Source organism: Copadichromis virginalis, linkage group LG1, assembly GCF_057382275.1.
Source record: "Copadichromis virginalis isolate Kocher_CV1m ecotype Utaka linkage group LG1, C_Virginalis_male_GT1.1, whole genome shotgun sequence".
Lineage (NCBI taxonomy): Eukaryota > Metazoa > Chordata > Actinopteri > Cichliformes > Cichlidae > Copadichromis > Copadichromis virginalis.
The window spans coordinates 1,306,473-1,587,524 of record NC_140618.1 but is presented as its reverse complement, the minus strand read 5'-3'; the positions used below and the strand labels follow the sequence as shown (position 1 = coordinate 1,587,524).

At 46.9% G+C, this 281,052-nt stretch overlaps 15 protein-coding genes and 2 long non-coding RNA genes across 28 annotated transcripts in view; 9 read left to right on the top strand and 8 right to left on the bottom strand.

Moving 5' to 3' along the window:
- The window catches only part of dok4 (docking protein 4), a 57,984-nt gene extending 1,600 nt beyond the window's left edge, over positions 1–56,384 (top strand). Inside the window, exons 2-9 of the mRNA XM_085466812.1 lie at positions 29,002–29,334; positions 47,993–48,100; positions 51,156–51,270; positions 51,912–52,031; positions 52,827–53,016; positions 53,951–54,089; positions 54,706–54,823; positions 56,169–56,384. Of these exons, the coding sequence (XP_085322938.1) occupies positions 29,269–29,334; positions 47,993–48,100; positions 51,156–51,270; positions 51,912–52,031; positions 52,827–53,016; positions 53,951–54,089; positions 54,706–54,823; positions 56,169–56,314 (1,002 nt within the window). The 5' untranslated portion in view covers positions 29,002–29,268 and the 3' untranslated portion in view covers positions 56,315–56,384. The remainder of the gene's footprint in view (positions 1–29,001; positions 29,335–47,992; positions 48,101–51,155; positions 51,271–51,911; positions 52,032–52,826; positions 53,017–53,950; positions 54,090–54,705; positions 54,824–56,168) is intronic.
- Positions 56,385–60,698: 4,314 nt separating this feature from the next.
- Positions 60,699–70,361, top strand: nadsyn1 (NAD synthetase 1). 3 transcript variants are annotated; one of them, XM_085466704.1, is made up of 21 exons: positions 60,700–61,144; positions 63,436–63,496; positions 63,572–63,688; positions 63,800–63,853; positions 63,943–64,032; positions 64,125–64,176; positions 64,259–64,347; positions 64,418–64,535; positions 64,617–64,748; positions 65,560–65,631; positions 66,166–66,290; positions 66,364–66,412; positions 66,500–66,602; positions 66,838–67,006; positions 67,090–67,225; positions 67,349–67,455; positions 67,537–67,668; positions 67,794–67,863; positions 69,330–69,458; positions 69,537–69,713; positions 69,818–70,361. In XM_085466704.1, the coding sequence occupies exons 1-21, from the start codon at positions 61,060–61,062 to the stop codon at positions 69,851–69,853; spliced, it is 2,103 nt and encodes a 700-aa protein (XP_085322830.1). In that variant the 5' UTR covers positions 60,700–61,059; the 3' UTR covers positions 69,854–70,361. The 3 variants fall into 3 exon arrangements, with proteins under 3 accessions (XP_085322672.1, XP_085322830.1, XP_085322753.1); XM_085466546.1 differs by having other exon boundaries at positions 60,699–61,144; positions 66,364–66,602; XM_085466627.1 differs by lacking the exon at positions 65,560–65,631 and having other exon boundaries at positions 66,364–66,602.
- Positions 70,362–73,970: 3,609 nt separating this feature from the next.
- tpcn2 (two pore segment channel 2) lies at positions 73,971–91,189 on the top strand. Of its 2 annotated transcripts, XM_085466341.1 has the most exons (25): positions 73,971–74,261; positions 76,584–76,639; positions 76,810–76,886; positions 79,730–79,907; positions 79,993–80,109; positions 80,218–80,324; positions 81,326–81,398; positions 82,019–82,118; positions 82,203–82,268; positions 82,346–82,410; positions 84,026–84,117; positions 84,216–84,297; positions 84,687–84,776; positions 84,873–84,992; positions 85,109–85,168; positions 85,633–85,761; positions 85,934–85,983; positions 86,160–86,259; positions 87,911–87,982; positions 88,059–88,129; positions 88,227–88,332; positions 88,578–88,660; positions 88,749–88,830; positions 89,299–89,390; positions 89,477–91,189. In XM_085466341.1, the coding sequence occupies exons 1-25, from the start codon at positions 74,111–74,113 to the stop codon at positions 89,553–89,555; spliced, it is 2,298 nt and encodes a 765-aa protein (XP_085322467.1). In that variant the 5' UTR covers positions 73,971–74,110; the 3' UTR covers positions 89,556–91,189. The 2 variants fall into 2 exon arrangements, with proteins under 2 accessions (XP_085322467.1, XP_085322553.1); XM_085466427.1 differs by lacking the exons at positions 73,971–74,261; positions 76,584–76,639; positions 76,810–76,886 and adding an exon at positions 79,335–79,456.
- A 1,174-nt stretch (positions 91,190–92,363) lies between these two features.
- pop4 (POP4 homolog, ribonuclease P/MRP subunit) lies at positions 92,364–95,583 on the top strand. 2 transcript variants are annotated; one of them, XM_085466155.1, is made up of 7 exons: positions 92,364–92,424; positions 93,300–93,355; positions 93,590–93,813; positions 93,890–93,967; positions 94,047–94,108; positions 94,711–94,812; positions 95,033–95,583. In XM_085466155.1, exons 1-7 carry the CDS (start codon positions 92,418–92,420, stop codon positions 95,167–95,169), a joined length of 666 nt encoding a protein of 221 aa, XP_085322281.1. In that variant the 5' UTR covers positions 92,364–92,417; the 3' UTR covers positions 95,170–95,583. The 2 variants fall into 2 exon arrangements, with proteins under 2 accessions (XP_085322281.1, XP_085322354.1); XM_085466228.1 differs by lacking the exon at positions 92,364–92,424 and adding an exon at positions 92,437–92,876.
- Positions 95,584–101,669: 6,086 nt separating this feature from the next.
- Positions 101,670–103,230, top strand: LOC146718051 (pleckstrin homology domain-containing family F member 2-like). The gene is made up of 2 exons (XM_085466037.1): positions 101,670–102,160; positions 102,389–103,230. The coding sequence occupies exons 1-2, from the start codon at positions 101,920–101,922 to the stop codon at positions 102,958–102,960; spliced, it is 813 nt and encodes a 270-aa protein (XP_085322163.1). The 5' UTR covers positions 101,670–101,919; the 3' UTR covers positions 102,961–103,230.
- A 3,162-nt stretch (positions 103,231–106,392) lies between these two features.
- On the bottom strand, positions 106,393–107,869 carry LOC146718050 (pleckstrin homology domain-containing family F member 2-like). Its single transcript, XM_085465931.1, has 2 exons — positions 107,489–107,869; positions 106,393–107,257 (listed from the first exon to the last, which is right to left on the bottom strand). Exons 1-2 carry the CDS (start codon positions 107,727–107,729, stop codon positions 106,686–106,688), a joined length of 813 nt encoding a protein of 270 aa, XP_085322057.1. The 5' UTR covers positions 107,730–107,869; the 3' UTR covers positions 106,393–106,685.
- An 8,513-nt stretch (positions 107,870–116,382) lies between these two features.
- On the bottom strand, positions 116,383–118,470 carry LOC146718049 (uncharacterized). Its single transcript, XR_014921906.1, has 2 exons — positions 118,190–118,470; positions 116,383–117,817 (listed from the first exon to the last, which is right to left on the bottom strand). It is a non-coding gene; the product is annotated as an uncharacterized LOC146718049 (long non-coding RNA).
- Positions 118,471–118,633: 163 nt separating this feature from the next.
- On the bottom strand, positions 118,634–143,538 carry LOC146718048 (plakophilin-3-like). Of its 4 annotated transcripts, none has more exons than XM_085465723.1 (14): positions 143,235–143,538; positions 142,108–142,203; positions 134,936–135,018; positions 132,366–132,982; positions 131,302–131,425; positions 128,639–128,843; positions 128,397–128,556; positions 127,240–127,348; positions 126,056–126,220; positions 124,867–125,040; positions 124,632–124,785; positions 124,296–124,491; positions 123,959–124,046; positions 118,634–119,715 (listed from the first exon to the last, which is right to left on the bottom strand). In XM_085465723.1, exons 1-14 carry the CDS (start codon positions 143,425–143,427, stop codon positions 119,674–119,676), a joined length of 2,406 nt encoding a protein of 801 aa, XP_085321849.1. In that variant the 5' UTR covers positions 143,428–143,538; the 3' UTR covers positions 118,634–119,673. The 4 variants fall into 4 exon arrangements, with proteins under 4 accessions (XP_085321849.1, XP_085321769.1, XP_085321621.1 ...); XM_085465643.1 differs by lacking the exon at positions 142,108–142,203 and having other exon boundaries at positions 132,366–132,747; positions 132,904–132,982; XM_085465495.1 differs by lacking the exon at positions 142,108–142,203.
- A 4,924-nt stretch (positions 143,539–148,462) lies between these two features.
- Positions 148,463–177,200, bottom strand: LOC146718047 (CD81 antigen-like). The gene is made up of 8 exons (XM_085465392.1): positions 177,002–177,200; positions 166,872–166,986; positions 156,811–156,908; positions 154,872–154,946; positions 154,519–154,632; positions 153,093–153,188; positions 151,057–151,140; positions 148,463–150,386 (listed from the first exon to the last, which is right to left on the bottom strand). Exons 1-8 carry the CDS (start codon positions 177,065–177,067, stop codon positions 150,324–150,326), a joined length of 711 nt encoding a protein of 236 aa, XP_085321518.1. The 5' UTR covers positions 177,068–177,200; the 3' UTR covers positions 148,463–150,323.
- An 11,848-nt stretch (positions 177,201–189,048) lies between these two features.
- LOC146718045 (tryptophan 5-hydroxylase 1-like) lies at positions 189,049–198,028 on the bottom strand. The gene is made up of 10 exons (XM_085465275.1): positions 197,682–198,028; positions 197,349–197,532; positions 197,161–197,261; positions 197,017–197,084; positions 196,733–196,929; positions 192,621–192,756; positions 192,309–192,435; positions 190,154–190,249; positions 189,622–189,755; positions 189,049–189,480 (listed from the first exon to the last, which is right to left on the bottom strand). The coding sequence occupies exons 1-10, from the start codon at positions 197,835–197,837 to the stop codon at positions 189,303–189,305; spliced, it is 1,377 nt and encodes a 458-aa protein (XP_085321401.1). The 5' UTR covers positions 197,838–198,028; the 3' UTR covers positions 189,049–189,302.
- On the top strand, positions 190,248–192,217 carry LOC146718046 (uncharacterized). The gene is made up of 2 exons (XR_014921826.1): positions 190,248–190,367; positions 191,140–192,217. It is a non-coding gene; the product is annotated as an uncharacterized LOC146718046 (long non-coding RNA).
- Positions 198,029–201,204: 3,176 nt separating the features above from the next.
- LOC146718044 (AP-2 complex subunit alpha-2) lies at positions 201,205–216,225 on the top strand. 2 transcript variants are annotated; one of them, XM_085465161.1, is made up of 22 exons: positions 201,205–201,553; positions 203,436–203,504; positions 204,134–204,276; positions 205,263–205,456; positions 206,384–206,513; positions 206,637–206,738; positions 206,820–206,928; positions 207,024–207,174; positions 207,816–207,984; positions 208,150–208,287; positions 208,371–208,553; positions 209,114–209,211; positions 209,472–209,703; positions 209,798–209,962; positions 210,337–210,473; positions 211,221–211,303; positions 211,442–211,532; positions 212,388–212,510; positions 212,868–212,984; positions 213,222–213,291; positions 213,797–213,931; positions 214,071–216,225. In XM_085465161.1, exons 1-22 carry the CDS (start codon positions 201,487–201,489, stop codon positions 214,146–214,148), a joined length of 2,784 nt encoding a protein of 927 aa, XP_085321287.1. In that variant the 5' UTR covers positions 201,205–201,486; the 3' UTR covers positions 214,149–216,225. The 2 variants fall into 2 exon arrangements, with proteins under 2 accessions (XP_085321287.1, XP_085321332.1); XM_085465206.1 differs by lacking the exon at positions 203,436–203,504 and having other exon boundaries at positions 201,504–201,553.
- A 4,471-nt stretch (positions 216,226–220,696) lies between these two features.
- LOC146718043 (protein C19orf12-like) lies at positions 220,697–221,759 on the bottom strand. The gene is made up of 2 exons (XM_085464572.1): positions 221,672–221,759; positions 220,697–220,935 (listed from the first exon to the last, which is right to left on the bottom strand). The coding sequence occupies exons 1-2, from the start codon at positions 221,757–221,759 to the stop codon at positions 220,697–220,699; spliced, it is 327 nt and encodes a 108-aa protein (XP_085320698.1).
- A 6,788-nt stretch (positions 221,760–228,547) lies between these two features.
- On the bottom strand, positions 228,548–232,806 carry LOC146718042 (protein C19orf12 homolog). Of its 2 annotated transcripts, none has more exons than XM_085465092.1 (3): positions 232,640–232,806; positions 230,193–230,378; positions 228,548–229,244 (listed from the first exon to the last, which is right to left on the bottom strand). In XM_085465092.1, exons 2-3 carry the CDS (start codon positions 230,350–230,352, stop codon positions 228,979–228,981), a joined length of 426 nt encoding a protein of 141 aa, XP_085321218.1. In that variant the 5' UTR covers positions 230,353–230,378; positions 232,640–232,806; the 3' UTR covers positions 228,548–228,978. The 2 variants fall into 2 exon arrangements, with proteins under 2 accessions (XP_085321218.1, XP_085321153.1); XM_085465027.1 differs by lacking the exon at positions 232,640–232,806 and adding an exon at positions 231,479–232,595.
- Positions 232,807–233,535: 729 nt separating this feature from the next.
- On the top strand, positions 233,536–234,632 carry LOC146718041 (tumor protein p53-inducible nuclear protein 1). The gene is made up of 3 exons (XM_085464924.1): positions 233,536–233,659; positions 233,734–233,878; positions 233,997–234,632. The coding sequence occupies exons 1-3, from the start codon at positions 233,536–233,538 to the stop codon at positions 234,223–234,225; spliced, it is 498 nt and encodes a 165-aa protein (XP_085321050.1). The 3' UTR covers positions 234,226–234,632.
- Positions 234,633–234,667: 35 nt separating this feature from the next.
- LOC146718040 (uncharacterized protein F13E9.13, mitochondrial) lies at positions 234,668–240,032 on the bottom strand. Of its 2 annotated transcripts, XM_085464818.1 has the most exons (7): positions 239,318–240,032; positions 238,982–239,145; positions 237,892–237,974; positions 237,623–237,803; positions 237,385–237,535; positions 236,762–236,889; positions 234,668–234,858 (listed from the first exon to the last, which is right to left on the bottom strand). In XM_085464818.1, exons 1-7 carry the CDS (start codon positions 239,497–239,499, stop codon positions 234,668–234,670), a joined length of 1,080 nt encoding a protein of 359 aa, XP_085320944.1. In that variant the 5' UTR covers positions 239,500–240,032. The 2 variants fall into 2 exon arrangements, with proteins under 2 accessions (XP_085320944.1, XP_085320870.1); XM_085464744.1 differs by lacking the exon at positions 239,318–240,032 and having other exon boundaries at positions 238,982–239,311.
- A 939-nt stretch (positions 240,033–240,971) lies between these two features.
- ccne1 (cyclin E1) lies at positions 240,972–246,525 on the top strand. Of its 2 annotated transcripts, XM_085464629.1 has the most exons (12): positions 240,972–241,194; positions 241,663–241,713; positions 241,884–241,971; positions 242,387–242,449; positions 242,552–242,718; positions 242,829–242,964; positions 243,262–243,408; positions 243,498–243,593; positions 244,181–244,315; positions 244,433–244,544; positions 244,630–244,787; positions 245,956–246,525. In XM_085464629.1, exons 2-12 carry the CDS (start codon positions 241,700–241,702, stop codon positions 246,124–246,126), a joined length of 1,287 nt encoding a protein of 428 aa, XP_085320755.1. In that variant the 5' UTR covers positions 240,972–241,194; positions 241,663–241,699; the 3' UTR covers positions 246,127–246,525. The 2 variants fall into 2 exon arrangements, with proteins under 2 accessions (XP_085320755.1, XP_085320690.1); XM_085464564.1 differs by having other exon boundaries at positions 241,130–241,713.
- Positions 246,526–281,052: the final 34,527 nt, after the last annotated feature.

The following is a 281,052-nucleotide window of genomic DNA, read 5'->3' as shown; positions in this document are numbered from 1 at the left end:
AAGAAGGCGAGCTGGCAGAGGCAGTGTGACAGTTTGGGGGATCTTCTGCTGGGAAACCATCTACATGTGACTCTGACACGTCCCACCAACAACAGCACTGTTGCAGACCGTGTGCACCCTTTCATGGAAACGGCGCTCCCCGATGGCTGTGGTCTCTTTCAGCAGGACGATGCACTAATGCACAGAAACGGTTCAGGAGCAGTTTGAGGAGCACAACAACCACTTTGAGGTGTTGCCTTGGCCTCCAGATTCCCCGGATCTCGGTCCAGTGGAGCATCTGTGGGATGTGCTGGACACACAGTCTGATCCACGGAGGCCCACCTCACAGCTTACAGGACTGACAGGACCTGCTGCTGACACGTTGGTGCAGATACCACAGCGCGCCTTCAGGGGTCGAGCGGAGGCCACGCCTCGAAGGTTAATGTTATGTCTGGTTGGTGTAGGAATCAGTCCATTTCCCATTTGAGCAGACTTCTATCAGCCATCATCTGAAAATAATTTCACATTTTAGCATTGACGTAAATGTGTCTGGTAGATGGCACAGGAAGTCCAAACCTGACCTGATACAATCAGAGATAAGTTAAACTGACACTGAGGTTAATATTGCACACAGGTGAATTTCAGCAGGTCTTTGTGCCTCCAATTAATCGGCCTTCATAATTTCATGAGCTGTGTTATTGGGACCTGTTGTCAGCTCTTCATCTCCAACACGAAGCTGGGTCAAATCCATAGATTTATGTCCCTACAACATGAGTAATTGTCAGAGAGCAGACCTCCTGTGCTGATGGATCAGGTGTGCTGTGTGTAATTTACAGCTCTAATGGTGCAAACACGCAGCAAAGGTGAAGGCGTCTCGTTAGTTTGACAGATCTACGACTCACACAGCAGCCGGCAATCAATCCCAAACGCACGCTTTTATACGTTTCTGTGTGTGTGTGTGTGCACGCGTGTGCGCATGCAGGGCTGCATATGCTCATGCATATTCAAATCTCAATTTGGGTCTGTGTCAATCATGCCTGTGGGTGTGTGTGTGTGTGTGTGTGTGTGTGTGTGCACCGTGTTTACATCTTTGTGGGGACCAATAATTGAAAGTTTCCCATACTTGTGGGGACCAACAGCTCTTATGGGGACAAAATCCTGGTCCCCACGAGTTTGAAGAGATTTTTGAGGCTAAATGTGGTTTTAGTGTCAGGGCTACAGTTGGGCTATGGTTAGGGTCAGGGTAAACGGGAAAGCATTATGTCAATTAGATGTCCCCACTAAGATATGAAAACACGACTGTGTGTGTGAACATATATATTTATATATGTGTGTGTGCTTTCGTGTGCTTGTGTGTGTGCATACGTGTGTGTTTCTCAGTCTCTGGGTGAATGAGTAAGGGGATACACTGGGGAGCTGGAGGGAGGGAGTGAGGAGAAGCTGGAGGAAGATAAGGAGGAGGACTTCTCTCCGGTGTTTTTCCTGCTCTAATTTGCTCTGACAGCAGCTCCTCTGGCTCAGACTGAACGAGCCTTTACACTGAGGAGAGAGAGAGTGTGGAGTATTCCCACTGTCTCTCTAACAGGCTTTAATTGGTGATGCTACAGTAACTGTATAGAGCGGTGTACTTCTGTAGTTCCACTACAAACTTCCTGTTGTGTTTTCAGCTCTTGCTAATTATCCAATATCCCTGCTGCGGATTACAAATCAGCCGATACACGAGTTGAATAATTAGGGCAGCCGGAGCTCGTTGTTATTGTTACTGTGAATTAAAAGTGTTTTCACCACAAATATCCTGCTTCCTGTGCTGCTCTGTAAAACAAATACTAGAGTGAAGGAAAAATCACTGCCAGCCAAGTGTGAAGCACCAGGGCTGAAAACGACGACATACCAGCACACTGTTCGGTTTAAAGAGATCATTTCCCCCTCATAACCGCTATGTGGTGTGTGTGTGTGTGTGTGTGTGTGTGTGTGTGTGTGTGTGTGTGTGGGGGGGGGGGTATTGTATGATTAGGGGTTTTAGAGGCAGGTGGGTGGTGACCTCAGATGTGGCACCGACATGGCAGGTAGCTGGTAACGTTGTAGCGTTGACCATTTTTAAATCAAACTGCCTTTTAAGATGGACGTTGTGACGCCCCGCCTGTATTAACGCCTGTATTAAGCAGGTAAATACCTGCCCCCCTGCTTTGGAGGTAATGTTGCTCACTTTTGCCTTCTCGGCTAAGGAGGAAGTGGTGATCATCCAAGACATTCAGACTTGTTGGTGAGGTTGGTGCTGTTAATGACCTGCATGGTGTGTGAATTTTAAAGTGATGGGAGTGGAGCCAGGGAGCCAAAGGCAGTGACGTGAAATAATAACGTTTGTGAGGTGAACGGAGATGTTGTTGTTTTTGGTGTTTGCAGCAGTGTAACAGCATAAATGAAACCTGACAGCCACATCCTTAAAAACACTCTGCTGGTGGAAGCGGTTTGCCTCGCTGCACAGCCCCGTGTGTCACCTGTCTGATGATACATTACAGGTGTGTGTTTGTCCTGCACGCTATCATTTCAGCTTATTACAGCCTTTTTCAGGTGCCGGCAGACTGATTATTAGGCTTCAGACGGCCCTCTGCTTTATGACGTCTGCCAGACTTGTGTTAGTACGCATGCACATTTGTGCACGTGCACATCGGCGTGCACGTGCACATCGGCGTGCTGTGGCTTTAGTCTGAAGCTGTTATCGCTCCACTATCTTCCATCAGAAATCTTGACTTTAGCACTTTGCACAGTGAGATGAGCACAAATACGTGTGTCCAGCAAACATTCTGAGTAACACTGGAATAACTAATGTTGACCAGTGTTGGTCAAGTTACTTTAAAAAAGTAATCAGTAACTAATTACTGATTACTCCCCCCAAAAAGTAATCCCGTTACTTTACTGATTACTTATTTTCAAAAGTAATTAATTACTTAGTTACTTAGTTACTTAGTTACTTTTTAAAAACACGATTTACAACCTGAAGAGGTGATAAAGTGATAGATCTTTCAGCCCAATTCTACTTTTTCTACATAATCCATCATACAAAATGTAATCAAATGGAAAAGTCTCTTTTTTTTAACTTGTTTTATCAGTTTTAATCTTTTAACTTTATGCATCAAGTATATGCAACATTCTCTGACTTGAATAAATTAGTTTAACATTTAAACCTATTTTCTACACATTCCAGCACATAAAATAAAATATTTTTTGTGTTTTCACTCACTCTTTCAAACAGATGCAAGTAAAACACAGCAGAAAATAAATAAAGTCAAAGACTCAGCGGTCCTTTTGCTCTATTTTCACCTGTAAAGCAGGAGCAGGGTAGGCGGAGGGTTACCCTGGTGTAGGTGTGCTGCGGTCAGTTGAACAATCCGCGCGAGCGTCTCTGTGAGTTTCCCATCACGTCGTAGCTACTCGGTGCTTGCTCGGAAGTTTAGGGTTTTTTTTCGCTGTAAAAAGAAGTTTTCTTCCCACGCACGATGGACGCTAATGTTTTTGTCACTTTTTATGGAATCAAACTCAAAGTAAGGTCAGTACTTCCACGCTTTAAACGCTGCACGCTCATACGCTCTCCTGCACTCGATATATTATCCATTGTTGATCTGCACACAGCTGTTGTCACCAACGTCGCACTTGCTTACGTCACTGTCATGAGACATTCTCGCAAAAAAAATCACGGTTTTAGTAACGCAGTAACGCAGCGTTCCTACGGGAAAGTAACGGTAATCTAATTACCGATTTTGCAATAGTAATCCCTTACTTTACTCGTTACTTGAAAAAAGTAATCAGATTACAGTAACGCGTTACAAGTAACGCGTTACTGCCCATCTCTGATGTTGACTAGAAGGAAGTTCGTGCAGAAGATGCTCGCTGTCCATTTCAAATGAACACGGTGGTGAAGGCCAGCCGTCTCTTCCAAAGCCAGGTGGACTTCTCGCTCTCACTCTTCAGACCAAGAAGTCACAGCATCAGGATGTTTTTCCTGTGGTTTAGCTTCTCCCAGAGTTGTTTTATTTTATTGTAATTAATAAAAGATCACATAAACAATTGTTTTCGAGCAGACCGGGAGGTTACACATCTGACAACTTATATTTTGGAGCTGTTCTTCAACCAGAACTCCCCCCTGTTCAGCATGGGGGGGTCATCCTTCTGTTGATGAGTCCAAACTGAAACCAAACAATGTTCTTACTTGTGAGAAATATGCAAAAAAAGTCATGAAAACCTGCAGACACGAACATCCTGAACACCGAGCTCCCTGCAGGTTTATAACATCAGCTGTTCGAACATTAACTTCAGTTTCCATTTTGGCTTCCAGCAATTATTAAATCAACATATTTGAGGGAAAAATCCAAATTTAGCTCGTTTTGGAATAATTGTCTTATTTTGGCCCTCAGCATCTCTTTGCTTTGCTCGTGGACGTTGAGTCTGTCTGACTGCAAGCTTTTCACAGCCACAGATGTCGTGTTTAAACAAAGACTTATGATATTTGGTGTTTCTTCCCTCATTTTGCATGTGAAAGACATTTATGGTGCAGTGGAGTTTCAGCTGATGAGCAGCAGCACAGGTTTTGTTAGACATGGAGCAGCAGATGGATGATAGGAGGCGGAGGGTAACCGCTTAGGAGAGATGGAGGAGGTGAGGGAATAACAATGCTGTGACTGATAGCTGTGGGACGGGGGGTAGTATGTCATGGTGTAGCACCCTGTGGGTGCATATGTCAGCTGTCACAGCAGTGTGGTTACACCGTCCACCCGCTCTGCCTCGCTCCTCTGTCCACCCTGGAAAGTTTTCTCAGACTGATTTGTGCTCCGTGCTGTGGAGCCAAACGTCGCTGTGGCATCACGTTTGCTTTTAAAGGGATCTCACCTGAAACCCTGATGTTAGATGACTCACACAGGGTTCCACATACTGACGAGAAACCTCGTGATGGTGCTCTGGAGTCTGGAGCTGATCGTGAACTGATCTCCAGACGGCACCAAGGTGAAACACAGAGTTCAGCCTGTTCAAGGTTTGATTGTTGCCGTGATGGGGTTTCGAGTTCACACGAGGTTCATTTCAAACAGTTTTGATCATGCTGATGAGTTTCAGTCTCTTGGTTTAGTCCTTTGATTATGTTATTATATATTATTAGGTATCCTCCTTCCTTTTTTTTTTTTACCTCTCAGCCCTGAAAGGCTGATTGGGTATTGTCCTCACGCCACCGTGCAGGCGGGTGGTGGCGTGGACACTGTGAGCACGATCCATCCATCCTCCTCTGTTAACCTGAAGATGGTGGCAGCAGGCTAAGCAGCGAGTCCAGATGTGCTTTTCCAGGCAAGGTTTTCCGCCTCCTGCAGGATCCCGAGACGCTCACAGGAAGTTCTGGGTCACAATGAGACCAAAGTTGTAATAATCGAGAATAATCCTTCAGAGATTTCCGTGTGGGGAGGTGTTCACCAAACCTCGAACCTCACATCCTCGTCCTCTCACCGCCTGCTTGTTTTCTTTCTGTTTCCTCCTCAAATAAACGAGACGAGCGACTTAATTAAGTGAAAGCAGCGGTGCATTTGTAGAAGGGCTCACTATCAGCACAAGTGGAGCCGACAGAGCTCTCTGTGTTTTTACTGCAAAGGATTGTGGGTGCACTCAGCTTCTGGTTGACTGGCCTTGACGGAGAGAGGGAGAGAGGGTCTGTAATTAGTGCTCAAGGCCAAACTGACAGTGTCTCTCTCCCTCGCTCTCTCTGTCTGTCAGTGTCTCTCGCCCTCCAGTTGTGAGATGAGAGCTTCACTCCTCTCTCTCCTCCTCTTCCTCCCTTGCTTCTGCCGTGCAGCTAGTTTTTGTGCACGAAGCAGCTTCTTCTTCGTGTGTGTGTGTTGTGTTTTCTGTGCAGTGCAACTATACTCCATCTGTATGCTTACAAAATGTCGTGTTCCTGGTCTGCTGACCCAGCGTTTTAAGTTTCAGTTTGTTTGGATGTTGTTTATGTTTAAGTTCATTAGATTAGCGAAGTTCGTTTGGTTATTAGACTCCTTGTGTTTTCTTCCCCTGTATTTAAGTTTCCCTCACCCTTTGTGTTTCATGCTGCGTGTTTTATGTTATCAAGTTTGTATTGTCATGTCTGTCTCACGTTTCCTGTCTTATTTTGAAGGAGTCGTGTGTTCTTTGTTCATTGGATTTACTTTCACTTCCTGTCATTAGGCTCATGTCAGTCAGCTGTTCCTCCATGTGTTCCCACTTCCCCTAATCACCTCCTGTGTATTTAAGTCCTCTGTTTTCAGTGTGTCATTGTCAGCTCGTCTGTTGTCCTTTGTGTCCTGTTTCTGGGTTCGAGGTATTTTTGTGTCCATGTTAGGGTTTGTGTTGTGGGTTTCTATGTTGTCTTCGCTCTCCCAGTTTAGGTTTTTCTTTAGCTTCTCCTCTGTCTTTTGTTTTGTAATGTTTTCACCAGCCTTAATAAGCGGCTCGCTTTCTGTTAACAGTTAAGTTTTGTTTCATGGTGCCTGCGTTTTGGGTCCTTTTCATAATACACACAGTCGGCCTCTGCCAGACTGTGACACAACAGTGTGTCGTTTACAGAAATCATCACAGAAAGTGAGAGAAATTATTCCTCATCTTTCACCTGCATGCAGCTGCATTAGCTGCCTTGATTAGAGCATTAAATGGCTTTTTATCAGTAACAATCATGATTAATGTGCGTAAAAACGCACCTACCACTGGGCCAAAAGGTGAGCGTCACCCAGTCTGATAACACAACAGCTACAGCTGAGCTCCGGCTTATAAAAACAAGCTTTCTGAATGTGGTTAACGCCATAAAGATGATTTATTCAACCAGACAAACATCTTCACATCATGCGGTTTGTGCCTCAGTCGACCCGAACGCTGTGTCAAACTTTTACACAAGTTTAAAAACAGCTGATAAAGTAATGGGAGTGTTTGTAGCTCCAGGGGAGGACCGAGCTCAGAGCATTAAGGACACTTAACCCCAGATTTCCTCCATACGAGGAGTCCACGTCACAAAAAGGGACGAGAATAAAAATCTGGACCTGAGCTTTGAACTTTGAGTCTCCCACCACAGGATACCAACACATAACACAGTCATTCAGATCAACTGGACACAAGCAACAACAACACAAATGTCCTTGGTGCTCCGTAACCAGCATTCAGCCTCTTCTCTTCTTAATGCACTCTCCTCCACCTCTCTGTCTAAGGTGCAGGAGCAGGTAGGGAGTGCTGCGCCTTGGTCCCGGCGGCCAGTCCACCGCAGCTCCTGCACGTCTCCATCTCCAGTAAATGAGGTGACATCAGCCCGCTCAGCCTGCTAGTCGGAGGAGGAAGCTGCCTGCTAATCATTTGTGTGGCGTGATAACACCTGATAACAGCCACGTAATGGGCTGAGAACATTTAAACAGGTGGCTGTATCACAGGTGCGCCGCAGCGCCGGCCTTAGTGGTTAAAGGAGCCCAGCAGCTCCGACACACATTTCCATCTTTGTGAGATGCATTTTTAAAAAGTCACAAAGGTTTGGAAAGAGCCGTAAACATCAGACTGCAGCTGATCTCGGATCAGTGGAAACAGCTCATTGCTGCCTGAGTATCTGCAGACTTTCTGCCTGCCTTTACCGACATCCACGTAAATAAAGAAACAAGTTTGGCTTCATCTGCATGAACTCCAAGTCAACTGAAACCATCCTGTCAGCTGTCACTAAACGCAGGCGTTTGTATAAATTCAGCAGTGGATTTTATTCTTCTTTGAAGATGAAACCGGACTGATGCGCTCACATCTCGGGCTTCTCTTCTCCCTTTGGCTCATTAAGGCTGAGCGTATAAGGCGTGCGGTGTCGCTTATGTATTTCTGTCCTCGCCGTCAGAACTTTTAAACATGTCGTGTCCAAGGCGAGCCGAGCGGCGAGGCAAAGTTTCAAAGTTCAGCTGAATTCATATCTGCAGAAAAAGGTCACCTGGCGTGTCGTCAGCTCGTCTCCTGATTGTTCTGTCACATGAAGGCACTTTTTGTTCATCACACCTTTCATGTACTAGCTCGTCAACGCACCAGCTGTTCCTGCTTCCTCTCATTTGCTTCCCATTACAGAAGGTTGTTTGGTTCCAGCAGAAGATGTCCTCAGGTTGACTAACACAGCTGAACACATATGACAGGAAGCTTTCGCTTTAGTTTCTCCAGGACAGAAACTAAAGCTGCCCTTTGTCACAGATTCTGTTCATAAATTTTATGGAGAGGATTTCCAGAATTTCTAGGCGTAGTCAAGGTAGAAGGATCTCATCTTTGCAGATGATGTGGTTCTGTTGGTCAGGTGGTGTCCTTCAGCATGAGAAGCAGTGCCTCCATGTCTGAATCTATGGCCTTCAGCCAGTAATGGGTGGAGTGCCCAGTACCTCAGGGTCTTGTTCACAAGTGAGGAAATTGACAGATTCGGGCCATGGCTGCAATGATGCAGACGCTGCACCGGTCCATCGTGGTGAACAGAAGCCGAAGTGGAGCTACATCCTCTGCTGTGGATGGCTGGCCTCTCCTTAGGCACATGGTGAGGAGTTCAGTCATTTGGGAGGGCTCATAGCAGCCTCTCCAGCTGGGGTAGTTTGGGCATCTGACTAGGATGCCTCCTGGGTGAGCTATTCTGGGCATGCCCTCCTGGGAGGAGGCCCTGGGGCAGACCCAGGATTCAATGGAGTCTCTCAGCTGGTCTGGGAATGTTTCAGTCCTCCATCAGATAAGCAGGAGGAGGTGGCTGGTGAGAGGGAGGACTGGGTTCTCTGCTTGGGCTGGTGCCCCCGCGAGTGGGACCCGGATGGATGGATGGATGGATGGATGGATGGAGGTGGTTTTGTCTGTTTCATCAGTTTTACATCCTGACTGGTGTTTTTCTGCATCAGTCAGACTTTGATGTGTGCTAACATTTAAATGTATTTGATTGTAAAATCCAAAAGGATGCTTGAGTGAAAGAAGCAGGCATGAGCTGCTGGTTTGGGTCTTCTCATAGAACAGCTGACAGGAAGGAGAGAGCAGAATCACCCTCGTCCTTTGAGACGGACACAGAGGACAAAAAAGTCCTCGTGTGTTGTGAGTTTACTCATTTCATTCCTCAGAGAGCATCACTTTAAAGCAGGTCATCGTGTGTGTGCGTGTGCAGTGTTGGGACTAACGCGTTATTAAGTAACGCGTTACAGTAACTACGTTATTATTGTGGTAACGAGCACGGTAACTAGTTATTATGCCAAAATCAGGAACGCGTTAGTCGTTACTGGGATTTAGATAGGGTCGTTACTCGTTACTTCGTGTGGTGGCTATCGCGGAGTTTCCACAGATTCAGTAACATTAGCAAGTGGTGGAGGCAGCAGGTGGATGAAGGAAAAGGGGAGGCAGGAGGAGAAGAGACCCGAGGCGGCCGCCGGTCCGAGTGTGAACTGAACTTCAGGTAAGAAGTTATGACCTGCAGTCTCTCTGGGTCAGATATGAACCAAGTTTAGGTGGAGTTTATTTTCGTTATTCGGACTTTTTCCGTACTGCGTGCTAGCTAGCATGACGGAGTTTCTATACAGCTGGGTGGTGCTATGAAGTTAATGATGTTGAACTTTATTTTGTTCATAAGTTATTAGAGTTGCCAACCGTCCCGTCTGGTATTCAGAGAAAATATTACACGTTTCTTATTGAGGTGAAAAGGAACAGTTTGTCCCGTAATTCAGCTACAATGGAAAAGACACAAAGCTGGAGTTATTCTGTGTTTACGCTGCACAGCTGCTTCTTCTCTCATTCTCCCCCCTCCCTCTCCTGTTGCTACTTCAATCATGAAACTGATCAATGATCAGCTGATCGTCTCTCTTGTTTATTTATCGCCCACTTTGCGCCAGAAAGAGGAAACCAGCGGATGTCGCGCTAAACAACAGCAGCACGTTTAAGCTTGATCAGCTGTTGTTAGAATGTATTTAATATTAATTTCTAGTATCAGCTGATGTTTGCTGGAGCCACAGCTGTAAAGCTGCTGGTCATGATATGGTTTGGTTATCTGGTGAGAGGGAAACATGAAGATGAAACCAGGAGATGTCCTTACTGAATCATCAGAGCTGTGATGGAGAAACAGGTTTACCTTTTAGGTGACATAGATGAGTTGAAGTTATGAACTGTTTCTGAGAGACAAATAACACCAGGATCCTTTTTTATGTAGCTGACAGCTGGTAACTGTGCAGGGGCGGGTCTAGCAAAGTGTTGCCAGGGGGGCAGGTAGGGCATTAACAGGGAGAGGGGGGCACAAAGAAATACTTTTCTTTCTTATTCTCATTTCAAATGTCTAGCTTTTAAAAAATAATTATCTGAATCTTACAACAAACGATTGATAGATTGATGCATATATACCATCAGAACAGTGAACATCACTGTCACAACAGTGTTTGTTTTCATTCAAAGGCTTTATGATTTTTCCTATAATGGTGGGCCGGTCTCTAGTCAAAATGCCCGGGACGATTTATTTGTCCCAGTCCAGCCCTGTATGCAGCTCATCTGCAGTCTGCTGTTACCTACATCTTCCTATTCAGAAGGCAGAATTTCCGAGTTCTGAGTGCAATCAAAGCACCACGACTGCAGTTTTTGTGTTGGATGTAAAAGGCGCACATGACGCTGTGACGTAGGCTAGAATCATGGCAGCAGTCAATGACGGTCCAGGCGTGGGATTTCTCTCGTGGAAATATGCACATTATCGTTTCCTTTCTATTGGTCGGTGGCACAGTGCACTGTGGCAAGTAGGCAAGCTAGAAGACTGCAAAGTTATGGAAGAAACACATTAACAAGAGAATTCTGAGTAAAACCAAAGTTACTTTCCCTAGTAACTAGTTACTTTGAAAGTAACGAGTAACTTGAAGTAACTGAGTTACTTTTGAGAGAAGTAACTAGTAATGTAACTAAGTTACTATTTTAAAGTAACTTACCCAACACTGTGTGTGTGTCTGTGTGTGTGTGTCTGTGTGTGTGTGTGTGTCTGTGTGTGTGTGTGTGTGTGTGTGTGTCTGTGTGTGTGTGTCTGTGTGTGTGTGTGTCTGTGTGTGTGTGTGTGTGTGTGTGTGTGTGTGTGTGTGTGTGTGTGGCAGACACTCCCTCCTCCCAGTGATGGATGGAAGGTTGCTGGCTGGCTGTCTTCGGTGTCAAACTGATTTCTGATTGGCTGGCGTTGTATCAGCCTGCATGTGACAGAACTCAGCTGATAATAAATCATTCTCTTTTTTTTTGATAGCGAGTGAACAGAGCAGCAGTGTGATGTATATTTCATCTGCACCTGAAATGAATCAATGTGAGCCAATGAGAGGGTGTTTATGAAATGATGCTTCACGTCTGAGACTTTTGATTTGAAAATGTCCTGATGTGATCTCTGATTACCTGTCGTGGGTGACGCACCTTTCCCTAGTTACCAAAGGTTGCTGGGGGGTCGTCAGCTGCTCTTGTTGACATGCGGGTGGATGTGACACAGGCAGCTGTAGCTGCTAGCTTCACCTGAGCTGGACCTCAGCATCGTGTTTGTGCTGTTGGAGCCTTTTGGAGCATTTTTAACGACATCATGTGACCAATAATATGGCTGCTGTGAGGTCACTGCACGAACAGACCGTTAAAGAAGGCGGAGCTCTGGTTTTACTCAGAGAAAAGCATCAGGCCACACCTCTTAATTCTGACTTTACGAACGTCTGTGGAGGAGTGAGTTGTTCTGAAGAGCTCACTGTACAACGAAGCTGTTTCAGGACCGCAGCAGCTCAGTCATGACCATGACTTGGTGTGTAACGGTCAACGACCGCGGAGCTCCGAGCCATCATCATCAGCACAGACTGTGAGCACCAGGAGCTTCAGCAGGTCTCAGTGCTTTGCTGCATGTAGTAGGTTCTCTACCAATCAGAACGTGTCCAAGTATCATTGGATAACTGAGCTGCACACAATGCATCACAGTATGTGAATGTTAGATGAGCTGCTTAGACGACTGAGTGAATGAGACTCGTAGTCTAAAGCGCTTTGAGTAGGAAAGCACTACATAAGTGTAAGTAAGTCTATGATGTCTGATGTTGTGGTGGTTACACGCTGTCTCCATAGAACTGCAAAGATGAATGAAAGAGGGCAACGATGCTGCAGCTGTTCGCCCGTGCTCCTTTTTGTTGGCTCTGTCGTGTTTGTGTGGCTGAAGTGTGCGATCACCGTCGGTGCTGCTGAGTCACGGCCTGTCACACTCTGACAGCGGGGATGAGAGCGCCGGGTGTGGGCTGCGTGCTCGCGTTGGAGTCTCTGGGCGGTTATCCTGGCAGCGATCTGCTTCTGGTGGTTGTGTTTTGGAGCGAAGCAGTCGTTGATTATTACATTAATGCGGCGTGGACTCGCACAAACTGCGGTCGCAGCATAATCGAGTCGTTATTTTTCTGCACACGTGGTGCTGATGAGCCGATAAAGCAGCTGCTGCCCGAGTGTCTGAGTCTCTCCTGGAGCGTGACTGCAGATAAGGAAAGAATGGAAAGCAATGTTCAGACATTTGGGAAAATATGCATGTTTGTTTTTTTAAATCCTGCAGTCAGATCAGAAGATTCATAAGTGTCTCGTCTCTGTAACGGCACCTGTGCACATTGGTTTGGCACAAAGACTGAGGTGAAACTGTGAAGTTCCTGCGTATGATGACAGAAAGTGAGCGGCTGCGATCGCGTATTTGTAGGTTTCAGACTGTGAAACAGGCCAGACATGTGCGGTTTATTGAAATGCTTGAATTTATGCGTCCCTCACAGAGCCTCGGTTTGGGCCACGCGAGGCGTCACAGCGCGAGCATCAAACAGCCAGCTCGGAGCAGCCTGAACATCACGGTGGCAAAATGACGACCCTGTCGTTTTGTTGTTGTTTCTTTAAATCTCACATCGTGTTTCAACGGTTACTTTTCACAGAAGCAAATAAAAGCAAAGTGTTGTTGCAGATGTCGTTTGCCTGTGCTGTAGAGCTTCCTGCGGTGACACTGACGCACTTCAAAGTTGATGTAGCAGAAACACTCTGCAGTATCTCTTCCTGTCTGTGGCTCCGTATCTGTGCATTCAGAGTGATGACAGAACTTCTGATCTTCAGATTGGTGGCCGTCTCGCAGGTCTAGTTTGGCCACTATATCACCGTGACGACAGCAGCTAAAATCTGTCAAACACGAAACAAAACGAAGTGTGCCGAGCGCTCGGTTTGGGCTTCATGTTTAGAGATCAGTGGGATAATGTAGGTGAATTTCCATCGTCTTCAGTTCTTTAAGAACCACTGAAGATAAAATGTTCCTTTCAGTTTTTGCTCTAACAGATTTGTCTTGTGTTAAACTCTGCAGACATGCAGAATCATTTCAGTGCATTTGTCGCCATTATAACCCTTAAAAAAGCTTTATTGTTTGGATTCATCAGCATATCAGGGAGTCACAGGTGAGCATCAGCTGCAGCACGTAGGTTGGTGTTCATGTCTTTCAGTACTTCCAGAGTTGGACCACTCCTGCTCAGCTGAGACGTGATATGGTGAGCCCCGCTCCCACAGTGTCATCATTATCCCAGTTATGACAGCAAAACGATGTAATTAATAGACTATAAAATCATTGGAGCTCCTACCTGCATGGAGCTCCATTTTGCATTTGAAAGGGGAAATTCCACGTTGACGGTACCGAGCTGCAGAGAAGCCATCCATTCGTTTTCTGAGAGAGCTGAAGCAGGTTAGACGTTTGATTCCTTTCATGATGCTCTTGATAGAAAGCTTCATTATCCAGCAGACGCCTGGAGAACGTGGAGGTCAACGTTAAAGAAAAAGTACTTCAACTCCAGCCGTCCCTTCAGCGCCTGATGGTTTATAACCATTGATTTAGTCTCCTCGCCACTCTGCTAATTTATGAAGCCCTCATCTGGTGCCAATAAAGCAGCCAATGAGGTGAAGGGAAATAAAGAAAGCGGGAGAGTGTGACTGCTGGCCTCGTGTCAGAATCGATGTGGACGTCACTGATGATTCACGTGTTTTTGTTGTAGTGGAAACTCGTAAAAAGTGACGGAGAGACGGCAGCTTAACCACCGATTACAGCCTCTGATTGTCTTTGGTCCAGAACGGCGATGATGATCCGAACACGGACAGGTTAATCAGCCGTGTGTGTGCGTGTGTGTGTGTGTGTGTGTGCGTGTGTGTGCGTGTGTGTGCGTGCGTGCGTGTGTGCGTGTGTGTGTGTGTGTGTGTGTGTGTGTGTGTGTGCGCGGTGCCTTTGGTCTGTATGTTGTGTAAAACAAACCTCTCCTTCGATCCTCCTCTCCACCTGTTTGTGTTTGACAGCAGGTGTCTAATATCTGTGGACAGCTCAGTGGTCCATCACAGCGCAGGCAGATGGTGTTCGCTGGCCAACACCCTCTTCCTCCATCCTTTTTTACTTCCTAGATTCCTTCTTTCCTTCCTTCCTCCATGCAGTCCGAATAAAGGCACGTCCCTCAGTAGCCTTGAACTTTGAAAGCCCTCATCAGACAGCAGCAGTTGCCAAGGAGTCAGTGCTACCCACTGTGACGTGTGTGTGTGTGTGTGTGCATGTGTGTGTGTGTGTGCGTGTGTGTGTGTGTGCGTGTGTGTGTGTGTGTGTGTGTGCGTGTGTGTGTCCGTGTGTGTGTGTGTGTGTGTCCGTGTGTGTGTGTGCATGGATGTTTTGCAGCTCCTCTGATTGTGTTTTGATCTTCAGTTGTTTGTATTGTTTCATCATTCATGCTGTTTTTGAAGTCCTTTTCTATTTATGAAAAATAGTCGAATGTGATAAAGAGAATTATTTCAGTCAAGCACCTCTGAGGCTGAAAATGCAGCCACCACTGATGTAGGGACACCTGCAGTTCCTCAAATGCCCACTAGAGGCTCCAGCAGTGAGTCGGTCTCCATAGACTCCCATGTTAAAACTTTCCAGCAGAGTAAACATGTTTACAGCCTGATACACAAACTGATTGGTCTGTGGATCATGTCTCCCTTCACAACATCTGTACGGGGGAGGATGGTTTTAGACCTCTGGTAGGGCCGATGGGTGATCAAGGTGGGGTTGTCATAGATACCAAACCTTGTTAGCTCTGCTTAATACTAAGGAACGATATTTGAGGTTTTAGCCATCAAAGTAACAAATAGGGTCAGCTGTTTCAGACCTGCTTTGGCCTCTAAGCATGATCTTAAATCCATTATAGATATTTTACTTAGAAATGATTTGAACTGGGACAGAATTTCAGCAACCTCAACATGTTTTAAAGACTCGTGCGACTCCTTAAACTTGGTGTAATTTATAAATTGTCCTTCAAGGTCAAGTTAGTGCTCAATGTGCAGTCACATGCGGTAATAAGCTGTTGTAGTTTTACATGAAACTTGAATGTTTTAAAGAGCAGGTGTGATGCTGCAGTGATTCCAGATGTTGAAGTGACCTTGGATCATTCATCCATTTCTAATAAACTCGGTCTTCAGCTGATTGAAGAACATTTAGAATCTAAATAAATGAAAGAACTTTAATGGTTAGAAAATCAAAATCAGGGTTTTGTCCTAAGAAAACTGAAATAAGCCACCAACAGGAAACAGCATTGTGCTGCCTTATTCACCTTATGTGTGTTTAATCCAAAGGTTCCAAAACAATCGTGTAAACTGAAGTTTATCTGTGCAGAAGGACGCTAACTAACTAAAGGAGTCCTGCAGGGTTTCAGGACGCATTTTATTTGCTTTAATAAAAAACAAAGTCTTGTTAAGAAGCTTTGGGAATAACTCCTCCCTCCTGAGTCTTGACTCAGTGCATCATGTATCTCATGTTTCAGAACAAGTGCAAAGTCTGCGGCTCATCTTTGCAGACTTGATTTGGTGAGCTTCTCCTCCACTGACAGTCTGGGAAAACAACAGTTTCCTGCTGTGTTCACTGAGTTTGTGTGGCTGCTACGTTGCCCAGGTCTCAGGTCTCAATTCTAGGATTTTAATTGGATGTTACTGGGGACTAATTAGCAGGTGTGTGTGTCTGCTTGCTGCTCCCATGCAGTCTGTGCACGCACACTGATAAATAAAGTTGGCTGACAGCTCGGCACTCCATCGTCCTTCCTGCTCAACTACCAGCATCAGCTGAAATGCTAAAGCTCAGGCTTTAAACTAGCTGTCGGCGTGTATATGAGTGTTTTCCATATCCGTAAGCATGAGGACAATAAAGATGCACTTCGACCTGTTAGTCATTGAAAGTGTCCAGCGTGAAGGTTACGCCATCACAGCAGTGAACAAGACACAAAACCAATTTGCTGTTTAATTTTTACAGCGAATGAACGTGATGGAGGCGGATCACAGCCTGATGACCGAGGCCGCTGCTGCCAGAGAAACGGCACAAATGGAGCCGATGCCCGGGCGGTGCCGCTGCCGTGGGCCGGGCTGCAGCAAGTGAAGCTGAGTCTGCCCTCAGCTCCAGCTGTGCAGGTGCTCCGGCGGAGCCGTCGTCTCAGGGCTCGGCTCTCCGTTTGTTTGTAGCGACCAGCCAGCCTGCGTGTGTCATTTATAGAGACTGGTCGTTTAGCCTGGGAAGCCAAAATAACACTAACCAGGTTTTCTGTGCTGTGCAGTGCAGTTAGTGCACATGTGTCGAACTCCAGGCCTTGAGGGCCGGTGTCCTGCAGCTTTTAGATGTGTCCTTGATCCTACACAGCTGATTTAAATGGCTAAATGACCTCAACATGTCTTGAAGTTCTCCAGAGGCCTGGTAATTAGCTAATCATTTTATTCAGGTGTGTTGACCCAGGGTGAGATCTAAAACCTGCAGGACACCGGCCCTCGAGGCCTGGAGTCCGACACCCCTGAGTTAGTGTGAAACTGGCTTTGGATGTGTAATGCTCTCTGTGTGCACTGCAGGATGCTGTAAAATGACTGCTTAACTTCCAGGACTTCAGGGATGGAACCAGCCGAAACAGGTTACTCCGGATCTGGAGCTGTTGTGCTGGGCTCACACTGTGCGATTTTTGGCCCATTTTGAGCCGATTTTTGAGTCGTGCGACCGTTTTGGCGATCGGCCCGATTTTGGCCTTCATCGTGCGTCGTGCATCGTGTAGTATACGTGGGGTAACGAGACGCGATTGACACCTCACGACCAGCTCCCGATCATCAATCGCTTGGTAGCGAGGCTGTCTCCGCAGCTTCTCACGCGCAAACACAAGTGTCAGTGAAAAGACGGAGCAGCACGGCGGCGTGTGATCTGGACACAAGCGATGGAGGCACAACTTGTAGAACTATGGCTCATCCGAGCCTTTTTGATATGGCCTCACAAAATTATCACGACCACAACAACCATGAAAATAGTTCATATGAAATCAGCTGCCTGATCATGTTCTTCATTAGCGATGTAGCAAAGTTGATGGTGTGTGTGTCTGTGTGAGTGAAAGACAGAGACGGAGAGCGAGCGACAGAGTTTCTGTTATAAGCTTCATATTGTTGTTAATAATAAATAAATTAAAGCAACAAAACAACCTGAAGAGCCGGAAATCCCCTCTGTAGTTAGCAGCTCTGTGAGGTTACTCTGAACAGCGTAGATCAGCTGACTCACCTGCAGGAAGTTCTTCACTGAAATGGTTCAAATTATACTTGGAGGACCAAAGTTTCTGAGTGAGGCTCCCACACAGACACAATGCTTAATACCAACATTATATCAGGTCCTTTCAGAGTGTTGATGCAGCAGGTTGACCGTGCTGTGTGCGGCGTTATGTTAGTAATTAGAAATGTTCAGCAGATTTAAGAAGCTTTCCTCCAGCTTGTGTGCGCTCAAACTTTATTTATCATCAGTGTTGGTCAAGTTACTTGAAAAAAGTAATCAGTAACTAATTACTGATTACTCCCCCCAAAAAGTAATCCCGTTACTTTACTGATTACTTATTTTCAAAAGTAATTAATTACTTAGTTACTTAGTTACTTAGTTACTTTTTAAAAACACGATTTACAACCTGAAGAGGTGATAAAGTGATAGATCTTTCAGCCCAATTCTACTTTTTCTACATAATCCATCATACAAAATGTAATCAAATGGAAAAGTCTCTTTTTTTAACTTGTTTTATCAGTTTTAATCTTTTAACTTTATGCATCAAGCAAAACATTTAATTATATGCAACATTCTCTGACTTGAATAAATTAGTTTAACATTTAAACCTATTTTCTACACATTCCAGCACATAAAATAAAATATTTTTTGTGTTTTCACTCACTCTTTCAAACAGATGCAAGTAAAACACAGCAGAAAATAAATAAAGTCAAAGACTCAGCGGTCCTTTTGCTCTATTTTCACCTGTAAAGCAGGAGCAGGGTAGGCGGAGGGTTACCCTGGTGTAGGTGTGCTGAGGTCAGTTGAAGAATCCGCGCGAGTGTCTCTGTGAGTTTCCCATCACGTCGTAGCTACTCGGTGCTTGCTCGGAAGTTTAGTGGTTTTTTTCGCTGTAAAAAGAAGTTTTCTTCCCACGCACGATGGACGCTAATGTTTTTGTCACTTTTTATGGAATCAAACTCAAAGTAAGGTCAGTACTTCCACACTTTAAACGCTGCACGCTCATACTCTCTCCCGCACTCGATATATTATCCATTGTTGATCTGCACACAGCTGTTGTCACCAACGTCGCACTTGCTTACGTCACTGTCATGAGACATTCTCGCAAAAAAAATCACGGTTTTAGTAACGCAGTAACGCAGCGTTCCTACGGGAAAGTAACGGTAATCTAATTACCGATTTTGCAATAGTAATCCCTTACTTTACTCGTTACTTGAAAAAAGTAATCAGATTACAGTAACGCGTTACAAGTAACGCGTTACTGCCCATCTCTGTTTATCATCACTGGTGTAAATTATTTATCATGTGTTGTTCGGGACAGTTTGGCCACTTGTTTTCAGCATTTCAGAATTAGTTTTCATTTCAGGGCTCACTGCGAATATCTGCCAATAAAAGTGCCGGACAGGCTGAAGCTCTATTATGCGTGACTGTATGAACACAGGCTGGCAGCAGTTGAGTGGAAGCAGAGTGGAGGATTGATAATTCACTTAAAAACATGAAACCAAATCGTCGCTGTCAGACGCAGAGCTCTGCACATCGTCTGCTTCCAGCAGCTCCTGATGACATTTGTCTTCAAAAGTGAGAGCGGGAATGATTCACAGGTGAGAAAATGTCAGCTTGTTTACATCCAGCGGCGACGCTGTCGTGGAAAAGTCACCTCATGAATGAAACATTTCGTTTATCTCAGGTTCAGCGGCACGAAATCGAGCCGCTGGTCGGGGCTGTTCTCGGCACAGGGAGCAGCGGGAGAAACACCAACGTGGAGTGAAATGAACTCGAGACACTTTGTCACCTACAAAAACAGTTTGCACATCAAATATCAGGGACGCTACAGATTAAACCTCGGTGCTCCAAACCCCTGATCCCGGGGGAGGGCGTGCCCATCGCGACTTAGGTGAGAGTCACGTCGAAGGAATCGACCGTGACCCAGATAAGCAGGTTAACTGGGACGTGAACACGTGCACAGGTGCGCTTAAAAAGGCAGGCAGGAAGAGGCAATTAAGAAAAACCCTGACATTTAAAAAAAGGCGAGGATGTCTCAGATTAACCTAGATAGCAAAATGTGCGCAGCCCAGATCTGAGCCGACCCACAAATGCTTGTGCATCACAGGTTACTCCTGTCTGTGCTGCTGGTGGCCAGGTGCGTGTCAGAGGTTAGCATGACTCTTCCAGCCTGCAGCAAAGTGTTTCTACGGTGAAGGGGACACTAACAGAAAAGGCCTGGATGAGATCCCTGCAGCAGCTGCTCTGCATCGACACGTCTCTGCTTGTTGCAGAGCCGGCGACGTCACAACGAGCGACCGAACGAACATAATTGGCACTTTGCTGTCACCGTGACTGCGCTCTGTGCTGCACACTGATATTATACCGGCCTGGGAGGTTTAACGTCCTAACGTGTCATCAGTCCTGCTGACCAAATCACATCTCTTCAGGCGAATGCAGTTATTATTTCTTCCTCAGTGCTGCCTGTGTGTTTTCTCGGGCCAACAATGAATTCAGACATTTCAGCTTCTGCCGGGAGAGCTGCGAGCTGTTTGTCGCGTTTTCTCTGAAGTGAAGAAGTGTGACGCGTCGCCTCGTGAAAGATGGCTCAAAGCGCTCGTGGCGGAGTGTTGGTCATGTGTGCGCGTCACCATCTGATATGAGACTGGAGACGGAGCGTCTCTCTGTCTGTGGCCCCTCTCCGTGTGTGTGTTTATCCCATCGTTATCTGTGACAGATAGTTAAAAGCAGACAGACTGACGCTTTCCCAAGTGTTAGCCTTGGGGCGTCCTGGGGAGAGGGGTGAGGGTGAGGCAGAGAGAGGAAAGAGGAGTATCTGAATTTCTCTCTTTAATATCCGACCTCCCCACTCCGAGTTCGTCTTTTTTTCCATGTCATGCTCTTTTTCGCTCTCATCATCTCGTCTTGTTACGTCTTCAGTGAGCTCGTGTACCAGCCCTCCTCATTTTACTTTTTTAATATCAGACATACAAAAACACTCATGCTGAAGCACTGAAACCTGGACTTCCTCTGACGTCCAGCAGAGGCAGCAGTGAGTCGGTCCCCATAGACTCCCATGTTAAAACTTTGCAGCAGAAATAACCATGTTGATGTTTGCAGCCTGATACACTGTTTGGTCTCTGTGGATCATTTCCTCCTTCATACCAGCTGTACAGGGGAGGATGTTTCTATAACTCACATGTTTAAATTGTATTAAGGATTAAAGTTTGCATTATTAGGGGCGTGGCCTCTGTGACTGACAGGCGGATGGTGACACAGGTGGCTGTAGCTGCTAGCTGTCTGCTAGCTTCACCTGAACTGGACCTGTTACTGTACTAACAGACCGTCCAAGAAGGCGGAGCTCCAGGTTTGGTGCACAGTGAACTTCAATGATTTCATTGAATGTTATTGATTAATTAGCATCCACCTGTGCCTGAGTGATGTTCGTGTACAGTCTTTGGAGGCAGACTGGTAATCAGTCTGAGTAGCATTAGCTGATAGCTTAACAGTCCTTCTTCCTCCAGTTATGGCCAACCAATCACGGCTGTTTCTAGCTTTATGAAGTCTTTGCCTGTTTGTCCTTCGTTAAACAGTATTTCAGAATAATATTAATTTAAATTTCTAAAAAAAAATCCTATTTTAGCTTGAGACAGAGTCCTGCAGACAGAAATATTTTTCTATGCATTGGTCAGTATTGCGATTTTGGGGTATTTTGCTTTGATAACCTAACAGCCTAACGATTTAAACAAAGATATAAAAGCCGTAAAGTTCTCATTTCAGCCTCAGATTCATGTTTTCGAAGCATTTTACTGTTGATTACAGATCTAAATGGTACGTGGCCACACTCGAAAAATAATTTTTCACCCTGAATAAACACGAGGCAACGATTATGATCAAAGGATTATTTACTGTAATGTTTAATCTTCAGGGAGACTGACCGCTGTAAACCGAATGTATGAAAATCAAGTAAACTTCATTTGATCAGATCCATTCAAATTCCTATTTTACAAAATTACATGTAATTAAAATAGGCAAAGTCAGGATTTGGGGCATCAAGGCTAAAATCAGTGACTATGAAGAGCACTGAGTTGTATGTGGGTATTTTGATATGTTGCGTTTTGTGAGTATATCAGGATTTATCCTAACGCTGGGCTGCAGTTTGGAACCTGTTAGAAAAACTCGGTTCCTCATACGTTAAAACTGACAGTAAATCATACACAGACATAAATGCCACAGGCAAAATTAGCTTTATTGCTGGGACTACTAATTTTAAATCCAAGAATCAGGGGCAGGCTCACAAGCTCTGCTCTCATGTCTGTGTGCGTTTCAGTGCTCGTCATGGCAGCAGGACGGATGAATAAATGAACAACTCTTTGCATAAAACATAAGAGCAAATAGGAATTAAAGCGCTTGTCATTTCGCTCACAGTGGGATGAAGTGAAACAGGAAGCAGATAAACAGACTGTAAATGTTAGAAGGCGTTCACTGAGGCTGCCGGTGATGCAGCCTGAGGGAGACCGGAGAGCATCTTCCTCCTAACCAGAGCTGCTCAGTAAGGCTCAGCTTCGCTCTCAGGTCCTCGGCTCAGTGAGAGATCCTGCACACACTGAAATGCAGCGTCAATCTGTTCGTTCCTCGCTAAAATACTGCAGACGAGGCAATTGTGAGCTCGGGAAATGAACTGTGTCGTGTCCTTCTGTCACATTAGAGGTCACTTACAGTTCTAACTGTACAAACACAGAAGCATAGAAATGTCCATGCTTTATAATTCCACTCAGTTTTATTTACACAGCGCCACATCACAGCAACAGTCGCCTCAAGGCGCTTTGTATTGTAAGATAAAGACGCTACAATAATACAAAGAAAGCCCCGACGAGCAAGCACTTTTGCAACAGTTCTCATGAAGAGCTGTGCGCTGGTTTGGACAGACACAGCTGCGTAATGAATGTAATGTGATGCTATCGAGTGTTGCGTAATGTTACGGTGTTACGGACTCATAATACTCATTAAGAACACAGACTCCCTTTCCAGCAGGCCTGCATCCACGTGCACTCAGACAAACTTGATTTCTGCCACGGCTGCAGATTTAACTCGGGGTCAGGTCGGACCAGTAGAGACAAATATCTTCACAGCTCCGTGGCGCTGTCACCGTTTCCCAGCTGTCTGCACAAACAGCAGCTCCTTCATCTTTCTTCTTCTATCTTTCATCTCATTTCCACTCCACAGGGTGGGCTTTGCCGTTATCCAGACAAGGATCGATAAACGCAGCGAGAACAGTCCAGATGATATCGAGGCCTCGTGCGTGTCAGAACTCATGCAGGCTCTTAGATTAATCACCTGACGTCCTGTAGATATGCAGATTGTGTTCAGAAGAAAAGAAAAGATCAGAATAGAAAGGAAAACCAAGGAGGTGGAAGGTGTGCGTGCATGTGTGCATGTGTGTGCATGTGTGTGCGTGTGTGTGTGAAAGAAGAGGAGGCGAGGAGACAGGCGTGCAGGAAAGGAGGCTGATTGCCCGACTGATTTCATGAGTCACTTCTCTGCAGGCGAGAGGCTGGAGAGACAGGTGGCTGTGCGAGTGTGTCGCCCCGGCTCACTGTGAGTAATTTTATTAGGGGTGTGTGTGTGTGTGTGTGTGTGTGTGTGTGTGTGTGTGTGTGTGTGTGTGTGTGTGTGTGTGTGTGTGCAGCCCGACATGCTGGCCAAATGTGATCTTTGATGTACACTAGTGCCAGCCCGAGAAGGAAAATACTCAGGAGAGTATAAAGGTCAGCGCACACACACACACACACACACACATGAATGTCAGCCTGTTGGCGATTTAGTTGCTGCCAGATTTTTTGAAAGGAACAAAATATTGAAGCTTCTTTGTGTCGTGTTTGCTGTGAGATCGAGTGCAGAAAAACAGACAGTTAAAGAGACGGCGCGTTATTACTCGCTGTAAACAAGAGAGAGGGCGGCTGAGGCCAGGCCGCAGCGTAAACAATCCATAAGTGATCAATTTCAAAAGCTCCGAGAGAGACTGCAGGACAAGAAACAGGAGAGACGCCCTGAGGATGATAAGACACAGGTGAACATCAGTGAGAGAGGGAAGGACACAGAGGGAGGGGATAAGAGGGCGCAGGTCAGGACAATTATGTCGCGCTTTAACGTAGTACGCTACGGGCCAGATTTACTGACGTGCTACGCCAGCGCAAAGCGTAAGAGGCGGGAACTGAGGTGTACACCAGCTGTAGTTAACGTTTTGACTGGTGTGTCATTAGTTCATGTAGCTGTGATTTACAGCGTGAGCACAGTTATCAGAGCAGCATGTGTCTGTGGCTACACCAGGATTTAAACCTTCAAAACAAAACAGGAAGTGGGAAACTGAAAGGATAACAGGAAGGTCCAGAGAGAAGCCACACAAACCAGGAGAAATCTCAGAGTCAGCGATGGAGCAGATGAAGGACTGACACAAAGACCACGAAAGCGTCTGCCAGTGGAAGCTGTCCTCTCAGAGTGAGCAGAAATCTCAGTACTGATGTGCAGCGACAGCCTCTGATGTTCTCTGTGTGAAGATCCTCCGACATACTCTAAGAAGTCTGAACACGAGTCGTGACAGATGCTGCCGCGTCTGCATCAGTGCATCACACTCTGCTCGACAACAATACTCAGATCTTTAACGCTTCCCTCCCTGAGCACGCCGGTGTGTTGATGTGAGAGCTGCAGGCTTCTGCAGGATACCACACACATACATGCACACACACATGCACACACACATGCACACACACATGCACACACACGTGCACGCAGGAAGGGCCACCGTGCAATCAATAAGGCTACATCAGGGAATCGATGTCAGGCGCTCGTAATCTCCGGCGTGCTTCGACAGGCTCTTTGTGCGTCTGTGTGTTTTTAAAAGCGATCACAGCTCAGATGTGTTGATGCTGACGGTGCAGGCGAAGCACGTTTGGACGCTGTTAGTTCTTCTGATTACAGGAAGTCCTCCAGCAATATTAAGATGTAAATATTCAATAGAAATGAACTTCTAGTTATGCAGTGAATATAAACAAAGGTTAAAAATGTATAAAACGAGGTTAAAATCAGTTTTTAATATTCTTCACATTCAAAATTTCATTTTTGGTTTTCAGTTTTTGGGCCCAGATGTTGTTTTGTAGTCTGAGCTCAGGCGTCTGACTTCCTGTTCATCCTGTTGGACCTCCAGTAAATTTCATATTCAGGAAAGATTTTATGTTCTGCGCAGCACAAACAAACATAAAAATCATAGACGGTGTTTCATATAAGTTACAGTCTTATTGTCTCATAAATACATTTCATAGAAAAGAAAAAACATTTAAAAACACTCAAAGAAGCAAAGGTTGGACATTTATTTCTATACGGTTCCTTTACTCATACATATATTTGGCCTCTGACCTTCATCTGCTTATTTTCCTGCTTAAATGTCGTTCATCTAAAGTGAGGTTTTTGTGGAAGTGACTTGTTTCAGTCTGCAGGAAGCACAGCCAGTCGCCGATCTCAGCATTAAACTTGCACAAAGTGAAGACATTTGTAAACATTAAATTTTTCTTTTGTGTTTTTGCTGTTAAGAAGTAGAAAAATCAATAGTTGATGTTAATGATCCACGAGTTTCCTGGGATGTGGAATTAATCTTGGGTGGATTATCCCGGTGAAATAAAGACTTGTTTATATTACTGACAGACTTCCTTATCATTTTCATGTCGAGGTGATTAAACACAATAAAGGGTGGGGCTTACATTAGCATTACAGCTCTCCGATGTCCACAGAGACTCTGATTGGTTTCAGTGGGCTGAAGAGGAGGATGCTGAGCTGCGAGCTTCAGATGGGAAGGCCGGATGGAGCGCACGCGTCTCTGTGCGGGAAGAGGCCGGAGGCCGCGCACCGGGAACTTTCCACCGCCTGCAGATTTCATCAAATTACGATGAAAATCAGGAACAACTGCAGTCTCCAATAAAATATTGACTGTCGCAGGCTCAGGCTCGGAGAACATCTGAGCCTGTTTAACAGACTCAAGGAGCCGAAACTGAAGCTGAATTATTTTAAATCTGTGAGAAAATGATAAATTTCTTTTGTTGTTGACGTGCCACTGTTAGCATCCAACCCACCCAGCTCTGCATCATTACAGTTTGTGTAGATGGGACAGTTTTATTCTTTCCTTTAAAGCAATGAAGTGAACAAACCCGTCAAGACTGTCTCAGATCGTTCTGGTAGCAGCTCCATTTGTAGTTGTTAGCAAAAATACTTTAATGTACGTTGCATGTGCAGGGCGGCACAGTGGTGTGGTGGTTGGCACAGTCTACCTGACACGATCGTTGGGATAACCCGAGACTCTGAATCAGCCTCAGGGTCTCCAAGCAAGGAGAGCGGAAAGATTGGTCATGATGAGCAAGCGCCCGGCAACAGTACGGAGGAAAAACTCTTTTAACAGGAAGAAACTGAAGCAGGCTCAGGGAGGGGCGGGGCCGTCTGAGGGGAAAGAGGAGAGCGAGAGCGAGCTCAGAGCTGTGGTCCCTCAGCCAGCATCCACTTTCATGCTGATCGTCTTATTTGATAAGACGATCAACTTATTTAACACGCTCACAGGGTTCTTATTATGTGCTTTTTACCATCTGTCCTGATGCACCTGTAGTGTGTATGTGTGTGTGAGTGTGTGTGTGTGTGTGTGAGTGTGTGTGTGTGTGTGTGTGAGTGTGTGTTTCATGCACAAATATTCTGTTTGTTTAGTGTTTAATTGTCTTTTGTGCCTGAGCCACTTTATAAAACCAACACTGCTGTAATGATAAGCCTCTCCTCCTCTGTGTGTGTGTGTGTGTGTGTGTGTGTGTGTGTGTGTGTGTGTGTGTGTGTGTGTGTGTGTGTATTAATGAGCCCCTTGTTAAACTTTAATGTCTCTGTTCCACTGTTGTCAGGGAGATTTACCACTGAGCCCTCTGGGAAATGTCTGCCCCACTGCTCCCAGCCTGATGGCAAACACACACACACACACACACACACACACACACACACACACACACACACACACACACACACACACACACACACAGAGTCAGGCATGCGTGCACATCAGTTTGCTCATGTGCATGAATGAGTGCATACATTTGTGCTGCAGTGTATTATATTGTGTCTCAGCTTCAGCACTGAGTGAGCTGAGTGTGTCTGCTCTGTGGAGATGTGTCCGTGTGTGATTCTGCTGTGCTTCCCACTCGGTTTACCGCCTCAGCAGATGAAACACCCCATCGCCTCCCCGTCACCTCCCCGCCCCTGCGCCCGAACCATCCGCAGACCGAGCCGAGGTTTGGATGTGAGACCGGCTCTCCTGCATTCGTGTGAGGTCACAGGTTAATTTGAAAAACACACGGCCGTCACATCTGAAACTGGAGCACACCGTGAAGTCAGCTTGTCTTTGTCCTGAGTGTCACTGACACTACTGACTGACACATCCTGTGTGTGAAAAATAATACAAACACTCAGTGAGGAGCACAGTGCTCCACAGAGCAGCACTCACAGAGGGGACAGGAACATTCATATGATTGTTTTATAGCAGAGACAGCTGAGGAAACGAGATACAGGGAGAGACAATAAAGATGATCAGAGGGAGAAGTAGAACTGCAGGCAGACAGGCAGACCACAGCTGTCCAGGTAAGACAGGACGAAGGACCCCAGCCGAGAGAAGAGGAAGCTGGATGCTGCAAATACACAAATCTAAACACTAACACAGAAACCACCAAAGACTTCATTTAAAATAAACGCATGTCGCTGTCACTGTGGTGCTTTTTGAGGTTGTGATTTTCTTTTTAGTTCTTCCTGTTTGAAATGTTTTATTTCTATTAGTTAGCATGAGCTATTCTTTGCTCTGATTGGATGTTTAGTTATATTTGTTTCCATGTTGTCTCAGCTCGCCGTCTCCCCGTCATGTTCACCCATGTACGCCCATCGTGTCTCGTTCCCTCTTCCCTTGTCCCCTGTGTTGTATCCTCCCTTCCTCTCTCATGCTTCCTCCCTCCTTCTGTCTTTCGTACCAAGCTTGTGTGTCCCGGTTTATATCTCTCCGTGTTTCCTGTTTTATTTTGAAAGTCTTGTGTTTTCATGTTCAGTGTGTTTCCTTTTGCTTCCCCTGTGGTGTTCATCTGTGTCAGCTGTGTTTCCACTTGGCTGTGTATTGAAGTCCTCTGTCTGCCTCCGTTCAGCGTCAGGTGGTCATGTTTCCTGGACTTCATCTCATGTTTTCAAGTTTCGTTTTTTCCAGGTTCATGCTCACGTTCACGTTTTTTCATGTCTAGCTTTAGCTTCACCAGTTTAGGTCATAGTTAAGTTCTCACCATTGTTTCTCCTCCCTACATTTTTCTGACAGCCATGATAAAGGATCGCTTTTTGTTAAACTTCAGTTTGGGTCCACAAACACAGCGGCCAATGAAGTGATTAAACAGCAGCCATCCAAGAGAGCATCAGAGCTCTGCGTGCACGTTTCAGACAGCAGACAGGTCGATATGTTTGAAATGTAAATATATGAGTAGGAATAGACTGGGGTGATCGTTTTATTCTAAATTATAATATATAAAGGTTTATGTGGCTGATTGTCTTTATTGGGGCGTGTGGAGACACCCCTGTGGATCGTGGGCGTGGCTTATCTGGTATAATTAGCAGTCAGAGAGCCCTTTGGTTTGTTGTGCTTCACAGCTGCCGTGTAAGCTGGCGAGCTGAAGCTTCGATAAATAAAAATATGAACTCGTCTCTGCCTGCGTGAGTCTTGCTGCTCGATGGTCATTCCTTACATACACGTTCAGTATGAGACGGAGAAAGACATGATACGTGACATAACGAGCTCCACAAAGCCTCGTTTTATCTCAGATACATATCCAGATATGTATGTCAGTATGAATTGGCCGGCAGAAATCAAACACCACATGTTTTTGAATCAGTGAGCAAATCAGAGTCGTGGGCGGCTGCAGAGAGAGTACAACTGCACATTTACATAGAAGCAGTGACTGTTAACACTGAATCAGCTTCACGGGGACAAATGAAGACGACGAGGACGGCAGAGCTGTGTTTACACTGTCACCTCATAATGACTGCTGAACAGAGAGCACGAGGAGGTCGGGCCGTTTGAAATGCAAATGTAGCGCGATGGAAGCCGGCTGACGAACGGAGCTCTGATTAGAGAACGCTCAACGCTCCAACCTTTTTATTTCCTGGTTTCAGCGCCGTCTAATAGAAGCTGCCTCCTCTGATTTCCTTTATGTCACTGTGCAACACACACACACACACACACAGAAACGCAAACAATCAAACAGGGAAACTGAAATCCAAGCAGACACACGGGAAACTGTACATTCAGCACAATCCCACTGCATGCTTCCCCTCAGAGTTCAGTGTGTGCCAGCGGCATGAATAATGCACGTTAATGTTGTGCACCTCGCTCTTCAATGAATAATGAACATATATCCATTTCTTCTCCCTCTTTCTTTCCATCTTACTGTCGGTCCATTTCTCAGAGATGCCAGCTGGAGAGATGAGCTGTCTGAGGATGAAGGAATGAGAAGGAAGGAAGACGAAAAGGAGAGGAACCTCAGCCAGAGGAGACGAGAAGGAGAGAGGAGGATGTTGGGAGTTTTGTGAAAGAGGACAGGCGAAGAAAAGGTTCAGTTTTTTTACTTTCAAGTGGAAAAGTCCAAGAAAAGACAGACAGACTGTCAGTGACAGAAGCTGAACGAGTGAAGGAGGAAACATCTGGATGGTCTCCAGTGTTGCGGCCTTCAAAGATGGCCTCCAACTTCAATGACATCGTCAAGCAGGGCTACGTACGCATGCGCAGCCGCAAGCTGGGGGTGAGTGGGCGTTTCAGCTCTTCCATTTAAACATGATCTTCAGCGGGCCGGGTGAAACAGTGTCAGTGTAAAGATGTTTAGCTGCACATTTAATCCCTGAGCTGTCCGAATGTAGGAAAAAGAAGTGAAACTTCAGCAGCACGGCTCAGTTTTTCTACGTGATAAAGAAATGAAAGAAACCTGTCAGCACGAATACAGAAAACTACAGAAAAAGTTCTGTTGGCTCATTTTCCCTGAAAAATGTCCGCAGTAATCATTGCTGTGTTTTCTTATTTGTATTTTCTAAGATAATTACATGGGTGTAGTATGAACAGCGATGGGGTGGAGGTCTTTAGGAGCAGGAAGACATATAAAACCAAAAATAGTGCTTTGATGTGGACGCGATGGATGTGGCTGTGAAACTGAGACATGCTGATAAACACCTGTTTTCTCACTTCCTGTTCTGGCCGTCTGTGGAGAAGTGAAGGGATTTTGTTTTTTTATGCTCACAGCTGTGAAAAACCAAATGGTCCCAAAAGAAGCTGCAGACAGCAGCAGAAGCAGAGTGCCGTCACACAGGAGTAGTTTTTGGATTTACGCTGATGTCTTAATGATGTCAGGCCACTTATGAACCTCAGCGGCCTGGTGTGAGCAGGCCTGCCGGGCTCAGCCGGAGCTTACAGGTCGTAGATGAAGTTGTGTATGGGTGTAAATACAGACATTGCCTGAGGCTGTCCCGCTGCACTGACCATCACCTTGAATATTACTGTCCTGGAAAAGCAGCTCAGTCCAGCCTCACTTTGCTCCCACTGGGTTTGGAGACAGAGTGCGTCCCCTCACAGCCGCGGGATCCAGTTTCACGTCTCCACGTCAGCTGCACGGACAATGCTAATTCGAGTGAGTTGCATTCAGACGGCGTAGGCGGCACAGTTCAACTCTGCACGACTTATATTATGGAACGAACGCAAATCAATTAAAGTCAGGTTCTGTTCGCCAGCTCGCTTCAAATAATGGTCGCGCTGCTATCGCCGCTCCCAGAGCTGAGTGAACAGCTCTCAGAGGGGACGCAGGAAATTCCCACTCCTGTGTGAACTCTGATATTACCCGAATAAAGTTTCACGTCCTTAAGTTTTAGCTCAGGTAATGGATTGCATATAAAGAAAAATGTGGCCTGTGGGAAATAATGCTGTTGAGTTTTATTGCCTGACCTACACTGACCGCTCTGTTTGTTCCAGAGTTTTTCTAAAGCCTTGCTCATAAATGTGAGACACAGAGAGGAACTGTGGGTGGTTTCTGCTCCTGCTGGCTCGTTCAAACTTTTTCAGTGCACAGAACAAACGCTGGGAAAGGATCACTTTGTTTCTAGGTCCGATTGAATATCAGAAAACCAGCAGCACTGCTGGACGTCATCTTAAAATAAATTCAAAGTCAACTTTAGCACTCCCAGCATTTTATCCCGGTCTGGAATATCCGGCAACGACTAACTGGAATAACAAGTTTGGAAGATGTTTGGATTGGCTGATTTGATGCATGTAAGCAAGAGTCTTTATTTTTCTGGATCCCTGATTTCACACGATGATGTCAGAGGTTTGTGTGGTGGTGGAGTGCGGATCTAGACCCGAAATGCAGCCTGAACACTGGGAGGCACAACGTGAACACAAAATGTACTTTGAATGAGTGAGTGGAGACAGTCCCAGGAAAACAGCCCAAACGGTAAAACACGAAAGCAGAAAAACAAACTAACGAGAAACATCACAGTATTTATATCAAACGCACCAACAAAGAAGACGAGAAACTGAAGACACAGAGATACACAAGGAACAGCACAGGTGCAGACAGCTGGAGAAACTAAACTGAAAGGGTTAACAAAATAAAACATACATAAATTCCCTAGAGATTAATAAAGTATTCTGATTCTGATATATCACTTACACCTAACAGGGAGACAAGACTATGACTAAAAACCCTAAAGACTAAACTGAGTATAATCAAGGTCAGAACTCCAAACAAAGGAGAGGGGAACTCAGCTAAGGATGGTCCTGCTGGAGGTTTTTTTGCTGTTAGAAGGGAGTTTTTCCTTCCTGCTGTGGCCAGGTTCTTCCTACTCTGATTGTTGGGGTTTACCTGTATTACTGTACGGTCTCTTTCTACTGTTAGCCGCTGTTAGCCACTGTTAGTCATTGTTAGCCGCTGTAAGTCATTGTTAGCCGCTGTTAGTCGCTGTTAGCCAGTGTTAGTCGCTGTTAGCCACTGTTAGTCGCTGTTAGCCACTGTTAGTCGCTGTTAGCCAGTGTTAGTCGCTGTTAGCCACTGTTAGTCATTGTTAGCCGCTGTAAGTCGCTGTTAGCCAGTGTTAGTCGCTGTTAGTCACTGTTAGTCGCTGTTAGTCACTGTTAGTCATTGTTAGCCGCTGTAAGTCATTGTTAGCCGCTGTTAGTCGCTGTTAGCCAGTGTTAGTCGCTGTTAGTCACTGTTAGTCGCTGTTAGCCAGTGTTAGTCGCTGTTAGCCACTGTTAGTCAGAGTCTTGAAATAAGGTCAGTAATGGTCTTGTTTCACGTGTGAGGCTGGGCTGAAAAATCTCACACAGCTAAAACTTGCTGCAGCAGATTCAAATCCTCCACATCAAGAGCCAAATGTGATTGAAAATAAAAGCTGAGAAATATTTTATATGTTATTATTTATGTTATGTATGAAATATTTGAGTTATTTTTATTTGTTAAATACTACAGTAACTGTTTTACTGCAAAAACCCTGTATATTTTAATGATACGTAGCCTATTTAATCCACTTTAAAAGCTCTACACTTTGAACAAATGGGAATCTGTAGTTTTGAGGATGCGGTGAATTCCCATCACTTAAACATAGAAAACAAAAACCTAAGGCACTTTCCCAAATTCAGCAACAGTTCTACTCGTCGCCAGCAGCTCCACGTTTTCTCCCCGTGCGCCTGGATCGTTCCTGCCTTCAGCGCCACAGGACTCGGCGAGCGACATCTGTCTCCTCACCTGTTCCTCTCCTCCTCTTCATCAGGTCGCCTCATCACAAACTCATCATCATATCCTGTGCTATGATTTACTTTTGTTTGTGTTTGACGAGGTTTGAGCGCTCGCCACACGTGTCACAAACCTCGCCTCTGCTGACACAGCTCCAAACACGACTCTGCTTACGATGATCAACAGAGCGAACGAGCACGCACGAGCCTTGATGCATTGATACAGACGTATTTCACAGGTGGAAGAAGTAGTTCCTACTAATCCTTTAGACAGTCCCAATAAAATAGTTCCACTCTGTTCCTGTTAATGATTAACTGCAAGTTTAACCCAGATGACTAAAACCAATATTTCCGTATCAATCCGCACACCACTGAAGTTCAGACTGTGGAGTAAACTCAGCATGCACAGACACATTTTACCTGGAGATGTACGTGAACACCTGTGTGTGTGTGTGTGTGTGTGTTGTGTGTTTGTGTTTGCTATGATTTCAAACATCTGTAATCAGAACTCAAGCCTGAAATTACATGAAATCCAGAAGTTTCGTGAACGTTTTATTGTGATTCTGTTTACGCGCTGGTTTTGTTGCTAATCTGAACCTAGCTACAGCATTTACCTGTCCATCCATGCTGACTCTGCCTAGTTTGCTGTTGGATCTGCAGCTGCAGAACCCGTGAAGCTCTGCAGGGTTCGTTTCTGCTGTTTACGTTCAGCTTTGTGAACGAAACCCACAAATGGCGCACAGCAGGAATGAACCGGCATCAGTTATGCTAATGAGCAAACGTGACAAACATGCAGCTGCTCGTTAATGAACCTGTTTGTCTGGATGAAACAAGCCTTTACAACAAGTGTAATAACAGGTCATAAAACCCAGATCCTGATTTTATAGCCTCTAACGTTCAGTGGTAGCGAGGGAGCGATCTGATTGTGCACTGGATTCAAATTGCTTTTGGGTGCACGAGGGATTTACAGGAAATGAGGCGCGCATGTAATCCAGCATCATTTTATCTCGCCACTCTGAGTCCCAGTGACGGGAGAGGGATCACCAACAACCGGGGGCATCACCCTGTAGCCACGCCCTCTTTACGAACGTTGTGAATCGCAGTTTCTGTGACCTTCTGACTTTTTCTGTAGCGCCATCATCTGGTCATATTTAGTCTTTCCTGTGACGCTGTTTTTAAAAGCAGGAAGATGAATGTTCTCGGATTTTCTGACTCCTAACTGAAACAGAAGCAGGGCTCTGACAGTCGGTGTAGATTATTTCCCTGCTGAGGTCTGTGTGTCTTCTCAGCTTTGCTTTAGCTGCTCAGACTCTGAGGAGGACTGTTTTCTGTCCTTCATCATGAAGATGAGGGATGGAGCTCTAATCGTCGTGGGCTTTTGTTCTTTTCCCCTCTTTTATAAATGCGGTTAATTACTTGGAGGAGTTCTGGGACTTCTGAAATCTGAAAAATAAATGATTGGTCCATGAAGCGAGTGATGAATTGAGGGATCTAAAGTGGTTTTGATTGGCCCGGGCATGCTCGTTTTATCTGGAAATAATTCATGTAATGGCGTGTTCCAGCTGGAAGGCAGACCTACTTATCCACAGCAGAATTCCTTCTCCGTTTCGCTCTCTTTGGGAATCTTTCTGTTTGCTTTGAACACTATCTCATGTCGTATTTTTGCCCGGTCGTCTCTGACTGCCCTGCCGTTTAATTGCTCTCCGTCTTCGCTTTCTCCCTGTGCTGCTTTCTGCCCTCAGTGCTGATTCTGCACAGCTCTTCCTTTTCTGTCTCGTTATCTGCATCCTTCCTCGGCGTTCCCGTGCGCCATCCACCCCTCTCCCTCTGTGTTTTTGCCCTTTTAAATTTGCTTCCTTATTCCAGCTCAGTCTTGCCCGCGGTCTTGCCCTTCGTCGTCCCGTGGAGCGCTCTGGCAGATATGAAGAGGCTTTGCAGCAGCAGAGGGATCAGAGATGATGTTAAGGCCACATTTCTTTGTGGATTTGTGGGTTGTTATTGAACATGAACACCGAGGAGTTCCCAAACCAGCTGACTGGACTCGGTGCGCTTTGTGTCCGATTTTCTCCTCCTGGATAAATCGGATTTGTGACTTTGATTGATTGGTAATTTATTTCAAACATGTAAACAATATACAGGTACATTTATTAAAGAAAATAAGAGAGAGGGGAAAAATACTATACAAAAAATCAATGCATTTCAATATAGCTGCCGTTCTGATTCATTTACATGTTGAAAGGGAAGAAGTAAACACTTATTTAATCCCACCCCTTTGCCATAAATTATCAGTTAATATTTAGTTGCTTCCTTACTGATATAATTTGTAATAAAAATAGTGAACAGATTTCTGATATACTATATCCTATAATATCACATCATGATTTTTTATTTTTTAAATAGAGACATTCACTTAATTTCAATATTTTCCTTTTCTTTATAGTTGGAGAAGATCATATTTTTATAACTCTTTTTGAACAGTTTTGTGTTTGGACGTTGCTTTAATTCCATATTCAGGCTGTTCCACAGTTTCACTCCATGCACAGAAACACAAAAGCTTTTTCTTGTAGTACGGACCTTCCCTGTTTTGAAGTTACATACATTTCATATATTTCCTGGCAGTTCTTTATTTTTTGCTTTGAATAGAATTTGTGCTGTTTGGAATTTCACTCGATCGTCAATTTTCAATATTTCAGACTGCAAAAATAGTGAGTTTGTATGTTCCCTATAACCTGCACTGTGGATGATTCGAACTGCTTTTTTTTGAACAGTAAAATGTGAATGTAATGTGGTTTTATAGTTATTGCCCCAGACCTCTGCACAATAGCTTAAGTATGGTGAAACCAGTGAACAGTAGAGAATATGAAGTGATGTTCTGTCGAATACCTGTTTTGCCTTGTTTAGTACTGCAATGCTTCGTGATACTTTGGAATGAATATATCTTACGTGAGCTCTCCAGTTAAGTTTTTCATCTATTATTACCCCCAGAAATTTATTTTCACTGACTCTTTCAATATCAACACCATTTATTTGAATCTTTGCATTTGTATTTAAACTACTATTTCCAAATAACATAAGTTTAGATTTATTCAAATTTAATGATAATTTGTTTTTATCAAGCCAGAACTTCACTTTACTTATTTCATATCCTCCAATAAATTCTGCAGATCATCACCAGAGCAAAAAATGTTTGTATCGTCAGCAAAGAGAACCATTTTTAATACTTTGGACACTTTACAGATGTCGTTAATGTACAAGTTGAAGAATTTTGGACCCAAAACTGACCCTTGGGGTACACCACAAGCAATGTCCACACATAAGGAGCAACCACCATTTAATTTCACAAAGTGCTTCCTGTCACTTGAATAACTCCGGACCCAATCTAAAACTACCCCTCTGACACCATAACGTTCCAGTTTTCTTATTAATATATCATGATCTATAGAGTCAAATGCCTTTGTCAAGTCTCTGAATAACCCAGCCACATATTTGTGATGTATTCTATTGAATCTAATAGTGCCGGTGATGTTGATCTGCTTGATCTGAATCCGTACTGACTCTCAGTGAGTAGTTTATGTTTATCTATTAATTTTTCCAGTTGGTTTTTAAACAGTTTTTCAAGAACTTTTGAGAATTGGGGTAGTAAAGAGACAGGCCTGTAGTTTGTGAAATGATGTTTGTTCCCAGATTTGTATAGAGGTATAACTTTTGCTATTTTCATTCTGTCTGGAAATCGACCAGTTTGAAATGATAAATTACAGATGTATGTAAACGGTTTTATAACAGCCTCAATGACTCTTTTAACCACTATCATATCAATATCATTACAATCCAAAGATTTCTGATTTTTACATTTTTTGACCATTTCAAAATCTTCATTTTCATCAACGGCTGTGAGAAACATAGAATATGGATTTCTGTCTATCAGTGTGTCCGGTTTGTCCTGTGCTCTCCCAGGATGACTGTTCTTGCTAAATTTGGTCCATAGTTACAAAGAGTTCATTGAGGCTGTTTGTCACAGCATCCATATTCTTCATGGTCGTTACAAATGAAATACTTGTAGTACTTTTGTCAAGCCCCACGTTTTATAATCTTTTATTATTATTTCTATTTATATCTAATTGCTTATCTATTGCTTTACTAAATCTAAGTATATTAATTAACCTATTTTTATATCTTTATGTATCTGATTTCAGCATCTTTAGTTCTCGTTCTTAAGAACTCTCTGTATAGAGCATTTTTCTTTATAGATGCATTTTGCAGACCTTTTGTTATCCATGGACAGTCCATATATTTATGTTTCCTACTATACTGCTTTATTGGACAGTTGGTTTTGTACAGTAATGTAAATATTCTAAGGAATTCATTATACGACTATTAACGTCCTGCTCCTGATACACTTCACCCCAGTTCTCTTTCCTTATGTTGAGCTGCACAAACTCAGTGACGCAGCTTAAAGAGAAGCTCGGTCACCTCGTTTAAGCACCGCCTTCTTCTCGTACCCGAAACCTGCACGCTCATACAACAGCAACGTGTCAATCACACTGTAGCCACGCCCCAAACCCCTCCCCCTCTCCTATGTCCTTTCTGATTAAACGGGCCATGATTTTATAATTGAATATCGTGTTTTATTCAATAAGACTTGAAACCTGCAGCTGAGATGAAAAACTCAGAGCTCAGGTGAGCAGGACGTTTCTATCCAATCAGACGTCATTTTAAAAGCAGAGGGTATAATGTCGCCAGTCTCTGGTTCACCTGACATGAGACCGACTGGAGGTGATTGTCAGCTCAGTGTAGATACTGAAGGCCAGCATGGAGAAACCCCGAGTTTCCCCCTGTTAGCACGTCAGAAGCCTCACATTTGAAGCTTTTGGCGGGCGAGCGTCTCTGCGAGCTACCTCAGAGTTGCAGAGAGACGAATAGGAACAGAGGTGAACGGCGGTTTATCTGAGTTAGTCTTTGCATCTTCGGGGCACAGAGGAATGGCACAGCTGAGGTCCTCCTCAAGGCCGGATAGATGGACTGCCAAAGTCACGCTTCATTTATCTCAAGAGGAACAACAAAGCCAGAAGGAAAAGGGCCGCCACGCAGCGCCGCCACGCTGACCTCAGCTGTGTGCGAGTCTCTTCTTTGTTTCCTGCCTTAGCATTTCCACCGCCCTCACTGGATAATGAACTACAGTATTGATGAGATTGGTATTGATCAGCCTCCAGGCATAGAGCATCCCACACACGCCCTGTCAAACCGCCTCCCGCTGATTAATCATGACGTCGATGCATTTAGATTGCTAATAAGCTCCACGTCTCGAAACATATGTGAGATGTTCCCCATCCGTCTGTGTGCTGAGTTCTGCCTTTTGGGTGCAGCGAAACAAATGCTCGTCTCGTTTTTTCCACTTCCTCTGAGCTGTAAAATACATTTCCCATCCTTCAGCTGCGTCCGCTCGCTGGCGCCTTGGATGCTTTCCAAACTTTGAGATTGGAAGGCCGAACGTGCCTCAGAGGAGACGAGTGTGTGTTTGAGTCCTGCACAGGTTCATGGGCGTCTGTTCCAGTAATGGCTCCGTGTGTGCGGATGCTGCGTTGCAGCCAGCGAGCACAAAGTTACCAACGCATCTCTCCAACAGCGACGGTCCAGACCGAACGACCCCCGTGTGGTTCTGAGACGCAGCGTTTGAGGATGTGCTCGGGCTCCAGACTTCAGGAAACGATTTATTCTAAACAACGTTTACGTGAAAAGTTACTGCTGAAGCTGAAAATGAATATTTCTCTGAGTTCTCCGTCCCGTTGCTTTTGGACTCTGTGTGGATTTCTTTATTAATGGTTCATGTTTAAACCTTCCTCCTGCAAAACAACCCCGTCCTGGTCTTTGACTCGGTCGGTGGATTTCTGCGGTAACATCTTTCCTTTCTTTTGTGTTGCCTCCCTGTGCGCCTCCTGTCTGTGTGGACACAGGACCGCTTCAGAGCCTTAGTTTCAATAAATGTAAATACGTCATCACAAACGAAATTATGAACTGGTGAGAGAAAAAACTTTTTTATTAAATGTATTAAATTATTCAATTTTATTTGATAGAAAAAGCAAATTAATTAAGTTTCCTGAAATAATAAATCATGTTAATATTCTTTATGTTAATAAAATGAAGTTCTAGAGGGAACGTTGTACTCCGGTACTTTATTCCTGGAGTCTCCGGGGATGAGATGAAGGTGAAAGCGTCGTAGTTAATGAGGCCGATACCGACGGAGCACAAACTGCAGATCGGTCACTGGTTTGTCGAGCGGCTGTGTGTTCAGCTCAGGAACAAAGAGCTCACGTTTGGATCGGAGCTGATCGAGCAGGAGAAAAGAAAGATGTTGGGCACTCATCACCAGATTAAAAAAACAAACTGAATTATTCACGTGGGTTTATTGAAGGAGAGTGATGGATATGAACGCCCTGAAGGCCCTCAGACTCTCCCACAGATGGAATTAAATGTGAGGTTGCCCGAGGCCAGATTAAACTTATAGACACGACACATGAGAACGTGATAGGTGAGCTAATTTGCAGGATATATATCCCCCCAGACGCCGGCTGTGATCTCTGCTTATCCGGCACGCAGCGCTCAGACGCGTTTAAGGCCAAAGATGAGTTTCATCTCTGCGCCAAGCCGGAGAGCAGATGCAGCAGAATCACTTCAGCTGTCTGCACATGCTCAGAACGGACGGGTTTCCTCATCCTGCACATCGGCTGAAACTATGTCAGCATACACAACATGAGCAGTGGCTTTGAGGCCCAGCCCCACATGTTATCACACAGCTACAAGACTATTCAATTCAACTTTATTTACACATCGCCAAATCACAACAACAGTCGCCTCAAGGTGCTTTATACTGTAAGCTAGACTCTACAATAATGCAACAGAGAAAAACCCAACAATCATATGACCCCCTGTGAGCAGCACTTTGGCGACAGTGGGAAGGAAAAACTCCCTTTTAACAGGAAGAACCAGGCTCAGGGAGGGGCGGGGCCATCTGAGAAGGAAGACAGGATAAAAGACTATCATGCTTTCATTTCAACAGCTTCCTGCAGACACCTGCTCAGCACCAGTCCAGTGTTCAGTTCTGGTCTCAGGCTGATGAGGAGGAGGGGTTTCCATATGTCTGGCTTCTGCTGACCAATCATGTTTGAGCAGGCCTTGGTTGCAGGTAAACGGTCCACCTGGCTGTTTGCCCAAATTCTGTCTGAGTGACTTAGCCTCGTGATCTGCATCTAGCCTGGAAGTTTGAGGAAGCAGCAAAGCGCTGGCTGTTCCTCTCAGAGGCGAAAGCTGCACTCATGCTAACACGCTGCTGTCTGTCTGCTTGTGCAGAGAAGGATTAATGAAACTCAGCCAACACAGAGATGCATCTGCATGCAGTCCTCCGACAAGCTAACAGCTCGCCACCTGTGCTTTACGCTGCACGCAGGTCGAATGCTGATCAGCTGAAAGTTTAAAGAGAAAAAGGGAACAGCAGAGTTCAAGCAGAAGATCAAGAAAGGCAAAAATAAAACGTGGAGCTCAGCTTCAGCTCACACGTGTCTGAGATAAGCAGATAGTATCACCATCATGAGTCTCCTCCTGCTGTCCCGAGAATCTGGAAACGAGTTTGATTTACCTTGAAGGCATCGTTACATAAGCAGCCGCTGAGATTAATGAGCTATCGTGACGTGGCACCACCTCTCCTCCCCGCTCTGCCCCGGCTGCGCTCTGACCTCTGACCTCCACCCACGTATCCTCCCGCCGAGCTGCTTTCCTTTAATTTTAGAGGCGATGTCGGCATTCCCGAGAGGTCATTTCAGTTTGTACAGATGAGTCATTCATGTGTGTGAGTGGTGGGGGGGTTACAGCCAGGTGCTGAAAAACACAACTTTAATCCAGTTACGGTGTTTTCACTCCTGCCGTGTTTCACCCGTTAAATCAAACTCTGCTTCTTGAATTTCCTCCTCTGTGTGCAGTAATCACACCAAACCAACCTCACCACGAGCCTGTGGAGGCGGTGGTCTCCGCCCAGGTCTGTTGATGGCGTGACTGTAATCTGACCTCAGTCCGACGTAACGACCAGGTTTACTCTGTAAATGAAAGCTGAAAACCTTCCCGAAGCCACGCATGCTTCATGTTCTGGGATCCAGCCGTGATTTAGCCTGAATCCTCCGTGTTCTCCAGTAGCCCAGAACTCAGCAGCTTCTTCCTGTATTTACTTTTGCTGCTCCGCCCCAGACTCACCTGGCCAATGAGCTGACAGAACATTCTCACCTGGTTTGTAGCGGCACATTTTGGTTCATTTGGGTTTTTCACTGTGTGAAAACAAACCAAGCTCACATGAACAGAGACCTCAGCGTGATACAGACGGGGGGGCATGCACACTACACGCCTCAGGGGGAGGGAGCACGAGGCAGGGCGAGGACATAAAAACCGAGAAAACAACTCCTGTGAAGCAGGGCTTCATCTTATCCAGGTGACCGCAGGGTTTGAACCTCTGCTGCAAACCCAGCCAGAGCAGGTTGGAGATCAACAGCTATGAAATCACTGCCTGCTGACCAATCAGTGTCCTGGAAGATCCGTTTTTTCTCCTGTGAGATTAGCACCTGATCCTAGGACAGAGCAGCTGTTCTACATCCAGCTTTTCAGACTCCAGCTCACAGCTACAGGTGGGAAACCTGGCGTTAGCTTAGTGAGGTGATAGCCAGCTTCATCCCCGGGTATGATGAGGAGAAAACCCTGACCCGCCTCTCGTTGCCTCACTCAGAGAGGAGGTTTAGCTTTTCCACCTACATTTAACGTCCGTGTTGTGACTGGTGTAAGGTGTGAGGTGCTTTAAATGATTTTCCTCATTCCTCAGTGGTCATCGTGTCTTATTTGGGGATTACAGTTCTGCCTCAACACGCTAAACTCAGGACTGACATCAGCAGCAATTAGCACGCCGTCGCTGTCATTGTTAATCCTGCCTGAGGAGTTAATCTCCAAAAGAAGAAAGCTGAGAAGCTGAGGATTCATTGCAAGATCCTGGCAGGAATTAAACCAGTCGGAGCGGGATGTGAAGCTGCTGGTGGATTAGGAGAGAGAGCAGGTAAAAAGTTAAGATCAGAGACTTCATCTGTACACATGAGGTCATAACAGGAGCAGGCAGCAAAGACAAGGAGCAGGCGGAAAACCAGGCAAAAATACCAAAATACCGATGAAGCTGACTCCTCCTGACAGCAGCCAGGAAACAGGCGAAAGGTCATACATGAGGAAAACTGCTGGAACAGGAGCAGCCAGAGGCTGCACGGAGAATCGGCACAGAACATCCCGACAGCCTAAGCCGGGCTCTCACGTATGCGTCGGGTAAGGCACCGGCACATTTTATGTGGACACGAGTTACAGCAGGTGTTGTTTGACACAGACGTGGCTCGACTGTCACGACACTCCTGACACATCCACACCGGACCGTGGCTGAGCTCAGGCAGCCAGATTCACCCTGAGCCGAAACCGTCAGTCGGGTGAAACAGGAGCAAAGTCCTGACTGTTTGTAACGATCAGAAAGAGACAGAAGAAGCTCTGGTTAAAGAAGTAGAGCTTAGTAAAGTACAACTTTATTTGCTTTTGCTTTTTTTTATCAGGTTTAAGTGAAGCGATCTTTGAAATTAAAGTTCATCAAGACAATGCTTCAAAATAAGTGCCTGAGAAGGCCGCTGAGTGGTGAGGGTGGAGTTTCTGCTTTTATTGGATCAGCAGATCATTGCTGTGATTTTAGTGTTCGCTGCGAGTCGGAGTGAAACAGATTCTAATGATAGAGGAGAGTGGAGGCGCGGCCTGCTGCGTCTGCTGCCGTCGTTACGGTGACGGATCGCACAGATGTGGTTACTCTGCCCTCGCTGTTCACGGCTCTGTCTTCAGAAGTGAAAATGTTTGTAAAAGTTTTATAAATCAGCCGGGACCTTTCATCAGGCCTGACGGCAGCGCCAAGGTTATTCGTCATGTTGACGTGTACGCATCATAAAACTCTGTAAACTCGACAAATGAGCGTCTGCGCACAGAGATGAACGGACTCAGCACACATGCACACACACACACATGCGCACGCACACACACACACACATGCACACACGCGCACGCACGCGCGCACGCGCACATGCGCACACACACATGCGCGCACGCACATGCACGCACATGCACACACACACGCGCACATGCACGCACATGCACACACATGCGCACGCACACACATGCACGCACACACACATGCACACGCACGCACGCACACGCACGCGCTGGGAGTTTTTGGAAAGTTGAGGAAACAAACAGCTGCTGATTTAAACCAGGAGTACAACTATTGCCCAAAACAATCGTGACTGATTCGTCCTCGTATCGAGCAACACTGAGGTTCGTTTTATCGACGTCCTGACTGACAAACCGCCGCGGTATAAAAGATGGCCGTAGCTCTCAGGTGATTTAAACCTGCATCACAGTCAGAGAGGACGATTATCATCTTCTCTGGTTCTACGTTAACGACTCGTCAGGCTCGAGTCGTCGCTGTCTCCGGGTTCACAGTCAGATCGACACTTTGTTTGCCACGCCCACTTTCAAAACACGCAGATGACGTGAGAGGACGTCAGTAACAACGCCACCCTGCAAGATGTTCTTCAGCCAGAAAGTTTCACTGTGAGGAGACTGTTGTTGTGATATAAACTAAGTTGAATTGAAGTGCACGTTTCCTGGTTCCTCTGGGATTTAGCTCATCGGTTGGAGGCTCAGTACACGCATCTTCTCCGCTGTTGGAGATTTCTGCCGTAGACGAGTCTGTCCTCTGAGAACGCTCTAATCTTCTCCGTGACGCGCAGCACGTTTTTCAACCACCAGGAAACCAAACAGTAACCGACTAAATGTGTTTTCAGGCGATGCCCCACAGTCACTGCACCGGTCGATGCTCGCGCTGACCTTATTTTCTATCAGACCAAAGTCATCACCAGAAAGAGCTCGTGGTCCAGTACAGAACCAGTGCAGCTGTTAGCGTGGAGGTGTTGGGACGCAGAGGCCAGAAGCTTAATGAAGCAGGTGTGCTGAGATCTGATCAAACTGTAATGGTGCCTGTGGGGACGCTGGTTAGAGATGCAGGCGTTTCCTGAGACACAGCACATCGATCCTCTGTGTGTCCTGCTGGAGCTGAAAGGTTGCACTTGTTTGTGCCACCTTTAAACGCAGGGACAAAATGTCATTGGTTCGTATTGATTTCTAGAACGTCTGAGTTTGTTTTTAAAGCCTTATACCTCCAAGTCCCTCTGTCACAGGTAACATCAGAAGAAGGAAGAGCTCAGGGCTTCCTCGGAGTTGTGTCCATTAAACTGAGGCAGGTTTCCTTCATCAAGGGATTGATTTACAGAGTGTGTAACGAAACCTGAAGCGAGGGTCGTGTCTGCCTGAGAAACCGAGGGACGCCTCACACTCAGACCGGTCCTGAAGCATCATCCATTTGTGATCCTGTTAGTGCCATAATTTCCAGAATGGACGTTATCATGTGTGACTTCTAGAAGAAGAGTCGCCCCCTGGTGGACACGAGAGACGGTTCCTGCATGTCTGAGGCACACTGGACAAACATGCTGTGATCAGAAGTTTCCATCCACTCATCGTGGGCATGAATTTCAGGCTCATTTGGGGCTTTTAATGATTTGCTTAAACTCTTCTGTTTCCAGGAAGGACTGTCCAGCATGGGGTTGGATGATTTGCACAGGTTTGAAATCATTTTGGATTTTCTCTAATCCACCTGCAGTGCTTATACACCTGCACTAATATGTCCCTTAAATGTCTGTTAGCGCCTCAGTCAGACACTTTTAGAAGCCGTCAACAAGTGTTTGGCATAATTCTGGATATTTGAGCTTCTTGGCACAACTGGTCGACTTTATTTAAATTAGTTGGTTTTCTGGCATAGAAACAGCTTTAAGTGTCCACGAAGTTTCAGCGTAGGCTTGATGTCGGGGCTTTGGGGTCATTGTCCTGTGGGAGCGCCCGCCTGTGTCCGTGTTTCAAACATCGAACTATTGATTTGATAGGAAGCAGTCCTCCCTCTTTATTATTCTAACCACAGCCCCACACCGTCACGCTGCCTCCACCATGCGTGACGCAGTGTTCATAGGTTTAAACAGCTCACCTTCTTTGCAGACCATAATTCATCTTTCACATTACTTTATTTGTTTTTGTCTTAAATTCTTGCTGTTACTCAGCAGCTGTCGCCTCTCCAGGCCAACTAAATCCATCCAGAACCACACCAGTCCAGCTGATCGCTTTCACACCATCTTTGTAGTTTTCACAAAGCCGGCAGCATCGAGCTGATTCAGGTTGCACACGGACGTCCTCCTTAAACGCTGCGATCCCAGGGAAACGCCGCGCCCGGTGTGTCTCTGCGTGTCAGATGCTGTTTCGTCATTGTTCATGACTGAAACCTGCATCTGAAACTGTTTTTCAATGACGTTACTGACTTTGTTGTGCTAACGCTGGATTGCACAGGCTGCACTCACAGCTCTTTATGCAAACACCTCGTTCACACATTCATACAGGAGCTTCTTGCTATCGTCAGGAACAAGTGCACTGCAGACCAACCTGGGGTTAGTGTCTTGCCAAGGGTACCTGACACGCAGACAGGAGCAGCCAGGGATCGAACCACCGACTTAGTAGATGACCGGCTCCTGAGCTGCAGGACCACAAACCTGGTTCATCTGAGCTTCTAGCTGAATGCTGATGTTACTCGTGCACAGTCACAGTCGCGCTGCACTGAGGTTTGCACTGTGAACACAGCCAAACGTCCTCTGCAGTGTTCGAGCACAGCGTCTAACGTTTAATAATGTTATTATTTTTGCTCCATTATTTCCTCCTGATTCCTCTGCTCGATATTTCATTTATGAGGCTTTAATAACTGGAAGTCACCACAGTGAAGTTTTTACTGTGTGTGTGTCAAACAGCTGCAGTCCTGACGCTTCATCTTAAAATGCGCTTTAGATGCTTACAGTAGTTTTTGGTCTGAAAAGCGTGCACTTCATGTAATGCACACTGCAGACCTGGATGTGACTGAGCACTTATTAGCAGCTCTGTGTGTCTGTGCAGTCTGTGATAGCCGAGCTCTCTGAAGATGGTCACCAAAAACCCTGCAGTGGCTTAAACGCGTTTGTGGGTCACGTGACTCTGACTTGTGAGTCCGTCACAGGATCTGGTTCGGTCACTTTGCTCCTAGGAAGCGACTTCACAAACTATCTTGAGCGGATACGATCATTTCAACTCTGATCTGCTGCTAAAGCAGCCGGCTGTCATGCAGCACACCCATTTTCTGGCAGAGCTGTTGAAACCGGGCCTCTGCATCGTGTGGTTTCGGTCTGCAGCCGCTGCAGCTCAAGCGAAGGACAAATGTGTGATTTGAGAGAAAAACAGAGCAGCCGTGGATCCATTCAAAGTGTGCCAACGCAGCATTTCAAGGTTACGCTAACACCTCGGCTGCATAACATCATCATCTCCTCGTGCTTTCATCTGAGCGAGCCCCTCTGAGAATTACAGCAACTCCCAACAGCTCCGCACTCGTTTCATCTTTGAGGCTACAAGAAGGAAGCAATTAGCTCTCCTATCTTCCCCTTCCTCCCATCTCCCTCCTCCGTCTCCTCTCTTTAGCTTCACTTAGCACTCCTCACAGCTCCGTCTGCTGAGACCTGATTACTTCAGAGGACAGTGAAGGGAGAGATGAAGAGGAGGAGGCTGACGAATGATGGGGAGGGAGGATCCGTACAGATGGTGGCCATGAAAGCGCTGCAGATGTTCATTGAGTAAAAACAGAAACTAAAGTGGAGAAATGTTGAAAACTTATCAAAAACTACACGTTTAGTAGTTCAGCAGGTTTTCTGTTCGTTTGATTCTTTCAGTTCTTATTTTGTTGACAGTTTCAAAGCATTTAAATGATATAAGCTGACTTAATCCACCCGATATTTCCCCTTGTTTGTCTCATCAGGTCTCCAAGGATCTGTTTGGGCTGTAATTATTACCATCACTATTAGTTTTAGTTATTATTTTTTAGCCTGTTTGGCATACCCATGGTGGGAGAAGAACCACCAGTAACACTGTAAAATCTCCCAGTTTCTGTGCTGAGAAACAGCCCAGCCCGACCCTGAAGTGCTCACTGGAGGACAACATGAGCTTAACTGTCCTCCTCTGAGACGAGAGCCGCTCTGATCAGCCTATCGTGTCTGGTTTCTTCAGGCATCAGAAAACGTCTCCTCGCTGTGAAAGTGTCGCCAGAGTCAAAGACTAAAGGCCAGCGTGTACTCGGGGTCAAAGTCGGGCTTAATGCTCTCCACGCAGCTGGAGGTTAACCCTCTAAAGCCTGAACCTTGAAACTGGAGAGTTTATTGAAGCATCTGACAAATTTGTTTGAAAAACTAATTACATTTTAATTTCCATATATGCCTTTTATTTTGTATCAGTTTGTTACATCTGGCTTTAAGAAACCATCCACCTGTCGGTCAAATAGGCCACGCCCCTTTAATCCTTAATACAATTTAAACAGGTGAGTTTTAGAAACATCCTCCCTATGCAGGTGTTATGGAAGAGAAAGGATCCACAGATAGCAAACAGTTTGTGTATCAGGCTGCAAACATGGTTATTTCTGCCGTAAAGTTTTAACATGGGAGTCTATGGGGACTGACTCACTGCTGCCTCTGCTGGACGTTAGATGAACTGCAGCTCATCTTCATTCTTTCCCTGGATGTTGCTGCTTGGGTTGAAGTTCAGTCCATCAGCAATCGTCTCTCCTCAGAAAAGAATGAATTACTACCTGCTTTGGAAAACAGCATCTGCTGAACTTGATTACACAAGATGACCAAATCATTGTTATGGATCCATGTCTGGGTGATGCTGAGAGTTTATATCAGAGCTAATCTCACTCAGGTTTCCTTTTAGAGGTCACATATGTGAGGAGCTCCACACTTGTTCATTAAAGACCAGCTCCTGGCTTTAGCCCAAATAATTACAGTTACATTACAACATGTGAATTTTGATTTTATGTATTGTAGAGCCTGTAAAATAAATAGGCCCAAGTGTGAAAGCTACACAACATGAGGTGGATCAGTTAGTTAGACTTGTTACTGTTACTGTAGTTCCTGCACAAAGTTTTCACCAGAAATTTAAACCTAATTTTCACGATTTATTAACGACACTCACCATCATTCCAGAGTGTAGCAACCAACCAGCTGTGTTGAACATGGTGTCAGTTGCTACTGACAACAAGAACTAAAGCTGTTTCAACACAATGGGCTGAACCATTTTTTAATGCGGGTGCGGGGGGGGAGGTAGGTAATGCACTATGTCGAGTTTTAGAATGTAATTATTTTAATCAACTTCAATGGTAATTATAACTAGGCTCAAAGTGTTAATACTTATATGCATATTGTCATATGCAAAACTAGGGTGGCAAGAGAACATGCCACCCCAGTAGATCCGCCCCTGAGGACAGAGATTTGCAGAGAGAACACGAGACGAAGCTTCGCTCTGTATCCACGTCCTGCACTGACTTTATGCTCCACCAGGGGCAAGAATGTACATTATGTTGATATGAGGTTATGATGATATAAAATGAATGTCATTGTGTGTGTGTGTGTGTGTGTGTGTGTGTGTGTGTGTGTGTGTGTGTGTGTGTGTGTGTGTGTGTGTGTGTGCTTCAGATCTATCGGCGTTGCTGGCTGGTGTTCAAGAAATCTTCCAGCAAAGGACCTCGTCGTCTGGAGAAATACCCCGACGAGAAGGCTGCTTACATCAGAGCATGTCCTAAAGTAAGTGTGTGTGTGTGTGTGTGTGTGTGTGTGTGTGTGTGTGTGTGTGTGTGCTCTTTAGAGCTGACACACTTACTGACTAGGGCTGAACGATTATGGAAAATAATCTAATTGCGATTTTTTGCCCCAATATTGCGATTGCGATGCGATATGCGATTATTTTTTAAGGTCTTTGTCTTCTGTATTATTAAACAAAGACAAGCAATACATCATATAGTATGGCCAATACTATATTACATTAATTTTAAACTGTTCTTTCCTGGAAGACAGACCTCTGTTATGATGACATGAGGTGATGCATGAATTGATGACTGACATTTTTATTTAACTTCTTCAATCACAACAGTATATTTGAACATACACAATAGTTTATTTTTAGCTTACAAACATCTGAGCATAAAGTGCTGACAAGGAACCCTGGTGTAAACATTAAAATGAAAGTCAGTACAATGTGCAGATTGCAGAAATATACATAAACAAAATCAGTGGCTTTACCACACTCAGTTTTTCGACATCTGTGAACTACTAGACAGTCATTCAATTAAAAAATAATATTAAATAAATAAAACTAATAAATAAAAAATACACACATCTTACTGATCTCTGCAGTCAGTAACATTACACATAAAGTGCAAACATAATAGCAATTGTATAAACACACACACAAACACGCCTTTAAAGTTTAAAGGCGTGAAATTGGACGGTCTAGTTCTGATTAGCGTCACCGCTGTCTCGGTGGAGTTTAATAAACTCGGCCGTCTGCTTCTTGCTATCTAAAATATAACCAGACACTGGCGTAAATTCTCGACTGTCTCATACTTCTGTTTAATCAGTTTTCTGTTCGACGTTTAGTCAGCTGTGTGAAAACCAAGGAGGAACCCACCCGGGGGATTAATAAAGTTTTATTTTATCTAATCTAATAACTTTAATCTCAGCCAAACCGATTTACTCACGAACAAACAAAACACTGAAAAAAGCCCAACAATAACATTTTTAGGTTGTCTAAGTGACTTATATATTACGTTTAACCCGAGCAGCGAAACTCCGCGGTGATCTGAAAATGATGTGCCGGGAGTTGTGCCGTTCTCGGCCGCATCAGTAACCCTCGAGCTCCCGGCTAGCTGTCGAGCTGGTGGGTAGCAGACGCCTCTGAAAACGTCGAAGCACTTTTGCAAATATGGGATATCTTGATAAACCGAGCAGATATTTGATGTTTACACAACTACTTTCTCGCCTGAAAATATGTTAAAAGTTTATTTTGTGACCCAGAAAGATTAGTATGAGTAATTTTAAAACTTAGTAGCGGCCGCCATTGCTGGAAACTGGAGTTTGGCTGGGCCACGCTATGACTTCTGGGATATGGTAGTAATTTGGACAGCCTTATAATCGCAGTATAATCGCAGCCTTTGCGGTTAGAAAATTGCACTTGATCATGTCGCGATATTATCGCAAATGCGATATATCGTTCAGCCCTATTACTGACAGAGATGAAAGCCTGTACAGAGCTCAGCGTGAGGCGGCCGTTTCTTCTTCTTCTCTTTAAAACTCAGCAAGCTTTCGTTCTTCATCATGATCAGCAGCATTACTTCTCCTTCAGATGACCGTCCTGGCTGCCTTCACACTCCTTCACTGAGCATCCTTCAGCTTGTGAACTTGCTCTTTGTTCTTTCTCACAAAGCTCTAAAGAATCGACTGTAATCCAATCACAGCTGAGATGTTGAGGTGGACGGGACGACTCCAGCTGCAAAGAATCAGACACTTTGAGGAATATTTGGCTCAGCTTTGATGTACACTCCCACTCTAAGGTGTGGACACACCTTCTCGTTTAATGGTTTTTCTTTATTTTCATGACTGTTTACATTGTAGATTCTGACTGAAGGCATCAACACTATGAATGAACACACGTGGAATCATGTAGTAAACAAAACAGTGTGAAATAACTCAAAACACGTTTTCTATTTTAGATTCTTCGTAATATCCGCCCTCTGCTTTGATTCCTGCTTCGCTCACTCTTGGCCTTCTCTCCATGAGCTTCATGAGGTCGTCTCCTGAAATGGTTTCCAACAGTCTTGAAGGAGTTCAGAGATGCTGAGCACTTGTTGGTCCTTTGCCTTCACTCTGCACTCCATCTCATCCCAAACCAGCTCCACTGGGTTCAGGTCAGGTGACTGTGGAGGCCAGGCCTCCATCGCTCTCCTTCTTGGTCACAGAGCCCTCACACAGGCTGGAGGTGTGTTTGGGGTCATTGTGCTGTCCTGGCGTGTCGCTGCAGGATGCTGTGGTGGCCATGCTGGGTCAGTGTGCCTTCAGTTTTGAATAAATCCCCAACAATGTCACCAGCAAAGCCCCCCCACACCATCACACCTCCTCCTCCATGCTTCACAGTGGGAACCATGCATGTAGAGACCATCGTTCACCTTTTCTGCATCGCACAAAGACACAGCGAGTGGAACCAAAGATCTCAGATGTGGACCCATCAGACCAAAGCACAGATGGTCTAATGTCCATCCTTGTGTTTCTCAGATCAAACAAATCTCTTCTTGTTGCTTTTCCTCAGTCGTGGTTTCTCAGCAGCTGTTTGACCATAAAGGCCTGATTCACACAGTCTCCTCTGAACATGTAGAGATGTGTCTGCTGCTGGAGCTCTGTGTGGCATCCATCTGGGCTCTGATCTGAGCTGCTGTTAATGTGTGATTTCTGAGGCTGGCGACTCGGATGAATGCATCCTCAGCAGCAGAGGGACTCTGGCTCTTCCTATCCTGGGGCGTCCTCATGTCAGACAGTTTCATCGTAGCACTTGATGGTTTTTGTGACTGCACTTGGGGACACATTCAAAGTTTTAGCAGTTTCCCAGACTGACTGATTTATAAACACAAAGTAGAAAACCTGACCTGGATTAAATTAGACTGATCACCTAATTAGCCAGTGATATGTAGCCTGACAGGCCCTGCCAGCAGGTGGCGCCTCGGCTCCCGGTCGACGTTAGAGGTCACAGTGTCTCTGCGTGGTGTTTAATCAGCCCTGTTTTCCACTTTATCTCCAACTTGCTGTTTAGGTGACAGAGATCAGCAATGTGAAGAACATCACACGACTGCCACGTGACACCAAGCGACAGGCGGTGGCCATTGTGTTCACAGACGACACCTCACGCACCTTCACCTGTGAATCAGGTAACATGTCTGCCTCGACCTGTTTGGGGGGGGATAGAGAAGGCACAATGGAAGAGCTAATGGTGATATATAATGATGTGTAATGTATGAGGAAGAGCAGTGCCCAGTGCATCATGGGAAACCCCCGGCAGCCTACGTCTATTGCAGCATAACTAAGGGAGGATTCAGGGTCACCTGGTCCAGCCCTAACTATATGCTTTAGCAAAAAGGAAAGTTTGAATCTTGAAAGTAGAGATAGTGTCTGTCTCCTGAATCCAAACTGGAAGCTGGTTCCACAGAAGAGGGGCCTGAAAACTGAAGGCTCTGCCTCCCATTCTACTTTTAAATACTCTAGGAACAACAAGTAGGCCTGCAGAGCGAGAGCCAAGCGCTCTAATAGGGTGATATGGAGTACCACAAGGTCATTACGAGTTCCCAAAAATGTTCAGACTTGATGCGTGCCAATTCAAGAGGAGCTCATACGTTTAAACATTTAAAGTCTGCGTTCTACTGTGGATAAAATAAATAAATATAGATTTATGTGATTTTGAGAGTTCCAACTTTTTGAGTTGAGTTTGTTTGTGAGGAGCAGGATTTTAAATCCTCGGTGAGGTGAAGCCAGTACGTGTTTGTAGTCCCCGACAGCTCTCTCTCTCTCTCAGAGCTGGAGGCTGAGGATTGGTTCAAGACGCTGTCGATCGAGTGTTTGGGGATGCGACTTAATGACATCAGCATGGGCGAGCCAGACCTGCTGGCTGCTGGAGTGCAGTGTGAACACACAGGTACAGCACACACACACACACACACTGTAACTATGACCATTTTATCAGTCCGAGCTGAAGATGTGCAGATGTTCATGGCAGTGAGACAGGATCAGAAATGAGTCCATCAGAGGGACAGCTGAGAGTCAGAGGCTGAGAGGGTCTGAGCGTGTGCAGAGGAGGGAGGGTGGAGGATAAAGATGGAGCTGCCAGGCAGGAGCAGAAGAGGAAGAGCTCAGAGGAGGTTCATGGATGTAGTGAAGGAGGACGTGCAGAGGGTTGGTGTGACAGGAGGATGCTGGGACAGGAGGAGGTGGGGGCGTGTTGATCAGTTTTTGAATGTATGGTATTTTTACCCGTGATGTTTCTTTTGGGTTCTTTTCCTTTGATCGAGGCTGCTGATGTAAATCTGCTCTTAATGACTCGTTAAATCACGGTTGACTCGCTGCACCATCGTGTGGCACGACGTGGTATTACATGAAAGTCCAGCCCAGCACAAAGACGTTTTCAGTTCACTGTGAAACATTTCAAACTAAAACCAGGAAGTGACGCTGAAAGCTCCTCCAACTGTGAACCTATTATTGTTTATTGTTGCTTATTTTTATGTCAGATTTCATAAACCTTGCAGTGCTCTTTGCACACAGTTATGAAAACTTTAGAGGCTGCGTCTGTTATGAAACAATGATTAACTTTATTCATCCTCCAGCTGCAAAAAAAGCAGTTCACTGTTAATCGGTGTTTACTGTGAGGACCTGAGCATGAACACAGATTTTACTTAACATTTGGGCGGAGTCTGACCGTCCTCTGTCTCCTCAGAGCGCTTCAACGTCTTCCTCCTCCCCTGCCCCAACCTGGACATCTACGGCGAGTGCATGATGCAGATCACCCACGAGAACATCTACCTGTGGGACATCCACAACCCTCGCACCAAGCTGGTCACCTGGCCGCTCTGCTCGCTGCGGCGCTACGGACGCGACGCCACCCGCTTCACCTTCGAGGCTGGACGGTGAGACTTCGTGGTGGTCGGGGAGGGGGGGTGGTCTGTCCTCAGATAAACACAGGTGACATCCATCACAGGTTAGAGAGCGCCATCCTTTGTTAGCAAGGTGACTTTGAGATGAAGTGCTTATCTGAACTCACATACTGTCAGTCCAAGGATACCACACACACACACACACACACACACACACACACACACACACACACACACACTCACACACACACTCACACACACACACACACGCAGGGCGCTGCATTGGGCTGAGCCTCGTGAGGAGATTGAATAGATTAGTCGATGAATCGATGCTGGGACAGACCTCCTTATCTGCTCTTCTTTGATAGAACCTGACCAGCTATGATTGGGTCAGCATGCAGATAATGCTGTGTGTGTGTGTGTGTGTGTGTGTGTGTGTGTGTGTGTGTGTGTGTGTGTGTGTGTGTGTGTGTGTCTGCGCTTAAACTCAAATCTGATTGGAGAAGATGCACATCGATCGATTATCAGAAAAGCGCCATCAGTCAGTGAGTGCGAGTATAAAGGGGCTGAGCCTGGAGTGGACGTTGAGGAGCTGCTCAGGATGCTGCTTTGCCTCACACACTTTATTTTTCTAATTTGACCAAACGTGATTACAGGCTGAACAACAAGTGCGTCCGACACTCTGCTCCTCCAGCAGCAAAAAAAACCTTTAACTACACAAAGACGGCAGGAAGAACCAGGCCAGAGATGAAACTGCAGATCACTTTCACATTTGTCGTCTTGTTAACAACAAACGGGTAAATCCCTAATTTGGTGACGTAGTTCTGGAGGATGAGCAGTGCTTTACTTCCCTCATCTCAACCTTTATCTTCTCTGGAGTGACTCAGAGAAAACTGAGCAGTAGGTAGGATTCAGACGACCGCGAGATAACACCGCCGTTTTCACGCTGAGCTGCTGTCATGTGCAGGATGTGTGACAGCGGCGAGGGACTCTACACCTTCCAGACCAGAGAGGGGGAGCAGATCTACCAGAGGGTCCACTCGTCCACGCTAGCCATCGCTGAGCAGCACAAGAAGGTCCTGCTGGAGATGGAGAAGAACAGCAGGGTGAGGCGTGACCTTTCCTTTCTGATGATTTCAGCAGACTCGGGTTCAAATTCAACCTTTATTCAAACCCTGTGCGATTACAGCAGCGCACAGCCACAGACTGTATATAAATGATGGAAGTAGCAGGTCAGAAAACATCCAGAAGGGGGCGACTTCCCCGTTTCAAAGAGCATCTTAATTTAAACAAAGCACCATTAAGTGTTAATAAATGCATAAAAAATGTGTTCGTCTCAACAAAGTTTAGAAAAGGTCAAAATAAACTTCCTGTAACGCTGTAACAAACAATTATAATAAATCAAGGCTATGAAGTCCTATGAAATTTCACTTTTGTGCTTCACATTCACATTTTATTCAGTTTATTTGGTAAATAAACAGAAAAGCAGTAAATAAAAATCTCACAGAGATAAATGCAGACCTGCCTTGCTCAGAGGCTCAGAGCCAGCAGAAGAGAACATGGGATTACATCATGTGGTTAAAAACGGGCTGGTCGTACCCGTGGCGTCTTCCTGCTGGGACGCTTTCACAATAAAATGAACTTGATTCTTTGACTGCGTGTGAGCCGTGCTACTTCCTGCGCTTATTGTCTCAATTCCTGATGTTGTGTTTTTTATCCCAGCTGCTGTCGAAGGGCTCAGAGTCTGGCTCGTACCCCTGCACCCCCACCGCCATCCTGCCCCGATCCGCCTACTGGCACCACATCACTGGAAACCAGACCGGCATGGATCCCGGCAGCGGTACGCCGCACGCCAACCCTTACATAACATTTACACGAGATTTATACAGGATTGAACTCTTGATGATGTCAGAAGTTCAAAAGCTCCTCCCATAAACTCAAGAACCAAACCTGATTGTTGTCTTCATGGTCGCCTCCTTAAAGCTCTGCACTCGTAGGAAGTCCCGCTCTGATGACCTCCATGCTCCATCTCCGTGTTTACTTTACTTTTTTCATTCTCTTCACCTCCTTTCTCACCTCCTTTCTCACCTCCTTTCTCACCTCCTTTGTCCTTCACCCCTGCTGGAGTGAAGGACAAAGGAGGCAGAGGGTCGTTCAGTACAGATGGACTCAGTGTTGTTTTTAAAAAACAACTCAAAACTCACCTTTTTAAAACTGCTTTTGGTTCATTCTTGCTTGTTTTATATTGTCTGTGTGACCTTTTTATGACTCTCTATCTTATGTGCAGCCCTTTGTGACTCTGTCTAGAAAGGTGCCATATAAATAAAATTGTCTTTATTTATTTTATTGACAGATCGTCAAAAAAGACAAAGACAGAAACACATGAGTGACGAGTCGTGTCCAAATACAGAGACGTTACCAGTTTATGCTTCATAAGAACATCTGTAGAGTCACACATGCAACATAAAGTATCCAGGCAGATATTTCTGTCTTTGCAACTTCAAATAAACATTATTCATAAACTCTTAATATATTCAAACATCATGTTTTGGTGAAGCTGTTCCTCACCTGCTGCTTTTCTCTACGTTTCATTCGTCACTCCACGATGTCCCAAAACAAGAGAAACTCCTGAGTAATCGAGTATTTGCTTCTCGGTGCGCTGTGACCTGAAAACATTGTTTGGAGAGTAAACATCAGAAACGTGCAGATGTAAAGAGTCCGATGTTAGAGGAGCTGCGCAGAGACCCGACAGACAAATTCAGCTTTGGTTTCAGAGTTTTTGGTGGATTGTGTTTTTGTCGTGTCGCGACGCCGACGCTTTACACACACGTGTTGAGGAGATCGATGATAGGTTTATAGCATGAACTTATTCGCTGGAACGTTAAGGACAATTTGCTGCACAGCAAACAGACACGTTTATCCTACCACAGAACAATAAGAGAAGCTACGAGCTCTCCCGCGCTCCGGGTGTGGATGCCAGAACACTCTGCACGCTTTGCAGACTGCTGAACATCACACATCCTATCACTACACTATCGATTATACACCTCTGAGCACATATGGTTAAATATTTCCTGATACAAATGACAATAATAAAATCTAAACCCATCAATCGATATCAGAGTCAAGTAGCATCAAGGCTCCGCCTACCTCAGGTAACAGGTGTGTTTCTGCTCCGTCTGCAGGTGACGCCGCGGAAGACGAGCTGCTGTCCACCCGCCTGCCTCCCGACCGCCACGCGACGCTGCCCCTGGCAAACACACACACGCAGTCTCAGCCACACATACACACACACTCCCCGACACACTACCCCACCTTCCCCGGACAGTGACACACACACTCACACAGGTGCGTGTGGACTTTGAAGACACACACAGGACCCACATGCATGCAGACACACACACTGGACACTCCCTCCTTATATCTGACAGCCCAACATCACACCTCACAGGATGGAGGGACGCTAACAGCACGCCGTCCCGAGAGCGCACTTCCTGCGGCTGCATCCTGCTGTGTGGCGTGAGGACTGAAAGCTCTCAGCTTCAAACCAGAGACAGAGTGAAGATTGTACGGACGTTTTTATACTGAATTTCTACCGCAGCTTCCTTTTGAAATCACAACAATAAAGAGGAAATGAGCGGCAGCCTGACACGCACACGTGGACCGACGCAGGCCTGTTCGCGTCCTGCTGCTCGCTCAGCTGCTTCCTCCTCCTCACACCAAACATCAGTCTGCCGTCACCTGTGTGAAGATGTGTTTTGACCTTTATTTGACCCGCCCACAGTCACACGCCAGCGTGGCTACTAGAATAAGCAAGAATTCAGTTATTAACTGACAGAATTTATTTACACCTCAGAAAATTAATTTGTAATTGTTCGATTTGCTTGTTAGGTCTGACGCCTTTAACCGTTTCCAGGTCCGAATCCTCTTCAGTCCTAAAATCAGGGAAACTGAGGAACAGCTGAGGGTGGAAAACAGTCCAATAAAACATCTGTGCAGCTGTTCGCTCAGCTGTGACGATAAAGTTTAATCAAAAGGAGGATTTATGAGGTGAGCAGGAAGAAAGCTCGCTCTCTGGCTGAAGGATTTAAAAAAGACTACAAAAGCACAGTTCATGTCATAGACTGTATATAAAGGATGGATGTAGCTGCCCAGATGTGACCCTGATGGGATATGATGTCACCGCAGTGAAACGTGGACCAGCAGCTGAGAGCTAAACGTCAGCGCTGATGCCACTTTTTAGCTCTGTCCATCTTTCTTTACAGTCTGCACAGCGAGTTTACGCGTCGGGCTCTCGGCAGCGCCGACCGAGCTCGGTCACTCAGACGTCTCGGGCTGGTTTGGATCTCTCGATGATCCTGAGCTCACTCTGAAGTCAGACGCTGAGTTTTTAAACGTGTGCTGTGCGTAAATAGAGCTGATCAACAGCTGCACAGGACCTGGAAGAAGTTCTCTGAGGTCATCTCTTAACAAGCAGATCATCTTTAGGCTTAAAGTAAAAGAAGTCAACGCCACGAATGTCATCATATAGAAACCTTAGGCTGCTTTAAAGCATATTCAGGCCCACGTGGTTGCATTACTGTGGCTCCCTGCACAGCTTAGGTTGTTTTTTTATAGTGACAAAACTATGAAACGCCAACATTTGGTCAAATTTCCCATTTTTATGGATGTGGGAGGATTGAAGCGATGTATGATCCTGCTGCTCGGTGCCTTAACAGCACCACGAGGACTGTGAAGACACGCGTGTGAAGAACACATTTATCACATGTGGATAAATGCCTTTGATTTCACTGGTAGACGTGACTCCGCAGCTCCAGGATCTGCTCACCGAGCCCTGGCTGCGGCGTTTCTTATCGAGTGATTCCTGAGCTCTCCGGGATGTGTCTTATTGCACCTTGGTCTTTTTACACACCCCTGTTCTCATCATCCACGGGTTTTAGGGACATTTGCCTGTCAGTAACTGATGTTCACTGTCCTTACATTTCATTGTTCACTTGTCACTTTTCCCTCTGACAGATGGAAACTCTCAGCCTCTCTGCACGGGTAGAGTTCGTCAGTTTGAGCCTCACATTTGTGTTTCTTCTGGTCCGTAACCATGTGTGAAGAACTGGTACCTCCAAATCTGAGGCCACGGTTCTGAGCAGGAAACAGGTGGAGTCCCTCCGTACGGGTCAGGGAGGTGTAGCTCCGCCCAGTTCTTTAAGAGCGCTTGGGCTGTTGTTCACGGCAGATCACAATACGGATCTGAAGTGTGTGGATGCCGTCGGTCTTACCCTCACCTTTGACCCTGAGCCGTGTTGTAGATACTGTGAGGCTCCTCTGAAGGAGGAGCTCAGTCTTTCAGGAGGAGGTCAGAGTGTAGCGTCCTTCACACTGGAAGGAGGCAGTGTGAGGTGTTTGGGAGGAGGCCAGACTCAGGACACAGTTTGTGTCTCTGAGCTGGCCTCGTGCTTCCCCAGAAGAGCTGCACCAGTTTCAGCCTGATGGACTGCTGCCTCCAGATAAGCTGTGGAAAATGGATTTGTGGGTGTAAAATAGGAAAATGTGTTCAAACACTGACACGAGTAGAAGTGGAAATAACACAGGTTAGGTTTCACTTCTGCCCTGAGGTCACACCAGAGGCTTCACTGGGTCTCTGAGGTAGTCTGCGATATGACAATAGAGAAACCCTGAAGCTGCAGCAGTGCTGGCATCAGCAGACAGATAGCAGCACAGTTAATCACACACGGTGGTCAGGACGTTCTGTTGGATAGCACAGCCATCGTTTCTGTCATCAGTAATATGAGCAACGACCAGCCGGGAGCACGGCTCAGACGCACCACAGGGCGCTCCATTTGGAAACTAAAGTTCTTCAAACTTATGTGGAGGAGCTCAGAGCGATGCCTGAACGGGCGACGCTGGTTCTGGATTGGTTATTGATCGTTATCGATGGCGTCAGAGGAGAATGGCAGGTGCTGCCTTTGCCTTCTCTCACACTGAGCTGTACAGGTGAGGTGGAGGTGGGGAAATACCAGGACAGCAGATGCACGTCGAGGTTTTTCCACCGTGGGCTCCGATCAGCTTTCAGCCGCTGCCTTTTGACTCCGCCCTCGTCTTTTTTCAGACTCGTTTTCCGCGTCGTACCCGGACTGTGACGAAGCTGGATTCCTCCTCTGTCACCATCATTAGCTGTTCTTCCATCACTGAAACATGACAGGGCTACGAATTCCATCTGTCCCCCACATGATGGAAGCTGTGTACATATCTGCTATTTATTTCATGTGCATTTGAGTGTGTGTGTGTGTGTGTGTGCGTGTGTGTGTGTGTGCGTGTGTGTGTGTGTGCGTGCGTGCGTGCGTGCGTGTGTGCGCGTGTGTGCGTGTGTGTGTGTGTGTGCGTGCGTGCGTGCGTGCGTGCGTGCGTGTGCGTGTGTGTGTGTGTGTGTGCGTGTGTGTGTGTGTGTGATTACTGGAACATGTGTTCATATAAAATACACACACACTCTCTGTTGGACCTTGTGATGTAGAAGAAGCTGCTCCACCTTGTCAGCGTGGATCTTCATGAACCAGAAGAAAGCGTGCATCCGTCCGTTCGCTCATACACGTTCACGCCTGTGCCGCGCTGCAGTTCATCTTTGTAGCAGGAGGAATCGTGCAGAGGGGTGTTTCATAAAGAAGGAGCAGGACAGGCCAGACTTAAAGCTTCATGTTTGTCGAAGAATAAACGAAAACTTTGACCCTGAAAAGATCTCTGCTTTGAGGGCCGCGTCTCATGGTAGCACAGGAATGTCGTGTCACATTATCGTGCTAAATCCGGCGTATTGGGCTGATTCCAGCCTGTTTGTTTGGTTTCCTGCTGAGACTCGAGTCTTTATGAAACCCCCTTCTGGCCTCACACACCTAAGTGCTCGGTGGAAGCGCTGAGTGATGGACGAGGCTGGGAAGCGAGACGGGAAGCGACGGCTTCCCTGCAGCAGTCGTAGTGTGTCTGTGATTGTAGTGTCATCTCCGGCCGTGACCGCCCCTCAGCTTTGTAACCGATGACAATAAATGCCGTTTCCACCCGCTCACACTGTCCACACAAAGTGCATGTTTTAGAGAAAATAAAGTTCATTGTTACTGAAGGATGCGGCTCCCTGCTGTGATGTCAGTCCTTAAATGTTGTTTTACCTCTTATTTTATTATTTTATTACATTTTGAAGCTGCTTGTAAAATATTCAATATTAAGTTTTTTGTGTATCAGATGATTTAACGATGAAAGATCTGACAGTTGTAGGTAGAAACCCAGTGATGGTGGTGCGAGGGAAGAATGAAATGAAAGGTTGAGCTCACAGCACAGAGGATCTGCCTCCTCCCAGATATCTGTGGGTTTTGGTTTTTTGCATATGTCACGTTTATGTGTTTCAGGTCATCAAATGTTCAAATTAGACAAAATGATGCCAGTGATGACAAGATGCAGCTCTTCACAATGGTTTCTTTTATTAAAAGAAAGAAAGCTTTCCAAACCTGCAGTGTATAAAAAGTGAAGCTAACTAACAACCCTCCAGCCTTGGCAGCCTTCAGTGAGTCTTTCACATGGATGGAGGAATTTCACTCGGACACTCGTGACACATTCACACTGGACTTGCTTGCTGGTGTGTTTGGGATCATCCTGCTTAAGCAGAGTGCTTCCTCGTGGCTCCATCAGCTACACCAAGTCTATAAAGCTCAAACTAAGAAATCAGGACGGGCAAATGTTTCGTCACAGGTTCAACTCCAGCTGATTTCTGCTACTGATCCAGGAGCTCACATATGTGAATCTTTTCCAGTTTATCCTCTAAAAATGAAGCGTCGCAGGACAAATGGTATAAATGTGTCTTTGTTTTTGGATCATTTTGTGAACTCAGAGGCTTTTTCCCTGCCTGCGCCCACCCTCTGCCGTCGGTGTGAGTCTGTGAGGATCCAGCAGGGGGCAGCAGCGCTCACGGGCTCAGTGAAGGCAGCGGGGGAAGAAGAGGCGGCAGGAAGCGCTCACACAGCCGCTGACCTGCAGCTCCGCTCTCACCTGAACCTTTCTGTCCTCGATCACCTGCGCCGTGTGACCACGTGACCCGCCGACATGGGCCGGAAGGTGACCATGGCTACCTGCTGTCTGAACCAGTGGGCTCTGGACTTTGAAGGAAACTGTGAGCGGATCCTGAGGAGTGAGTGAGACCGCAGCGCGAGCTCAGGCTGTGGCCCAGCCAATCACGGCCACGAACAACTCTGCTTTTCATAAAACGTATGACGCGTTATCCCCGTGCGCCGTCACAGGGTGCGTGGGTCTGCTGCCACTCGGTAATAATAAAACGTTCAGCTCGCTTTATTTCGATTCAGTCTGTGGGAGGAGAGTCACCCACGCGAGTCACCCACGCTCACTGCACATTTCAGCAAACACGCATCAGCAACATGAATCAGTAATAACTAGAGATGGCACGATACCACTTTTTTATGTCCGATACCGATATCATACATTTGGATATCTGCCGATACCGATATGAATCCGATATAGTGTTTTTTAATCAACAAAACTGTTTTTTAAATATCTTGCTGCATTTTGTATAAGTTCATACTCAAGTTTAAAACAACAACTACACTAAAGCTGTTCTGTTATACCTGTATGCAAAAAAAAAATATTTCATAGTTCAGCAATACTGATCAATCTAATAAACTTAGACCTACACCATCCTCCCTATTCTGGTATTTTAAAGAGTACTTAGCATAAATATTAAGCAACCTAACTAATAGGGTTCCAACTCCCAGCAACAACAAAAATAAATAAATAAAAAATAGGGAACCACCCCTCACGCTCCACCTCATGATGCTTAATCGACGTAATCAACCTTAATTTGATGCAGTGTGAAAAAAAATGCACAGAAATCAATTATTTTTCAAGAAATATTAAATAGATTCAACATCTTTCTTCAACAAAATTGCAGACTGCACAGATGGTACCTTCTCAAAGGAAAAAGTACTATAGCTTACTAGGGTATATATATTAGACTTAATAGTCACTATATACAGTAATTTACTTCTATTCATTTTACATCAAATTAAAACTTTGTGTGTCAGATAATTATTTATTAAAAGCTCGACATTTTAAATGAGAATAAGAAAGAAAAGTATGTCTTTGTGCCCCTTTTCCCAGTTAATGCCCTATCGGCCCCCCTGGCTAAACTTTGCTAGATCCGCCCCTGCACAGTTACCAGCGTCAGCTACGTAGAAAAAGATCCTCGAGTAGAAAGTAATATTAAATACATTCTAACAACAGCTGATCAAGCTTAAACGTGCTGCTGTTGTTCAGCCGCTGGTTTCCTCTTTCTGGTGCAAAGTGGGCCAAAAACAAACTAGAGACACGGAGTCGCGACAGAAAAGCCGATCAGCTGATCGTTAAGCAGTTTCATGATTGAAGTAGCAGCCGGAGAGCGAGAGGCAGTCGCTCGTTAAGCTTAACGCAGGAATGCTTTACAAACATTCAGAGATGGACTTACACACTTGCTTTACTTCTCTCGGGATAACTTTGTCGGAGATGAAATGCCAGGTTGCTAGCGAAGCTCCAAATGCTATCCAGACCACCGACAGGTCCCGCATGCCACAGCCGCTCTATCACGTGATGCATACTGCTCCGACGTGCTAACGTTCTGAGGTGAGTTACGGCGTGTTGCAAGTTTTGTGAGGTGCTTTCGTGATATTTAATGGATCGGATTACATTTTTTATTTTTCTCCGATATCCGATCCAGTAATTTAGGTCAGTATCGGACCGATACCGATACGTAATATCGGATCGGTCCATCTCTAGTATTAACATAGAATCCACGCGGCATCATAGCAAAACTACGAGGGGTGTGTGTGTGTGTGTCTGTCTGTGTGCGTGTGTGTGTCCAAACCAGGACACTGATGAAAAATCAAACCATCGTAGTTTTGTCAGAAAGATCTTTAAAGGACTCGACCTGAAACCACGTCACCTGAAGTCAAAGGTCATGTCTTTCACAGTGGACCCTCTACTGTGAAAGAAACCCAGACATTTCTGTACGAGTTGATGGAAAAACAGGAAAACACAGCTAAAAGTTCCAAATCTCCTTTACAGTTTCTAAACTTGTTTATTGGGCCAGATTTGAGTTTCAGCCAGGCCGATCCCGGCCCCTGGGCCTTATGTTTGATACCTCTCTCCTAGCTGCGTGGAGGATCTGACCCGGGTGAAGGGTTGTCGGAGTGTCCTGAGTGTGTGTGGACACAGGCACACACTGACCAGCTGTGGCTGCTCTGACTAACAGTGGCTGAGTCGTCTGCACACTGTGGGTTACTGCAGGTGGACGAGTCACATGACACGAGCTCGCGATAAGAAAATAAATAAAGCTCATGTTAAATTATTAGTTCTGTCACAGGCTGATTATCAGAGTTATCTGTGATCTCAGGCAGGTGTGTGTGATGCTGCAGTTCTCCCGTCTGCCTGCAGGTATCGAGGAAGCCAAAGCTCACGGAGCCAAGTACAGGCTGGGTCCAGAGCTGGAGATCTGGTACGATTCTTTTACGTCCTTATTAAACTCACGCGTCATCTGTTGGTCCAACTCTTCTTCTCTGCTTTGTTTCAGCGGCTACGGCTGCGCAGACCACTTCTATGAGTCGGACACGCTGCTGCACAGCTTCCAGGTCCTCAGGAATCTTCTGGAGTCTCCCGTCACTCAGGACATCATCTGTGACGTGGGGATGTGAGTGTTCAGAGTGCAGCGCGAGGCTTTGGCTCCACCTGCTCGACGTGATGTGGCGTGCACCTGTAACGTCTCCTCTCCTGCAGCTCTGACTGTTTCTTGTCCTTTCAGGCCCATCATGCATCACAACGTGCGCTACAACTGCCGCATCCTGTTCCTCAACAGGTACGTCAGCAAGGCCACACCTCCTCCTCCTCCAGGTCGTAGTCTTCCTCCACATTGAGCTAAACGAACACTTTGCTTCTTCATCATAGAAAAATCCTGCTGATCAGGCCCAAGATGCTGATGGCCAACCACGGGAACTACAGAGAGGTGCGCTGGTTCTCCCCCTGGAACAAGTTACGGTCGGTCACTCTGGAGTTCAGCTTTAATCTGTCACGTGTCTGCATGTGACCACGTGTCCCTAAACGTGGGTGTGTCTGATTGGTTCTTTCAGGCAGGTGGAGGAGTATTTCCTGCCCCGAATGATCCAGGAGGTGACAGGCCAGGTAACCTCTGCCGTCGCAGTTACCAGCTCATGTCTGGTGAGAGGTTCTCGTCTGAATTTTGTCGCCTCGTTCCTGTTTGCAGGACACCGTCCCCTTCGGTGACTGCGTGCTCTCCACGAAGGACACCTGCATCGGCACTGAGATCTGCGCCGAGCTCTGGAACCCCGACAGGTGGGGAGAGGCTGCCAGCAGGTGCGATGGCGCTCGCTCGCTCTCCTGCTAACGTCTGTCCTCTCCTCAGCCCTCACATTCAGATGGGTCGGGACGGCGTTGAAATCTTCACCAACTCGTCCGCAAGCCACCACGAGCTCCGCAAAGCTGACCAGAGGGTCAACCTGATCAAGTCGGCCACCACCAAGGTACGCGCTCGAATACGAGGCCGAGCACTGAGCGCGACGGGGCAGTGTTGTACGTGACGCCGTCTGCTGGTGACGTTGCAGAGCGGAGGAATCTACCTGTACGCCAACCAGAGGGGCTGTGACGGAGACCGCGTCTACTACGATGGCTGCGCCATGGTGGCCATTAACGGTGACGTCGTGGCGCAGGGAGCGCAGTTCTCCCTCGATGATGTGGTACGTGAAAAGGTTTCCTGTCATGTATGTCCTGCTGGAGGTTAAACATGACGATGAGCTCGGTGTGTGCGCAGTGATCCCGAAGCTCAGGTGAGATCAGCAGGAGCAGCTCGTTTCAGACACGGGACCACCTGACAGGCCGAGGACGCGATGATGAGGGATTAGTTTGAATTTTGATTCATGCAAAGCTCCTCAGGTAGAGGAGGGGCTGTTTTAGGGAAGTGTTTCCTGTGCTGCACCGAGACTGCAGGTGAAGATGTCGGACCGATGTGTGTGTCGCAGCCACCAATCAGAGCCAAGCTTTTAACAGACTGATGGATGTGCGACCCTAAACCAACCAAACGCAGCTGCCTGTGTGTAGCTTTCATTAAGACCAAGAAAAGTTTAACCTGTTCTGTGAAGCTTCTTATCAAAACCTGCCATGAAGAGTGTGTGTGTGTGTGTCTGTGTGTGTGTGTGTGTGTGTGTGTGTGTGTGTGTGTCTGTGTGTGTGTGTGTCTGTGTGTGTGTGTGTGTGTGTGTGTGTGTGTGTGTGTCTGTGTGTGTGTGTGTCTGTGTGTGTGTGTGTGTCTGTGTGTGTGTGTGTGTGCGTCTGTGTGTGTGTGTGTGTGTGTGTGTCTCTGTGTGTGTGTGTGTCTGTGTGTGTGTGTGTCTGTGTGTGTGTGTCTCTGTGTGTGTGTGTGTGTGTGTGTGTGTCTGTGTGTGTGTGTGTGTGTGTCTGTGTGTGTGTGTGTCTGTGTGTGTGTCTGTGTGTGTGTGTGTGTGTGTGTGTGTGTGTGTCTGTGTGTGTGTGTGTGTGTGTGTGTGGTAGGAGGTGATTACGGCCACTCTGGATCTGGAGGACGTTCGCAGCTACAGAGGAGAGCTGTGTCAGCCTCAGCTGGTGAGAGAGCGCCCCCTGCTGTCCAACCTGTGAACAGCATGAAGCTGCGTTTGTGTTTTTCTCTGTTATCAGCTCAGTTTCTGTGATGACCTGTGACCAGCAGTGACCATAGTTGACCAGCCTGACCTCCACATCATCACAGGTTCTCAGCTCCTCCCGCAGCTGCTTTGACCTTTGACCCATCCTCAGTGAGCGCTGCAGAGCTCTGAGGATGGGAAGCAATAAGATTTGCTTGATTTAAAAATGTAAAACCTTGATAGTGTTCGAGTCCCTGTAGGTGTTTCAGAGTCACAGAGCCACGAACGCTCGTGGTCGACCTTCAATCCAAACCAATCAGCGCATTAACCTGCTAACAGGCTGATGCTTTATACTGTGAGGCCAAGACCAATAATACAGGCAGACGACCTATGACAGGTCGCCCCCCCCACAGCAGAGCTCGTGTTAAAGGTCATGCAGAGGTCACCTGTGAGTGGCGGTGCTGGATGAATGTCAGGTGCTGACGGTGTTTATCTCTCGTGTTTCTCCGTGTGGAAGGAAAGTGACTTCAAACCTTGTCACAGGGTCAAAGTGGACTTTTCTTTGTCCGGCTGTGACGACGTCTACCTGCCCACCCACCAGCCAATAGAATGGCACTTTCACACACCAGAGGAAGAGATCAGGTACGTTTAAATGAAGCTTCTGTAAAGCTCCCAGAGAGCCTCTCTTACAGCTGTTTGCTGCCGCGTGCTTCAGTTTAGGGCCGGCCTGCTGGCTGTGGGACTACCTGAGGAGGAGCGGCCAGGTGAGGAGGACAGGTGTGAGGTCATCTTTGGCTACATTGAGAAGTGTGTGGTTTGGGCCTCTGAGCTGTCTGCTCGTTTGTGTTCAGGCTGGTTTCCTGCTGCCTCTGAGCGGCGGCGTCGACAGCTCCTCCACCGCCTGCATCGTCCACTGCATGTGCGTGCAGCTGTGCCGGGCTGTCGAGGGCGGCAGTGAGTACCCTCCGCTGATTCTCCTCCAGAGATGCTGTTTATATGTTCTGTTACAGTATACTGGTGAATAGTAACCTGTGCAGATCTTCAGTCGGAGCATTTTGAGCCGAGTGTTCAGAGTAAAGACAAATCTGAGGGTTTCAGGAGATAAACAGGAAGCATTTGTGTGGAGGAGCAGCTCCCAGGATGAGCCGAATGATGTAACTTCCTGCCTGCTGGTCTGTCTTCCTCACAGACAGTCGGGTGCTGGAAGACGTCCGCAGGGTGGTCGGCGACGAGTCGTATCATCCGCAGGACCCGAAGCAGCTGTGCGCTCGCGTCTTCACCACCTGCTACATGGCGAGCGAAAACTCCTCCGAGGACACGCGCAACAGGGCCAGAGACCTGGCCAATCAGATCGGCAGGTAGGAAGCGGGTAGATCCATGGTGAAGACCACGACACTGAGAGGCTCACAGGAACAGTTCTGACTCGTTCTGTCTCCTGCAGCACGCACATGAACATCAACATAGACGTGGCGGTGAAAGGCATTCTGGGTATCTTCTCGGCGGTTACCGGACGGTGGCCTCAGTTTCGTGCGAGTGGGGGAAGTGCGAGAGAAAACCTGGCTCTGCAGAACGTGCAGGTCAGAAGCTGCAGATGTTTGTGGCGTGCAGCGCCTCTGACAGTTTAACCGCGGCGTTCACGTAACGCCATCGCGACCCGGCTGAACTTTGTCACAGTGTTCACTTCCTGTGTGTGTTCCCAGGCTCGGGTCAGGATGGTCCTGGCTTACCTGTTTGCCCAGCTCAGCCTGTGGGCTCGGGGCAGACCCGGGGGCTTGCTGGTGCTCGGCTCTGCTAACGTGGACGAGAGGTACCCGCCGCCGTGTTCGCCGTTTTCACTGTTAGTGTGGCTCACGCAGCATATAGAATAACAGGGCGTCGTCCTGCTCAGCCTCACAGGTTATTTCACCAAATACGACTGCTCGAGCGCCGACATCAACCCGATCGGAGGCATCAGCAAGACGGACCTGAAGCGCTTCCTGCTGCACTGCGCCGAGCAGCTGCAGCTCACTGCTCTGAGAAGGTAAGGCCACGGGGGTCTGCGCCTCTGCAGCCGCTGCGGTGTGCTTTCACACTGGAGTTATTTCTCAGAGACGCAGCATCTCGTGTGGTTTTTCAGTTTGTCGGTGGTTTTGGTTTCCTCTGCAGCATCCTCGCAGCTCCGCCCACCGCCGAGCTCGAGCCGCTGACAGACGGGCGAGTTTCTCAGACCGATGAGGTGAGACGCAGACGGGAACGGGCCTTCATCACTCTGAGACTTCAGAATGAAATGAGTTTGTATGACAGACATGATTGTTGCCGCGAAGCTCCTGCACACAAACCTCAACCCACCAACTCTGCTGCTCAGCACAATTCCAAAGCCCTGCAGCGTCTTCATCCTGCTGTATATATTAGGGCTGCCGCGATTAGTCGACTATCAAAATCGTCGACGACTGATTTAATAGTCGACGCGTCGTTTGAAGCTTTGTAAGATCCCAAAAGACGCAGGAATAAGTAGCAGGATTTAAGAGTGTAATAACTGACTGAAACAGAAGATGGCAGCACTGCATGTACAAGGATGCCAGCTGCTGTTAAACCCCGAAGAAGAAGAAGCTGTGTCCCAGAATTCATAGCGCAGCCCAGCTCAGTTTCCAACAATGGCGGTAGCTAGTTAGTTTTAACTTTACTCTTATTATTCTTTCTGGGTCACAAAATAAACGTTTAACATATTTTCATGGAGAATGTAGCTGTGTAAACCTCAAATACCTGCTCAGTTTATCAGGACACCGCATATTTTCAAAAGCGCTCCGACGTTTTCTGAGACGTCTGTTACCCACTAGCTCGATAGCTAGCCGGGGGCTAGGCTCACTAGAGCCGTGAGAACACCGGACTCCCGGCTTCAAACCCACCGCCGTCTTTCTCTCTCAGGTTAAACATGATATATGAGTCACTTAGATAACTTAAAATGTTATTGTTTGGCTTTTTTCAGTATTTTATTTGTTCCTGAGTAAATCGGTTTGGCTGAGATTAAAGTTTTTACACAGCTGAATAAACATCAAGCAGACAGCTGATTATCAGAAGTGTGAGATGCTCCAGAATATACTCCGGTGTCCTGTTATATTTTAGATAGCAAGGAGTTTATTAAACTTCACCGAAACAATCTGCAAATTTCATTAAAATTGAATAAACTATCATCTTGTCTTTATTTTTAGTTAGCACCTTAAAAGCTTAAAGCTGTAAGCTAATGATAGTTATATAAGAGCAGATGCTGCTGGTGCAATAAGCTGTACGCTGTACGTCCAGTGGATGACGATCTGATTAGTCGACTATCAGAATAATCGTTTGTAGCAGCCCTAATATATATTATATTGTATATCTCCCAGCATGCCCCTCTGCTCATAGTGAGAGTAAAATGACTGAGTGCAGCTAAAGTTCAGTCCACGATTTAACCACTTAAGAGTCCGCTCTACTGTAACACTGTGATTATGAGCGTGCAGTATGATGTAGAGGAGGGGCCCCTGCAACCATCAGGCCCCCCGGCGGGCTGAAGCCTCTTTGTACACAGGTGACAGGAAGCTAACTGCAGCTCGCTGCTGACTGCAGGCGTCTTTATAAAGTCCAAAGATGTCAGCGTGAAGCGCTCTGCTAGCATCACGTCATGACTGCTATTAAAGACTGTTAGCGCTATGTGTGCTCCCCCCGCAGGCCGACATGGGGATGACCTACTCTGAGTTGTCTGTGATCGGACGACTGAGGAAGATCTCCAAGTGCGGCCCCTTCAGTATGTTCTGTAAACTCATTCACACGTGGAAGGACGCCCTCTCGCCCTCAGAGGTCAGTCTGAGTGGTCACAGGTATGAAGGTCGTGTCCCCAGCAGCCTAACCTGAAGCAAGCTCGTGGTTTTCCTTTAGGTGGCCCAGAAGGTCAAGCGCTTCTTCAGGATGTACTCTGTGAACCGCCACAAGATGACCACGGTCACGCCGTCCTACCACGCCGAGAGCTACAGTCCTGACGACAACCGCTTCGACCTCAGGCCTTTCCTCTACAACGCAAGCTGGAGCTGGCAGTTCAGGTGCATCGACGACCAGGTGAGCATCATCGCGTTTCTCTCCCAGTCAGAACGAGAAAAGATGATCAGAGGAGCGGCGCGTCGATGAAGACGAGCTGTGAGCAGGTGTTTCTGTTCTTCCAGGTGACCCAGATGGCTGCAAACACGGCGAAGCGCTAAGAAGCAGAGGTCATCGGCCCTTCGTGACTCCGATGACCACGAAGACGTCCCGCTTGATCAAAGCCGAAGACCACGGACGATGCTTTTGTGCTTTCCTGACCTCAGTGACATTAATAACAACTGTGGTCCCTTCAAACAACCATTTACACAGACTGTGAAATCAAACGCCTTAATCCTGCATTCTTTCTGGCCCCCAGCAGGGGGCGCTTCCTCTTTAATGGTCTCAGGTGTGATTGAATCAAACATTCTGGAGATGATGGTCCCCTTAGAGTCAGAAAGGAGCAGGGGGCATCCTGGGTCCATCGTTTATCTACAGTCTATGATCCAGACACACAATTCTTCTGCTTGTTTTTCTCTCTTTGTGTGTTATTGTGCAGCTTTGCATCGCCCCTGATTATTTCTGATTCTGTCCTCCGTCCGGTTTGTTTTGATCTTGTTCTGTGTAAAATTTAAAGATACAGGATCATCTCAAGTGTCCACGTGTGAAATAAAAGATCTCTTGATTGTGTTTTTTTTTGTCCTGTATGTGCCGCAGTCAGAACGCTGCGTACAGGTTAGACCTGTCGTCAAAGAGGCCACGCGCCTATTCATGCAAACTTTAAGCCTTAATACAATTTAAACAGGTGAGTTATAGAAACATGCAGTTGTTATGAAGGAGGAAATGATCTCTGCAGACCGAACCAGCCTGGGTGTCGCAGACGTCGTGCCAGCAGGTTGCTGAAGAAGCGCACAAACCACGGCGAGCTTCTCGTCTCAGCTTATTCTTCAGCATAGCTGTTCATATCTGTGGCGTGACGTGGATCAGATACAGGTGGTTGTGGGACATTAGAGGACAGCGTGGCATGTCTGAGGGGACGAGGTATTTCATAGGTCAGAGTAAACCGTCGTGGTTTGTTTTGGTATTTAAAGCTACACAATATTAGTCATTTCAAGATTACACTTACTAAAAAACAGAAGCGGCTTTAACTCGAGTCAGTCTTTCACCGTTTAGCTAAAGTCACGTGACAATAAGGTCAAAGTGTTTATGAAGAGGTCAGGTGGGGATGGTCCTGTGTTAATCCTCACGTGTGTGAGAAATATCTGGCTGCCATGTTTGTTCTGTCAAACTGACCGTAGCCAGGGCGATCCAGGGTTTACGTCATACGTGACTGTGAGCGAGGCAGGGGGCGTTCAACACCACCAACATTAAGATCCCAGGAACTTTCCGTACCTGGGTGATCAAGCGTGCATGAAGGCTTCACGTGGCGAGCAGCTCAGACTCGGTTCCTTTTGCTCTCACAGGTTTGTCTGCATGCAGAGAGCTTCTTTAATACATGAGTGACCGTTTCACCGCCGTTAACGTGGTTTTAACGAAGGCGACATTATTAGCACTGCAGGTTCCTTCGTTTCACCCTGATGGAATAATTCCCAATAACTGCTTCAAATGTACTGATGACGTCTATTTGAAAAACAAAAAAATCCCTTTTTTACTAAAACCACACTGATGCTTGGAGGACTGCAGAGAGGCGGCTCGCATCCATTCCCACAGCTCAGAGCTCGAGCTTACATGATATTTGTTACCCATCATAAACTCAGGTGTTGTCATTTTCCTGACTCAGGCTTCTGAAACCCGGCACGTCCTCTTCTGAGCTCTGCCTCAAGAGCTCAGCGTTCAGTTTCTGAGGAGGAACCCGACATCCGGAGGTCGTTTCATCATGACGTGACCTTTCTGTTGTGGTGCTTAAACTCTCACACTCATTAGACTGTGGCGCTTTCATGACATGCTGTTAATCTGTTAATCTGTCTTTTGAACTCTGCTATGGTGCAGCAAAGAAGTCTCCATCATGGACTGTACATAAAAGATGGAAGCAAGGCAAAGTCCTCTTTTAACGTCTTAAAACGGGCGTGGCTGAACTGAATGACCACAGATCAGAGACGCACAGTGTTGGGGAGTAACAGAATACATGTACCGCCGTTACGTATTTAGAATACAAAATATGAGTAACTGTATTCCGTTACAGTTACCGTTTAAAAAGGTGGTATTCAGAATACAGTTACTTTGTTGAAATAAATGGATTACACTGCGGTACTTTCCTGTTTCATTTTGTCGCGGGTCAGGACTGTTTGGGTTTTGTTTGACAGCTACGTTCTGTTGTTCCAGGCGGCAGCGTTACGGTTGCCATGGTTACAGGGCGACGCTCTCTCTCTCTCTCTGCGACTGTGTGTTTCCTGGGTGAGAGAGCGCCTTTTCGTTGTTGTTGTTGTTGTGCTAAGCTAACAGGCAGAATGCTACAAGCATAGCTCTAAAGAATGTAGCATCATGGGCAGTGTAGTCCGTGTTGCAGGGAGAATGGACTGCCATACACGTTATGTGTCTGTGAGCGCGAGGAGGGAGAAAAAGGGGAGTGGAAAGGTACGAGTTGTCGTCGAGGAAAAACGGGAGCTGGAAGCATGTAAATATAATAATAACCACTGCAGCCAAGAAGAGAGCCTGACGAGCCCAGTTGTAAGTAAGCTATTAAGACTCGACTGTACACCGTGTTCGTGTTTTCCTCCGAAACAATAAGTTCTGTTGGAGCAGCCTTTCAACGCCTCTCTCTGTCTCTCGCAAGAAAAGCTGACCCACACAACAAAGTAAAGCTATTTTTCGGCTACGAGCCGACAGGGACCCCGCCGTATTAGTCAGAGGTCCCTTTACTACAGTTCAGAGTCGCGGACCTTCAGTAACAGTAATAAATCACACAGCAATAGTACATTCACGTAGTTGTAAAAAGCATGATAATATATTAAGTAATCCAAAGTATTCAGAATACGTTACTCTCATTGAGTAACGTAACGGAATACGTTACAGAATACATTTTGGGGCATGTATTCTGTATTCTGTAATGGAATACATTTTAAAAGTAACCTTCCCAACACTGGAGACACAACATGGCCGTGTCCTAAAAATGTATCTCAATGTGTCCATAATTTACTAAATGAATATCACACTGTGTTAAAGAAGCCTTGAAACTACTGAGGGGTGTACTGCAGATGAAGCTGAACAAGGCCAGGCTTCCTCGGTCTGCACTGGAACATCCAAGCCTAAGAGCCCAGCGTAAGAAGTTATCAACTTCCTGTTAAATCTGTTCTTGGCTTCTTTGTGTGGGTCACGTGACTCTTCTACCATCAGAGACGTTATCTGATGATGATGTAATGGTGATTAAAAATCTGTGCGTAAACTTTGCACGGAGATTAAATCTAAAGATTTCTACCCAGAGCAGTGAAAGAGAGCCGAGGCCCACTACAAGGAGCCGATGATGAAATCAGTTAATCACCTTTGGGGGAAAATAAATAATGTGACAGGTTTCTTTCATGCACTTAGGTTATCTAAAAATAATCTTGTTTTTCATCTCAGTAGGGCAAAATAAATATGATGAATACAAAGTAAAGATTACTGATATCAGGATTCTGTGTTAGGCCAAAGATGTCAAACTGATTTTACACGTTGGGCCACATACAGCACGCTCTGGTACCGACGTTTAAACACACGTTTAATCCCCGAGATGTCCGAACACGTCTCAGATACACGATGAAGAAATCTGACAGCACGACTCTTTGGGACGAAATAAGAAATCCAACAAACGTGTGGTCAGAGCTGCGATGGTAGAAAACAGAAAATGGAATTAACTGTTTATGTATTACTTCACTAGTAATGCTCATAGTGAGTCTGTGGCAGCAAGAAAAGCTTAATAACCTTTTAAAATACATTTAAAGGTCCAAACTTTTTGGCCCTCCTTCATATTTCCTGAAGCTGTCCGTGGGCCGGGCTGGACTCGAGCTGATTTTGGCCCCTGGGCCTTATTTTTGACACCCCTGGTGTGGCTGATGTAGCTGGATCAGATGAATAATCTCAGAGGTGCAGACTCCAACCAGTTCATCCGTTTGATTTGACCCACATTTAACAGAAACGCCAGTTTTCCCTGTTGTCGCCATCACTATTTACAGTGTTTTCGTGTCTCCGTGTGACGTAACTGTGACGCTCGCGCCCTTTTTCTCCAGGTGAGTTCATCTGTGTGGATTAATGACCTCCACGCGGTAAAGCGAACCTGACTTTCGTTGCTGGCTTCCTGCTCCGGCAGCTCTGAGCACGTGACTCTGTGCTGTGGGTGGAGCTTGACTGGCGCAGGAGGAGGAGGAGGAGGACTTCCTCCCGCACGCTGCGCTGCTTTCTGTTTGAGCGCCTTCTTGTTGTTGTTCTGGAGTTTGGACGGACTCCGACACTCTGATCTGAGCCGGATGGAGACGGACAGCCTGCTGTCCGGCAACCTGGACGGAGCCTCCGGGGAATATGGCTCCAGGACCGGCTCGGAGCGCGGAGGGGCCCCGGGCGGCAGGAGGATGTCGGACTCGGTGTACGGGGACTCGAGCAGTGTGGACAGGGAGCCAGGTGAGCGGCTTTTACGTTTTCAGGTGTGGCAGTGAGCTGGGAAAAGTTGTCATGTTGTGAGTACCGGGAGTCACCGGATCAGCTGATTTACTCAGGTGAGCGCAGGCAGGTAGTTTTTTAGGCTCAGGTTAAACACGCCCACAGCTGCAGAGTCAGAGCTTCCTCACACAGATGACGTTTCTTTATTATTTTAGTCCAATCTTATTCCCGGCGTTTTGATTCGCAGCGTTACTGACGAGAAAGGAAAGCTCAAAGATTGAAATGCTGTTGTTCCAGATGATGAGCAACACCTGGAACATGTGAAAGTACTTTTTAAAGTACACTGCTGTGCAAAAGTCCTGAGCCACGGCTCTTTTTAAAAGGTGCACAATTGATTGAAACGTGCAGACAAACATATAAGACAGAAACAGAGTTTGAATGTTTCTAAAAAGGGCATATTTGGTGAGAGCAGCTTCATCCTGCAGCTCGTCTCTGTGAGGATCTCCAGGCTGAAGGACGCTCGCAGCTCTCCTTTGGATGTTTCCAGCACCGAGTCAGTAACGCTGAGGTCTGAATGTGGATCAGACCTGGTCCTGTGAGCTTCACTCCAGTCCTTGTGTCATTTTCATTCCTCAGCCTTTCCTCCCGTTTGCCTTCATTAAGAATGGTTTCCTGATAGCCGCCCGTCCACCGAGACAGTCCTGGCGAGGCTTCAGTGAGCAGCAGACGATCAGCTCTCAGCTCCTGTGTTTCTTAAGCACATGCCTCTCGGACACTGTAGATAGATTTTATTAGGCCCCACACTTCTTCTTCTTCTGTCCTCCACGGTGCAGTTTTCTTAAAGTTTTCAGTGTTTAGTGACTTAACAAGTGAATAAAAACATCCCCTTGAAAATGGTCAAGTACAAGGACTGAGGATGAGTGAAGAAGCAGCCAGTGTCCAAAGAACGACTTTCAGAAATCTGCAGAGCTGCTTACAGGACCGTCCGGCTCCTTATAAGCAAGAAGTGAGAGGTGGCTCAAGACTTTTGCACAGCACTGCAGGGTTTTATTGGTTCTTGAGGTCAGATTGTGCTGTATGAGTCGGGCACCCCTGGTTGAAAGGCTCAAAGTCTGTCCTGTGTTCCCGTCTGTGGTTAAGTGAATACTGCTGATCGTGTCTGAACGACCAGCCTGTTTCTGAGGTGCAGCTGGACGTGTCTGTGTGCGAGGTCACATGTATCAGATGTACCAGAGAAACTAATGACGTATTTACACAGATCTTTAGTTATTGTAATAATTAGGCAGCATAAGTTTTCACCAGTTATTAACTACTTTGTCTTTTCTCACAATAAGCAATCCTTTGGTTGCTCTGCCTTGCTGGTTAGTCAGTGTTTGGTGACTGTGTGAGTGCTGGAGGGAAACAGGTCGTCAGTGAGTGACTCTGAACTGTGACGTGTTCAAGGAAAACGCAAAAACACCAAAGAAGAAGAGGCTCACCTCAAATGTTCAAAATATTCTTTTCTTTTCTTTTTCTAGACTCAAATTTATATTTTCATGTTCAAATTACTTCAAATCAAAAACTAAATTTCACAGAAACTTGAAACTGAAATGACTTCAGTGGAGTTTTGTTTTTTTTTACACCTTGCTGCTGCTGTGTGTGTGTGTGAGAGAGAGAGCGCAACCGTTTAAAGTGTTGTCCTGTCAGTGACACCCACCACAACCACCCCCAGTGACACATTCTGCTGTGATGCATCGATCAGCAGCACTCGGTGTGTGTGTGTGTGTGTGTCTGTGTGTGTGTGTGTGTGTGTCTGTGCGTGTGTGTGAGTCATCATGTCTGTGTAAGTGCTGGATGGAAAGGTCAGAGTGGTTAAACTTGATCACCTGACAGCTGCTAAACTGTCGTCTCCACATTGCTTCTGAGCTTCTGTCCAAACCTGCACGTTCAGCACACACGTGAGTGAAACGTGTCACAGGTTTGAGTCCAGAGTGACACATTCATCAGATCAGGCCAGAAGCTCCATGCAAACCTGAACCACGTCTGACTGAAGCTCTCACAGGGCTGGACCCTTTGTTTCTGACGATGTTGATTTTTGTCCACAGGAAGTAAAAGTTTCTCTGTGTTGTATTACACATAGACTGTATATAAAAGAAGGACACACAGGCCTTACTGACACCTGTTGGTTTGCGTTGGCACCATGTGTGTTGGTTAAAGGTGCACGTTTTCACTCTGGTATTAAATACGGAGCTCCTGTGCTTCCTGTTGTGGTTCAGCTGCCCCCCCTCAGCCCGGCCGGGCCCCAAACTTTCTCCTTTCTACTCTTCAGGTCGTTGTATTTCACTCTTTTCTCACCATCCACAGGTGACGAGGAACTCTACATCCAACAGGCTGTTGTGTTCATCGAGGACGCCATAAAGGTGAGAGAACAGAACTTTGTCAAATCCTCCACTCTGTCCTCCTCCATGATTCCTGCACTGTGGGAGCTTCTGGAAAGCAACCCTGCAGGAAAACATTGTCCCCACACTTGTAGACAAAATAAAACACCTGTAGATTATTATTTGTACTGAAGTATTCTTCCTGATTACAGTACCGCTCCATCAACCACCGAGTGGATGCAGGCTCCCTCCGCCTGTATCGATGGTACTACTCTGGGATAATCCAGTGGTAAGTAGCTCAAACTCTCCTGGAGTTCAGAGCAACCGCAAAATATTTACATATGGAAATTCTGACCCTTCACCTCTGACCTCTGTCCCTGCTGCATGCAGTCGTGGCCTTCACGGCCTTTAAGATGTGGCGGATAAATGCAACAAAATAAACGACCCGACCGAGACATAAATATATATAATAATAATAAACGCGAATTCACTGTGTAATTGTGTAACTTTATCAGCAGCGTCCTCCTGAAGTGCACCAACAACGTTGAGAGTAACATCCTCCTCTCTGCCCCTTAATGCTCTCTGGTCACTATGGTAACGCATAAATATTTCTTTCAAAATAAGACGCACGACTGCAAAGATCCCGGGAAACCGAGTTAACGATAAAAACCTTGAAAAACATAAATTTCACACCCGAGCCTCAACTCTCGCTGTCCGAGGCCCGGGGGTTGGGGACCGCTGGTTTAAGGCACTTTGAGACGGTGCAGAGTTCACCGAACACACGAGTCCTGCACTGCTTCTGCTGCATCGCCGTGACTGCACGAAACTGAACATGTACACGTGATCTTACGTGTTGGCTACAAGAAGCCCAAATTAAGAGAAGGAGAACAGTCGTAGTGCTCAATTATCCTCTGATATCTATTTATATAGATGATATTTCACAGCAGGTTCACCAGGCCTGGGTCGCTCATTCAAAAACAAGAATTTACACCAAGCAGACGTAACATTATGACCACCTGCCTAATACTGCGTCCGTCCCTCTGACCTGTGAGGCGTGGCCTCCGCTCGACCCCTGCAGGCGTGCTGTGGTATCTGCAGCAGGTCCTGTCAGTCCTGTAAGCTGTGAGGGGGGCCTCGGTGGATCGGACTGTGTGTCCAGCACATCCCGTTCCTTCCCTGGATCACTCTGACAGATCCCGCCCCCCGCAGGCCGGGAACACAGAGCTGCAGGTTTGCAGATGCTCTGACCCAAACTGTCAAACTGGCTCAAAGCGTAACAATCGCACGTTTTTCTTCCTCTAACATCAACTTTGAGGACAAGATGTCCACCTGCTGCCTGATAGACCCCGCCCACCAACAGGTGGGAGGTTGATCTCTTCACCTGTCGGTGCTCAGAATGTGTGAGCGGTGTGTTTTTGAACAAAGTCTCTACATGTGTGAAAACTAAAATATCTCTGACACGAAACAGTCGACTTAGATGCTGCATCAGCTTCTCTTCACTTCCTGTTTTTCTGCACTCAGTAACTTTGGCGCCGAGACAAAACAAAGAGAGGCTGAATGAAAAAACATGTTCTGCTCTGTCTGCATTAAAATGACTTTAACAATTATTAACAGAAATAACAGAGTTCCTTTTTGTGCCTTATAACCAGCTGCAGTTCTGCCTACAGTAAAACCTGCTCCTTATTTACAGTGTCCCACGGTGTCCCACAGTGTCACAGACATGTCCCACGCTGTCACAGACATGTCCCACAGTGTCCCACAGGGTCCCACGGTGTCCCATAGTGTCACAGACGTGTCCCACGCTGTCACAGACGTGTCCCACGTGTCCCACAGTGTCACAGACATGTCCCACTCTGTCACAGACATGTCCCACAGTGTCCCACAGGGTCCCACGGTGTCCCACAGTGTCACAGACGTGTCCCACAGTGTCACAGACGTGTCCCACAGTGTCACAGACATGTCCCACGCTGTCACAGACATGTCCCACGTGTCCCACGTGTCCCACAGTGTCACAGACATGTCCCACGTGTCCCACAGTGTCACAGACATGTCCCACGCTGTCACAGACGTGTCCCACGCTGTCACAGACATGTCCCACGCTGTCACAGACATGTCCCACGTGTCCCACAGTGTCACAGACATGTCCCACGCTGTCACAGACATGTCCCACGGTGTTCCACAGTGTCCCACGCTGTCACAGACGTGTCCCACGGTGTTCCACAGTGTCCCACGCTGTCACAGACGTGTCCCACGGTGTTCCATAGTGTCCCACGGTGTCCCACAGTGTCACAGACATGTCCCACGGTGTCACAGACATGTCACACAGTGTCCCACGGTGTCCCACAGTGTCACAGACGTGTCCCACGCTGTCACAGACGTGTCCCACGGTGTTCCACAGTGTCCCACGGTGTCACAGACATGTCCCACGCTGTCACAGACATGTCCCACGGTGTTCCACAATGTCCCACGCTGTCACAGACATGTCCCACGGTGTCACAGACATGTCACACAGTGTCCCACGGTGTCCCACAGTGTCACAGACATGTCCCGTTGGCTCTGAGTGCCGTGGCTCTTTCCGTGGACGCTGCTTTAAAAATAGCTGGGTCCTATTCTGAGCTGTGAGCGAGAGCGTCGAGACCTCAGATCAATTTTCTGTGAGACGCTTTAAAGAGTCACAGTGACCCCAGCGGGGGGAGGGGGGTTCATGTTTACAGGCGAAGCTGCTACACAACAGAAGTGTTCACCTGTGGTCTCCTTACCAAATGTTAAAATAGAAAGTTAATCCAAAAAAGGGAAAAATGAGTAAATCTCCAAGTGAATGAGGCCGTGTGGGAACCTGAGAACAGCTGCTGCTGATTGGTTAGCAGCCAACAAGCTTTTTATTAAAAGTCATGTTTCTGCTTCTCTCAGCCACAAATGAAGAACTTGTTGCCTGTAGTGCGACAGGCTGAGGATTTTAAAGCATGCTGATCATGCCTGAGGGTGCAGGGTAGGAAGAGCTGAGGATCCGTGTTTGTGCTTTAAAGCTACACTGATGAAAATCTGCAGATGATGTTTAAAGGTCGCCCTGAGAGCGCTCGCGGTGTTTCTGTGGTACGAGTTTAAAGAGCCCTCCTCTCTCTCCGCCTTCAGGGGTTTGGGTCTGACCATTGCGGCGGTGCTGCTGCTGGCCTTCGCGGAGCGCCCGTCCTCCTTCTCCATCTCCTCGGACCCCCGGCATCGCTCTCCAGCCTGGCAGCCTCCCTGCGGCCTCACCGAGAGCATCGAGATGATCTGCCTCATCATCCTCTCTGTAGACGTCGCTGTTAAGGTGAGCGGGGAAAACCCGGGAAAACCCATTAAATCAGAGTAAACGTTCCCATCGATCCGGTTCTGGATGTGTTTTTTTCCCGCAGAGCTATTTGATTGGCTGGGAGGAGTTCGGGAAGAGCAAATGGCTGATTGGCTACACTGTGGTCATTTTGATCTCTGTCATGGACTGGGTGCTGTCCGTCAGCATGGTGTGTGATGAGGTGAGGATCCGTCCAGGTTTGATTTTTCTGCTATACAGAAAGGTCAAAGGTCAGGGGACGTAAACCTGTCAAAATAAAATCCCGGGTTGATGTTCCTTCCTTCTTCAGAAACTGAGGGTGCGGCGGCTCCTGCGGCCGTTCTTCCTCCTGCAGAACTCCTCGCTCATGAAGAAGACGCTGAAGTGCATCAAGAGGACGCTGCCGGAGATCGCCAGGTATCCCAAACCCGTCAGCCTGTTGGGACGTGCTCTGCTGTTCAGGAAGCACAGCTCACCCACATCGTTTGTGTCGTCGCGTTAAATCCAAACGCCAGCGGTGAGATGGAGAGAGTGTGAGCAGATCTCAGTCTCCTCTGACCATCGCAGAATAAATGAAAGATTCAAAGAGGGTTTGTTGCTGGGTGTTAGCTGACTGTCAGGAGTGAACCTCACCTGCTTCACCTGTGCGAGCTCTCGGTCAGACCGCCACAGCTCCTCCTGTGTGGTGAGGTCAGCCGGCACAGAGCGGCACGCTGGTCGGTATTTTCTGTGATCTGTGCTGAAACTAGAATGAAACTCTCACTTGGTTTGTTATTTCTAATTTCACTTCTGACTCGTTGAATAAAAACGCCGCCACAGACATCAGCGCACTCTCACTTCTGTCGCTGCTTCCTCAGCCGGTGGCCGCAGGCTGCTCATCGAGCAAAGCAGCGACTCTAGAACTGATAAATGATTGCTCGCGTTTGGCTTTTTAAACTGTTACAGCTTTATTCTTGAAAACCATAAAACTGCTTCAGGATTTTTGCCTCCATCTTCCTCCTTTGAACAGATTTGGTGCCGTATGATTGGCCCACACAGCTGAGCTGCCCACTGATGATGCTGCTCAGTGGGCACGCAGGGAATCCTCAGTCTCAGACTACGTCTGTTATAATCCTGAAAATAGGATGAATAATCTTCACATGATTAATACTCAGTTTATTATGAGGAAATATTTAAAAGGACGACACTGTGACCACAGGTCAGTGACCGAGACGACGTTTGAATCGAGGCTGATTCACTCTTTAAGAGTCAGAGCATCTCCCAGTATGACGTTTAGTGTCAGCTGGACGATGATGATGATGAGCTTTAATCAGAGTTTAGGAGCAGCTGTGGGTTAAAGGTTAAACATCGTGTGTGTGTGTGTGTGTGTGTGTGTGTGTGTGTGTGTGTGTGTGTGTGTGTGTGTGATGTCTCTGCAGTGTCATCCTGCTGCTGGCTCTCCACCTCTGCCTCTTCACTATGATCGGCATGCTGCTGTTTGCTAAAAATGAGGTGAGTTCAGGTGTTCATGAACACGCCCTGTTAAACTGAACACACTGGCTTTGTACAGATGTGTGTGTGTGTGTGTGTGTGTGTGTGTGTGTGTGTGTGTGTGTGTGTGTGTGGACACACAAAGTAGTTTAAATAAAATATGACACTAACCTCACAGCAGCCATAATGCTAACCACATGTGCTCAGGATTTCATATCCGAAAACTGGAGCTCCGCCTTCTTTAATGGTCTGTTAGTACAGTGACCTCACAGCAGCCATGTTATTGGTCACATGATGTCATCAAAAGGCTCCAACAGCACAAACACGATGCAGAGGTCCAGCTCAGGTGAAGCTAGCAGCTTCAGCCGCCTGTGTCACCATCCACCTGCCAGTCAGAGAGGCCACGCCCCTAATAATGCAAAATCAGTTTAAAGAGTTGAGTTACAGAAACGTCCTCCCCCCGTGCAGACACATCCACAGAGACAAACAGTTTGTGTATCAGGCTGTAAATGTGTGTATTTCTGCTGTGAAGTTTTAACATGGGAGTCTATGGGGCCTGACTCCCTGCTGCCTCTGCTGGACGTTAGAGGAACTGCAGGTTTGGTGTCGGCTCATCGCTCCTTGTCTGTGTTTGTGCTCAGGACCCGAAGAAGAACGGCGAGTGGGAGCTACACTTCAGAAACCTGCCGAGCTCCCTGACGTCTCTGCTGGTGCTGCTCACCACAGCCAACAACCCCGATGGTACACGATCGGTCGCGCCACGGTCACGCCACGGCCACAGACAGTTTAATGTTAATGCCATCGTCTTTTTTTGTTGTGTCACAGTGATGATCCCCGCCTACTCCCTAAACAGATGCTACGCCATCTTCTTCGTGGCCTTCAGCGTCATCGGTAAGCAGCCGTTAGTTATGACCCCAGCGTTGAGGTGTTTGACAGTCAGGCTCACAGGAACGTTTGTCGTCCCGCAGGAACCTACTGTCTGATGAACCTACTGACAGCCATCATCTACAACCAGTTCAGGGGATATTTGCTGGTGAGTCACTCACACATGACTGAGCTCTTCCAGTCTTTGCTTCAGGGATTTATTTTGACTCAAGACGCGGCGGCTGCGCCCAGCTGGAAAAGTGGGCGTGTCCACGAGCTGTGATGTAGGTTTTGTGTTGGAAACGGGGAAAAACAAGCCCGGAGTGTGGGAAGTAGTCACGGGGAATGGGCTGAGGGCCACTTCATCCTGTGAGGTAATGCTCTCGTAACGAGAGGCGGCTGGCGTGAGACGCGGACGATCCCACGACCTCAGGCTGCTGACGCCTACGTTTCCCACAATGCACAGCACAGTCTCACTACGGTTTGTCAAGCACTTTTTAATCTGCTGATTCGTGCTCTTGGATTTTGCTTTTTATTCACAGAAAGGTCTCGTTTGTATTGGCGTGTGCCCCGACACCAGACCTCCGCTCGTTTCACACTTCACTCGTGTTTTCTTCCACTGCCTCCTTTCGTGTTCACTCGTTCTTTCCTTCTTTGGTTTGTGCAGCGAACGGGACTCGGTAGGTTTGGGTCGGTGGTTCAAACTCAGTTTCAGTGACAACCGCACAGGAAGCGAGAATCGCATCAAGGGCTGCGCAGATCCATCGTTTATTCATTCGTCATGTCGAGTGTGGCTTTAACGGCCTTCACAGGTCTGCATGTGGACCGCTGCACGCCCACAACCACGTCAGGACGTTTGATCTAAACTGTGAAACTTCCTCCAACACCTGGAGATTTGACTTACTCCTCAGCCTGACAGGTTTGCAGTTCTGTTGTCACCCCACCGGGCGGGTGGTGGGCAGGCTGAACACGGGGCCTTAACAATGACGTCTCCTAAAAGCTCTCGGACCAGTTTAGTAATTCTGTGTTGTAGAACTTGTTCTTCTGGATTTGTCCAAGCTGAAGGCTCTGCTGCAGCGGCAGCGCCGACCCACATCAAAACCAGGATTTGTTTTATTGTGAATACGCGCCTGTGCAGACCAAAGCTCAAACCTTGATCAGCAAGCCAGACTTAAAAACTCCTGACGCATAACTGTCCTCCTGCTGAAACACATGCATGTCAGCAGCTGACTCTAATGCAGAACAATGCATTGTAACCAGCAGGCCCTGCTGCACGCTGCAGAGCGCCATTCCCCACATCTGTAAGGTGACCTTACAGATGTTTGCAGTTTACATCCTGCAGAATCACGTGTGGGAAACGTGAATGTGCAGCGAGTGAAGAAGCACAGAGTTTTCAAAGTAATCCTGACTCGCTCGCTGCGAGTCACACGCCTGACTCCAGCGTCACACAGAAACCAGCAGGAGGACCATCCCCCTCGCAGCCCGACACGAGGCTCTTGAAACGCCGCTTTTTACAGGTGAGTCAGTACTGCCACCTGCTGGAGGATTAGAGGCGTCTCAGTGGACTTTAAAGCTGCAGCGTTCAGGCCTGTAAGTCACCTCATCGCCCTGCAGAAACAAAGAGTGGCAGAAAAATCCCACAGAAGCTCTCAGACATCCAGGGAAGTCTGCACGTTTGCTTTTTGATACCGAGCGTCCACGTTTGTCTAACACGCTCTGAGCTTTGTGCCGTTAAGCTGCAGCAGAGATCTTCACAAAATCTTTCCGCTGCTGCTTTTGTCCAGATGTCGGTCCAGACGTCATTCCTCAGGAGACGACTCGGGATCCGGGCAGCTTTCCAGGTCCTCACCTGCCAGGGAGCCCGACGGGCTGCTGGGTAAGACTCGCACAAGCCAGCGCAGCTTTTGTCATCGCTTCAGAGGAAACGCTTCAATACGAGGAGTAATCTCACACACACACATGTCTCTGTTTTAGGGAGCGCGCTCGTGTCGACGCTGTGCTGGAGGTGATGTCCAGGGTCAAGATGAAGAGATACTACAGAGCAGCCATCACTACGGTCAGAGCACACTCACAGGCAGACACACACACACAGGCAGACACACACTCACAGGCAGACACACACTCACAGGCAGACACACACTCACAGGCAGACACACACTCACAGGAAGTCCGTTCCTTATTTTATGCAGGAGAAGAAGAACCTCCACCTCCTCCTGTCCCAGCTTCCTCCTCTGTCTCACCGACCCTCTGCATGTCTCCTTCACTACATCCACGAACCTCCTCTGAGGTCTTCCTCTCCTCCTCCTGCCAGCAGCTTCATCTTCGTCATCGTTGGGCCGATATATCCCCTCTCCCTCCTCTGCACACGTGCAGACCCTCTCAGCCTGTCTTCAGTTGGACCTCCTGAAAGCCTTTAACATGTCTCCATGTATTCTTCCTCTTCAGGTGGCGCAGCAGTACGAAGACGTCGGCTTCATGGATCGAGAACAATTCACCAAGATTTTTGATGAACTTGATAAAGACTGCATCAAGGAGGTAGAAGCGGGGCCCAGACGTGCTCAGCATTACATCTCAGAGACTGTGTCTGACTGTGTGTGTGTGTGTGTGTGTGTGTGTGTGTGTGTGTTTCAGCACCCTCCTCTGCCTCAGTACAGCTCTCCCACCCTGCAGAAACTCCAGCTGATCTTCAGTCACTACTATCTCATTTTGTTTGGAAACGCTGTGGCTCTGGCCAATGTAGTGTGTATATGTGTAAGTAACACACACACACACACACACACACACACACACACACACACACACACACACACACACACTGAGCGGGTCAGCCTGTTGTAACATCAACTCTGTGTGCGTGTGTGTTTCAGACTGTCCTGGTGTTGAACTCTGAGAAGTCCACAGCAGAGAGAGACAACTTCGTCTTGGAGGTGAAACAGTCGCACTCACTGTGTGAATGACTTAATGTAAGCGTTGTTAATGACATCATGTGACCAATAATATGGCAGCTGTGAGGTCACTGTACTAACAGACCGCCCATGAAGGCGGAGCTCCAGAAATTCTAGGATTTTATTTTGAAGGTTATTGATTAGCAAGTATCTGCTCAGCTGCAGAGGTCAGACTGTCACAAGGACCTGAAATCTCGTCTCACTGCAGATTGTTTTGGATGCGTGACTGCAGTGAACTCACTGACAGACATTTGCTGCCATCGCTTAAGTCGACTTGTTATTAGCATTAATCTAAAACTGCATTTTTAAGGGACGCTAAGTTAGTATAGTTACAGATACACTGCAGGACTTTCATCACAGGGTCAGAGTTTGGACTTCCTCTCCAAAGCATAAGTTATTCAAACTTCAGCAATGAGCGGATGTGACTCTCCCTGATCTCCCCTCAGATCATCAACCTGTGCTTCATCCTCTACTACCTGTTTGAAATGTGTGTGAAGATCTTTGCGTTCGGCTGGCAGGGCTACCTGTCCTACAGGAACAACATCTTCGACGGCTTCCTCACCGTCCTGTTGTTGGTAAACTCATCTGATTAAAGTTTTCCAGCTTTTTTTAAACACAGTATTTGGCAGTTTGCCGTCTATTCTCCAAATCTATGACATCGCAGTCATTTGATTGGTCAATTTCATTAGTAACGACGCTGTAGGAACCACACTGGGAGGGTAATTTGTGTCCCCTGCTTCCTTTCAGGCCCTGCAGATCACCATTTTTATCACCTACAGGCTTCCGTATTCTCAGTGGTGAGTTCATGTCTGTTTAATTCAGCTTTGTGCCTTTTGTGTGTTTCTGTGGGGGAAGTCCCACTCGAGTCCAGCGAATGAGTGAAAATCATCTCCAGCGGCTCTCTTCATGTGTAACACTCTGATCAAACATATCAAGACACGCGTGTTTTAGAAATGCTGACCTCTGACCGCAGGGAGCCCTCCGCTCACGGCGTGCTGTCGCTGTGGGAGATGATCCGTCTGGTCAACCTGCTGATTGTTTTCCGCTTCCTGCGCATCATCCCGGACATCAAGGTACGATCCCAGATTCAAACACGTCGTCTGTCAGAGTTTGACGAATCATATCCAAACACTGTTTTCACAGTTTCACTTGGAAGGTCGGAGAAAAATATATAAATGCTTTTATGTGTGACAGTCAGGTCATGTTTATGTGTGAGTCAGCGTCAGCAAGAGTCTCGCTGCTTCTTACATCCTTACATCACCTGTTTCACCATCGAGCTTCATCAGCTTTTCAAAAAGTGAGAAAAATCTAGTCCCAGCTGCAAAACGTTGGGACGCTCCCATAAACTCAGGTTTTATTAACAGTGCAACACAGAAAACAGAGAAACTAAGAAAAATGATCAGAGCTCATTTTGAATTGGAGGCCGATTTGGAACAAAACCAGTCTGTGCAGCTCCTCAGTCCTCCAGCTCATCGCAGTCCAAGGAGCTCGGAAACAGAAGCGTCCGGACCTCTTTAACTTTCTTAAATACGTTTCTTCACTTCAAAGAGCAGCGATTGGTGGAGAGTCACAGATTTAAGCCCTGTGGGCGTCGCCAAGAGGGCCGTGGACCCCCTGTGGATCCTCTACCTCAGGGGTGGGCAACTCCAGGCCTCGAGTGCCGGTGACCTGCAGGTTTTAGATCTCACCCTGGGTCAACACACCTGGAGAACTTCAAGTTATGTTGAGGAGGTGTTGAGGTCATTTAGCCATCTGAATCAGCTGTGTTGGATCAAGGACGCATCTAAAACCTGCAGGTCACCGGCACTCGAGGCCTGGAGTTGCCCACCCCTGCTCTACCTAATCACACGAGCCAAGGTGTGAAAACGGGTGCAGGTCACAATCAGCCAGGTTTCAGGTGAAACCTAACCACACCCTATCATGTGACTTAGTGAGGTCACATGGCCCAGGATGCGAGTGGGCGTTGCCACATCTGGGAAGGATCTCAGGCTAGATTTCAGATGGCACACAGTTGGTGTCATTTTGACTCGTGTGAAGAAACGCCAACATATCACTGCCGTGCTTGCTTCCCTTCATTGGCTTCCAGTGCGTTTTACAGTTAAAGTCAAAATCTTTGACGTATAAAGTGCTGGTTGGCCGGACTATTCGTCTGACCTGCTGCAGCTTTACACGCCCTCTAGAGCCCTTCGATCAAGCGATCGCCTGCTCCTTACCTCACATAAGTCTAGGCTGGTTCATAGAGGAGATCGGGCATTTGCGGTTGTGGTTGTACCTCTCCACGTTAGAAAGGCCCGACTGTCACTCTGTTTAAATCGCATCTTAAAACATATTTTTTTACTCTGGCTTTCGAAACTTTTCTTTTAATTTTCTTACCTGTCGTCGTTGTCAATGTCATTGTTTAACTGTTACTCTGTGCAGCTCCCTGTTATTAAACGTGCTTTATAAATAAATGAAATGAAACCATCTGTCCTCTCTGTCTAACATGTGGACACTGGTGTGAGGACGCCACATGTTGGACAGCGAGGACGGTTCTAAAGAGTGAAAGAAGCGTCCATGTCCGCTGTGAACGCCAGCAGTCTGAGAATCAACAACAGTTTTTAGCAATTTCAAATAATCGTCCTGCGTTCCACACGCGGCAGCTTTAAAACGTGAACTTCCTGCACAAAGGAAACAGCAAACGCAGTGACTCCTCCCACTCAGTCTGCACGTTGCTCTGTTCTGCAGCTCATGGCTCTGGTTGCCAGCACGCTGTTGGACCTGGTGAAGAACCTGCGAGCGTTCGCGGGGATCCTGGTGGTGAGTGATGTCAGCGTGGGCGGGTCAGCTGATGTGCTGTGAATCTAAAAGCTGCTGACGTGCTGTTTGCGTGCAGGTGGTGTACTACGTGTTTGCTGTGTTTGGGATCTGGCTCTTCGAGGGCGCCATTAAACCTCCTGACTCCAGGTAAGAAGTCTTCTCTGTCTGAGCACGCTGACACGTAAACTGGGACGTGTTGATGAATAAATCGTAAAGTTCAGTTTCGTGTCGTTCTGCGTGTCAGTGTGCCGACCAACACCTCCATGGAGAACATCACCTCCAACTTCAGCGTGGCGTGCGGCACCTACGAGCAGCTCGAGTATTGGCCCAACAACTTCGACGACTTTGGCGTGAGTCACACCTGGATGAGTGCAGACGGCCTCTCACCTGAACCTGAGGTTCAGCGTCTCTGTCCTCGGTCAGAGGATTTGCTATCTGACGAGGATGTCTCTGAGGATTCTGGGACTGCATTTCTAGTTTTCTCTGAACTTGTTGTGTTTAAATAAAAACGGTTTTCTTTCAGTGAGCCTGCTCACGGCTCAGTTAGAGGCTCTGGGATTAAAACGTGCTGAAGCATCTGTCCTCCTTCTCTCAGGCTGCCATCATTTTACTCTACGACGTCATGATCGTCAACAACTGGCAGGCCTTCATCGACGCCTACAGCAGATACACCACAGAGTAAGAAACCGGTTTAAGCCCAGCGGCGTAATTATGGTGGTTACTGCCAGGATGATGATGATGATGATGATGATGATTTGTTTCCCAGGTGGTCCAAGATCTACTTCGTGTGTTGGTGGCTCATCTCGTCGGTCATGTGGGTCAACTTGTTCGTGGCGCTCATCTTAGAGGTGAGAGACTCGCTCGATGCAGGCGCCCCCTGAACCAGGTGTCAGATACGAAGGTCGGCGGCAGGAAGTGAGAGAGAGCCAGCTGAAAGTGTCAGGGCCACTCGGCGTTCTTCTTAATCAGAAAGAGTCTTTAGGACATCCTGATAATAACAACATTGACGTATATGAGAAGGAATCGGCGGCGTTCCCGACTGTGACACTTCTGTAAGAAAGCTCAGAAATGTTGGACATCCTCGTTTCTTCAGACAGCTCAGGTTACACGGCCGCAGCAGTTTAAATGTTCCTGTTTCGCCTGCAGGAGCTCGTTTTAAACGAGCTTCTCTTCCTGGTGACGATCAGATTGATTCTTTCTAAATGCCTGAGGCCACGTGTCCCGCTGTGATCTGCACAGGCCGCTTGTAAACGTTTGTTCGCGGTTTTCCAGTTTTTTGCTTTGAGGCTCTGACGTGTGTCTTTCTGTCCTAACAGAACTTCATCTACAAGTGGGACCGCAGTCACAGCTGCTCTGTGATGGATGTGGAGAGGATCAGATATGAAACCTCGGTTCAGCTCATATTCAGGTGGGAATTTGTTATTTATTGCATTTCAGTGCTTGACAAACCTGAGTCCACGCTCACTGCCTGCCGTGGGTCCCGTGTCTCTGCAGGGAGCAGATCCAGGAGCCCACAGAGGAGGAGTTGGTGTGCCAGCTGCACCAGCATCCACACTTACAGCTGCAGTGGTGACGGCGGCGCCCTGCAAGGCTCTGCCGCCAGTTCATTTTTAAGTTCCTGTAAAACATTAAATGCAAAACGTCCGCTGAGTCCAGCGGGAATCCCACTTCTGAGTATTTCCAAGTCAAAGCCCTGCAGTCCCGTCCTGTTCTGAGAAACACCTGCGTTCATTTAAATCAAACCGAAATCACAAAAAGCTGCGGCTCGCCTTTAAAAGCTGCCAGAACAAACTGAAGCGTGAGCAGCTGCGGCTTTTAATTGGCCGACCGGAGCGGCGCTGAGCAGAGCTGAAAGCACAGACCCAACGGCAGCGCGAGTCCATCAGATTTGCATGCAGACAAACGGCCAATCAAATCCAAGAACACCGTCTCATCAAACCGGCGCTGTAGCCTCCAGGAGACGCGGGTCTCCGTTCTCTGCAGACTGAAACCACCTGACGGAGTTACGCAGCGCACACATTCAGCTTTACTTCAGACTTTAGTGTGAAATCCTCGCCGACGCGCGCAGGCTCAGGTCAGAGGTCACTTTAGGGAAACACAAACCGCACGTCTGCTCTGCAGCGCTGTTCACTCATCGAGTTCAGGGCGGAGCCAGAGGCTGACACCTTTCACGTGTTAGGATGATGACATCACAGATCACTGCAGGTTGACAAAAGCACGTCTTTCTATTCTTTCTGAGCCAAACATTAGACGGAGACATGTCTCCATCACTGCGAGACGCCGAGCAGATGGTGATGACGTCTGGGCTGATCTCTGCTGTGAGTCCAGCTGTGGAGATGTCAGGACGCCATGTCCCCACGCGTGGACAGAAACATCAGTGCTCGGGTTTTTGTGAAGGTCCAAGTGTCTCAGATCTGTTCTAAGAAAGGAGGGAGACGTCTGCCAAACTGGATACACAGCAGCTACGGGAGCACGTTTATTTACAACCCTCTTAATCTGCACATAGAGACGCGAGCTGCAGGGACCGGCTCGTCCCACAGGTCCGTGTTTCCTGACTGTCTTAGCGATGCGTGTCGTCTGTGGACACTCGCAGCCTGAGCTGCTGAAGCTTTCCTCACTTCCTGCTCTGACCTCGTCATCAGCAGCGACAGACACATCAGAGGAAAATGTTGCAGGTCGGCTGGAGTCACTGGGCGCCTGCAGCTCGGGTTCATCGAGACGTTTAACACAGAAGCGCTGCCGTGTGCACAGGAAGGACATCATGCCCGAGCTGCAGCGTCGTTCTTTAGAGGTTTCCGCTTCGTTCGACTCGTCGGTGCCACGTTTGTGGGGTTTCCCCTCATGTGAAGGACAAATTGTCCAGAAACCAGGAAACACCTGAAAGCAGTGACCTGTCTGAGACTTTGTTTTGTCTGTCAGGAAATAAAAAAGTTGTTTTTCTTGGAACGACACCAGATCTGATCTCTGCTGTGTTTCTGGCCCGAGGCTGAGTGTCGCAGAGTTTTCCCTGAAACCTGACGTCGGACAAACACACGACCGAGCCATGATTTCTGCTGTATGTGGCGTTCAGGGCGTGCCGCGGCTTTAGACGAGCGTGTTCTGAGAGTTTAGTGGTGCAGAGCTGCTACCTCTGAGGGTAAAAAGGGAAAAACTCACTTTTTGTATGAATGTCCCAGAAACAGATTTGAAATAAATATTTTTCTGAAACTCAAAGACGTCTCTCGTGTTTCCGTTCACTCCATCAGCTCGCTGTAGTGTCCAGCTCAATATTTTTATGTCCTCTGAATCTCATGACACTTATTCAGTAATAACAATTATGGTAAAATGGTAAATGGCCTGTATTTATATAGCGCTTTACTAGTCCCTAAGGACCCCAAAGCGCTTTACATATCCATTCACACACACATTCACACACTGGTGATGGCAGCTACATTGTAGCCACAGCCACCCTGGGGCGCACTGACAGAGGCGAGGCTGCCGGACACTGGCGCCACCGGGCCCTCTGACCACCACCAGTAGGCAACGGGTGAAGTGTCTCGCCCAAGGACACAACGACCGAGACTGTCCAAGCCGGGGCTCGAACCGGCAACCTTCCGATTACAAGGCGAACGCCCAACTCTTGAGCCACGATCATTACAATTATTATTGTAATGATCCTGTAAAATGCTCTTTTCTGCATCAGTTTCTGGTGGAAGCGTCTGAACATAGTCAGCATCTACCTGCAGCTTTCCCAACTCTGATGTGTTTCTGTAAACGTCCCCTCCACCCTCTCTGTGAGCTCCACCTGCTCTCACAGAGCTGCATGTAGTAAAACGGGACAAAGAGCCTCTGCTGCAGTTCTGTTGTTATTAAATCTCTTTAATGTTTGCGTATGAACAACGAGGGCTTCAGTCCGCACAGAGACTGAACAACAAATGTGTGGAAGCGATCCGGCCTCGGGTCTCACAGCAGGAGGCAAACCAGAAGTGTTTGCCTCCTGCTGAAGCTCTCAAACATCTGCTCCACACTCAGCAGCTGCCAGCTCCACAAAGATCTGCTGCAGGTTTCTGTGGAAGTGTCACAGCAGAAAAACGGAGCAAGATCAGTGAACGAGAAGGACGAACGGAGCTTTAAGAAACAGGAAAAGCCGCTGATGCAGAGGTAAAACGGAGACCGTGACGTCATATTTTCACAATAACGAGCGAGATGACAAAAAAAACAGGAAATATTTAAGTTTAATAGACAAAATAAATAAAACTGCGATAACCGGAAAAAATGTCCGAGAACTTTTACCGTTGAGCAGCAGGGGGCGCTGTGCGCGCGCCAGCGGCCGCTTCATCCTCTAAATACGTGACGAAGAAGAGCGACGCGGAAGTGAGCCGGGCAGTGCTGAAAACACGCGTGTCGTGGAGTTTCTTCGTCGATCCTCAGAGAAGATCTGCTCAGGTCTGCGACCATGGAGGGTGAGTGAGCTGAGCGCGTGAGCACACACCTGGACACGGACTCGGTGGGAGGAGGGGCTCTCCTCCGGTCCGAGCTTCGCTTCTGTCCGGTCGGTTGCGTCTCTGGGGGGGGGGAGGGGCGTGTTACCTGAGGAGAGGCTCGCGTGTAATTAATGTGACGTCATCACTTTTGAGTAGCACGTGGAGACCTGTAACAACGTGTTTACATCCACCATTTCCTCCTTAATGCAGCTGTGCTGACCACAGAAGCCCCGCCCCCGAGGAAAAAGCTCTCCTCACATTTACGGGATCAAAACCAAACTCATGTTTTTCTCTAATGAAGCTAAAACTGCTCCAGCTGCGACCAGCGGAGGAGGTGGAGGTCAGGAGGGTCTCCACCTGTGTGTGGAGCGGAGGAGGGTCTGCGTGTTCCTCCCTGCTATCATCCACTCGTCAGCCTCCAGGTGTGACAGGTGTGATTACATCACAGGCTAAACGGACTGTCACAGCGAAATTGGACTAAACCTGTTTTATGTAACTGCAGGGAGGTGAGCTCCACCTTTACAGGAACGTTTCCTGAACGTCTCCACCTGTGGATTCAGTCAGGTCACAGGTCACCTTTTATAAAAATAAAATCCCACGGCATCGTGAGAAAGTGGGCGGGTTAGACGCTCGAGTTACCTGATTCATGAAGGAATCAAAGGTTCTGCCAAACTGGCGCAGAAGCTTCATCTTTTTATTTTAGTCAAACATTTTTATATGCGTCCATTACTCTCCCCCCCCCCCCCCTTGAGGCGTGTCCTCTGTCCCCCCCCCCTTGAGGCGTGTCCTCTGTCGTTCCCGCCCCTCTGTGTGCTTCAGCGCCTCAGTGACGCGTGTCTGTGTCCTCTCCACAGAAGGTCTGGTTCGAGCCCCTATTCCTCGTGAGCTGGTGGACGTTCTTGGTGTTGAGGTAAGCGGACGCTCGGGTGTTTCATCCACACGCTGTCTGAAGAAAGCGAGGAGGTTTTGCAGCTCCGCCCTCAGGATTTAATGGGACAGCCAGTAGCCGTCCTTTAGATAAAAGTCAGCAAACTGTCCTTCATGTTCTGTGCTGAGCGATGACTTCACTCGTGCTGGCTCTGCCAAACACGCCGTTTGCCTCGTGACTCTTTAATAATCACCTGACGTCAAATATCTTTGTCAGCCTCAGAGCAGCTTCAAAGCGAAGGCCTTCACCGAGGCGTTCCTGAAGAACAGCATTCAGCAGCCCAGACGCCACGACCTGCAGAACATGCTGAGGCATAAAGCCGTGATCCTCGGCTACCGCCGGCCCAAGAAGGAGCGGAGGAAGAGCGCCAAGGCCCGAGGGCTGAACGCACGGCAGAAGAGGGAGCTGAAGGTCTTCCAGATCAAGCCTGAACACCAGAGGTTGGTGAGAAACCCTCCACCTGCTCCTCCACCTGCTCCTCCTCCTGCATCACTGTCTTTGTCCTCCTCGCTGCAGATACGAGCTTTTCCTTCCTCTGCATGAACTCTGGAGACGGTACATCATCGACCTGTGCGGGGGATTGAAGCCGACGAGGTAAATCGGCGTCCTCGACAGCTGCTTGTCCAGATGTTTGTCCTGCTCTCGCTGAGTCCTCATCCTGATGTTTTCACAGCAATCCACAGGTCGTGCAGCAGAAGCTCCTGAAGGCGGATTTCCACGGAGCCATCCTCACAGGTACTCTTCTTCTTCGTCTTCTTTCATTTGTAGCAGAAAACTCAGGAATGTAAAGTCAGTGTTCCAGGCGTCCTGTGCCATCCCCAGTCATCGTTTTGGTCTGAAATGAAGTTTGTGGTTAAGTCAACTTTTGGCCTCGTTCACGTCAGTATGTCTGCTCCTCTCCGAGCGCCATGAGTCCCAGAGGTGCTGACCTCTGGAGCCTCGAGAGGACATAAGAGTGCTGGCCTCCTCTGGAAGTGCTCTTTAAACTCACTGCTTTCCTGAGGACACGAGTCTTCTCAGGAACATTGTTGTTCTCAGATGTTCATAACCGCGTGAACAGCTGTGAGCGCGCTCGCTGTGGTACCTGAAGCTCCTGGTTTCCTTCTTTACTCTCCAAACAGGCCGAGTCAGTTTTGATGCTTAGCATGAAATCATCTGGAAGTTTAAATTGATATAGTATTTACTGCAGCAGCATGTTTGAACTGTTTGAGCTGCTCACTGCAAGCCTCTTTGCAGCCCCCCCAGCTCCTGGTTTTCCTGCTGCTGCAGAGACTGAAACCTACTAACACGCGTGCAGGCTCGTGCAACATGACAGTCTGTTCTTGTCCTCGCTGCAGTGGTGCGGTCCAAGTGTCCGTCTTATGTGGGGACGTCTGGGATTCTGCTGCAAGAGTTCAAACACGTCTTCAAGATCATCACCAGAGACGACAAACTGAAAGGTTAGGAGTGTGTGAGTCTCTCCGTGTGTTGGTTTGTGTGGATGTGAGTCAGTGACACACAGTGGCGGGCTGACTGTTACAGATGAATACGATGGTGTAATTGTTTGAATGTGGTCTGGAAGAGGATGTGTTACGGCTGAAGACAGGAAGTGAAGGTGCGTGTGCAGTAATGAATCTGCTTCATCAGATTTAAACGTGGTTTCCTGCTTCGGCCCCTCAGTGATCCCAAAGAGGAACAGCGTGTTTGCAGTGGAGATCAACGGCTTCGTATCGCACATCTACGGCAGCAAGTTTGAGTATCGAGCCGGCGAACGCGCCGCCAAGAAGTTCAAAGTGAAAGGAACCATTGACCTGTGAGAGCTTACAGCTGCCGCTCCCACAGGCCGTCGCAGGAGCTGCAGCCAGCGACGGCCTGAGTAAATGCGCACACCTCGGCTCCGCTCCAGCTTCACAAAGCTCGAGGAAAAACTGAGGTTTGGACTGAGGTGTCTCACACAAAGCTGCAGGTGTGCAGTCAGAGAGACGCCGCCTCCCCCATCTGCTGTTATAGGAACTGTTATGTAAACCCTGCAGCTGATTTGGCGTCACCATACCTGTGAGAAGCTGAGTGCAGACGCTCGCCGCCTGTGCAGAGCGCCGGGATTAAAGAAATGGAACGCTTCCTGTAAACTGATCCCGGCGTTCCTGCTGCGAGCCGATCTGAGTTTTATCTGACGTTGACACAAAGTTTTCTTTGTTTCATTTAAACAGAATAAAATCATTGGCCTGTTATTGGTGTCGACCCTCATTAACCTCAGCAGCCGTTGTCCCGTGGACACACAGCTGCACACATCAGCCGTGTCTGCTCTGCTGATTTTACCAGGGGAGGAGATCCCGTGTGGGTCGTGGTAAAGATTGGAAGCATTTTGAGTCTGATGTCGTGACGGCTGCACAGGTAACTCGCAGGAAAACCTGCTTGACAGCATTCAGGACAGTTTTTATTCAGCCGTCTGTTTTTCTGTGAAGCTGTGGAAAAGTTCATGAGGGGACGTGGACTCAGAGGACATGTACCGCCTCCTCACTTTTCATCCAGTTCATACGACCATCAGTGTGACCTGTGTCTCGTTTTCAGTCACAGTAACATGGCTGAGATGATCATTGCTCCTAAAAACCACGGGCTGGATTCTCTCTTAACCTTTAGACTAAAACACTAAATGTTGCCGCTGTTCTATCAAAATTTGAAACAAATGTCCTCTCATGTGGATCTCATTTTTCTCAGAAACAAAAATCAGGTTCAAAACCAAAAAAATCAGGTAATTCTTTGGGACTCGATGAATGTATGTGTGTATGAAATGCATGCAATGAAAGAGTTCGGGTCTTAGGAGGTTAAAGGTGCAGAAAGTTTCCTTCTGCTCGCTGCAGCCAATGAACGTCCCGATGTCGGAGCCGAGCAGAGCCGTTCACGTTTTCAGGGATTAAATGAACGTAAACATCTGGAATCATTATTTGAAGATTCTGTTTTTAACAGCTGGTGTCTGATTCTTACATCTTGCTTTATATAATAGAGTTTATCAGAGTACATCAGGTGACGTCTCTATCAGACATCTGTACTCATCTGTACAGCCGAGTGTGACAACGCAAAGACGACAGGCAGCATTTTCACGTTTGTGTCAGGCGGCTGAGGGAAAAACGACTAAATCGAGATGCTTTTAAAACATAAAGGCTAGAATAATCCAAACAACGTTAGTGGCTCTGTTTTTAGGTCGACTGACCCCTCACCTCCAACCGGTCGCAGCAGATGGCCCCGCCCCTCCCCGAGCCTGGTTCTGCCGGAGGTTTCTTCCTGTTAAAAGGGAGTTTTTCCTTCCCACTGTCGCCAGGTGCTTGCTGATAGGGGGTCAAATGATTGTTGGCTCCCTATCAGCTAACTGAAGCATGTACATGACAAAAGTTTGAAGACGCTGAAAGATGTTTGAAGGTATAAAAAGAACTTTGATGTTTGTGACTGAAGCAGCGTTTGGCCATCACGCGTCCTCGCCAGAGCTGCTCGTGCACGTTTGTGAGCTGCAGCAGTCTCTGCACAGTCAGGCTTGTTTCACTCAGCTCAGATCACTGACCCAGATCAAGACAGTCCCGACCTTCAGGTTTATGGCATCGGCACTTCTGTCCTGTTTACAGTAAAATACATTTACAGTGTTTCTCGCTGGGAGTGACTTTCATTTGAACGCTTGAGTCACAGAACGACTTAGCAAGAAAGCGTGATTAAGACACACATGAGATGAGATACCACTTCTCTTTAAACACCATCACGTCAGGGTTTGAATGACTCAGCTGTTGTGTTGTGTCCCTGATGTGGGGCGGTGTTTGTGTTGTTGAGCGTCGCTCTGCCGAGTCGATGTTATCAGGAACCTCTTATGTTTCTTTCTGCAAGGACGAGTTAAACATAATTTAATATTGCACAACAGCAAGAAAAGTTTCCTTCACACTCTTTGTTGTTGTTCTGTCATATAAAGTCAAAACTTTATCACAGCCATCACCTTTAAAAAATGCAAATACCTCCAACTCCTAATAAAAAATAATAATAATAAGAAGATGAATCCACGAAATATTTTAAACGTGTTATATATAAAACCACTAGTTCATAAACGTAATATTACAAATGGAACCTCCAGTCATCCACACAGTCACACACTGGTGATGGCAGCTACATTGTAGCCACAGCCACCCTGGGGCGCACTGACAGAGGCGAGGCTGCCGGACACTGGCGCCACCGGGCCCTCTGACCACCACCAGTAGGCAACGGGTGAAGTGTCTTGCCCAAGGACACAACGACCGAGGCTGTCCGAGCCGGGGCTCGAACCGGCAACCTTCCGATTACACGACGACCTCCCAACTCTTGAGCTACGATGGCCCCTACTGTTATCTTTAGCCGGCTAATCATCAGCTGTCACACGTCTAATCTGATCAATATTGGAAATAAATGAACATGTCTATGATCATATATGGAGAGAATGCCAAGAGTGTGCAAAGCAAAGGGCAGCTATTCTTAAGAACTCTGAAATGTAAAACATGATATTTCACAGGTTTTTGTTTATGAAATTTCATTTTATGAACATAAAGAAAAACCATTGAATGATACGGTGAGTTCAAACCTTTGCCTGGTAGTTTACATAAAACTCATTGCTATTTATTTTTAATGAATTAACTCTAAATTTATGAGGGTGCATCCACTTTGTGAAAGATGTAATTAAACACTACTTGATGTATATCTTTTAATATTAATGTGTCCCTGAGCGTTTGATCACTTGCAGAGTTGACATTTTTAAATACTACTACTAATATTTTGATCGCCTACAGTTTCTTTCCTTTAAGTCGTGCTGTGACGTCGTGCGCTCGTGCTTCTGCAGAACCTCCTTCAGCCTGACGCTCACTTTGAGGAAAGGGCCGAGTCCCCTCATAGAGCTGCAGGGCGCTCTATCACTGACTCCCAGAGAACATGATAACATGCACACAAGGTTCACATGGGCTGGCGTCATGTGAACTGTAGGTGCAGCTGTTAGAGATGTAAGAGTCTTCAGTAGGTGATTTGTTTAACGCGCACAGGTCGGCCTCAGCGCACCACGATCCTTTGTGCTTTTGCTTTACGCTCAGTGTTTCATGGATCCTAAAACACACTGCACAGCTTTCCTGTTCTTAGACACCAAAACACAAACTGAGACTTTATTCACCACAAAAGTTGAGAAATTCCTGCGTTAAAGCAGCCGAAACTGGAAAGAAGCCAAGTGACAAAATAAAAGAAGAGCTTCATGAAGTGTGACAGAAAACAAAGCAGGACATGACTCGGCTTCAGATAAACAGCATGAAATAAAAACTAAGTGGAGAATGAGTGAAGGAGGCCTGCAGAGTCGCACGCTGTGCTGCTGCAGCTTCTGCTGACTAATACTAAAGATTATTAATTATCTCAAATCTCAGGGAAGCAGGAAGATTAAAGGTGGTGTTTTTTTAGCTTCTTCCTCTTCTTCATGCTGCCAAAAACCCATGAAGGCGTCTCTGGAAGTTTGGGAAGATTTCCCGCTGCTCTTTGTTTTGCTCTTACCGTAACTCTGCTGACCTGCATACGTCTCGCGTCCTAGAAGGAAGAATAATTAAATAGATGAAAAGATAAACAGTGAAGGGGATGTTTGACAGCATTTCACAGACGCTCGACCGGTCTGACGGTAACCTGCTGCTGTGCGAGGCGGGCGTGCCCGTCAGCTCACTGGATTTATAGCTTTTAGTTGCAGCAGGCCAGCTACAGGCGGGAAAATGCCAACAAATGTGATGCATGAATGTAAAACTATCCGGTTGTTCAGTGATGACACGACGAATCCTACTTCCGGGCCTAAAGTAGTCTGCGTTTAATACGGCTTTTGTGTTGTTAACATGTTTAATGTTTTGTATTTTCTTCTAATTTATCTCAAAAAGCTCCTAAAACAGTCAGTGATCACTGTTGACCTCCCTCGGCTTTTATTACCGCTAATCATTTATTTAAGCTCAGTTTTTAAAACCTTAGGATGTAGCTACAGCCCAACCCATGCAGCAGTATATGAATGACTAACCTCGTATTGTGGATGGATTATCTCAGTTGTTCTCTGGCTGAAGTTTGGTCCTTTTACAGCATCCTGCCATGCGATTACATTTGTTCCTGACCACCGAGAACACTCACGTTAACTTTTATCGAGTGGAAAAAAAGTTAGCTTGTTTATATTATGCTAACATAGCTGTGTCGCTAGTGGTCACGTAGCACATCATTATATACCAGCTAGCCAAACTTCAGTAACCCTACAAACGTCACTGCTGTTTAGTTTTCTGTCTTCATTTATGCTGGAAGTGATAAGAAAGCTGTAGGTTTTAATTTGTTTCCAAAACCCCGCAGTCAGGACATGCTATATTGTATTTAGATAGAAGCTAGCGAGCTAACTCCCTGCTAACTTCTAACTCCGTTAAATGTCATAAATTCCGTTTTCATGGATGCCTGGATGTTAAACTCAATTGTTACACCTGGTAGAGCAGAACGCTGATCATTTTATTAAAGATGAAAGACTTTAGACAGTTTTTAACTCTCAGTAATGCCACAGTGATCGTTTGATATATGGACCTGCAGCGGAGTTTAGAAGAAGAAGAAAGTGTGTACTTTATTGTACTTTATTGAGCCCCGTAGGGAAATTCCTTTCTGCATTTAACCCATTCACTCAGTGAAGCAGTGGGCAGCCATTGGGCGCCCGGGGAGCAGTGTGTAGGGACGGTACCTTGCTCAGGGGTACCTCAGGGTAGCTGTTAAGGGGAATCGAACCCCCGACCTTCCGATCATGGGGCAACCACTCTACCTACTGAGCTATCCCTGTTTAGGCCCAGACACGGCTAGTGACGTCAGACTTAACGACCAGATAGTGCAGGAAAAAAAAGTTCTTTAAAAATGTTCTCTAGCAAAATGCTAATTTGCTAATAGCATAATAGTACGGCACAGTGGAACAGTGGGTAGCACTGTTACCTCACAACAAGAAGGTCCTGAGTTCGATTCCACCACGTAAACTGCGCACAGGTCTTTCATGGAGCACTCTCCATGTGATCTTTATATTAAGTATACTGAAGCAGTCTGTAAGTCAGTTTAAATAATGTTATTTTTTAATTTCATGGAGAATCAATATTTCCCCGTCTTACGTTGTATTTTTGGGGCGTATTATGGGGATTATAACTTTTTAGATATTTTTCATTATTATTTTACATCGTTCGTTATGTTTTATGATGGATGTTCCTTAATTCAAATGTTTTATTTCACCGATCTAAATGCGATAAAGAAAAAAAATTCTACATTTATGTATTTGTAGTTAAATAATTTGCATTGAAATAAAAAAAACACTATAATTCAGTTTCACTGCAGAGGCTGTGTTATAAAGTTTTACAACTTTATTGCACAAATGTTGCAGAAACGCATATTTTCACTGCTTATAGATCAAATTCAGTGCTATTAAAACATTCACACTCAGGCTGTGCTGAGGCTCGCCTGCTCCACACTCTTCAGACGGTCGAGTTTCCCACTGAACTAAGAGACGTTTCATTTTCCTGAAAACGGCTGATAAATGTCAGCTGTGCCATGAAGCTGGGAACTGTGGACAACAGCTGCTCAGCTCAGTTATATTCAGTTTAATATTGTGCCAAATGACACCTCAAGGGCATTTATAAGGTCGAGTTCTACACTCGTACAGAGAGGACCGGGCAGCCGTCTGAGGAAGGCAGGGAGGTTAGACTGGATAGACTGGAACCATTAAAGTAGGTTATTGGCACAAACTGGTGCCCAGGCTCAGAAAAGTCCCCAGAGTGGATGTTACGCACCTTTCAGCCCACAGACACCGCCTGGAGCTGTTTTGGTAAACGCCACTGTTCCGCATCGTTATCGCTTTGTTTAACCGTTCTTACAAGTTCAGGCTTTGATTGCTGCGCGAGAGCTGTTTGGATCATGTGGGTGAAAAAGCAAACACAGAAATCTCCGGGAATAACCTGACGGAGCGATAGCACGCAGGTTTCACCCACCTCACATTTCCCCCAAATATTTAACGAGCATATTAGAAACTGTGTGTGTGTGTGTGTGTGTGTGTGTGTGTGTGTGAATGAGGGTTGTAGTAAAATTGAAAGAGTCGTTGCTGAGGAGAAACGGCCCACAGAAGCTTCAGTCTGTTCACCGTGTTAGAGCGCTCTCCATGTGCTCTGTGGGTCTGAGCTGTGAACTGTGCCAACAGCAGCACGGCCTCACTTTGTACAGACAAACCTCAGAGCTGCAACCTTTAAACTGTGTTTACACGTTACTGCAGTGATCGCAGCACTTTTACAAACACATCTGCAATCAGCCACACTCACTTCCTCTTGTACAAATTCTTGTCTTTCTCCAAATTCAAGTGAAGCTCTGCCCCCTTTGCTTCTTACACAAGTCTTGTTTTGGAAAGCCCCATGACGTCACCAGAGCATTCAAAAGCAGCCTCTGGGCTCCTGACCTCATCAGAAAAACGAGAAGCCCTTCGAGCTCACACCTACAGAGGCGTGGAGCTGCCGGTACGAGCGCTCTGACTGCTGGATTTAACGGCGACTGCTGACATGGATCAACTGTCTGATCAGGAGAACTGGGACCGGGTCCAGGCTGTGGCCAACTCCTTTGGGCCAGCGGGGAAGTTGTTGCTTCAGTCAGGTCGGGTTCTGGTCGGAGAGGGCAAGCTGGTAAAGCAGAGCCGCAAAAAGCGGCAGGCCAAAGCCTTCTTCCTCTTCAACGACGTGCTGGTGTACGGCAGCATCGTGCTGAACGGCCGCTGGCACAAAAAGCTCAAGGTTACCCCTCTAGGTGAGCAACCGATCCTCCTCTGCACATCGCTGAATCCAGCTGTGTGAAAAGCAGACAGCGTGGCGGGCAGAGACAGGTAGATGCTGCAGGTGGAGCAGGAGGTGCTGCACCGCCTGCAGTCTGTCTCTGACCGCTGCAGCAGGCTGCAGTAAACACTTTTCTTTTCGTTCAAAGCGTGCACACCTTTGTTTCCCGCACTAACGTGCCCTTCTTCTTCTTCTTCTTCAGAGGACATCCTGCTGGAGGACCTGGAGGACGGCGTCAGGATGAAGAACCAGTGGCTGATCCGCACGCCCAGGAAGTCTTTCTACGTTTCCGCCGCCTCCTACGAGGAGAAGCGAGCCTGGATCGAGCACATCGAGGAGTGCAAGGGCAGAGTGACGCAGGGCGGTGACCGGAGGCTGGACTTTGCCAACACCTGGATCCCAGACCAGGCCTCCGCCGTCTGCATGCGCTGCTCCAGCAAGTTCACCGGGACCCGCCGCCGACACCACTGCAGAAAATGCGGCTTCCTGGTGTGCGGCCCGTGCTCCAGGAAGCGAGCGGTCATCGCACACATCGACTCCACTAAGCAGCTGAGAGTCTGTAAACCGTGTTACTTGAGTCTGGGGGTGGAGCTCCCCGAGCTGACCCGTCAGAGGTGGGACAGCGGCGGGAAGTCGGACGAAGACGAGCTGGAATGCTACAGCGAGGAAGAGGAGGCGGAGCACAGCCTGGAGGAGGAGGACCCCAGCAGGTGGATGGACTCCTGGTCCCCTTACACCTACATCAATCCAGAGCACATCAGGCCCCAAACATAGAGCCACGCTCGGCGCTGGACTCTGGGCCTTTGTGTCACACGTGGACTCAGTGCTGCGCAGCTGCGCGTGACACGCTCTGCACGCACTCTATTTATGACACCATGTTATTTATGTTTCATGAAACACCTGCTGCTCTTCTCTTTGTGCACAAACACTACTGTGAAGCTGTTCTCGTCTCTCAGACGTCGCTCTGACCTGCTGCATTTCCCTCAGCCGTCCAGTGTGTGTGTGTGTGTGTGTGTGTGTGCGTGTGTGTGTGCGTGCGTGTGTGTGTGTGCATGCGTGCGTGCGTGCGTGCGTGCGTGTGTGTGAGAACATGTGAACCACTGAAATAACAACGAACAATAAAGAATTCAATAAGAGAATCTTTGTCTGTGCTTTTCTCTCAGGATGGTTAAACGACTCTGAAATACTTGAAGACGTTTGAACTTTACACTTATTCTCGTCCCAATCAGCACATTTACACAAGACTTCCTGTTAGTCAAACTCTCACTGTGCCACAGATTGATCCTACACAAACATCTGCAGACAGATGGCCCAGTGAAGATGGGATTGATTATCCATCCATCCATCCATTCGCTTCCGCTTGTCCTTTTCAGGGTCGCGGGGGGCGCTGGAGCCTATCCCAGCTGTCATAGGGCGAGAGGCGGGGTACACCCTGGACAGGTCGCCAGTCTGTCGCAGGGCCAACACACAGGGACAGACAACCATTCACACTCTCATTCACTCGCACATTCACACCTAGTGACAATTTGGATTATCCAATTAACCTATCCCCACAAGCTGCATGTCTTTGGACGGTGGGAGGAAGCCGGAGTACCCGGAGGGAACCCACGCAATGGGATTATTCATTAGAATATTATTTTGTATCTCCAGGTTGATCATTTGACCCTAAACCATGAAAACATCCTTTGGCTTCAATTCAGTTTTATTCATTCAGCGCCGAATCACAACAACAGTCGCCTCAGCGTGCTTCATGTGCTAAGGTAACACCCCGACAATCATACAGGGAAACTCCAACAAGCTTCCGGTTAAAAGATGAGCTTCCCAACATTAGGTATTAGTTATGTGTCCCCCGAGTCAGGGTTTAATGGGGCTTTATAATTACAGTGTACTTATATTTACCTACAAGTATTTACAGTACTTTAAAGATCTGAATCATTTCATGGTAACTTTGTGGAAAAACAACAATATTTCCGCGTCTTACATCATAAGCACGCTGTACTTTTTCACGACAATGGCCGTATTATAAGTTCAACCTTGTCGAGCTTCCAGGTAGTTTAGCTGAACGGAGACGCTCTTCCTGAAAGTTTGAACAATGATTATGAAAGAAACAAATGAGACGGTATTTATAGTTTCCTTGTAAGCTGATAAGGGAGAACAGTCCTTATCACATTATGTTGTTCTTTCACATCAACATCAAAAATTAAAGATGCAATAATGAATCAATAAATAAAGATATAAAAATGCAGGATTAATATGGCCCACACCCTGACAGGCACATAGTTACAAAGTAACTTAAGGAGAAATTGTTTCTCTGCAACATCACTTAGAATTACTCAAGCAGTATCTAAAGTTACTTACAACATAATTGTAACTGCAACCGAGCTCCTAATGCTCGTCATGAAAAACCGGTTGGGTTAGGGTTAGGGTGAGTAACACCCCGACAATCATATGAGCGACAGTGGGAAGGAAAAACTCTCTTTTAACAGGAAGAACCAGGCTCAGGGAGGGGCGGGGCCAGCTGTTAGATTTAATGCTAACTTTGCTTGAAACCATGCAGGTAAAATAAAAGCAACACAAGCTCTAAAACCAGTGAAGAGTGAAGGTCCTGCAGGTAATGTGAGCCCTTGGCAGTCAGCTGTTTGTATTGTAGGTGAAAGGTTGTTGTCGTTATTCACAGTCGATTGGTTTGGTGGTTTCACCGAGCCAGCAGTTCCTCTTAACATCCTGGTATTTCCCTGAAATCTCATCGACTTTGAGATCTACTGAAATAAACAAAACCTTCGATTATGGTCGTGCCTGCAAACATGTTTTCTACAAAGCAAACGCCAGCGGCGTGCATGGGCAGCACTGTGTAAAACTGTTGTTCAACCGGTTTTTCATGACGAGCATTAGGAGCTCGGTTGCAGTTACAATTATGTTGTAAGTAACTTTAGATACTGCTTGAGTAATTCTAAGTGATGTTGCAGAGAAACAATTTCTCCTTAAGTTACTTTGTAACTATGTGCCTGTCAGGGTGTGGGCCATATTAATCCTGCATTTTTATATCTTTATTTATTGATTCATTATTGCATCTTTAATTTTTGATGTTGATGTGAAAGAACAACATAATGTGATAAGGACTGTTCTCCCTTATCAGCTTACAAGGAAACTATAAATACCGTCTCATTTGTTTCTTTCATAATCATTGTTCAAACTTTCAGGAAGAGCGTCTCCGTTCAGCTAAACTACCTGGAAGCTCGACAAGGTTGAACTTATAATACGGCCATTGTCGTGAAAAAGTACAGCGTGCTTATGATGTAAGACGCGGAAATATTGTTGTTTTTCCACAAAGTTACCATGAAATGATTCAGATCTTTAAAGTACTGTAAATACTTGTAGGTAAATATAAGTACACTGTAATTATAAAGCCCCATTAAACCCTGACTCGGGGGACACATAACTAATACCTAATGTTGGGAAGCTCATCTTTTAACCGGAAGCTTGTTGGAGTTTCCCTGTATGATTGTCGGGGTGTTACCTTAGCACATGAAGCACGCTGAGGCGACTGTTGTTGTGATTCGGCGCTGAATGAATAAAACTGAATTGAAGCCAAAGGATGTTTTCATGGTTTAGGGTCAAATGATCAACCTGGAGATACAAAATAATATTCTAATGAATAATCCCATTGCGTGGGTTCCCTCCGGGTACTCCGGCTTCCTCCCACCGTCCAAAGACATGCAGCTTGTGGGGATAGGTTAATTGGATAATCCAAATTGTCACTAGGTGTGAATGTGCGAGTGAATGTGAGTGCGAATGGTTGTCTGTCCCTGTGTGTTGGCCCTGCGACAGACTGGCGACCTGTCCAGGGTGTACCCCGCCTCTCGCCCTATGACAGCTGGGATAGGCTCCAGCGCCCCCCACGACCCTGAAAAGGATAAGCGGAAGCGAATGGATGGATGGATAATCAATCCCATCTTCACTGGGCCATCTGTCTGCAGATGTTTGTGTAGGATCAATCTGTGGCACAGTGAGAGTTTGACTAACAGGAAGTCTTGTGTAAATGTGCTGATTGGGACGAGAATAAGTGTAAAGTTCAAACGTCTTCAAGTATTTCAGAGTCGTTTAACCATCCTGAGAGAAAAGCACAGACAAAGATTCTCTTATTGAATTCTTTATTGTTCGTTGTTATTTCAGTGGTTCACATGTTCTCACACACACGCACGCACGCACGCACGCACGCATGCACACACACACACGCACGCACACACACACGCACACACACACACACACACACACACACTGGACGGCTGAGGGAAACGCAGCAGGTCAGAGCGACGTCTGAGAGACGAGAACAGCTTCACAGTAGTGTTTGTGCACAAAGAGAAGAGCAGCAGGTGTTTCATGAAACATAAATAACATGGTGTCATAAATAGAGTGCGTGCAGAGCGTGTCACGCGCAGCTGCGCAGCACTGAGTCCACGTGTGACACAAAGGCCCAGAGTCCAGCGCCGAGCGTGGCTCTATGTTTGGGGCCTGATGTGCTCTGGATTGATGTAGGTGTAAGGGGACCAGGAGTCCATCCACCTGCTGGGGTCCTCCTCCTCCAGGCTGTGCTCCGCCTCCTCTTCCTCGCTGTAGCATTCCAGCTCGTCTTCGTCCGACTTCCCGCCGCTGTCCCACCTCTGACGGGTCAGCTCGGGGAGCTCCACCCCCAGACTCAAGTAACACGGTTTACAGACTCTCAGCTGCTTAGTGGAGTCGATGTGTGCGATGACCGCTCGCTTCCTGGAGCACGGGCCGCACACCAGGAAGCCGCATTTTCTGCAGTGGTGTCGGCGGCGGGTCCCGGTGAACTTGCTGGAGCAGCGCATGCAGACGGCGGAGGCCTGGTCTGGGATCCAGGTGTTGGCAAAGTCCAGCCTCCGGTCACCGCCCTGCGTCACTCTGCCCTTGCACTCCTCGATGTGCTCGATCCAGGCTCGCTTCTCCTCGTAGGAGGCGGCGGAAACGTAGAAAGACTTCCTGGGCGTGCGGATCAGCCACTGGTTCTTCATCCTGACGCCGTCCTCCAGGTCCTCCAGCAGGATGTCCTCTGAAGAAGAAGAAGAAGAAGAAGGGCACGTTAGTGCGGGAAACAAAGGTGTGCACGCTTTGAACGAAAAGAAAAGTGTTTACTGCAGCCTGCTGCAGCGGTCAGAGACAGACTGCAGGCGGTGCAGCACCTCCTGCTCCACCTGCAGCATCTACCTGTCTCTGCCCGCCACGCTGTCTGCTTTTCACACAGCTGGATTCAGCGATGTGCAGAGGAGGATCGGTTGCTCACCTAGAGGGGTAACCTTGAGCTTTTTGTGCCAGCGGCCGTTCAGCACGATGCTGCCGTACACCAGCACGTCGTTGAAGAGGAAGAAGGCTTTGGCCTGCCGCTTTTTGCGGCTCTGCTTTACCAGCTTGCCCTCTCCGACCAGAACCCGACCTGACTGAAGCAACAACTTCCCCGCTGGCCCAAAGGAGTTGGCCACAGCCTGGACCCGGTCCCAGTTCTCCTGATCAGACAGTTGATCCATGTCAGCAGTCGCCGTTAAATCCAGCAGTCAGAGCGCTCGTACCGGCAGCTCCACGCCTCTGTAGGTGTGAGCTCGAAGGGCTTCTCGTTTTTCTGATGAGGTCAGGAGCCCAGAGGCTGCTTTTGAATGCTCTGGTGACGTCATGGGGCTTTCCAAAACAAGACTTGTGTAAGAAGCAAAGGGGGCAGAGCTTCACTTGAATTTGGAGAAAGACAAGAATTTGTACAAGAGGAAGTGAGTGTGGCTGATTGCAGATGTGTTTGTAAAAGTGCTGCGATCACTGCAGTAACGTGTAAACACAGTTTAAAGGTTGCAGCTCTGAGGTTTGTCTGTACAAAGTGAGGCCGTGCTGCTGTTGGCACAGTTCACAGCTCAGACCCACAGAGCACATGGAGAGCGCTCTAACACGGTGAACAGACTGAAGAGAGAGTTCAGTTTTAGGCCCGCTTCTTTTCTCTCTATATCTCCTACCCCTTGGGTCTATTTTCAGGAAACATGGGATTTCTTTCCACTGCTACGCCGATGACTCCCAGATTTATTTCCCACTTAAAAAGATAAATGGCTTCTCAGTAGACCCGCTGCTCAGATGCCTTGATGAAATAAGGACTTGGATGGCTTTGAACTTTTTACATTTTAATGAACAGAAAACAGAAGTGATGGTTTTTGGTGGCGCTTCTGAGGCCACTATTATAGATCTTGGTTCACTGGCACAGTATGTTAAACCAGTCATCACTAATCTGGGAGTTAAAATAGAGGCAAATCTTAAACTTGAAAGCCAGGTCAGAGCTGTTGTAAGATCTAGCTTTTTTCATTTGAGGGAATTAGCCAAAATAAAGCCTATCTTATCGAAACAGCATTTTCAGACAGTAATCCATGCCTTTGTTACTTCTAGGCTGGATTATTGTAACGCACTTTATTTTGGGGTTAGTGATGCGTCCATTAGGCGCCTGCAGGTTGTGCAAAATGCTGCAGCACGTCTTTTAACTGGAACAAAAAAGTTTGAGCACATTACCCCTATTTTAATTTCACTCCACTGGCTACCTGTACATTTTAGGATTGTTTTTAAAATTCTCTTATTTGCTTTTAAATCTCTTAATGGCCTGGCCCCCCCCTACCTCTCGGAGCTACTACAACCATATACACCTGCCCGTTCCCTTAGGTCCGCCAATCAGCAGCTCCTTAAGGTACCGAAAACTAAGTATAAACTTAAAGGTGATCGTGCTTTTGCTGTAGCTGCTCCAAAGTTGTGGAATGATCTGCCCTTGCATGTTAGGCAGGCCTCTTCTGTCTCTGAATTTAAAAGTCTTCTTAAAACATATTTATTCGCTGAAGCCTTTGGCATTGATTAGAGGGGTTGACTTAATTTGTTTTAACATGTTTCAATTTATTGTATCTATTTATTTTATCGTATCTCATTTTAATTTTCTTTACGTATGCTATTAACATGTACAGCACTTTGTGAAACTCTGGTTTTATGTTAAAGTGCTTTAGAAATAAAGTTGGTATGGTATGGTATGAAGCTTCTGTGGGCCGTTTCTCCTCAGCAACGACTCTTTCAATTTTACTACAACCCTCATTCACACACACACACACACACACACACACACACACACACACACACACACACACACACACACACACACACACACAGTTTCTAATATGCTCGTTAAATATTTGGGGGAAATGTGAGGTGGGTGAAACCTGCGTGCTATCGCTCCGTCAGGTTATTCCCGGAGATTTCTGTGTTTGCTTTTTCACCCACATGATCCAAACAGCTCTCGCGCAGCAATCAAAGCCTGAACTTGTAAGAACGGTTAAACAAAGCGATAACGATGCGGAACAGTGGCGTTTACCAAAACAGCTCCAGGCGGTGTCTGTGGGCTGAAAGGTGCGTAACATCCACTCTGGGGACTTTTCTGAGCCTGGGCACCAGTTTGTGCCAATAACCTATGTTAGATTATAATATTATTTTATGCCATGTTATACCCCTAATTAAAGATTGTGAATTATTATGTAGTTTTAGTTTGCATTATTCTCTTGAATTAGAAGAAGCTGATAACTATTACATTAGTTAAACTGATTTGCATTACATTAAACTGCTGACTTGTTGTGAATGAATGATATTGTTTTATGATGCATTATACTGCTGAGTTATAAGAAATCTAATTTGTCTGAGTAGAAGAGAACAGAGTGTGCTGGAGTTTTCTGCCCCATTTCAGCAGGAGCAGATAAACAGGGAGCCAAGGTCGTAGCTCAGGCGCTGTGTGAGAGAGAGCATGTGAATGTTTAGGCTTTTATGATAAGGTGGAGGCACCAGAGGCTATAAAAGTTTGAGCAATGCTCCACCATTTTGAGATTTTGAGGCTGTCTGCATCAGTGTCCATCTCCCACGCGTGTGTTCATTAAAATCATCGTTTGACTCAACCCGGCCGGACCAGTGTTGTTATTGTGGTCTTTTCTCTTGTCTCCATCCCCAATATTTTGAACCTTAACACCTACTTTAATGGTTCCAGTCTATCCAGTCTAACCTCCCTGCCTTCCTCAGACGGCTGCCCGGTCCTCTCTGTACGAGTGTAGAACTCGACCTTATAAATGCCCTTGAGGTGTCATTTGGCACAATATTAAACTGAATATAACTGAGCTGAGCAGCTGTTGTCCACAGTTCCCAGCTTCATGGCACAGCTGACATTTATCAGCCGTTTTCAGGAAAATGAAACGTCTCTTAGTTCAGTGGGAAACTCGACCGTCTGAAGAGTGTGGAGCAGGCGAGCCTCAGCACAGCCTGAGTGTGAATGTTTTAATAGCACTGAATTTGATCTATAAGCAGTGAAAATATGCGTTTCTGCAACATTTGTGCAATAAAGTTGTAAAACTTTATAACACAGCCTCTGCAGTGAAACTGAATTATAGTGTTTTTTTTATTTCAATGCAAATTATTTAACTACAAATACATAAATGTAGAATTTTTTTTCTTTATCGCATTTAGATCGGTGAAATAAAACATTTGAATTAAGGAACATCCATCATAAAACATAACGAACGATGTAAAATAATAATGAAAAATATCTAAAAAGTTATAATCCCCATAATACGCCCCAAAAATACAACGTAAGACGGGGAAATATTGATTCTCCATGAAATTAAAAAATAACATTATTTAAACTGACTTACAGACTGCTTCAGTATACTTAATATAAAGATCAGTTTCTATAGTAATCTGATACAGTTCTGTTTAATAAGGAGGCTTTACTGAAACCAAGAGGATCCAGCCTCTGACATGTGGTTAATACTACAGTTTGTAAAAATCCAGAAACACTAAAACAGCCGTACACGTAACATGAACTCTGACCTCCTGCAGAGCCACACTTCCACTGATCCTCCCCATGTGAATAGATCAGAATAGATCTCTGTTACAAACTGGTATTCCCCTGAGACTTTGTAGTGAGAAATAAAAATAGTTTGTGGGCTGAGGCTGCGAGCGGTAAAATCGGAGCTGAGGCTGCGATCGAACCGTCAAACCGGTTTGTCTGTTTCTGGAACAGCTGGATGACTAAACAGTGCAAAGCTGGAAGGAACCAGGAGGAAGAATTAGCTGCAGATTTACTCCGACAGTCTAACTGTGCTTTATTGAAACCAATTAAACCTTTCACACCGTTAAACTGGGCCAAACTGGGAGCCAGGGGTGTCAAACATAAGGGGCCTTATGTTTGACACCCCTGCACGTGCTGCACGTGGCCCTCCCTGCTCTGCACAGCTGTACAGATGCAGATGATGATGTTACAAAAAAATAAAAATAATTCCTGCATGTGGGAAACGGACGACATGGCAACACGCCATCAAAGGTAACGGGAGTGGGTTTACTGCCGTGGACTACTTTCAAACAGGAAATGACGGATATTCAACCTCAGCTTTAAAGTTTACATGAATATAGATTTTACAGCAGTTACGCGCGTGCGTGTGTGTGTGTGTGTGTGTGTGTGTGATGGATGCACGTTCACCAGCGAGGCTCCTGCGCAGCACGCTGCTGAGATTTCTGATAAACAAGAAGGAAACGATGACAGCGACAGTTTTACAAACACGTGGTCAGCAGCTCTCACACTCCTTCACTTCTTCTTTCCCAAAGAAGATTTCAACAGAAAGGAAATCAAACGTGTAACTTTGTTCCAGAGAAAATCGAGCTTCTCCTTCAGAGACGCGTGGAAGGGCGTAAAGCGTCGAGGGTCACATGCAGCCCACTGTGATCTGAAGTGAAAGCGGCCTGCTGTCAGTGTGACAGTTTCACCACACGTTTGATTCCTGAGGTGTCAGAATAAGAAAAACAAGTTTCCAACATTTCTACACAGTAAAGAAATCTGTCAGCACGACTGCAGGAAACGTTTACAATGACAGGAAGCTGGCAGCTGATTGGCCGGGCTGTCCTCTAAACATAAAGTTTATTGTTTCATTTACATATGGATGTTTTTCTTTATGTGGATAATTGTGAAAAACAGACATTTCGCATGTGACCTATGTGTGACCTGACGTGCATCTCCTGATAAATCTGTAACTACATGATGGCTCGACGGAGCCGCAACGCTTGACGGGGCGGTTCCTCCTCTGGGTGTAAATAAAACTATATGATCCACAGTCCTGTAATAATAACGGGGCGACCGTGGCTCAAGAGTTGGGCGTTCGTCGTGTAATCGGAAGGTTGACGGTTCGAGTCTCGGTCGTTGTGTCCTTGGGCGAGACACTTCACCCGTTCCCTGCTGGTGGTGGTCAGGGGGCCCGGTGGCGCCAGTGTCCGGCAGCCTCGCCTCTGTCAGGTGGCTGTAGCTACAACGTAGCTGCCATCACCAGTGGATGATTGTGTAAAGCGCTACGCCATTTACCAATCCTGTCCTCAAAGTTCTCGTACTAATGAGGGGGTCATGTATACAGTTGACTCACTGCCGTGTTACTTCAAATTGGATGTGAGCCACTGTTTATTCACCCCCGAATGTCAGTCTGTGTTTTTATTTCTGGGAGAACTTTCTGATTGAAACCGAGGACGTCCTGATGTCTGAGGCCGAGAAGCTGCAGAGAGGCTGACAGTAGGAACAGAGGCTCGGTGAAGTTTTGCAGCTGCACCGAGCGACGTGCAGATCACTCCTGGATGCAGTCGCGCCTTTGAAGCAATCCTGCAGGGATGTTGCGCCAACAGGCTGATGAAGTTTCTGCCTGATTCTTTGGAAAGTGGAGCAATGCCGTGTACGATTTCAACAGGTGGCATTTACAATAACGGCTCTCCAGCTGGTGATTTATTTCAGTGACGTCCTGGTCTCTGACTGAGGCCACAACGTCTCAGAACAAACACTCGGGCTCCGTGAGTCTCTACCGCGGTAAAGTGAGCCGTCATTTGTGAGCCGCGGTCAAGCCAGCCGCGTCTTATCCGCCGCATAAATTTCCTTGCGCTTTTACACCAGTCTTTACGGTAGCGCCTTTTCGCTTTATGTGCCGATTGAAAGCCTATACCCGCGCGCGCACACAAATTACAATGAAACAGCCCAATACAGTCAATACAATTATGGAAATTTCAGAAATTCATTAAAAATCATCCTGAGTAGTTGAGGTCCAACTTTCAACACATCCCTCCTCCGGGACACCTACTGTACCTGTGTGCCAAGTTTCATCTCAATCTGCTGCATCAATAATTGTTTAATATTGATGGATCAAAAGTGCTGCTGAGAGAGTCATGACAGGGACTATAAAGAGGCAGCATATTTGCTTGTCTTCACTGACTCGCTTTGAAATCCAGATTTTAATTTTGGAATATTAGGTGTACTTGTGGTTCCTATAGAATTTTAATGTTGAACAGGAATCAGAGTCTTCATCTCTCAGACCTCTCTTCTGTGGATGCAGCTCACATCATTCTGTACAATACGATCATTTTTAATTCTACAACTGTTTATAACCTGCATAGTTCACATTTCTGTATAGCTGTATATCTCATATTCTGTATAGTTTTTCATATTTATATCCTGTACATAGCTTGTACTCACTACAGCCTGTACATACTTATAGTTATAGAATATTCACAACTTACTTCATACCGTGTACATTATAACATACCATAATAGACCCATTTCTGTAATATACTTACATACCTATATTATTGCTAATATATATTGTAATACATCTATTACAATATATACTTCTTGATGGATGCAAACTGCATTTCGTTGCCTTGTACCTGTGACATGTGCAATGACAATAAAGTCGAATTCTATTCTATATTAATTCAGAAGACAAACACCCGTCTCTGCTTTTGAGCTTAGCATTAAAACCCTCAGTTTTGACAAATAATACAGTTATAGTGGATCAGGTGACCCTGAATCTTCCCTTATTTGTGCTGCAATAAGCCTAGGCTCTTGCTGACTTCCCATCATGTATGAATTTTTTCCTTCTTTGCTCGTTCTGTGTTTATACACCTCTCTGCATTTCATCATTAGTTAGTATGTATCTCTTGCACAGTGTATATGTTGTCCTATGGCTGTCTCTCCTTGAGCCTGTTTCTGCCAGATGTTTCTACCTCTTCAAATGGAGTTTTTCCTTCCCACTCACACTAAATGTTAGCTCATATGGGTACTTAAATTGTTGGGGTTTTCTTTGTATTATTGTTGTGTTTTTACCCAGCAACATAAAGTGTCTTTAGGTCACTGTTGTTGCGATTTGGTGCTGTATAAATAGAATAGAATAGAATAATGTACTTCAGACCGGGAGATTGGCAAAATGTATAAATAGGATGGCGATTAGGGGAATTGGAGACAGCTGTGTAACACAGCAGGGATACATTGGGAATAAGAAGACAGTGGAAGTAAGACTCAACACAAGAGACAAGAGGCCACCAAACTAAAACACAGACTAAGACACACGAGCTTGACACAGACAAAAGCATCAACAGACATGAAGACAAGACTGGCTTTAACACTAGAGTGTTTTCACAAGTCTTCCATCCACTTGTGGAACGCTGAAGAAGAACTACACTTAAAAGCAACATGGAACTGAAAACAAAAGAATACATAATGTAAACATATCATCAAATAATCCAGGACTCACAAGCAATGATATGATGAACAGAACTATAAAGAACAAAGCTGAGAAATGCTTGGTAAACTGACCTAGGACTATGTCATCATGTCATTTTTTAATATCATAGTTAATGTGTCCTGATTTGTAGATAGTGCCATCTTACAAATACCAGGAAATCCAACTGGGTGACAAGCCAGAGTTGTCTGCCCACACACCCACTGACTAGAAAAAGGGTCCAGGACTCTTCAAGCTGGGATACAGGCATCAAAGAAAAAGATGTAAACAGATAGAAAGTCATCAGGAAGGCATAGTCTGTTGTTGCTGCTGCTGTCAGACTTTTTCATTCATCCACTTGTGTCAGACACATACTGAACAGGAATAAACATGACTCACTGCACTCTCACTTTGTATGCCACAATGTTTGCTTAGACACCTGTATGCTTATATTACATTAATGTTAAAACTTGCGGATAAGAGGCGGCTGGCTTGACCGCGGCTCACAAATGACGGCTCACTTTACCGCTGTGAGTCTCTGCAGGTGGACGGACGTCTAAACGCTCCTACTGGTGGAACCGTTCTGCTCTGTCAGTGTCTGATCCTCCCGTTAACTGTAACAGGCTGTGACTCATTCACGGGTGAAGGACGTCCTGCCCTAAACGGAACTATGACAACAAGCCCTTCTATCAAAAACACGTTGAACGTTTTCAGGAGAAAAGTGTTCACATCCTGAAATTTACAGTTTTGTTCTTTGTTCATTCGTTGCGGGTGAGCTCGAGGGCGCCCCCTATGGTGCAACACTCGCCCTGTGTTCCTCCTGTGCGCGGTTTTAACAGCAGGGGTAAAACCCACGTCGCGTCATGTGTGAAAATGCTTCTGTAGGTGAGACTGGTTATGTTTGCTAATGCTAATAATCACTGGGATTTATATCAGCTGCACGCAGAGTGAAGCAGCAGGGCTGAGATGCAGTAAACAGCACCACCTGTGGGTGGTGTCAGGAAACGACACACTCCATAAACATGCCCTCTATAGTGTGACTGTGATGTGGAGCACACTGACATGAATCACTGTGACTTTAGCAGCATAATGTTTCCATCTCAGGGAACTCTTGTTCCACTGTGGGTGGTCTCAGAGTGGACAGCTCCCACGCCGGCTGCTGTGCTGGATGTTCATACATGACCTGCTGGGCAGTGGCGTGTCTAGAAAATTTTTGTTGGGGGGGCCAGGTAGGGGCACAGATTTGGAGAAGGGTGGCAGATTTAATTGGCAGATAATGTTTTAAAAAAAAATTCTACCAACCCTTAACCATAATTCAATAATCCTATAAACCTAATAACCAAATGCACTTTTAACTCTTATTACAATGAGATTTTAACCACTACGGTGCAAAGTTTTTAGATACTGCGTTGATAAAGTACAAGAGATACAATCAGTGCTTTGTCAGTGTTTACTCAGCAGTCAAGGACAGCAATATTTGCATAGTATTTTTACTGACATATAGTGCACATATGTTTTGGGCAAAAACATTTTTGAAAATTAAAATACGAACATTTGTAACAAACAATTGACAAATTAGCCAATGCCAATGCAAAACTTTATCTGCCTGTTAAAAAAAGAAGATAATCTTCTCACAAACTGGTGTTTGATTTTGAAACAGGAAAAAAGTGGGGAAACAACTGAAAAGACTAACATTTGAATGAAACCTGAAAGCAAGTAAATACTTTCTATGCTGCCTTATCGTAAACTTTGGTAATATTGATAAAGAACAACACTGGCTGATGATAAAATACAGTCAGCTGGCATGGTGACACTGCCAGTATTAACCTGCAGGGCTGGACTGGGACAAAAAAATTGGGCATTTTTACTACAGACCGACCCACCAGGTAGTAAAGCCATAAAGACTTTGACTGAAAACAAACCCTGTTGTGACAGTGATGTACAGTCTTGTTGGTATATGTATGATTTCTATACATTTTACGTCAGATAAAAACTTTGGTTGTAAGATTTAGATAATTATTTAATAAAAACTAGGTATTTTAAATGAGAATAAGAAAGAAAAGTATTTCTTTGTGCCCACCTTTCCCTGTTAATGCCCTACCTGGCCCCCTGGCAAAACTTTGCTAGACCCGCCCCTGCACAGTTACCAGCTGTCTGCTACATAAAAAAGGATCCTGGTGTTATTTATCTCTCAGAAACAGTTCATAACTTCCCTTCAACTCATTCATGTCACCTAAAAGGTAAACCTGTTTCTCCATCACCTGTTCAGCTCTGATGGTTCAGTAAGGACATCTCCTGGTTTCATCTTCATGTTTCCCTCTCACCACATATCTAAACAGACATCATGACCAGCAGCTTTACAGCTGTGGCTCCAGCAAACATCAGCTGATACTAGAAATTAATATTAAATACATTCTAACAACAGCCGATCAAGCTTAAACGTGCTGCTGTTGTTTAGCGCAACATCTGCTGGTTTCCTCTTTCTGGCGCAAAGTGGGCGATAAACAAGAGAGAAAAGCCGATCAGCTGATCATTGATCAGTTTCATGATTGAAGTAGCAACAGGAGAGGGAGGGGGAGAGAATGAGAGAAGAGGCAGCTGTGCAGCATAAAGACAGAATAAATCCAGCTTTGTGTCTTTTTTCCATTCTAGCTAAAGTCCGGGACAAACTGCGTCTCTTCTCAGCTCAATACGAAACGTGTAATATTTTCTCTGAATGAGGGACCATTCCATTTTTTTAAGGAGCCGTTGGCAACTCTACTAACCTTATGAATAAAATAAAGTTCACTATCAGTAACATCATAGCACCCACCCAGCTGTATAAAAACTCCGTCAAACTGGCTAGAACGCAGTATGAGTTATTGCAACTGACAGTAAAAAGTCAGCAACATGAAAATAAACTCCACCTAAACTTGGTTTATATCTGACCCAGATAGACTGCAGGTCATAACTTCTTACCTGAAGTTCAGTTCACCTGACACTCGGACTGGTGGCTGCTTCGGGTCTCTCCTCCTGCCTCCCCTTCCCTCATCCACCTGTTGCCTCTGTGGAAGCCCCGTCATAGTCACCACCAAACAACGGAGTTATTTCTACACATCGACCTGCATCTGGCCAATCCACCACCTCTCATTGTTCATGCCATTACAAAAAAAATAAAAAATAAGTCACTGGGGATATGCCCGGTATGCCCGATGGCCAGTCCAGCTATGTTAACCTGCAACCAAATCTGCAGCTCCATACAGCAATGTTACGACTTAGATTATATCTTATAACGCATAACTCTTATGTTAGCTGCCCTCAGTAGCATACTGTCTGAAATATTCCACAGCTGCAATAATTCTTTAAGTGTTATTTTTTTCCTTGGTATTCTAATTTCACCGAAGTTTACTAAACTCAACAAACTTGATATTACTTACCGGGACATTTATTCTGTCCTCATTTTCTTTCACCGAAAAATTGTTTCCTGCAGTGCCATCTTTCGCGCTTGGCTCTCCTACCTTTGCTAACGTGATGCGCATAGCGCAGAAGCGATGCTGCATTCACTTACACTCGGATATCTGAGCGTCACCGTGAAAACATAATCGGACATTTGATATTTGATTGAATTTTATTGTTTTGCCTTTGGGGTGGCACCTGGGGTGGCCAGTCTGGTTTGGGGGGTGGCCTGTGCCCCCCCAGGCCACCCCGCTGGACACGCCATTGCTGCTGGGGAAACACGATCGCAGATGTTTCTCACGGCGGGAATGAGCCGGGCGAGGCTGCGTTCTCTGGCCACGCCTCCTCAAAAACAATGTTTGCACTGTGCTCGTTTCAGCAGCAGCTTCTAACACGGCCGGCCGAATAAGAACCATCCAGAGAACTTCTGTTAATGCACAGTATTTATTGACACAGTTTAGAAACATCCACACATTTGTTCGTTCATGGTTTACAAACCAACCAACCAGCAATCGTTGTTAATCTTCATTTCAGATACAGGAGTTAAAGTATTCACTTCAGTTTTATTACCTTTTATTAACAGTTAGAAAATGTTCCTACACACGAAATCATCACGTCTACATTTCGACCCTCTGTGCTTCCCTTTAACTCAACTCACACCTCTGCTGTGAGAAGCAGAAGTTGCAGAAATCAGTGAGCAAACCTCGCGTGATCTGCTCGCGGCTTTCCGACAAAATCATCCCAACAGCCGTCGCCCACGGAAACAAGTCAGGCTAAACTAAACCGAATCATCCTTTAACCTTTAAGCACGCCCCAGGACGCCGCTCACCTGCCAGAACGCACCTGTGAGACGTCGTTAGAGTCTGAAGATCTGACCTCTGACCTTTGGATTAAAAAAAGTAATGAGTGAGTGGTGACCTGCAGGTCTTCAACGGTGTGTTCACAACAAACGTGGAGCGTGATTACATACAAAGTTCATGCAATGAGGCAAGTTCATGCTGGGCGATACAAACGGGGGCGAATCTGCCTTCACACGGGAGAGCCGGGATTCTCCTCCAGCGCCACGTGGACGCCGACTGAACCATCGGCATCACAGGGGTGAATGCTCCGGTTTCCACGGTGACTGCAGTCACATGAGGTGAAACCTTCATGTTTGATGTGAACACACCCTAAAAGACACACATGTGCATCAATATTTACAACGGTAAGTGAACGCATCGGCAACCAAAGCTAAACTCTACGAGCACCGCACGTAACGCGAACACGTCCAAGGCGTGGAGTCGGACTCTGACGTGTGTCCGTGTCGAGCTTCCCGTCAGACTCTCTGCGGCTGAGCGAACGCACAGCTGCCAAAGGCCACGTGCGTTTGCGTGGCTCCGGGTCACTATCGCCTTCCTGGAAGTCGGTCGCAGTCACATAACGGGTTCGGTCAACTTCGTCTTGGTCCCGAGGTCAAACGCTGAGCCTAGAAGGATCCGTCTGCGAAGTCTCGTTTGCCGAATCCTTTCTGGAAAAAGACACAAACAGAAACTCACCCAGTGTCCCCACAGAGCGACTCGACCGTCATCATCATCGTTCGTAATACAAAAAACGTCCCAGTTTTACTTTGGATGTTTGCATGATTTCACCCGCTGCCCCCTGCTGGACACCAGCCTGCAGATGTTTGTCTCACACTCAGCTCACTTTTATTTACACAGCAACAGTCGCCTCAAGGCGCTGTAAGGTCGACCCTACAATAATACATACAGAGAAAAACCCAACAATCACATGACCCCCTATGAGCAGCACTTTGGCGACCAGCCTCAGGGAGGGGCGGGGCCATCTGCTGCGACCGGCTGGAGTGAGCGGGCTGGCACCGCTCGTCTTCACATCCACAGATTATCAGCGGGATTCAACTCTCTGCAGGCCGCTCGGTGAAGCTCACTTTGGTGTTTGGGGCGCAGCCTCGCCCTCCTTTCTTTGAACCCAAGCAGCGTCTCTGACCAAAGGGCGCTCCCGGTCTGCAGGATGTTCCTCAGGCTGTCCTCAGCATACTTCAGTCTGTGTTTTAGTCTTGTGCTTCCTGGTGTGCAGGTGATGTCACTACATCGGCTCAGTGAAGTTAGTGTTTAGACTCTCACTGGTTTTCTCTCCAAGCCTCTGAAATCTTTGCTTCCTGTCTCTGCAGGCTTCTTCTGTGAGCACCGACTGTTTCTCTCAAGTCTGGACTTTTGTTTTTAGCCTGATGTTTTCTCAGTGACAGCTCGAACCCCGCTGAAGTCTTTTATTCTGAAGAGAACCCTCAGCTTCCACTGGAGCATTACAGAGTGAAAGCACATCACTGCACAGCAGTGGTTTGAGCCGTGCTCCAATAAAAGCTCAGTGTCTCAGAGGGTAACAGTAATAATAACACGGACTCTGGTCATGTTTTGAAATCATTCTGTAATTTGTGCTAAAACAAAATGATTTATGTTTGATGAAGAAAACGCTGTGATTAAAAGAATCTTTGGAGGAGGGTACAACTCAGTCCTGCTCTGCCCTCTAGTGGGCGACTACGTGCCCACACCTACCCACCCAACACAGCTGATGTCGCAACAGAGACACACCCACAGTTTACAGCATGAATTCCTCTTTTTTTACCGCGTACGAGTACAAATACTTAAAGTACTTCAGTGTAGGGTGAGCAGAACACGCGAGTACTACAGGAGCTTTTAGAGGAAATGAAGAATAAGCAGCAGGTCCAGAGTAGAGTACGACTAACACTGAGCCCATCAGGCGGTAAGATCCTGCAGTGCAGCTTAAAAATCATCAAAGGAGTGATGAAAGATGCTGCAACCGTGAATCGTTAAAAGATGAAGTGTCTGAAGACGCAGCTCAGTGGAATTACAGCCTGTAGCTCACTCCACAGGCCGTCGCTCCACTGCTGCAGCGCCGTGCAGGGCGGGTTCCTGCGTCGCCCACAGACAGACGCCCACACGAAGCCTCGCTGTGTGATGGTGAAATGTCCCTCGGACCTCAGAACTCACAGACCTACAAACGTCAGCCCACAGCAGCTTCGGCCCACAGCAGCTTCAGCCCACAGCAGCTTCGGCCCACAGCAGCTTCGGCCCACAGCAGCTTCAGCCCACAGCAGCTTCGGCCCACAGCAGCTTCGGCCCACAGCAGCTTCAGCCCACAGCAGCTTCAGCCCACAGCAGCTTCAGCCCACAGCAGCTTCGGCCCACAGCAGCTTCGGCCCACAGCAGCTTCGGCCCACAGCAGCTTCCCCACAGCAGCTTCAGTCCACAGCAGCTTCCCCACAGCAGCTTCCCCACAGCAGCTTCAGCCCACAGCAGCTTCAGCCCACAGCAGCTTCAGCCCACAGCAGCTTCAGTCCACAGCAGCACTATTATAAGCGATGTGGAGAGGAGCAGCTTCTGAGGGCTCTGTGATCTATCAGGAATTTTGAGCGTTATCCTGACGTGGACATCGGCACAATGCCATGCAGCCGTGCATGGTGTACTTTTGAAGGACTGGAAGTTTAGATTTTCTGTCATAAACTAAAGTGTCTGTGTGTGTCCCTGTGTGTGTCCCTGTGTGTGTCCCTGTGTGTGTCACTGAACTTTAGCTGTGCTCCAGGTTCCTCTGCAGCCGTCTCCTGGTCGCCTGCTGCAGGCTCAGAAGAATGAAGGAGCCCATGTATCTGTCAGCCTTCATCAGGCGCTCGGAGCGCAGCACCATAAACTCAGAGAAGTTGCACAATAAACGGAGCCTGGGCTATAAAAGCTGGGCCGCCACACTCAGCGTTACCTAACAAAGCTGTTTGTTGACAGTTTGACTGCAGAGAAAAAGTTTCACCATCTGTAAACCAGAAATATTCATCCTGTCATTTTGTTTCTGCACAGTTGTGTTATCTGCACAACTGGGTTTGTGTGAAAGTGCAGGGAGATAAAGGCCTGGGTTTGTTTGTGCTGCGCGGATTTACGGGAGGAGGACCGCCAAGTTCACCTCAGCAGAGACACAGAGGCGAACCCAAAATGTCTGAGCCAGATTCTCCACATTCCTGCTGCAGCTCAGCAGACACGAGGAAAGGATTCTCACAGCAGGAGCGGGTGGGGGGGTCTGCTAATGCCTCCACAGAAGGAGGGGAGGCTACAGACAGACTCGCATTTAGCTTTTCATCATCATCATCATCATGTGGTGTTCTGGGGCAGAGTGAGCCCCTGCCAGCCCGATCATTAACAAGTTTAATTTCATTTTTAGTTCAGAGACGGAGTTTAGCAAGTCTCCAGTCTGACTGCTGCTTACTTCAGAGAAAATATTTGCTTTTGCAGAACTTCCAGATAAGCACGTCCACAGACTAATGAGGGCCAGGCTCGGGTGCAGAGCAGAGGAGGGAGGCAGCGAGGAAGAGGAGTTACGAGAAGTGGAGGTCAAGTGAGATAAAAAACAGATGCAGCCAGATGCAGACGAGAAAACCATCTGGTGGAAACAAACGGAGCACAATGACAGCCCACGCCCACAGCTTCTCCCCAGCTCAGGCTGCAGGAAATAAAACAGCAGGACGGGTTCAGGCTCTTTGACTTAAACATAGCTGCAACCAGAAATGTGACAAAGGCTCCCAAAGTCACCACAAGCACGCCGCCTCCATCTTCACCTCGACGACACGTTTGAGACCCGTCCTGTTCGCCCTCACTCTGCTGCTTCAGCCTTTGAGGATGAAGAAACCTGGTGAATGTGGTGCTGGTTTGTTTTTGGCACAGCGGCTCGCTGCTTGTGCCAAAGCGAGTCCCGCTGCCGCGTCCTCACACACACGTGATCCTGATGCGTTATTGTCACACTCGTAAGCGGTGCGCGCTTGATGTCTCTGCATTATCGCTCAATCATCCAGGTAAGGAAATCCAAACAGGCTGATTCTGTTCATCTGGATGTTTGCAGCTGACTGCAGGTTTCCAACCTTATAAACAGGACATTTACACAATGACTGAAACAATGGCCTACGAGGTCATGACCATTAATATGTAAATTGACCAATTGGCCATGAGTCCCGTTCACAGAGAGTTGGGGAACGGCTGCAATCACAGCATTATAAGATGGTGACAGATGTACCCTTAGGCCCCCTCCTCGATTCAGAGATGGTCTCCTTGACTCCGCCCTCAAACCAGCGTTCCTCCCTGTCCAGGATGTGTACTTCCTCATCACTGAGTCCTGATGCTCCTGATGCTCCTGACACATAAGGGCTCACTAAAGGTTTTCAGGCAGCAGCTGTCCTTCTTCTCGTCTTTAGGAGCCTTCAGGCTGATCAACAGTCTCTGGTTGCTGATCAATGGTGTGTTTGTCAGCCTGGCTACAGAGCTGAAGAGAAACCTGGGGTTGTTCTTATTTTCTTCAATCAGTGATGAATAGTAAGATGTTCTGGCTTTGCAGAGGGCTTTCTTATAAAGCAGCAAACTATTTCTCCAGGCTAAATGATGATCCTCTAAATCTGTGACACGCCATTTCCTCTCCAGCTTACGAGTCATCTGCTTTAGGCTACGTGTTTGAGAATTATACCACGGAGTCAGGTACTTCTGATTTGTCACAGGAGCTACAGTCGTACGCAGTGAGGAGGTCAAATGATTGACAAGATAAGATAACAGCAGGTGACTTATATCCTCAAACTCAGTTGCAGCACTTTCAGAAAAACATCTACTGTGACGAAATCTACTCCCCGCTGCTGGAAATAATTAGCGGGTGAATCAACAGAGAGTGTGTTCTGGATGAAGCATGTGAAGATTACACATGAAACTCACCAGTCTGTAGTCTCTGTGCAGCTTCTTGTACTGGAACATGTTGCAGAGGACGGTCGAGGCTGCTCGGGCAGCTTTTTGACTCCCGGAGCTAAAAGTGAAGGACAGCAGAGAGTGAGAGAGGACAGGAGGACTAATGAGGCAGAAATACCAGAGCAGCAGGGACGAGCTTCATCACAAACATGTCCCGCAGTGTGAAGGAAAGGTTATAACAGACATGTGAAGTCCTAAACAGGAAACAAAGGTCGCAGAGGGGTCACAGCTTTGTTTCAGCGGAAACATGAAGAGTCTGAAGAGAAACGGCGGCAGAGCCGGCGACCATCAGCGCGACTACACGTACCTGCTGTCGTGGGACGTCTTGATGCCCACCAGTTTGGGGATGCCGTTGAAGTGACAGACGTCGCGGGCTGCCGAGGAGCTGCAGGTGACCAGGTGGTTGAGGGCTCCGCAGAGGTTGACCACCACGTCGCTGGATGGCATTTTCTGCAGGCCGTCTGCGGGAAGCTTGGACACCAGAAGCCCCACCATGTTCTTAGCTGCCACGACACAGAAGAAGGACTTGAATAAGAAAGACTCTGGAGCGGACCTGGACCTTGGGGTCCAGAGAACGGGAAAAAGGCGGATGCACTGAAGCCCCTTAAAAGCAGAGCTGCACCTGTCCCAGCAAGGCTCTTACCCATGTGCTGTTTGTCGGTGGCGTGCCGGGCCAGATTTCTCAGCAGGCCGCTCAGAGGCCTGAGCTCCGTGTCGCTGATGGTGTCCAGCTGGTCCAGGAGGATGGGAAGCATCCGCTCCTTCTCTATAATCACCATGCTCAGCACGGACGCCCACTAACAGAGAGGAGCAAAGGTCACGTGAGCCTGCAGAGACCGCACCTCGCATTAAAGCTGACGATCGGGATGAGGCGTTACCCTGGCATCTCCCGCGGTGATGTTCTGCAGGGCTCCGATGGCGGCCTCGCGGCTGCAGGAACTGTAGTCGCTGTTCTGCAGGATGAGCTTGTAGAGCCCCACCACCTTCGGGTGCCACAGCCACTCGGACCCTTTAGGCTGAGACAGGGTGGGCAGGTTCTGGTGATTCTGCTGCTGGCGAAGAGAGAAATCAAGTACAAATACAGAATTTGGGGTCAAAAGTAGCAAAAATATATAAAACAAAAAGTTGATTTATTCAAATAATTCATAATTGAAGAAAATCTGCTGAGTGTAAACTCAACGTAAAACTAAACCAAACCAAACTAAACCAAACCATGCTAAACCAAACCATGCTAAAGTAAACCAAGCTAAGCTAAGCTAAGCTAAGCTAAACTAAACCATGCTAAAGTAAACCAAGCTAAGCTAAGCTAAGCTAAGCTAAACCAAACCATGCTAAAGTAAACCAAGCTAAGCTAAGCTAAGCTAAGCTAAACTAAACCATGCTAAACCAAACCAAACTAAACCAAGCTAAGCTAAGCTAAGCTAAACAAAACTAAACTAAACCAAAAGAAACTAAACCAAACTAAGCTAAACCAAGCTAAGCTAAACCAAACTAAGCTAAGCTAAGCTAAACTAAACCAAAAGAAACTAAACCAAGCTAAGCTAAACTAAACTAAGCTAAACCAAGCTAAGCTAAACCAGGCTAAGCTAAACCAAGCTAAGCTAAACTAAACTAAACCAAGCTAAACTAAACTAAACCAAAAGAAACTAAACCAGACTAAGCTAAACCAAGCTAATTAAACCAAGCTAAACTAAACTAAACCAGACTAAGCTAAACCAGACTAAACAAACCTAACATTAAACGAAACTACTTTCATGAGTTACAGTAGCACTTGTTTGCAGACTTTGTACTAAATTGATAAACTGTGAGAATCAAGTTGAGTCGTTCAATAAAAACAAAGATTGTTATGAATTTATCTTTCAGGCGCTCGTGTGATTAAACTGCTTACGTCTGTCTGCTGCTGTTTTCCAGTTTCACATTTAAGTTAGATTTTAAACGAACACATTACTATGAAATCTAGCAGACCGTAGCTACTCTAATGTGCAGAAGGTTTTGGAGGTGATGGGGATCCAGACACAGAGCACCACACGGGTGGATAACACCAGCACCCTCTCCTCCTGCTCGTACCTCCACGTTCTTCTTGCTGTACAGAGTGAAGCAGCCGATGGTCTCGATCTCTCTGTTGGCAGAAGCTCTCGACGGGCCCTCGAGGCGGAGCTGGACTGAGGGGGGAAGCTCCGAGTACAGCTGATAGGACAGATTTCTCATCACGCACAGGGAGTTCTCCAAACCCTGAACACGCAGACAGGAAATAAAAAATGGATATCAGTTAAAAGAGCGACCGAAACAAACGGGCTCAAAGCAGCGAGTCTTAGTCACCGTGCCGACTCTGATGAGCTTCAGACACTAAAAGCACAGAAAGAAGTCTGAACCCTTTTCACACCGCACCATTAATAACGTGGAGAGTCGCCACCATCGAAAACTGGGAATGACTGAGGATTCTGTCGCCCTCGTCCTTGAAGCTCGCACATCGCGATATCCCGTTTCAGTCGCTCCCACCCCCGCTCTGACCCGAGGACAGACAAAATCTATTTTTATTAACCAGCTGTTTTCTTTCTCCCAGCCTTCTTTATGATGCACTGCTGCAGTTTTACATCTTTGCACTTTTTAACAACAGCACAGAGACGATTTCAGAGGAATAACTGGAATACTGGCCACACTAAAAATAGAACAAAGACATACAGGAAATGTCTTCAGTTTTATTCATTTAGCGACACATTCCAGCACAACCAGCCCGAGGACACTTTGGGAAATCCGTTGAGTGGGACGGCGGTGAGTCAGCGACTTCCTGACAAACACCAGTCCAGACTGCACCAGGCCCACTCGTCACTTTAGTAGGTGAAACTAAGAGCTGAGAGTAAAATCAGCCTGATACTAACGCAGCAGCGAACACGATGAAGACGAGCAGATGATCTCGAAGGTCGGCCAAAGTGAACTCTGGTTTTGGTTTCTATCGACCGGCTCTCAGATCTGTGGGATCACTCCTCGTTTATACAAGTTTAGAAGTAAAGCCTCTACAGTCATGCACAGTTCAGAGTCCTGATGCTGAAACTGTGACGCGAGGCAGCGATGAATCAGAGCAAACGTGCACTCTTTACACTCCAGGTTAACCTCAGTGAGACTTGAGCTGGTTACTGTTCTGCTGTAAATGACAAACCACGTCTCCGGCGTCTGTGGTTTGTGCTCACGGCTCCAGACGTTTTAAAGCGCCTGCACTCAGACATCATTATCCACGCGCCTCTGTGGCTCACCTTCTCGTCGCCCTGTTCTTCCTGCTGGATGTAGGTCACCAGAGAGTCCACGAGGCCGGGCATTTCTCTCATCTTCTGCCTCGTTCTCTCGTTCACGGAGCTCAGGTTCCTGTCGGAGCAACACAGACGGAGACATTCAACCGGACCAAATCCTTCACTTACATCAAACATTACTACAATGAAACAAAGGCAGCTGCTGCTCTGTGCGACTGCATTATGTGACGTTACTTTAAATAAACATCCATTCAGTTCATCTTTTATTTCCTTGAAATGACGCATCAGAGCCTAATTGAGGTTAAAATCCTTCTAGGAACCAGTCTCACTGTCATTAAGCAGCTCTGGGCAGTTATTTTGAAGCATTATCTAAATTTACTTTAATTTCCATGTGCACAAAACCGTCCAGTCTGAGTGAAACCTCTGAAAGGTTTGCAGACTTTGTACTAAAAGGATGAAAGAAGCAGCTTTCTCCCTCCAGTGAAACGTCTTCCACCTTCTTTGCTGTTGCTCATCTCTTCACTCTGAGTGAAAGAGCGTCTCTTGGTCCACGCCTGGACGACATTATATTGACCGAGGCTGTGTTCACTCTGCATGCTGAGACGGCCCAAATCCTGGCACGCCTGAGCTCTGCAGCAGGGTTTGTGGTTATTAAGGTAACACCAGGTCCAAGCCTGTGTGTCAGAGTTATGAAGGTGGTCACATCTTATATCAGAGCAGATTATGTTCCAGATGAGAGATCACCACACACTAAACCTTTTATTATTGACCAATCAGTTCCTGGAAAAGCCTCAGAGTGCACATCGCACGAAGGTCTGAAAATGTGAAAATGTATGCTATGTCTTCTGATGATGCTGCCTAAGGGAAGCATGTATGATGTAAACAGAACTGGTCCTAGCACTGAACCCTGTGGAACTCCATAATTAACCTCAGTGTGTGAAGAGGACTCTCCATTTACATGCACAAACTGGAGTCTATTAGATAGATATGATACAGACCACTGCAGCTCAGTACCTGTAACACCTGTGTACTGATTTATCAAGCTGATAATCAGCTGATGATGGTAAATGAAGAGAAGCCAGATAAATAAAAGGTATCCTGGACATGTTGAGCTTCTTTTCTAGTCTCCATCAGATGATTTAGTTATAAAAACCTGATGGTACCTGAGGCAGCCGGTGGTGCTGTTAAAGATGTCTCTCTCCGATGGACTTAGCGGGATGCTCCTGCACAGAGGAATCAGAACTTTCTGTGTCAGCACAGGTAACGCCTCCCGGGACAGCTTCTCCTTCAGGTTATCTCTGGAGGACAGATTCCACAGGACGCCTGCGGACGGCCACAGCGAGTTTGTAAGACGGGTTCACGTCGCTAACGTCTCACACTAGTTCAGAGAGCAGAGGGTTCCCACCTGTGATGGTCTTTCGCAGCTCCTCGTCAGGTTCGTTCAGGAGGCTAATGAGAGGCGTCAGCCCGCCGGCATCGATGAGAGCCACCTTGTTCTCGGCGCTCTCGTAGATGAGGTTCCTCGTGGCGGCAGTAGCGTAACGCTTCACTTCCTGGTTGTCGCTGGAGAAAAGTTGCACCAGAGCTGGAACACCTTGCAGAACTCGGACCTGAGAAAGAGAGCGAGTCACCAACCACCTTCACCTCATGACCTTTTCTTCCTCTTACCCCTGCAAACATGGGGAGAACACGCAAACGCCACAGGGAGAGGCCCCGCCTGCATGGTGGGGTCAAACTCAACACCTTGTTGCTGTGAAGCTAACAGTGCTAACCGCCGTCAGCGTTCTGCCCTTTATGTGTCTTCATGTTTCTGCTTTCATTGGACAAAGAAACAGCAGACACGCTGACGTCCCACTGTCACAGCTGCTGTGTCCCTCTGAGACTCGTTGTTTGTCTGTGTGTCTGTCTGTGTGTCTGTCTATATGTGTGTGTGTGTGTGTGTGTGTGTGTGTGTGTCTATATGTCTGTGTGTGTGTCTGTCTGTCTATATATGTGTGTGTGTGTGTCTGTCTGTCTGTCTATATATGTGTGTGTGTGTGTGTCTGTCTGTCTGTCTATATATGTGTGTGTCTGTGTGTCTGTCTGTCTGTCTATATATGTGTGTGTGTGTGTCTGTCTGTGTGTGTGTGTGTGTCTGTGTGTGTGTCTGTCTGTCTATATATGTGTGTGTGTGTGTCTGTCTGTGTGTGTGTGTGTGTCTGTGTGTGTGTCTGTCTGTCTATATGTGTGTGTGTGTGTCTGTGTGTGTGTGTCTGTCTATATGTGTGTGTGTGTGTCTGTGTGTGTGTGTCTGTCTATATATGTGTGTGTGTGTGTCTGTGTGTGTGTGTCTGTCTATATATGTGTGTGTGTGTGTCTGTGTGTATATGTGTGTGTGTGTGTCTGTCTATATATGTGTGTGTGTGTGTCTGTCTGTCTATATATGTGTGTGTGTGTGTGTGTGTGTCTGTCTATATATGTGTGTGTGTGTGTGTGTGTGTGTGTGTCTGTCTATATATGTGTGTGTGTGTGTGTGTGTGTCTGTCTATATATGTGTGTGTGTGTGTGTGTGTGTGTGTGTCTGTGTGTGTGTGTGTGTGTCTGTCTGTCTATATATGTGTGTGTGTGTGTGTGTCTGTCTATATATGTGTGTGTGTGTGTGTGTGTGTGTCTGTGTGTGTGTGTCTGTCTATATATGTGTGTGTGTGTGTCTGTGTGTATATGTGTGTGTGTGTGTCTGTCTATATATGTGTGTGTGTGTGTCTGTCTGTCTATATATGTGTGTGTGTGTGTGTGTGTGTCTGTCTATATATGTGTGTGTGTGTGTCTGTCTATATATGTGTGTGTGTGTGTGTGTCTGTGTGTGTGTCTGTGTGTGTTTGTCTATATATGTGTGTGTGTGTGTCTGTGTGTGTGTCTGTCTATATATGTGTGTGTGTGTGTGTGTCTGTGTGTGTGTCTGTGTGTGTGTGTCTATATATGTGTGTGTGTGTGTCTGTGTGTGTCTGTCTATATGTGTGTGTGTCTGTGTGTGTCTGTCTATATGTGTGTGTGTGTGTGTGTCTGTCTATATGTGTGTGTGTCTGTGTGTGTCTGTCTATATGTGTGTGTGTGTGTGTGTCTGTCTATATGTGTGTGTGTGTCTGTGTGTGTCTGTCTATATGTGTGTGTGTGTGTGTGTGTGTCTGTCTATATATGTGTGTGTGTGTGTGTGTGTGTCTGTCTATATGTGTGTGTGTGTGTCTGTGTGTGTGTCTGTCTATATATGTGTGTGTGTGTGTCTGTCTATATGTGTGTGTGTGTCTGTGTGTGTCTGTCTATATGTGTGTGTGTGTGTGTGTCTGTGTGTGTGTCTGTCTATATATGTGTGTGTGTGTGTCTGTCTATATATGTGTGTGTGTGTGTCTGTGTGTGTGTCTGTGTGTGTCTGTCTATATATGTGTGTGTGTGTGTCTATATATGTGTGTGTGTGTGTCTGTGTGTGTCTGTCTATATGTGTGTGTGTGTGTCTGTGTGTGTCTGTCTATATATGTGTGTGTGTGTGTGTGTCTGTCTATATATGTGTGTGTGTGTGTCTGTGTGTGTGTCTGTCTATATGTGTGTGTGTGTCTGTGTGTGTGTGTCTATATATGTGTGTGTGTGTGTCTGTGTGTGTCTGTCTATATGTGTGTGTGTGTGTGTGTGTGTGTCTGTCTATATGTGTGTGTGTGTCTGTGTGTGTCTGTCTATATGTGTGTGTGTGTGTGTCTGTGTGTGTGTCTGTCTATATATGTGTGTGTGTGTGTCTGTCTATATATGTGTGTGTGTGTGTCTATATATGTGTGTGTGTGTGTCTGTGTGTGTGTGTGTGTGTGTGTCTGTCTATATATGTGTGTGTGTGTGTGTGTCTGTGTGTGTGTCTGTGTGTGTGTGTCTATATATGTGTGTGTGTGTGTCTGTGTGTGTCTGTCTATATGTGTGTGTGTCTGTGTGTGTGTGTGATGCCATTTTCTGTAGTCACTTCCTGTTTTATTTCGGTAAGTCATTTGTTCCCCCCGTGACCGCCGGCTCCACGCTAACTGTTTCCACGTGTCCCTCCTGAGGTCGTACCTGGTGTTTGGCGTCCCTGCTGTGGAAGCACTGATGCTGAACGAACGCAGCTCCAACAACCTGCAAGTGAGCGTCTGACTCGGACAGATACTTGACAGCCGTGGGCATGTCCAGATTTTGCATCCTACACACACACACACACACACACACACACACACACACACACAGTTGCATTAAAAGGGTTCCTACCAGCAGTGCAGCTCAGCCTGCAACGATCTAATGCTGCTCCCTTCATTCTTTTTTCTGCTTTATCAGAATTTTTACAGATTTGTTTTTTATAAGATCAAATAAAGATACTTTACTGTCGCGGTCTTTGGGCTCTGGACAGAAAGCTCGCTGAAAGATCTTCAGATATTAAACTCCTCCCACGCCCTGGGTCACCTGTAATGAAGCTCAATGATCCCGCCCACTTTAACACTTTGCTGCAGCGAGTCAGAAAGCAGTATGCTCCTCATGTTACACCCCTCGGTGTAGCGGCAGCTAGCTAAGCCCAGCCAATCAAAATTCACCTTGCACATGATTGGTTGTTCCTATGACGACGGTGTATTGCCCTGATCACATATGAAGTGATCGTCACGTGTCCTCTGAGGCTTACGGTTGGTCACGAGTAGTAGTAGGGCTGGGCCTCTGGTTGCCTAGGTAACCCTTTAATTACTGCCCCGCACATGTGAGTCACATAGTCACCTCTATTAACCTTAATTCTGGCCCCGCCCACTTCACATCTCTAAAGCTGCGTACATACTGGCAGCGATTCGCTCACACCGACAGCTGGTGGCTCTGGTTGCCTAGGTAACCCTCTAACATATGTACTACCAGGTCATCTGTCAGTCGTGTTATTCTTTACTCGATCGTTTCAAACTTAAAACTTGAGAGAGGTTCATCTCGCGTTTGCGCACTTCCTGTCACTCACAGTGTCACAGAATGCTGTTCACCTACCGCGGTCATGGGTCGCCACTTCCTGTGTGTAGTTTAATGGTTATTTGCCCGTCTGTTTCGTTTAAGTGAGCTAAAGATGAATCTGATGAAGGCTAAGCTAACTAGCTAAATAAAGGAAGGTGTCTCACTCTCCCAGCGGGTCGTTGCTGTGGATCGACGCTCCATCGAAGACGTCCACTCCTTTCCCGACACTCCTCAGGCTGCGGAGCGAGGCGGCGCGGTGAATGGTCCCGGAGGTCCTGGACACGTGCTGCTGCTGTTGTTGCTGCTGGTGGTGCCACTGTGTTCCCCAGGTGTCCCCCCCAGTGGGGACGCCCCTGCCGTTCCCCACCCAGCCCTCCTGGCCTAGGCTGGAGCTCTGCTGCTGCTGGTAGTGCTGCTGTCTGTTGGTGATGCGGCTGATGGTGCGGTGGGAGGGGCCTTTATAGGTGTACTGCTGTGGAAGCTCCTCCTCCTGCCAGCAACCTTTCTCCTGGGCCAGAATCCCACTGAGGCTGCGCCTCAGGGTACCTGGTGGAGGCGCAGGGAGAGAAAGCAAAGGGTTCTCTAGACGGCCGGAGGAAGTGACAGGAAGTGCCTCGTGCTCGCCCTGGGTCAGCGACTTAGAGCGTCTGCTTCTGCTGTACACCTGGGAGGTCTGAGAGCTGCTGTGGAGCACAGCCGCACCTTTGTGGGTCAGCCGGGAAGTGGTGTCCACAGCAGAGCGAGACGAGAAGCCCGAGGCAGGAAGAGGCACAGTGGGCACCTGGAGACAGGAGGCATGGGGAGAAAGAAGGTTAGAGGTCGAACGGCTTTCTTAGAGTCTCAGCCAGATCAATAATTTGTTAACAGCTCATTAAATCCCAAAATGAAAAGTGTTCAGTGAGATTTGTTCCCGGTTGGTTTTGGACTCCGCCCGGTCCTTCCACTTCACAGTCTGGAGGAGGAGCAACGATCACGGCTGCTTGTTGTGGACGATGTCCTCCTGTTGGCAATGGAGCTGCTTGCAGCTCGCTGTGAGGTCTGAGGCCTCACAGGGCAGAGTTCCTTCTCTGGAGTTCAGAGGAGCCTCAAGTTTAAGTATCTCAGGGTCTTATTCCCGGGTGAGGCGTGAGAGGAAGGCGTGATTGATTGGCGTGACACCGAAGCTGCTGATTTACTGGTCGATCTACATTCCTACCCTCACCCATGACCGCGAGCTGTGAGTGGGACTGAAAGAATGTGACTGAGGATGCGAGCAGCTTCCTCTGAAGGATGTCGGTGCTCTTCCTTAGAGATAAGGTGAAGATCTCGGTCGTTCAGGAGGAACTCAGATGTTCTTCAGGATGGGACCTGGACAGAGGAGGTGGCCTGGACACGGAGCGAGTTTGGCTGTGGAGATGTGTGGCAGCTAAAAGGAATGTGTAATAATACAAATGTCTCGTTCCAGAAATCCAAACTCTGCTGCGAGCAGCTTAAAGGCGCAACTATTTTCGTTCCCCAGAGTCGTATCAAAACTGCTCACAGCAACCAAGGTTTGTGCAGATATCACTGCACGCCAGAGCGAGGGAGTGACACGGAGCTGTACGGGCGCAGGGAGGAGCATTTTACGGCTCTTCCTCTCCTTCGTTATAATCTGCAGGAAACGCCGTGCAGCCTCTGTATTGTTAAGCTGCAGAGGTACAGCAGCGGGTCGATGTCCTGTTTGTGTTTTGCTTTTCTTTGCATTGTTCTGAACTCTGACAGACACACAGAGGAAACAGCCCAACACAATGGCTGCTCGGTGTGAGCACCGTGCTCCCAGCACACGTAGGTCGAGTAACAAACACTGCCGCACATTTCCAGACGGCGCAGGCAGATGTAACCTGCTGCTTTTTTATGGAGCTGAGTGGATGAAAAATCATTTCTTCAGAACGTTTCTCTTCACGGTTTCATGAGTCCCGCCCCCGTGAACTTTGAAAGGTTGTCTGAGCGGCTGGTGGCGTCCTGCAGAACAATGCTCTTTGCTTCTGTTGGAGTTCAGAGGGAGAGACGCCGCGGGGCACTGCTGTGGGTGGGGCTGATGAAGATGCTTGGACCTCTTCCTCACCCGAGTTGAATTTGAACAGAAATCATCGTCAGTCTCATCTTCGCGCTGTTTGGTGCCTGACGTGGTCAGCTGCCGACCTCCTTTTACAGTCTTTTGTTTTCACCCTCTGCTCCTGTTTCGCCACTAAAAGCTACTCGGCGATGGAAAAGATGGCGGCTTTGGCTAAAATACACACTGCACACCTGTGGTCCTGTTTTTAAATAATAATGTGCGAGGACAGCAGCGTCTCATTAACACGGAGCGTCACGCTCCAAACGACAGCTTGTGTGTAACTGGGAATTATTTCAAATCCCAGGAGTGAGGAGAAGCAGCTCAGCCGAAGCTTTGTGCTGCTTCAGGATTCCTAAAAGATCACATTTAGTAATAATAAGAAAAACATTTTATTATTATTATTTTCCTCTGAGCACGAGGCTCATCTCCTCATAGACTTCTATCCAATCGGGCGTCTTTAAAAGGCGCCCCCTGCTGGATGTTACAGAAATGTCAGCCCCCCCCTCCACCATGTCACAAAGAGGAAAACGACTTTTATATTTATTTACATTCAAATTCTAATTATTGACGTCCCTTCTGTGTTGCAGTGGAGCTGCTCCCACCACAGTGACTCACGCGGTGTGTTTAAAGCTCTTCATCGTGTGTGTGGCGTGTACTCACGGCCATGACGCGGCTCGGCGTGTTTATCATGGATCTGGAGCTGAAACCCTGAGCGTGGCCGTAGCTCTTCATCTCAGGAGGGTCTGCAGAGAGAAGGAAGACAGTCACTCTCATTACAACTGATGCACCATCAGTCTAACCTTCACACACAAACTCCAGCCACTTTATTAGGAACACATGTACATCTGCTCATCCAATCAGCCAATCATGTGGCAGTGCATAATATCAGCTGCAGGTTACCGAGCACCAATCACAGTCAGCGGAACCGCCTCTGGGACCAGTTCAGTCCAGAGCTCATGAAACGCTGGAGAGGCTGAGAAGAACCAGAGGGGCACTCAGAGAATAAGAGACGTGTTAGAAAGAGGAGGCCAGGAGGCGCACAAATACACTCAGTGTGTCATCATTTAACAAGAGGAAGAAGCACCGGGAACGTCCCCAACTCGGGCCGAAGGTGGACCAGCGTCGCCACTGAAAGACCGTCTGTGTGCAGGAATACGCCGTCCAACAAACACCACACGCCTCAAACACAAGCTTCAGCTGCCGCCACGCGAAACCCGAGCAAAGCCCATTTATCCTAACACGTGATGCAAGCTGCTGGACGCAGTGAAACAGCGAACAGAAGACATCACACACAATCGAGCCGAGCAGGAAGGAGGGAGGAAATGCTGCTGGGCAGGCCGCGGGGCATGCAAGCATCAACACGTCAGAGACGAGGGAGCGGCGGTCACGCACGGCGTACAAACGGGACTCAAACCAGACCAGATCAAAGCAGAAAGCATCGACCTGCAGGTCAGCGAAGGTCGTCTGTACCCGACACACACGGCGCCTGCAAAGACCCAAAGGTTTTATGGGTTTGTGTAGATGTCATAAATTATGACACAGCAACAGACACATGAAACTGAGGTGGGCTCATACCTGCATCCACCTGCAGAAGATCATCTTCAAAGCAAAAAGATGGAAATAAACTCGACCAGCTGAGACTTCAGGATGGAAACTTATTAATCCCAAAATGAATCTTATTCTCGTTTTGGCAGCAGCAGCACAGCCTGAACTGGGGCTCACTTTAATTCTGTTATTTTTGATTGAAAGGACAAATTCCTGCAAAATAAACCTTTCTTCAGATTAAATGCAGTTTAGTTATTTCATAAAGCTGACAAACAGAAAGATGACATCGTGTGTGCAGCGACTGCGGCTCAGGAGGTGGTGGATCGATCCAGACTCCAGTCTGCTGAACCCGAGCTGTGCGCGATGCATCCATGTGTCAATGCGTGTGATTGGCTGAAAAAGGCTTGCAATAAAAACAGTGCTTTGAATGCTCAGAGTGGAAAAAGCTCCATCGGTACCAGAAACACCACGAAAACGAGGAGCTGGGGTGGAGGTGGGTTACAAAGCAGCTTGCAGAATGCAGCAACTGTATGGAGGCAAAAGCAGCTTCAATAATTCATACTGTGAGAGGTTTGAGCCTCAGCTGATTGGCTGCAATCTGCAGGCTTCCTGAGCTGATGACAGAAATAAAAACGTGGTGCCGTGAACAGAATTTATGCTAAAACTCAAATTACAAACTCAAACTGAAGATGAATGAAAACAGGTAAAACAGAGAAAATCAGGCCTTGCTGTTGTGTTGGTTTGAAGGTGTGTGGAAAGTTCACACAGTGAGAAATACCAGCCACACTGTGGAAGAGCAGCAGCCGACCAACAGTCTAAAATAGGCTGTGATAACATGCTGTGAAGATTGGAGAGGAATGTTCCCCACAGGAGGTGGTCCATGAGCTTACACAGAGACCTTTACTTTCATTTCTTTGGCCTGCACTGCGTGAAGGTCGTCGAACTTAATGAACGTTTTACCTCAAACCGTCCGGATCGCTGCTTTCCACTTCGCTCAGGCTGAATCTGGCAGCATGTCCACCTGTTAGAGACGCAGCTGTGCCTCCAGTTTCCAGCAGAACATTGCTGACTAAGCAGCACAGTGATAATAGGAAACATGACATCAGTGCTCAGAGCTTTCTCACAGCCTGAGTAAAGCTGCTCTGCATCTTTCTTTCTTTCTGTGAACCATCTGAATCAGGATTCAGAGCCGGATGATCGATACATCAGAAAAGGCCGGAGGTCAGGAGAATCGAGGACCGACCCTCAACACCTTTATACCTGTTGCATGTTGAAACTATGGAAGGCAAACTCGTGAAAGGATTCAAGCTTCAAGCTTCAGAACAGAGTTTGGATAAAGAGGACGAGACTCTGTTGGGACTCACTGATCTGTAAATATCCGCTGAAGGCTTTATTTGATATGTCGCACTGAGCTTCCAGTGAATCAGATGCTTTAAATCTCAAATTCTCAAACAGGTCAGAGACTCTAACAACACCGGCTCTTTGCCAAAGCGTAAGGTTAGTCCTGCTCCCTGCAGTAAGAGCTCTGGGTCAGTGTTGTTATAGGACAGAGAGGGCGAGTATTACTGAATATTGAATATAACAGTTTTCTCCAAGCCCGCAAACATGAAGTCGTGTGGCTGCTCGCTGTCCACGGGCTCAGACCCCCGTGCTGCTGCAGCTGATCCAAAATGCTGCAGCAAGAGTCCTGACAGGGACTAGAAAGAGAGCAGATTTCTCCTGTTTTGGCTTCCTGTTAAATCCAGAATCCAAAATCCTGCTCCTCACATACAAGGTCTTAAATAATCAGGCCCCATCTTATCTTAATGACCTTGTAGTACCATATCACCCTATTAGAGCACTTCGCTCTCGCTCTGCAGGCCTACTTGTTGTTCCTAGAGTATTTAAAAGTAGAATGGGAGGCAGAGCCTTCAGTTTTCAGGCCCCTCTTCTGTGGAACCAGCTTCCAGTTTGGATTCAGGAGACAGACACTATCTCTACTTTCAAGATTCAAACTTTCCTTTTTAATAAAGCATATAGTTAGGGCTGGACCAGGTGACCCTGAATCCTCCCTTAGTTACGCTGCAATAGACGTAGGCTGCCGGGGGATTGACCCTGAGCCTGGTTCTGCTGTAGCTGCTAGCTGTGTGCTAGGCTTCACCTCAGCTAACTGGAGTCCCTGAACTGGACCGTGTTTGTGCTGTTGGAGCCTTTCTCCACAGCATGTCTTTATCCTGTCGTCCTTCTCTCACCCCAACCAATCACAGCAGATGGCCCCGCCCCTCCCTGAGCCTGGTTCTGCTGGAGGTTTCTTCCTGTTGTTACGTTGTTAAAAGGGAGTTTTTCCTTCCCACTGTCACCAAAGTGCTGCTCATAGGGGGTCATATGATTGTTGGGTTTCTCTGTGTGTATTATTGTAGGCTCTACTGTACAATATAAAGCTCCTTGAGGCGACTGTTGTTGTGTTTAGGCGCAAGTTAAACAAAGAAGGACCAAAGGAGGCTTCAGCTGCAGAATCGGCAGAGACTCCTCCCACTCGTTTTTGAGGGGCTAAAAATATTGACTTTGGTCATTTTAGTTTATCCTGAAATGATTTTGTTATCATGTACAAACTGAGATAACTGATCCTTTACAGTGATGAAAATTCCTCTGTCTTAAAAAAGCACTTGGGAGAATTTAGACTAAACTTTGAATTTCATTGGTGGGCTAATAATTGTTTCCTCATCTGTGGCCTTTGCAGCATTAGCTTTAGCTTCCTTTTTCTTGTTTCCTCTTCCTGATCAACCAGGGTGTGCAACAAATGCGCTGAGTGACGTTAATTACACCGAAGGGTTTTTCCCAGAGTTCGAAGCTTGTTGATGAATCTTGGTTCAAGTGTGGCTGCAGGGAGAAGCGGGAGAACCATCAGTCCAGCCTCCAGTTTGATCTTTACGCAGAAGGAAACTGAAGCAAAGCAAACACACCTCAATATCTGAAGAACAAAGAGGACTTTCCAGCACAGACCCCTGACCTGAACCCCACGGAGCTTTACTCCAAAACAAAAACAGAGGCTCTGTGAACGCCGCCAGATCACGTCGGGGTCAGGTGAGAAAGAGGCGATGAATCGCACATTAGTGCGCTCACGCTGGTCGTGAACGAGGCCCGCTGTGTTTACGTGCTCCTTGAAGCAGTGCTCAAAATACCAACGGAGCAGGGAGGGGCTCCGTCATCAGTCACATCCCATTGGCTGCTCCTGAAAAACAGGCTTACTGAATATTGAGGACTTGAGCCCCGTAAGCTCGGACCAGGCGCAGTTATTTCATTGTTGATATTAAATATGAGGAGATTCGCCTCTTTTTACTAATAAGAGAATATTTAACATGTGCTTCCATGCAGACACATCCTGACTCTGTGGGTCAGACCGAGGGCCTCTTTTATCAGCCAAGAGGTCAGGAGGGGGGTCTCCTTCCTCTCCCAGACCTTCTTTGTGAAAACAGATGTGGATCATCACAGTTCCCCTCCTCACCGACTGCTGATGTCCAAACAGACACCCCGCCTTTCTTCTTCTTTCTGTGTTATTAACGTTCTGGGGTCAAACATCCATGTTTAACATTTTATCCGGTCGGGAATCTGTGATGTCACACTGCACTTTTCCGTAAAGAGGGGAAAAAACAGGAAACGGTGGAAATAACACCCACACGGCTTCACACAAATTCACATCTGTGAACAATAAACAGACTGATGTCGCCTGTGTTGGGCTCACAGTTCAAATTACAGCCGCTCAGCATTTAGCTTTGCTTTCATCGTGCAGGGTTGCTGCTGTATTTGACCACAGCACACCATCGAGCTTCTTCTCGTTTTTACCCGAACCAGAGAGTCAAAAACGAAAAGCATCCAACGTGACAGAGGCGAGCTTCGCCCGCCTCCACCCCTGTGAACACCCAGCACAGACTGGTCGTCTCTAAAGCAACAGTGTTATCTGCTGCACCCAGGCAGCATCAGTTTCCCATCACGGCTGCTGCTTCTTTCTAAAAGGACGCCAACACTTCTGACGTCATGTTAAACTTTCCTTTGTTCACTGCAAACTGTCAGATTAGCCTCAATCTGTCTGCACAGGCTCGAATAAATCCTGAAAGTTCCTGAGAAAAACTTTCAAAGAAGTAGAAGAAATGTTCAATTTCCCAAAAGCCAGCTGGATCCCGTCGTTCATTAGTCCCTCTGTGCACCCTAAACATCACTTCCGTCCCACTTTTAAACTCCAGTTGTGACCTTTTCTGCTGATGACCCTGATAAGAAGGTCGAGTCTGTTAAAGCTCTGCGGTCTCTTCTAACACGCAGCTCATCATTTCTGGATACAAAGCGAAAGCTGAGCTCGTGCTGCGACTCAGATCTCAGACTAACTCAGTAAAACTGGCTCATGTGAACATCTGGACCTGCCCGGGTCCAGTGATGGAATAAAGATCCAGCAGACACACGGTGGAGGCGATTAGAGGCTGAAGGAGCCGTTTGGCACAAAGATTCAAACGTGTCGGGAAGAGCTCGGAGACGCAGGATTTCTAAAGAAGCGCCACTGCCTCCGCTGGGTTCGCATCCAGAACGACACCATTAGAAGCAAAAGTCACAGAGTTTTGGGAAATGAGCTCACAGTCCAGATGTTTCACACTGGATTAAACAAACCTGCCAAACCTTCAGCTTGAAAGAAGAACATGAACATTCACCATGTTTATTTGCATCATACAGAGGGGCGGGGCGGGGTCTGTGGTTTCTTATATTAATATTATCGTGCTGCTGTAGCTCATAAGCTGCGGTGTAACTGAAAGTGGGCGAGTACTGACTCAGAGTACTGCTGGTATCGGGGTTCAGCACCTCACCCAGAGACAGCGTACGGACCGGGTATCAAACCACGACCTTCTGACAACCAGATCACCCGCTCGACTTCCTGAGCCACAGCCGCCCCAAAAGCAGATTTCTGCGTCTGTTTCTTTGAACACGTGCAGATACTGAGGTGGGAAAACGATCCGTCCACACTGAACGAGCTTCTGGTGTCTCAGCTCTGCAGAACGATGATCTGCAGCCCAAAGTATTTACACAGTCACACCTTCTTTAGGGCTGCCATGTTTTATATGCTTGATACTCACTTCTTGGTAACGCTGACAGTGAGCAGTGTGTTTGCCGTATGCTCTGTACAGATGTAACAAAGGGAAGGAGCTGGAGGAGTTTCAGGCTCTGTCTAAGCTGCCAAACATTTCACAGCCTCGCTCAGCAGGTCCAAACACACCATCAGCTGACCTTTCATTTCACCGCACACTCCTCAGAGAAACTACACATGACAGTTGTTTCACCAGGGCTCGAGTACCAGGGTGGCATCAGCACACCTTCAGACATGATTTACCCCCAAAGCTACTGGATTACAGCTCTGGAGGATTTGAGCACAGGGCCAGTGGTAATTTATTCCCACAGATCAGATAGTGGAGGAAATTCCCACAATTAGGGCTGGGCCATATCATACCGTTCACGGTGATACCGGTGTAATGTTGGGCAACGATAGGAATGAAACCAATGAACCTGAACTGGTTTGTAAAAATGCTGCAGCTTCACTGGTGTGGAACTGGTTTAGCTTTCGTCCGTCAGATACACTACAAAGCACTATTTTTGGTAGCGCATGCTAGCGGGCCGTCGTTATTACCGTGTTGTTTGGAAAATACGGCGCACTTAAAATCAATCCTTTGATTTTCTGAAAGTCGACAGAGCCCCTTATAATCCCGTGTGCCTTATGTATGAACTCTGGTTGTGTTTCTGGAAACGATTTTATGTGCACGGCGCTCGAAAATCTGTCAAATGTTTCAGTACGACTTTGCTAAGCTACGAAGCCGCACCGCTTGATGGATTGTCGGAGCGTTACGGCTATCGTAGGCGGAGCCTCGCGGAGTGATACGTACTGTGCTTCAACATAATATTACCGTATTGTGTGTGTATAACCTCTTTTTAAGTGTTGTGGATATTATACATGGTGATGCTGAGGATACGTCGGCCAGTTTCCACTGGAAATGCTTTTTGGTTAAACTGTCAGCAATGAATTTGCATTTGCACTGTTAAATGTTTATATAACTTTAATGCACATAAAAAACAGCTGCTTGTTTAAGTGAAAACACAGTGATTTTTTTTTTACTAATAAAGTTGTGGAGTCTCGTCTCAATCATATCGTCGGTTATATCATTATCGCAAATTTTCAAATATATATCGTGATAAATATTTTTGGTCATATCGCCCTGCTCTAGCCACAATCACAGGCGTGGAGCGACCAGCTGGACGCCGTGACGCGCACTGACCTCTGACCTGGACAACAACTGGAGCTCTCCCTGATGTTTCAGGATGTCTCCTTGCAAACACGGAGGGCAACAAAGATGTGAGACGTGGACTGGCAGCTGATGGGAAACACGCTCGAGGTGATTTTTAGGTGAAGCAGCGGTACGAGGATGAGTGTGAGGCTGACGAGATTTAGCCCCCACGGAGGATAAAGCACCCCTGTGGGGGGAATTCACCTCAAACTCAAAGTATGGAAGTCAAGCCCGGTACTAATACGTGGTAATGTGTTATTGTACGTACAGCATCGGCACATGCGTCACTAAAACCAGCTGTAACATTAAAGCGACTGACCATGAATAATGAAGGATAAACTCACAGAGATAAATGTGTGTAACATGAAACGAGCTCTTTGGTATCAGTCTGATCATCACTGTCAGGGGGAGTTATTATCTTTGAACTCAAACCACATTTTCCTTCCTTAAGTTTGGAAAAGTTCAGAATAAAAGTAAGAACAAAAGTGAGCAGAGACTCACATGATAGTTAAAGCAGGTTAAAGCCTGACAATCATCATGACTCTGACGTGGGAGGTTACTGTGAAGCTCACACTGGCTACAACAACTATTTTCCAGTGAGTGCACATTTAGCACCTTTAGCACATTTAGCACCAAGCGAGTCATAGCTTATACATCAGACTCCCCCAGAACCACCTGATCCGATCACTACATTACTCCTCGTTTTTACTTCCACGCACTAACCGACGGGACCGTGGACAGAAGGATGTGAAGCATTAAATCCGTGGCTTATTGTGCTGTGATCGCTGCTTCAGTTCTCCCCCCCCCATCAATAACTGACAGACTTTAAATGGCTCTCTGTGTGAACACATGCTGGAATATTGTGTTTATCATCGTCACCTCTGCTCTTATGCTCGCTGCTCTTTTTAAAACTGAAGCCAACTCATTACATGTTTCTGTGGGGACCCCTGTGGCCCCACTGAAAAGAAATCCTGGAAACGCCCCTGACCGCTACTTTCGGGTGGGGGCAATGAGCTCAGGGAGGTGTTGGTTGAATTCCAGGAGGAGGTAACAGATACTCCACGGTGTACTTTACTGAGACTTACTCAGCCCGTTACTCTGCACTTTCAAGCTCTCACCTGTTGATCCTTCCAGCCTGCTCAGGGAGGACGACTTCCTCTCAGCCAGCCGCATCCGGACCTGCTCCCGGACCCTCCGAGCTTTCGCCACTGGGTCCGGAGACGGGCCGTCCGAGGGGACCACGTAAGCGGTGCAGGAGGAGTTGGGCTGCAGGGCGGACAGAAAGCAGCCCTCCGGGATCCCCACATTCATCCTGACGCTTCACCGAGCGAACAAAGAAAAAAGGCTCCAAGCGAACTCCGGCGAACAGCGGACCGTCCGGTGCGCAGCGCAGCTCCGAGTGTCTGCAAAGAAACGGCGCTCCGTCAGCCCAGCGTCTGTGGGCGGGGCCCGAGAGTGGGGGGCGGGGGGTCTAAAATCCACCTGCTGTCAAGACAACCAGTACACAGGAGGTCTGACCTCACACGCTTACGTCACCGCAGCCCCCGTGACCTCTCCGTTCCCGCAAATATTAATAAACATGAACCCAAATAAAAACAGATTAGTGTTCAGCAGTGTAGAGACCACATACCTGCTTCACGTCAAACTCAGGTGAAGCCATCCACCTACCAGTCAAAGAGGCCACGCCCCTTTCCTACTCTGAGGCTCAAAGCTTTTACAGCTTGGACATTTCATTGACACAAGTACATTTGTCTGTGCTGTTTCTAACATTCACACACATTCATGCTCCGATGGACGCGTCCGACAGCAGCTTGGGGTTGATACCTTGTGGCTGTGGCTACAATGTAGCTGCCATCACCAGTGTGTGAATGTGTGTGTGAATGGGTGGATGACTGGATGTGTAAAGCGCTTTGGGGTCCTTAGGGACTAGTAAAGCGCTAGATAAATACAGGCCATTTACCATTTACCTTGCCCAAGGACTCTTGGCAGGCAGACTGGGATCGAACCACCAACCTTCCAGTTAGTCGGTGACCTGCTCTACCACCCGAGCTCATAACCCCCCCTAACAGGTGTTATGAAGGACTAAATTACCTATAGAGACCAAACATTTTGTGTATCAGGCTGTAAACATGTTTGTTTTAACATTGGAGTCTATGGGGACTGACTCACTGCTGCCTCTGCTGGACGCCAGAGGAACTGCAGGCTTCGAGTTTCAGAGTTGGCTTCATCTCTCAGGTCGAGGAGTGGAAACAACCTGATAAACTGAGTGTTGTTTAATATGAACATCCACCAGTGGAACGGGAGATACATGAGTGGAAACAAAGAGTAGGTTTGAGTTTAACCGCCTTCGAGAGCGGCTGTAAATGACTCATGAAGAAAAATGGTCACTTTGAACTTTGGTGCCGTGAACATGAGTAGAAGTTAGAAAACGTGTCTGTCATCAGTTTTGGTGAAGCATGATGTCAGGGTTACACATCTGTACGTTATGCAAGCCGATGAAAATAACCCTTCTTACCCAATCCTGATAAATGAGAGGAGCCGACAGAAGGGCCGAGCTGGGGTCAGACGTTTAGCTCCAAACTCGACTGTCGATTCACAAAAACAACGTGCTCACACTCAGACGTGTGTTTCTAATGTGTACCGACAGAAAGTTAGCTGGCTTCTGTGCTTCTTTAGCAACTTTTGAACAGGGGTACGAGCGGGATTGTGAAATAAGTCGAGAGATCGTGATTGTTTAAGGGTCCAGGAATGTGGAAATAGTTGGGGGAGGTCTGGGAAGGCGAGAGTGAGGAGCAGCAATACGTCAGGAGGGAGCAGGGAGGGATCCTGCTGCAGAAACCACGGACTTTCACACAAACCACCCTATCTGGGTTTGGATGCACACAGGACTGCATTTAGCAACACACACACACACACACACACACACACACAGGTCACGACCTCTTTGTGTGACTTTCACAAACCCAGAAATATGTGCAGAAAGCCCTGCGGTGTGCAGCAGAGAACACGCTGCTCTGATTTTGTTTAGAGGCAACAAAGCTACAGACAAGCTGAGGTTTCAGCCCAGAAGAAGTTTCACTCGTTTGATTCTTTCCAGTTTGTTTTTTTACTGTTTGTGATGAATCTCAACTAAAAAACAAAACAAATAAAGAGCGAGACCGCCTCCCTAAAAAGACCTCTTTGGACGAGGGCTGGATCACAGAGCATCTCAGGACAGGAAATTGGAAAACCGGCAGGAATACGAGGACAGGCTCAGCTCATGGTCTGACAGTCCTCATGATTAGTAAACGGCGTTTGTGGGAACTCCTCACACATCCTGTGGAAACAAATGAAGGTGGTGTGGGGGGAAAGAACAAAAAGGATGGTGGGGGGGGGAGGAGGACGCCACAAATCAACCTCCCAGCCAAGCGAGTGCAGGAGAGAAGCTGTTTGTCAGCGCTGCCCAAAGACCTCGACTCCCGTAACAGGGAAATCTCTCCGCCGTGATCAGACGCGATCCTGATTCTGTAACACGATCGTCCATCGACTGAAACAGTTACAGAACTTTAAAATAGGTTTTTAACTTTAAACACTGAAATGAAAAAGGAATAAATGGTGGAGAAAGGGTGGAGGAGGTGGGGGCACGGGGGCCATCCTGTAGGGCGTCAGGCCCGGGTTGCACCATAAAGCGTGTTTGGCGAGCGTTTCAAGGTTCAAGGTTCTTTATTTGTCACATGCATAGTTATACAAGTATAACACACAGTGAAATGTAGCCTGACACGCTCCTCGACATGTGCAAAAATTGGGGGGGGGGTGTAGAGGAAGAACATTATATACATACACATATAGTATATACACTGGGTGAATGTGCAGTAGTAGCAGCAAGCAGGTGAATTCTGTACATTAATATGAATAGACATCTGACTATTTTACAGGATAGACAATATAAACATATTTAAAATTAAAGGAATTGAAATGTACATTGTGCCTTGGTTTAGTGTCTGGAAGAGTCCTGTCTCAGTCAATTATAGATGATGTGAGAGGGCGGGTGTGTGTGTTTAGGGCACGGATGGCTTGGGGATAGAAGCTCCTCTTGAGTCTCTCTGTCCTTGCCCGGATGATGCGGAACCTTCTACCAGATTGCAGAAGTTGGAACAGTTTGTTGCCAGGATGGGACGGGTCCTTCAGTATCTGCGCTGCTCTAGTCCGGCATCTCCTGGTGTAGGTGTCCTGAAGCGCTCTGAAGCGCTCCCTGCTGATCTGCAGCATCCATCACAGGACGTGTACAATAAGCAGGCTGCACCACGAAGAGCCAGCAGCCCCAGCCCCCCCCCATCAGGGCCTTTATTACCTTTACTTTGCAAAAGACATCGAGGGACAGTTTCTGAACAGGACAACGTTAAATTTCACAGTAACGCCAAAATATAACACAGAAGGATTTTTAACATGAAACCTTTAGTTGCTAAATAAAGAACACGTTATTCTAGATTAGCTTTCATGTTGTGCTGATCAAATACTGCAGCCACGTGTTTCACACACACAAGTCATACAAACCAGTCAAAAACAGTGACCTGACTCTAGAGTGCGACCAAAAAAACAAATCCTATGTCGCGCCAGTGCGACGGTTTGAGTGAAATCAGTGATGAGACGCAGCTCTAGTGAGCAGCCTGTGGGTAATGAGAAAAGATGAAAAGAACTATTGCTACATTTTTGTTAAGGTCTGAAATTCACAGCCAGCTCTGACATGGAGACATCAACCTCTGAGCGCTGAAAAGCAGCAGTGTATCCAGAAACACGTTATACGCTGCAATAAATGCCCAGGTGTCCCCTCGCCCCACGGCCTTTCAGCGGCAGGCAGCAAACAGGTCGCCAGAGGTCGATGTGATGATTAAGTTCAACATTGTCTACAATATTGCCAAAGCACTTTAAGCACAAGCAGTTTTTCAGCAACTTTCTGGTAGAAATGTGCTTCAACTAAAGGACTTTGTGTTGAAAAGATTGTTAGTTCATCATTTACAAATGAGTATTGTCTGCATGGGCTGAAAAACCTCCTTAAAAGTGCGCATGTAAAACTGCGTGTTATGCGATGCGGCTGAAAAATTTGGGTGCGCATAAGGGAAAAAAAATTCGGCACACCAGTGCAGCCGTGACAAACGTTAGTCTGCAGCCCTGCCATATGAAGTTTTTCCTTAGTGCCCCCTCAAATGTGGGAGTTTAGCCGAGTGCTGACTAACACTGACTGCACCAGTTTACACACCCTGACCTACTTTTATGGTAAAGATCAGTGAAACTTTCAGACTTTAATATTCAAACATTGCGTGAGTGAGTAAAAAAGGTCCCGAAAGGTCAAAACACAGTTTTCCAAAACTATTGATGTTCAAAAATATTTGATATCTGAAGCCAAAAACTTGCAGAAATAATTGGACTTGTTCAAACTTTGTACCATGTTGATGCTAATCAGAGATGGTGGAGCAGAAAATGCTGTAAAAACAGCTGATGTGAGATGAAATGTGTGACTTATGTCCAAGTATAAAAGTGCAAGTTTGACTTTAACACGAGGCTGAAACAGAACACGCAGCAATCGTTTACTTCCTGTTTCTAAAGCAGCAGCTCACTGTGTGACTACGCGTGAGACAAAGAACCTTCAATCTTTAGACAAGGATAACGGTTTCTCTGAAAAACAGGATTTTTGATTTTGTGACGTTGAGATGAAGAAGATTTGGTGCCATCCGACATCTTTAACATCGCTGAGACGTTTGAAGCAGCTGCTGGTCTTCTACGGTTGCCAGGGATCATCAGCAGGTCCATCTGTGTGTCAGCGTGGCCGTGAAACTCTTAGCGGGAGGAAAAGTGACAGAAAATCAAACAGGACCTACCAAAAAAGCCCGCAGGAGGCCACAGGTAATGCAGGCTGCACCACAAGGTTATACAAGTACAACTGCAGTCCTCGAGGGCCGCTTTGCTGAAACGCTTCTATGCGTCGCTGCTGCAACACACCTGAATAAAGCCGACTGCACGCTGAGGTGCCCGCCCCCCCATTTAAAGAAGTGTTTAGAAAACTGTACTTTTACTGCACCACGTTCACTCACTCCTGATGTAACATGAATCAAATGCTGAATCGCCTCCTCAGCATCGAGTCAAGTCTTGCTGAGCTGCTAATTTCATCAGGACACCCTCGAGTTTGACACCTGTGCTCTCAAATATATGAAAGCAACAAGTGCAGCATCCTTGATGCCAACCAAAGCTCGACTAAGGAGCTCACACTGCTGCACTCGCTAACAACCACCAAGCCCTGACTGAAGGTAGAAGCGACCCCCTCTTCCAACAGTCACCTTTCCTCAAATAAAAGACAAGAAGAGCTGAAAGGTTATTTGTAAAATACATTTATTCCCTTTATATTTGGGCAAACCAAAGTCTACAGAGCAGAGAGGAGATTTATGCAGCGGTTATTCAAAAGGCAGCATCAACGCTTCATCGGCGCTGTCACAAAACCTTCCCCTTCCTCCTGTGATGACGTACCAGACAGATATTACGATACAAAGAGAAGAAAGGCATACACTGTTTCTACAGCCGTCATTATTTTCATTAGTACGATACATCAGAGCTGTACGTCGCACTGTCCAGCGCCACTTAGTTAACAAGGCAAAGTTTTAATTGGTTGAGAAAAGCTACGATTATATGGAGGGTTACACGAGACGCTATGATTTAAAGGAGAGGTTAGAGGCCCGTGGGGCTGTGCAGCTAGCGGTCGGCCGATGAGGCGGGAACAGTTGGGACGGAAGGCGCTCTGCACGTGCACGGGTCAGCTCGGACGGCGCCGATAGAGCCACGCTCGTTACCATGACGACAACACAACAGATGAACTGCTAGTGCGCGGCTAACGAAGGTGGAGGGACGATGACCACATAAACATGTCAGATTAGACTGCCGAGGCTCAACCGGACGGGCTGTAAGTACGGGGATTTCAAAATAAGGGCAAAATGCACAAAATGACTCAAATGTGCCAAATATGACATGAATTTAAGATGCAACATTAATTATTATTTGTGGGCTTTTAAATTTCTGCTTTGAATCCTTTTTAGCAGCCCATAGTTTTATTTGTGAGCAAACACAACCAGCTGCCTACCAGGACAACCGGTTTGCTGGGAAACACACGTGACCAGTACACGACTGCAGGAGTGAGCCGAACATTAAACTCTGAGGCTCTGATTCTGACATGACGATCATAGTTTACCACCGCAGAAAGAAAGCAAACGGGGTCAGAGGTCACGGACTTTGGTTACAGCTTCAGATTAAACATTGCATTTCCTGACAACATCCCACAGTATGACCAGAGGGGTGTGTGTGTGTGTGTGTGTGTCTGTCTGTGTGTGTGTGTCTGTCTGTGTGTGTGTGTGTGTCTGTCTGTGTGTGTGTGTGTGTGTGTGTCTGTGTGTGTGTGTCTGTTTGTCTGTGTCTGTCTGTCTGTGTCTGTGTGTGTGTGTGTCTGTCTGTGTGTGTCTGTGTGTGTGTGTGTCTGTCTGTGTGTGTGTGTCTGTCTGTGTGTGTGTGTGTGTCTGTGTGTGTGTGTGTCTGTCTGTCTGTGTCTGTGTGTGTGTGTGTCTGTCTGTGTGTGTGTGTGTGTGTGTGTGTCTGTGTGTGTGTCTGTCTGTGTGTGTGTGTGTGTCTGTGTGTGTGTCTGTGTGTCTGTCTGTGTGTGTGTGCGCGTGTGTGCGCGTGCGTGTGTGCGTGTGTGTGTGTGTGTGTGTGTGTGAGTGTGAGAGAGCGCGCCGGTCATGTATGCCTTCAGTCTGGATCAATCCACAGAGTGTTTGTGAACAAAGCTCATGATAAACAACCTCCATGCTCAGGCAGACATGAAGCACTGTCCACATATATTTATATACAGTTTATACAGAAAACGTGGGGATAACATCCAGAAAAGGCCGATATGAGAGCGTGGACGTAGGCAGGACAGCAGTAAACTAATCAGATTACAGCACCTGGACCGTGTGTGACAGCATATCTACATTAAACACTGCTCTAATATGCATAACAGCATCTGTGACTAACAAAATAACAATAAAAAATGATCTTTGACAGTGTAAGAAAAACAGGATATTGTCTTTAACAGCTGACTAAAATCCAGCAAGCAATACATGTGGCATTTCCTGGTTATAAAAAAACAAACAAACGAAGGAGAGGGCGAGGTCATCCTCTCCTCGTTCATTGGCCGGAGCCCCGGCGCTTTAGTACACGGGGCTGTTGCGGATCCCGCAGCACAACACCATGCTGAAGATCATCTCGAAGATCTGAGGAAGAAGAGGAAGCTGTCAGGGCTGCGTCACAACATTACATCATTACAGCATCTACGATTTCCACTCGGCGACAGCATTCATGCGCTCGCGCCGCCTTAACGCCTCCTGATTATCACTGAGACTCTTTTTGACACGAGAAGGTGGGATGGTCGTCTTTGACCGAGGGAGCAGCAGCGCATCAGCTTCACTAACGCACCAGGAAAGACTCGGTTTTCTCTGCGTTTCACAGACTTCAGTGCTGTCCTACATACAGCCACAAAAACCAAAAGACTACCCAATAAAATACGATTTTTCATGCTCATGAGCTAAAAAGGGCCAATGGTGCTTGAGGAAAGGTCAGGGGTCACCTTCATCTTCAAGGGGGTCTATCCCACTCATTTCTAGCTTCATATTTGCAGCCGTGGATTCACAGTTTGTAATAATCTTTACTTTACACTGAGCTCAGTTCATCTAAAATAAGCTTCTTTTTTCAGCTCCTCCCTTTTTCAGTCAACCTTCTGATTGGCAGCCCCTCACACAGGAGGTTTAAAGAGCAAGTGGGTGGGGCTTCTACGTGGCTGAGGATGACTGTATGAGGACGTATCCTCTCTGAAACAATCGAAGCTGCCCCTCAGCCTTCAGCACATTTACGAGCAGCAGCACTGTGTGATGTTCATGTTCTCACCATAATAACGGCGACCACCAGCGCGGCGATGCCGATCAGGTAAATCTTATCGTGGAACAGCTCGTTGATTCTGTCGTGGCAGTTCTGCAAAGCAAAAACAAAACATTCAAACACGCCACCTACTGGAGATCAGAGAGAATGCACCCTGCTCTCCTGCTGCTTCACATTTTTACAAACACCACGTGTCGGCATTTCTTTATTCTCTTAAACCACGATTTCATTTGAGGAATCTTTTATTTTAAGTTTTGGATAGATGGAGGAAAAACTTTGTTTTAATGTTTAGGAATTTCACTTCCTGTTTGTGGACCAGTCTCAGGCTGCGTTCACTCTGCAGGTCTTGATGCTCAATTCAAATTATTTGACCAAATCCGATTGTTTTGTCTGCTCGTTCACACTACAAACAAAATGCGACAGCAAACGCGCTCTAGTGTGAACGCTCAAAGCGCCCGCATGCGCAAAAGAAGACGTCACACACAACGCGCTCAGTTTACACCCAGAGCAACAGTATGTGTGACTGATGGCCTTAATATAAAGACCTCGGACTTTACGTTAAGTTATAAAGTTATTGTGTTTTCTACATTTGGCCTAATAATGATCCTTGTTGCTGTTTTAGAGGAAAGCTGCAGATTATACAGAACAAATAAAATGTTCACGTTTCTCCAACGTTGTTCCCAACAGTTGTACTGGATGGACAGGAAGTGTTCACGATGTCTTCTCCGGCGCTGATAATCGGAGTCTGTCTTGTGTCAGTGACGTAAAAGGCGGATTTAATGCGACATGACAATCAAACAGCAGTCGCTTTCTGAAACATCGGATATGTATCGGATTCAGCACCACATACGAAAGTGACCCAGATCGGATTTAAAAATATCGGATTTGTGCCGTTCACGCTGTCATGTGGGTCGCAGAGGGTCAAAAACGCCGGATTTGATGCGCTTTCGCCTGCAGAGTGAACGTTGCCATAGAGACAGCTGATCACACATCATCTGTGAGCTTCTCTCTTACAGCCACCTCAGCTCACACACACTCATTTATTTATCAGTCATTAATATTTCAGCTCATTTATTCTGTAACACTGCTTTCATTTATTCATGCTAACGCTACTTTAGCTTCCTGCTGTGTCCACGTGTTCAGCGCGTTAGGCCCCACCTCCTCCTGATGAGTTTCCTCTCACAGAAATCAGCAACAGACAAAGTAAAAAGTGCTTCTTTTAAACACTTCTGTGTTCTGGCAGCCGCGCAGCTCTGCACCGACCTCGGGTCACTTCAGTAACGCTGCCAACAAGTGGAGTTAAGCCTCGTGTGAAGCTGCAGGCTGCATACAGAACAGCCTCCTGCAGATCTTTGGACTCTGAGGCTTTTGCTGTCTCGATGTTCTCTAAATCTTTTGTCTGGCAAGTCTTTACTTACACTGCTGGCTATGTGGTAAAAAAAAACGTGTGACACAAACTGAAAATGGAGACGATGTACCTTCAAAGTAAAAGTCTCAAAAGATGTGACTTTTACTTTGAAGTGAAATGTTCTCGGTTTGTGGAGAGCAGCTGCACAGCCTCAACCACTTCCATTCATTTAACTGAAACTTAAATATACGTTTTTATCTCAGTCTAGCTCCATTCACTTCTGTTCAGTGGACTAAAAGCGCCCCCTGCTGTGCTCTCGGGTGAACTGCAACTACTTTCGATACCACGGTTTAACAGGAAGTGGAACAGCCCCCCGTGACTGCGTCAGGTTACCAAGAGCAGATTATTTTACAGCAGCACAGGAGAACCCGCCAACGCTATCAATGCACCGAGTCGTGCCGAGAGGCTCGTGTTCCTGATGGTGAGACAGGACACAAACATGAATGACCCCGCCCCCTGCGTTTGCCTGGTGCAAGTATACAGCAGAGAGAAAATGTCTCACAGCAAAGTTTATGGAGCTTTTTTGACTAACTTCATGATTTCTGCAGAGAGCTAAATGATGGTCCTGCTTGTTCTCCCCGTGAGCCAGAAGCATGCGAGCAAAGATTAAACCACTGAAATAAATGATTGTACTTACCGTGAATGTATTACTGGGGCAAATATTGGTAATTCCAGTTCTGTCTGTGAGCAGTGTAAGGAGGTTAGTGCCTGTGCCTTTACCGCAGCAGCTCAGCTGAAACACAAAGACAACACAGTAAAGACCTGGAAACCTCCGACAAACAAGCACCACAACTGCAGTTCCTCTAATGTCCAGCAGAAGCAGCAATGAGTCCGTCCCCATAAGCCCCTTTTCCATTTGACCTACTCGGGTCGACTGGTTTTCCATTATAACCCAGTAGTACCTTGTTTGCACGCCTTTCGTCATAGCAAAGCGTCGGCGCATCTGAACGTTCCAACAAAGGTGGACATCGAAGCTAATATTTACCTGCTGCTCGGTCTGTGGGTGTTCGTCACACTCGGGGGATCACGGCGTTGTTTTGCAGCCGAGTTTCAAAAATGGCAGTTTTGATTTTTGTGAACGAGACGCTCTCGTGACTCGTCGAGTGACGCTACTGACCAGCCAATCGGTTGCGTGCGGTCTGACGACATCACATTTTAGTACCTGTCTGGATCACTTAGAACCCCAGCAGGTACTAAAAGACTACCTGGTTTTTAACGGAAAACCCTGGAAAACGTGGCAAACTGTGCCAAGTCAGTCCGAGTAGGTACTCTAGGAAAAGGGGCCGCAGACTCCCGTGTTACAACTTTACAGCAGAAACAAACATGTTTACAACCTGTTACACAAACCGTTTGGTCTCTGTGGATCGTTTCCTGTACATGGAGGATGTTTCTATAACTCACCTGTTTAAATCCTATTAAGGTTTAAAGTTTGCATTATTAGGGGCGTGGCCTCTTTGACAGACAGGTGGATGTAGCCGCTAGGTGTAGCTGCTAGCTGCACCTCAGCTAACTGCACCGTGTTTGTGCTGTTGGAGCATTTTTAATGACATCATGTGACCAAAAACATGACTGCTGTGAGGTCAGTGTCCTAACAGGCCGTCACAGAGGGCGGAGCTCCGGTTTGCTGAGTGAAGTTTGAAGATTCGGACTTAATGTTTGTGATTAGCAGGTTCGTCTTAGTGAGGGTCTCGTGTTAGCTAGCATTAGCCGATAACTCAGGGCTCCACCCTCTTGTGAAAACGCGGTGACAGACGAGACGCTCCAACAGAGGGCGTGGTGCAACCCGACGTCTACCTGCATCTCTCTGATTTGGAGTTTAGTTTCTGCTAATTCCAAAGTCAGCTCACCTGGTATTCCCAACTTTTATTCCCAAATTCAACACGTCCAAGTTGTACGTGACCTTCAAAGCATGCGTGTGATTATCTCAGCTCTGCCGCTTTTCATGCACCGTGTTCTCAGTGTTTGCTGTACTTTAAGGTGACGAGGTTCAGGACGCCTCAGAAAACCCTTTACTTTATAAGAAAATATTCACATGATCATTTTGTTATATATCTGCGTTGTACCGTCTCATGGAAGGCCTTCAGGACAAGGGTGGCGGCATTGTTCTTTTCCTGCATATTGCTGTTAATTGCGCTGTCGTAGGCGTTGTCGTAGAAGATTTTCATCTCCTTTGTAACCTGCAAAAGTTTAAATAAAGTTATTAGTTGTTGCCTGGTGACAGAAGCACACTAATGACTAATAACTCACACAAGGTAAAGAATATCGAGATATGAATTTTGGGTCATATCCTCAGTACAGTCTGTGGTTGCTGATTATATGAAGCATGTTTAATCCCAGGTGTCAACCAGGACCAAACGCTTCCCGATCAGAGAGCGGCATGCCCGATTTAACCTGCAGTGTCAGCGTGCACACTCACCGTGTCCCTGTTCATGTAGCCCCAGATGCCAGCTGCAACCTCACAGGCGAACAGGATGACGAGGCAGGCGAAGAACTGCAGGACGGGCCAGAAACACAGCAGGTGAGCGCGAGCGTCCTTCTACCTGAGCTCCGACTCAGAGAACACGTGCAGGTAACCGTGCAGCTGCTGCGTTTATTATAACTTTTTTATTATAATTTACAACCTTGCAACTTACACTTGTCAATGTTCACAAGTTGAACAGACGCAGGCAACGTAGAAGCACAAACTTCAGATAATATTAAATAAGACGATCTTAGCAGCAGTAAAAAGTGAACCTCTGCTGGATTATTGAAACAATAAGCATGTATGGGCCATCGCTCACTGAACAAGCCTCTCTGCATCCACAGAGCAGATGTTATTCCCTCCATCTGATCAATCTTACTTTATCAATCCACATATTACATGAAGGCCGGTCATGATTTAATGGTGATACACTTTAGTGCTGCTGTGAGCAAGATTCTTACGAGAGACTTTGTTTTGCTGTTGGTAAGACTCACTAACTGTTGGTCCTTTGTTAATGGTTGTTGGGAAACTGTAGTGAGCTTTATTCCAAACTGAGCTAATGTTTGGACACGGCCAGGATATGTGTGAGTGGGTTGCTAAGTGAGTACCACAATTTCACCAACAAGTGTCGGGAGTTGGTTCATTTTAGCAACGATGTCTGGGGGTCTAAAATATCTCATGACCACCTTCCATTTAAATTCTCTCCACAGCCCAGAATTAGTCACCAGATGGGAAGAGGTGTTCGGTGAGGCCCGAGTCTCAGAGGAGACTTGGGCCTCACTGAACACCTCTTCCCAGGTGTGCTCTGAGACTTGAGTGCCAGTCTCCGCTTCCCACCTTGCCTTAATATCCAAAGTTGCACTTGTATTGAAACTCATAAATGAGTTATAGAAATGACTGATCAGCTTTGGGGAGGAATTACTTTGAAATATTTTAGAGATATTTCCTCGACGGCTGAGGGCTCCAAACTTGCCTCCAGTCTTTATGTTTTGTCAAAAAATCTAAAACAGTCCGAAGAAGGAAGCTGAAGCCGACGTCTCAGCTGTTCAAATGAGCTCAGGTCCTCACAACATGACGAAGTTTATGACGCCTGTTATTTGACCTGCTCTGAAGTCTTCCACAGTAGGAGAAAAACCCTGCAGGGAGGAGAGGCTTGATAACATTGAAATTTCTTTTGGAAGACCAAACGTTTGTTTGATTCTGCGCCAAATCTTTAGTGTGAGCCTCGTCCGTTCCCCGTACGCACAAGTTAGAAAAAAGCAGGGAGTCCAGTGATCTTTCACATATTGTCTTCTCAGTGTTTAGCCACCGAGTTTCAGACCGATCCCGTACAGTCAGGAGTCTCGTAGAACAGCCGACCCCCCCCCTGCAGTTTGACAGTTTTAATGTTTGAAACTTGATCCTTGGACGTTTGCCTCGCCGTATCAATTTGGAAAAAAGTTTATCTAAATTATCAAATGTACAGTTGGGAATGTTTACAGGCAGCATCTGAAAAAGGTATAAAAGTCTCGGTAACACATTCGTTCTATACTCTCGATGCGACGCAGGAGAGACGGAGGCAGGACTGTGCATCGCTCTAAATCTGTTTTTATTACTTTAAACAAGTCTGAGAATAAGGAAGGGATTTGAATTCCTAAATGCTTGCGTAGCGTTTTTTCTCTGAAAATGTCCAGATTCAACTTTTTGGGATTTCCTTGCCTGGATGCTTGAGCATGTGTCCTGATATCTTACAGTTTATTTCGTGCTGTGTGGGCCTGCAGATGGAAATGAGTCAGGAGCTAAACCTGGTGCGAGGCATCTTTTCACATCGTTATTCGTGCACCGTCTCACACAAAGAAACATTAAAACTATTAGCAGGTGTGAAAGTCCACAGGGAAGCTTCAGCGTGACTCACAGTTCCCAGCAGGCACTGCGACTCCTGGATGGCGCCGTAACAGCCGAGGAAGCCGACCACCATCATCACCGCGCCGACCGCGATCAGAATGTGGACACCTAGACAGAAGCACAGACGGATGGTCGTTACGAGAGGGGTGGAAGTCATCCTGGACCACAGACTCACAACATCTCATTTTATAACACGTGTAGTGACGCGTGGCGGACAGCAGATGGCGCACTTTTGTTTTCATGCCAGGGTGGTGAGTCATGTTCCTGTTATGTTCACACTTTTCTCGGTTTCTAACACAAAGCTGCAGCTCTGTAATGTCACACGGATCCATCGTCGGGGCACCAAACAGACTTTTCCTAAAGCTTCCACAGAATTCCTGGTAAAGACGGACGATGGGAACAAAAGCGTGAACGAGCTCCAGTCTGTGAGCGTGTCTGTTATCAGTGAAGTTTTTACAGCATCAGAGAAAGTCTGCATGTTAGAATCAACATGTTAAAGCTCGTACTAAAGAACAGCATGATCCCAGTTCACAGGAGCAATTTCACTGGAAAAATCTGGAGACGCACAAATCTTCTTATTTCCTGCAGATTCTCACTTTCACGCTTTAAGGCCAACAAATACATTTGACACCATTCAGCTCAGAATAAACACAAAGAAGAAGAAGAGACGACAGACCCTCGGAGCAGCTTTGGACACAAACAGGAAGTCGAACCCAAACAGATTCCAAATTGTCGTCCCGGCAAATGTAATCAAACACTGAGCGAGACCGCCGCAGCGGGGACGGCGGTGTCGCCATCACGGGCGACAGCAAGAAAGAAAGGCCGATAAATCAGTGACAGCAAAGTTCAAGATGACGGCCGCGGCAACAGCTTGCCTTTATAAACACGCACAACGCTGCTTTTCACAATAAAAGCCTAAAGAACTACATTAATGTTTATTCTCAACAGCTGTGGAACCCACAGACTGTACGTAGATGATGGAGCGCCACATTTAGACCCACCTTACAGTTAATGGCATCAAAGATAAATAATAAAAAACAAAACTCTGAACTAAAATGTAAAAAAAGAGAAAATTTCTGAATAATTATCTGAGCTTCAAAAATTTCCTTTGAGTTTAGTTTCAGTCGTCTCCTTCTTTATTAAAATAACACGCACGCTCAACTCGGATGCTTTTATTTGGGAGGTTCACCCCGCCTCCTTCCTGCTTGTCAGCTCACACATTATTGAATTATTGGACCACTAACTGCTGCTCTACCCCCCCCTCTTTCTTTTTTTTAAGCTCGGAGCCACAAAACTGCGGGTAATTTATAAATCGATATCTTGGCAAGTGCTCCCTCCATCTCTTCCATTACGGCTCTCCGGTGTCAAACTCCTGGCGGTTTGCCGCTCTTCATCCCTCGCTCTCCTGGCGCTCGGCCATCAGGCCGTCCTCTCTGCGTAATGCTTTCTCTCATTCAGAATTATGCTCTCAACCATGCATTTACTTAAATGTCTCTTCCTGTCTCTCCTTATTTAATCCTCTTATGGCTTTGCTTCCATTACAGCCTCTCTGCTCCATCCTTCAGCTGCTCCGTAGGAAGAGGAGCTGATGGAATGTGAGATCCTCGGCTTTGTGCCGAGATCTTCTCAGATGTTACAGACAAACGTCCGCAGGAAGAATCCGTGGTTTCTCGTTTTTATTTGTCTGGAGAAAACATAAAACTGCATCTGTACAGGCCCCTCGCTCCCAGCTCCACTCCTTCCTTGCCAATGAGATCGCCGCAATCCTCGGCGTCATTCGGCCATCTTGGACAGACTCCACCACCTCTGCGAGCTGCAGCAGGTGGAGAGGTGGTTGTTGAGCCACTATGCCGAGCAGAACCAGAACCTGGACCAACGGAAGGACGTGGAGCCCGCCAAAGAGGGACCGCTGTCTCTAATCCCACAGGAATGACTCACGGCTGGTCAGAGTGTGAAAGCCAAACCCGACACTAGGGCTGTGCGATATGACCAAACGCTCATATCCCGACAGACATTTCTCATCCCGATAATGATATAAATCCCACAATAATGCATTTTCTGTAAATTCTGTGAATCTCGGGCAGCTCGACTGGCGTGAAGTGTTTCCAGCTGCGCGTCGTGTAGCTGGAGTCGAGTGTTTTGACCGATGCAAACGGCCGCCGTTCTCTTAGTGAGTGTTTATTACACGGCGTGCTGCAGTCTGAGGTTTATTTTTTAGCACCCGACGGCTCTTTTTGCTTCTCATCCATAAACTCTCTGCATACTCTGTCATGTGATTCTTGCGCAGGTGGTTGAAGAGGTTTGCAGTGTTTGAGTCTGTGGTGGGGGCCGGTTTCCTGCATAATTTGCATAGTATCAGTTTTCTGGTCCGTGTTTCATAACCAAACCACGTCCAGTATAGGGCTGCCACGGTTACGTCGACTATCAAAATTGTCGACGCCTAATTTAATAGTCGACGCGTCACTTGAAGCTTTGTAAGATCCTGAAAGACGCAGGAATAAGTAGGTTGTAAGAGTGTAATAAAGGACTGAAACAGAAGATGGCAGCACTGCATCTACGAGGATGCCAGCTGCCGTTAAACCCCGAAGAAGAAGAAGAAGCAACCTCCGGCATCGTAGCTGTGTCCAAATTCAGGAGCCGCATCCTTCGGAGGCCGCATTTGTAGGCTGATTACGTCACAGCGACACGACGAAGACTGTCCAAATTCAAAGACTCCTCCCAATCCGTTCCCCAGATTTGAAGGATGGGTCTGGTGTAAAACCTTCGTGACCCTTTCCATATCCCAGGATTCATAGCGCGGCCCAGCCAATTCCCGTTTCCAACAATGGCAGCAGCGAGTTAGTTTTAAAATTACTCTTATTAATCTTTCTGGGTCACAAAATAAGCTTTTGACATATTTTCAGGCGAGAAAGTAGCTGTGTAAACATCAAATATCTGCTCGTTTATCAAGACACCACATATTTGCAAAAGTGCTTCGACGTTTTCGGAGACGTCTGCTACCCACCAGCTCGACAGCTGACCGGGAGCTCGAGGGTCACTGAAGGCGCCCGAGAACCGCAAACTCCCAACAAATCGTTTTCAGATCACCGCCGTCTTTCGCTACTCAGGTTAAACGTGATATATAAGTCACTTAGACAACCTAAAAATGTTATTGTTGGGCTTTTTTTAGGGTTTTATTTGTTCGTGAGTAAATCGGTTTGGCTGAGATTAAAGTTATTAGATTAAATAAAACTTTATTAATCCCCCGGGTGGTTTTCACACAGCTGTGGCAGCCCTGGTCCAGAACCAGAACAGCCTGTGGACGCTGTCTCAGGGTGTTGGCCTTTTGGAGCTTCAGGACTTTGGTTCCTTTACATTTGTTTCGTTCCTTCATCCAGTTAAAAATGTAACCGTGGTTCCACTTTCAGACTGATGGGTTCCTCTCCTAGTCTGAAGTCCCCCCACAGACTTCTCCTGGAAACCTTTACTTCGTCTGCTCCAACAACTTTGATTCAACCGTCCAGAAAACAGACGGTACCTTTGTGAGTCCACAGACGTCACCCTTACAGTCACTGTCTGTCAGTAGAGCCTGTAAGCTCTGCTCTTTGCCTCTGCCTCAGTCTGATTACAGCGGCACGACCGGCTTCTCCCCTGTGAGCAGGACTTGGTGGTGGTGGGTGGAGATCTGCCTCCACCCGGCTCTCTGTGGGTTAGCCTTAGATTTATTATCATTTGTCTTTTCTGATGAGCACAGAGTCGCTGCTTCCGCCGTCGTCCGTTCGTTTGTCTGCTCGCTGCTGAAAATAACCTCGGAATTTCCCTCTGACGATCAAGCCTTTATAACCCAACCTCCAAATATTTTACCCATGTGTGAAGTCATCTGGGGATTGTTCATCGTACGGTGGAAACCTTCCCTTCTGCTGCTTCCTGTTACTTTTTTCTTTTATTACAGCTATTGTTAATACAGTGGTCCAGCCTCGGGAGGAAACCCTGAATCCACAATGGAACAAGCGATAAAGACCTTTAAGGTGGAACTTCAAGGTTGATGCTAGAAACGCAGACATGGCGGTGCCCACACTTCCTGCCTGAACCCTTTCCCCCATAAAGACGACCTCAATGACAAATTGTGAATCCTCAGCATGCATCAATAAAGTCGTGCTTTGGCGACCATTAGAGCAGTTTGTGCGTTTTTCTCGGGGTATCTGCAGAGAGCACCCTCGCTCACTCCTGAAGCACAGCCAGTCGTTCTGGTCTATAAGCAGCCTCAGGAGAGCGTCAAGGGTTACTGAAGCCAGTCTTCAAGAGTCTATGACAGTCGACGGCATTTTAAAATCTGTGACTGCATTAACCAGCTGCAGGCAGCGCCTTCACTCACTCAGTGAAACCAAAATTACACAAACAGCTGCGATAAGCAGATGTGGTTTCTTTGGTTGGAAAAGGAAGTAGAACAAAAAGCCAAAAGGGGAATTTCTGATGTAATATTTGATTTCGTGTCATTTAAGAAAACTTCTGTATTCCCAAGAACAGAAATGACAAACGTTTTTAAAATCCTTTTTAAACAGCGATGACGTGATGCGTGGGCATCAGCGAGTTTCCATAAATAAATCTGCACGTCTTTGGATGTGCGTTCCCGGGAACGTTTAATCTGGAGGTTTCTGCATCAGAGCGACGAGTCTCCTGCAGATCCACCTGCAAAGGTTGGATGCTCTCTAATAAGAACTAGCCACAGTGACGCAGTCACATGACTAACCCGGTGGTGGTTTCATTTCTTTATTCCCAGTTCATGATGCACCATTTTTGTACCTTTGAGCACGAACCCAGAAAGGCACTAAAAATAAAACTACAGAGTAAAGTTAGTGGATGTGACACAGGCTGTTGTCAGGGGAGGTTTTCAGTAAACGAATTCCCCACGTATCGGAATATTTACCACTGCTCCATTTTGGTCCCTCCCGTGAATGTGGCCGAGGGCCGGGACTCTTTGGGACTTCCTGACACGTCGGTGTCATTTCAACTCTTGTGGGAGTCAACGTGAAACCAGGGGGCTCAGTTTACTCCTCTGGGTGCTGGAGGGGTCGCTGTGTGAGTGACTTGCTGCTGAACAGGAAACTGAGTGGAGTCAAGTGATCTGAGAGCACGAGAACTTCCTGAAGCCCCAGTGTCCTCAGACATTTACTGGAGATTTAAAAAAAGAGGGTTTAGAGGCTTTTACTGTGAAAAAGGTGCATTTCAGGAAATGCTCTCCACATTTACCTGGGTACAGCTCAACTAGGCCCCGCCCTACACATTCAGCATTTTTAAATTCATAAAGTTTATTGCAAATATGAAATGTTATGTTTAAGATAAAGGAGAATATTTGGTTCCGAGTCATAATTTAAAACTTTCGATATAAACAAACGATCTATCTGCGCGACTGTCATCAGGCATCTGTTTCCACAGGATGTAATCAGAGTACGTCAGAGTCACCTGTCGACAGGTCTTTTATCGTGTACACGCCTGGTTTCTGTGAGACTGCAGTACTCACAGAGGGCTTTCATCTTCCACATCAGTGTCTTGTAAGAGTCGCAGAGACCGAGGACGTTTGTGCTGAATGACAATCAAGGTGTGAAGATCTGCGAGAGCTTCAAAGCTCACGATGGAGTCCGTGAGAGAGAAGTTCAGACCAAAACTTCAGCCGTCCCTGACCGAACGTTCGCCACGAGCCTCTGCCGCTAACAGCATTCACTCACACTGTCATTATAATGATTATTACATCATACACGGGCCTCGCAGATGAACTAAGAGTAGGTAAGTAGCTTACTCTTGAACTGAAGCATATTCATACCGTTCTTCTACATGTGCGTCACAGCGCCATTAACGCCTCGCTCCAGAGCTCCGAGCGAGCGCCATGCTAACTTTCCATCAGCAGCAGCTGAGCTCTCAAAGACGACTTATGCAAAGAGGAATTATTCTGATCCACGCTCTTACTCTTGGACTCTTACAGAGCAGCTTTGCATGATTAACAGTTTGAAATATTCAAAATAATCCTCTGACACTGGGCCTCAGCTCATCCTCCACAACACGCCATTTTAGCTCCTCCCTCTTTGAGACAACTTTCTTTTAATTGGCTACAACTCACAAAGAAAAAAGGGTGTGGCTTCTATCCCGTTTCTGTGACATCATTCAGATCCAAGAGTAGAAAAAACACTATCAGAAACTTTATGTCTAATTGGAACATCTACCACTGGAACAGGAAGTACGTGACAGGAAGTCATTTCAAAATAAAATTCTCAACGTTCCACTTCGTGACAAAGACAGAAGAGCTGTTGGGGACGATCCAGTGCAAGGTTTACAAAATGAATCTACGTCTGACTCATCAGGTTACACTTCTTTATTCTTTCCAGTAAGCCTGATTTTTAAAAAAGGCATTTGTACGGTCAGAAAAAATTCTTACTAACTGTGCAACAAAAGATTACCAAACCTGCAGGAAACCAAACCCCTGACTCCTCATCACTGAGAAATCTGCAGTACGGCAGTGGAGGAAGTGAGAAATCGGGTTTGAGCAACATTCGTTTCTCCAGAATTCAAGAGAAACTCATTTTTAGAATCATGAGCACATTTCAAGGCGACTATTCAGGCGTCTGCCGCTGCTTCAGAACACAGTTTAAAGTGTGTGCATGTGTTTAATCGTGTAGAAAGGCAAGAGGAGGGTCACCGTGTCTGTGAGCGCCGGGAGAAAGGAGAGAAACAGATGTAGGGGAAAGATCGAGCCGCGGAAAAATAAGTTGAGTTGAACGCTAAACACAACCAGATGGGGACGGAAAGCAGGAGCAAGCAAAGGAGAAGAAACTCTCGCAGAGGACGGGGGAGGAGGGGTGGGGTCACTGAGGAGGAGGAGCAGGAGCGAGTGAGGAATTTTTTCCTATCCCGACAGTGTTTTTTCCTCCCCTCCTCGGGAATGAGAGGGAGGCTTTATGTAATGCGAGGGTGCAATCATCGAGGCCGCTGCAGAGAAAGTCCCTGAGTGGATCCTCTCTAATGAGCGAAGCTTTTCCCCTTTAACAACCGCAGCCCGACGGCGCCGTCCAAACAGCCACGCCTTTATTTTCCCTGCGAGACGCTTCCTCACTTTTACTTTGCTAAATCACACCAGTTCTGCTTTTCCTGTAATGCCAGTTTTCATCTCTCTACTCCCTGCAGATGACTCACAGACGGGGGAACGACTCGGATCTCGTCACAGCCGTTTTTAAACGGGATCACGTGACGGCCTGTGTGCGCTCCATCAGCGCTGATCACAAGTAGCTGTTGGTTTGGGCGCGGCGGGCTGAGCTCTCAAAACAGCCTCTGACCTACAAGTCATGAATACCACGAGAAGTTGAGAGCGTTCAGCTTCACTTCCACCTGACTGTCACATGACAACCGCATTCATGCTACGAATCCCACGTTCCACCCGAGTTGCAACATGGCGCCGTTACAAAACCTATTCGTGTCGTCCTCTGATGGTTCTGTCAGACGGCAGCACGGCCCCAGGACCTGCCATGATACCTGCGCCAGCACACACCTGGCCTCCTCCTCTGGATGACCACACTGACTAAGTTACAATGAAAAGGAGGAGCTGTTGGGTTGCAAAGCAGCTTGCAGAGGAAACAGCAGCAACTGCAGGGAAGCTGAAGCAGCTTAAAAAGTGGGCTCTGAATGCTCCACCAACAGGAGTAGCTTCCATACTGTGTGTTTGTGACAGAACTGCACAGCACGAATGGGCCCGCCTCTCTGCACTGGACTCACTGGGATGTTCAAAAACCAGTCTGGCTTTCGCTGCGTGAGCATTTTCCTGCAGCCATTAGAGAACGGAAAGCCGTGTCCATAAAGTGATGCACATCATGGTGAGCAGCAACACTCTGCCTCTCCCTGTGGTATTCAAACCATGATTGATTGGTACAAAGAGGCCTGCAGTGGGCCAAGAACCCCTCCCCCCTCCATTACTGCAGCAGCTGCAGGCGGGATCGACATGCTCTGGCTTCACAGATCAGGCACGTCAAACCCTGAATCTGTGCGACTCAGCAGGAAATAACATTCATCATATCAACTTTTTCCATCCTCCAACTGTCCAGCGTTTCCTGAGCCCGTTCCCAGCTGACGCTCGACACGATACCGTCATCGCCGCGCTGCAGCGCGTCGAGCCTTTGCCATTGCTGCTCTGCAGCAGCCTCTCTCTCATCTACAAGGCGTGGTGGCCACTCAGAGTTCAGAGCTCAGTGTTTTTATTTCCGGTGACTTAAACTCACAGCAGCAGCCTCAGAAACATGTGAGAAGGCTTAGAAGCCATGCGGTCCAGATTCATGATTTCAGTCAGAGAAAACTGAGCTGCAAAAATCCACGACTGCAATTAAAGAAGCCGAACATTTGGAGGACGAGGATGTTTTAGTCGTGTGTCGGGAGGATTTAAAGTTCTGGTCAGGTTCCTTTGTTGGTTCTTGGTCCAAGAAAGAACCACAGGAGTTGATCCAGGAATCTTTGGAAGCACATGGAGAACTCCACACAGCGGGACCCCACCGGCGTTCAAACCCAGGCCCCTCCTACCACGCTACAACCTCATCTGGACGTTCTTCAGAACATCTGGACGTTCTTCAGAACATCTGTTGCACGGCTTTGGTCCAAAGTTTTAAACCCATTCGATTTCATCTCAGCTTTAATAAGAGCGAGGAGGACAACGGTGAGCTTTCATCGCAGCGAGCTGATGTGTTTCTCTGATAGATCCACATAAACTATTTATGCCCTGATAAGTGGAACTACTTCAGTCTGTGAGGCAGATGCACGATTGATTCATTATTAATGTTAAAATAACAACGTTAAACTTTGATAGTGCCTAATAAATAGGTATAAACTAAGTGTTAGGGACATGAAGGCTTCACTCACTAATATATTTAATCATGAGCTCAATAAAACTGGCACAAAACTGACCAGGTGAGCAGGTGCTCACAGAGGACAGTCCTAACCAGCAGGGGCAGCAGCGAGTCAGTCCCCATAAACATGTTTACAGCCTGAAACAAACTGTTTGGTCTCTGTGGATCATTTCCTTCCTCATGACTTCTATAACTCGCCTGTTTAAATTGTATTAAAGTTTGCATTATTAGGGGCGTGGCCTCTTTGACAGATAGGTGGCTGAAGCTGCTAGCGGTTTGCTAGCTTCACCTGGACCGTGTTTGTGCTGTTGGAGCCTTTTCAATGACATCATGTGACCAATAATATGGCTGCTGTGAGGTCACTGCACGAACAGGACAATTTTGACTGGAAGTTACTGAGCTGCTAAACACCGAGGACATTTTCACACCTGTAGTTGGTTCACTCTGGCTCGAGTCCCGTGAACTCCAAGCGAACCAAAAATGCGTCGCTACAAACCGTGTGACCATGTTCAGTCTGCTCACCGGCCAGATGTGTGGAGGAGGTGGATGTAGCTCAGGAGGTAGCTGGTCACCTACTGATCGGGGGTTCGATCCCTGGCTCTTCCAGTCTGCATGCCAAGTATCGACCCCAAGTTGCTCTCTGATGCGTCCAGCGGAGTGTGAATGTGGTTAGACAGCACTCAGTTTAGAGTCAGTGCTGGTGTGACTGGGTGTTGTATAGAGCACTTTGAGAGTAGAAAAGCGCTTTATAAGAATCGGTCCAGTTACCATGTGTCTGGGGTGGGAGCAGCAAAAGTAAATACAGGAGGAAGAATACGGAGAATTATCCTTCATCTCAAGGCTCGTTGCTAGCTAGCATCTGTAGTTCACACGGGATGTTTTTCAGCTCCAATGTCTAGCTGCATGCTACACAACCAGGTGCATCCTGGTTCAGATCGGTGCGAATCACACCTGCACCGAGCTAATGTTTCACATACATCCTATGATTGTAGCACTAAATGAATCCTTCTGCTTTCATATCTGCGGGCTGAGAATATCTAACAATGAACGACGGCAGGAAAGTCCGCTGATTTGTTTTTAACTGTTTTGACCTTTGCTGCCATGAACCAGGGCAGTGAGATTTTACCTGGACAAATAAAAGATTCATAAACAGACAGGAGCATAACGTGGTGAGCACACACGTGACATGAAGCAGACACAGATGAGTACGTACTGATGTAGAAGGTGCTGGGGGCGTGGTTTCCATCATATTCGAGACCCAGCAGGGTGGAGATCTTGGGGTCGTGTCTCAACCACAGGGCCACTCCCAGGATTACACCTCCAGTAAGCTGCAACGCAGAACACGGCACATGTAGTCATCCACATGAAAGCTGTTTGTATGCATCCACACTGAAACACCAAACTCACACAGCTGCACAAATCAGGGTGGAAGAGCAACAAGTAAAGTAATGGCTTCACTTCCTGTCTGACTGCAGGTGAAGCACTGAAAGTTCTCAACACAGCATCCACTCTAACTAATTCTTTCAGGGGTGTAAAATCCACAGTAGTCTACTTAGGGGGCGTGACTTACCCCCACCTGTTGCAGGTAAAACACAGACTGTAGATATGAGGCTCAAATGAGGCTCCTCAGAGAAACTGAACCATCAAAAACAGAGAAAAGTTGAACGCATCTTCATTCAGCCCATCACCTTCTGGTGTACACTCCACCATCGGTCTGAGAAACAAGTCCACACATCTGCAACCGATCTGAAGCGACACGTTCCCCCAGTCAGAGGAAATCTCTGTGAGGGCCTGATAACAACAAGCCGGCAGCAGCAGCCGCTGCAGCGTGTGCCGCTGCAGCGTGTGCCGCTGCAGCGGCTGCTGCTGCCTCAGAGGCAAAACACACGTTTCCATTTCAAATTAAACACACACACAGACGAAGACGACTGCAGGAAGAAGCGCCGTCAGAGTAAAGTCAGAGTGAGGAGGAAAGTTCAATGACTGGTTTCCTTCCTGTATCCATGACAGTATGTTGGACTGATGTAATCTCCAAATTCATCCAAAAAGATCAAGTCCTGATTTCTATAAACGCAGCTGTGATCTACACGAGGACAATAAGACCAATCTGCTGAAGCTGTGAAGCTGAAAAATGACGCTCATCATCTCCATTTTAAACTCAAGCTTCACTGAAACCAAAACAACCCCCATCTTCCTCCTCCTCCTCCTCCATTATCGAGGTCCATTCCAGCTCTACAGCATGCTGCTGCCTAGCAACCAGATCAACACCACGACACACGCACTTGGAGCATGACTCAGGGAGGCTAAACGGTCTCTGAGCTGTTTCCTAAGAAGCACTTAACTCTTTACCCCCGACAGCAGCAACCCCACCAACAAGACCGGTTTACATAACGGGTCAGCAACAGAAGTGAGCGAGGGTGGGCTGAGGGTACGAGCACGCCCTCGTTACGGAGCGTTTATTCGTTTCAGCGTCAGAAACCTGACTGAAGTTTGTTTAAAATCAGATGGGAGACGGCGGTCGGATTCGTAACTTCATTTTTCCGCTGCTGTTCCTTTTCTGATGGTGATGTGTCCTCATCTTTCACAACACGGGAGTGAAAATGTGCAGAACGTTCACATCTTACAGCCGTTTTTAGATGTCGAGCAGCTGTTCGACTCATTTACTGTTTCGTGGAAACTGTCGGTGTGACGTTTGCAAAGACAGCAGACGCTCCGAATGTGGAAAAAGTTACGCATATTGATGAGAGTCGCTGGACGCGCCCACCGCATCCTCATCGCAGTGTCACAAGTGCTTGTTGCTAGGTTACAAAAACCATCACTTCTGCACGTCTGACCCCATCACTTATCCAGGAAGTGAGGGAGAAAACAAAAACATGTCCGCCAGAGACACCAGACAGAGATCAGGTAAAGATAAACGGAGAACAGGAGCAGGCTTCAGGTTCCAGACTGAACAGGATCCAGAAAGTCCTGCTCTGCTCACGACGCGGCCTCTGACAGGGTCGAAGAAAAGCGCAATTCAAGCCTCGCCCAGAATAAACCAACAGAGCCCGGCGGGCACCACGCCACGCGTAGGCGGGCTCGCCTCCACACATTTAAAGCTGGATCAGGGAAACCCTTCAGCAGCCATGTTCACGTCTTCAGACTAGATCGCCACGCGTCCCCGTGAGGCTGACATAACGCACACCTGTCAAACTGATGATCTAACTCCTGATTGGAGGAACAGATTCTTGGCACGTTTACACAAAGCATTTTTATTCCAGTCAGGCTTTGAGTCCATGCGTCCAGGTAAACACGGATTGTGTCATAAGTCCCGCCCCTTTTGAAGCGCAGCAGATTTTCATTGATCATTTATCACCGAGCAGAGCCGGGAGAGCACAGAGGACTCCGACTGCTCAGGACGTCTTTCTTAAATTCTGACTCCTGCAGTCGTTAGTTAGTTTGACCAACAGTCCCGCCTCTTGTTGCCAAGTAACCTTTTAAGGTGTTTACTACCTTTGTCATTTAAAAGTACGAACGCAGCTTTATACTCTTGGCGAGGCGACGGGCAGTTCCAGCGATCGTCATGCGGAACGTGAGCTAAATGCACCATAATGTGGAGTCTCAACGAGCTGGATGCGGCTCAAAGGGAGCACACCGAGTGGACGTGTTTCACGGAGCGTGGCGGTGAGACGTGGACACCCTCCCACTGTGACTGCACCAAGCTTCGTCACTTTCAGGTCGACAGGGACGTGAACGGAGGGAAGCGGCGTAATCCCCGACACGTTACTGAGAAGCGACGCGTCTGCGGCCGGGATGCGTCCGTATTGGTCGCTGATTGATTTCCTCATTGTAGCCGTTTGAATCAACGCTGTGAGGATTCCTCCACCAGCTGACGCAGAGCTCATCCTCCGACTGCAGCTGTGGTGGATGGATGTGGTCTATTAATCAATTCTGCCTTCATCACTTACTGGACAGACAGAAAATCATGACCACACCTGCACTCGTCTTATATTTATTATTATTAACAACAACAACAATGGATTGCATTTATATAGCGCTTTTCAGGGCCCTCAAAGCGCTTTACAATTCCACTCTCACATTCACACACGGGTGGAGGCAGCTACAGTTGTAGCCACAGCTGCCCTGGGGCAGACTGACAGAAGCGAGGCTGCCATATCGCGCCATCGGCCCCTCTGGCCAACACCAGTAGGCGGTAGGGAAGTGTGTTGCCCGAGGACACAACGACTGAGACTGTCCGAGCCGGGGATCGAACCAGCAACCTTCCGATTACAGGACGAACACCCAACTCTTTGAGCCCCTCAAGCTCCTTTTTTTATTCCTGTCTTGCTTTGCTGGGATGATGAGCTGTGGCCGATATTTGGATCACATTCATTTCATTCCTCATTAACTGGAGAACTTCCTTTGGACACGTATACGATGAACCCTCATCTTCTACACATATTTCATAAACAGACAAAATTCACCTAATGCTCAACATTTCCCGTTAGTTGACCTCAAACAGCAAAACAACAGGGTTGGAACCAGCTCGACCAGGTGCTGGTGAGCACGTGAACCATGATTATGGGATCATTTCAGGACAGGTTGAAGGTAGAGGTTTGCAGCTCGATGCTCACCGAGCACTAAAATCAAAGAGAATGCAAACGTCACAGCTCAGTAAGTCGTTTGCTTTTTGGAGTCCGAGTCTCATCAGCAGAAGAAACTCTTTCCTGTTTCAAAAACGAGCTCAGGCCTCACTTTCACTGAGCAGAGCAGAGCCGCCTTCTCCTCTCTATCACGCTACACAATTGTTTAGAGAAAAAAACATTATTCTAATAGCAGATTGGAGGCTTTTATAAAATATGTAATTTCAGCCAGTCCTGCTGAGACATTCCACTTCCTGTTGGTCCCATTGTGCAGACACTGCAGGAGCTCTGCCAGGAAAAACACTTCGTGGGACAGATAAAATGTTAGCTGCGGAGCACTGACTCAACCGTACTTCATAATAAATAAATGATCCAGTCGGACTTCCTTCCAAAGATCAAAGTTTGCTTAAACAGATTCTTCCTGTTTGAAGCTCTGAAACGAGCAGATTTGGACTCTGTGAGCAGATCAGCCAGACTTCATCGGTCTGCAGGTTACCGTTGAACGCGGGGAGCGTGTCTGACTCTACATTCAGCTTAACTTTATTTATACAGCATCAAAGCACGACAACAGTCACGTTAAGGTGCTTTACATTGCAGGTAACTACAGTAATATCACTAAGTGATGCAGGCTGTGTCAGTATCACTGGAGCTGAACCAGATGCGTTACATAAATGAAGCCTGGAGCTGGACTCGGAGGCGACACCTACATGATCACAAACACAGCCGACTCTGAGCTCTTACCTGCAGCAGCTCCTCCAGGCTGACCTGGAGGAATATGGAAATGACCGACGGTTATTCATTTACATTTTAATTTGTATTTATGAGGCGATATCGTTGATGTTATCACTGGTGACCGGTCTGTGGGTTAAAGTGCTCTCGCTGGAACTCTCGCTCGTTTACACAAACAGGCCTTCACAGCAGCTGCAGAGCCACGATCACGGCTTCTCCTCTTGCATACTTGCTCCACGTTGTTGCAAAGAATAACATCTTCATTATTTTAGCTGCATAATTCAACAACACCCAAATATGCACTGCAGGAATCACATGTGGTGAAATGTGCTGGGAGACTCCTGACAGGCTAGAAAGGCTCAGGTTTGCAGGCGCACGATGATGTGCAGCTCGCTTACTCCAGCGCCGAGTTACACCACCCAGACTCCACCCACCTGTAGCTGGTGGTCAGACATGAACACCGACTGCTCCGGGCTGTTCCAGTATCAGTGAACAAGCTGAGTGGTCTACACGCCTCCATCCCACTGTGGGAAGACCCACTGTGGCGAGGTCTTTATGCACAGCACTTATCAACATTTGTTTGGTTCTTTATTCGTTTCCTTAAACTTGTGCACAAACGGATTCGTAGCTTTTCTTAAATGTCAAACGCCATCAGCGCTGAAGGACAATAAAAGGCAGCGACTGGCGAACCGTTACTGGTTTGGTGCTCTGGCCAGTTGGCCTGCTGGGATTACGAAATGGCTCGCCTGTGTTTGACTAATCCCATCACAGTTTGATCAAACCCAGAGTGACTCACAGCTGCTGCCGGAGGATCCTGATGCTCTTTGTTGTCCAAAAACAATTAAAGGCATTAATGACGACGGTTTCGTCTCACAGGAAATCAGCTGGGACTCGAGCTCGTCGGTGAAGACGACTCCAGTTTGAGAAACCCGGCGGGCAGACATCCCGTTTGAGCGACAGCTTGGTGACAGTGGGAAGAAACCTGCAGCAGAACCAGGCTCAGGGAGGGGCGGGGCTCATTCACCTCGAAGTAGTGGGAAGTTAATCTTAGGACCCGCCCACTTTGCTTCCATTTTTTTTCACCCGCAGTTGTCTGACATCATCGACTTTCTCTGGTCACTTCCTGTGTTGACGCAGCTTTATGATAATGCCCCCAAACCTCGGTTCAGTCAACCAAGCACACCTGGCACACAGGTACACCTTAGACCTCTGAAGATCTGATCTATATCAGACATGATGCCATGTTACCTAGCAACCAGCTACCAATGGACTAAAATGACCTGGCTTTAGATTTTATGAACCTATAACACTTTATAAAAGCTTTGTTTTCATTTCATGTCATTAACATTTAATGAAACCTTCGTCATCATCATCATGCACATGTGTGATGGCAACAGACTCCCACACCAGCTCCAGCCACACGGTTCCAGTTTATTACACTGTGTAAAAGCAGATGTGAGCAGATGTGCCAGACTGCTGTGACCCATCACCAGACACAAAGGAAGCGCGGCAGGTATCGGGATATTTAAGAAGCCGGGTGTGGTCACGGGTCAGCGGGACAAGAAGAAGAAGTCTTGTCACTAAAAGCATCCACGTGCGTTTTGTACCACGCCGCCACTTCAGGATAACTGGAATCTGCATCCATCATAGCTGCTGCTCAGCTCGTAGTTCACAGGCAGAGAAAACACGGCTGCTCCGCCCAAGTCCTCGCACTTCAGCTCGAGTTTCCCTCCCACCGCTGTCTATTTCTGCCCGCCGCACAAGCGCGAGGCAGAATGTCGGGCATGCTGGGGGTGGGTTGGAGGAAGGGTGGGGGTCGGGATATGCGGCTCCTTTCCAAACCACCCCCACCCCCACATCCTGTTTGACGCAGCAAGTCACGGCGTTACTTTGGTTTGACTGTTTTTATTGTTTTCATTTCGTTTCAGCGATGATCCAGATGTTCTCCGGTCGGTTTATTTCACACGTTTGTTCGTCCCCGCCTTAAAACCAGTAACTGAGGATTAAAAAAGGAGTCACGATTAAACCCAGAGTTTAACTGTTTACCCCTGAAGAACTGTTTAAAGTTCGATTAATGGAGAAACAATCTTTACTTTTAAAGACTACGTTTAGTCAAAGGGGAGAAAAGTGAAACTGGGACATCTTACGAGCTCAAACACCTTCAAACTCAAAGCCCAGTTGGCTTCTTTCCCACGCTCTTCGTGCTACCGTGACCCGGCTGCCTGAGCACTGCACACACAAACTCAGACGTCTTTGATTTCTCTCGCTTTTTTAACCAAAATGGCGTCCTGCTCACTTCCAGCTGCTGCGAGGTCAGCTGCACTAACAGAGTGTCCGAGAACCTGAGGGAAGATCAAGCGCTTCATTTGGAAGTTGCTCAGCGCTAATGAGCAGGTATCTGTGCTAACTCAGCACGCCGCCCTGTCATCCAAACGAGGTCGCTTCTGGCGCCTGAAAACATGGCGGCAAACAGAACGCTAAGGCCGAGTCCAGAAACGCCCGCCGGGCTGTCTCTTCAGTCCAGCTTCACGCGCTCGTATTTTCCTATCAGTCGGTCCCACATTCCTCTGCTCCGGCTACACTTTTCCTCAGAAGGTCAAAGTTCAGGGTGCGCCGCTACGATGGAGTGGTATGCCTCAGTGCTGCGCACACACTTTGTACGAGCAGCTGCGGCACACGGTGAAAGTAAGAAGGTTTGGTAACGTGTGTGTGTCCTTAAACGCGGCGCTCTGACCATCTGCTGCACGCCTCCTCGCTCCCCGTGGACTGTAGCGCACGTCGCGGCGCTCACGCGTGTGTGGTACTTGTTGGTGAGCTACTCTCTGATATTTCTGGGCAGCATTTGGCCGTTTCCCACGTGGAGACCTAAAAATGCAACCTCCCGCTAAACGAGCCGCGAGCACGCGAGCAGAGACACCCGACCGACCAAACTGACTGTTCACGAGAAACATAACGAGAAACCAGCAGCTGCTGTGACGCTCACAGACCAAAAGGGATAAAAGACTCATTCAAGCACAAAGAGAAACAGGGTTTCTGGAGCAGGCAGGAAAAAACAGAATCATGATTCAGGTTTGATCGTTTCTACCTGAAAGTCTGAAGGTGTGAGAATCATTAACACAGCTGCTCGCCAGCCGCCGGGTTTGAAAGAGGGCGTGGCAGACCAAATAAAATGTGACTATGAAGATAAGAGCTGCAGCAGGCTGCCCAGCTGATCAGAACGAGTCAAACTGATTTGTGCTCAGCATGAGAACGTTTATTTCATGCGCACAAACAAAAGGAAGCGGCCGGGTCGGCTTCGGACCATCACGCCGCTGCGCAGGCTGTGGGGTCGAGCTGATCCTTGACTTTTTCCTTTCTCAGAGCTCTCGCTGTCTCTCCTTGACAGCGAGAGCTCTGAGCCACACTGACAGAAAGAGGCTGCAGCCAACAACTCTGATGAAAAGGCAGCAGGAGGGTTTTACAGGTGAGCTGCTGGAACAGAAACGGCGTTCTTCTTCTCCCCGGCGCACAGCTGACTGCTCGGCTGTGGCCCTGCGAGTCGGGCCTTTCAGTCAGAATCAGGGGCTATTGTGGGCCGGGCTCCAGACAGGATGACCCTGCATCATTCATCGACACCCCCACCACCACCACCATCATCATCACCTGTGTTTTTACTCATTTCTTGCTAATTATATTCACAGCCCGTGGAAATCCCCTTTAAACACATCTGTTAGAGTTCAGCCGCTGCATGGCGCTTGATGATTAGAGGAGCTGATAAGATAATAAAGCAGCCGCACGCTTGGTTGAATATGTTCAGGCTTCTACTCGTCCACACATGGACTGTTTATCGGACAAAACAGGAAAGATGACATTTTCCAACATTTTCCTGGGGGAGACATTAAATCCAGAGACCCCGTCTGAGACTGTGTGTGTGTGTGTGTGTGTGTGTGTGTGTGTGTGTGTGTGTGTGTGTGTGTGTGTGTGCGCGTGTGTGTGTGTGTAAATGGCGTGCAAACACACACTGTCATGCTTCGAGGTGACGACTGCACACGGAGAACTTCGGGGTAAGCCCGTTGTTTCAGACGTTTCCATTGCAGGAGCACTTTAAAAGGCGCAGACTTCCTGTTAGCGCTGGAGCGTGGACACGCCAGATGTGTGAGAGCGGTGGAAGCTCACAGGCTGCTGAGCTGCAGCTGCTTACAGCGCGTACAACACTTCCTGTGACTTCTATTAAAGCGGCTGAAATCGAGCGACACAGCAGACCCGAGCTAAACGTGGAGAATTATCCCAGCAGTGTGACACACAGCAGAGGCTTCAGTCACTTTATTCTTTTATTTATCAGACATTTATTAAAGTCTTGAAGCTCGTCAAAGGGCAACTAAGGGTCCCCTGAGCGCGGCGTTTTAGTGAGAACAAACATAAAACATGAGGTGGAGGTGGTGGGGGTCACGAGGAGATCATCAGCTGCATTGATTCCAGGACTCGACGCGACTTTTTTAAAACAATAAAATCTAATTTTTGCCTAAATATCTAAAAGGTTTTAGAAATTACAAACACTGTTACACTGTAACGGGATAAAAGGTTCCACACTTGCTCACATACGCGTTTGTTTACCGTAAACAGCTGATAAGAAAATAGCTGTGTAAACATGTGAAAATAAAACTGTTTCTATGACAACAGCTTATCCAACGACCTAACCGACGGTGATGATAAAGCCGCTGATTTCTAAGTAAGTTTATCATCATATAACAGCTGCAGGTCGGCCATCAAAGGAGTGTCAAACATAAGGTCCAGGGGCCAGAATTGGCCAGGCAAACACTCTAATTTGGCCCACTGGACAGCTGTGGTAAAAGTGAAGGAGGGTTAAAGTTTGGACTTTTAACTGTAGTTTTGTTAGTGTCACAGATTTTCCTGCCAATAAAGATTTAGAGCCTTCAGCGCTCGACCGATGACACAAAGAACCAACGACCATCGCGGGATTGAGGTTTTGTTAACCCGGCTCACACAAACAGAGCCTGGCTGTACCGAACCCGCTTCAGAGGCTGGTGCTGTGTTTGGAGAGCGGCTACCTGCCTGCTGCTGCTCATGTGGTTTGACACTAAGAGCGCCTCGGTCAGCTTTAGGAGATGTTTGGGGGTAAAAGGCAACAACGCCGCTCGCTGACAAAGAGCGAGCTGGGAGTGGCCATCACTGATACCTGTGAGAAACGGCAGAAGCCGAGGAAGAGCCCCGCCTTCCTTATGATGCCAAAGGATGATGCTGGATTTATTTCTGGTTTAAAAACTCGCTTCTTGCTCTGGAGACGCTCCCGGTGGGACGGCTCAGACTGCTCTGTGGTGGCGTGTGGACTCCGCCCATGAAATGGTGCAGAGCCTCTGTTTGCTATGGAGGGTTGCTTCACTTTCACTTTTAGTAAGGATGTAAAACAGGGATCGTCTGACTTTCTGTTCAGCTTTCCAGGACTGCAGCTCGGCGCTCCTGGACTTTCCACAGAGCAGAGAGAAGAAACCATGAGCAGCAGCAGGGGGAGGAGGAGGAGATGACAAACTGCCCACAAATGTTTCCACCATCCATTACCCAACAGGCTTTGACTCATCCAGTGGAAACCCCTCCACCCACCCATCCTACCCACACACGCACGCACGCATACAGGAGGATGTAATCCACACAAAGCCGCACACCAAACACACCAAACTTCCAGCTCCGACTTTTCCTGCCACACAAACCGAGCAGTGAACATCGCCCGCGGTCACACACCTGATCTGTCCCCACCTGTGCACGTCGGCGCACAGCACCAACACTTTGCCTCGGAGGTACAATGTGGTTACGTAAGCAGAGCGCGCGCACGACTCCCCCACGACTCCCGCGCTGACGGTGATTTCCCCACCGCGAGCCCCTGCTGCCGACAATGTGCGCGCGCGCGTCCCGGAGCAGGCCTCGCGGTAAATGGGTGGGGGACGTGACGATGTCCAGCAGCTAGGGGACACACACAGACACACGCGAGCGCGCTCACCCAGAAGATGAAGTTGAAGAAGAAGAGCAGGTATTTGATGCATTTGGTGCAGCCTTCCACTCCCATGATGCTCCGGGACTCGGTCTGTTCGGCGCAGAGAGGCACAGCAAGAGGAGCAGCAGAAGGACGGAGCGACGGTTCAGGAGAGAGCTCAACACTGGAATGAAGCTCGCACACCGAGGCAACACCCAACCCCTCCCTCCTCCCTCCGCCTGGCAGCCAAACAGCGTCCAATCGGAGAGGAGCGAAGCGCGGGCGCAGCCAATCAGAGCGCAGGGTGGTGAGAGCAAGCCAAACTAACCCATTGTGTTAATGAGTCGCAATTTAGTTACATTTTATTTACAAACACAGAAACAGACGGTAAACACACCCTCCCGATTACGTCATCGCCGAAGGCTCTCTCTTTCTCACTCACTGGAAGGAGACGGGGGGGGGGGTCACAGGGGCTCTCCCGGGGAGAGGAGGGGGCTTTCAGAGGGACAGCAGGGGGGCGTTACGGCTGAAGATAACAGAACAAAAAGTAATCAAACGAAACTAAAGCATTTTTTAAACCACTCGATTATTTCTGCCTCGTTTATGTTTCGTCTCTTTCTCTTTATCCAAATTTATCTGGAAACACATTTAAAACAACAACACTGACCAAAGAGCTGCGCATGAATCACAGGGTTACACAATATAACACACACACATGCACACACACACACATATAAGATAAGATAAGATAAGATAAGATAAGATAGAACTTTACACACACACATATATAAATACAGAGACAAATATAAATAAAATATACAAAGGGGATAAATAGAATAAAAAATAAAAAATACAAGTGAATTGCACATTTCAAGTATTGAGTCTATTGCACTGTTGACTATTTACAAAAAGTATTGCACAAGGTATTGTACAGTGAGGTCAAATCAAATCAAATCAAATCACTTTTTATTGTCACATCACATGTGCAGGCACACTGGCACAGCACATGCGAGTGAAATTCTTGTGTGCGAGCCCCACAAGCAACAGAGATGTGCAAACACAACAACACAAACGAGCAAAATACAAGAATGGCCAACCTGAAACTAATAAATATATGTACAATATATAATAGTGTATGCATTTCTGGATGTGTATACTAAATATTTTCCTACGTGTGTGTGTGTGTGTGTGTGTGTGTGTATACACATTTTTACAAATTAAATAGTAAAAAAATAAAATAAAATAATAATAATAATAATAATAAAATATATAAAATATACAGAGTTGAATATGTGCAAAACAAGTGGCATTTATATACAGTGTGGAGTGCATAATGTTGAAGTTCCAGTAGTGAAGCTGAGGTGTCTATGACGTGTTCAGCAGTCTGATGGCCTGGTGGAAGAAGCTGTCTCTCAGTCTGCTGGTACGGGACCGGATGCTGCAGAACCTCCTTCCTGATGGAAGCAGTCTGAACAGTTTATGGCTGGGGTGACTGGAGTCCTTGATGATCCTCCCCGCTTTCCTCAGGCAGCGCTTCCTGTAGATGTCTTGGAGGGAGGGAAGCTCACCTCCAATTATCCGTTCAGAGCACCGCACTACTCGCTGGAGAGCTTTGCGGTTGTAGGCGGTGCTGTTGCCATACCAGGTGGTGATGCATCCAGTGAGGATGCTCTCAATGGCACAGTGATAGAAGGTCCTGAGGATGCGGGGGCTCATGCCGAATCTTTTCAGTCTCCTGAGAAAGAAGAGAAAAGTGTGAAAAGGTGAAGAGGCACTACAGCTTAGTTGTTCCCCCCTCCTTTGTCCTCCTGTTTCCCCTCCCTCTCCCCTCCAGAGAGGAGTTAAACAGTCTGATGGCGTGTGGGACAAAGGAGTTTTTAAGTCTGTTAGTTCTTGTCTTGGGGAGAAGCAACCTGTCACTGAACAGACTCTTCTGGTTGTTAATGGCCGTGTGCAGAGGATGCCCAGCATTGTCCATAATGTCCATCAGTTTCTTTAATGTCCTTTTCTCTGCCACTGTCACCAGAGTGTCCAGCTTCATGCCGACCACAGAGCTAGCCCTCCTGATCAGTTTCTCCAGCCTGGATGAGTCCTTCTTTGCTGTGCTGCTCCCCCAGCACACCACAGCATAGAAAAGTACTCCAGCAACCACCGACTGGTAAAACATCCTCAGGAGCTTCCTGCATATATATATATATGTGTGTGTGTGTGTGTCTGTGTTTAAACCCTTTAATGTGGTTGGCTCCATGACCACATGTTAGCCTTTTTGGCCCAGAGTGAGAGTTTCAATATTCAGGCTGCTGTATTGTGTGTGTGTGTGTGTGTGTGTGTGTGTGTGTGTGTGTGTGTGTGTGTGTGTGTGTGTGTGTGTGTATTGGGTTGTTTTGTTTTTAGAGCAGGAGTTACGTTCTAAAAATAACCCACAATAACTGAAACCCGCGAAGTAGCCGACTTTATTTACAATGATTACAGATGTTTTAAGGCTGTAAAACCCGTCACTACACACTTTAGACACTTTTCTCAGACAGGCATGAACATTTTCAGTTTTCTCTCTTGTTTATACGCTCAAAGTTCAAACCTTCGTAAAAAACAAACAAACAAGTCCAGCATTACAGGATGAAACCAAAGACACCCGCACGTGACGACGTCTCGTCAACATTGTTGTGCTTGTTGGGGAGAAGACTGACAAACGTACAGTCCAGCACTTATGAGTCACACTGTTAGGATGGAAGATTTATGTAAATGTGACGAGCTGAACGCACTCTGTGCTGTACAGGAGACACGTGCACGGGACTGATGGACAGTAGGGGTGCAACGATATTCGTATCGATATTGAACCGTTCGATACAGTGCTTTCGGTTCGGTACGCATATGTATCGAACAATACAACATTTGTAATTTATTTTATCAATTTTCCTTCTGACGATGCTGTCTGTGTGGAGCGCTCAGTGAATCTGCGTTCGACTACTCCGCCTACGCTGCACTGTCGAGCGCAGATTCACTGAGCGCTCCACACAGACAGCATAGTCAGGAGGAAGAGCGCAGGGCAAGCTAGCGAGACAGAAGTTAAGCTCTACTTGCAACATGGACCTCCCCCACCCTCATTCAGATCTGGCATTTGGAATTATTTTGGTTTTCATGTGACGTATGACCCTGAAGGTAAGCGAGTCATGGACTAAAGTAAAACAGTATGTTGGATGTGCCACGCAATGCTCAATTACATTGGTGTGAACTAGTGTGTTAGCGCAGTTAGCTCGTTAACGTGTTGGCCGTCTAGCCCCATGCACGGAGTGATCGGCGGTAGCTCGTTAACGGAGATTTGCCGTGTTGTGGCGTTAAGGTCATTTCAACGAGATTAACCTGAAAGCACTAGTGGGAACACAACGAATATGACTGCACATTTACGCCGACATCATCCTAGTGCAAAGACAAAAACAACAAGCATGCTACTAACTTTAGCCGAGTCATTTAGACAGCTGTTAGCACATGATTCTCCTTATGCTGCTGAGAATATAGCCCAGAAGAAGCAGATAGTATAGCTTTTATTTTGGAAAGAGCCATTTCTCTGTAATAAACTCTCTTTTCCAAAGACGAGTGATTCCTCAATCAGATACAGGGCTTGCAATATCGCTAGCCCGACGTCCCGGAGCTAGCGATTTTTCCAGTCGGGCTACCAAAATCTATCTCTGCCCTGCCCGTCGGGCTATTGTAGGAAGGAAAAATATATGTCAATGCTTTTGCATTCTTTCAGAAATGTAGCTGGGTAATTATGTCATTGGCATCGGTGAGCCACTGTCAATATGTGACATATTGAAGTCGCGTTTGAATTTGTGCTTGTTTTTTTGCTTTCACTTTGCAATCGTGCGAACTGTGTATAGAGAGCGACAGCACTGATCTGTGAGTGATGATAATTTGTGCACCAATTCCTCTGACATCGTCTTATTAATCGTTAGCTTACTATGCAAACATGACAAGTGAAATCTCCCGCAGCTTAAACATGTGAGAGGTTGATCGCGCAGAGAATCGCTGAGCTTATGTGAGTCCGTGTGTAAAAGCATTTCAGTTCTGCTGAGCCAAATAAGACAGGTCAGGGTGAAGAAGTGACAGCCAAAGAAAAGCTTACCACAAAACGGAGAAGTTATGACAAATCAGACTATAAGGCAAAAAGAAAGTGCAGCTTCATGGTTTCATGGACAAAAGAATTTCTGTGGCTGCAATATGACGAGCTAAATAACCAGGGCTGCACATAAGTGGTCCGCAGGTGCGCATTCGCTGTCAAAATAAAAAACACGCACAAGGGTTAGGGTTAAATTTAAAAACTGTACTTTTGAGTTAAAATATATATTTATAATTTTAATAAATGACAAATTAAAAAGGCATGAACCTTTTTTTGTATTGAAAAAATATCGAACCGTGACACCAAAGTATCGAACCGAACCGTGAATTTTGTGTATCGTTGCACCCCTAATGGACAGTGGTCCACAGCCAATCAGGACGCAGAACACAATGCGCTGTATAAAAAAAGACAAAAGGGGGAAAAGTATGCAAAATTGCACAAAAAAATCAGCGAAACAGCGAGGCTGCAAAAGATGAACCGCGATATAGACCGCCAGGGCTGGACTGGGACAAAACATCGGCCCACCAGGTATTATAGGAAAAACCATAAAGCCTTTGATTGAGAACAAACGCTGTTGTCACAGTGATGGACGCTGTCTTGTTGGTATATATGCATCAGTCTAATAAACTTAAACCTGCACCATCCTCCCTATTCTGGTATTCTAAACAGTACCTGAAAGTAGACTGTTGGTCGAGTTAACCTCCTGAACTATCTACAACACATGGTGAAAACCTGACATTGAGACAGAGAAGACTAGAGGTGAGACATGATCATTACTGATGACAGATTTAGATATATTTGCATAAACCATTCATTTGCCACATCAATAAACAGCACGGCAGGGCAAAATATTCTTTCTAACATGGCAACCTTTAAAAAGTGAAAAGTGACAGAAAGACAGGTGAGAAAGAATAAAACTGACTTTTTGATGGCATTTTACACACAGTACTGGTGCAGTATCTAGAAAATGTGGGAAATACTGGCATCATATACAGGGAGTGCAGAATTATTAGGCAAATGAGTATTTTGTCCACATCATCCTCTTCATGCATGTTGTCTTACTCCAAGCTGTATAGGCTCGAAAGCCTACTACCAATTAAGCATATTAGGTGATGTGCATCTCTGTAATGAGAAGGGGTGTGGTCTAATGACATCAACACCCTATATCAGGTGTGCATAATTATTAGGCAACGTCCTTTCCTTTGGCAAAATGGGTCAAAAGAAGGACTTGACAGGCTCAGAAAAGTCAAAAATAGTGAGATATCTTGCAGAGGGATGCAGCAGTCTCAAAACTGCAAAGCTTCTGAAGCGTGATCATCGAACAATCAAGCGTTTCATTCAAAATAGTCAACAGGGTCGCAAGAAGCGTGTGGAAAAACCAAGGCGCAAAATAACTGCCCATGAACTGAGAAAAGTCAAGCGTGCAGCTGCCAAGATGCCACTTGCCACCAGTTTGGCCATATTTCAGAGCTGCAACATCACTGGAGTGCCCAAAAGCACAAGGTGTGCAATACTCAGAGACATGGCCAAGGTAAGAAAGGCTGAAAGACGACCACCACTGAACAAGACACACAAGCTGAAACGTCAAGACTGGGCCAAGAAATATCTCAAGACTGGTTTTTCTAAGGTTTTATGGACTGATGAAATGAGAGTGAGTCTTGATGGGCCAGATGGATGGGCCCGTGGCTGGATTGGTAAAGGGCAGAGAGCTCCAGTCCCACTCAGACGCCAGCAAGGTGGAGGTGGAGTACTGGTTTGGGCTGGTATCATCAAAGATGAGCTTGTGGGGCCTTTTCGGGTTGAGGATGGAGTCAAGCTCAACTCCCAGTCCTACTGCCAGTTTCTGGAAGACACCTTCTTCAAGCAGTGGTACAGGAAGAAGTCTGCATCCTTCAAGAAAAACATGATTTTCATGCAGGACAATGCTCCATCACACGCGTCCAAGTACTCCACAGCGTGGCTGCAAGAAAGGGTATAAAAGAAGAAAAACTAATGACATGGCCTCCTTGTTCACCTGATCTGAACCCCATTGAGAACCTGTGGTCCATCATCAAATGTGAGATTTACAAGGAGGGAAAACAGTACACCTCTCTGAACAGTGTCTGGGAGGCTGTGGTTGCTGCTGCACGCAATGTTGATGGTGAACAGATCAAAACACTGACAGAATCCATGGATGGCAGGCTTTTGAGTGTCCTTGCAAAGAAAGGTGGCTATATTGGTCGCTGATTTGTTTTTGTTTTGTTTTTGAATGTCAGAAATGTATATTTGTGAATGTGGAGATGTTATATTGGTGTCACTGGTAAAAATAAATAATTGAAATGGGTATATATTTGTTTTTTGTTAAGTTGCCTAATAATTCTGCACAGTAATAGTCACCTGCACACACAGATATCCCCCTAAAATAGCTAAAACTAAAAACAAACTAAAAACTACTTCCAAAAACATTCAGCTTTGATATTAATGAGTTTTTTGGGTTCACTGAGAACATGGTTGTTGTTCAATAATAACATTATTCCTCAAAAATACAACTTGCCTAATAATTCTGCACTCCCTGTACAGTACTTACTTCTGAAGAAATTATGATGGGACCCTAAAAAAATTACTATGTACAATAATGGATTTCTATACATCTCCCAGCATCTGGCCCATAAAAACAAAAAATCACCATTGGGCTTACCGACCAGTCCACCTACGGGGACCGCTGTGTGTGTATATATATAAATGTGTGTGTGTGTGATACAACCATGTTCCACAGTTGTCGTGGCTTCTGTCTGAGAAATCTCTTTACATTTGAAATGTTCATCCCTGATTTATTTTGTCTTTTCCTTCCTCTGTTTGTCTCCTTGTTTCTGGATTTTGTTTTTTTGCTTCGTCCTGTTGAATTTTTGCTGTCAGCCTAATGAAAGCTTATCTTTCTTACTTTATCTGGCTAGTGTCCTGTTGTGTCCTCTCGTCGTTCCCTACAGATACCGAGACCACGAAGTGCTTCAAAACAAGTAAAAGGATTTGGAGTCATTGACGTGACAGCGTGAGAGGTCTGACTCAGCCCTGAATCCAAGTTTTACGTACATTTTGAGGTGCGTCACAGCTGGATATGACGGCATGCATCAGTTTGTCTCTGATGACTGAAAAGCAGATTTAGTGGCAGTTCCCACATGACTCATGAGCAACTTAAAATGTGAGTCAAACATTATTCCCGGGTTCCGGCTGGAAGGTTTGGAGTCCAGGGGGATTTCTCTCTGGCTGGCTGAGCTTCAGCTTTCAGTTTCATGTTGATTGAGCTGTACGGGGCTTTGTCACATCCACACGTGCGTATCTAAAATACACCCACTGTGGATTCAGGTTTGTGCGGTTCGTGTGCAAAGTGACTCGAGCTCTGAAAGTGTAAAGAGTGTTTTTCATGATTGTTTACAAAAATGAGTCACATGCTGGGCCCGGATGATGCTCCAGATCCTGCACATGCACAATCTGCAGTTCTTCCTGCACACGTGGCTTCAGGTAAAGCAGCCGTGGCTCTGTCGTTTATGCACATGTATGAAAAGAAAAGCCTCCGTTTGTTTTCCAGCTGTTCTTCTTTAACACACTGACTCCATATTTGTTCCTTGTCATCCGAGCGCCTGCGTGGTGAAGTCGGGGTTTTCCTACGACACCTGAAGATGTTCAAATTCAAGTCTGGTAAGAGTCAGAGCAGAAACATCTGCTCAGCAGCACCGAGTCACAATCATGGCTCCTCCTACTGGCCACAGGAAATCAACAATATGTGATAAACTTTATCTGATCTCCAACATCACCTCATGAGCACAGGAAGCGATTTGTTTGTGCAACAGCTAATAGTCAATAGAGCGTCTCGAGATGCTCCAGGAGAGACGAGCGTCTGATAAACTGAAGCTGTCGGCATGTTTGGGCTCTTCCACGTGACGCAGCAGTTTGATCAGACAGGTGGTGTGCTGCTCTTCAGCCGTTGGGTGTAGTTCCACCCCCCTTCGTGCTTTGGGTGGACGAGGAACGCTGTAGCCAATCACCTTCCAGCTGTGGGTTTGTAAGCAGCTGTTTGCAGTAACACTGGGGGACTTTGTCCTGGACTCTGCTGTGTTGTTGGAGTCACTGGTTTGTCTTTTTTCTGCTGTTGACAGAGACTGAGAGATGACCTCTGACCTTTGGTTTGTGAGCAGTGTGTGTGTGTGTGTGTGTGTGTGCGTGCAGCCCTGTTCTGAGTCTAAATTTAAACTCAGAGTTTTCTGTTCCTGTTTTTCAGGCGACTCTGATCACAAAGCCGTCAATGAGTCACCATGGCGACCGATAAATAAAGAGCAGAGACATTTTTAGCGAGGCCAGAATTATGAATACTGGTCGGTTCAGAGTTCAGAATAAATCCTCCGTGATCACTTCCTCTGTCCTGTCATTGATCACTGATCGATTAGAAAGTCAGCTGTGTTTTATGTCACAAATATTTCATGTTTGGAGAGATGTAAACTCTGATACGAGCTGTGAGATTCACAGGATGTGAAACAGAGAGTCAGGCAGGAGGGGAGGGGTCAGCCACCTGCCAGGTGAGGTTTCGTCTCAGGGTGAGCAAACTCAGAGACTCCAGTAAATCCTGAAGTTCTCCTGAGAAACGACTGAAATGCTGAAGAGCTTCGCCTCCTCGTCTCCATAACTTCAGGTATCAGGATGAAGCACGGTGGATAAGCTGTGCAGGATGTGGACGTGATGATATTTGAACAGATAATATTCATTCTTGACTTCAATACTCAGTGATTCCTAACAACAAGCACGGCTCTCATATATCAAAGCCACAACTTCATGTCAACCATTTTCTCTCGCTGCTGTTTAAATTTGACTCTTTGCTGAATAGAACGAGCACTAACAGTCCAGCTTCTCTGAACACTGGACCTTGTACACAAACTTCAGTTTTTCCCTTTAATATGACACCGCTGGCTTTTTAGCTGCCTCCACCAAAGATCCACCAATCAGCTCGGGACGTGCAGCGCTGTGTTAGCGTCCTTTCAGGCTCCTGGCAGCTCTCACTGCTGACTTTAAGGGCTCTTTGTGGACTCTGTCCTTCTACATGTGAGCTCGTAGTCTCTGATGAGCATCACAGTCAGTGACAGGACTTTAAATGATTGGTCAGTGTTTCCTGTTGGTGTGAAGCATCCTTCCAGTTTGCATCGGTCTGATTATACACACAGTATTTTAACTGTGATATACCTGAAGTGATGTACAGGCCACATTTAAAAGTTTGGTATCAAACTTTCAGTCAAGCGTGAAGTGAAACATGTTTTTAAAATGTAACTTTAGGCTGTTTTTTGCAGGAACACCCTAATAAGGTTTCATATAAGAAAAGAACTACATACAAAATCTTTACCTTCACTCGTTATCAGAAGCACAAAGTTTCTAATAATACGTTTCTGAGCCCAAACCCAGCGGCTCTAAACGCTTTCTATTCTTCGACCTGTCTGATGTCACAGAGGGAATAGGAGCCACACCCACCCGCCGTTCAAACCTTTTGGTTTACATAAGAAATGTATCTTACCTGCCCCTCCCTTCCTTCCCTCCCCATCTCCAGCTGCCTCCCTCTTCCCGCTCCACCACAACCACCCACACATGCAGGGCCTTGGAGTAGGGGTGTGTCACCAGGGTGCAGAGGAGGCTACCCCCCCCTCTGTCCCCTTCTGGCTGCCTCTGCCTCAATTTTATCCCACAACTTAGACATTCACATTATTCACACTCTCATTACACATACATATAGGATCTTGGGGGTGGGCACGATACACGGAGTCCAAAGTACCATCAGGGTGTACACCCCACCCCTGGCGTCGTTGCCCACCTCTCAATTTTAAATACACGTAGACATTGAGGGCTAGCAGGAGGGACTATGCGCTTACCTGCTGCTCTCTGGCAGGTAGCTCCATGCCCTCCTGGGTTTTAAATGCACCTTAGAACACACATGCATCAACACTACAATGAGCGGGTGGAGGGAGGTTTGGAGTCTTCTCCCACCCCCATTCTCTGCGACCCGCTGGAGCGGGAGGGCTAGGTGGAGGAGTTGGCCGTCCGACTGCGGTCTGGAGTGTGGGGCCTTCCTGCTGCTGCGGAGTCGGGGCGGTCTGCTTCTCCCCACCGCAGGAAAAAGGGAAACACCACCTGGGTCTGGGTGCAGTTCCCCCTCCAGGGGCAAGGGTACCTAGACCCGGTTTGTAGAGTACGCTTGGGGAGTGTGATCGTGTGTACAGCGTCTCTTTATGTCTGTCTCCACGTTGGTTGAGTGTGGAGTGAGTGCATATGAGAGCATGAGGGTGGGAATGGATGTTTGTATCTGTGTGTGCCTGTATGTCTGTGTCTATATGTCAGGTTGGGTATCAGACGCCACCTCTCTGGGGACATCTCAGGCCCTCCAAGGTTTGGAGGCCTATCTCCCCCCACCACCACTTCCCCTGCCAGTGGCGGACTCCCTCAGACATCGGTGCGTTGGTGGTTCTTTGTGTCCGGGGATGGGCGTCCAGGTACACACCGGCTCACTCCTTGGCGGCCGCTTATCGGGGCCTGGAGCCTGGGGCTCGCTCGGGCCCCTTCCGAGGTGGGGTGCCCCCGGCCTCTCGGCCTGGGCTCGGTCACTCAGGCACAGCTGGCGGCCGGGGGAGCTCACGGGCGCGTCACTGCAACTCCCCCTGGCTTCTGCTCCGCGGCTGCTGAGTGAGCCCTCATCTGGGACTCTCCTCAGCTCTTTCTGGGACAGTGGCGCGGCTGCCCCTCTGTTGGTCTTCCATGGTCTCTTGTGTTCTGGGGGCCTCTGGATGTCTGGAGTTTTGATCTCCTCCATACCTGCTTCATGCCCTGGAGGACGGGGCTGTGGCCCCCCCACACCCTCTAGCAGATCATTACATGGAGAAACCTTTGGAATACAAGCACGCTGATCCACACAGGTATGCACACGGGTGTTCACTGCTCGTAGACTTAAATTACACCTTTCTTGGCTGCTACTTCGAAGCACATCTGTCCTGCGTGCTGCACAACAACATTGAATATTTAGTATTTACTGCTGTTTACACTTAGCTAGATTAATGCGATGGTGTTGTGTTTAATATGTTGCTTTGTTTTTTTTTTTTGCTTGTTTTCTATTCTTCTCTCAACAGGTGATCCAGGAGATTTTTATTTTTTTTCTCCCCCCCTTTCTCACTGTCCCTCTCCCCTTCTGTTTTTCCTTTCTTTCCTCTTTCTTTCTCCCTTTCCTATCTCTCACTCATGTCTGTCCCGTCTGTAACATCTGAAAATAAAATATAATAAATAATAAAAACAAAGATCGACCAAATGGACCAATACGGCAATGCCACGAGGATCCATTTGGCAAAGTAAATCCATTGGGTATCCTTGTTGGTCTTCAGACAACAGTTCTGATGGCAAAAGAACCAAATGGGACAGGCAAACAAAAAAGAAAAGAAAAAAAAAAGAAAAAAGAAATGTATCTTAAAGGGGGAGGAGCTAAAGGGATGAGCTGAGGAGTCGCAGGAGGCCCAGCAGGTAAAGAAGGATTATTCTGAACTATGAATCATGCAAAGCTGCTCTGGGAGAGAGAGTCCAGGAATAAAAAGATGAAGCTGGAGATGAGCAGAGGTATTTAACCGACTGACATCTGTTCCCAGTCACAAGCTGAAGGTTCTGCTCTGTGACAATATATCTGTGAGCTATTTTTAACCAGCGAAGTGCTTTTATGGTGCTGCTGGTACTCTGCTGTGGATACTGGTGGGGTGGCTGAGTGGCGCCCTCTGCTGGTGTGAAGCATGCACAACTAAATGCTGCTCTTTGCACATCCAGCAACACTTTGTTGCTTTAAAAGTTGTTGTGAGGCCTCGTGTAGGTGTGTGCAGCTGATCTAATGGACACAGGTGCTGTGTCGCATTAAATGCCGCAGTAACTGAGCAGCAGCACAAACAGAACCAGGATCAGATCACTGCAGAACTCTCACACACGATTATGTGTATTTTATAGATCATCACACAAATTCACATGATTACAGACAGATTATCACGGCACACGTGCCGCATTTTTACAGCTCAGCCTACAAACAATAAATGTGTCCTAGCGAATGTTTCAGGAGGCCCCTCCCCCCTCAGGAGGAGGTGTCGGCTTTGTTGCAGCAGAAGTAGATTCAGAGCAGAAGCAGAGGCATAGAAGCGGTGTTCGGCTGTCAGCGGCTTTACTGTGAGCACCTCTTTACACGCTCTGCAGTTTTTTGCTGAGTCGGTTCAGAGCGTCTTCGACGATGTCCAGCTCGTGCCGGATGTCCTTCACCATGCTGTTGATGTTGTTGGTGTCCTCCAGAACGTCCACGCTCTGAGTGTAGGGGTCGTAGCGTATCGTGAAGGGACGTCGAAGGGTCTTGGAAAACTCCCTGCAGACACAGCACACACTTTACATCCTCAGCTGAAGCTCTCACATCGGCTCAGAACCAAAATCAGGGACAAGCAGGGACATACAGGGTCAGGGTTCACGGTGCGTCTCACACATCATGTGGGGAAAACTTGCAGCTCACCTCATTTTGTTCTTGGCTTCCTCAAAACTGTCGGCCACATAGTAAACGTGCTGAAACGTGGTGATCATGCACTCCTGGTTGCAGGTCACCGTGGGGTCAAAAGGAAGGATGTTGGCACTGCTGGACAAAGCGTGCTAGGAGGACAGACAGACACGTGCACAGATGTTTTAGATAGAGTCCAAACTTACTGAAACCTGAGCGCAGGTGACTGCTGCGTCAGGTAACTAGCTTAGCAACGGTTGGTGTCAGCTGGAGGACGCTCTGTGCTGCTTCTACCAAAACCAAACACTGAGAGCGAGTCGTGAGTGCAGTGAAGTAAAATCTTACATGTTGAAGTTTTAAGCATCAAAACCTGGAAATACTCAAGTAAAATACAAGTACACAAAAATGGGAGGAGTTTTAAGATGGTGTTTTTATGCCATGTGGATTTTTTTAACCACTCAGTGGGTTTAAGAAAACACAAAAATCACTAATAATCTGAGTCCTTTTAAAAATCGTCAGATGAAGGTGCAGTGTGGAGGTCGGAGGTCACCTGGAGTTCACTGACGGAGGAGAGGAGCCCCGCGCCGTACGCCCTCAGCCTGCCGTCCTGCTTACAGAGCCCAAACTCCACAGTGAAGAAGTAACACTGGAACAAACAGGAGGACACCGACATCAGCTCAGAGCGCCACTGCACGCGCTCAGTCAGCAGCGCTCATCTGTCTGTTTGGTAGATTAAAGCCTGGTGTGGATGAAACTGTGGACAGGTGAGTTCACTGAAATCATCTGCTTCTAGTTTTTCACATTTCGTTCCAGTATTTATATTTACTGAATCCTTCTTCATGTTTTCTGTTCATGTTGAGCTCAGCAGCATCACATTAGCGCTAACTCAGCATGCTGTATACACGTGTCAGTAGAATATTGTATTTCTTTAGTCAGTATAAGCTTTTAATGATATAAGTTTACTTGTGATAGAATGCTGCATGATGATCATTTCCTAGCTTAGAACTGATCGTACTTTTCATTGTTCTGGACGGATTGTTCTTTATGAAACGTGTTCTGATATTTGTATCTGAATCTTCCCACAGCGATAGTAAGAAGTCAAACAAGCAGTCCTGACCTCGCACACACACACACACACACACACGCACGCACACACACACACACACACACACACGCACACACACACACACACACACACACGCACGCACGCACGCACACACACACACACACACACACACACACACACACACACACACACACATGCTCACATCAAATGTATTCATTTTTCTTGTGTATAAATAAAGACAAGTGCAAGAACAGAGCGTGCATTTCACAGGGCCCCACTCTGATGTGAGCGCTCTGCGAAACGCCCTTGCAAGTTAAAACTGCAGCGTCTGTTTGTGTGTTTTCTCCTCTTAGACTCTCAGCTGAAGAAGTGTCATTTAGAATAAATCTCTTGACAACACGCATACTGACAATCAGCGGTTTTGAGTCTTGATTATATTAATTTATTCTTATTCTTTTTTATTTTCACAGTTTGCACCTTCGATCCAGGAGGACGATATTTCGTCCCACTGTATACCTGAGTGTATACAGTTGGGTTGACAATAAAACTCGACTTGATTCAAAGACTCAGGACAGGAAGGTTTAGGGCGGGGCCGTCACTGACGATGACCTTGGTGGGTTCAAGCTACCCAGATTATAAACCAGGTGGAAGTATAAAGGACAATGGTCCACCAGGGGGCGGACGTTCACCCCGGGGCGAGCGCACACTGAGAATCGCTCAAAGTCACCTGAACAAACTTTTCACATGAATATTTTGAACCTGAAGGAAGAATTTTGTAAATGCATCAGCTGCTGAGCAACACTGCTTATTATGAGGAACTCTGAATATACTGTAAGTAAGAATTGCTGTGATTGGCTCGTTCCTCACTGATGAGAAGCCTGGTGGTGTCACCTGGTGGTGGAGATGTAGAAATGCAGCAGAGGTTTGGAGCAGGAGCTCAGCAGGTGATTAACAGGACAGGTAACCACGTACATGCACCTCTATACATGCACCAGCCAATGACACGCTGCCACAGCTGTAAGATAAACAGGCGTGTTTCTGTGAGGATTGCCTGCTACTCAGGAGCTCGATTCTTACGGGGAGAGGGAGAGGAGACCCTGAGAGCACCTAATCCAGGTGTCCTTCACCTTTACGTGTCAGTCAGTGGTCTGTTTCACTCCTATTGGTAGTTGCCTTAATATTTAGACATGTTCAACTCAGGACACGCCCACTTCACAACACTAACTCCATATTTTGCCTCCAGCTCACTGAGGTCATCAGCCCAACCTCTCACCTGCTACTGCTGCCCTGAGTCTTCCTGTCCCCTTAAGAAGAACTGAGAACTTTCTATCAGATTTAAGGCCCTATTTCTGTCATGTCTGAGGTCCCTCATGGTTTCATTCCAGCTTTCTGTTTGCGCTCTGTCTGTAACACTGTGAGAACTTTGTTAACCCTTTGTGACGTTTGCTGTTTTGGTTCTTCGTTTGCAGATACGTGTCCATGTAAAGCACTTTGGTTCAACTTCTGTGGTTTTAAAATGTTCTGTGTAATAAAACTGACTTGACAGCCTTATGAGCCAATCCCTTCATATGTGGGGGGAGCCATGTTGTTCCCGCCTCATCCAGGTGTATTTAGGGTGAGTCGGCGCTGCAGCACTCACCGTGGCCAGTTTGTTTACATCATCATCTGAAGCGCCAAGCGACGCCAAACCGAGCTCCTGAGAGAACTGAGCGAAGCTGGGCTCGGCAAGCAGAGGCACGTGACCCAGCAGCTCATGGCATGTGTCTCTGCAGCACACACACACACACACACACACACACACACACACACACACACACACACACACACACACACACACACACAAGGCTTTAGAAATATGAACAAAATAAAGAAAGACAATAAAACGGACTGTTATAGTGTGTGTGTGTGTGTGTGTGTGTGTGTGTGTGTGTGTGTGTCTTTGTGCACTCACGGTTCAGGTGTGTACAGAGGCTCTGAGCTGTGGCGGACATACTGAGTGCAGTGGAAGACTCTGAAGGCCAGGCCTGCCAGGAAGTCTCTGGGGGAGAGGTAACCGGCAACGGGCCTGATGATGAAGCCTGAGCACTCTGCTCAAACACACACACACACACACAGACACACACACACGCACACACACACACACGCACACACGCACACACACACACACGCACGCACACACACACACACACACACACACACACACACACACACACTGTCCATCTTAATCTAAACAGCGACCAAAAGATGACCAGTTAACCAAAAATAAGAAAGACAGAACTGAAGAGGAGTAAGATTAGACAAAGACTCAGGCACCAGGATGAGGGTACTGAGGATGGGAGAAAATAACAAAGGATAGAAGTAAAAACACAGAAAGGTAACAAGGACTTAACTGTCAAAATAAAACAGAGGCACAAAGATCAAACCACACAGAAAACAGGAAGGACGCAGGCAGAGGGGTTATTAGGGTTACCATGACAGCTGCAGTTCATGTACCGGCCAGCAGAGGCAGCAGCGAGTCAGTCCCCACAGACTCCCATGTTAAAACTTTCCAGCAGAAATAACCATGTTTACAGCCTGATACACAAACTGTTTGTTCTCTAGAGATAATTCCCCCTTAATAATAACTAAGGACGATTTTATAACTCACATGTTTAAATGGTATTAAGGCTCTAAGTTTGCATTATTGGGGGCGTGGCCTCTTTGACTGACAGGTTGATGGTGGTGACAGGTGGCTGTAGCTGCTAGCTGTCTGCTAACTGGATCTCTGGACCTTGGTTGTGCTGTTGGAGCATTTTAATGAAATCATGTGACCAACAATATGGCTGCTGTGGGGTTTATGGGCTCAAATTGTGGTCATAAATATTTTGTACTTGTAAATCAGGATTTGTATGTATAAAAAGAATTTGTGTGTGCGTAAAAAAGATTTGTGTGTGGACATACGTGTGAAACTCTGCACTCAAGCTTCAAGTTACAAGTACGAATTTTGACCCTATTTTTCTTCCTTTCAGCTGATTGGTCAATGTCATGTCAATCACAAATGTAACAATCCAATCAGAGAACAGATGGGTTTGGATGTCGGAGGGGCGCTTTTTGAACTGCAGGTCCTTGAAGGATAAAGGCTCCAAAACAATCAAACTGGTTTTGCCCATTATGTGCGAAACCAGAAAAAGTGCCTGAAAGCTGCAGTGGGAAACATCGGTGTCACTCTCCTTGTTTTTGGCTCAGATATTCAGCAGCTTGGAAACAACTGCTTGCAGGGCTCTAGGGTGCGACCACATTTTTCAATGGTGCAACTAAAAAAAATCCTACGTCGCAGAACTCTGAAAGTCTCCGTGTGGTCAACAACAGACAGACATTATGCCTCTATCGTGGTCTAAACCAATCAGAGATAGCCAGGGGCGGGACCTCTCTGATTGGCCGTGATCCAGTTGAGAGTGCAGGTGGATAGAGATAGTGATGATAAATTCGATTCTTTTTACTGAATCGAGTTTGAATGAGTCACTCACCAAAGTGAATTGGATTTTGAGTCATTTGAGTCACTGAGTCAGTTGACCAGAGAGTGCAAAAAATTTACATTTTCACTGAAACTTAATTTGTTTCTCTTTTCATGTAAATCCTACTGCTAAGACGAGTGATTCGTTTATGCTACGATTCAGCGCAGCAAGGGAGGGGGTGAGTAACTCAAATGTGCTGTTAGCATGTTAGCAGAGCGATGCTACTGTGAGCTGAGGAGCTATTGTGTTGATGTGAGCTTCTACTCAGGGTTTTTTCTTCCAGTTCAGAGCAGGAATGTTTTTGTTAAGTTAATGTTTTTTTGACTGTTGTTTTTTCCCCCACAATTTTAATTATAAGTTAGATATATTTCTACTAATGATATTAGTTTGCTAACAGCAACAGGGATGAGTCAGTGAGTCAGTTGGCGTTTTGTGAATCATGATTCACGAGTCAGTAAAGTGATTCTCGAGTATTGAACGATTCGTTCATGATTCGCACATCACTAGATAGAGAGAGGTGAGTGGCTTGAATAAAGCGATAAAGCTCTCAAAACCATTTCAACAACAACCAAACAGTAAATGAGAGCAGGTACACGGATTCCACACAAAGACGTAAACACAGAGCGGACCGACGCATCAGAATCAGCTTTCTCTTTCTCGGCTTTCTCACCAGACGGCCCGTACACGGACACGCCGTCGGGGCTGAAAGCCGACAGCTCACTGATCCTGATGCATCGGCCGGTCCGCGCTTTGTGTTTACTGTTTACGTCTTTTTTGTGCTCAATTCTGAGCTGCAGGTTTTGTGTCTCTCCAACCAAAATTCACTGAAGCAGCAGCAAAAGAAGATCAAACTACGCTTCACATTTGATAAACGTCATCGTCATAAACATCATCAGTTGATAAACATCTTCTCTGACTTTTGCTGTTTTGCTTCCACCACGATAAAATCACACTTCATGCACAGCTCTCTCTCTCTCTCTGTGTACTTCAAGAACAGTTTCCCATCTCAAATCTAAATTTTTGCGTTATTCATTCGCTTATTACCCATATTGCATAATTTTATAATAAATGATCAGAATTATAATGTTTCTGACTGTCTGAGGCAAAACTGAATCGAATCAGGACCTCGTGAATCGGAATCGAATGGATTATAGAAATCAGTGATGATACCCAACCTTAGTGAGCAGCCTAGGCCCGACAGAGTGGATGTAGCTGTGGGTAATAAAAAAGATGAAAAGAACGATTGATAACTTTTTTGTTATGTCTCCGTCTGATCTGTCTGAAATTCATAGCCAGCTCTGACACGGTGCCATCAACCTCTGAGCGCTGAAAAAGCAGCAGTGTGTCCAGAAACACATTATATGCTGCGATAAATGCCCTGTGTCCCCTCTCCCCCCGGCCTTTCAGCAGCAAACAGGTCGTCAGAGTGATGATTAAGTTTAACATTGTCTACAACATTACCAAAGAGTGCCAACGCACTTTAAGCACAAGCAGTTTTTCAGTAACTTCTCTTTCTGGTAGAAATGTGCTTCAAATAAAGAACTTTGTGTTGACAAGATTGTTAGTTAATCATTTACAAATCAATAGTGTCTCTATGGACTGAATTTCCCCCCAAAAAGTGTTAAGCGCCCAAATTTTGCACTGAGAGACTGCAGCACTAAGAAAAAAAGTTAGGCGCACCAGTGCAACCGTGACAAAAAGTTAGTCTAGAGCCCTGGCTTGCATTTGACGGTCAGCGATGGGCAGTAACACGTTAAGGTAACACATTACTGTAATCCGATTACTTTTTAAAGTAACGAGTAAAGTAAGGGATTACTATTGCAAAAAAGTAATTAGTTCGTGGTAACAGACGTGTGCAGTTCAACAAGGGATAATGTGCAGTGCGGGAGAGAGTACGACCGTGCAGCATTTAAAGCGTGGAAGTACTCACATTACTTTGAGTTTGATTCCTTACAAAGTAACACAAACGTTCGCGTCTGCTGTGCACTCTGCGTGGAAAATGAAACCTTAAACTTCTGAGCAAGTACCGAGAATGCTGGCATGACCGCTGAGGCACACCTGCACCGGGCAAACCTCCACCCGCACCACTCCTGCTAAACACGTGAAAATAGATTTAAGAGCGACAGGACTCAGTGCTGCTAAGTTTTTGATTTTATTTATTTTCTGCTTTGTTTTACTTGCATCTATTAGAAAGAGTGTAAACACAAAACAATTATTTTATTTTAAATGCTGGAATGTGCAGAAAATAGGTTTAAATGTTAAACACGATTTAATTTTTCCTTGATGCATAAAGTTAAAGATTCAAACTAATAAGACACGTTTTAAAGAGACTTTTTCATTAGATTCAGTTTTATATGATGGATCATGCAGAAAAAATAGAATTGGGCTGAAAGGTCGCTTTATTACCTATTCAGGTTGTGTATCGTGTTTTTTAAAAGTAACTAAGTAACTAATTACTTTTGAAAATAAGTAATCAGTAGAGTAATGGGATTACTTTTTTGGAGACGTAATCAGGAATTAGTTAATGGTCACTTTTCCAAGTAACTTGACCAACACTGTTGACGGTTACCTTTAAGGAAGTGCGAGACGTCCTCCAGCTGGGGGATGTTGTCCTCGCTGTATTTGCAGTACTTGGTCAGCAGTGGGAGGTTCTTCAGGTACTCCCTGCAGGCGTGGCTCGGGTACAGCTTGTGGAGCTCCCTGAACACCACGCCCCAGGTACGCACCTCCTCTGCAGTGTAGTCCACACGAGGGATGGGCTCACCGCTGTGAGAGACGGAGTTAAAGGATGAAAGCCCTTCTAGGTTTTTATTATTAACTTCATTAATGAAAACATCCATAAGAGGAACTCACTGTTTGTAGTTTACAGCTAAATCAGAAAAATATTGTCTTCGTTTTCTGTATATGTTGTCCTTAAATCCCTGCAGGAACAGCAAAACCTCAGTCGGTTACCGAGTTCACGCTACATTTCAGAGCTCTGTCCGATGACGCACATACCGGATGATCTGCATCAAGTTCAGAGCCGTACATCAAAACCCTGTTTGCACACAGGTCCAAGTCTGAGATCTTCTTGGGGAACCACGGCACACCGGGCACATCTGAAACACAGTCAAGACACACGCAGACCTGTGAAATAACTCATTCCTATCACAGCTACTGTTTAGTCAAAGTACGACAAGGTGTACCGTCCTCGGGTAGAGCGGAGCCGTCGAACGGCGAGATCTCCACGATGTCCGTGTGCTTCCTGAGCAGCTCGGTGAGCTCCTTGAACTGCTCGTGGTCGGTGTCGCAGTCCACAAAGATCTCAAAGTCTGAATTCCTTCGTTTGGACTTCCGGGACTCGATGTGGATGAGGTTGACGTGTTTTTCCTGCGAACACACACACACAAACACACACAAACACACACACACCCAAAGAAGATGCTGTAAAAGCTTCTGATCACATTCATTCCTGGCCAGTCACATGCATCCTCAGAAAACACCATATCTGTGTCAACATAAAGAAAATGAAACCTCACCTGGAAAAGTTTCAGTGCCTTTATAAGACCACCGACTTCGTTTTTCAGAGTGAATATGATGGTTGTCGAGCCTCTCCCAAAGCTGCTGGAGACGGTCCTGTTGTCCAAAGACCTTCCTCTGCGAAGCTCCTTTCCTTCTGACTTCCTGGCGTACATGCTTCTCTGGATTTCAGCGATACAAATATGAAATTGATAGTGATGGTTCAGTAAGCTTGCTTTGGCACTGGCTGCATCAGAGAGTCGTCTGGTAGGAGTACGACGTGAAGGTCGTGACAGGATGAGTCTCCGGCTGTTCTGTCACTCTGCACGGCGGCTGCTGCCTTTATGAAGCTGCAGCAGAGGGGAGGGCGCTCCAGAGATGGATGTTCATCAGGAGGAAGATCAGCATCACGCCATATACATCACAACACACGACGCCTTGACACGTCACCACCTGTTCACTAATTGTTGAGTCAACGTGACAATAAAGTGTTACTGTAACCGTCCTTTAAAATACACGAACGCATGAACTTTACAGTAACTGTGAACGACTTACTGTTTGCTTCATGGCAACCGGTTTATAGTACTGTGTACTGTTTGTGTACAATGAATTAAATATTTACTGTATTTATGACACATTTTAATTGACACTGTTTCAGGATTAACATCCCTTATTAGTTATAACAATAGAAGCGTATGACTGTAATATAAAGTCCCAGGTTATACATATTATATTTTCAGTACCTGAAAACTCACATGTATCAAAATCAAACTGATAACATAGTTACAGTTTGAATGGAGAGAGAACAAATTATGTTGCAAGTATTTGAATTAATGAGTATCCAACATGTTAACGTTAAAGGCTGCATCATAGAGGACAGCAAACTTTGCTTTCTTTCACTGAACTCACAGAAATCACTTTGAGCTGCAGCTGTTGGTTCCTGCTCTTCTCTCTTCTGTTACAAATGAAGACAGTTGAACCCTAAATGCTGTAAACGTGGGAATGAAGAGATTCCTGTTTGTCTGTTTGCTGACTGTGTTTTTATGCGGTGATTAGCCACGGGACAAAATAAAAGAATTATTTATAAGACAGAAAACACACAAAATCTTTTCAAGTAACAAATACTTTAAAGAGCAGAGTATTATCAGTATCCTGACCTCCTGTCCTGGACTCTAGTTACACAGTACTCACAGGTGCAGACAGCTGAAAGGTGAACCTGGAGACGCTGTTGAGTCATTTTAAAGAAACTTCTGGTTATGAATGCAGAAATTATATTTATGGTTCTATTTTTTGAAAGTTTACCATCATTTTTTGTTCAGTTCTGTTTTAATATTAATTTTTTTTACATATTCAGCAGGTTATTTTTGAACTTTCGGGACTGATTCTTATACAGCACTTCTCTACTCTCCCAGAGTACTCAGAGCGCTCTATACAACATGTCACATTCACCTTTTTCTATGATTTTAAGTGCTTACTGACATTCACACACATCCATACTCTGATGGGTCAGACAGCAACTTAGGGTTAGTAGCCCAAAGGCATGCGGGCCAGGCGGGGGTCGAACTACCTCCTGAGCTACAGGGGTTCGTATACTCTAATACAGACAAGATCCCTAATAGTCACGTGTAACTACAGTGTAAGGAGGGGAAACAAACTATAAATCTGTATCAGTGTTTTATTTTACCCAGATAATAAGACTCGGAGCGACCAGTCAGTGTGAGCAGACACTGATAATAATATTGCAAAAGGACTGTAAAGCGAGCCGTCACAGCTTTTTATTGATAAGACTTCAAAACCTATCAACTGGATCTCGTGATCAGGAGTCATCGCTCAGGACATCACCTCTGTCAGAAAACAGAGGGCGGGTCTGAGTCACCTGTGGAACCGAAGCCTTAGTTATTCAAACTGAACCAAATTCTTCTTTATTTTTCTCCAACAAAGAGCAACTTCAGTTTTACCAGCGGACGTTTTGCACAGGTGGCATCTTATCGCAGCATCATGCTGGAGCTCCTGAGAGCGACACAAATGTTTGTAGAAGCCGTCAGCATGCCGAGGTGCTTGATTTGAAACACCTGAGTGAAATGATTTGGACAGGTGAGGGAATGCTTTTGGCAGAGCAGTTTGTTTTACACAAAAAAACAAAGGTTACACTGTGAGTTAGAAGTTTCCACCAAAGGTTTCATCGCATGTTCGGTTGCATGTGGTCATAACCTCATACGGGGGGGGTAGCTCACATTGGCCATGTAGTCCGTCTATAACGAGTAATTGTAGTTATAGCGAGAGACAGGAAGTCTCTATCTGCTTCTCTAATTTTGTCTAAAACTGCAGCCTGACTCCAGCAGGCTCCACATGAGGCCTGGCGTATTTAAACACATTTACGGCCGGACGTGACCCTCAGCAGCCCTCTGAGATGAACGTCACTGATGCGGGTTTGCTGCTAACTGCAGCCATGATTTTCTGGGCTGCAGATCTGAGTCTGATGCTGCTTCTTTGAAAAGCTTAATGAGAGTCAGACTCAGAGTGTGATCCATCTACTGTCTGTTTATGCGATTAGAGAGCCCAGGCCTTTGTGCAGCACTGTCTGCTGATGCTGTATGTGTTTCTGTGCAGGCTCGTTTTTTTACTGCTTTACCTTGTTACGCACTGATCTTCATTCACATGAATGAAATAATGCACATGAAATACAAATATAACTTCCAGCATGAATCCGAATGCAAAGCCGACTCTAAAAATATCCCAAAATTACTCCAAAGATGCTAAGGCCCAGTAACGCTGCAGACCAGCACCTGAGGAATAACGGAATAAAATAATCAGAGTGTGTAATTCAAGCGAAAACTAGTGAGAACTGTGAAGGCCTGAGAAGTGTACGGTTTTAGGACTGAGCCTGTATCAGTGCAGAGACACGAGTCCATAATTACACTGGCTGTGTGAAAGGTTTTGTCCAGCCAGCTCCAAACGTTTGGACCTTGACGTGTCTCGGACTGTTTGTCACTTTCATTTGGAAAGTCTGTAATTACTCCACATAACTAAGACACATGTTCCACCATAGACATTACTGCAGTTTAACTGAGGCTCAAATAGAGACAGGAAGAAGAAGAGCTTCACACAGAAGGAAGTCTCTCAGTTTGAAAAATGAGCCAATTATTTAGACAGTGTCCTCATTAATTCATCGATATGCTTATCAAATTTCAGAAATTCATCCATCATTTCTCTTCCACTTATCCGATTCAGGGTTGTGTGGGCGCTGGGGCCTATCCCAGCTACCACAGGGCGGGAGGCCTGGTACGTCCAGGACGGGTCGCCAGTCTGTCACAGGGCCTCCAGAAATTCATCAAAAGATGAATCTCCGCCTTATAACCCAGCTGTTTGTCTTGATGTCATAACGTCAATTACAAAGAAGTTGGGGCGTTTATAAAAGTACATAAAAACAGAATGCAAGTCACAACATATCAAATGTGTAAACTGAAAAAATGAATAAAAGTTTTAATAAAAAAGACTGAGTGTGAAGACAGCAGTCTCCCAAACATCTGGGAGCTCTCCCGTCCTCGGTGCTCATGCTCCAGATGTTCTGGGCCGCTGAAAGGTGAGGACTGGGCCGGGTGCGTTCACTCAGTTGAGTGGGTAAAGCGAACATGTTTGGGACGCGGCCCGCCTTAGGAGGCTGGAACAGGGCGTTTCCGCGCTGAAGGGGACGCGGCCCGTCTGGTTCCTGTCTCGGTCATATGTCGGGGCTCCTGGTGCTCGCAGCGGCGGTTCCACAGACAGAGTTCAGAGTTCGAGCAGCGCGTTGTCCGGGTCAGCTGAAGCCCCCCAGCAGCGGAGAGGATGCCGGCGGTGTCTAAAGGGGACGGGATGCGCGGACTGGCCGTGTTCATCTCCGACATCAGGAACTGTGAGTTTGTCTCCTTCACCCCGCAGCTAGGCACGGCTAGCCTCTGTACCGCGGGGACCTCAGGGAACCCGCCCGGGTGGGGGACTTCGAGCCCGGGGTCAGTTTCCCGCCCCTGCCGCCCTCGTTCTGGACACATTTACCCCGTTAAAGTGGGATAAACTCCCGCCCAGCGCTCAAGCCTCCCCGGCTAATCATCGCTAGCTGCTAGCTGCTAACGTCACCGTGTCAAAGGGCGTGGGCCGCCGTGGGGAGATAACCAAACCGTCACTTTTTAACTGCGTGAGCTGCTTTATCAGGCCAACATGAGCGGCTCAGTGCCGCCTTAGCAGGTCGTAAAAGTCGGTGTGTAAAGTCTCCGGTCCACCGCCTCAGTTGGCGTTAGCTGGAATTAACGTTAATCGCAAAAAGTAACGCAAAACGGTAATCTGAGTACTCGCGAAAGAGCGAGAGGAGGCGGTGCTGCTCTCCAGGGGGGTTAGAGAAAACCAGCAGCGGGTTAAATAAAAGCTTGAAATGAGAGTGTGTCCGTGTTAGTGGGCAGGTGCACAGGAAAGGTGAGACGGAGGCAGGTAGACAGTTCCCGTGTTTCTGTTTGCTGGTCGTGGGAACGAGTTACAGCTACAGTAACTGAACCAGCTGCTGTGTGACGGTACGGCTCTGCGGTACCTGCACGATGACCAGTCCAGTGGCTTTTGGCCTCTTTCAGCATCCTTACACTCTGTGACAACTCTGACCCCTGACCTTGACCCTGAAACACTAAAGTCAGGTGACTTTCACCCACGTGGTGCCTTACAGCCTTTTCCTCTGGTCCCCTGTGAGATTTTGATAGGAAGTATCTTTTATATTGTGTTTGTGTTATTGTTGGGTCCTTACCTACAGTATAAACCCAGAGATGGCTGTTGTTGTGAGGTGGTGTTGTATAAATAAAGCCGCTGTTGTAGGTGACGGTGTTGCAGAACTGCACGTTAGTGTTCTGGGTGAGAAAACAGGCCTCAGAGCTTCCTGTTGCTGCCCCGACACAAACCGTCCTGACTGATTTTATTCTGCAGCGTCCGGCTGCTGCTGCTCTGCTGGTTTTGTTCATGCTGGCGTTTCAGGGTGACTTATTCTGAATCCACCACAGCAGCTTACTGTGATTCACAGTTCAAAATAAGCCTTCTGTATTTGATAGTGCAGTTGATTCAGGCCCTCTGTGTTCGCACAGGCTGTCAGTGAGTGCTCCCACATCCACTCTGCTCCCTTCACCTCTTATTATCCGGTCAATGTGAAATGTTGGCGAACGCTCATCAGGTTATAAATCACGTTCTTCACAACAAAGCACATGAAAAATGTTCCTACTGTCACAATCAGAGACTGTACATCAAGATGGATTTAGCTGAAAGGTAAATCTGACACAGAAGTGTCTTAAACCATCCAGCAGGGGGCGACTCCTGCAGTTGCAGAGAGAAGTCTGATTGGATGGAAGTCTGTGAGAAAAAGAGGCTCCGGCTCAGCTGACCTGAGCTCAGTAAACACTGTGATGATGGTTTATGGTCTCAGCCGCTGGTTTCGGGGCTTACTGAACAAAGCGTGATGTTCGATTTGGAGGTTTTGGTCACAACAGAGCGAGAAAGGAGCAGGAAGCGGGGAGGATTAGCTCTGGGTGATCCTGCTGCGTCATCAGGTCTACGCTTCAAAAACAGGCGGCCTGAGGTTCCTGCTTCTGGAGATAATAAAGTAAAGATATGTCACTGCTTCATCAGGAAGCTCTTATGTTGTAGTGTGCGATTAAACCCGGACGCCACGTTCCTCAGCGGGGGCGGGTCCTTTAAAAAAGGCAGGATGTTGTATTCATGAGTGATCGCAGCTCTGTGCATGCTGAGTAACGCTGATCTGTCTGCAGGTAAAAGTAAAGAGGCCGAGATAAAGAGGATAAACAAGGAGCTGGCAAACATCCGCTCCAAATTTAAAGGTAGGTGATGGAGAAACGAGCTCGCCGAGTCACCTGACCTGCTTCCTGCTTCCTGTCCCGACTGCTTTGTGTTGCCCTGTGAAACCTCACTGACTCTCTGGTTGCTGCTGTTTCTCCTGTTGCCACCTGTTCCTCACTGCCTATAATTAGTCTGCTGCAGAGAGGAGGCGATATGCGGGCAGGGAGTGTCCACATAGCGCCTCCTCTCCGCCCTCTCCACCCGGCATTCAGGCCTTTCCACTGTGTCCACATGTCTCTGCAACTGTGCTCCTTATCCATGAAGTACTGAGGCTGGCGTAAAACAATCTTTCTTCAGTTTTATTTGATGATGACGTTTCCAAACACTGAATAAAAGCCCAGTCATGCAAAAATAAAGATTGTGTGTTTGATGTTGCACTGCTGCAGATCCTGAACCTCCCACTCTCACTGGGTTTGGATTATTTGACTAGATTTGAATCAGACAAAGTCCACCTGCTTTCCCCTCAGAGCCTCAGCTGTTTGGAATAAAATGCTGCTGTTTATCACATAGACATTAAAGTGTGTGTGTGTGTGTGTGTGTGTGTGTGTGTGTGTGTGTGTGTGTGTGTGTGTGTGTGTGTGTGCGCGTGCGTGTGCGCGTGTGTGTGCAGGAGACAAGGCGTTGGATGGCTACAGTAAAAAGAAGTATGTCTGCAAGCTGCTCTTCATCTTCCTTCTGGGCCACGACATCGACTTCGGGCACATGGAGGCCGTCAACCTCCTGAGCTCCAACAAGTACACGGAGAAGCAGATCGTGAGTGTCGGAGCCGCTCGGCCGCCATGTTTCAGGGTTATCACGTGCGAGAGCGTCAGGACCGCCCCCTCACGCCGCTCTGTGGTCTCTGCTTCTGGGTTGATAAACACATTTGTTCCAAATGTTTTTATTGCAGTGCCGCTCGTTTCCCTTTCGCGGCGTCCTGGTGGTTTTTTTTTTAAACCTCTAATGAAGCAGGCAGTAATAACTGTGTAATAACAACTTTACCAACAGTGTTCTGGATGAGAGTGACGTGAATCGGCTCAAATCATTTCAGCTCCGAGAGACTAGATTTTATTTCCAGCTTTCCACCTGTCCCGTCTCTAAAAGCCCACACTCGCTGTGGTCGTATCTCTGGGTCAGACAGAGCTAGCTGCCTTTGACTTGAGCTCTCCGAGCGTCTCTGAGGGTCTGTGCTGAGATTCAGAGCTGTTGGCGGGCATCCTTCCTGCTGAGCGCTGGAGGCGGAGCCTGCAGGCGCCATAGGCTATAAACTCACTGTGTAGGACCTCACCAGACTCCACTTAAAGTGTGACAGAAGAATGTTAATTTTGCTGCAAACGTAAATTGTTATCTCTGCGACCCTGACGTGGGGTAGCTGTCGTTAATCAGCTTCTGATCAGTTTTATTTCATTGATCAGTTTTTTGTTTCCTTAAAGGAAACGAGTGAGCGTGTGGAGGCGGATCATTGTCACAGCACGGCGTCCTCCAAAGCCTCAACGACTGTTCAGTTACACGAGTAATCCAGTAAAAATACTTTAAGCACGAGACTAACACGAGTTTGATAAATGATGATGATCGTCAGGGCAGCCGATTCGAGAGTCGCTGGGATCAGCTGATGTTTTGGTAACAGAGGCCACGCCTCCAGCTGCTCCGTGTGGGTGGTGCTGACGCTCCGGCTCTGCTGTGTGTGTTTGTGGATTTCCAGAGTCAGAGAGAGAAAGAATATCCCGTCACGTGACCTTTGCCGTGTCTCCTCCTTTCAGGGTTACCTCTTCATCTCAGTGCTGGTCAACTCCAACAGCGACCTGATCCGCCTCATCAACAACGGCATCAAAAACGACCTCGCCAGCCGCAACCCCACCTTCATGAACCTGGCCCTGCACTGCATCGCCAACGTGGGCAGCAGAGAGATGGCGGAGGCGTTCGCCTCGGAGATTCCCAGAGTCTTAGTGGCCGGGTTCGTTCTTAAACACGTTTTAGCTCAGAGCGGCTCAAAGTCCTTTAATATCAGTTTGTTTGTGTTGGTCATGAACCTGGTTCAGGGTCAGCTGTGGGCGCTCGTGAGAAATACGACGTCAATTATGTAGATTGTTGCAGCAGCGGTTTGTAAGGCACCAAATCCAACCTGACATTATCTGAGATTGACTGCTGTGGCCTGAAGCGCAGCGCCGTCACTCATTACACATTAATAAAGCCGACCTCATTACACAGTGACGATCCACAGGCCAGTGTGTGGGTAACAGGCCGTGAAACAGATGAGCAGGCGGATGAATAACCACACACGCACATCTCCATCCTTCCAGTCATTACAGACAGCTGTCTCCTCACTCACAGCTGGAGTCAGCACTCGACCTCCATCCAGTAAAACGAGCGGCTGTTACGGGCCGTCGGCACTTTGGTAAACGTTTCCGGAAACAACCCTTAAAAGCGACGTTATAGATGAGGATTCGTGTTCAGACTGAAACGCACATGTTGATGTTCTGTTTGGGCCTCAGCCCACAGTCGACACTTAATCGGGGAACTAGTTCTTGGAGGAGGGATACTCTGACAGGGAAGTGGGGCCAGTGTGATGCAACAGAAATCAGTTACAAATCAAAGAACAGCAAAAAAATTGCAAACCTCCTTCTGGGCCAGACTGGAAGCGACGGATCAGATTTTTACTGGGAACAAGCTCGCGAGTGAACGATAAGAAAACAGCGATCGTGGTGCATCAGCTTAATGAAATAACACAGAGCTGCTGTGAACAGTCTGAGCAGACTGTAGGTCTAAGCCTGTGTAATCTGATGTAGTCTGATTACCAATGGGTAATGTGGGCGTGTCCTCGGCTGCTCGCTGCTGGTGTTCTTCCTGTTTGGTGAACTCGTGTCGCCGTTGCTTCTCTCAGGGACACGATGGACAGCGTGAAGCAGAGCGCAGCTCTGTGTCTGTTACGGCTCAACAGGACGTCGCCCGACCTCGTGCCCATGGGCGAATGGACCACACGGGTCGTCCATCTGCTGAACGATCAGCACCTGGTGAGACTCCGCCTCCTCGTGGCGAGCTAAATACTTATATTTATCGTGAGAACGAGCTGATCGATGTGATGCCGTAGTTTAAACCCCGCCCTGAAACGCTGACTCTGCCTTCCTTTATTTCAGGGCGTGGTGACGGCAGCCACCAGCCTCATCACCACTCTGGCCCAGAAGAATCCGGATGACTTTAAGACCTCCGTGTCACTGGCGGTGGCCCGGCTCAGCAGGGTGGGTGTCCGTGTGACCCTCCGCGTCGCTCGGCTCAATCATAAACCAGCGGGGACGTTAATCTCCTTCCTGTTTGTTTAGATCGTGACGTCGGCGTCCATCGACCTGCAGGACTACACGTACTACTTTGTGGCTGCCCCGTGGCTGTCCGTCAAACTGCTGCGCCTGCTGCAGTGCTACCCTCCTCCAGGTACGGCACACACGCGTTAGTCCACCACGAATAAGTAAAGGTCTGAGAGGCGTAACCGTGGCGACGGGGCTTGAAGCATCTGGTTTTCTTTGCAGAGGACGCCGCTCTGAGAAGTCGTCTCACCGAGTGTTTAGAGACCATCCTCAATAAAGCCCAGGAACCTCCGAAGTCCAAGAAGGTCCAACACTCCAACGCCAAGAACGCCGTTCTGTTTGAAGCCATCGCCCTCATCATCCACCATGACAGGCAGGTCATACACGCTTTGTTTATCCCCAAGTGTGGGGGAGAAAACAAAACATCCGTCAGTTTGCTTTTGCATGTGGGCGGGGCCAGTGCCTAGCACAGCTGTCATTGGGTGAGAGGCGGGAACACCTGGGCTGGCCGCCAGTCTGTCGCAGGGAGGGCGCAGAGACAGACCCATCACCTGTGATCGAGACGAAATGTAACAGGAATCAGGTTTGTGTGTAAAATGCAAGGCATTGCCATGGAAACCAGAACAAAGAGCTCAGTAAGTACAAATTTAACTCAAACACAAAGTCAGTAAGTAATAAATTAAAAGTACTAATTTAAGTTAAATGTTAAAAAACAGAAAATATGAGCTCAGTAAGTTACACTGAAATATTTAACATTTTAAAATGTTCAAATTTAAATGTACAAAGTAAAAATATGCAAAAAGCTCAACGTGATGAAATCAGATTAAAAACAAACAAACATGAGATGATGTCAGAGGGCTGAGCGAGCAGCTGCTGTGCAGATGTGCTGCAGTGTAGAGAGGGGTTCCTGGGCCCGGCCCACGTTCCTGACACGCGTAGCTCCGGTCGTCCTCGGACGTCATCGTGTTCGGGTGTCGTATCTGAGCCTCACGCTTGTCCCCCGTTGTCTCCCAGCGAGCCCACCCTGTTGGTACGAGCCTGTAACCAGCTGGGCCAGTTCCTCCAGCACAGAGAAACCAACCTCCGTTACCTGGCGTTGGAGAGCATGTGCACGCTGGCCAGCTCCGAATTTTCCCACGAGGCCGTGAAGACGCACATGGAGACTGTGATCAACGCTCTGAAGGTGAGTCTCGCTCAGCTGGACGTCAGTCGTCCGTTCCTCCTCAACTTGGACAAAACTCAAAGGTTTGGTTCGGTTCAATCTTTGAACACTAAAAACTAGTCTTGCCAATAAGTCTGACCTTTACTTTGAAATTCACACTTGCTTCCTGGTGTCTGTCCCGTGCAGACGGAGAGAGATGTGAGTGTTCGCCAGCGCGCCGTGGATCTGCTCTACGCCATGTGCGACCGCAGCAACGCCAAGCAGATCGTAGCAGAGATGCTTAGCTACCTGGAGACCGCCGACTACTCCATCAGAGAGGAGATAGTGGGTCGTGATGTCAGCACGTTTCGCCGTTCGCTTTAAGTGGCGTGAGCGCTCGTCTTCAGCCTCTGGCTTCTCTTCCTCAGGTGCTCAAAGTGGCCATCCTGGCGGAGAAGTACGCCGTGGACTACACCTGGTACGTGGACACCATCCTGAACCTGATCCGCATCGCTGGGGACTACGTCAGCGAGGAGGTCTGGTACCGCGTCATCCAGATCGTCATAAACCGAGACGACGTCCAAGGTTACGCCGCCAAGACCGTGTTTGAGGTGAGCCTCGCTGCTGTCCCTGAACGCTACAGAGCTCACCGCTGTTTAAGACTTGTGCGGTGAATCTTTGTCGAGCTGGCGCCGCTGCCAGCTTCATGCTCACGCGCGGTGTATTTGACATGTGGTCGCACAGGGATCCGACGGCACCGACCCGGCCAATCACAGTAGCTGCAGGCTGCACTGCTGTGACGTGTAGTTATATTTGCAGGGAGCAGCGTGTCGGGGTACGGCGCAGATTTAACTCGCACTTCTTTTCCCAGCAGACACGTTCAGAGTGGCTTCAGTCTGTGATCATGTGATCAGGTTTTATTCTGTCCGGACGTTTGGGTTTCTTTAAAGGCTCCAAACGGCTGTGTGACACACAAGTTTAACTGGCTCGATCATTGAACACTGAGGTCCTCACGGAGGAAACGAGTGGGCTTAAAGCTCTTTGATTGGTCGGTTGGATGAAGGAATCCTTCATGAACGCAGCTGTGATCCTGAATGTGTCTCCGGCCCGTGTGACTGGTTCGTTTGTGTCTTCTACCGTTTCATGAAGTCACTTCCTCTCTGACCTGCAGGCGCTGCAAGCCCCCGCCTGCCACGAGAACCTGGTGAAGGTGGGCGGGTACATCCTGGGGGAGTTCGGTAACCTGATTGCTGGTGACTCGCGCTCCAGGTACAAACCACACCCACAGCTGATCATCACAGTCCAGGGGATGTTTGTCTGGTCTCGTTGTTATTTGAGATTTTTATTAGAAAGAATAATAAATAGTTTCTGAGCTCTTCTCTCATTCTGGACGATTTTGTGACAGAATAGGAAAAATGTGCCGGCAGACTTTAGGAAACGTGTCATTTGTCAGTAAAGCTGACGCGTCGCTGCTGAAGCTGACGGGACCGCTCGCAGGTTTCACCGCGACTCTGTCTCCTCTTCCTCAGCCCTCTGGTCCAGTTCAATCTCCTTCACTCCAAGTTCCACCTGTGCTCTGTGCCGACTCGGGCGCTGCTGCTGTCGGCGTATATCAAGTTCATCAACTTGTTTCCAGAAGTGAAAGCCACCATCCAGGACGTCCTGCGCTCCGACAGCCAGCTGCGCAACGCAGACGTGGAGCTTCAGCAGCGAGCCGTCGAGTACCTGAGGCTCAGCTGCATCGCCAGCACCGACATCCTGGTGCGTTAACCCCCCAGCTATAAGACCCGCCGACGTGGCGACATCTGTCGTGAACTAGCACTGATGCTAACTGACTTCCTGTTTCTCTGCACAGGCCACCGTCCTGGAGGAAATGCCGCCGTTCCCGGAGAGGGAGTCCTCCATTCTGGCCAAGCTGAAGAAGAAGAAAGGACCCGGAAAACTGCCAGACATGGACGATAGTCGCCGCAGCGTCAACGGCAGCACGGAGCACAGCGAGAACACCGACACCACGAACAAGGTAACCACAGAAGCAGAGCTGTGATTGGCTGCTGTGAAATCTGCCCATACCTGTTTAAAAGCCTGCAGCAGGTCGCTATTGCAGTCTGCGTGCGCAGGCTGCCTTTAGCAGCTCGTCCTTCATCTTCAAACTCTGTCCGTCTTCTTCTTCACTGTTGGATGACCTTCTCCCTCCTGACAGGCCCCGCCCCTCCTCCTCTGATAGGAACATGGTGCTGTCAGCCTGACTTGGTAAACAGTAGCTGCACTGATGAGCGCGCTGCTCGATCAGCTGTGAATCGATTCATTGGTGAAAGCAGAGATTCAATCCTGGCAGGAGGGTGTAGTTCACACCTCCACCTGTTCTCACTTTGTTTGCTGGTATCTGTCTTCCAGAGCTCCACCCACTCTTTTACGGATGTCCTGAATCTAAACCCCGCCCCCTCATCAGGAGCCAATCTGCTCATCGACGTGTTTTCCGAGAGCTCCGCCCCCGCTGCAGCCACAGACGTATCGGAGGAGAACTTCCCCAGGTGGGGTTCAGCTGCAGTGACCTGCACTGATGTTTCTGTGAGTCTGTCTCGTCTCAGCGATGCTGCAGCGCGTTCAGGTTTGCAGCGTTGGTTCATGCACAGCTGTCTGAAGGCTGACCACTGCTGCAGCTTTGCAAACAGCCATGAACTTTGACCTTTCTCACGCTAACTGAGGCCTGTAGAGACCGAGACTGAGCTCTTGGGTTTACCGTGTGACCTCAGGGTGACCGTGTGTCGATGGAGGTGCTCACGCCGCTCTCACAGCGCTGCAGAGTCGTCCACGAGGATGCCCGTGTAACGTGACATAAAAGTGTCGTGTTGTGAGTGTTGTGTGAAGCAGGCAGGTTGCACGTGACCTCGGCTGTGTGTGTGAAGCTGTGTCACGCCTGCTGTTTGCACACCTTGAACCAGACGGTGTGAAACTCTCAACATACAAACTGCCGCAGGTTTCTTTGCAGTGCCGTGCATCCCGCTGCTGCAGAGAGCGGGATGCACGGCCTGACAGGAGGTTAGCCTCTGACATCACCGAATGCCGCGTTTACCTCTGTACGCCGTCGTTCCTCGTTGTTAGCGATGCGAGTCATTCCAGTGGCCGCTCTGAGATCTGCACAAGATGAAGTGAATGAACAGATCGCTAAACCTGTGGGCGTGGCCGAGCTTTACCGCCGTGCTCGGCCTCACGATGATGTCTCTTCTTCACACAGACGTTTCCTTTGTGTAACTGTCGTCACGTTTTCCTTCTTCCAGGTTTGTTTGTAAGAACAACGGCGTGATCTACGAGAACCAGCTGTTACAGATCGGGCTGAAGTCTGAGTACCGGCAGAACCTCGGTGAGCAGCCGCTCGTTAAATCGAGGTTTAAAAAGCACAACCTCCTCCTGCCAGACTCAGGCTAAAATCTCGTTATCTTTGTTTTTTCTGTGAAGCTTTGTTATTATTGCTGCCTGACTTTGACGGTCACCCTCGCAGGTCGCATGTATGTGTTCTACGGAAACAAGACGTCCACCCAGTTCCTCAGCTTCTCCTCCTCAGTGAGCAGCAGCGACGCACTCAAGTCTCATATCCTTTCATGACAAACCTCGTAATTCTGCTTCAGCACAGCGAACCAGAGCACGAGGAGCTCCCACTTCAGCTCTGCACGACTCAGAAAACCACTCGGGGGGCCAGGCGGCCCTGGAGAGGGTTGGGAAACTTTAACATCATGACCCAGGTGGCGAGTACAGCCGAGCAGAGGCGACGAGACCCTCTTTAAATATTTATATTCTGTTTTCTACAGAAATGCATCCGATTCTTTAGCATCTCTGTGTCTGTGGGCGTGGTGTCCTGTGACAACCGCGCCCCCCTGAAACAAGTTCAGAAAAACAAACGTCGGCCTCCAAAGTGCAGGAAAACCCAATCAGAGCAGATTTAAAATGCTGTGACATCAGAATATCTCCAGAGCGATCAAAGACGTCCCGGTGGGTGAAACTGACTGTGAGATACCCGCTGAACTTCCTGTTCCATCAGAGCTGTGGAAGCTGATGCATGTTTACTACCAGTCCTCTGTTTGTACTGTGTGTCTGTGCACTCACATCATCACGGCCGAGAGTAACAGGGAGCAGGTTTATAATTACAATAGCATGAAGCTGACCTCTGAGTGGAGCAGACTGAAACACCAGAGCAGACGAGTTGGACGTCATGCGCTCGCACGTTAAATCTTTGGTGCTAGTGTTTGTGTCGGGGGCCTGAACCGTAACGTCCTGCGTTTAAAAAGAATAAAATCCAGCTGAAAGTTTGAGTTTGATCACAGACGTGTGCACTCAGTAGTCGGAGAATAACCCTGTGAGTATCAGGAAGGCTCACTCAGAGGAGTTTGTGTCTCTGATGATGTGGAGCTCTGTGACCTTCAGTAGAGTCCTTAACGGTCGCGTCCACAGCTGAACGTCCACTCGAAGGCGGTCGACCCCGTGATAGAGGGCGGAGCTCAGATGCAGCAGATCCTGAACATCGAGTGTGTGTCAGACTTCAGCGATGCGCCGGTGCTCAACATCCAGTTCAGGTGTGTGTGTGTGTGTGTGTGTGTGTGTGTGTGTGTGTGTGTGTGTGTGTGTGTGTGTGTGCGCGCACACAGGTATTAACATCTTCATGGGGACCAAAACTTGGTAGTTTACTATCCTCGTGGGGACCAAAATCCGGGTCCCAGGAGTTTGAAGGCATTTTTGAGAGTCAAAATGTGGTTTTAGTGTCAGGGTCACAGTTAGGTTCTGCTTAGGTTCAGGGTCAGGCATTCATTTTTGATGGGTAGGGTGGGGGCTAGGGAAAGCATTATGTCAATGAGATGTCCCCGCAAGGATATAAATACATACGTGTGTGTTTGTGTGCTCACTTCTGACTGCGTGTGTGTGCTCACGTTCAGGTATGGTGGGGCCCTGCAGAACATCGCTGTGAAGCTCCCCGTGATGCTCAACAAGTTCTTCCAGCCCACAGAGATGATGTCGCAGGACTTCTTCCAGCGCTGGAAGCAGCTCGGAGCGTAAGCGCAGCTTTCACTGATCAATACGCCGATCGATGGTCGATCGCTGCTGTGACTGAAAACACTTCAGCCTCTGAATTCGAGCGCTGACACCAAACATTTGTTCTGTTTTACGTCTGATCGATCTGAGAGAGCTCGAGTGTGTTTCTGTGAGGAGCTTTCAGGATTGGATAACGGGTCGGGGTTCAAATGGGTCACGTAGTAATCGAGGACTCGTTTCCTTCTGTTTGTCCGCAGTCCTCAGCAGGAGGTCCAGAAAATCTTCAAAGCCAAACACCCGATGGACACCGAGGTCGCCAAGGCCAAGGTAAAAAGACACAAATCACTTTGGCTGTAAACAAGTTTTTGTTCAGTTTTATTTCCGCAGCTAGAATCACAGCAGCCGCCCCCTCAGGCTGCTGCATGTCGTCAGGTGCAGTAAGATAACGAGCTGTTTGTGCTCAGGTGTCTAAAGTCTACTGACACCTAGTGGTCAGATGTTACACGCTGGAGTTTTGATGAGGATAAACTCCTCCTCTGACCCTCGGTTCAGGTGTGAGCCACCTGAGTCGTGCAGATGAGCCACAGAGTTACACAGTAATATAGCTGTATTATAGCAGTAATCAGATTACAGCATACGCTCTTCAGCCTGTGGAGATAAGACAAACGTGATCAGGAATTTGCTGCACAAACATCGAAGTTGAGGTCGGCACACAGGTAGCAGAGTGAGGCTGCGGCGTGGCGACCGCGAGACTCGCGGGCGTGCAGAGACGCTGACCGAAGCGTCCACGTTTATTCCCACAGTGTGAATATGAAAATGTATTTTTCTCCAGATTTTAGGTTTCGGTGTCGCTCTGCTGGACGGCGTCGATCCCAATCCTGCGAACTTTGTCGGAGCGGGAGTCGTTCACACGAAGACCACTCAGGTGGGCTGCCTGCTCAGACTGGAGCCCAACATGCAGGCTCAGGTACACACACACACACACACACACACACACACACACACACACACACACACACACACACACACACACACACACACACACACACACACTCTCTCTGTGTGCAACCCTCACCTGTGTGTAACTCTGAGTGCTTCCTGTGCAGATGTACCGCCTCACGCTCCGGACCAGCAGGGACTCGGTGTCTCAGAGACTCTGCGAGCTGCTCTCAGAGCAGTTTTAGACTCGCCGCCTCTCACACCTCAGCTCCTGTACAGTGTAAAGTCTTTTTTATTTTTCTTGCTTTACATCTGAATGAATCCAAATGTATTTTTGCACACAGCTTTACTAATCACACTGCTTTAATCGTCCCTCACTGTGAGCGCCTCGCTGCAGGTCCTGACTCTGCCGCCTTTCCCTTTAGAGAACAATCCCACCAATCGCACGCCTTCAAACCAGAATCGCTCGATCAGAGGTCGGCGTCGTTTACCTCGGGAGGAAAAGCCGCAGCTTTTCTGTCTTTGGTGTAACAACGACTTCAGATGCTTGGGGCGGTTCTGCTTTTGCACATAAATTTTACACGATAATTCAGCAAAGACAAAAAGTCCTCGTAGAACACTAGCTAGGATCTTCTTATTGTGCTGGAGGTCATGAGGTCATGGGAGCGCGTCTGTTCTTCTTGTGCACCTCTGAACCGGTTGGCTCGCTTTCAGACACCAAACGGGAATGCTGCTCCTCCAGCCACGGATCCAAGCTTCCCGTTTGGAGCGGGACTTCCAGGGAGCCATCTAGGAATCTGCAGCAGGTGCAGAGGTGAACAAGGAGACGGCTTTGTAGGTTTGAAGGGGACGTGGCCCAAAAGTCATGAGTTAAAGGTGGCCTTTGACCTCGCCTCGTTCTTACCTCCAGATGGTCGAGTCTGTGAACGTTTGTTACTGAGAACATAAAGGCCTTACAAAGAGCCTCAATCACTGCCTCACACACTACGTTTGCCTTAAAGCACCGCTGCACTCTTCACATTTCTGTCGCTGTTTGCTGAATCTCCTGCGTTTGTGTGACGTGTCCTCATCCTGATCTGCGACGGCACACGTGACTAGTACAGAGCGAGCGTTCACGCGTGGGCTTCAGCCTCACAGACGTCGATGTGACAGAAAAAAAACGCTGTTTCCGGTGTTTACGCCTCACGCGGCGCCGTCACCGTTTCGGCTTCAGGTTCACGAAAAAGTCTCCATCGTTTTAAAGGAGACCGTCAGACGCCTCACCTGCAGTGCCTTCAAGGTGAACTCTGTTCAGCCTCTTTTACACCTGTGCCCTCATCGGCTGCTGACCCCGCAGCTCGCCCCTGCTGTCAGCACACAGTGAGCCAGGTACTCTGATTACTGAAGCTCAGCTTTGTCTCTGCTGACGCATCAGCCTTTGTGCTAAACATTAGAGATGTTGGAGGAACGTCCTGTACGTGGCAGGAAGCAGCTTGTTGAGCCAGCAGGTGAAGCCTGGCCTCTCCCGGCTGCAGTTTGGCACACGTGAGTTTGAGCTTTCAGGAGGCGATGAAACGATGTCTGAGCGTTGGTCGGCCCAGCAGGAAGCTCTCAGCGTTCTTCCTCGTTACTGCCCATAGAGAAGTGTTCAATGCCACGGGCTCAGTCGTCACGGCTTCACCTCAGAGCGAGGAAACTTTAAGGTCTGACCTCACGCTGTGGCTTCCAGCTCTCGCCGTCGTAGCTGGACGTCCTCTCAGTTTCTGTCCTGAAGCTAATCTGTAGACGAAGTTTTGCGACCCGTTGAAGCTCCGTGTGGCGGCTCAGGCCGAAGCAGCCGCTCGTCGCGTTTCCTGAACTTTACGTCTTTAAAATCCGTCGTCGCTCCTGACGGACGCTCGCGCTCAGTCACGTGTGCCTCGCTGAAGGATCGCACGCCATCGAAGCAGAAGAAACGGCTGCTGATGTCACTGTGATGTCATTTCAACATCCAAATGTGTTTTTACAAATAAACATATTTTACAAACTAATAACCTGAAATCTGCTGTTTTTATTCAAAAAGGAAAAAAAGCCTCCTGGTAACTCGATCTCGCTTCACTTTGAATAAAAATAATAAAATGTTTTCAAACCTTCAAAAGTGTTTTTAGAAATGAAGCTGAAACTTCGCAGCACTCATATAATTGCCTCAGATTTGTACATGAATATCTGATTTCTTTTTTCTTACCATGAAAAGGAATTTTCTGTCTTAAATTCTACACTAATAAAAACGTCACATAACAGACGAATAGTGAATGATGTGTAGAGTTTCTCAATAATGTGAAAATAAAGCATGTTTTAAACGTTTTTGTTAGTTTTTCTTAAACCACAACATGGATTTACACAATGATTTATATGAAACCAGCCGTGCAATACATGGTTTACGGCTTCAAACAGTAACTTCTGTTGACAGCAAATACATTTTTCTCCACGACAGGATCGTCATCCTCCTTTGAGTTAAACATAATGCTGTTAGGTTATACACTTACAGCACAGTTTTCATAAGGTGCCTGCATACCAACAATATTAGATTTAGTCTGGATGACAGAGACAAATCACAACAGTTGTCTCAAGGTGCTTATACTGTAAGGTCGACCCTGCAATAATACACACAGAGAAAACCCAACAATCATATGACCCCCTATGAGCAGCACTTTGGCGACAGTGGGAAGGAAAAACTCCCTTTTAACAGGAAGAAACCTCCAGCAGAACCAGGCTCAGGGAGGGGCGGGGTCATCTGCTGCGATTGGTTGGGGTGAGAGAAGGAAGACAGGATAAAGACATGCTGTGGAAGAGAGACAGAGGTTAATAACAGATATGATTCAATGCAGAGAGGTCTGTTAATACATAGTGAGTGAAGAAGAAACACCCAGTGCATCATGGGAATCCCCCGGCAGCCTACACCTAAAGGAGGATTCGGGGTCACCTGATCCAGCCCTAACTATACTTTAACGTCTTCCAGTGTTTCTTCAGTGTTGACCGGTCCCATACAGAGTGAAGAAGCCTTTTTCTCCTGAAAGTCTCCAACATGAGTCTGGAATGTCTCGGATTCCAGACTCTCTGGACTCTGGCTGTTTGTGAGATTTTAAACGAGCCTTTGTTTCTTGTATGTTTTCCAGAATATCCCGTCTCCACGCCTCCAACTGATCGATGGTGGGGTTTTTCTTACGGAGTGTGAGATTGGATAGTGGTGTTGAAGGCATATGTTTAGATCAAATCAAGTGTCTTAACTGTAATTTAAAAAAAAATATCTTTTTAGTGTTGTTATAAGTTTGACAACGTTGATTAAATGTTAGAAAGCTGCCATTTAGATAAAGACCTATCCTCCTCACGCTCCTCTCAAACCATATTTTAAAGCCACCACCCGATCTTCCTGCTGACGTCCAAACTGTATTTGTCCATACTGGGGAGACCAAGAGATACAGGGGTGGTGGGCTTTATACCACCTGTCACTAGTGGGGTTTTTGTTTGTTTTAAACATTTTGGACATTAACATTTTAACATTGATCGGTGATATGGGCATAGTTATCCATTGCTCAGGTGTTTCTTTGACTTACTTCAATAAACGGTCATAGTTTGTCAGTTGATTTAACATCAGTGGTTGGATAATTAAGTCCTATGTTGAACTGATAAAAAGGGTTTTTATAACTAGATTTAATCTTTCCACCTTATGTAAGACTGCTTTCTTAAAAGTAGAATGGGAGGCAGAGCCTTCAGTTTTCAGGCCCCTCTTCTGTGGAACCAGCTTCCAGTTTGGATTCAGGAGACAGACACTATCTCTACTTTCAAGATTAGGCTTCAAACTTTCCTTTTTGCTAAAGCATATAGTTAGGGCTGGACCAGGTGACCCTGAATCCTCCCTTAGTTATGCTGCAATAGACGTAGGCTGCCGGGGGATTCCCATGATGCATTGGGTGTTTCTTCTTCACTCACTATGTGTTAACAGACCTCTCTGCATTGAATCATATCTGTTATTAACCTCTGTCTCTCTTCCACAGCATGTCTTTATCCTGTCTTCCTTCTCTCACCCCAACCAATCACAGCAGATGGCCCCGCCCCTCCCTGAGCCTGGTTCTGCCGGAGGTTTCTTCCTGTTAAAAGGGAGTTTTTCCTTCCCACTGTCGCCAAAGTGCTTTCATGGACTCATATGATTGTTGGGGGTTTTCAGTATAAAGCACCTTGAGGAGACTGCTGCTGTGATTTGGTGCTGTATAAATAAAAAAAATTTTCATCATCATTGTGTGAAATTGCAAATGACTGATAAATGTGTTTTGGTCAAATTGAGACATTCTGATCTGTGTGGTGTTCCTTAAAACTACTGTAAGTTTCTAGGGGGTCTATTATTAGGTTTCCTGAAGAATTATCCTAATTGCTGTCTCAGACTGTGATGTCTGAGTTCTCCGTGCTCATTGCCAGCCTTTTCTCCTTGATTGTAATAAGATGTTTTGAGCCAGAGCGAGCTTTTTCTCCGCTTTGTCAGTGGGTAACTTGTTATATTTTGCTGTCAAAAGAAGTAAGTTGATTTGAGTAGTTGTAGTCTTTATTTTTAATAAGCTGAAGTTCCAAGAGTTTAATCTGTTTTCCTGAAATTTCCATTTCATTTTTTCTCTTTAAATGTTGGAGCTTGTAAAGCTGATTAATTCTCCTCTCCTCCCAGCTTATGTTGGTACTAGTTTGGCCAGTATTTGATCCAAAATCGATGCTGTTCTGGTTTTAACGTATGTAATAAATTCAGCGTTTTGTTCCGTCTATATAAATGGTCTGATTCTTATAGAGTGCTTTTCTGCTCTCCTGGAGTACTCAAAGCGCTCTATACAACATGCCTCATTCATGCATTCACAAGTGCAAACTCATCTACAGTCACAGTCCGATGAGCGCATCAGAGGGCAGCTTGGGGTCAGTATCTTGCCCAAGGATATCTGACATGCAGACCGGGGAAGCCAAGGATCGAACCACCAGCCTTCTAATCAGTAGATGATCTGCTCTTCCACCTGAGCCACAGCCACCCACCCGTAAATGCTAACAGACAGGACCATGGTCACTTATAACTATACAGCTGTGCCAGCAGTTTTTCATTTGTGATAACAGCTCTCTTGACACAGGGAAGTAATCTATGGGGGAGCAAGTTTTTAATGTACTATAGTGACACGAGTATTCCACTTTTCCAGGATTCGGTTCATGCCACACCTCGACCAGGCAGTTTGCTCCATTGCTTTTGCTAATTCGCCACTGCTGCTCTCCAGACGTTCTTCAGGTTCTTCTGTCTGCAGGCGGCGGCGCTCTACTTTCTGCTCGATCTCTCAAACTGGTGTGTTGTGACACAGGTGGTCATCTCACCCATTTTACCAATGCTGTCAATGCTGGACTTAAACTGCGAGCCAAGCGTCCTCAACTCTCTTAACGCTACCTTCAGTTCCACCATCCTGTTAGTAGCACCTTCATGTTGTTGTTCCTCTGAAGGAATTTTGGGGGGTTTGCGAGCTTTGACATAGCTCGGCTTACTTTGGTGTGGTTAGTTGAAAGTTTCAAGGTCATGCTGAGCCTCCAAGCTGTGCCCGTGTCGTTCCACGCTAAGTATCCCTGACAGGATTTGTTTCCCATGCGTTGCGAGCGGGCTTTCCAAATCAGGGACAAATGGCATCCATCATTCTTGATTTTCAGTTAACAAACACTTCTTATAGTGACTAACTACTCCTGAAGTTTTGGAGCTCTTTGGAGCTGCAGTCCCCAACCCCCAGGCCATGGACCGGGCCACGAAAGCTGAACTTGGTTGGCTATGGTTTTTAAGGTTTTTATCATTAACTTGGTTCCCTGGGTCTTTTCACGTGTGTTATGAATAAATCTTTTTTGGTACCGGTACTGGTTTTATTTTGTTGTATTTATCCGCGACACCTTAAAGGCCGGTCTGTGAAAATACTGTCGGATTTAAACCGGTCCGTAATGCAAAAAAGGTTGGGCACCGCTGGTTTAGACCGTTTCAGTGGGATCCAAATAATTATCAGCCAAACTGTCCTGTTTTTGTTTTTTAATTTATCCCGTCCGATAACAGGTGAGAACAATAAATGTATAATTTTCTGTTGTAACCCACAGACTGAACGACAGTGTAACGACACTCATCTTTCACCTTTTCACTAAAGTCAAACGTCACTTCCACCTCTAGTTGGTTGTAATGGAGGCGGAGTCAGCTGGGTCCACTCTCCCTGCCCAGCGCGTGCTAGATCCCGTCGGGGATAGCCACCGTGGTACGACACCCCCGCATGTAGAGAAACTTTTAACATGAAATTTTGAGTCACAAAGACAGAAAAGAAAATGTTATTTCCATGTAACTGTCATGCTGCGTTAAACAAATGTGACAAGTTTTATCACGAATACAAAAATATGAAATAAATAAATTTGCAGATGGTACTCGAATTATAACTCCCAAAGTCATTTTGTTCAGTATGTGCGTGACTTTGATTTCAACCTACTCTACCTACAGTTTCAAGTAGATCTTAAACTGAACCGGCAGCTTGTATCACTTCATCGGGTCTTTCAGCATCATCGTCGGCTCCACATGTACATCCATAATGTACACGTGCAGCGCTGCACCTTCAATCATTATAATGCGAACATTTGTGGAAACACAAAAAGGCTCATCAGTTTGTTTTATTTGAAAAAGATGAAGAAAGATTTTCTCTCCTCTGTGTGCTTCAGGGTTCAACATGAAACCTCTTTATTCACAGAGACCTGACTGTCATGAAAAGTCTGCAGGCAGCCAGAACTCACGGCACACCTGTTCTCAGGTTAAAGTTTTCACCCTGCGCTTTAACTCATCAATGATTGCTTTCTTGAGAGGAATGTCTTTCATCACATAATCAATGAGGCCCTCTACAGTTTCCCATTTCAGATGAACTAAAATAGCCATGACTGATTTAAGGAGCTCGTCCAATTGAGCAGGAGGCATCTCGCGCAGGATCTGAGGCAGAGGCTTGAAATCGTCACTGGTCTTCCAGCTGTAGATGCCTCCGATGGCTGCACCTGGAAGACAAGAGGGTGGATGGAGAGTCACATATGTTGCTTTAGGAGCTGTTTCTCTTCATTCCTCACCATGGAAATGGCCGCTGTGTCGATTCGTGTTATATTTTTGACGGATTATTTGAATCAAGTTTCCAGTTAGAAATATTTCTGCCTGTCTTGAAGAGGATGTTGTAATAGTAATTTTACAATGTATGTTGAAGAGATATTACTGCCCTCTGTTGGTGTGTCTGTGCATTACAAGCAATAAAAGGTGTTCGTTAAAAACATCAGAGGAGACTGAGAGTAAATTATATCTGATGGGACTGAGGTTCAAGTTCATCGCATGACTGCTAAAATGCTTCGGTCCCCTCAACTCCACAAAGCTTCAAAGAATTTTCACTTCATTGCAACTTATGTGTTGGTTTGGTTCAACAGTTCCCAGCAGAGAGCAGAGTGATGGAGACTCAAAGTTTACCGCTCACAGTTTGCTGATCTGCACTTAAATGGACAAAAAGTTCACGTACAGCAGTTTATATTTTTGAAGTTGAGAAGTTAAAGCTCTGTGTGAGGGATCGTTTCCTCCCAATTCCACATATTTTTTGAACATGGCAGTCTATCAGTCCAATAACCCAATAAAATAAAAAATCTGATTGATTTTGTCCAAGTTCTCACTGTGTCCTCGATTCTTTCATTTCATTTGGCCCGATCATCAGCTGCTTTAATGTCTGCTTCACAAATGGATAATTGATGTACTCACCCACAGCAAACCCCGGAGGTCCACCAACCAGCCCACCAACAACCGCACATCCTCCGGTCTTAATTCCTCCTTTCACCGAGTTCTTCATGGTGACCTTGAGATCTGGCTCAGACCATAATTTGTCGAGCAGTTGTTGGAGATCTTTTTTTATTTTGTCGTTCATCTTACTGATGAAGTATTTGGGTAAAATTCTGTCAGTTTCTGCCTGGATGTAACTGTGATGTAATTTTACTGTCAGAACAAATTCAGTTTTATTCATAAAGCAGCAAATCACATCAGGCCTGTAAGGTCCAAGCAGCAGACGTTCAGTCTAATATTTAATCAGAAGAAAAATATTCAGATTTATTTGTAATCATTGATAATATTTTTGACTGTTAAGTTGATTCATGTCGCGAACTTTTAAAAAGCACTCCTGACTCGTCCACAGCAGTGAAAGTTAAAATAAGCTAATATAGACGACATGGATCAGCTGGTGCGATCAACAATGACTGATCAAGTTTAAGTGACAAGTAGCAGAAAGACAGAAAAGCTGTAATGATCTATGTTTCTTACCTTTGCTGTCCTGAGAGGAATGAAGCACGAGCACAAACACACACCTTTATAGCAGGTGTGTGTTTGTGTGTGAGGTGTCAGTGTGTGAGTTTCAGTTTCATTATTTCCATCATACAACTATGAATACTGCAATACTTTCATCAGTGACTGCAAAATGTCTGAAATGATTTGAAGCTTTGTAGTTTGAGCTCAGGAGCTCTGTTGGCCTTTTGGCTGCCCCTCCCTCAGCCTCCACTCCAGGTGCTGCTCATGAGCATCGTCTGATTGTTGGGTTCAAATTCAAATTCAAATTCAAATTTTATTTGTCACGTACACAGTCATACACAGTACGATATGTAGTGAAATGCTTGGACAACTGCTCGTGACCTAAAGAAAACAAAAAAGGAAAAGGCTATGAATAAGATAGGAAATAAATATGAAAAATTAAAAAGGGTAAATTTAACTAGGAAGGAATAAAATATAAATTAAGGTTAAAAATGAAATAACTGTACAACACAAATTAGAATGAAGGGTAAATTTAACTGGGAAGAATAAGATAAAATATATAAATTAAAGTTGAAAATAAAATAACTGTACAACAAAATACACAATATAGAACTATATAAGAATGTATGAAGAAATCTAAATATAAATAAATATATACACAATAACAGCAGCTGTACAAGTATTAACTGGAAATGAAGAATATAGTGACCAGTGTTGTGCAAAACCAAAGTCCAGAAAGTCCAGTGTGTGTGTAAGAACCATATGTGTGGGTCAGTACTGTGTGGTGGTGTGATTGAGAGACCGTATCGCCTGCGGGAAGAAGCTCCTCCTCAGTCTCTCTGTGTTGGTCTTCAGGGAGCGGAATCGCTTTCCTGACCTCAACAGAGAGAACAGTCTGTTGTTGGGATGGCTGAGGTCCTTCACCATCTTCCTGGCCTTGGTCCAGCACCGCCTGCTGTAGATTGAGTGCAGGTCAGGGAGCTCGGAGCGGATGGTGCGCTCAGCTGACCGCACAACCCTCTGTAGAGCTCGTCTGTCCTGCATGGTGCTGTTCCCGAACCAGGTTAAGATGTTTCCCGCCAGGATGCTCTCTATGGTGCACGAGTAAAAGTTCCTGAGCACCTTGGAGGGCAGTTGGAAGTCTCTCAAGCGTCTGAGGTGGTAGAGACGCTGTCGGGCCTTTTTCACCACGGTGTTGATGTGACAGGACCATGACAGGTCCTGCGTGATGTGAACTCCGAGGTATTTGAAGCTGTCCACTCTCTCCACTGGGCACTCATTGATGACGGGGGTCTGGTAGTTCCTCTCCTGCTTAGTGCTGAAGTCCACTATCAGCTCCTTTGTCTTACTGACGTTTAGAAGGAGGTTGTTCCTCTGGCACCAGTTCTCCAGATTCCTAATCTCCTTCAGGTAGGCCATCTCGTTGTTATCAGAGATCAGGCCCACCACGACGGTGTCGTCAGCAAACTTGATGATGGTGGTGGAGCTGGTAGTGGCCACACAGTCATATGTGTACAGAGAGTACAGCAGGGGGCTCAGAACACACCCCTGGGGGGCTCCAGTGCTGAGAGTGGTGGAGGCTGAGACATGTCCGCCCATCCTTACTGCCTGTGGTCTGCCAGTTAGGAAGTTGGAGATCCACTGACACATAGATGAGCTGAGTCCCAGATGCTCCAGCTTGGTGGTGAGTGTGGAGGGAATTATGGTGTTAAATGCAGAGCTGTAGTCTATGAAGAGCATTTTAACATAATTCCCCCTTCTAGTGTCCAAGTGAGTGAGTGATGTGTGGAGGAGATGAGAGATGGCATCGTCTGTGGAACGATTTGGACGGTAAGCGAACTGTAGTGGGTCCAGTGTGTCTGGTAGTGAAGAAATGATGAAGTCTCTGACCAGGCGTTCAAAGCACTTCATCACTACTGAGGTGAGGGCTACAGGGCGATAGTCATTGAGAGAAGCAGGGTGGGGTTTCTTCGGGACAGGAACAATGATGGACTCTTTGAAGCATGTGGGGATCACCGACTGAGATAAAGAGATGTTGAATATCTCAGTGAACACAGGAGCTAGCTGGTATGCGCAGTCTCTTAGGATACGACCTGGGATGCCGTCTGGTCCTGCTGCTTTCCTGGTGTTCACTCTCTTGAAGGCTCTCCTTACTTCATGCTCGGAGATGACGAGCACGTTTCCGGTGCTGGCAGTATCTTCCTGTCTGCAGCCGTTAGCGCCGCTAACACTAGCATTGTTGGAGACCTTAGCTGCAGCCTCGAAGCGAGCATAGAAAGTGTTCAGCTCGTCTGCCAGAGTCACGGCCGCGTTCGTCATACCGGTTGTTGGTGCTTTATAGTCCGTTATTGTCCTTAGTCCCCGCCACAGGCTCCTAGAGTCACTCTGTTGGAGTTGTGACTCTAGTTTCCTCCCGTAGCGCTGCTTCGTCTCTTTCACCGCCCTCCGCACGTTATATGACGCGGCTTTGTACGGGTCCATGTCCCCCGTCGTGAGTCCCGTGTTGTAGGCAGCGGTGCGGGATCTCAGAGCGTTGCGGATGGTTTTATCCACCCACGGCTTCTGGTTGGGAAACGTTGTGATAGTCTTTGTCTCCACGGTATCATCCGCTAGTTTCCCGATGAATCCCACAACCGCTTCCGTAAACACGTTGACGTCATCGTCGGAGCTGTTTCTGAACATGCCCCAGTCTGCGTCATCGAGTGCGTCCTGTAACGCGGCCACCGATTGATCCGTCCAGCGCGCGACCTTCCTCTGAACCGGAACTTCCTGTTTCAGCCTTTGTTTGTATTTTGGCATGAGGAAGATGGCGGCGTGATCAGATTTGCCTTGTAGCCGTCCTTGACCGTAGTGTAGCAGTGGTCCAGTGTCCTTTCACCCCTGGTGGGGCAGGTGATGTGTTGATAAAAGTTCGGCGCTGCGCGTTTGAGGTTGGCGCTATTAAAGTCCCCCGTCACAATAAGCGCAGCGTCCCGGTGTTGTGTCTGGTGCTGTGTGAGTGCCTCATGCAGCTCGCATAAGGCGGTGACCGTGTCCGCTTGTGGTGGAATATAAACGGCACTTACAATGACCGATGTAAATTCCCGAGGTAGATAAAAAGGACGACACATGATGGACAGTAGTTCCAGATTTGGTGTGCAGGAGCGTGTGAGAGGAACAACGTTCGCACTGTTGCACCAGTTGTTGTTCACCATTAAACACACGCCGCCTCCCCTTGACTTCCCCGAGTCCCGTGTCCTGTCCATGCGGTGAACCGAGAAGAACCCGGCCGGCTGGATGGCGTGGTCCGGCACCGCTGGGTTCAGCCATGTCTCGGTGAAGCAGAGGAGATTGCAGTCCCGAATGTCTCTCTGGAACTTTATCCTGGCCCTGAGGTCGTCAAGCTTGTTCTCCAGTGACTGGACGTTGGCGAGCAGGATGCTAGGCAGAGGTGTGCGGTGTGCACGAGCTCTCAGCCTGTTCCTGACCTGTTCCTGTTCCTCTCCAGCGTTGCAGGGTCTTTACAGCCTTACAGTTTAAAGCTGCTGGAGGCGACTGCAGTTGTGAATTGGTGCCGTGCAGTAAAAGTGAAATGAATTTAAAGTTACAGATAAGCACAGATGTGTGCTCAGCTGGATTTCAGCTTCACACCAGGGTCTAAATCCACACTCTTCTGTCGCGCTGACACAAAAACACCTTTTATTCTTCACTTTTTGCTGAATGTTACTGGAGCGGTTTGTCTCGTCTCAGTTTGACAGAAGGATCCAGCACCATCACTCCGCCCTGACATCACTGATGTCGGCTGTTGTCTCTGTGAATGCTGGAAGAACACACTGGGAATTTTTCACTCGCAGACGTCTGCTTTTGTTTGTGGGCTCATTCCAGAGACCAGGTTCAGGTAAATATCTGAGGGTTTTCATCCTGAGATGAAACTCCAGGTTTCTGTTCAGGAACAAGAGCTGACCTAAACTCATCAGCGTCTGAAGATTAAAGCCAAAACTGAAGGTCCTTAAACCTGCACTCTTTTTAACGGTCAGCAGGGGGCGGTGGATAGCACGGCACGTGGTTAAAATAAGAGGCTGGAGGCACAGAGAGCCAGTGCTGATGAACACAAATAAATGATGCAGCTCAGCGGGGGAGATGGATTCAACAGCAGCCTCTGATGGTAACTCTTACAGACTGCTGCGCACAGCCCGGCTTCTTTCACTACAAATGTTGGATGAACACGATCAGAGCCGACTGAAGACTCTGATTGGCTCTTCTGGAACAGAAACAGAAAGAATCTGATAAACCTGCTTTCTGGAGCAGCGCCTGGCATTTACCGGAAACCTGAAGCTCACTCGCCTTCATATTAAACAAGCAAACAAAAACTTTAAGCTCTGACTTGGTGACCAGCATTTTGTTTAGTTCATTCATTCACTGACTAACAGATGAGTTGGTATCATAATCGTTTTTGAGACAATAAGAAATGAAAGTACCCTGATCGAGTCACATCTGTGCCGTGTGCTTCTGAACTGTAGGTGTTTACGGCGTCTCGGTGCTTCCAACAGACGCTCCAAACATCCAAACCTGTGTGATCACGTTACCCACTCTGTGAGGTGTAAGGACCCTGCCAGTGTTCATTAGTGTCTTAATATAAACCCATTTACCATATTAGCACATCGGTTTCATTTCTTCAGGACGTTACTGGACTGGTTTATCTCGTGTTACTCGTACAAACCAAACCGGACCCTTAACACCGGAACAACTGTCACATGTTAGGAATTTTCACTTTCAATGTGAAACGATATTTCACGCCAGCCGACACCTTCGGTTGGATACTTCTTTAGCTTTATACGCACGTCTTTCAGGACTGGTTTTAATGATGTCACAGCGAGACTCCAGGTGCAGCAGTGCAGAGGAACACCTGAGATCCTGAACCCTGAAGCTCACCTACACATAAGTATGAACTTTGGACTTTTACAGTGCAAAGCCAGAGACGCTCTCGTACTATTACTTTGTCATTTTAATGTTGTGTCATAACAGCAAAGCTGTGTCAGGTAAATCACTCCTCCAGTTTAAATGAGCCGCACTGACAGAAGCAGGGATTGGTGCTTTGTGGCCTGTGAGGCCGGGTCAGGACAGGTGTGCCCACCTGTTGGTGCCATACTCTACACCCTTCTGCTGCTGATCAGTGTGCTGTGACCCTTAAGCTGTGATAACCTTTGCATTAAGATATGTGGTCCAGTATTAAAGATGAACAGTCCATAAATATCTTTGTTGGGTCCACGTGACACTAATTCTCTGCAGCAGCTACAAGAGCATCTTCTGTGCAAACTGACGTGGGTCCAGTTTACCTTTCACCTCACTAAGAACACGATCTCTTCTTTAAAGCTATTCATTGCAATGGATTTGTTTTTGGTACAGGACCTTATGAGGACACCCAGGCTACGAGACCAGCGTGGACCATAAGAGATTTGGGACTGGTGTCTAAAGACAAAGCTAAGCTCTTTCCTACGCTCCCACAATCCTACCAGTTAATCCATCAGGCTACCTGCTTCTGTAATACTGACCTTTCTAAAGGTTCCTCCCTGCTCAGACACAAGCTGCTCCATAATGTAGCTCTGTTACCTACTGAAGTCAATATTCCAGCTGCACAGCTTCATAGGAAGTGAGTCAGCTGCAAACATCTGGAGCATCAGCAACAGGACGCAGCAGAGCCAGGACTGCTGCCCTCCTCAGCTCACAGACCATCACAGGCTGATGTTGAAGAAGAGGAAGCATGGAGCTGTCCCACTTTACAGATGTGTCGCTGCCATCAGAGTTTCTCATTTTAAACATTTGATGTGTTTTCTCTCTTCTACTCAGAATAAAATCTGAGTTTATGAGATTTGGTAGAAGCTGATTTCTGATTTGGTGAAAATTGGGTCAAAGTCAACCAAATATGAAGATCAGTAAAAACTTTATATTGCCCACAATCATCAAATTTCACAACAACATACCAGGTCTTCCTCGACAGACACGAGTACCAAGGTTGGCTAAGCCCAAGGTCAATGTTGACCTTTCAATTCAATTTTATTTATACAGATCGCAACAACAGTCGCCTCAAGCTGCTTTACACTGTCAGGTCGACCCTACAATAACACACACAGAGAAACCCAACAATCATATGCCCCCCTATGAGCAGCACTTTGGCGACAGTGGGAAGGAAAAACTCCCTTTTAACAGGAAGAAACCTCCAGCAGAACCAGGCTCAGGGAGGGGCGGGGCCATCTGCTGTGATTGGTTGGAGAGAGAGAAGGAAGACAGGATAAAGACATGCTGTGGAAGAGAGCCAGATTAAATAAGTAGTATGAGAAATGCGTTGTGTGACAGGCGACGCAGAGAGCTGTACAACAGTTTTTATTTGTCCAATGCAACGTCCTGCAGTGTCACAATGATGTCATAACACGCTGCAGTAAAAACATGATAAAAAACATCAGAGGTGTAGTACCAGCCCTCGGTCTTCGGGGGGAGTAATCATTTTACAGTGTACCAGCTGAGCTGTCAGTCATCAAAGCTGCTGAACAAATATTGAATGAAAAGCTTGAAATCTGAGAGCAGCAGCACTCTAAAAAGACCCTGATGCAGAGTGTGCGAATGAGCAGATTTTCTAATCCAGATTAAATTACACGCTGGTCCCATTCAGGGATTAAAAAAGCCAAAGTAACAAAGACATCAGTGCTGCACAAACATTGCTGAGAACTTCGTCTGTGTGAGCTGCGAGACGTCCGTGATTCAGTTCAAAGGTCAGGTCCACGTGGAACCATCCCTCAGTCCTTGTAGCGCACCTCCGCTTTCAGCTCCTTGGTGACGTAGCTAATTAAGGCAGCAGCGACCTGCTGCTGGAGGGTGGAGTTCCCCATCACGAGCGAGACGAGCTGGGCCGCGTCCGTCCAGTCCAGGTTCCCCAAGACGGCCGTGATGGACTCGTAGAGCTGCCTCTGCTGCGGGGGAGGCAGCTCCATCAGGATCTGAGGCAGAGGTCTGAACTGCCCGCTGGTCAGCCAGCTGCCCAGGAGACCGCCGACGGCGCCGCCTGACAGACACGCAGAAGAAGAACACCAGCGCGTCAGAGGCGCACACACAGGCGTAAACAGGCTTAAGTAACAGCTGTGGCCGAGGTCAGCGACGTCCAACTTTAAACGTCTAAAGCTTTAAACACAGGCTGTTCACATCAATACATTTATTGATTGATTATATTATATCTATTATGGAAAAGATCAGAGCGTGTTAAGGCGTGTGCTTTCAGCCCATGCATGTGAGCACCTGTGAGGACATAAAGCCTCCTGGTGGACAAACTTGTGACTCCCTTGTTGAATTATGGGCTTCGCCAGAGTTTCAGAAAACTTGACCTCTGACCTTGACCTCTTATCAAATGAGATGTTAGTACACGCACCCGTGCTGTGAATTTTAAACTCTGCGTCGCCTCGTTCTCAAGTTATCAGATTTACAAACTTTGGTGACCAAAGTGCGTCTGTGTTTCCATCAATGCAAACGACTAAATTCAGCGTGTGGTTAAAAGTAATCGTCACACATGTGAAACGGCTCTGCCTTCACTGAGGTCGTTTACCTGTTCGTTCACACAGGTGTGCTTTAACTCTCCTGTCGGCCACACAAAGCGATTTACATAACGCCAGAGGCCTTTCAAGATGGCTGCTGTGTGGGGAGGACTTTGCTGGTCCAGGTTACTGAGGCTGCCCGCGTGACGATCACTGCAGCAACTAAAGCCTCCAAACGTCTTCTTACCTGCAGTTACTGCAGAGGACTCGAACCTGCTCGTGTTTACTGCCTTCTACCACAAAAAGCACAAATCCTCAGAGCGTGTTATTACTCTGACAGCTGTGGCAAACACGCGGCCTCGTCCACAGTCAGGTTTAAACCGACAAACTCAAACCCAGCGTCCTCCTCTGTTTCCTTTTATGTCTTTTTATCTCCTTCTGCTGAATCAGCAGATTTAATTCCTCCTCCTGCTTCTTCTACTTACCGACAGCGATCCCCGGAGGTCCGCCGAGCAGCCCGCCCACAAACGCAGATCCTCCCGCCACCATCGCCCCTTTGGTGGAGTTCTTCACGGCGACCTTGATCTCCTCGTGAGCCGACACTTCACAGCACAAACGCATGACGTCGTCCATCCGGGCGGGCATCTCTGCGACTCCACGTGGTGTCTTTCCTGAAAACAAGGTTCAAAAATGAAGAGGAGTGTAAGTAGTTATTCCTTACACAGCGACGCACACCTGGGACAGGTGAGCTGCCAGCGTCACAGTTTCACAGGTAAATCTGCTGTTAGCGTGTCGCAGCTGTCACATCTTTAATCGCATTTCTGTGGTTGCTGCATCATTGATGCAACAGTGTGTGAGCTCCGTGAGAGAGGCAGCGGTGACTAACGTCACACACAGCGTGTCACAGTAACACACGCGTGTGCGACACGAGGTCATGTGTGTACTGACTCCGTGTCTATCTGCGACCACACAAACCACCCAACCCGAGCCTACGCTGCTCAGCGGTTGCGATTTCTCTCGCGTCTCCTTCTCTTCCTTCTGCTCCGCCTCCACCTTTCCCAGCATCCACCTGTGCCAAATGTGCAGCTGTATGATGACGCATGAATAGAAATAACATACAGTAGAAATGCAGCACAGACACAAAAGTGGAAGCAGCACGTCTGACCCTAAAATAAAAACCAGTTTCAGTTTTCCATCAGCTGCTGACTGTGACATGTAACAAAGAAAAGTGAGATTCAAAGAGCAGAGTGTCATCCACCTTCAGCCTGTTTGCATAAAACTGTCACGCACACGCGAGGCACGGAAAGGACCACAGCTTGGTTTCACTTTTACTTTCCAACACAGCCTGAAACCATCAGACGGCCTGTGATCATTATAATTACTCGAATAAACCACATCCACGGCCCTGCTGCGTTATCTTTCGTGTTTCTTAGGGGGCTGTCAGAGCTCCGGGTTCAGGACAGGCTCCGTGTAAACGCGTCGGGCACAATCACAGCAGTTGGACTTAAATTAGACGGTTTCTGAGCGGAGTTTGGTGGGACGGGCTCGGCAGTGACAGGTGTAGCACACCGGCAAACAACAAGTAACTACAGAGTCAGGACGTGAACATCAGCTGCTCTGTCTGACTCACAGAGTCGGATAATCTGAACCGGTTGGATTCAACTGCGAACTCGGGACTTTTTTTTTACCGACCACTCAGACTCGTTCCCCTCTCTGTGTGAGGCTGCAGAGGTCAAAGGTCACACAGCTGATCGGAACACATTCTGCTTACCTTCAGTCCGTCACTGTCCGCAAACTGTAGACAACTTCCGGCTCTGCAGATCAATGAAGGAGAAAACACACGAGCCTGTTTGATTCTTCTTCGCTGAACACAAACCGGAGAAACGGAGAGAAGACGGTCCGGTGCGCCGGTCCGCTCAGGAACTCACGTTAAAACACTCACGCTCTAATCTCACTCTACTTTTGTTTAACGAACGCATGCGCACAAAGTTTGATACGCTCAAAGAGCACATGCGCACTAAACAAGCCGGAGACCGGAGAAACTTCAAAAAAAGTTTCTACACGGAGAGTTCTGATTGGTCGCTGCAGCTCGCTACGTCACCCAAGCCTCCACATTGGTCGCTTGAATTAAAAAGAAAAAAGAACTAAATTCTTTCTTCGTGTTTTGAAAGTCAGCTCGGTTCATTTCCAGCATCCTGCAGCGCGCTGTGGTCGTTTCTGTATATAAGGATTTAGATTGTTTTGATATTGTGGTATATTGTTCATTGTGTTGCTCGTATGTTGTGTTTTAAATTGTTGTGCACTTCGCTCTGTCCTTCACATTTTACTTTATTAAATATTATGATATTTAATTATCTGCTTGATTTTCTTATTGTATTCATTCTGTTTAGCTTTGACCTCCTTCGGCTGTTTGTTTGGTCGGATGTTACCGAACTTCAGACCAGAGGACGTTTCTGTGTTTTATGTTTGACTCATTTCTTCTTCTTCTGCTGAATCGAAGAAAAATGAAGTAAATCGGACCGCTGTGTCCTCACCTGCAGTACCTGCGGCTGCCACCAGGAGGCGCCGCCCCCTTTGTTTTAATATGTGAAGCGTTTGTTTCATTGAAGCTGCGTCCCACACACGCCCCGAGTGGGGTGAATGTGGGACTCGGGACCTTGTAGCTGTCACAAACATTCATATCTGATCCTGCGTCTGAATCCTGTTTGTCTTGTTTCCTGTCTGAGAGCAGAGGGACTATTTAACCTCCTCGCATCCTAATATCACCGTTTCATAAAGAGAAACAGAGCCCGGTCCAAGCACCGGCACAGCGAGCTGGAGCAGCCTCCGCGTCCATCACTGACATGTTTACATTTATGCTATTTGCATCTTTATTTCACGCTTTCTTCCTATTTTTACTTCCTGTTGCGTCACACTGCCACAAAGACGTTACCCTCATCCGTGTTTGTGATTGCTGAGCTCCAGATCGCTGAGCGCGCGGGTTAACCCAGCGAGCAGATAACCTGCTTCCGGTGACCTCTGACCCTGACCGGTACGCTGAGGAGTGACCTCAGGCCTGCCGGGTCTGCCCGGCTGAACTCGGCTCAGTGCGAGGATCGGGGCAGGGGGCGGGGCTTTGTTTGTTTACGTGTGATGCAGTGAGATACGCTCCGCCTGATTGGGTGGATTTTGGTGACGTTTGAGGCAGCGGGGGAGGAGCCTGTGTGAGATAAACAACCTGTGGATGAAAACAAGCACAGAGAGAACCGGAAGCTTCAAAGCAGCGAAAACATCGACTTATCGGAGCAGGTGGGTCTGAATCTTTAGTTACACCCACGCGTGACCTTTGACCTGCACGCGGTTAGTGTTAGAGTCTCTGTTCCGCCGTACCTGAGCACGGGCAGGGTGCTTGTTCCAGCTGGAGGTACACGGAGTCCTGCCGAGGTCTGTTTCTCACGCACGCACAGAGGCGCGTGTCTGTTAGTGAGTGCGTGCACTTCTGTTGTGTTTCACGCGCAGATGTTTCTGTAAACACGATGAAGCTGAGGGTCACGTGATGAAGCGGAGCTGCAGTCAACATGTGAGCAGGACAAACGCACAGGAACAACGGTTCTCAGTTTAATAGAAAATAAAGTTTTATTATTTTAAGATCTTATAAACTGCAGTTGAGCAGTAATGTGGAAACAGGAGGTGAAAGGTCACGACCCGGCTTCCTGTCTTTGTGGAACATCACCTGGGGTCAAGCTGCTCAGGTTTCTGAGGCCTCGGCGTCATGAGGGAAGCTTTTTACCTGTGATGATCTCACCTGTGTGCTGCTCTTTATCCACAGGTGCTGTCAGAAACGTCGGGATGATCGGAAAGATTCTTGCTCAGCTTATCGGGAATGCCAGCGAGGACCAGGAGTCAGCAGGAGAAGAACACGAGACGCTGCGGGAGTTCGAGGACGAGGGCTGGGTCATCGTTACCCTGCCAGGTGAGAAAGTCAACCTGCTTCAGGTGTACACGCTGCAGCGCCGATGCTTCTAAACATCTCTGATCCTCATGCAGAGGACGGGCTTCTGTCGGCTCCAGACGGGGACCTCCTCGAGAACCTGCTGATCGAACACCCGAGCATGTCCGTCTACCAGATGAGACGCGGGGTGGGTGGAGCCGAGGAGGAGGAGCCGGGCTCTGATGAAGAGGAAACCTCAAGGTTATGATGCTGACGATGCTTTCATTCAGATAATCTGAAACCAGTTTTACAAACACAGAAGAAGACAGCAGGGCAGGTGGGCGTGGTTTATAATGTGGCTTCCTGTGTGTCTCTCCAGGCCTGTGGCGGTAAGGCGGCATGTATCCTGGCGTCTCGCCGCCTGGGGGCTTCCTCTGCCGTACAACATCCAGCTGCCGGCGGCGCAGCGTGCCAGGAGCCGTGCTGAAGGCAGGAAGCTGAGCCGCGGCGCCCTTCACAGGCAGAACCTCACCAAGACGCGCTTCTGCCCTGCAGAGCGGCGCTACGGACACTTCAAGCAGCCCTGCCAGCGTCTCTACAACTACTGACTCCAATATCGGCGCCGCTCAGGCTTCACCTCGCCATTACATCACGTGACATTCACCACTTCCTGTGCAGTAATCAAACAGCTGAAAGAACCACACGTTTTTCATTCTTCTGTAAACTTTATTGTCAGCAGGGCGAGCGCCGCGCGGCAGAACAGTCACTGCTCAGATTAATGTTGATGATGTCAGAGCTTCGTGCTCTGTCGCCGTGTTCAAATCTGTCATTTTGGCGGCTTCGCTCTTCTTCTTCTGCGTGTTAAAGTGTGTGATGAGTTGACCTCTTGACCTTTGCAGCGTTCCTGCTGCTTTTCTACTTTTTATTTGACACAAATGTGAGATTTTAATTTTTATTTGTGTGTATTTATAAAATGTTTTAAAAAAGCAAAATAAAGTTTTTGAGATTTTCTAAAGCTGCGGTCTGCGTGTCTTTATGGTGGGGGCTCGTTCACTGCCGGAGCTTCCGGATTTTCCCCATGAACCTCTTCACCTGCTGCGGGTCCACCTCGTTGGCCCAGTGCCCGCCCAGCTTAAAGTGGGAGCCCACTATCATCGCGTTTGCATCCAGGTAGCTCTCGACATTGTCATAGGTCACTCCTGAGCCAATCAGCACGGGGATTCCCACAGACTGGGAAACGTCTGGAAAAACAGAAAAAATCACTTTAATGAATTTCTATTTAAGAACACGTCAGCAGTCGAAAGCTTCGTTTCCCACCATCCAGCAGCACACGAACGCATCTCAACCCTCCAGACTTACAAACCCTGAAGTCCACCTGAGGCTGTGAGCAACGAGGTTTAGAATTTGAATTAGATCATTTAGATTTCATTTAAACCTCTGAATATTACAAAGGAATCTAGTAGATCGCTACTAAACGCACTGCAGGCTGGACTCAGCACAGAGAGGCGTCGGGGTGAGGGCTGCTGTGGTGCTACTTCCTGCCTCTCAGTCGATATGTGACCCACCCTGATTAGTCTCACCTGTTCCCACTCTGATGATCCTTCTGTTCCCTGACACAGTCCGAGTGTTTTCCTGGCTCCGTGTTGGGACCTGGTCTTTGGGCCGTGTCTCTGATACGTTTGCCTCGTTTACTGTCAGCTGTTTGGACCTTGGGTTGAAGCATTGCTAACTAAAACGCAGCCGCTGCTAGCATGCGTGGTTTGTTTATCTCGCCTGGAGCAGCCTCTGCTATATAAACATCATCACCGAGTGCTAACTCCTTGGAGCTCAAAGGTATCTGACTGCATGCTGCGCAGGTCCTTTGGGTCGGTGCAGGACAGTGTGTGTGCAAACAGGCTCACTGCATGCATATTCTCTGGCTTCATAATGACTTTGCTCACCTGAGGCGTGCCCTCTCTGACCTGCCAGAGTCTCCTGCCTGTGCGCAGAGGGGTGTGGCAGATATAAGACTGACACATTAGAGTGTGACAGAATAGAAAATACGCTTCAGACGCCTTCACCACCTGCAGAGCTGCACTCAGTGAACCTCCGCTCACACGCGTGACCTGGTGAATGTGTCTGAACATGACCAGCACCTGTGTGTGTGTGTGTGTGTGCGCGCGCAGCAGTGGCATGTACAGCCCTCAGACTGTTTACAGGCTTGAGTGTCCGGCTGCTATAAATATCCTGGCTGCTGCTGCGAGGATGCGGTGCAGAGTTCAGACTCAGTAACCTGAGCTGATACAAACCTTACTGACTGATTACTGCAGGATTTATGGTCCTGTGCATGAAGCTGCATGAAGCTGCAGAGCAGCACCTCAACGCTGATTGCTTAAATGTTTTAAACAGGAAATGGACCTACAGATGAGGAAGCACAAAAACACGGCACTCATCAGTAACACCTGAGGGCAGGTATAGCTCTGGGTTTATCTCAGTGAATGTCGGTGGAGCCATGACTTTCATTTCTAAGCTTTCGATAGGAAATGGACTGGTTCTTTTCTACTCTGATCACTTAAAGACACAGAGGGAAAAACGAGTGGATTTACCTCCCACAAACAGCTCAGGTGGGCTTGACCCCCTGCTGTGAGTGTGACATTTAAAATTCAGACTCTTTGGGCGCCGGTTTAGCTCAGTGGTTCGAGTGCGACCCGCGGCCCTCTCTCCCTCGGGGTGAGGGGGACCTCTTCTGGACAAACGGGGTAAAAGCAGGAGGACCTGAGGTGAGGGGGCTTAAAAAAAATGTCTGATATGTTGTGAAATACTGTTCTGAGAATAAAGTGAAGTGTGCATCCGCCCACGCAGCACAGCTGATGAAGACACACCTGAACCCTGCAGAGCCAATCAGCTGTTTCTGTGCTGCATGCAGGTGAATCCTTGCTGCAGCTCTAACAGGAGTCACCTGACCTGAGATTTTAACTTCAGATTTTAATTTCAAAATAAAAATCCTTGTAATGTCTCCTTTTTATATTCTGCAGCGTTAATCTCAGCAGTGACGAGAAGCTGCTAGGATTCTGATTGTAGATGATAAAGTGATAAAATGCAGTGAGTGACGAGAGTCAGGCTAACATCTGGACAGAGTGTGCGTGTGTGCGGCAGGGGCGGGACCTCGGAGCTCCTCGGGGTCGGCCTGCAGTCCTGTGGCTGCTCCTGTGATGATGACGCCGTCTGAGAGGAAGAACTCAGCAGCACGCGCCGTCTCTGCGACGCTCACGTCTGACGTCAGGGCGTGAGAGCTGGAAACACACACACACACACACACACACACAGAGGCATGTGTGGATGTTACACACTGGAGATGATAAGTGGTTTGCACTGTAATAGAAATCAAACCTTGTGTGAGGTGTGTGAAAGTTTCATGATTTGCTGCTCAGTGGGGTGGATGCTCCTCCCACAGCAGCAGGTGAGCTGCCCTTCAGTGTGTCTGCAGTAGACACCAGAAGGACACCACAGGGGACCATCAACATGAAAGCCGCAGGTCCAGGCAACATCCAGGACGGCCTAAGAGCTCGCCAAAGTGCTGACACACATTTTAACACCTCTCTCGCCCAGGCTGGCCCCATTCACGTCCCAGTGCCTGAAAGCTCAGCTGTGACAGGCATGAATGACTGTTGGCCGGCCGCTCATCCTGATTATCTGCAGCTGTACTCAGACACAGGAAGTGTTTTCACGTCTTCTTGCATCACTGAGTACTTCATTCTTTACTATAACTGCACAGCAGGTGACCTCACCTGTGCTTCTTCTTGATGTCGGTGAAGATCTGCACGTGCTCAGCTCCGATCTGTTTGCGGTACCGCAGTAACTCCCCGGCGCCGGCGTTCAGGAGGCCTTCGTCTGCCACGTGAGCAAAGACGAAGGCCTCAGCCCTGATGAAGTCCAGGCCTGGAAGCACACAGCGCCGTCACCGTGCTGATCACACGTCCTGCATCTTTCCAAACACATCAACATGAACTGAATGAACAACTGAACCTGAAGCCAGAGCCACAGCCAGAGCCTGCTGATTGGCTGCAGTCAGGATCTGCGCTCCTATAGGCAGGGACGGACAGGCGGCCCTAACGCTGCAGCAGACGGCGGTCATGCAGGCGCTCACCTCGGGGCCCGCGCTCAGAGAGTACGGCACATCGTGCATGTTTTCAACGATCAGTCCATCCTGAAAGACGGGATTGGAGGTTCGGTTAGCGCCTCGCCTGTGCAGACTGCAGAGCTGTGAGGAACGCAAACAACGTGCACAAACGTACAACCCCTGCGTCTCTGTAGATCGCTGCCTCCCGGCACGCCGCCTCGCTGATTTCAGACATTTTCAAAGAGCCCAGTGGGCTACCTGAGGAAGAGGAGGAGCCTGTTATAAAGGGTCTCAAAGAGTACCCTCAACACTTAAGGATGTGGGCACCGATGTGCACATCATGCATGTACAAGAATACGAGCGCAAACTGTGATGTTTTTCTCTGCAGCTCCTCCTACTCAAAGTCACGAGTACACCTGGTGACACATCAGGACACAACCATGATCACCTGGACGAACAACAAAACACCGCATATTTACAGCGTGTCATTATTTATTCAACACTAAACCAAAACGCAGCGTGTGAGAAACTATCAGCTGCTGCTAATCGATGCAGGTTATTGACTAACTGATCATCAGCGGTGTGAGCGCCTCTGTAAAAGCAGAGCTTTGGTCTGTTTGCAGGGCGACCGTGTTCAGGTCTGTTAACACAATCCCAAAATATTCCTACGAGTGGACGTCCCAGCAAGTTTACCCCAAGGTCAGAGCGTGCAGAAAGTGTGTGTTAGTGTGTGAAAGGTCAAAGGTCATGACAGCAGAAAAAGTGAGAGCAGGCCTTGTTTGGACAGGAGAACGGGGCCGAGGTTCAGGGTTCAGGGTGGGTCATCGTCTGCATCGATGTACTTATTGTGTATTTTGTTGCCGTGTATCTTCGTATGAAGTTAAGGTCGATCGTACTGCTGCGAGTCTCAGCCTGCAAAAGGGATGTTTGATCTCGACTCACATTGTCCTGGTTAAATAAAGTTTAACTGCCCCGTCACAGGGCGACCACACCGGTGTGCGAGGCTGAAATGTTACACGTCTGACTTAATCAAGTTCATGTCTGAGCGCAGCGTACGCAGGAAAATGTCACATATCAGCTAAATCTGAGCCAATCAGAATGTGCGATGTTGTCTTAACCTGATGACGCGCAGGCCCACGCGAAGCTGGACGCCAGCTCACCCTGAAACCACATTTTGCAAACCTCTGTGCTCTTACTGACCTCCCCCTGCCACGACCAAACACTTCACCTGAACCTGGAGGACGCCGACAGGTGGACTCTGTTACCTGGCAACGCTTTCACGTGAATCATTCCGATAACGACGGATTTTAGACGCCCAAACAGCTCCAAAAACTTCATCCTTCCCTTTCTGTGCAGACGCCACAGAATGAAACCTGTTTGTGTCGTTCTCAGGAGGGGGTCATGTGACTGACCAAAGGTCGACTTTGTTCTGTTCACCAAACAAAAAGAGTATTTCAGCTTCACCGAAGACACGAACACAATCATCTCTGGAACAAGTTTCCTGGCTGTAAATCAGGGCCAGCAGGACGTGTCTCATCTATTTAACTTTTACGCTCTCTGAGGAAGCTGAAGTTTAACCATTAATGTTTGTCTGCACTCACCTGGCTCTGGGTTTCCTCTCAGACTCACCTTCCTCCACTTTCACCCACTTATTAAAACTTCTATTCTTCATATAGCCGCAAACCTCGAAGCTCCGTGCCGACCGCAGGAAACTCAAAGCAGTCGTTCTGCGCCTGGCAGCTCCATCACCCTCCCTCCTCTGCACATGCTCAAACCATCTCATCCTCTCTGACTCTCAGCTGCTCCTCTGATGGACTCCTCCTTCTCACTCCCAGTGAACGTCTGAACATCTTCAGCTCATCCTCTGCCATCTCCAAACAGCAGAGCTCACTGCTGTCTTTGAACCTTCCCTTTGTCTCGTGCTGCTACCCTTCCGTCACGAATCACCCCTGACATTCATCTCCACCCGCTCCGCCCTGCCTTCTTCACCTCTCTAGTGCACCGTTCATTGCTTTGGGTCCACACCAAGCCTCCTTGTCCTCCTTCCTTTGTCCAGAGGACACTCCCTGCAGTTTCCCTCAGCTTTACTTTCCCAGCATCCTTCCTTCACTCACTTGCTCTTCTTGATGTCCAAAGTCACCCTGCAGTCAACCATCCGATACTGTCCAGCTACATCCTCCCTGACACCACCTCAGTCTCATATCTCGCTCAGATCACACCTTCTGTACCTTCCTCCACCCCTCTGACCTCCACCCTGTGGGGCGTACACACTGACACCCTTCGACCTCACGCTTCATACTGGTGACCTTGCCTGTTACTCCTCACCTCCACAGCACTGCTCAGGCTCCTCCTTCAGGATTACTCCTGCTCCATTTCTCCTCCCGTGATCAGAGCTGTCTGTAAATCACGAGGAAGCCTCGGTGCTTCCCACAGCTCAGAGGGATCATCGTGGAAGTCTCCACTGTCCTGACCTGTGCTGCTGTGTTTGTAAATGCAGATGCTGAGCTCTGTTACGGGTCATGTCTCAGCAGCAGGAGGAAGGATGGTACCGATGTGACGTTATTGCATTTCCTGTATAAGCTGGTTATTAAAACCACGGCCTAATGAATTATCATATTCAGCCTGCAGCAACAACCGTGTGAGGACGCTGTCATGTGATCACGTGACCAGCAGCCACAGATTTGCTGACGTCAAAGGTTGGTTCGCCTCCTGCCACTTTATCAGATTTAATGGTGAAGTTGGGAGCCCGGGGAGGAGTCCGGAGGCGGCTGAGCGGGTCACTCCGTTACGGTCGGAGGCGGGGCGAGTACGGCAGCCCGCAGTGGACATGTGGGAGGCGATACGCTTCATTTTCCCGCTGAATCACAACCCGGTCCCGTGACAGACACTGAAGGTAACGCGCACGGAACCCGCTCGCTCACTTGCTGCGTCATTCTGCCCGCTTTGCGTCGTTTTCCGCGTCTTTCTGCGCCGCTTCTGCCTTTGTTTACATCTGACACACAGCCACGCGGTGCCCGAGCGCTTCCGGTCTGCGAAGATCCGCCCCTCGCAGCTGTCAGCGCGGCACTCACGCCCCCATTTTTACCGGCAAAACTAAAAACTCACCGTTTCCTTCACGCTCGCGACCATCCGCGTAGAGTTCAGCCAGCATACCTGCCGCGTGCCCTGCACAGGTGAGCGGCTGAGGTGACGCAGCTCAATGCGGCTGTAAAGCGGCGCAGAGGGTGGAGATTTAGCGCCAACTGGAATCTACGCCTCCTGACGTGGAGCTCATCTGCGCTCTGCGAGGCGCCAGCTCGGAGCAGTTAGCCCGGCCTAAGCTCAGAATCCCGGGCACCGCGAGCAGGAGAGCACCGGAGGACAGAGAGCACACACCTGGAGAACACACTTGGAGAACCCGAGGGGAACCCACTGCGGGGTTAAACCTTCCTTTGGAGCTCTCGGCGGAGCAGGGTGAACTTCAAGGGAGGAACTTGAGGTGAGTTTCTGCAGCTGGCTAAAAGTTTGCGTGAGTAGAATTGGGGCTTGATTGCCTGCAGCGTAATGTGACCCAGGCTCCCACGTTAAACCCCCACGGTCTCCGGTCCAGACGTGGACAGCCCCCGGGGGTTCGGCTCTTTGTTGGCCGCTCCGTGTCCGCATCAGGCGGCCATGATGTGCAGCCGGACTCGGTAAAATATCGCTGTTTTCGGTTAACCGAGCCCCGTGGCCGCCTCAGACCAACCTTGCTCGGTGTGGCGTGGATGTCGGGGCAGTTTCCCGGGTCTCCGAGGTCCGGTGGGGGGGCTTTGGGGGCACTTGGAAGCGGCCTGCTGCCCCGCTCTCCGCGCCAGGCTGAGCCGGGCTTTGTCGGGAGGAAGGCGGCTCGGAGTGGGGGTTGGGGCCGCTGTACGTCGCACTTTTACGGCTGTTTAAGTCTAAATTTCAAGTCGTTTGTCGTCCACAGGTTTGCTCCCACGGACGCTTCCACGGCCCCGACTATAATGAGAGGAACACGGTGAGTTTGGCCCACGCAGGAAGAGCCACCAGGAGCTTTAGCCTCACGGGCTAACTAGCCTGTTGTTTCTGGACCGTGTGAGCGTTTACCCGTGCTAACCCGGGTTTGTTCGGCTGATTGTGGATATGGCAGCGCTCGCTAACAGCTGCTGTTTGCTTTGCTTGTTTCAGGGAAGACACAGAAGCGAAGAGTGCTCCTGCCGAGGCCCCCAAACACACCACAGTCCGACCGAGGAAGAGGAAGGCAGATGTTGCTATTGTGAGTGTCCTGAAAGGCTGACAGAGGCTCCAGCAGGGCCCCCCACACACACACTCTGCTGGGGTGGGTCATTGATGTGTTTTGTCACAAAGAGGGTCACGCAGGGTTCCAACAATGTTGGACATCATATTAGAGCCACAGTGAGGAGAGCTGACAGAAGCAGTGGGCCTTCATCTGAGGGGAGATGGTGAACAGCACGGAGGCGCAGAGCGCGTCTTTAAGCTCAGGTTTTTTGTAACTGCAGCCCGAAGGTCAGCGGTCACCTGATCCAGCCCTAACTTATTAGCTTTGCCAGGAAGACGATTTGAAGGCTGATCACCTGACACCAAGCGCGGTCCACAGGAGGGGCGCCTCCAAATAACAAAAGCATGAGAACGATAACTCCAGGGTTCCTTCTTTTCTGTTTGTTCCTCAGGTTTTACCGGATCTGGATGAGGAGGTAGCAGAGATGACGAAGAAGAAGCAGCGCGAGTGTGAGGTGGGTCTAATTACCTGCAGCGACTCCACGCCCACAGTCTTGGAGGCGTGTGTTCCTCCTCCACCCTTCTTCGACTCTAACCGAGCTCTTCCTGTCTCCCAGCCGGGCTGGAGTCCTGCAGCTGATCGCGTGAGTCCGCAGAGGTGGATCTCCACGCCTGATCAGGAGGAGTGCCCGCTCGTCCCCCTGGTCAACGCCAGCTTTCCTCATTACAGCTTCCACACCACATGTGTGACACCCGTGCACCACGCGCCACTGCCCGCGCTCTGGTGAGTGGTGCTGATGGCTGCTCAGCCCTCAGTGGTCGGGGGTGTTTTCCTTTAATCTGTCACCTGTACCTGTCCCGTGTCAGCGATCTGTTTGACTCTGTGTCTGTCAGCTGGGCCAGTAAGGACGCCGTGTGGAACAACATGCTGGAGAAGGACAAGTCCTACACCAGAGATGTCCACATGATGGACAAACATCCACACCTGCAGCCCAAGATGAGGGCCATCCTCCTGGACTGGCTCATGGAGGTCAGTACTGAGTCTGTGAACCTGCAGCGCCACCTGATCTCAGGTGTGTCTATACGTGAGATTTTAGCTTTACGCTAACCTTTAGCTTCAGGCTGCAGGTTTTACTGTGGACGATCCACGGCAGACGCAGCTCGGCGTCCCGGAAACCATGAAATCATTCATCTAAGAATAAACAGTAAAGATGCAGTCACCTTAATGTACTCAAGGTGTGTGTGTGTGTGTGTGTGTGTGTGTGTGTGTGTGTGTGTGTGTGTGTGTGTGTGTGTGTGTGTGTGTGTGTGTGTGTGTGTGTGTCAGGTGAGTGAGGTCTATAGGCTGCACAGGGAGACGTACCACCTCGCTCAGGACTACTTTGATCGCTTCATGGCCACCCAGAGGAACGTCCTCAAATCCACGCTGCAGCTCATCGGCATCACCTGCCTGTTCATTGCCGCCAAAGTCGAGGTGGGGAGGGCGGAGCTCTTCGGTACCGTGCGGGTGCTTTGTTGCGGCGTGTCTGCTGCGTTTCTTATCTTTAAATGTTTCTCTCCCAGGAGATGTATCCTCCCAAAGTCCACCAGTTTGCCTACGTGACAGACGAGGCCTGCACAGAAGACGAGATCCTCAGCATGGAGATCATCGTCATGAAGGTAAAACGCACGACCTGCCTCGGCCTTAACCGACCTCTGAGCACACCTGTGTCCTCACCTGTGAGACACGGCCTCTGTGGCGTCATCAGGTTTCCTTTGGTTTCTCAGCTGAAGACTCGGTGACAATTTCACTGTTTGGTCCATTTAATTCAGCTTGATTTATGCAGCGTCAAAGGTGCTTTATACGGTCAGGTACAGAGAAGCCCCAGCAGCCAGACGGTCCTCTATGAGCCAGCACCTGGTGACAGTGGGAAGGAAAAACAGGAAGAAACCTCCAGGAGAACCAGGCTCAGGAAGGGGCGGAGCCATCTGAGCAGTTTAATGATGCTCATTGTGTTTAAAAAAAAATCAATTTTAGTTTGAATCAAGTGATCTCGATTCCTTAAATCCTGGATCTATTTTGAATATAAATGTATTTCGTCAGAAACAACACAATCTCAGGTTAAAGCTCACAAAACTATTCAACAACCAGCAAACGGCCAAAGCTGTGAACGCATCATTTCGTGATGTCATTCTGTCATCGCAGCCCTTAAACCTGCGTCAGATGGGAGATTTGGGTGTCTAACGTGGACTCGTCTTCTCTCTAGGAGCTGAAGTGGAGCCTGAGCCCACAGACTCCCGTGTCCTGGCTCAATGTTTACATGCAGGTGGCTTACCTGAAGGACGCGGACGAGCTCCTCCTCCCCAGATACCCGCAGGCCACCTTCACGCACATCGCAGAGGTACGGCGTCTGTTACCATAAATGAATTGTGCCGATGTGCTCGGAGACGAGCGTCTCTCGCTGAGGTGGGACCGTCTGTCTCCCGCCGAGTGTCTCTGATGGTGCGTCTGCTTTCAGTTGTTGGACCTGTGCATGCTGGACGTGCGCTGCCTCGAGTTTTCTAACGGCGTTCTCGCTGCTTCGGCGCTCTTTCACTTCTCGTCCCTGGAGCTGGTGGAGACCGTGTCAGGTAAAAATCCTTTTCCACACTTCCTGTTTGTCCCTGCTGGTGTGACTCCACCCCGACTCACCTCCTCCTCCTTCTGTCCGTGCAGCTCTGAAGAGGGTGGAGGTGGAGGAGTGCGTGAGGTGGATGGTGCCGTTTGCGATGGCGCTGCGAGAGGTCGGCAGCTCGCCGATGAAAACGTTCCCGGGAATCTCTGCGGATGACATGCACAACATCCAGACACACGCCCCCTACGTGGCCTGGCTGGTAGGTCCAACAGCTGTGTGTGCGTGCGTTTGTTTATTTCCCCTCACAGTCACCGGTTTGTAACTTTATTGATAAGTTTGTCGCTCCGGGGCACAATCGGCTGTTTTTGACTATTTCACCTTTAAAACAGCTTCTCGCCTTGTTTGGTTTCGTTCTTTCAGGACAACCTCGTGTCTCAGTTTACCGTGTTAACACAACTGATCTGAAATCAGACAAACATAAAATCAGAGTTTTATTTTTTACTGTAACAAACACAAACATGTTTAAAGAATAATTTTCATAACTTGAAATGCAAATATAAATTGTAAGTTTGCAAAACTATGCACAAGTTTTGCAAATAAAGTTTTTTGCAGCCATTTACCGAAAAATGCAGCCAAGCATATTTTTTATAACCATTTCAAAGTATTTACAGAACAACCAGCTGTTCTGCATCAAATAAGAGTCACACAAGTTTTATTTGTATTTGTGCCGCTCCAAAAAATAGTTTCTGTCCACTATAAGACAGAGGAGCACGTCCCAGCCTGACGCCTGCAGGCTGGGACGTAGATCCAGAGATTTTTTATCATCTCTGGATCTACGTGGCCTCTCGACACAAGATGAGATACCTTTATTAGTCCCACAAGGGGAAGTTTAAAAACTTGTCTATAGATCACTGCATTTCCATGTCGCCTTACATTGGTCGTGTGATTAGGACACGCCCACGTGTGCGTTGACCCCCAAAGCGTTAATATCAGAGCAGAAATTCAGACAGAATAATTTTGTAAAAATGATGAACGACGGCAGAAAAACGTGAAACGCGCTGCCACCTCTGGTTAAACGAGCTCGAAGCAGAAGAACTCCGTCGCGGCGGCGATGACCGATCGGCGCTTTAATGGTTGAAAAAAATGACATTAAATGCTCACACAAAAACTTTAAAGACAGGATCCAGAAAACTGCTCAGGATTGTTTCCGTTTCCTCCTGAGAGCCGAGGAAAACTTACGTCGTTTTTTCCAGCATGGGTTGCAGCGAGGTTAAGGCCTGAGCGGTCATCGCAGGTGGCAGATAGAGGGCGGAGTTATGTAGACTCCTGGGCGTGTACCGCAGGTGTCGATGGGGACAGGATGTAGTAAATGTGGAAAAAGGTCCAAACGTGTGCTTTTTCACATGCGTGTTCCTGCTGTGTTACAGGAAAAGGCGTACTCCTACCAGGAGGTGGAGCTGCAGTGTCACGGCGGCTGCCCCGTCCCCTCGGGCGTCTTGACTCCGCCCCTGAGCAGCGAGAAGACCGAAGAGCCGGATCGAGGCGAGGCCACCGTGGTTAAGATCAGAGCCAGCATGGAGTCTCCGCCCCCCCAGTAGCAGAGCGCTGCTGACGCCGGCGGGACAGGAAAGCTCGGCGTGTTGGATTTGAGTTTCAGCTGAGATTAAATTTTTAATTCCAGGGAGGGAAACAGCAGCGAGGAGACGCGTCACCGCCATGGGGACGTGCTTAAGCTCCGGTCTGAGCGCGAGCAGAAGAGACTTTGTTTTCATGCTTTTTATTAGCGGTGCTGCTGAACGCTCGGATCAAGTCCAACCACGCCTTTATTTTCTATGCAGAGGCCAAACTGAGGAGACCTTTAGTGCGAGCGAGCGCGCTTAAATCTATTAGTGGCCTCATTTGCCCCCAAACTATTTCTAGGGTCGTGTTTGGCTCTACGTGCTGCTATAAAGTGGGCTGAGCATGATGGGAACTGCGTGTGTGTGCGTGCGTGCGTGCGTGCGTGTGCGTGTGCGTGCGTGTGTGTGTGCGTGTGTGTGTGTGTGTGTGCGTGTGTTTTCCTTTTTAATGGGCACAGTGTGGCCATGTTCTGCTTGGGGACCAGTAGCTTGGCTACCTTGATGGACAGGTGAACCAGCCGGGCTTCAGAAGCTAAATGTTGACTGTCTTGAACTTTGACCTTTTTATCCCAAAAATGTCTCTACATGATTTGTTTTGTTTGTTTTTAATGAAATGCTGCTACATGTTTTCCAATAAAGGTTTTTAAGCTCTTTGACGTGATGAGTGTGAGATGGGCGAGCTCAGGCTGCGCTCCACCAGGTGGCACTGTGACACCGTCAGACGCTTTAAGCTGATAGGAAGGAAACGGGAACTCTAAGAGCATCTCTGGCACTCAAACATGAGTTCACTGCATTCAAACAGGAGGTGAGGTGTTAGGATAACACAACGGTAGTGATGCTGACAAAAAGAGCTTGAACTGAAGATGTTCTGATATTGACTGGCAGTGAGACGGGATCAGAAACGAGTCCATCAGAGGGACGGCTGAGGGGGGAGGGTGGGAGAGGAAGAGCTCAGAGGAGGTTCATGGATGTAGTGAAGGAGGACATGCAGAGGGTTGGTGTGACAGGAGGATGCTGGGATAGGAGGAGGTGGGTGTTACATGTCTGTATCTCACTTCTGCAGGTTTTCCTCTGATCTGAAATGTTTTTGCATGCAGGAAACACGCAGACCATGAAGCTCGGTCTGAACCTTTTACATCCTTCAGGAGTCAGTGGCCCACACTACACCTTTAACTGTAATTCATTATTATCAGGAAGTCCTAAAAACTCCCTGAAAAGCCTTCAGCTGATCCAAAATGCTGCAGCAAGAGTCCTGACAGGGACTAGAAAGAGAGCAGATTTCTCCTGTATTGGCTTCCTTCGCTCTCGCTCTGCAGGCCTACTTGTTGTTCCTAGAGTATTTAAAGTAGAATGGGAGGCAGAGCCTTCAGTTTTCAGGCCCCTCTTCTGTGGAAACAGGAGACAGACACTATCTCTGACCTCTGTTTCTCTCACATTGCTGACAGTTTGATGTGAGTTGTGCTGATTTTAGATTTAATTTGAAGCTCAGACCCTCCAGAACACAAACACGTGACTCTGATCTTCATGGGGGACTCCCAGAATGCACCTGCGGGCACAGGTAAAGTCACCTGAACCTGAGTCAGCTGGGTGGAGAAACTCGTGTTCTGTTCTTTGAACTCTGGATTGGAAACACAGCATGAACCAGCAGATTAAAGCAGAGAGCGTGCTGGTCCGGTCTGTGAGCCTCGATGACGGTAGCTCAGCTTTATCAGACCGAGGGTTCACTTTGTCAGGCTCTGGGGACACGAGCTCCTTGGATGGAGAGCAATGTGGACGTCTCAAAGATGATGGATGTGCTCGACGAGGGCTGACGAGTTCTTCTAAAAGCAATCAGAAACTTTAACAAGTCTAAATTTCTGCCATTCCAGGTCCCCCCCCACCCCCCACCCCCCGACCGCTCCTGAAACCGCTGCTTTGTTAAAGTTTGTTTATTTTAAAAGGTTTTTGATTTTGTTCTGTCAGTGCTCAGAGTGCTGGAGGCTAACAGCTACAGCCAATCACCTTGAATCTGAGCCGCCAGTTTGGACCGTTAATCAAAAACGCTTCACTGCGGTGTGACGTCACCCATCAGCTGCTGCTGCACCAACACCACCTCCGACTTCCAGGAGTGTCTGTGAATTTTCCCACTCAGGAATTCACTTAATCCTGACCCCACAGGAAGGCACGCTCGCTCCTTCAGGATCGTCTTAGTGAAGAGTGGGCTTGTTTCAGCCTCTCGAGGGTAAAAAGGCCTGACCGCTGGTCTCATTATGTGCCGAAGGAGCTGTGGATCTGCTCGCCTGGTTTCATGTCTTCACACAGGTGCATGAAAATAGCTCCGTGATCTGTCGCTGTTTTAATCAAACTTTTTATCAGGTTCCCTTTGGAGTCCCAGCGTCCGTGAGCCGCTCAGAATCAGACGATGTTTTTGTATTTATATGTTTGTGAGGCCAGTTTGGGTGGGCTGGAGTTTTGCTTTCTTCACGGTTTCTAAAGTTTCACGTGGAGATGTGCTGGAGAAAAAAAGAAGCAGCTGCGGATCGGGGAGATCGGGATCCACGTCTGGCTTCTGGTGAAGCAGCGTGGTGGATGCCTCCGGGCTCCTGGTGGGGGTGGAGGGGTGGTGTTTCCTGCCTGTGTGAAGTGATGTTTGCTCGAGCTGAGCGGCGTCAGAACCAGGCCAGACCTCCCTCAGGGCCGTGCCACCGCCCCATGTAAACAACTTGCTCCAGTGTATGTTAGCAGACACTTTGATGTTAGCAGCTCTCCCGCTTTCTCTTCTCTTACTCTTAAATATTTCATGCATCGCATTCATGTCGCCTGGAACGGCTGCAGTCGCTCTCAGGCACCGCTTTGGGTAACGCACACTTTCAGCTCAGACTCAGTGAGTCCACTAAAGTTTGTCAGGTCTGCAGAAGCTTTGAGGGCTCGAGGAGGCGCTGGACAGGCTCCTGATGGTTTAGCTGGGATTGTACCTCCCTCTGGTGGACACTTGCGATAACTACAGTTTACCTGTGCAGGACTTAAATCCTGATGTTGTTATTGTTACTGAAGCAGGGTTTCCTTGTTGAGCTCAGTGTCTCAGTGTTCATCACCTGTGTGTGTATATTAAAGGTGACCTGTTCTGCCCTCCCTCCTTATCTGGTCCCGCCTCAGTGCAGCCCTTTAACTCATCCTCTCTTTGAAATAAGCCGTTTTAACGCCAGTTCTCTCCTCATTGGCTGCCCCTCAGAAGTTCTCTTTAAGACAGAGACTCCAGCATGATCTTAAATGGGCGGGACCACTAAGAGCTGTCGCCCAATAACCTTGCGATAAAATCACCTCCTCCTTTTACTGTGAAGAAGCTTAAATATGTTAAAATGTTCACATTTACTAAACCGTGCGTTTATAAAACCGATGAGAAAAATAAGTCTCAGTTTCTCCGTGGGAATGCTGAGTAAATCGGCTCCTTGGACTTAACTACCTTACTTGTGTATGCCTTTCAGTCCGACAGTTAAACTGACTCAGACCTGTGGCTCAGCTGATACAGACGATAATGATGCAGAACAGAGTGAAAAGTGCCACATCCCTCCTGCTTTGAATGCTTACACATTAAAGCCACCCACTGGGCCTGGTTGGACCCTTTGGTGACCCAGTTCTGGGCCCCAGGCTTTACTTTTAACATCTCTGGATTTAGACAGCTTCACATTTTGTTACAGACGTTTATTTCTGCTGTAAAATGATAAGAAAATAATTTGTTCTTAAACTAATGTGAAGTGAAAACATTTTAAAATTGGGGGAAAAAACAACACAAAACAGAATTTTATGTATTCTTATTAACATACATACATTTTTATTATTTCCATACACACGTTCAAACAACAAAAACTAAAAAAACGGCTGCGTGTTTTATGTTTGTGTAGTTAAAGTTAGGTCTTGTATGTTGTTCGTTATCTCTTAAAACTGAACATGAAGATGTGAACTGAAAACATTTACACACATTTACATTTAATTTTATACACATTTTAAAACATGTGATGCATAAAATTTAAGTTTTAATTCTAATAAATGACAAACTATAAGCCATTTTATTTCCATAAACAAATTTTGAAACTATTTTTGCTGCAAACTGAAATGTAAAATAAAACATGTTTATTATTTGTTAAAACATTCATAGAAAAACTCAAAATATATATTTTATTTCCATAGACTTATGTTCCTTTTTTCTTTAAAAAAAACTGAAAACATTTAAATAAAAAAGAACAAATCACAGAACGTTTTATCTAAGAAATGTTTATGTTTTCAAAAAAAATGGCAATACAAAAAAAATCATCAAAATCAAAATAGAAGATTACTGCTCCATCATCCGACCCGCAACCGACGACGCCACGAAACGACGCAGACTCGATCCTCTCGGCTCTGTTTCAGCAAATGTTATTAAAATATATCCGACCCTTCATTGGCCAAGGAAACATAACTGGCCTCACCATGACTCACCGTGTGATTATCCCGCCTTTAAGTCTGATGTCATTAGCCTTTTCGAGTCCAAATTCCGCTTCAGGCATACTTGCCAACCTTGAGTGATATATATATATATATATATATATATATATATATATATATATATATATATATATATATATATATTAGGGTTGCCAACTCCCTGGAAAATAAATAAGGGACACCTCGTGGCCAGGGCCGGGCGACCCAGTTGTCTTCACCCTTCCCAGTGTGGTGAATTTTCTAGCTCTTTTTTTGTGTGTGAAATTATTTTTTTTTAACCATTTGACTTGAAGTTGATTTAAGCAGATGCATATTCTTTGTGATATGAACACATGTGAAACAAGTGATCATTTAGCCATTTATTTTTAGCTCAAAATGACAACATTAACACAGTAACACAGGTCTCCTTCTTAAACAGAAGCCTGTCATGCTTAACTTTTGAGAATATAAGTAAATCTTTCTTTAAAAGAACTCTGTCCTGCTTAACTTAAAATAATAGAAAACAATAGAAAGAAAAACATTCTTGTAACTGTGCACATTTAGTGCATTTAGTACAATTGGCTTCAGTTGAGGTATTATTTCAGCTTTTCTAATGCTAATCAGCTGCTCCTGTTTGTAAACCCGCTTGTTCCCATGATTACGCATCTTAACTCATCATCATTATTCATCTATGTATTACTTTTATGTATTAGTCATGTATTTGTTGTAATCATCTATCCTTGCAGTTGTTTATTACACAAAATAAATTATATTATCACACTTCTGGCCACATAGCGCTGATATTCACTGCACATGCCCATATTAACGTTTTCCAGCCAGGTGTTTTCCTTTTCCCATTCTTCCCTTTCTCTGAGGGGAACAAACATTGCTGCTCTAACGCTGGGCTCACACTGTGCGGTTTTTGGCCCATTTTGAGACGATTTTTGAGTGATCGGACCGATTTTGGCCTTCATCGTGGATCGTGTAGTATACGTGGGGTAACGAGAAGTGATTAACACCTCACGACCAGCTCCCGATCATCAATCGCTCGTGAGGGTGTCACCACAGCCGCTCACACTGCTCACGCGCAAACACGTAAACGTCGGTGAAAAAGACGGCGCAGCACGGCTGTGCAGCATGTGATCTGGACACAAGCGATGGAGGCACAACTTGTAGAATTTTTGAAAGATCATCCGAGCCTTTTCCATGTGGCCTCACAAAATTATCACGACCACAACAACCGTGAAAATAGTTGGATTTACACTGCTGCTCAATCACAGCTGCCTGATCATGTTTTTCATTAGCAATTTAGCAAAGTTGATGGTGGTGGTGTGTCTGTGTGAGTGAAAGACAGAGAGAGAGAGCGACAGATTTTCTGTTATAACCTTCATGTTATGGAGGCACAGTGTGAGCACTCAGGTCGCATCAGAGCATCGGGCGGTACAGTGTGAGACCTGCATCGTGACCTGCAAACTTCTAATCCCTGCGAGTCAATCGTGCAGTTTGAGCAGGAGCTGAATATCGCGACTGAAAAAATCGCACAGTGTCTGCCCAGCTTTAGGTGTACTGTCGTCCGAGACTTGCACCGCAGAGTCGGCGTTTGTTTCCCTGTTGGCCATGCTTCTTGTTGTGGTCATCTGTTGTCTTCCGGTATTTTCTCCGTAAGCGACCTTTCCTCGACCAATGAGATGAGCGGTAATCTGAATTGTCATACTCGAATTGTCATAAGTGTGCTGTCAGCTCATTGGTCACAAAGCAGGAGAGGGGCTGGGAATTATGTTTTCAAACAAAGCGTTAATCTCATTAACATTTATAGACTACTTTTGATTCTCACTGTATTACGGGACAAAGTGCGTCCCTTATTAGCGCAATACGGGACGTGTACTTTTGTTTCTAAATACGGGACGATTCCGTTTTTTAAGGGACGGTTGGCAACCCTAATATATATATATATATATATATATATATATATATATTCAAGTTTTTTGTGTATATATATATATATATATATACACAAAAAACTTGAATTTTACAGTGTTTATAAAATAAGTTATTGTCACCGTTATTGTTGTCGGGCCGGAAACAGCGGGAGTGCCCAAATTCAGAGGCTGCATCCAATTGAGGACCCGGCGTTTGCGGTCTAAGGCTACGTCCACACGTACACGGGTATGTTTGAAAACGGAGATTTTCCGTTTTCGTTTTGAAAAATAATCCCGTCCACACGTAAACGCAGAAATGAAGGAAAACGCTGCTATGAACATGCCAAAGCAGCAGTTGGCGCTATATTCCTAACCGTGCAGAAATGTTTGCCAATCAGAAGTCTAGAAGCCTCGGTGGGAAATAGTAAACAAAGATGGGGCATAGAAGCAGAACCGAGTCGTATGTGTGGAGGGACAGTAACTGTGTATATGTAAGCATTTCAGAATCAGAATCAGAAAGGGGTTTATTGCCAAATGTTGAGCAGGTTTACAACATTAGGAAATTGCTGCGGTGCTTCAGTGCAAACATAGTGTCATAAATTACGCTTAAATAGACATGAAAAAATAAAAGTAGGAATAAGAATTAAAAGTGCTACGTAGAAAGATATGTGCATGAGATATACATGAGATATACATGAGATATATACATGAGATAAGAATTAAGAGTGCTGCGTAGAAAGATATATACATGAGTGCAGGTGGTGATCAGTGCCAATCATGGAATGATGCAGTGAACACAGCGTAGGGTCATGTGTTAGTGGCGGGGACAGTCATATGGTTATTGTTCATGTGTCCAACAGCAGAGGGGAAGCATTTAAACACTGCAGAGAGTAGAATTAACAGTATTGTAGAAATTCATTTCACCAAAACAATAACGTGGCGCACAGTGTGACGTCAAAAAATGCGTACACCTTTGACGCTGCGTTTTCTGCGTTTTTCTCGTCCACACGTAAACGCAAAAACTGAGTTTTCGAAAATATCCACCCTGGCAGGCGTTTTTAAAAATCTCCGTTTTCAGTGACCGAGAACGCCGTTTACGTGTGGACGAAAGGTGCAAACGCATAGAAAAATCTGCGTTTTCAAAAATACCCGGGTACGTGTGGACGTAGCCTAATTGTGGCGGGTCCTCCGAAAGCCGGGTAGGCTGGAAGTGAGTGACTGTGACGGTCTATAGTGATGGGATTTACGGCTCTTTCGGCTCCGAACCGGCTCTTCAGGTTGTTTTGTTGCTTTAATTAATTTATTATTAACAATAATATAAAATTATGCACAAAAGGAATTACTAATGTAAAAAAAAGTGGTTTTATTTATATATGTTTATATATAAATATATGCAGTGGCCTTAGAGACAAAACACGTACACACTCCAAAACACATTTCTAGCTTTAACTGAACTTCCAAAACAGCTACCTAGATCACTTAAATTACACAATTGAAAGCATATGTGTATTGTTTGTGTATTTATACACAAACACTCATATATATATATATATATATATACACAAATAATTTACCTGTTACTACCACACACCAAATCCGGTCGTTGGTACTTCTGAGCTTCTGAGTTTGTATGTGCTTTGTCTGTAGGGGCCACCGTAAATATACTTTAATTTTTCACTCCACATAAAGTGTAATAAATAAATCATATAATACAAAAATCAATTATTCACATTTCAACTTTTAACTATTTAAATTTTCAGCTTTTTCCTTTTACAAATTTAAAGTGAAACAACACAAAACACTGCAAACCACAACACAATTAAATATAAATTAAACTATGAAAACAAAAAGAACATGCATATTCTGTCATATGGACCTGCGTGAATAAACTTTCTGAATCCTTTGTCATCCGCAACTGAATATAGTTGTGGATGATTACTATACCTTTCTAATGTGAGTTGTTGTCCCTGCTCTCTCTCTCTCCCTCCCGCTCTGTTCCTGTGCTACTGCCAGTGTAACTACCGCCCCTCTGTATGGGCTCAAATTGTGGTCATAAATATTTTGTACTTGTAAACAGTGTTGCCAACTTAGCGACTTTATCGCTATATTCAGCGACTTTTTCTCTAAAAAAAGTCGCAAAAAAAAGACGTGGAAGCGCGTATCGCTTTTACTCTCAACAAGCAGCGGGTGCTGTAACGCAGTCAGTTCTTCTTTTACTCTTATGCTGTTTTGTGGATCACAAGGTTTAAAACTACTTATAAACACACACACAAATTAACTCCACCAGAGCGCCTGTTTCGGGTCACTTTTGCCGGTCCAAGCCCGGGTAAAGGAGCAGGGTTGGAATTGTGACATTAAAAAAAAAAATTGCTAAAAGAAATTTAATTTGTAGTTCTAAATAAACTCTAAATGCATTTAGGACGTTTTTTTACTCACTTTATGTCTCTTCCACGATGTTATTTCTCTCTCCGACAGCGTAGGTTACAATTAGATTAGCATGACCAATTATGCAAATTAGGCGATGACGTCATTTAGCGACTTCTAGCGACTTTTAGGACAGCCAATAGCGATTTTCCTTACTGAGGAGTTGGCAACACTGCTTGTAAATCACGATTTGTATGTGTAAAAAGATTTGTGTGTGGACTTAGCCAAAAACTTAGCCACCTCCGGCGGGGGGCAGTGTTGTGGAAATGACACAATTCGAGTCCATACCCTCTGCCCAGCGCAAAGCACAAGGCTCGCATGCAGAGTGAAGCGAGAGAGAGAAAGAAAGAAAAAAAACAACCCACGGCTCGCGATAGACTATGTGCATGATAGCATATGTTACTTCCGGTGCGGAAACTCCTGTGGGGAGCTTTGTTTCCGGTGTCCTATTCGCGCCTGGTTTACGGTCCAAAACAAGTTAAGCAAATGAATGAATCAAGCGGCGATTTACATTTCTATAGATGTCTCGGGCATTTACCCAATATATCTGTAAATGATGTTCGATATTGTCGATATTTTTCCCCTGCGCCTCAGAGCAAAAGAGAAAAGGGATTCAAATGTTATATTTCTCAGCTGTCCCTCGTTTATGCCGGGTGTTATGTTCTAAAAATAACCAGCGAGAGGTGAAATCAAGGAGCCAATTTTATTTTTTGACGGTGCAAAACGTTTGGTGGACATCGTGGACATACAGCACTGCACTTCAGAGTCACACTGCTAGCATCGATGCAGCGATTCTGTACTGTACAGGAGAGACGTCACGGAGGAGATCGTCTGCAGCGATCAGGACGCAGGACACAATGTGATGTAAAAAAATAAGCATGCAAACTTGCACTAAACAATCTGCGAAACAGCGAGGTGAAAGGTGAACCGCGTTATAGCGAGGGACCGCTGTAATTTTGAAGGTAAGTCACAACATACCCTTCGTAAATACTAATGTATAGAAACCCTTACAATCATTCATTTTTGTGTGGCTTTTTTCAGGGTTTGTTAACATGCTGTGTAGGTGTGTACTTGACTAGCTGATCTCGACATAACGGGGAAACATCTGGTTTGACTGTTCTTCACCTGTAGTTTGAATGCTGAACATTTGCCTGTTTAAATCATGAGACCAGTCACTACACAGAGATGCTTCTGAATGTGGACGATGTGTCTTCTGCTGCAGTGATGCAGTTCTGCTTGTGTTGAGTGATGTAAACAACTGATCGATCTAAACGCTTTAAACGTCAAAACTGATCATTAGATTTTTTATGACACAACAGTGGTGAGTGTTCCCACCTTCTGCTCTTTGTAAATCTTTCCGTTTTCGAGTTTTGGACATGATTGTGGAGGATATCTTCGCAGTAGTGATTGACTGCAAAGTAAAGCTACCGGAAATGTACAACCCTACATCCGGTCTCAAACCAGGAAGTTAGCATTTTCTCGTGCACAGGGTCTATTAGGAGCCGGCTTGCGTCGTTCACGTCAAAGATCCGGCTCTAAGAGCCATTTCGTTCGCGACCGACACATCACTAACAGTCTAGCCTTCAGAATTACGCCACGAGCTCTCTCGGTGGAGTGAAAACCAGCCGTAAATTCTCGACCATCTCACACTTCTGTTTAATCAGTTTTTTGTTTGGCGTTTATTCAGCTGTGTGAAAACCCCAGAGGAACCCTCCCGAGGGATTAATAAAGTTAAATTTAATCTAATCTAATAACTTTAATCTCAGCCAAACCAATTTACTCAGGAACAAATAAAACACTGAAAAAAGCCAAACAATAACATTTTTAAGTTATCTAAGTGATTTATATCACCTGAGTAGAGAAAGACGGCGGGGGTTTGAAAACGATGTGCCGGGAGTTTTCTGTTCTTCCCGGCTCAGGTATTTGAAGTTTACACAGCTACATTCTCGCCTGAAAATGTGTTAAAAGTTTATTTTGCAACCCAGAAAGTAATAAGAGTAATTAAAACTAAGTAGCTGCCGCCATTGTTGGAAACTGGAATTGGCTGGGCCGCACGATGCATTCTGGGATATTGTTTTTCAATTTTGTTGTCCGGGTGGAAAATTGGGAGAAATTCGGGAGAATGGTGGGTCTGAGAAATTTCAGGTGGGGCACTGAAATCCGGGATTCTCCCAGAAAAATCGATAGGGTTAACATGTATGTCTTCAGGTCCCAAAGTCAAATGAACACTGCGGCATCACTGAGAGTTACAAACTGTAAAGTCTTTCATCTGTAATAAAATGATTTATGATTTAAACAGAATTTATTAAATATAACAGAGTTAGAAGTTAGCAGGAAGTTAGTTCGCTAGCTTCCACCTAAGCATGATATAGCATGTTCTGACTGAGAGATTTCTGAACAAATTCAAACGTACAGCTCTGCTATCACTTCCAACATAAATGAAGACAGAAAACTAAACAGCAGTGACGTTTGCAAGGTTACTGAAGTTGTGCTAGCTTCTATATAGTGATGTGCTACGTGATCGCTAGCTACACAGCTATGTTAGCATAACATTAGCACAGTGAAGCTGGAGGATGAACTTTTTTACACTCGATAAAAGTTAACGTGAGGGTTCCCGATGGTTAGGGACAAATGCAGTCACATGGCAGGATGCTGTAAAAGGACCAAACTTAAGTCAGGAGAACAACTGAGATAATCCATCCACAATACGAGGTTAGTCATTCATAGGGCTGGGCATCGTCACTGATTTCTAGAATCGATTCTATTCCGATTCACCAGGTCCTGAATCGATTCGATCCACGATTCGATTCAATTTGATTTGAATCTGGGAAATTTTGCTTCAGACAGTCAGAAATATTATAATTCAGATCAGCACATTTACATATTTTTGTATCTATAAAAAGGAAGCTGACACTTTCCAGACTTTATCAAAGGTGTGAGCGTCACAGCAGAGGCCTTTGTGTCAAAGCAGCTGAAGATAAAACACAGAAAAACATGAAGGTGATTTTCCTGGCCTGGATTTTATAAAAATATTCTGCAGTAGATCATCAAAAATGAAAGAAAACCATTAATCAACTTTTACATTACCTCCTAAGTTACAGCGGTTTTATTAGAGACACAGCGTTTTGCATTTTGCATAATTTTTAAAAGTTTAAATTTGTTCAGAAGCATATTGAACGGCAGAAATTAGGTTTTCTTTTCGGAAGTAAGTAAAAGGAAAAAAAAACATCGGCCGACAGCGCTGTAAACAACGGCGGATTTGCAAGCGAATAATGCAGAAAACAGATTTCGGGGATAGATGGGAAACTGTTCTTGAAGTACAGAGAGAGAGAGAGAGAGAGCTGTGCATGAAGTGTGATTTTTATTGTGGTGGAAGCAAAACAGCAAAAGTCCATGACGATGTTTATGTGAAGTGTAGTTTGGATCTTCTTTTGCTGCTGGTTTGGTCAATATCGTTTGGAGAGAGATCAAACTAACAGCTTTAGAATCGGCGCAAAAAGGATGTAAACACAAAGCGCGGACCCGCCGAAACATCAGAATCAGCGAGCTGTCGGCTTTCAGCCCCGACCGTGTCCGTGCCGTCGGGTGAGAAAGGCAACATCTCACTGATTCTGATCCGCAGGTCCACGCTGTGTGTTTACGTCTTTGTGCAGAAGCCGTGTACCTGCTCTCATTTACTGTTTTAAATGTTGGGTGGTTGTCAAAATTTTGTGACGTTTCACCTGAGGCAAAATACATTTATATAAAAAAATCGATTCAGGATTTTAATGAATCGATATCACGTTATCCAAGCCAGAATCAATTTTAATCGATTAATAAAACCCACCCCTAGTCATTAATATACTGCTGCATGGGCTGGGCTGTAGTTACATCGGAAGGGTTTAAACACTGAACTTTCCCATACGGAAAAGAAATAGTAAAAACTTATATGTGATTACTCATGAAAGTGGCCACTTTCTCATTACTTTCATACATTGGTTTAGTAAGTATCCAAAACATACAAGTTTCATTGTATAATTTTTCAAGGGTTTTCACTCTTATATGCTTTTCATACAAGTTTCACACAAGACAGATACAAACTTTATAAGATTTATATATATCTTTTCCATATGGGTTAGGCTACGTCCACACGTACCCGGGTATTTTTGAAAACGCAGATTTTTCTATGCGTTTGCACCTTTCGTCCACACGTAAACGGCATTTTTGGTCACTGAAAACGAAGATTTTTAAAAACTCCTGCCAGGGTGGATATTTTTGAAAACTCAGTTTTTGCGTTTACGTGTGGACGAGAAACGGAGAAAACGCAGCGTCAAAGGTGTGCGCATTTTTTGACGTCACACTGTGCGCCACGTTATTGTTTCGGTGAAATGAATTTCTACAATACTGTTACTGTTAATTCTACTCTCTGCAGTGTTTAAATGCTTACATACACACACAGTTACTGTCCCTCCACACATACGACTCGGTTCTGCTTCTATGCCCCATCTTTGTTTACTATTTCCCGCCGAGGCTTCTAGACTTCTGATTGGCCAATATTTCTATACGGTTAGGAATATAGCGCCACCTGCTGCTTTGGCATGTTCATAGCAGCATTTTCCTTCATTTCTGCCTTTATGTGTGGACGGGATTATTCTCCAAAACGAAAACGGAAAATCTCCATTTTCAAAAATACCCGTGTACGTGTGGACGTAGCCTTAAATTTAACAGTCGTAATAAAAACTGAGAGAGGCCGACAGTCATCACTGATTGTTTTTAAGGGCTTGTTGAGATTAAATAGAACAAGATACAAAACATGAAAACATGTTAAAACCACAACAGCCTTAATAAATGCAGAGTAGTTTGGACCCGGAAGCAGGATTCATCAGGTCATCACTTAAAGAGCAGATAGAAGCTTCTCTCAGTCAATCCCAGCCACAACCTGTGCACCATAAAGCTCATCAGCTCTTCTAAACGCGAGACAGAATTTAAACAAATTAGTGGCATAAAAACGTGGGCACTATGTCTGAACATCAGAGGTGGAAAGTAACGAAGTCGAATTTTCAGGCATCTGTACTTGAATATTTATTTTTCTGATAACTTTGGACTTTTGCTTCGTACATTTTTAAACAAATATCTGAACTTTCTACTCATTACATTTCCAAACCCCGTTACTCTAGGTTCATTTATAGCGTTTCTACTCTGGGGATAAAGTGGCCAGAGGACTGCAGTGTCCGTAAGGTGTGTTTGTGTTGTGTAAGTTGTCTACTTTAGCATCGAGCTGGGCTACAGAAGAGGAGCAAGCACAGAGTAACGTCGTAATTTGAAATACAGCGTTTCTATGAGATCAACAAACATCAGCAAACACAAAATGTTTGTGTGCAGTTTGTCTCACAGTGTGTTGCAGCTAAAGGTCCAGCTGCTTATTTCACAGGGAGAGAAAAGAAAGAGACCTAACTTAACTCAAAGATGGCGAAAAATAAGAAAGAAAGACAGGAGAGGAAGAACAGAGCTTAGAGTTAAAGGGAAGGATGCTCAGTGACGCTCGATACACTGCAGATTTAAAGCTTACATGTCATAATTTTCATCACATTGGTATATGATGTGTTTTGATAAATCATGTGTTTTTATTTAGCTATACAAACCTGCGTTATTCAAATGTTGCATGAAAACACTGGGTAATTTTATCCAGGGTAATCAGATTACTGTGCAATAATGTGGTGAATTCACAGCTCTGTGTTGGAGTGCTGCACAGCAGCTGTGGTGCTCATGGTCAGATGCTGGTACATCAACTGTAGCAGAGATGAATTTGCATTTACCATGTTTAGATTAATTCACTGAATTCCAACTTGACGCTACTTGTATACTGTCGAGTATAAAGACACGCCCACAAAGAGCAGCAGGTCAGCTGATATCCACTCGAAGCCACCTGCTGAATCCCACTGTGACCCCTGACCCACGTTACTGTTCAGGTGTGGAGGGCAGGTCACCCTCTGCAGAGCAGCCAACAGGTATTTATTTATCGCTGCTTGTCTCCTACATAAGAGATTCAAACTAAGTACATTCATTATTTGTATTCTCATGTGCTGATATTATTTTATTCTTATATTGATTTAGCACAAGGTTCAGTTCCCTTTGTACAAACGCAGTGAGTAGAATCGTCCTTCAGCTTTTTACTTTCGTACTTTGAGTACATTTCAGAGCCTGTACTTTATTACTTTTGCTTGAGTAAAAAAGTTGCTTCAGTACTTTTACTGGAGTATTTCTTAACACAGGTATCTGTACTTCTGCTTCAGTAAAGGAGGTCTGTACGTTTGCTGTTGATCGTACGTCCTGTTCCTATAAAGGTCATTTGTAGACCTCTGTGAGTCATACCTGTGATACTTTTAATAAATATACCCTCTTATAAACATGGAGCAGAGATAAATGGTATATACAAGCATCAGACTTTGGAGATCGCTACTCACTGACACATTGAACCTTTTTATACCCGTTTAGGATCCCATTTATTTATTACTGCTGAGTTTAGTTTAGTAACTCGATATCTGTAGTTCTGATTGAATGATGTATACAGTGGGGCAAAAAAGTATTTAGTCAGCCACCGATTGTGCAAGTTCCCCCACTTAAAATGATGACAGAGGTCAGTAATTTGCACCAGAGGTACACTTCAACTGTGAGAGACAGAATGTGAAAAAAAAATCCATGAATCCACATGGTAGGATTTGTAAAGAATTTATTGGTAAATCAGGGTGGAAAATAAGTATTTGGTCACCTCAAACAAGGAAAATCTCTGGCTCTCACAGACCTGTAACGTCTTCTGTAAGAAGCTTTTCTGTCCCCCACTCGTTACCTGTATGAATGGCACCTGTTTGAACTCATCATCTGTATAAAAGACACCTGTCCACAGCCTCAAACAGTCAGACTCCAAACTCCGCCATGGCCAAGACCAAAGAGCTTTCGAAGGACACCAGGAAAAGTATTGTAGACCTGCACCAGACTGGGAAGAGTGAATCTACAATAGGCAAGCAGCTTGGTGTGAAAAAATCAACTGTGGGAGCAATCATCAGAAAATGGAAGACATACAAGACCACTGATAATCTCCCTCGATCTGGGGCTCCACGCAAGATCTCATCCCGTGGGGTCAAAATGATCATGAGAACGGTGAGCAAAGATCCCAGAACCACACGGGGGGACCTGGTGAATGACCTGCAGAGAGCTGGGACCAAAGTAACAAAGGTCACCATCAGTAACACACTACAACGGCAGGGAATCAAATCCCGCAGTGCCAGACGTGTTCCGCTGCTGAAGCCAGTGCATGTCCAGGCCCGTCTGAAGTTTGCCAGAGAGCACATGGATGATACAGCAGAGGATTGGGAGAATGTCATGTGGTCAGATGAAACCAAAGTAGAACTTTTTGGTATAAACTCAACTCGTCGTGTTTGGAGGAAGAAGAATACTGAGTTGCATCCCAAGAACACCATACCTACTGTGAAGCATGGGGGTGGAAACATCATGCTATGGGGCTGTTTTTCTGCCAAGGGGACAGGACGACTGATCCGTGTTAAGGACAGAATGAATGGGGCCATGTATCGTGAGATTTTGAGCCAAAACCTCCTTCCATCAGTGAGAACTTTGAAGATGAAACGAGGCTGGGTCTTCCAACATGACAATGATCCAAAACACACCGCCCGGGCAACAAAGGAGTGGCTCCGTAAGAAGCATTTGAAAGTCCTGGAGTGGCCTAGCCAGTCTCCAGACCTCAACCCCATAGAAAATCTGTGGCGGGAGTTGAAAGTCCGTGTTGCTCGGCGACAGCCCCAAAACATCACTGCTCTCGAGAAGATCTGCATGGAGGAATGGGCCAAAATACCAGCTACTGTGTGTGCAAACCTGGTAAAGACCTATAGTAAACGTTTGACCTCTGTTATTGCCAACAAAGGTTATGTTACAAAGTATTGAGTTGTATTTTTGTTATTGACCAAATACTTATTTTCCACCCTGATTTACCAATAAATTCTTTACAAATCCTACCATGTGGATTCATGGATTTTTTTTTCACATTCTGTCTCTCACAGTTGACGTGTACCTCTGGTGCAAATTACTGACCTCTGTCATCATTTTAGGTGGGGGAACTTGCACAATCGGTGGCTGACTAAATACTTTTTTGCCCCACTGTATGCTGTGTTTTTACTTGGTGTTACATATTTAAAATTTCTCTGTTAATATATTGTGTTTTCTGTAGATTTATGATTCTCTGTAACTGATTTTAATTTTATTTCTGGCTTTTCTTTTGCGGTGCTCTGGAGCCAGCACATAGACGAGCTGCATTAGTGTGCATGCACGTGCTCTGTCCAGGGAATTGAAATGAATTGAAGTCTTTGAAGAGAAATATAAATGTTAAGTCACGTGATCTTATGGCACATTATTACCTCGTTATAGCGTCTGTGGCTGCACTTTGATACGTTTGTGTTATATTTGGTGTGAATCAAGAAAACTGTTCATACAAATGTTCCTTTGATGTGCTTTTCCTGCAGTTTATAGCGTTTGACCTTATGCAGTGACGTTGCTGAGTCAAGTCTAGGGACTTTGACCTGAGCCCTCATTAACGCCCTAATAAGAGCTGGTTTCATTGGTAATAATTAAAGTTTGGTTCATTTCAGGCGTCGTTGCCGGGGCTTTGGCCCCAGTGGGCCCCCATAGTGTTCGGAGACTTCCTAACCTGGTTGAAGGTTAAATAAAAGTGCTGTTGTCGCCCTCTCACCCCCGACAAACCGGCAAGATCTCGTCCTGCTTTGGCTCCGTTGTCCCAGCTTAAGCAAACAAATACCTCGCTTAATTGCGCGTTGGGATTTGTGATTTGTTGGGGACGCGGCGGTCTTTGTTCGTCAGTGGGTGTCACGCTCGCAGACGCCGCCATAGTATCTGTATCCTGGCGTATGATGCGCGCTGAGGGCGACACATTTGTAAATCTTAAAGCTGTTTGGTACAATGGAGCATGTGTGGATTAGGCCTATTTAATAATGCAAGCACAAAGGCTCTCTGTTATTTTAAGTCTTTATGGGATTTCATCTTGTGTGTGTGTGTGTGTGTGTGTGTGTGTGTGTGTGTGTGTGTGTGTGCAGTATCGACAGGAAAGGATGTCTCTCACACACACACGCACGCACGCACGCACACACACACACACACACACACACACACACACACACACACACACACACACACACGCGCACACACACACACACACACACACACACACACACACACACACACTCCCAGTTCCTTTCCCATTGTAATTCCTTTAATTAAAGTGATTTTATTCATAGGCACACAGCTGGCACCGGCTACTTTCCATTAGCCATCTGAGTGGCCGCTCGGTTTGGTGGGAGGACGCGCGCTGGGGCCGCTTCCTATGGAGCGCACAATACTATTTTCATCTCCCAGCTGAGTTTGTTGTGTGTTTTGAATTTATTAATCATTGATTTTAATGTGCCGCCTCTTGACAGTGGCAGCTACCCACGCATTAATTAATTCCCGCTTCCCAGCCTTACAAAATGGCATTTAAAAAACAATGAGAGGTCGGCCGGTGTTTCCTCTGACCTATAAATGGAAGGCGTCAAAAAGCAAAATGTCAAAATTTGCTTTTATTTGTTCTTCTCTTGGCACATTTTTATTGCCTGCCTTTTATTTGATAGAGCGAGATAGAAACGAGGTTATTTTAGGTGTGCGGGAAACGATGTGTAAATACAGTTGTGTCACCTTTAATATTCTGCTCGTCTTTTTGGGAGGTTGCGAAATGCAATAATGTCTCTTTTGTTAGGCACGTTTTCCCCGCGTGCACCTGCTTTGCATACGGCATCTGCCAGCAGCGCTCTCAAAGGAGCCCGGGGTCTTAAGTTGAGGATAAAGGTGCATTGCCATCGACAATAGGTAGTGTGTGTTTATCCTTTGAGGTCTTAAACAAGTACGTGTACAAAGATTTCCCTTCGCTGAATTGGCGGAAATAGAAAAAGGGAGATTAGATCTTAAATGAAGCATATGGTTGGTGGAATTTGAATAGAGTTGGGATTTGAATGTATTTACGGAACTATATTCTTTTTTTATTTATTGAGCAGACCTGAATTGTTCATCCATTTAAATGAGTGACTGGTCTGCGTGTTTGAAGAGATAAAAGCTCGCTCTCATAATCCTTATTGACACTGCGGGAGGCGTAAAGACAGCTATTGGTAAGTCCCCGCAGCGCCCTGCCCCACAGAAAGAGCCTCATCCGCGGTTAAAGCTAAAGATTTCCTGACAGATTGCTCTCCACAGATTGATTAGCACACGTTGGGAGAGAGCAACTTCCCAAACTGCGTGTCTCCGCGAGGGAGGGGGCGCTGGATGCGCAGGGCTTAACGCACACTTTGAAAAGCGTTCCCGCTCTCTGTTAAAGGGAGAAAAGGCTGTAACCCGACGGCGCCCCCGCCGAGCTGCGGCACGAAACCGCGAACGGTGCTGCCAGCTGCATGAGATAATTCGCGTCACCTCTGTCGTGCTGCAAACAGCTGGAGCGCAGGGAGAAAGAACCCGGAGCCCGGCGAGGCCGGGAGCCGGGTTTACCGGCAGCCATGTTGGTTTTAGACGGACTTCTGAGCAGCAAAGCAAGGATAATCGTTCCCGTGCAAACGCTCGGTTTGACACGTTCAATTAGAAAACAATCGGCGCTTTGAAGAAAGACCGTCCCCGCTGTTAGTGCACCTACGGAGCCCCGAAGCCGCCGGCCTTCCTCCCCCTCCTCCCCTTCCTGCTCCTGGCCTCTGAAGGGGGAGAGAGAAAGCCATCGATCAGCGAGCGCCCGCCCCGCCTCCTGTCTCCTGCCTCCTGCCTCGCATTGTTTTTTATCTCATCTCGCAACCCTGTTGCCATGGCACTGAAGATGGCACTTCAACCCTTGTGCTTAATGATCTCTTGGATGATAGCCTACTCGTCAGACATTCATGCCCTGCTCTGTTGAAATGCTCGACAGAGAGGAATGAGCTGCGCTGGTGGAGGGAGGGCTGCTTATTTGAACATTTTATTCCGAGCCTAACTGGTAGCAAACACGGTGTTATGGGTTATTTACCAAATGAGCTGTCTTAAACAGCTCTTTGTGCGCCCTTCCTGGCCGGCTCAGATGGACGCAGACAGACAGAGAGCTGCGTTGCTTTTGTTTCCCGGCGTTACTTTGAAAGCTGTCCCTCTTTTCTGGCAGTTCGGAGCTGGCTGAGAGATTAGCGCTCATATAAATAGCTGTCACTGATTTGACTAAGAGAACACTTTGTGTCATTATGAAGGCAGAAAATCCTAATTGGGGAAATTGGAACACAAAAAAGAGCCGAGCGTTCAATTCATATCCGTAATCCGCCACGTTGCATGAAATCGAGGGTGTCACGTTACAATGCTCGATTTTAGTCATCGCTGCGATTGAGACAAAGGTGGCGCCTGGAGCCATCACGCGGTGCTGCTAAGTGTGGGAATGTGCCATTTTCCGATGGCGCGTTTGGCATCCCGTCTGCGTTGCTGTGTGAGGAAGGCCTGCAGAGGGAGGCGCAGGAAGCCGCTCTGAATCTGCCCAAGGAAACGCTCGCCGCCCCTCCCCCCGTTATTTAAATATGGATTCGTGCGTCGCGCTCAGTCAGACGCATTAGCGACTGCTTATTGATTGAGATTCCTGGAAAAGAGAAGATCTGCTGCTCGGCTCTTTGAGCACAGTCGACCTGTTACTCGTCCGTCTGCGTGGCGAGGTGGCCCTCTGCGTGCTTCACCTGGTTATGCTCCCATCTTGACAGGTGTATTTTGACCCAAACCTACCCAAGTAGGCTTTAGTAGCTGAGGTGAAGCAGTGAGAGCAGAGCACATCCTACCTGCCTCCGGTGGTGATGTTTAGGCACTAAAATGGCTCGGGCAGGTTTGGGAGCCGGTGGATCTAACAGCAGCCGGCCCGTCCACGCGAGTCCGGAGATCAGTTAAGAACACGAGATGATCTGGGTAAAACCTTCATACCTTGACTATGACGCTCTCAGTCCTCTGCTGCTTTTATTTTGACAGCGACCCAAACCAAAGCTGAAATGTTTTCCTCCTGGTGTGACTCTGCATGTGTACGCAATATCTGCATCACCTTCCTGCCCCTCTAAACTCTCAGATTAAATGATTTAAGGACATATTGATGGATGAGTTAAACTCTGATGGAAGAGTGCGGTGACTTCTCTAAAGTTCGGCGAGAGCAGAAGTCAAAAATAGCGGCGTTTAGTTAAACGTGTTTAGTCTTCTGAACGCAGACAGGCGGTGATATGAAGCGACTTCATCCTCTCCTCCCTCACGATGAAAAACACACTCCTCTTTTTATCTGCTTTTATCTCCTTTTGTGCCAGAGAGCTTTAACGAATCAGCATCTTTATCTCTCCCCTCCTCCCATAATGCAATAGGGCGAATGCTTCCTGCGTGTCATAAATATGCTATTGAAAGGTCCAATTGAATTAAACTAAAAGATCTGGGAAGAAACTGGGAAGTACTCTCACTTTCCCCCTTCTCATTTTTGACGGCGGGAATTTCTGTAAATTGACACTGAAATGGTCTGTCTCGCCTTCCTCGCCCCCTCCTCCTCCTCTCGCAGCTCCTCCCGCCCCCTCGGCGCTGTCGGATAACGCGTATATTAAGAGGCTCTGGGCGAAGCGTGCCGAAATGGGCCGAAATGGGAATACAGTAAATGAGATGCCCATTGTCTGGCAGATAACATTTCTCCTCATCATAGTGCCTCGCTGATTTTTCTCCACATCTGACGCCTGATTGGTGGATAGACACCTCAGATTACCTGACCTTGGCTTTCCTGTGTCACACACACACACATGTGCGCGCAGTGCATAAAATCTGAATTTCAACCAAGTGTTGGCGCTCCCCCCTAACGTGGAGAGGAATGCTTGGATGGATGAAGGCCTCAGACTTGCAGGTGATAACGGTCATCTTCGCTGCTTCACTGTGGGGCGACACAACTGTATGTGGGGCGACCGTAGCTCAGGGGGTTGGGAAGCGTATCTGTAACCGGAAGGTCGCCGGTTCGATCCCCGGGCTCTCTGTCCTGGTCGTTGTGTCCTTGGGCAAGACACTTCACCTACCGCCTACTGGTGTTGGCCAGAGGGGCCGATGGTGCGATATGGCAGCCTCGCTTCTGTCAGTCTGCCCCAGGGCAGCTGTGGCTACAACTGTAGCTGCCTCCACCAGTGTGTGAATGTGAGAGTGAATGAATAGTGGCATTGTAAAGCGCTTTGGGTGCCTTGAAAAGCGCTATATAAATCCAATCCATTATTATTATTATTATTATTCACGCCCTGGTTCCAGCTGGAGGTCATCGCTCACTGAGGCCAACAGAATCACGTCATCTGCAAAAAGCAGAGTGGAGAACCACTGAACAGGAGAGCCTCCGCCGCTTGATGTGTAGAAATTCTGACCATGTTGAACAGCAGTGGTGAGAAAGTGCGGGCCTGACGGAGCCTAACTTACGTCCTTCAGCACCGCCGGAGGGGTCAGCAGTGATTACTCGTCTGTTATCTAACTACAGTCCTCCCAAAAAGTCGATTGCGTTCACCTGGACGTGGCGTTTCCAGTGGGAGAAACGTTTCGTCACTGAATCCAAGAGACTCAGACTCAAACGCTACGTCCAGATGCACGGGACCGACTTTTTGGGACTTACTTACCTGGATGATTGAGCGTGCGTCGAGACATTGTAACTACACTCCTGTTTGCATTTATTAATAATTTGGTTATAACAGCCTTCACTTCAAAATGTATGAAACGTGACGCACTGGCGGTTTCACCTCATTTCTTTGGGGTCAAAATGACTCCAGGTAAAAGTTTCCAATTTTAGGGAACGTCATTAACCATGAGACGACGCGGGTTTTTACACAATTTAGAAATGTTTCAGTTTCCATGCAGTCCAAGCTGGTGCTGCGGTTGTACCCCATCCTCCCTGACAGGATCCCCTGAGGAGTGTGCTCAAACACCCTCTCCAAGATCTCTTATCCTTGAGAGGATAAAGATCCGATCCAGTCCGAGGTTCGACTACCGGGACTCTCCGCTCTGCTGGCGATCTTATTAAAAACAGGAACCACTTTTCCAGTCTGCCAATCCCAAATCTGTATCTGTTTTCTCACAATCTTGTAGAGGCAGGTCAACATCCCCACAACCACCCGAGCACCCTCCCACTGCCTCGGTGAACACACCCATCCCATCCAGTCTAAAACAAGGTGAGAATATAAAACTACAATAAGTGTGTGGAAAAGCTCAGTGCAGCTGTGTGAGCGGGACAGAAGGAGCTGGCTGCGCAGACGAGCTGAGGTAAACCGTTCAGAGCTCCGAACGGAAACTCGGAAATGAATTCAAACATGTTTAAAAAATCATTTTCATACTAATTTCTCACACATGTGGCCGTTGCTGCTTTCCAGCACGCTCTGTAAATGTGGCGAGCGCGTGGGATGTTAGGCAGCCGAGGAAGAAACAGGAATTTCCGGCTGATACCTGTGAAATGTAGGTTAGATGTTTCATGGAACTTGCATCAGTGTTTAGTGATTGTCGTTTCTGCGGCAGCGCGGCATTATGGGGATTCTCTTCCTTCGAGTGGCAACTGTCAGGGAATATTTTGGTGTGTGTGAAAAAAGGGAGATGCCTTGAATACACATGCTATTAATAATTAACTCTGTGCTTTATTCCCCTTTGAAAGTTATTATGCAGAATTAATATTTCATACGGGTACAGGCCCTACATGACAACTGTGCTAAGACAAAGGATAGTAAAGGCGCAAAGTTTGACAAGTCTGTCTGGGCTTGCTCTAAAATTATTGGCCTTCATCTTATATTTAGCATTCAAGAGATGCCATGAGATGAATCTCTATTTTTGTTCCCTCTCCTATTCACCAATTCTTCTTTCCCACCCCTATGTGCTCCATTTTGAATGAACACTCGCAGCGCAGGCCTCCTCTTTGGAGATGGGGACTGTCATTAGCCCTTCAGGCTCTTGTGATCCACATCGGTCCTTAACACTTGGACCCTGCAGCCACTTGGAGATCTCCGGAGAGGTGGCAGCGCTCCACCTTTCCTCCGTGATGCTTCGGGGACGTGTCATCGAAGTGCGTCTGATGGCATCTCTCGCACTGATGCCTTTTTCGTTCTTTTTGTCATCTTTGCATTTAAGTGCGAGGCAGAGGGAGGATGTATGCTGTCAGTCGCTTCCTGAATCGTCAGGGCTTCGAGTTGATGTCGAGCTCACGGCACGCAGCGAATCTCGTCTCATTTAAGCAGTGAATTCGATATAAAAGTGTGCCGTGTTGGTAGCGTGTGGGATTTGACCCATAGTGTCGTAACCCTGTAAGAGTCACGTGACTATTGTTGCCAAATCTTTTAACCAGGAAGATAACAAAGCTTCGAAGTCCAGAAATGATCACGTTATCATAATAAGCTAGAAACATCCTAAAATGACAGTGGAAAATAATCAAACACGCGAGCAGCAGCTGTGGTGTTTCAGGCCGACTGAAGCTCAACGTGTGGTCACACCAGAGCTTTCATATTACACTAGGTGATACGTTTTAGCCCAAACTTCAGAGTTTTTCTACTCTTAGATCCGAGTCACAGAGAAAGGATAGAAGCCCCGCCCATCTGCAGCCAGGAGACAGCTGGCCTGCAAGGGGGAGGAGCTAAAACGGCCCAGGATCAGGTACAGAAGGATCATTATGATCTTTGAATCATGCAGAGCCGCCCTGTGACAGATCTGATTCGCTTTTAAGGGAAAAGCTGTGATTTTTCTGGGACGTTGTTAATCATGAGACCCGCAGTCGTGCTTTCTGCTGCAGCGCTCTGACCTGTAGCTCACACAGCGGGCCGCAAACGTCGCATCTCCCTCTTTAAATTTCAAACATCCCTCTGTCTCCGCACGCCCCCTCCCCCCTCGTCTCCCTCCTCCCCTCTCGTCTGACTCTCTTGTCTCATGATATGCCACAGAGAGACACAATTATCCACTTCATTTGAGTCGTGGTGCTAATGGCGGCCTCTTGGGGAGTTGGGTGATAGGTAGCAGTAATTGTAAATGGTGTAATGAGTGTGGAACGGCCACAATGTAGCGCTCCGCCATTACAGGTGACCCCCTCCTGCCCACCTCGCCGACGTCGCACCGACAACAAGTGAGCCCCCCTCCCCCCGCGGTCCTCCCACCTCTCCTTCAGGGTTCAGCAGAGACAGAGGAAACATTAGCCTCACAGACCATTACTCCCAAGTGGTTTGGCTGCTGCTCCTTCTCGCCTCGTTGTGCGGGCGGCCCCCTCACCTCCCCTTTCACTTCTCACATAATCGGACTTTTTTTTGGTTTTTGTTCTAACTTTTGAATTTTTGCTGATGGATGAAATTAACCCCGTCCCTCCTGGATTCATTTTGACGTTCTCCGCATGTTTAGACTTGAATTTCGTGGATGTGGATGGAGAGAGCACATCTGGAAGGGAAACGCTTCCTGCTCTGTGGATGTTTGAATGAGTCTGCACGTGGGTGACCAGGTGTCTCTTAATGCGAACCACTTTCAGTCCTTGAAAGAATCACAATCATCTTTGTTTTTGCATGCAATAAAATAATGTGTTTTTTTAAATAGGCAGTATATAACTTACACAAGTCTGTGAGACTCGTTGGCCTAAAACGAGCTGTGCTGATCCACAGCTCATCCCAGACCAAATCAATCAAACCTGAATCCCACCTGACATCCTCACAATCAGCTCATAAAACATTTTTACAGCATTTTTGATCCACATAAGTGCCGCACATGCTCATATTACCCAGCTCATATTAGCATGTGCAATAGTTAGCGACGGGTGGAAACAGGTGAAAGGTCTCCTTTCTATCTATATTTGATCCCAGAACCATCTTCTAGCTGTAATTTTGTCCAGATTTAACCACCAGTAACTTTACATGTCTTTGTTAAATACTCGTTTTAGAAATTAAAGTTTAAAGGAACTGATTCTGAGAGCTCATTCTTCTCAGAATGAAACTTTAACTGTGGTTTGTGCACAGAAGACTTGGTCTGAGTCCATGTGTGACCAGTCAGAGTGCCCATGCTGACCCTGTCTACCACCAAAAAACCAACAATGTGAGCATGAACTGGACCACGGACCATGGAAGGAGGTGGGCTTGTCTCACGTGGATGGCCAGGTGTGTGTGCATCGCTTACCTGGAGAATACCTGACACCAGGAAGAAGGCGAGCCGGAGGGGGCAGTGTGATGGTCTGGGGGATGTTCTGCTGGGAAACCTTGCATGCATCTACATGTGACTCTGACACGTCCCACTGACGTCAGCACTATTGCAGACCGTGTGCACCCTTACATGGAAACGGCGCCCCCTGATGGCTGTGGTCTCTTTCAGCAGGCTGATGAACTGAAACGGAAACGGTTCAGGAGCAGTTTGAGGAGCACAACAAGTCTGAGATGTTGACTTGGCCTCCAGAGTCCCCAGATCCCCAGGCTATAAACGAGCAAACGCATCTTTAAACGAGCAGCTTTGATGTTGCTTAGAGAAGGAAGAGGAGTGGCTCCTCTCCACTGGGTGATGACATCACAGCACCTGTGAGGAGACAGGTGAGCGAACTCGCCGACACTCCCCAATTATCACAAGTGACACCGTGTCAGCAAATTAGATCGTTGCTCAACGACGCCTGGAGTGTCGGTGAGCAGCGGGAGGCCCGGCAGACCTCCGGCAGCATCCATCTGACACACACACACACACACACACACACACACACACACACACACACCTTCCCTGCTATTACTTTTATGTCTCTCACGCACACGAACACACACTCATGGACATTACCTGCCTCTCAGCCCAATTTACCTTCATGTGATTTATGACTTATTGCCGTCATTAATCAGCACACATGTGGCTCTGCTGGCTGTCTGAAATATTACACAACTTGTGCGAGGCCTTTAAATGTCTGATGTGAAGCAGCTCGACTCGTTTGGTGCTGCAGACAATTAAAGAATAAAGAAAACACACCCAGCTCGCTGCATGATGGAAAAGCTGTGCTCACTGGAGATGCCGAGAGCGTGCTCACGGCTCCTTAAACTAAGTCCAAATGAGTTTTATATGAATAAAAGCAGCTCTGTGTACGTGTGCCGCAGGTTTGTCACACTGACGGTTGGTGAAATTATGGAGAAACAGTTCGGTCAATTTTTGAAGCAGTGGATCGATTGATTTGATCTCTTAAGTTACTGAACTCTGACCTATGAATCATTCAAGCATAAAAAGGCTCCTCACCTGTGGCTGTGTTGTGTCTGCAGATAAGAGACAGCTGAGCACAGAGCTAGTTTTAAATTCATCTGTTTCCCAGCAGCAGTCGCACAAACACATCGTTTGTTCCCATTTCTTTAGTCGAATCTGTGAAAAATAGCAAAGAAAACATAAAAAGTTTGACATAAAAAGAGCTGTTAGCATATCTCAGCATGGTGTGCAGCTTATCCTTAAAAAATCTGAGGACACAGGACAGAAGAAGAAGTGTGAGACCATCTACAGCAGGTGAACAGAATCTAAAAGTCACCTAACAAACAAACCTGACGCAGGACCCGAGAGGTCCGCCCAGGAACATCTGGAAACATCTGGGTGTTTTATGTTTCATGACAGTGATCCCAAACACACTGCCACTCGGCCTCCCCAGAGCCAGACCTCAGCATCACTAAAGCAGTGTGGGATCATCCTGACAGAGAACACAACGTCCAAAGAAGAGCTTTGAGTGTCCTTCAGGAAGCCTGGAAACTATTCCTGAAGATCCTCACAGAGCCTGCAGAGAGCTGCTCACACTACATGTTCACCTTTCAGAACACATGAACTCTGTTTTTGTCTTATATGCTGTGTTTTCATGAATGTTTGCACGTTTGCTGCAGTTTCCCCAACAAATTATAGAGAGGTGAGGGCTGGCTCAAGACTTTTGCACAGCATTGTGTCTCCTGAAGGTTCATATTAAACGCGGCCCAGGTTTCTGATGATAAGGTTAGTGCTCTGAACACTCGGTTTGTCACAGTTTTTTCTCTCGTCTCGCCCAAACGTCTCCACTGCTGCCGTTACTGTGAAGGAGCAGAACCCACAAACATGCTGGACGCAGGAGCTCGGAAAGAAAAGCGTCTGGACCCGAGAAGATCGAGGAGTGGTGGCGAGTCCCAGATTGAAGCGGAGTGTCCCTGAGGCTACGTCCACACTAATACGTTTTCATTTAAAAACGCATCGTCCACACTGAGACGGCGTTTTCGCTGATGGAAAACGCGGCGTTTTGAAAACGCTCTCGAAAACGCATACATTTGAAAACGATGCTTTCGTGTCACAGCGTGGACAGCGAAAACAGAGACTTTCTAAAATAATGACGCATGTTAGTCATGTGATCCAGTCATAGCGGAGGGCGTTATACAGCAGTTGTTTTGATTCCTCTCAGTTTTGACAGCCCCAAAAAAGATGAATATCTTTGTACGTGCTCCAGATAGCTTTTCTTCGAACGTAAGGGTTTTGTGTCGTTTCAATGTGGACGCTCAACTCTGGGAAAACGACTGAAAACGCTAGTGTGGACACGGCTTTTCAGACAAAAACGCCGTTTTCGAATCTGTCCGGGCCAGTGTGGACGTAGCCTGAGAGAGCTCCCTGAAACCTTCCTGTCAGCGTGACCCTCACACTCGGACTCTTGTCCTTTTTAAACTGGGATTGAGCTTCTGTGGTTCCATCGCTATTGTGACCTGACCATCAAAGTAACTGGCAAACCAGTGAGATCCCTCTAAACCAGCACAGAACGTCGACTTGTACGCGTCTTGTTCACAGTTTGAACCTCCAGCTGCTCGAGCTCCTCAGGGAAGCTTCGGCGCTCGATCGTCTGTCTAAGCTGAAGCTCTCCGACGAAGGCTGGATTCGGACTTTTCGCTGTTCTGCGCTGCATCTCTACAGACTGCAGAGGTAGTTCATCGTTAGACGGAGCGTGTGCGTACACATAAAGTGCGTAACGCTAACGGAGACTCTCCACCTTCAAAGTAAAAGCTGTGGCTTTGAAGACGAACGGCTCCGTTCATGATTTGTTTTTCAAGTTTCAAGCCACTCGGAGAGCAGTTGGTGAGCGACTGCAAGCAAGTGTGATTTTTGTGTTGTTTTTTAAAATTTTGTATTTTTTGTGTATTTGTGTATTTTTTTTAAATTTTTTTATGTGTTCTGTGTTTTTTTTAATTTTTTGTTTTTTATGTTTGTTTTTTTTAATCTTTTGTGTTTTTGTGTTTTTTTTATTTTGTGTATTTTTGTTTTTTTGTGGGGTTTTTTGTTTGTTTTTTTAAAATCTTTTTTGTTTTTTGTGGGTTTTTAAAAAAAAAGATTTTTGTGTTTTTTATTTTGTGTGTTTTTGGTTTTTTGTGGGGTTTTTTTAAAATCTTTTTTTGTTTTTTTTGTTTTTTTGTTTTTTTTGTTTTTGTGTATTTCTTTTTAATTCTTTTTATTTGTTTTGTGTTTTTAAAATTTTTTGTTTTTTTTGTTTTTTTTGTTTTTTTTGTGTTTTTATGTTTCTTATGGTTTTTTAAAAACAATTTTTAAATTTATTTTATTCTTTTGTTTTATGTGTTTTGATTTTATTTATTTATTTGTGTTTTTTGTTTGTTTTGTGTGTTTTGGCACTGACGTGCGCTGTTTCATGTTTGGTTTTGTAAACAAACTGAACCAAATGATATTTTGGTTATTTAATAAAATGTAACTAATATCTAAACACACCAACATTTAAATCCTCCATCTTCAAACTGATGACATCATTTCCTGTTATTGATGTCGCTGACATGTATTCTGGTGCAGAGATGCATTAAAGTTTTGGTGGAACAGCAGATTTTTCCCCTGAGCAGAGACGTGTTTGAGCAGACGTGAGAAATGACGTCAGATTAAAGCAGCTCAAATATGAAAATATATTTGTTCCATTAACACGTTTGAGAAGACTTGACAGTTTCCACGGAGCGACTCTGTGCAGATGGAGAAGCTGCTGCAGAGCTTCTTTCTTCCCATCAGATAAATGTTTGACTAAAGCTGCACGTTGGATTATTGTCTGATAATAATTTTACACTTTTATGTGTGTTGTTTTCTTTGAACTGCTGAAAATGTCTGAAGCGCGTTTCAGTGGCCGGGCCGTCGTCCTTTCCTCCGTTTCCTTTAAACTCAGCTGGGATTTGATTTCAGCCAATCTCTTTTGTTTTGAGCTGTTTTGTGAGTTTTGCGCCGCATCAGGATTTTTACTTATTGAGCTGCTTTGTTTTCTTTGGTCTTATTGAGCTTTGGCTGAGTTTACCTTATCGAGCCTTTTTGTTTACACATGCTCTGATTTTATTTTGGTATTTCGTTCAGAATCAGAGCGTCTCGGCTTCCTGCAGCACGATCTGTTCAACATTTTTGCACGTTTGAAACATGTCACATGTTTTTCTTTTACTTGCGTCTCAGTGTTGGGTAACGGGAGCATTACAGCTCTTTTCTTTGTTATGGGGGGCCCACCGACTCCTGTCTTAAACTCCAGTTTAATTTTCTTTCACCGCACCGTGGGGTGTCCACATTATTCTGTCCACCTCCTGTCCTCGTTGTGCGGGACAGGGCGTGAGGTTGTGCTGCGTTTCATCCAGCAGGGGGTGCTATTAGTACTCGTTTGCGAGCCGAGGCCTTCGGGGAAAGACGGCTGAAATGCCAGCACTGCCTACAGAGACAGAAGGATGGGGGACGGGGGGCGGAGGGCGGCGTTGGAGCGATGGCGCTGGTCTGTGGAGCCGTAGCATCAGACATGTAGCGTTAACAGAGTCGGGAGAAGCTGATTGTTATTCAAAGTTCTGTATGTCAGGGTCGTTAAACGAGTCGATGACGGGGATTTGAGCTGCAGCTCGATCCCACGCCGCCGTTCCCGCGCTATTCCCTCAACATATGTGTCTGAATGGGAAATAAATCACGGTTCATCATCGGCGTCTCCAAACACTCCGTCACACTTCCATCTCCTCCATTCTCTTCTATTTTTAGGCTTCATGCAGACATTAAATCAGCCGTCCCTAACATCACCCCCTCCTCAGAATATTCTGGCTCTGGTCAAGTGGAAGAAAAAAAAACACCCCCCACTGATGTACAGTTAAAGAAACGAGCCCCCCCACCCCCTCCACCTCCCTTTTTATTTAAAGTGAGCGAGGAACATTATCAGGCCGGGCCCAGCCGAGCAGAAACATTCCCTAACCCCAACCTTCCTGCTGACCCCTCCCTCGCTTTTAACAACTGCCGACATAGTTTGGCTCTGTTATGTGATCATGCTTGGATGAAATCTGTCAAACAGCTCCCTGAGTTATTAGGCTGTCTGCGCCTGACCTTTCCGCAATCAAAGATATATGACTTAAGGGCTCGGATTTGCCATGGCAACGGCTCCAATTTGCCGCCGTGAGAAAAGGTCTAATTGTTGCAGAAATTTAATGATCTAGCCCCGACATCAGGGGCTGTGAGATTTTATGAACTGTTTACGCTATAATTTTCTTTTGTTAATGCATTCCGCCTTAACCCCTTCCCCGCTGGCTGCCTGCAGGGAGGGGAGGAGTGTGTGTGTGTGTGCGCGCGAGGGGGGGTCGGGTTAGGGAGGGCGGCGGTGATGAGGAGGAGGCAGAGGAGGAGGAGGGCTGGGAGGGGGGCGTTTTCTGCCCCCAACCTGTTAGCTTATGTGTCTGGCGCCTCTTTAAAAAGGGCAGTTTTGTCTTTAAGAAAAGCAGCTGCCTGCCGCATTATCTGCTCTCAGCGATGTAGACATCAGTAATATATTCTACAAGGTCAAAGACAACTGAGATTAAAATGTCTAATCAGTTAATTTGTTTTATTGAGAAGGACTGCCGTGTGATTGGACACACAGAGAGATAGAGGGAGATGTGGAGGAGGGGTGGAGGAATATGGAGAGATGGAAAGATGGAGGGGAAGAGGGTATTTTGACTGAGCTTGATGCTGGAAAATATGGCCGTGCCACTCAGTTAGAGCATGTTGATGAAGCTCTGACACCCTTTGTTTTTCTCCCTCGTCTCCCCCTCCTCCTCCTCCTCCCGTCTCGCCCTCTCCCCTCTCTCTCCACTCATTTTCAATCTATGGCACATTCATACAAGACTGATTTTATTAGTTGCTGAAATAGACTTATATTTTATATCTCATTAAATATTCAAAATAAATTCAGCATATTTGAGCTGTTCATACATATTCAGTTTCTGTAACCAGGATCAGAATATTTTGATTGAGCCCGTACAGCAGAGACACTTTGAATTTCTTTTTGTGTGCAGATAATTCCATTCAGAGGAATGAGTTGAATCACAATTGATCTCATTGTTTTCTTTTCCCCCCCCACTTACAATTAAATGAGCAGGAATATATTTCTGTGGATAAAGTGGCTGCAGAAGGTGTGTTTGTGCAGGCGAAAAATCTCGGCCGCCGTACGAACGCGCGACACCACCGCGATGACCTTTAGTGCCTCGTTACGACCTGTGCCGGCCTGCGATGGAGAGCTTTCTGATTCATTTCACCAAACGAGCGACACGCCGTGGCAGGCCGCCGAGCGGTCGGTCTGATGGTTTTCATTGTTTGAATAAAGAGTGTTCGGTGATTTCGGCCGACCGAAAACGAACCGGCTCTGAATGCTGAAGTCGTTTCCGTTTCGAGCATTTACACGATTCACACGAAACGTCTGACCCGAGGACGCCGCGCTGCTTTGGGGTGTAAAAACCATCAGATTTTATTATTTAAATCAGCAAATGACAGGATAGAATAAAATGCTTCCTCTCTCAGCTGCAGGATCTTTACACAGAGAACTGAAAGTAAAGAAATTAAAAAATACTGAATGGATGTTAAAAATCAAATTATTGTCTTTTTTATTTTTATTTATCTGTTACAGTTTTCTGAATCTAGAGGTTTCAAACATGTGGTCCACGGGCCAAAACCGGCCCGCCCAGTGAGTGAAAACTGCAGATTAATAACTGGAGTTTATGAACTCGGGGCTGTTCCAGCTGTGCTGTTTGCAGAATGCATGCAGAGCTTTGTGGATGATGATGAAGAAGAAGAAATCATCAATAATCACAAGTTTGTGAATAATCACAGAGACTAAATGTGCAAAAACATTATCACCATTAATCATCTGTGTTCTAAATGATGCTTCGTTAAGTGTGAACAACGGCTTTAACAGTCTGAGCTCAGACTGAGGCGTCACATGACGATAAGGTCATGTGACTGCATGGAAACGCCACGGCTCTGAATCCTGCGTGAGGAAAACTGGGATGTTTCTAACTGCTCATGAGTGATGCCGGTGAGGCGTGCACACAACAGTCTGATGTCACATATTAACATGATGTCATTGCAGCTGACCAATCAGGTTTGTGATGTCGTGACTCATTTAATGATATTTTTCTAAAGCTAGTGAGCCCAGTGTAGTGTGCTAGCGACAAACGTTCGGTTTACTGCGGGACACAGACGTGTTTTTCATTCCCGGACTCTCCCAGAGCAGCTTTGCATGATTCACAGTTCAAAATGATCCTTCTTTATATGATTGCGGGACGCAGTGCAGCCCCTCCGCTCATCCTCTGACACTAGCTCTTTTACCTTCTCCCACTTTAAAATAAACTTGAAGTACACCATAAACAGGTGGGTGGAGTGTCTGTGCCTCTTTGTGACATCATCCAGATCCAGGAATAGAAAAAGCCGTGAGTGTTCTGGGCTCACGGTGACTGGGAACTCTGGTCATGTTTAATCCGAGCCGTGTTTCATACGTGTGTGGATGCGGCTCAGACACGTTAAAGAGTTTTCAGTGAAGTGGGATCATTAAAACGTCTCCTCTCCTGCTTCATGCTTACACTTTGAGACAAATGTGTTGGCTGCTTTTTCCTCGTGAGTAAATGTGTGTCTGTGAATGTGACCTCCATTAGGAGCAGCTGAGGAGATCCATCCAGGGGCAGTTTGTTTTCCAGAGAGGAGCAGCAATGGCGGACGGCCCTTGATTTATTAGAACCATGCGCCCGGTGACCATGATGAAGTGCATTTCCATTTTAAAAGACTATACGGCTTCATCTGGAGAGGGGGGGTGAGTTAAAGAGCAGAGAACGGCTGATGATGAGAGAGCTGAAGACGAGCGGGGAAGTCGCCTCCAGATAAATTCTAAAAACATATTTTCCGGGTGAAACGATGTTTTTAGGAGGACGCCGATGTTAGATATTTAATCCTGTGTAAGTTGTTAACAGAGAGTAATGCCACATTCATAAGCATGAAAACATTTCGGGACAGTCGCTGCCAAACCTTTGCGATCATGCAAGGGTTGTGTGATGAAAGGAGGCGTGCACAGCGTGGACTTCACTTTTTAAACGAGCAACGCGGTGCACGTGGACACCTTCACACAGAGGCTGACAAACTGGCTCTCATCTGCGCAGTGATGGAGTGTTTCTTAAATGAAAATACACCTGTCTTTAGGACAAATATGTGCCACTAATTACCTGTCTAACCTAAATCTCTGGCTGCCAGATGTTGCAAAAACACAGAGAGACAGAGACAAATTGCAGCATGCTGTCGTAGCGCTGCACGTAAATATAGTAGTGGCTTAAATCATCTTTTCCTTGACCCTGTTTGGCTGCTTGTTCAATGTGATTCTGCAGCGTGCTGAGCCAGTAGGAACCTAATTGTAAAGATAGGCTAAGGTATCACAGGATCACATAATCTCTCTCCTTCTGTCGCAGCGCCTCTCTCTCCTTGGCCTGACCGAGCCATAAGCAGGATTACATTTTGATCTGTATCCTTGTTTCTAATTCAGATTTCTATTTCAGTTATGTTGACTTCTCCTCCTCCTCCTCTGTTGAACACACGAGTAGATGATGATCTGCTGAAGACCTTGAAAAACTTTCCATGCCGGAGATAAAGCGGGGCTCCTGCGGCTTCACGCGAGTTACATTCAGGACTCTTTGAAGCTGCTTAGAAAGACGTTCAAGATTAACTCAACAACCCAAACCGAAGGAAACGCTGTCGCTTCCTGACGGCTTGAGTTGAAGTGAAACCTCTGTGGGTCCCGCTGCCTTCATGAACAGTTGGAAATATTTTTGTATTCGAGATGTTTTCTGCCCTGATGACTCTGCAGTTT

Excerpts from the sequence above, each read along its gene's own strand:
- LOC146718043 (XM_085464572.1), bottom strand. The coding sequence starts at position 221,759 with ATGAAGAACTCGGTGAAAGGAGGAATTAAGACCGGAGGATGTGCGGTT. Across the intron at positions 220,936-221,671 it reads ACCTCCGGGGTTTGCTGTGG|GTGCAGCCATCGGAGGCATC; the intron begins GTGAGTACATCA and ends CTTGTCTTCCAG.
- ccne1 (XM_085464564.1), top strand. The coding sequence starts at position 241,460 with ATGTCGGGGCAGTTTCCCGGGTCTCCGAGGTCCGGTGGGGGGGCTTTG. Across the intron at positions 242,965-243,261 it reads TCCTGGACTGGCTCATGGAG|GTGAGTGAGGTCTATAGGCT; the intron begins GTCAGTACTGAG and ends TGTGTGTGTCAG. Across the intron at positions 243,409-243,497 it reads TCATTGCCGCCAAAGTCGAG|GAGATGTATCCTCCCAAAGT; the intron begins GTGGGGAGGGCG and ends TTTCTCTCCCAG.
- tpcn2 (XM_085466341.1), top strand. The coding sequence starts at position 74,111 with ATGGAGACGGACAGCCTGCTGTCCGGCAACCTGGACGGAGCCTCCGGG. Across the intron at positions 87,983-88,058 it reads CGTTCGCGGGGATCCTGGTG|GTGGTGTACTACGTGTTTGC; the intron begins GTGAGTGATGTC and ends GTTTGCGTGCAG. Across the intron at positions 88,661-88,748 it reads TACAGCAGATACACCACAGA|GTGGTCCAAGATCTACTTCG; the intron begins GTAAGAAACCGG and ends TTTGTTTCCCAG.
- LOC146718051 (XM_085466037.1), top strand. The coding sequence starts at position 101,920 with ATGGATCAACTGTCTGATCAGGAGAACTGGGACCGGGTCCAGGCTGTG. Across the intron at positions 102,161-102,388 it reads GCTCAAGGTTACCCCTCTAG|AGGACATCCTGCTGGAGGAC; the intron begins GTGAGCAACCGA and ends CTTCTTCTTCAG.
- LOC146718041 (XM_085464924.1), top strand. The coding sequence starts at position 233,536 with ATGATCGGAAAGATTCTTGCTCAGCTTATCGGGAATGCCAGCGAGGAC. Across the intron at positions 233,660-233,733 it reads GGTCATCGTTACCCTGCCAG|AGGACGGGCTTCTGTCGGCT; the intron begins GTGAGAAAGTCA and ends ATCCTCATGCAG. Across the intron at positions 233,879-233,996 it reads GATGAAGAGGAAACCTCAAG|GCCTGTGGCGGTAAGGCGGC; the intron begins GTTATGATGCTG and ends GTGTCTCTCCAG.
- LOC146718050 (XM_085465931.1), bottom strand. The coding sequence starts at position 107,729 with ATGGATCAACTGTCTGATCAGGAGAACTGGGACCGGGTCCAGGCTGTG. Across the intron at positions 107,258-107,488 it reads GCTCAAGGTTACCCCTCTAG|AGGACATCCTGCTGGAGGAC; the intron begins GTGAGCAACCGA and ends CTTCTTCTTCAG.
- pop4 (XM_085466228.1), top strand. The coding sequence starts at position 92,741 with ATGAAGCTAAAACTGCTCCAGCTGCGACCAGCGGAGGAGGTGGAGGTC. Across the intron at positions 93,814-93,889 it reads ATCAAGCCTGAACACCAGAG|ATACGAGCTTTTCCTTCCTC; the intron begins GTTGGTGAGAAA and ends TCCTCGCTGCAG. Across the intron at positions 94,109-94,710 it reads CCACGGAGCCATCCTCACAG|TGGTGCGGTCCAAGTGTCCG; the intron begins GTACTCTTCTTC and ends TCCTCGCTGCAG.
- LOC146718042 (XM_085465092.1), bottom strand. The coding sequence starts at position 230,352 with ATGCCCGCCCGGATGGACGACGTCATGCGTTTGTGCTGTGAAGTGTCG. Across the intron at positions 229,245-230,192 it reads ACCTCCGGGGATCGCTGTCG|GCGGCGCCGTCGGCGGTCTC; the intron begins GTAAGTAGAAGA and ends CGTGTCTGTCAG.
- nadsyn1 (XM_085466546.1), top strand. The coding sequence starts at position 61,060 with ATGGGCCGGAAGGTGACCATGGCTACCTGCTGTCTGAACCAGTGGGCT. Across the intron at positions 63,689-63,799 it reads ATCATCTGTGACGTGGGGAT|GCCCATCATGCATCACAACG; the intron begins GTGAGTGTTCAG and ends TTGTCCTTTCAG. Across the intron at positions 69,714-69,817 it reads TCAGGTGCATCGACGACCAG|GTGACCCAGATGGCTGCAAA; the intron begins GTGAGCATCATC and ends CTGTTCTTCCAG.
- LOC146718044 (XM_085465161.1), top strand. The coding sequence starts at position 201,487 with ATGCCGGCGGTGTCTAAAGGGGACGGGATGCGCGGACTGGCCGTGTTC. Across the intron at positions 209,963-210,336 it reads ACACCGACACCACGAACAAG|AGCTCCACCCACTCTTTTAC; the intron begins GTAACCACAGAA and ends TCTGTCTTCCAG. Across the intron at positions 213,932-214,070 it reads AGCCCAACATGCAGGCTCAG|ATGTACCGCCTCACGCTCCG; the intron begins GTACACACACAC and ends CTTCCTGTGCAG.
- LOC146718040 (XM_085464818.1), bottom strand. The coding sequence starts at position 239,499 with ATGAGATGGTTTGAGCATGTGCAGAGGAGGGAGGGTGATGGAGCTGCC. Across the intron at positions 239,146-239,317 it reads GAGAGGAAACCCAGAGCCAG|AACAAAGTCGACCTTTGGTC; the intron begins GTGAGTGCAGAC and ends TTTGGTGAACAG. Across the intron at positions 237,804-237,891 it reads TCTACAGAGACGCAGGGGTT|GATGGACTGATCGTTGAAAA; the intron begins GTACGTTTGTGC and ends CCCGTCTTTCAG.
- LOC146718045 (XM_085465275.1), bottom strand. The coding sequence starts at position 197,837 with ATGTACGCCAGGAAGTCAGAAGGAAAGGAGCTTCGCAGAGGAAGGTCT. Across the intron at positions 197,262-197,348 it reads CTCCGCTCTACCCGAGGACG|ATGTGCCCGGTGTGCCGTGG; the intron begins GTACACCTTGTC and ends ACTGTGTTTCAG. Across the intron at positions 196,930-197,016 it reads TTAGCTGTAAACTACAAACA|CGGTGAGCCCATCCCTCGTG; the intron begins GTGAGTTCCTCT and ends CGTCTCTCACAG.
- LOC146718047 (XM_085465392.1), bottom strand. The coding sequence starts at position 177,067 with ATGGGAGTGGAAGGCTGCACCAAATGCATCAAATACCTGCTCTTCTTC. Across the intron at positions 154,947-156,810 it reads CGCAGTGCCTGCTGGGAACT|TTCTTCGCCTGCCTCGTCAT; the intron begins GTGAGTCACGCT and ends CCCGTCCTGCAG. Across the intron at positions 153,189-154,518 it reads TGAAGGCCTTCCATGAGACG|CTGAGCTGCTGCGGTAAAGG; the intron begins GTACAACGCAGA and ends TTTGTGTTTCAG.
- LOC146718048 (XM_085465723.1), bottom strand. The coding sequence starts at position 143,427 with ATGAATGTGGGGATCCCGGAGGGCTGCTTTCTGTCCGCCCTGCAGCCC. Across the intron at positions 128,844-131,301 it reads GCAGGGACGCCAAACACCAG|GTCCGAGTTCTGCAAGGTGT; the intron begins GTACGACCTCAG and ends TCTCTTTCTCAG. Across the intron at positions 124,492-124,631 it reads CACCGACAAACAGCACATGG|CTAAGAACATGGTGGGGCTT; the intron begins GTAAGAGCCTTG and ends GTGTCGTGGCAG.